General features: G+C 37.7%; 3 protein-coding genes and 1 long non-coding RNA gene across 14 annotated transcripts; all 4 read left to right on the top strand.

Annotated features, from left to right (window-relative positions):
- Positions 1-21,009: 21,009 nt before the first annotated feature.
- LOC308196773 (cilia- and flagella-associated protein 54-like) lies at positions 21,010-36,426 on the top strand. The gene is made up of 4 exons (XM_080596328.1): positions 21,010-22,807; positions 27,756-27,861; positions 32,764-32,910; positions 35,019-36,426. The coding sequence occupies exons 1-4, from the start codon at positions 22,314-22,316 to the stop codon at positions 35,223-35,225; spliced, it is 954 nt and encodes a 317-aa protein (XP_080452454.1). The 5' UTR covers positions 21,010-22,313; the 3' UTR covers positions 35,226-36,426.
- A 559-nt stretch (positions 36,427-36,985) lies between these two features.
- Positions 36,986-136,963, top strand: CFAP54 (cilia and flagella associated protein 54). Of its 7 annotated transcripts, none has more exons than XM_080596220.1 (65): positions 36,986-37,119; positions 38,428-38,571; positions 39,017-39,130; positions 39,222-39,323; positions 43,455-43,653; positions 44,461-44,556; positions 45,434-45,546; positions 45,663-45,831; positions 46,472-46,566; positions 49,345-49,479; positions 50,559-50,709; positions 52,493-52,560; positions 53,383-53,511; positions 54,160-54,307; positions 55,127-55,204; positions 55,288-55,409; positions 60,251-60,424; positions 63,545-63,637; positions 64,526-64,711; positions 65,241-65,383; positions 67,963-68,110; positions 68,948-69,103; positions 70,044-70,166; positions 72,681-72,818; positions 74,261-74,357; positions 77,246-77,335; positions 78,723-78,849; positions 79,328-79,439; positions 80,351-80,499; positions 82,610-82,840; positions 83,407-83,549; positions 85,242-85,423; positions 86,107-86,334; positions 86,534-86,757; positions 86,868-87,003; positions 89,962-90,076; positions 91,098-91,250; positions 91,882-92,076; positions 92,786-92,873; positions 93,304-93,378; positions 95,089-95,155; positions 97,590-97,772; positions 99,766-99,852; positions 100,902-101,024; positions 102,452-102,505; positions 103,850-104,054; positions 104,393-104,487; positions 106,010-106,179; positions 110,592-110,679; positions 111,429-111,567; positions 112,499-112,653; positions 112,850-113,035; positions 114,295-114,421; positions 114,900-115,055; positions 117,317-117,425; positions 119,402-119,507; positions 120,291-120,350; positions 120,890-121,022; positions 123,910-124,110; positions 125,360-125,553; positions 129,124-129,309; positions 130,662-130,768; positions 131,454-131,643; positions 132,982-133,056; positions 135,544-136,962. In XM_080596220.1, the coding sequence occupies exons 1-65, from the start codon at positions 37,096-37,098 to the stop codon at positions 135,670-135,672; spliced, it is 8,718 nt and encodes a 2,905-aa protein (XP_080452346.1). In that variant the 5' UTR covers positions 36,986-37,095; the 3' UTR covers positions 135,673-136,962. The 7 variants fall into 7 exon arrangements, with proteins under 7 accessions (XP_080452346.1, XP_080452343.1, XP_080452344.1 ...); XM_080596217.1 differs by having other exon boundaries at positions 93,304-93,510; positions 135,544-136,961; XM_080596218.1 differs by lacking the exon at positions 102,452-102,505 and having other exon boundaries at positions 93,304-93,510; positions 135,544-136,963.
- Positions 136,964-141,685: 4,722 nt separating this feature from the next.
- On the top strand, positions 141,686-166,776 carry NEDD1 (NEDD1 gamma-tubulin ring complex targeting factor). Of its 5 annotated transcripts, none has more exons than XM_080596286.1 (15): positions 141,686-141,929; positions 142,651-142,794; positions 144,383-144,477; positions 145,962-146,078; positions 147,116-147,256; positions 152,450-152,679; positions 153,649-153,850; positions 154,779-154,962; positions 157,808-157,939; positions 158,121-158,168; positions 158,632-158,855; positions 161,002-161,158; positions 161,450-161,606; positions 163,672-163,738; positions 164,466-166,776. In XM_080596286.1, the coding sequence occupies exons 2-15, from the start codon at positions 142,659-142,661 to the stop codon at positions 164,568-164,570; spliced, it is 1,995 nt and encodes a 664-aa protein (XP_080452412.1). In that variant the 5' UTR covers positions 141,686-141,929; positions 142,651-142,658; the 3' UTR covers positions 164,571-166,776. The 5 variants fall into 5 exon arrangements, with proteins under 5 accessions (XP_080452412.1, XP_080452411.1, XP_080452408.1 ...); XM_080596285.1 differs by having other exon boundaries at positions 141,717-141,929; positions 161,002-161,143; XM_080596282.1 differs by having other exon boundaries at positions 141,725-141,856.
- A 15,318-nt stretch (positions 166,777-182,094) lies between these two features.
- On the top strand, positions 182,095-254,952 carry LOC308196801. Its single transcript, XR_013952411.1, has 5 exons — positions 182,095-182,540; positions 246,633-246,720; positions 247,867-247,988; positions 250,208-250,505; positions 251,755-254,952. It is a non-coding gene; the product is annotated as an uncharacterized lncRNA (long non-coding RNA).
- Positions 254,953-255,587: the final 635 nt, after the last annotated feature.

Raw genomic sequence — 255,587 nt, 5'->3', positions numbered from 1 at the left:
CAAAGTTCATTGACACAACCGTGGGGCCTTCTGTCCAAACAGACCGCCAGTCCTCTCACAGACCCCAGCTACTGACTGAAATCGCAAGGCCAAATCGTGGTCTCCTTAAGGAGACCTGACAGGACTTCTATGTCCTCGTGCACGCCGAGGGAGGCTTACAGCTCTTTTGCTTTGCAGGCAGGTCTGTGTCGAGGTGGAGACCGGAGTGTATCTTAATTTGCAGCAGCAAGCTGCTGATCTTGAGGAGCTACATGTGCAGCTTATTCTAGCCAGTCCTTCTCCACGGCAGGGCCAAGTGGGAGCTGTGCTTGCCGGAGCGGCGCCAGCTAGAAATTCCTCTGCTTCCAGCTCGGTTGCAACCTTCCAGCAGCACAAACGAACCAGAACACTGACGAACATGTTTCCCAGTAAACAGAAGTAACTCGCTCTGGCCTAAAAAGGAATGCAAGCATCAATCCACTCCTTACGTGCATACAAACTCACTTTGCTCATGTTGACGTACACTTTTGGTGGAATCAGTTGAGGATAAAAAACAGTAAATATGACTCAGAAACACACTTGAAGTTTACAGAGACAAAACATGATTACTGAGCTCTTTCTGTTCAAGACATAGGATAGCAGCCTTACCTTTGCAAAACTTGTGGGATTTTTAATAGCACGGAGAAGGCAGACATTCAAGCTTTGAACTTCCTGGCAATGCAAAGATATCCCTTACAGATCTCCTTTAAAGCTCAGGACCTACCAGTTCTTGCTAGACCTACCAGTTCTTCTCATCTTTGAATGCTAACGAGATGATCTGTGTTTGTTTTATCTTATTCAATTTGAAGGCTATTTTGGGTAAGTAATATCATTATGAATGATTGTATGCAAGTTTGTTAGTATATACATGAACTGTAAAACAAGTTCTTGAGACAGCATAGCAGCAAGTGCACCCATTGCAGCACACCCAAGTAAATTATGTTCCATAAATTAGGTACAGGGGGCAAGGTGGGCTGGAACTTTATGAAGTTGTGCTTTGTTTTAAAGTACTAAAAATATTAGAAAGATAGCAGTACTTCTGCTGTGCTTATATTACTTTATACACATTAATGTCTGCCATTGGTACTTCTGTTATGACAAAATATAATTATGACAAGAAACTAAGAAATGAGTGGTTAGGATGAACCATCCAAAGAATGAGGCATGAACAGTAGTTGTAATGCAATAGGAATATCTTAAGGTTTTCCACTTGTACTGGGGAGAATAATGAGTTGTGCACGGGGAAGTCTGTAACAATATAATTAATACCCGATCTCCATCTGGAACTAGATGATCTTTGAGGTCCCTTCCAACCCAAGTCATTCTGTCATTCTATGATCTGGTCTTTGTATGCTACCATTATCTGGTGCCCTCAGAGAAAGATTTTCATGTCTGTGCAAAAGACAGTACAAAACCAAGACAGTGACAGACATAAATCTGAAGTGTAGGAACTGATTTTGATTAATTTATCCCACAAGTCTGGTTTTTATAACTATAGCTATTGATTATTTTTTATTATTACTATTTAGCGGAATAAGTAGCAATCATATTTCCATCTAGCTAACCATGGTTATTAATATTTTAAACTAGTTTTGAAACGGATTGGCTGGCAAGTATGATAGGTCTGTTTTCGAAGACAGTGAGAATGGAGTACGCCCAAGTTCCCCGGCATGAATTATCGCCACTGGATGACCTGATGAAATCTGCATCAGCCGTTAGATTATAGAGACAGCAATAGGAATACAGTGCCGTCAGGGGACTGAGATTTCCTGCCTTGAACATGAATATGCTGGCTTTGTCTCAGCATTTATAGAGCAGAAGGATGTAGTTATTCTGTGACAGTAAAAGTATAGGAGTTAGATCAGTGAAGTGCACATACTGGTAGATGGAAACATTGCAGAACCATATGTATTTTTAAAACAATGTATGTGGAAAGCAGCTACTTTCCTGCCAAGACCCCAGTTCAGGATCGCGAGTTGCAGCAGCAGGAATTGGTGACCTCACAGCCACCCAGCAGTGTGGGAAAGCATTGTGCTCAAGTACAAGGGATGTGTTCATTTGCAGGGGAAAGACTGAAAGTCTTGGCAGGTAATTAAAAGGGGAAATGATTTTCAAATACAATATTTTGTTTTGAAATGCAATTGTTTTTTTCTATTGGATGCCAAAAATTTCTAAAGAATGCAATATCCTCTAACTAATTGTATCTGTGCTCTGAGAGAAGAAACAGAGCTATTGTTCTGCTCTCAGCAAGAGCTATTTATATATTAGTCTGTGTAGCACTCCTTTCTGTAATGATCTTCTTCCACCTACACAAAACTCCAATCCATTTAAAATATTAAATTAAGATCGTTTCTTGCTTTCTTATACCAAGCTGGTATTCACATAAAGTATTTTCCAGGTTACTTGGATTTAGTACAAAGTACTACTTGCAGACCTCTAGGCTGAAAAAAAAATAAAAAAATCGTTAGCGTCACTGGCAGACCAAACCCCTTCCTCTTGGAATGAATGGAAGCAGGAAATAGCAGCAAGAAGAAGGTCACCCTTTCAAGAAACAAAAAGCTATATGCTCTTTCTGTCAACAAGAAATATAGCCATTTCTACCTTGATTTGAATAACTGATGAGTGGTCACTGACACAGCTGCACTGTATATTCCGGATAGTAACAGGGAAAGCTACTATTTGCTCTTGTAAACCTTACTTGTTCAGCAAGCAGGAGAGAGTTCCCAAAGTGCAAATATTGGTGTGTTTGTTATTTACACTTGAGATTTGCATTCTTGTAGCTGTAGTGGTGTTTAGAAATTGACCGACGGCTGGAGAAATTTCCATTATTGAAAAGTCTGTCTTCTGTGCTTGACCCAGATCTCTTCTATATTATTTTGACATTTCACAGCATGTAAATATAATATATGACATATATATGTGTGTGTGTGGCATACCATTGTCCATTCTTTTCTTCTTCCTATTCCTTTATGTTGCCTTAACCTTTTAGTTTCCATATGTAATTTTTCAACATCCTATCAAAATCCTACTTAAATATTATTTCTAATTTCCTTATAACTTGTATCAAATTTTGAAGATTATTTGTCATTCATGTTGATAATCAGTTATGTCTTTACAACATCTGAGTTGATGTTTTTATTTATATCAAGCATTTCTGGGACTTGGACATAAAGGGCGGGTAATGGTTATGCATATTTTTGGGATATAGGCCACAGTTGTAGCGGAGGGAGCAAAATCTAGTTTCATTCCTTGTTTTTTCCTGTATAAGCCAACTCCAGCTAATATCAGTGAAGCCTTTCCATTGACCTCAACAAGAGGTTAGTCGTTTGACAAGGAAGTTAACAGCAAGGAGAGACTCTTTCTTCGCATTTCTGCCCTGCTTAGCAAACAAATGGCTAGACACTCCTTTATTTCTCTGCTCCTGCTCTGAAATGCAGGACATCCTGCTTTTCAAAACCAAAGACATTAGGCCTACCCTAACCCCACACAATTATCCTACTCAAGTAGGAAATGGTGAAGTATTTTCTGTAAATTGTCTAAAAATGATAGGTTTCTGCAGTAGAAGATAGGTTGCTATGAAACTCAAGCCTAAGGTTGCTGAAAAAAAGATCTTTTTGATATTTTGTGTAAATTCTGTGTTGGAGACTAAAACTGGCGGAAAGAATTTGAGTGAATCAATCAAGATCTGCAGGTAATGAAAGCAGGTCACTTGGGTATATGCACCTCTGCTGCTTCTCCTTTTCAAGTATACATTCAGAAATACACTTCTCTCCTTTATGAAACAGGAAGTGAAATGGCAGGGGAAGGGGCTCCTGTTCTTCTCCCATTTCTTTCATGCAGGTTCAGTATCTGGGACAGAATAGCAAGCATTTTTTCCCCTTCTTCTTTGCAAGTCAATTGCTTCATAGAAATTTGCAGTCATTACTCACTGAATTGATTAGAAATGCCATCAGTGAGTCTCCGAACATTTGTACCATTGCCAATTCAAAGTACTTAGCGGATTTGAAAATAAAGCACAAAATACACGGAGACTCCTGCAGTTACAAGATTATAGGTGTCAAACTTCTGATTTCTTTCTTATTTTAATGGTTGCTATCTCCAGAGAGTTTTACGACTTAAGTGGAATTGCTTTCAGCCATGACAAGCTGGTTACTTTCTTGTAATCCTGTTATATAAAAATGAAGTTTGTTCTAGGAAAGATGGTATCAGTGCCCATGAAGATTAAACCAGATATTTTTCAAATTTATATTTATAAGGATGGACAGGGAGGTGTGAAGGGACATGGGAATAAAAGAAGTGGGAGTGGAGCTAATATCCAATGTAGAGAGTACGAAGACTATGAGAAAGGGCACATGAAAATGGAGCCAGAATATGCCGTGAATGTTGGAGATGAAATGAAGTAAAGGAAATCTAGGGACAGAATGAACCGAGCTGATGGCAATGTAGGCTCCTGTTGGGAGGACTGAGTAATGCACACACTGTTCTGTGCACAGCAAGTCAAATGTATAAGACGTACTGTTGATGTGCGGAGAATTCCTGATACAGTAGAATATAAATATATCCACTGGCAGCTGGCTGTCAGGACTGTTTTCAGACATATAATGGTAGCTTTTGAGACGTGAGTGGCAGATAGTCCATTCAGAACAGGCACTAAGGTAAGACAAGGGGTAGATGGGGAGAGCTGGGGACGGATGGAAGAGAAAGTAAGAGGAACAAGAGTGCAGGAAATGACGAGCTAAGTAGATGTAGAGCTTTGTCTGGCAGTCTAGGCTGATGTACTTTACTGTCTTATAATCTCTGCAAAACTATGCAGGGTAGATAGGTAGAATTAAGATGTTACTGTTTAATACATCACTGCTCCGGCTAGTCGCTCTACCCTTCTCCTGGAAGTTGTCACAGCCTGAGGGAGAGGAGACGAGGGCCCTGCCTTTTTCCGTGGGTAGTGTGGCAATTAGCTCTAACCACTAGTGAGGACAGCGGGGTAGGTGAGTCAGATGCCTGCATTTTCTTCTGCCACTCCTCATCCAAGGACAGTACCCTCTGGCAGATGGGAGGGACAAAGAGGTGTAGTCAGTAATTTCTTAAATCAGCACAGCCAGATCAGCCTCCTGTTAACTCATCCTGTGAATCTTCCTGCTGTCCTGTCCTTTGCTGTCCTGTGAATCCTCCTGCCTTAGGTAGCCGTGTGTATATTCGTATTCATATGTTGGTGCTGGACTTGAATGACTGCAAGCAAGCACGAGAGAAAAAAGGTGGCATAAAAAAAGAAGGGTATAGATGGCAGCTCCTGTCTGCTCATGGGAAAAAAAAAAAAAAAAGGCTTCCTCTTAAGTGCCAGTGAGAAACATTACATTTTTGCATGTGTGTTTAAAGTTGAGTTTTGATCCTAGACTGGTTTTATTATGAGGACTCAAAAATCGGAAGGTAAATTAAAAAGAAATCTCAGGAGTTTTAACCTAACTGTGATTTTTAGAAGTCCTGCTAATGCTTTTGTTGGGTTACCTTCCTTGTGTCTCCTTTCAGTTACACAAGATCCAGACTTAGCCGTGTATTCCTTCCCTTTCAACGTTAGCATGACTGAAGCCTTGCTAAAAGCCAGCTGGTGAGAAAGCGAAGTAATTTGATGTGTTGTAGGTGGCAAAGACAATTGATTAAACCAGTATGTAACATACGGAATATCTCTGAGCCTGACGCAGAAAACATCACAGAACATCTTCAAATGAGATGAATAATTTCTACATTTATAAAGACCAAGAAAGAAAAGGTCACTCACATAAATTCCAATTGGTTTAATTGCAGAATTCTTCACTGACTCCTTTTTGTTTAGCTTCTTGTTATTTACTTTGCCAAATTGTTGACTGATCAACTAAGCTGTTCTCCAAGTCAAGCACAGCATTTTTCAAGGTCTGTTTCAGCACAGTGTAAAATAATTAGAGCTATAAACAAGAACGAAGCAGGAATGCCACAAACCCCCACATATCTATTACTTGTCATCTGGAGAGTCTAGCTGTTACCACAGAAGCATGTTAAAATTAAATGCTGGGCTTTATTTAATGTACTTATTTGTTCTCTCCTTCTTTGCCTTTACAATTCTTATTTCAAAGCTCTTTTGTTCACTTCACAACGTGGCATATTCATGATCATGTAGGTACTTATAATCCACAATAAACTGCTGTACAATCATACTTAGCTTTTAAAAACAAACAAATGTTCAATTGAAGCTTTTGTAGCCACTACATAGGTGGCTGTCACGTTGGTTAAGTATTTTGCAGGACGGATGTTCATTTATATCAGTTTGTAGACAATACAGAATTTAGGATAAATGTCCGCTAGGAATTAAAAAAAATAATAATAAAAAAGAGGAAGAAAGTACGTTCTTGAAATTCTGTATTGGCGGGATTTCATATCATTAGCATTCTCACGCTATATTTTGTTTTAAAAATTAATTTACCTTTTTTATAATTCATCAAAACATTTTATTTTGCCCACCAATGAGCTCTCCATAGAAACAGTTGTCTCTTAGTAACATACCGAGAATAGAGCTGCTGGATCTGCGTATACGCTGCATCGGTGTATGGCGCCCTGCTAGGGAGAATATGGGAGGTCTCCTTCCGTAACAGCAAGCTGGCACGGCGCTGCACCACAGCTCAGTGCCTCCGAGCTCGGGCTCCTTACGTGTGAGACACAGGTCACTTCTACCTGCATTATTCCTTGGCCTTCGCAGGGGCGTATCAGCGCTTGGTTTTGTTGAAACAGGACACGAGCCAATGAACTCCAGGAGCACTTTTTGCCTGTTCCGTACAGGTCACAGATAGGGCTGGCAGCTGGCAGTGACTTTTGGCCCCTGCCGATTGAATTCAGGACTGTTTGGGATACTGCCCCTGATATTTTTTTTTTCCGGTCTTTCTACGTGGAAAAATCTTGAAAATGTTATCACCGGTGTCACCTCGTTCCGGCCGCTCTGCTGGGCACTCCTTTCCCACCGTGTCACGGCCAGGCCAGACGGCTCCCGCTGCCCCTGGCTTTGCTGGCTCTCTCGTGGTCTTCCCTCTGCACCTTTTGCTCTCCCCAGGCTGCGGTACAGCGCCTGTACCTGTACCTGCCTCTCCTCCGTACATGTGCCGTGCTCTCTCCGAAGCCGTCCGAGGGCACGGTTATGATGACATTTGAGCTCCTCTGCAGCTCTGTGTCGATATTTACGCTGAGCTGATCATTAGTAAGTTAAGCATATGCCTACACTGTAAAACCTCCTTAGTTTAACTGGTGCTGCCGGGGAAAAGAAGCCGGCGGTACGGAGTGGTGCAGGGGCTGTGTGCACCTTGTGTGCTTGGCCCCTGATTCGGGCAGGAGCCGTGCTATTATTTCGTCCGCTTAGAAGGAGATGAGGCACACTTTTCGGCTGATGCTTAACCCCTTTCACTGCTGCATCCTGGCTGAGACTAATGTCTGCCTTGGCTGGTATCCTCCCCAGCTTCAGAATAACCCAGGCCATTCAAAACCGTTGTAGGGCAGACTGTGCTCTATCCCTGGCCCTCCACAGGGGCTTTTAGGGTGGCAGGCAATGGAACATCCTATCCCAGATTTTGATTAAGGGGAAGAGTGGTTATCAGCCTTGGTTCCAGGCCCAGGCTGAGGGAATGAAGACAAGATATGTCTTGTCTCAGCACACAGTTATTAAAAGAACATGTCTGGAGGCAAAGAAGAGGCCTAGGAACCAGGAGAAACCAGGCAGAAAAGAAACTCTCTTTCCCTGTGTGTGGGGAAAATGAGGTGGAGAGAAAGCATCTGCTGAAACATGGTTTTAAAAATTCTGTGTTTGTGCAGTTAATCGTATTTTGCAGCAATAGCAGGCAAGCTATTTCAGAATAAGAAACGGGGTTGCTGGGAAGGATCTTTTTTTGTTCCAGGGGACTGTTAGGGTGCTATGAACTGTCAGGGATGCTTCAGAAGTTTGTGTGAGGACGGTGGAAGAGGAAGCTGAGGTGACAGAAGAAGCAGCAGAGTTTTAGAAGCCATGGGGGCTTTTCCACTCCTCTCTCACAACCCACGTCCACCCCTTCCTCTTCCTTCAGGTCTCTGTGGCTATCCCATCTCCATGCTCAGGCCTCAGGCATGTCACTCCTCACCCTGCAGGATGTGCCACCTTTCAGAGGCTTCCTTCATCTTCCAGACGGATGGGAATGGGGCAGATCAGGGACCTTTACCTGTGGTGAGAATGGGTGTGGGAAAAGGAAAAAGACAGCGCACGGACAGGAGGGCAGGAAGGTCTGCAGTGATACAGAGAAGTGGTCTGTTCAGAGGGAAGGGTTTCGGTCCAAAGCTGATCTCCTCTCCTAGGCCCTAGCAGAGCTGGCAGATTGTTGCCCTCAGCAGCTGTCAAAAGGCTGCGTCTGCATTAGCGATTTGTTTCAAAGCAATGGTGCAGTTAGGAGGAAAATACAGCCATTGTCTCCATTTACCATGTGTTGTTTCAGTTCTCAGAGGGGTTTTGGTGCATACAAAGTAAATTCTTTAAGGAGGAATTGAAAACAGAAGCTCTGCTTCCAATGTGCTCCAAATGCACCCTGGTGCTAATGGGGACAGTAGGTTCCAAAATAGCGTGTGAGCGGCATCATCGCGAGGTCCTCTAGCACATACCTAACACTTTCTGTCTTCAGAAGGCTTTGTACCACGTGTGTAGCAGATGTGTTTGGCTCCAGGGGCCAGGCTAAATATAATCCAGAATACCCCCCCCCCAACACATATAATGGAAAAATGAGGTGCCTCACTATCAACTGTTTCAATCTACTGATGTAGATGATCTACTCCTAACATGCTGAATTACTTTCTCATGTAAACAGCCTACTTTGGCTGCACCTTGAGCTGGCTTTGGGATATGGTAAATCCAAGATGAATATGTACCTAGAATGTTTCGTGTGTATAAAATTTATCTGTTAGCTTTAAGCTCTTTAATCACTACTAATGTTGCTTATCTTAACTTGAGTGGAAGAGATAAGGTAAAACCTGCCATCAGTTGCAGTAGCAGGTATGCTGGCACCGTAGCCAAAGATATAGGGATTGCTACGGAATTGTACCCCAAGGTGGGTAAAGGCACACAGCCTGAAAAGTGCACTCAGTAAGATGCCTACTCACCCAGAAAAAAAAAATAAAGAAAAAAGACAGAGGCGTAGCTGGGTGAACAACTGTGATAATATCGTTCTTTCCTGAACAGAAGCTACTACATGCTTGCTACAAGGGTAGAAGAAATCAAACAATGTTTAAGCCAGAATGATGAATAGATGTAACAGTCAATATTTACTAATGCAATTACAAAATGATATACATTCTTAACTGATGTATTGTTTTCCTTTTTTCACTTTTCCTATGATTTCTATTCATTTGTGAGCTCCTTTATTTGCATAGCACAGTGAGAGCACTGATTTAAGCTTCTGCAAGCACTCTGTGCTCTGTGCTGCTATTGTCACTTACAGTCAAGGTTTAGTTGTAGCTGCTCCCAGGAGCTATACTCTGCCCCCATCCCTCACATATCCTACTGTGAACTGAAAGCATGTTCTAACAAAGTGTTATGAAAGGGCATGTAAGATTACAAAGACATTTTTTGGTATGGAAAATTCGAGTGTTCTTTAGGAAGCTGTAATTTGTACAGTTTAATCTTTTTTCTTACCAGGGCAGATAAACCTAGACATTCTGCTCTCAGATGATAGCACATTTGGAGATCTGAGAGAAACAGGGAGCTGCTGGAACATATTGCAGAAGCCTAAAGCACTTAGCAACAGAGAGAGTGTGGGATGCAGCGACATAAGCCGGAATGTGGAAACAAGTGACATCGAGGCGGCTGTTTGGGAAAGAAGAGCTTTTACTTTGTTTATAATTTCAGTAATTCTAAAGAACCATGCAGTGTGGGAGGTCACTGTGGTCTCCGACTCTGCATATATTCTTCTCTGTGTGACTGTTCTTAACACTTCTATGGTAATTATTGTCCAAGAGTGCTGGATGTATTAATTTCCTCCTGTATTTCCTGCTTCTCTTAAAAACAGAGAAGTAGTATTAAGAGATTTGTGGAAGGGGAATATTATTTGCTTTAATTTATCCTGTTAAAACATACTCATGTCATATGCACTACGAAGAGATACATATCAGCAGATGGCTTGATTGCACAGCTTGATTCTGCACATACTAATAACAACTCTCTTTCTGCATATGAGGGAGCAACATGTAAATTTTGTAATATGTCCAGTCTTTGAAATCACGGAGTGTTCTGGAGTGATACAAGCATCCACAGTAATGAAGTTACAGCTTTGGACTAATAGGAACTAGAACATCCTGACAGCATACACTAACGGTGGATGTCAAATAACAAGCAGAAATAGAGGGCTGAGGTGCTGACCAGGGTAAATAGAGCTGAGATAAAGAAAAAACGTCTCAGACATGAGAGTGAATTTTAGAAGGGATTGAGAAATCCGTGTGTTTCTAAGCTTTGCAGGTGCCCCCTGAGATAAGAGTGATCCAGAGAATTGGAATTTTATTCAGCAAGTAGCTGGAAACTCAATTTTACCGAATACACATATACCTGCAAATGCAAAAATCTCCCTTACTCTGAACAGTTACTATACGCTTTAAACAGAGGGGTTGCACAACTCTAGGGTTGAGGCAAAGGCCATATGCAATACAGGGTTCTTAAGCAGTTCAGAAACCTTGTAATAAATGTTACATTTTGTATTTAATGAGGGGTGAACTATCCATGACTTTATATTTTATTTTCCTTCTCTTTAAATCTCTTTTGCTGTTTGTATTATTGAGTACCTTAATTGTGTCCACTTTTCAGGTATTCTGTATTGAAAAAAATAGTTGAAGGAAATTATAGAGATGTACTAATTTATGGTAACAGAAATGCTACAAAAATGCATAGAACAGAAACAAAAAATATATATAATTAATGATGCTCAATAAAAGCTGTTAGTACTGAAATCTAACAAATTTATCTACAGATTGACTAGTTCAGTGTGGCATAGTTTCAGGCTACTGTCGATACTCTAACCCCATGTGCAACCTGTCATTGGATAACTGGCCTTTTAGAGGGAACTGGATTCAGCCTAGGTATTGATAAATTGTTTAATTCCAAAACCCTGAAGTAATTTCAGTTACTAAAATGCAGTAATCACCTTACATTACATGACAAAATTAAAAAAAAAAAAAACACACTAAGATAAATGAAATAGAAAAGGACACCAAATGAAGTTACCAGACCAAAGCTGGGCTACAAATTACAAATTTATTACAAAAGAATAATAAAGAACAGAGACATCCCTAGACTGTAGCAGAAGAGTAGTGTAGACACGGCATTATCAAATCATTCATACAACAGGATGAACCTGAAAAGTCATCCCATGCTATTTGTGAACATCAGTCTCTTCCAGGCTTCCAAAACTCACTGGGACCTCTTGTAGCTGACTAATGAGGAGAAGATCATCTTGGCCAGATCCTCCCTAGCTCGCTTTGCTTAGGAACAACACTGAAGTAATGCTCCACCATTTCCACCCTCAGGGTAAAACACTTTCCTTGAGGAAGTTTCCCACACGTTCCCATCTGCAAATTTCGCAGGGACTAAGCGCCAGACTGTCTCTCTATATTTTAATGTCTCTCGTTCGTATTAATAGCTGCAGAGCCCTGTAGAGGAAGCATCACCTGCTGAAGAGGTTTGAAGACCTGAAATTCCAGCACCATTGCTAAAACATTTGCCTTGACCTACTCCCACTTCATGTTTTTCCTTTCTTCTTGCTCTCTTCTTCTATTGCTCTCAGCTAGTGCCTTTCTCTTCTCCTAAGGAAGACCATTATCTCAGACCCAGCATATATAATTGCCACCATCAACCCTGAATTCTGTGACTCAGATAACACAAGTCAGAGGCTTGAGGGAGCTCCAGCCGTCCCCTGGAGAATCAGCCCGACCCCCTCACCTTCCCATACAGCACTCCCCCTCTCTTCCACTCCAACTGATTTTCCTAAAAACATTTCAGATAATGGAAATTGTTGGAGCAGTAACATTCTCCCCCACCCCACCTCTGCTGAGAGTCTTCGTTTTTATTTCTAAATGGTGCAGAAGTGTTTCCAAAGACAAAAAAAGAAACAGGTCAGGATGGTCGTGATACCATATTCTTTGTAATACAAATGAAGGCTTTTTTTTTCCCCTAGAAAATGAGCCGGGAACCACCCTTTTAATGTGTGAAGGCAGCCAGCATCAATAACACGCAGAGAGCTGGAGCTAGATACTAGTCAGGGTTGCTGTTATTAAAGGGAAGTTTACCTAATTTTAGATCTGAGAAATCAAGGCCTAGGGTCTGCCACAGCTAGCTGCATCTTGTTGCTTGCCCTGAAACCCAAACCACAACAAACATACACGCTAAAGTGAAAGTATCTCTTTTCAGGAGAATTCTGAAGAAGGTGTTATTTTTGCTTTCTGACTTGTTTCCCTCTTCTGTCCAGACTGTGTCTGCTCTGAGCAGCCTCTGGGGCTGTACTGGAGAGACCTCCTTCCATCAGCGTTCAAGGCAGGGTTACTTTTCCCTGAAGAGAAGACTCTCCTCTTGAGACCTGACTCTTAAATAGAGACCTAACTCTTAACTCTCTGCACTGAAGATACTGCAGTCCATTTTTCTTTGTTACCCTCTGGCTCTTCCTTGTCCTCTCCTTTATCCCTTTGTTCTCTCTTTACCTCTTCCCCCAATGCTTTCTGTGGAAATACTCTTTTCCTCTCTGTTCCCTCGTCTTCTTCCCCCAAATCAAATGCCACTTGTATGCCCTTTTCCATCCTGTTCAACTACAGCGGTTGTGCTATCATCTACTAGTTTCTCCTCCCTTCATTCCAGACACCACATCTTACAGCCCTTGAACTTTCAAAGGCAAATTGCAGTCTCTCACTGCATCCCAGTAGCAACAGGCTCTCCCGTCTTGCCATCTCCATATTTCTGTGCCCCCAGTTTCTTTGCTTTGTGCACCTGTGCTACTATGAACGCTGCTCATTAAATATGCACCCACACTATGCAAAGTAGCACCCTATCAGAAATACACAGCGTGATCCCAGATATATTAACTTCAGAGACAGCTTGTTCTGGTACATCCTTCTGCTGTAATTACATTGTTTTGGTATTTCCACACAGTACAGCACCATGCCAAGTGGCTAAGCCTGTTCAGAGCTGGCTCAGATGCTGCACCTGACGTCAGATCAGGACTGGAAACAGAGTCATCTGACCCCTGACTGAAGTTGGGATTTGGCATTATGGAACTGGTTAATTCATTTCCTCTTCTTACACTTCCCTAGAAACACCCCAATTTTTGCTCTCCCTGAACTCTCAGGTTGCAGCACACTATAGATCATACAGGTGCTGTGGGGTCACAGAAGAGAACCCCGTTCTTCCGAGTGTGCATGTTGTTATACTGGGACAGGCATTATGCTCAGAGACACTCCTTCATTTGTGTTTTAAGGACGTTGTTATGGGTTCTCTGGAAGGACCACACATATCTGCAGCACAGAAAAGGGCAGGCCATCTATTCTGGCAGCCCTTGAAAGTGATTGTAGTGAACCAGTGTGAGCAGAGCCATTGTGCTGAATCTTCCCATGGGCATACAGCCCTAGTCCAGCCTGTGACCGACCTGCTGCCTACCGAGCTGCATGGACAAGTGGTCTCTGAGGTGGGGACAGCATTTACACGTAAATGGCCCATGGAGAGTAGTCTGGAAAAAATGGAGGCTGCTAGGAAAATCATAGAATCATAGAATATCCCGAGTTGGAAGGGACCTATAAGGATCATCTAGTCCAACTCTTGCATGTGAAAGCATGTGATGCACTAAGCTTGTTATCTGAAGATCTAAAGACCAAAGATCTAAATTAAAAAAAGCATTTTGTAATCCTAGAGTAGAACACTTCTTGTAGTGGAATTTAATGATATGGTCCTTTTTTTTTCTTTTCTTTTTTTTTTTTTTCCTTAACTAAATCATGACGCAAACTGCAAACCCGGGACATAGGCTGCTTGTATCTGCAAAACAGATACAATACCACAGGGAATGTGCTGGCATGTTTTCTTACGTTCTTACAGCAGTTTTGTCATCATTGTTGTTGGCACTGAGGAAGCACACAAAATCTTCTACTTAGTTCTTTGAGACAAACAGAAGGCGCAGTTCTGTCACAACTAGGAAATCATGTCTAACTTATTGCAAAGTTTGTAAGCAATTTCTTTCGCTCCTCTCTGCAAAATAAATAAACAAATGTAGGTAGCCTTGATGTCTTAAAAGTTTTTTTTCTTCAAGTGCAGATATTAAAAAAAGCATTTCTCCAGAAATGGCATAATTATTTTTCAGATTACTTCAAAACATGTTTACTAACTAGCAAAGTAGGCCATGGCTATACTGACAAAGAAAGTAGTGCAATCAGAGCAGATCTGTACAGTGAAACAGTTACTCCCATATGTTCACATAATGCATGTTTTGGGGGTTTTACTTTGAACTAGTTCTAGTCTGCTCCTATAGACTGAATCTCCAGTACTGGTTGGAGGATGTTAGGTGTGCTCTTGGAGTACACATTTCAACGTAGTTCAATTTAAAGGAATTCAATCCATGCATTCAAGATCACTCCATTACATGAAACGTGCAGAAGTTGAGGATGCTTCAAAAGTGCACTCATAAAATGAACTAAATTGCTAATGTAGATGCACTCATAATCTCAGATCTACAAATTAGCTTGGATTATTATTCATGTCTGATAATAATAGTGATTATGTTTCTGATTACTAAATTTTAATTATATTTGTGCAAACTCAGATGGGTGTATAATGCTTGTTTTCAATAAAGTTGTGCTTACGTACTCTAAGCAATCATTCTGACAGTCTTTTCTAATGGGATTACAGAGGTACAGCATAACAAAATTTGCTCCTGTAAAGATAATTTGTTAAGCAGTTCTATTGCTAACGACACAGAAAAAAGAATAAAATCTAATCCACTTATTTTGGTTCTACAAAGGTAAAAACTATGGTGTCTCTATATTTAGTAGACATGAGAGTATACACAGTAGATCCACTGAGTAAAAAATAGCTATTTGAATATATCCACTCCTAATAGATGAAGGATGTCCACTATGTCCACTTGAAAGCATTTCAGCAAAATCTTCAAAATTTGTTACCAACATTTCATCTACATTTTTGTGGCCAAGGTCTACATGATTTTTATTATTCCAACAATTAAACAAGTCAAAGTGCTGGTAGGAATTTCTGTTTTTCCCAGAGTGCCATGATGTAAACAGAAGGCAATAGTTTGATCTTTAAAACTGAAATTCTGAGGGAGAAAATGGTAAAAAGGTAAGGATTACAATTTTATTTAGAGTACATTTTGGATAAAAATAAAAAATGTAAAGAACAGATTGACAGTATGCTGACCAGACATGTATGTAGTTGTATAATGTATATAATCATATCTATAAAATCTCAATACAAGTTATACCAGAGGAATGGTTCTGTTGATATATTTATAAGAAATTTGTTGCATGGATTCAGAGTAATCTTTGGACAATGGTAAGGTCTCTTGTTCATTAAAAAATAGGTATTGTAGTAAGAGTTGTTGACTTGGCAGCTTAGGGCTAACAAAATGATAAAATTAGGATCTATTACCTTTTCTCTATAAACCTATAATAGGGATATCAGAAACAAAATGTCACGTATAAAGATCTCAGTGAGATGTCTGAGATCTCTGAATCTGATTCAGAGATGACTAAAGGATTCTTTACTCACATAACTTTCCAAAAATCACATTTTTTTTCTTAAATAGTGATTCCTAACAGACTATATATATTACAGATTGTTTGCTGATACTATTTTCTTCATTTTTTACTTAGTTACAGTTTAACACTAGACGGAAGTGTACGTGAGGCACACAACCGAATCATTATTGTATTATAAATAACCAAGACTTTTATTCCTTTGTTGGTTTTGGTACTTTATACAGGTATGTTACCTTTTACTGCTTCCCTTTCTTTGCATTCCTGTTTGTTCATCTCAAAAGAAAGTTCACAGCTTAAAGTTTCAGAGGGGTCCCACTCAACCCTGACATACTACTCCATCCTAGTTCTCTCTGTATTAGAGAAAAGTTCAAATGTCTGGCTAATAAACTTCACCTAGTCTGCCTATTAAGAGAGTTATGTTTACAATAGTTTGAAGGGTCCTTCTGTCTGAGGAAGAAGGATTAAATTATCTCATTCTGTTTAAAAAAGCAGCGTTTTCAAGTACTATACAATTATAAAATATTTTTTTCTCCAGATAAAACTTCTAGTAAAAAGACAATAGGAATAAAAGAAAATATGAAAAAAATCAAAACATACAAAAAATATAATTCTAGGTGTTAAATAAAAATAGAAATAAAAATGCATAGCAAATAAATAAATAAAAATAAAGTGGCTCAGAAACAGATATAAATTCATAATGTAATGTGATAAGAAATGGCCAAAACTGAAATGCATTGATCTAAAAATATGGGAGGTCATCACCAAGTTATTTTAGCTCTCTCTTTGTTTGTTGCCAATGGTTAATATATAAACGTATCTGTTATTTCAAAACTATTGCAGTTGAAAGTAGAAACTGCTTGCCACACAGACTGTGAAGTGCAGGACCAAACACTAAGAAGAGGGAATTTTTAATTTAATTAAGGCATTCCATTCCCATTAAGCATTTGCATACTACTATTCCTTTTGAAAGCAACACTGAAAATAATGGTCTGCTTTTTAAAGCGTTAAGGATAAAGGCTAAAGGAAGTTTAACCATATGAGCTGTAACAGGTCTACTTCTGCTGTCCAGCCAATTTCTGCAGGCTTATCTATCAGTGGCAATCAATGGTTAATCACCAAAAGAAGTCAGAATTCCTGCAGGAAACACCTGTACTTCTACCCGCTCTTGTTAGCAGCAGATTGCAAGCCTGGGATTTTAAACTTCCTTGTATCAACTATTTAGTCTTCTTTATTGCCATCATACTTCTGGATATTGTAGCTTTTCCTACAGATTAAATCCTACTATGGATTTAATGATAGAGTATCTGCTATAGATCCAGTATCTTCTATAGAGATAATGATAAACATATAATCCTCTTCCTGGACAGTTTTTATTTCATAGAATGTAATCAGGCAACAGCACCAATTGCTCTAAAAAGAAATTATTGTAAATTGTACTTACACTGAAATAAAGCCAACATGCGCCAGCTCCACTGTTCTAGAAACTAGCCAAATATCCTTCCCACACGTATGTAGAACAAAAAACAATTACTTTTTCTTAAACATTAATTTTCTAAAATTCTAAAGTAATCAGATAAAGGCTTACAATGACATATATTATGTGTATCATTGGTCATAATGGTATATTTTATTAAGAGTAATATATACCAAGATAATACAATAACATATACCAAAAGCTCAGAATGATATATATTATTAGAAATAATGACCTAGAAAATAAAATTACGTAGAATAATAAATAAGTATTATTGAAAAATATGAAATGTCCAAACAATTATGGGAAGATACGGATATTTTTTCTACTTCCTTGAATAAGCAAGGCTTGTTAAGAAAAAAACAAAACAAAACAAAAAAAAACTACTCTTCCACATTGCATAATTTTCTACTGCTGACTTCCAAGCTGCTAAATCTCCTAGTCCAAGGTCAGGCTATCACCCAAAACAACTTCTGTCAGCTGCTTGAACAAACCTCAATCAGCAGATACTTCGACCTTGGAGTGAAATATTCTGGCGAATGAGTAAGAAACTAATATGAGTGGAAAATAGAAGTAATTATGCCAAAAAGTGTCAAAATTCATACTATAATGCAATAAGAAATGGACAAACTTGAAATGCATTGATCTAAAAATATGGGAGGTCATCACCAGGTTATTTTAGCTCTCTCTTTGGTTGTTGCCAATGGTTAATTCCTAGAAGAGTCTATTTTGATCTTGTGAGTACTCCCTGACCAAACACACAACAGAGAAAGTGTTATGATAAGGATGCATTTGGCTATTCAGGAGTTATATACACAAACAACGTTATTTTCCCGAGATGATTTCTGTGTACTGCATGTGTAGCAGCTCAGAATTATAACAACAAACATGCATCGGGAGAACGTGAACAAAAATGCACTGTCACATTTGGCTTCAAGAGACATTTGGGAAAGGCTTCAGGACTGATTTGTTTATTGGAGCAAACTATACTTCCTCTCATTTAAAGTTTGTCTTGAAAATCTTCATGAAGTGAAGAAAAGGCATGATGGTTTAAACAAAACATGTCACTGCCTTTTTCCCAAATTCAAATCTTAACTATTAAATGCCTAGCAATCAGCTTAAGCTGAATGCAGCTAAAAAAGAATCCATTTCCCTGTTCTACCTCTTCTCTTTCTTTACTCACAAGCCATAGAAAAGTATAGACATCTTGCCTATCTCTCTGCTCACTAAATTAGATGTCATCTTTACTGTGGGCCTCTCTCTAGGTTTTTATGCATACAGCTAAGTGTTCTACATTTTAGTGTGTTTTTAAGATGCAGCTTTCATGCACATCACTGAAGATCTTGCTCATACGTTCAACTTTTCCTGCTGGCAAAGTACGTACAGGGCTTTTGTACAAGGCTTCCTTACTATCACTTTAAACCACTGCTAAGTTTCGTTTCTTAGAGGAACCCCTACAGCTTCCCGAGACTTGAGACGACCTTTGAGTGAGAGAAGTTTACCTCCATGGTCTGTCCAGGGAACCAAAATTAGTACATCCCCAAAAACAAATATTTGCAGACCCCTCAAAATCTTTCCAAAATAAGCTCTATCAATTGGTATTTGCCTCAGTGGAATGTACTTGTAAACTGGCATAAAACATATCGTAGTCAAATATAGAAAACATCAGAAATTTTAGACAAACTGTCTCATCGAAGCAATAGCTGCATCTTTCGGAAAGTCCCTAACAGACATTTTTGTGTCCAACTGCTGTCTTAGGTACTTAAATCCGTAAAGCAGATCTGAGAATCTGTTGTGTTTCAACTTAAACCTCTTACAAACTCAGGCAGCTGTACAACAACCCCGCTGCATCTGCCTCCCCAAAGACCGGTTAACCCACTCAGTGCATAACAATACAGCCTGAGTGGGTTGAGTTAAATCTCATAGATTGTTCACACAAATATTACGCATTCCTACATTTTCTTTTGAAAAAAATAAATCAGTGGAACAAGATCACTTCTCCCATATAACACATTTTCTGGAAATCAACTGAAATTCATCTATATGCCTAAGAATATTTCCCTAAAGATACAAAGAAACTGAAAAGGTTTTGCTAGCATTCACACTCACACTAAAAAGAAATTAAAAAAATAAAAAAGAAGACTTCTGTATCATAACCTTGATAAACTTAATCTTCAGAATTCGGCACTGAAACCTTTCATGTGATACAACTGAAACATAGTGAGAACTCTCACCACAAACACGAATGCAGCCTTACAAGATCCTGGCAATTGCACAGTTCTCAGTAGCTGCCATCCTTCCTTCTGCTGATCATTCCTCTTACATTGACGTGCCAGCTCAGAAAGGACGCCAGGGCCCCTTTTCAAGTAAAAACTGAGTGTTTTCCTTCTCTGAGTGTTCACTTGCATTAAAACTGTCTCAGATCTGCTCTCAGAGTGTCTGAAAAGACCATCAATTGTTTGTTTGTCAAGATTCACAAGCTTCAGCCACTTTGCTAGTGTATGTTCTGGAGCACAGAGACCATATCACTGTTTAACAAATTTTGTATACTACCCAGTGACACGAACAGCACTGATATACTTCACAATATATGTTCAGTGTTATTTTAAAGTCCCATGCCTTCATTACCCTATCAGCCTGAAGATGCTAAAGCAGTGACCCAGAATCACCTTAGCTCAGACTTTTTTTTCCCCTAGAAGCATAAGAAAGATATAAATTTAGGTCTTTGATCTCTGGAGACTGTCAAGTTACCCTACTGAAGTATGGTAATACAGCGTTCACCATTGCTTCTGTCTCTGCATATCAAACAGAAGAATTGCTAGGCACCCTAATTCAAGGGGTACATTCACTACAAGCATCCTAGGAACAGATCTGAACGTGCACCTCAGAACTCAGAATTACTGATAGGGAACAAACTTTGATTATTGTAGTAAATAGGGCTCCACAGACGTTACCTCAGCCCCTGCACCCTGAAACCGCTGGACACTCTTCCTGTCTGACTTTATTGTGGTCACACAGTGCTTTCCCCCTTTTGTTTGCTCTTGATAACTTCACTGTAGTTCACACAGTGGAAGTGACACAAGAGAAGTAAGCGGGGAGCCTGATGAGCTAGCAACAAAGTCTTTCCCCTTTCAGACTCAGGCATACTCTTGGTCCTACAGCCATGCCAGCAGACATTTCTGACACAGACTTTTACTAAGTTTACTCTTTCTGGGTCCTTCTATGGCAGACTCCTCATATCTGGCCTTGTAATATTAAATCATAGGTTGCTATGACATCTCTGCTTGAGGCAATGGATTTACCTAAATTCCACTTCTTGGGATGCTGTCTGTGCCAATACTCCATACAAGACCATAGTCTTGTCTAGTTTCTCTCTGATTTTACCTTAATTCAGATTACAATCTAAATGTTCACCTATCAATGACAACAAAATCATTAATCTTTCGATTAATAAGTAACTTTTTTTTTTTTTTTTTAGGGCATAGGGACATATATAATTCAAAAACCTGCTACAAACTCTCCAAGTCATCCAGGTACTGATATGTATATTCCATTTATTTGAGGAAATTCTCCTATCATGGTTTCAATTTCAATAGCCATTACATTCTTATTGTTTTGCATACACCAAGCTTTTCTCTGTAAACATCAGATTATGTACACTGAAGGCTTCTGAAGAACTGATAAGCTTTCTGAAGTTAAAAATCTCTATTCATTTAACTATAAGCCCTTTTGACTTTTGGACCCACTGAACATTATAGAGATTAAATGTTAGATGCAGACTATTTTAAGTGTGAATTTGAGTCTTCTCCAACACAATAAAATAGGAATCAATATTGCAAGCATCCGAAGTTGAAATAACATACATGTTATGATGTTTGCTGCAGTGTGGTACCTTGCTATGGCTCTGCAGGGGATTTTGCCCCTGGTACTGAGAGGGACTGAAGTGACCTCCCTGCACTAAACCTCCATCTAGAAGGGAGTGTAGACTCGGACCCTGCTGAGCTCTGACGCAGGAATTTTAGACTGAACATTCTTTGCGAGCTGGCTGGTCAGCTACGCCCTGGTTAACTTCCCAGCGGTTAAAACTTTATCTTTACTTAGCTCTCTAATCTTCCCCTTTGGGAAATGACTATACTCCATTTGTCTTATTGTTTTCTTTGACTCAAATTGTTTCTATGGCTGCAAACACTAACTCAAACTGCTAATATTACATTCAGTCCACCATCTGCTAGCCAAATGCTAGAGATACACAAAGTTTTACTCAAGAGTCTCATTTAGTGCCTCTCCAGTAGTACCCTTTAAAGCTTCTAGGCACTGCTGCTTTATAAGGGCACATCTCGCATCAGCTGTGAATTTGCGGATCAGCCCTTTGGGATGTAGCACCACCTAGTGAGGCAAACTAGCTCAGCTCCTAGGGTCCTGAAACGGACAAAACCAGCAGCGCTTCCAGTGGCCCAGGCAGCCTTTCACAAGAAGCCAGGGTACATTAGTCATCTGGAATCCATCACAGGAAGCTCTTTGGTTAGTGTGGCAAAGCTCAGACAAAATCTTCACATGTAGCAGTAATTGCTCTCCAAGCCAACTTCTCCTATTTCAGTTGTCTTGTAAAATTTGTCCCTGTACCCACTGATTTCTAAATCTCAGCATCAGCACCTTTGTGTCCGGTCTTTTCACGGCAGGCTTTGTTTTCTACTTCTTCCACCGAAATATGAGGAACCCTCTCCCTCTTGCATAGCCATTGCCTTATGAATTACTTCACACACACGAACAGCCTCTAATCCCTGCTGGAAACACCTTCCCCTACTCACACAGTACCTGTTAGATGACGGATGCGCACAACTCCCAGCCGGTAACAATACAAAATCAGCCTGTAGAATGCGTCAGGTGCATTAGTCATAGAGTAATTTAAAATTGTGCGCATCCCCCATCGTACCTAAATGGTTCCCGCATCATTTCGCTGGCCTGGCAAATGCAGCATTTTCTAGTTCCTACCTCTCGGCATCTCTCTGGTCGTTCCCTTACCATCAGCCCTGAATTACCAGGATGCCAGTAACTCATGGCTGACGTGCAGGTGGCAAGGCACCGCACAGGTGGCAACCGAGCCGTTTTGCTTAGCACCCCTCCCAAGCCCCTTTCCTGTGATGCCCACAGAGAGCTTCGAAACACCTCGGTGCCACGGCCTCCTCCTACAGCCCTGAAGGAGGGGGTCTGCTCATTTCTGCTGGAAGCAGGGGGACACCCAGGGGGGCTCCTTGGGCCGCCAGAGCCCGGCCTCAGGCTACGGGGGCTCCCTCCAGCCGGGCCCCGCCGCGGCCGCCATGTCCCCGGGCAGAGCCGCTGCCCGTGCCCGTTGCTTGGCGACGCCGCCGCGCCGCGGCCGGGCCGGAGCATGGCGGAGCCGCCGCCGGCTGCTTTCTACGGGGCCGTGGCGCCGGGCAACCCGGTGGTGGACAGCTTGGAGGCCGAGCTGCGGGACGTCCTGGGCTTCCTGCGGCGGCTGAGGGGCGCGGGGGAGGCCGAGCCGCAGCGCCACGACCTGCACCGCCGCGGGTAGGGGCCGCCCCTGCCGCAAGCTCCCCTTCCTCGCCCGCTCCCCGCTGCTGCCCTGCAGCCTCTTCCCCTCGGCTGCCCCTTCTTCTCCCAGGCCTTTCCTCGCCCCTTCCCTGCCCGCACCCCAGGGCCGAGACCCCCTTCCCGCTGCCCCGGGGGGAGCCAGCTGGCTTTGCTCCCGCCTAGGTTTCTCCATGGCACCCAACCCCTTTTATTTCTCCTTCGCTCTCCCCCTCATGTTTCAGGCAAGGTTGGATGTGGTGCTTAGGGACATGGGTTAGTGGGTGACATTGGTGATGGTTGGAGCAGATGGTCTTGGAGGTCTTTCCCAACCTTTATGACTCCATGATTCTAAATGAGAGAGCCTCCCAAGCATGAACGCCTCCTTTTTCTGCACCTCCTCCAAGTGAATACCGTAGGAGGAAAGCGCAGGGTATTGTGGCTGCTGGCACTGCCGCTGTACCAGAGCTGCCTGAGCTTATCAGTCGGAAAACCCTACTGAAGGAGCAGCTGGCAGCCCACCAGGCTGTGCTGCTGGGTGCGAGGGTGGGCACGGGTGGGCTGCGCCTGCCCCGAAAGATGTGCTCACAGTAGGGCCACGCGAGGATAGCGACACACGGCTCTTCTCGTGCATATGGCCGTGTCTACGTAGGTATATTTTTATACACATCGATGCAGGCAGAACATATGGCGAGTATAATTGTGCATATTTGTTTGCTCACATACATGCCTATCTGTGGGTATGCAGAGCTCTACATTTTCTGATGCAGTTAATATAGAGCAACTAAAATCGGTGGATGATTCACAGTTCATGCATATGTCTTATACAGACTGTGCATTTCTCATGTAGCTCTCCCTGCTGTATTTAGGTACATTATAACGTAAATGTTCAACTGCTTCTTTGAAGCTAAATTGTTGGTTTTCTCCTGTTGTTATCTGAGCAGTGTTCTAGTCTAAATCCACAGATCTTTAAAATGAAAATGAAAGTTTCCCAAGTTACCGTAATTTCATTCAAAAAGAGCACAGCAGTTAGGCTACAGGGTGCTTAGCTTATCACTTCCATGCAGCTTCAATCCGTATGTATTTCACTTGGTACTTTCCTAGATGCAGTCTACAAATAGCCCTTCTCTAAAGGAGCTGGACATAATTTAGGTTGTACTCAGATTCTGCAGTCTATCATTTGTCTGCACTGGAGATCTCTCCTTTTCTAACTATTCTGGATTTCTAATTTGTTTATGTGCCATGTTCATCGTTAGGTCTGGGCCTCGATCTATCACTCAGGAATGGGTCTCCAGGCCTTAGCCTCTAGTATTTTAAATCTTTGTGTGTTGGCTTTTGGTATTGCTTCGGCAGCTGATTTCAGTGCTTTGGTATTTTTAAGCTTTTCATTTATAGCTTCAGACTGTTTTTTGCTTTAGCTGATCTGTATTCTTACTTCAAAAGTATCCCCTGTAGGCCCCTCAGAGGAAGGAATGCCACTCAGCTGCTTCACACAACACCAATTCAGCAGAAAACTGCTGATAATGAACACATTCATTGTATCTTCTGGTTGAGAGCTGGGCATGCTGAAACCGATCCGTTCGCAAATGTCACACCAAGTAGTCAGTTTCTGTGAACAGTGTCTCCAAGCATTTCTTTACCTTCCCCCCTGGAATATTTTGACCTGATGAGGCTCTATCTTTTTAGAACTGGTATTTTGTAGATGTTACTCCTGTCCATGCTGGCTCAGTTGGCATGAGAACATTTTCCCATCTAAAGAATTCTGCAGCACTCATGAAGATGAGAGCTAACACTACCTGGGTCTTGATCCCAGCAGTTGGTGACAGTAGTGAGTGACCCATGCCAGAGCTCCAAGGCATGGAGAATGTTGCATAACGCTAAGCTCCCCATGGCTCTATCCTCTGACATTTTTTGTATGTGTAGGGACAATACGGAGGTAGAAGACTAGAATTCTGCTTATTAGCACACACACTGAGGTAGCTAGTAAAGTCACGGGTATTTGTGACTGAAATTTCCATGCTGTTTTTCCCTTGCTTCATTGTTTGATAACTCAAAATTTCTGGTTGCAGAACTAGCCTTAGTCTAGTTGTTCTTAAGAATTTCTGAAGGTAATGGCTATTACAGATGTTTTCCTAAATGCTCTAAAGAATTTTTGCCTTGTTATTCGTCAAGCTACTTTTTCTGGCATGATTTTGGTTGATGATTAAAGTGCTCTTGTTATTACAGAAGCAAGAAAATGAGCTTCCACATGGTACATATGTACACTTTAGAAGACAGTCGGCTTCATTCTTCTAATGCTGTCAGCCTTTGATGTCGATAAGTCAATAGTAAGGCCATAATTTAGGCACTTGTAATGTTCTAATGTAAGTAACAAAAAATACTGATTACATGCCCTGTGCTGGAGTTATGAATCTTTTCCAGCAGTAGAAGTAGCAATCAAAAATGTTTTTCCCTCAACTAAATGATAAGTTGTTTTAACCCATTTCTCTGGGCAATGGGAACATCAAGGAATTACCACGAACTATTGATTCTATTTCATGTTGTGCGGTTTAGCCACCCTCATTCAATAAGACGTCTTCTGATCGGTATCAGAAAATCCTGTACGACTTGTAGTAAAGACTTGTGACCGAGAAATATAACCCTGTAGGCCTTACCCTATGCAAAATATTAAGGATTGACCTTTCAGGAAAAGATTTTTTTTTTTATCCATAGAGTGGTTGGAAATGAAGAAGGTTCACCTCTGAGGTCCAGAAGCCCAGTATTTTTCTGAGAATTCACTTGCTTAGCTTGTTATTCTGGTGGCCTACAGCCTATATAAAGGAAAGACATATTAGCTGTTTGGGAAGTGTCTCACTCTCCTTTGTCTATGTCAAAGAAACATTCCTGTGTCATGCACTCATTTGTACTTAGTCACGGCATTGTAGCAGATATATTTCACCTGAATGTCCCCATTGAAGTTGGCAGTCTAGTCAGATTTGTCACTAGTTTATTGCTATAGCTAAGAATCTCACTTCTTAATAGAGTATTCAAAACAAAAAGCGAGGATGATCTTCGCTGGGGATTTTCCAGCTGATCAGTCCTAAAGAAATTCGCTACTCTTACCTCCCAGACCTCTTTCCACAGTCATTCTTACTATCAGTTACTTTACAGACTAATAATTAGCTTTTTTCTTCTCCCTCAAGTAGTATCTATCAAACCTTTAGGGCTTGGGAAGTCTTTTCGTAAGTTTCTTCCCACGATAGTCCAAAGGGACTCCACTCGGATGCCCAACTGATTCCTTCCTTTGGAGCCTCTTTGCAGATTTACCCCTGCTGGCCGGACTGGTAGTCTTCTGTCAGTGTAATAGGTCAGTAGCCACCCAGCAATTAATTGCTTACAGATGGACCAGGAGGAACGCATTCTCCGCTCTTTATTGGACCGGGCCATGATTTCCTTCAAAGATGTAATGTGGGAGAAGATTGTATTCAGGTTGTTGCTTTTGGCCTGGTTTGTGCTGTTACTGCATTTTTCTTTTAAGATACACCTCTAGAATGTCCCATTTCTTTATTTGCTCTCTGCTTTCAAGAACCGAAAATTGTGCCGAGGTGATACTTTTAAGGGAAAAAAAAAAAAGATTATGAGTGTTGTAATTCTTTGGTGTAGAGATCATTTTGACAAGTTGCTCATACAGCCATCTGTTTCACCTTGAAATGTGAAGGTGGCTTGCAGCTTTCTGTGTGGGAAAACTGATGATTCTTATTGTGCTTTTTTACTGGATGTCTTCTTATAAGCTACAATGAAGAACTGTCTGGGAGACTGTAAAAAAGGATTAAAAATTCCTCAATGTCAGAAAACAGCTGAAGAAAGTGTCTTGCATTCTAGTCTACCATCTTAGGAGATCTACCATCTTTTCACTGTCTTAGGGGAGTGAAAAGGTCCTGATAGCTCACACCAGAAACCACACAGTTAGTTTAGATGTGAGAAGCCAGCTAGAAGGTTATTTTCCAACATGAATTCCTTTCTCTTCAGTTATTTCCCTTCCTTATAAATTGCTGCCTATGAATAATGTAGATGCTGTGGTTTCACAAGGCACTCTTTGCTGAGGTTTCTGTAGAAGTGATTTGTTAAGAGAATAAATGTAAGAGATGCCTGGCACTGTTAACACTGTAAATACTGTTAGTTCTGTAATAGGATTCTTTTCAGAATAATTCCTGTGCATATTAGCAGTCTGCCTGATCAATTATTGTTTTCCAGCTTGAATATAGATTTTTTAAAGAAGTCTAAGGTGGGAGCTATTGCCATAAAATTCTTTCTTTTAGATTTTTTTTTCTTTTTACAAACATGCCATTTGCTTGCTCCGAGTCCCACCCTTTACAATTTAAAGTTCCCAAACATTTCATGCTAGAGGCTTTCTAATGACTTTCTTCTTTTTGTAATTCATGGTACAATTCTATAGTTTATTTCATGGCTACTAGGTCCTAAGTTTGCTGCTACCAGACAAGCATTATTATTTGGGGATCTTTTTTTCCCTACTCTTAGTGCTTGTAGTTTCAGGTCCAACAGTTGGTCTGAGTTGTAATCCATTGAATTTCCTTAAAATACCAAATAGTTTCCACAGAGCCTCTCACATACAATCTGAAAAGTGGGACAGATTTGACACTTATGACCGTGTTTGAACAATGCAAAGGCACTTGTATTAAGACATTTTATTAAGTATTTACATACAAAACAATTCATCCTTTTTAACAAATCTGTGTGATAAAAACTGTTGACAGAAAGGAAACCCAGAAATGTCCTTGGCTGCTTGTTAAATCCAGTTTTAATGATCACTTGTTTTGAAGTATGTAGAGGTTCAAATACATTTGGAAGAAGGGGGTTTTCACAATTTGAAGTTTTCTTGATTTGTTTACTTGTTATGACGGGTCTTCTGCCAGTCTAATCTGGAACCTTTTTCTCCTGTATTTTTTAGTGCAAATACTTTGTTTAATATTTGGAACAAATATAAGCCTCGACTGCCAGACTGGTATTACAATGACAAACTTCTGAAAGTTGGCGATTCCCTTGTTCAGATCAAAGTAAGTCATATCAAAACAGAAAAGTCTCAATCACAGTCTTTTTTTTTTTTCATTATGTTTCTATGCTACTTTAATTTTTAATGATATTTTATAGGAAGCTGTTTAGAAAGTAGCAAAAACTTTTACAAAATAGTTCCATTGAGAGTTGGTGGGTTTTGTATCTTTTGTTTATTATTGTAAAATTGCCATTTGTTGGATATATTTGCTATATCTACATTTTCTATGTATCTGTTGCCTCTTTAAAGTTGAACACCCCAAAATCTTTATTCAGCATTTGTTTGTAATGGTGGTTTGCTCCACAGAGATGTCAACTCAGTGCTCAGTAAACTAAAAGTGAAAGTAAAGAATTGTTAGGAGGGGAACAGAGAACAAAAAACACATGTCAGTTATAACAGCTGCATGTACTGATGGTGCTCTTGCATCTTGAATTCTGTGTGCGCTTCTGGTCTCCTCAGAAAGGATAAATTGCAACAAGACATGATGCTGGAGAGAGTAATGAGGGCAACAAAAAGCATGAAACAGCTTCCACACAAAGAACAAAAGTAGGCTAAGACTATACGATTAGGAACAGAGATCGCTGAGCAGAGTGTAATGCAGGTCTGTGAAATCACGAGCAAAAGAAGAGGCTGAATAGGGACTGATCGTGTACACTTCCACTTCTGATACAACAGCATCAAATGAAGTTGGTAGGTGGCAAGCTTGGACAAGAGCAGACTTCACAGAATGTGTACTAAAGCTGTGGAATTTCTTGCCACAGGATGGTATGAATGCTAAAAGTTTGGGTAAAGTCAAAACGAAACATGACAAGCTTACACTGGGAGGTGTAGATTGTTGAAGACATTGAGAGTATTCGGGGAATGTTTTACGACATGATAACTCTTATCTAGTCATCTGTTACTGGCTGCAGTTGGAGCTGGGGTAACTATTGCTCTGACTCAGTAGGGCTATTATTATGTTATGTTCTTAGATTATGTTTGTCCTTTGTGTCTGCTGAGAAAAAAACCTTCAAAGGCGTGCAGCTCATTACCTCAGTGATACTTGTGTCGAAGATCATGCCATAAAGTATGGGGCTTCCAAGGGTAGTTACAAAGCAAGGCTGAGAAGCAGCTCAAATTACAGTTGAAAGTTAATTGCAAGTCATTCTTTTGGGTCTGAGGAATGGTGTGTGGTTCAGAGTGATACAGTTGTGGAGCAGAAATGCTAAGGGACTACACAATCATGGGTTGATTTGTTATAACGGTTCAGTTCTTGAAAAGCTGCTTGAGAGAATATGCTTAAAGTTTGATGAGAATTAGCATAATTTAGAGAAAGGTGCAGCTCCTAAATACATGGCATCTATTTAGTGTGATTTTGTGTTTGTAATGATCCATCACTGGATTTTCCTACTTTTTCCCAGGAACATACTGGAAGACTCTTATTTGATCAATAATACATTTCTAGGTTATAACTCCAGATATTTAGTGTGTCTGTGTTAAGAGACAATCAAGTAAATATTTTAATTATGTGCTTTCCACCTACTTCAGATACAGAATTTGGTAGTATTATTCTTTTTAAAATTTGATTGTAATAGAAAAATTGTATTTATAGCTCAAAAGTTAGTGAAAGTCGATAATTTATTTGTAAAACTCTTCCAACAAGAGCTTTGGAAAGTGTCTGTAACTTCTTCATTTTTGAATATAATGGGAATAAAAAACTAGATTAAACCAAATTGTTGTTGTTGCTATTATTATTATTTAGAATGGGATATCCAATTTTACTGAAGTGAAAGCATGATTTCATTTGCTTTGTTTTTGGTGTTAAGCTCACTATTATCGTATATCATCTTGATATATTCAAGTCTTTATATTGTTTCATGCTATAGAGATAAGCATCTGAGATTGTGTCTTGCTACAAACCTGACCTCATTGTTTAAATAAGTATCCTTTTGGGGTTCCTAAATAGTTCTTTTAAACTCTTTCATATGTTATTTGGAACTATTATGACAATATTGAGGAAAAAATGTATTTGAATTTATATTTTGTTGAAGAAGTTTCATATTCTTGTTCTGTTCCCACCAGCAAAAGAAAAACATATAACTGGCATTGTGTTTAAACTGAAAACAGTTTTTAAGAACACTCTATTGACTTTTCCATTAGGAAAGCAGTTAAATGCCTATTGTCACTTTTTTTAAAAATTATTATTATTACTCTCTGCAGCATATGACACTGTTAGATTCCTCCTCTTCACCTAGAAAAGTAGCAAGCATAATTGGAAATGTAGCAAGATAGTTTGAGGACCTGTCTTTTGGAGGAATACATCCAGTGAAACTGTTCTTACACTATTATACCCTTTGCTTATGGAGCCTAGCAATAATAAATGCTGTTTATGCTATTTGTGGAAAGCATTTATATGTGGCTAGTAGTTGAGCTTTTCCACAGACCTGGAGAAAGGTATGAGGATCATGCAAATGTTGCAAAGTCTTATATATCCTTCACTGAATCTGCCCTAAAAATTCCACAAAAGTGGCCTGCCTCCCGCATAAAGAACAGCAAGCGGAAGCTGAACTTCAGCAACACTCAACACTCACTGGTAGGCCGAAGGCATATAGAAGAGTTTGTAACTGTGATGCTATTATAACTGAAGGTACAGGTTCATGGTATAGGTTTAGGAATATTCACAGAAATTCTTAAGAAAGCTCTTGAAGAACTAACTGCATTTGTTAATAGCTCCTTCATTGCCTGGGCAATTCCATTCAGGTTTTTGTTTGTATTCATATTTTCGTTAAGTTTTCACAGCTGCTGGGCCTAGGAATTGCTCTGAATATTACACGAAGCTTTTAGTGCTCGGAAATGCTGCTCTCATAGTTTACTCAGTAGGAAGTTATTTTAAATAAATCAAACCCTGCCCTCTATACATTGGCTTCCCATGGCATGACTCAAGTGTAGTAATTTGGTCCTTATATTCAAGGAGCTTCCTGACCTGGCCATATGTTGCCTAAAAATAATCTAGAAGTCTGGGAATTTACAGCTTCCACCCTCTGGTGTAATATGGTTTTCTACAGTAAAGGTAAAGTTACCGATGTTGTAGAAAATGTTTTCTTGCTGGCTAGCCTAAAATTTTGAAGTGAGATGTCCCTGGAACTCCCATTTTTAAGTGCATTTCTTTGACTTTACAGATTTAGTTTTCATTGTATCCATATTTTTCTCTGGAGAAAAGAGGAAAAAAATGTGATGGATGTTAGTTACAAATTTAAATGCATTACAGGAAAGATGAATGTGGTGTAACAGCAAGTTCTGTGATAGGCAGGGTGGAGCCCCTTGCATAAATGCAACATTCTTTTGGTCCCTTTTGAATCTTAGTTGGAAACTGCTGGTGATTATTTTAAATTGCAATCCCCCTTTACCTTACGTAATACTTAACGATGTGTAGTCTTTTAAAATGCATTACCAGTGATTAAGCACCAACTTAACTTTCTGTCCCCCTGCTATTTATTTTCATGCAATCTCACTTTAAATTTCTTTCTATTATACATCTGCTATGTATCTTTTAGGACACGCCTGAATACATTATGTCATGTATCTTGAAATTGGTTAACCCGTTAGTCATCATACTAATCAGTACTGACTCATTTCTTTTTCCTCCCTCTTTGCCTCTATCTGTCTCTTATCTCTGATCTTGTAAACTGTTTGGGAGAGGAATCACCTTTTGTTTATATATTAGTAACTAGCTTAGTGGCGTTCTGAACCGTGGTTTAGGATTCTAAGAGTTATCACAGGCTGACTCTATGCATTAGCTTACACAGGTGACCAACTACCCATACCTGTCCACGGAAAGTAAAAGTTTCTGGTTATGGCAGCTCCTTTCACACAGCAAAAAAGACAATAGGGTCATGTCAGTAAGATTCCTCAGGTGATTAAAAGTTCGATTAAAAGTGTTACTTTGGTGGTAGGAATTTAAACTGAAAATAGTGGGTCCAAGGAAATGCTTTCGGATTTTCTGTGATTAAACATTAAAGGATCATTTTTTACAAGTAGAAATTCTTTCTTTCTTTCTTTATTTCCCCCCCAGAATTTATCATGGCTGGAGTGTGTGTGGTCTAGTGTTAGTGAAGTTGGTAGAGAAAGCTGTAAATAATCTTTGCTGCAGGAAGTGGTGGAGGTGATTCAGTAAGTAAGTGGCACTTGGGCAGCTGAGTCAGAGCTGAGCCATAGTCTCAGTCTGATGTTAGAATGGACCAACGTGCTGCTGGGGAGGTGCGTGCTGAATGACACATAAAGCTCAGCATCCTGTTTGCTAACAGTTTTAAAGACCCAGTGGCAATTTCTAGTCTAGTAACACCGACTTCTTGGCCTTATTTAATTCCAGTTGTCGCTGGTTCCATTCTTTTTTTTTTTTCTTCATCTTACTTTTTTTTTTTTCTTCATCGTACTCAAGGTGTTTGAGTTCTGATGTTGAGACACTCTTCCTTTCTGCATAAAAGAAGGGAGGGCTTTGACATCAGGGAAATGGGGAAGTGATGATGTCTGTATATTGTTTATAAAGTTCTGCTTTATAAAATACCTTTCTCAGAAGTGTAGTACCATTATCATTACTGTTGAAACCCTGCAGGATATTCCAGGAGCCCTTTAATTTTATTCCATTACCCCAGGATCAGACTTTACACTTGTTCTCTGAAATGTCATACTTGTGATTTAGGAGTTTGTTTACTTTAATCATAAGTTTTTCTTTTAAGCACTTTAACCTTCATTTGCTGAGAGATTTGACATTTGAAATAATATTACTCAATGTTTATATGAAACTTCAGTGTTTTACTTCCAGCTGCTCTCTCACATTGATACTTTTTACATGAATACAATAACACATAACACGTGTTATAGAAATAGAAATGTAATATACAAACTGTAAAAATAACTTATTCTTCAGGAATATAAGCTGGCACTTCGACAGTGCTATGGAAGGTACCTTCAGCAGTTCAGTTCTGTAAACCCTGATGACGTCACAGATGATGTGCATAAATTCAAATCCACCTTTTTTCCAAATGGTTTCAGAGACAAAAATGCGGCATTTACGGTAGGCTTATTTTTTTTCTGTTGAATACATTTGCAGTTTCAAAATAAATAGTCTTCTTTATCATTTACAAATGTGATTAAAATTGCTATATTAATTAAATATTAATATTAACTAAACTTTGATAGCTTGTCTATACAGATTACATGGAGATTTAACAGTCATATATATGGTATGAACATCCAGAGGGGTGTAGATTTCTAAGAGGGTTTAAGTGCTTATGCTTTTGTGGCCTAAGCCAACCCCTGTCAATGTTAAAAGGTAGTTTTCTCAAATTGGTTATTCCATAACTGTCTGCAGCAGTTTTTACTCTGAAATAGCTGCTATTAACCTTTGTCAGCATCACGGTATGGACCAACCTGTACCAACTTCCCTGCACTTGTGGAAATTTCTATGTGGTGTGATTTAAGAACCGGATGGTGTACAAGGGAATTAAAACATTGTACTGTAGCATTTATCATAAATGTGCAAAAATACTACATGCCAAAAAAGCTCATGACATAGTAATGAAACACATTGCATTGCTAACATTAGGTTATTTATTCAGTATGAAAAAAAAAAAAGAGGGGTGAATAGTTTTAAGTGCTCTAAGCTCTGTGGGAGCTAAGTAACCTTAAAAGTATGTTGACATCCTTTTGTGTTAATTTTTTATAGAGATAGGTGTTCACGGTTTATCATTTGTTATCGAAGGAGGAAAGTGTATCAGTAGGTATAAGGGGAACACTAAAAATACACTAGATTTTATCTTAAGCAGTGCTTTGCTGAGAAGCTCTGTTTTCAATATGTGATGGATATTTTGAAATAAAGTAATGCAAGTAATGGAACAGGTTGCCCAGAGAAGCTGTGGATGCCCCATCCCTGGAGGTGCTCAAGGCCAGGCTGGATGGGGCTTTGGGCAGCCTGCTCTGGTGGGAGGTGTCCCTGCCCATGGCGGGAGGGGTGGAACCAGGTGATCCCTATGGTCCCTTCCAACCCAAAGCATTTTGTGATTCTAAGTTATTCTGTTATCAAGAACAACAAAAGGAAACCAAAGGCATTCCTATGTATTGAGCTAATTAAATTCATATTCTTTTAGTCAGAGTTAGATTGTACATAGGTGTAAGGAAAAAGAAGCAGTGAGCTTGCTTGAAAGCTGGAAGCAGATGTTATTAAAATTGCTACTAGAAGAGCTACTCTTTATATTATATCTTTTGTTTTTCAAACATATTTCAGCTTCTTAGAGAGAATATGACCGAAGCTATGATAATCCATTTTATTTAGTTTTTAAAAAAACACTTTGTAATTAAATTCAAAATTCCAGAGTTGGTTTCTCCCGTTTTCTGTATGTCTGCCTAGACCCTGAACTGATGATAGTGCCATATCTTATTATCAGTCTATACTGAAAAGCCTGTTCTATAATTTGGCTGTTGGACACTGAGATAATTTGTAAATTTTCAAATATGGAATCTAGTTTGACAGTGATCTTTAAAACTGGAACTGGTAGCGATAATGCATCTTCTAGAAATCTGAGAGATTGATAAATTCTGAATGGCCTTTTTGTACTTACCTCATTTCATCCCTTTTGCTTAGGTTTGCTTTTCCAGTGATGTACTCCAGACAAGACTGAGATCACATTAGGTTAGGTATTGCCAGGAAGAGAAGGGACTATATGTCTGCAATCCAATAGCAGAGAAAGGTGATCGGTGGGAGCAGGAAATATAGTATGGGTGATACAGATGAAGTAAAGTTAAAAGTTGCCTTAGTTTACAGAGGGGCCAAGAATTACATGCATATCCTTTAAATATCGGTTTAATGTCATAACCTTTCTCTCTACAACTGTTTCAACACAACTAGTGCGCTAGGTGAATTTTCATGCTGTGATACAGTGGAAAATAACCCAGGTTAATGGTAAAACAACTGGTAAATCAAGAAGGTTAATGGTAGAGCTGTTCACTTTCTCCATATTTTAATCTCATTTAAATGTCATGCTAATTTTTTCTTTTCTGGTATGGTTGCTCTTTTCATGTTCAATGTTTTGTTGTACTTTACTGATGGAAAAAATGGTAGGTCCATCTATTTTAAATGTGTGTATATATATATAATTATTTTATATATGTTTCCATGAATTTCAGCTCCATGCTTTGCAAGAGAGGACTGTTTGTATATATCAGATGGTTTGTAGCAATGACAGAAATCTCCAGAACCAAGAATCCCTGAAGACTTGTTTTAATGTCCTGTCCTCCTTACGACTCACCATGCAAGTGGCTCTACCTCAGGAGAATTTGTGTTGGCTTATCTACAATGGTACCTCAGGCTCTCCATTTGCATTTCTTTGCTAAGCAGACCAGTGGAGGGAAATTTTATATGTATTCTTTAAGGTCAACGTAGGGGTCATGAATAAATCTCTAGTTAGCTTTTAATTGCAGTAGTATTTTAAAAAAATGTTTCTTATTCTAAAATAACAAATTTTTAATTATAAGTTTCTACAGCGTGCTTTTTTTTCAAATGGACATTTATAAAAGTAATAGCTTTTTTCATCATAGCTGTGGTTTGAGTGTGCTAATAAAATGAAATCTGACAGAGTAAGGGCATTTTTTATGTGAACCCAAATTAAAAAAAAAAAAAGCTGATATGGCTTTTTATCAATAAAATGTTTGTGTTAATGAGTATTTTTTTTATTTTGAAAAGGGGATTACAGGTTTTGAAGTAGAAAATGATCATCTGTCCATGACATTAAATCTTTTTTTTTTTTTTTAAATGTTCTCCAAGGCTGGAGTTAATAACCAAACTCTTCTAAAAACTACCACATTACTTTTAAATAATTTGAATCTCTGTGTATGATTTTAGTGTGAATAAGTACTTGGACTGGGAAAAATTTGAGGCAAAAATGGAGCTTCCGTGAACTAAATACAGTGAATAGTGTATCAAGATTTTTACTTCAAGAAGAAAACCTATATATATATATATATAAAGAGAGAGAGAGAGAGAGACAATGTTGTTTAATCAAATGTTTGGACTATTATTTCATTCCACTGTGGTCAATTGTTGCAATAGAATAGGAAATAGTTTGTTTTTAATTTAATTTTAAAAAATACTGGTATTTACTTTCTCTGAGCTAGAAACAGTTGAAATTCTTATCCTTGCTTTCCTGGGACTGCCATTACTCTCATTCCTTTTGAGGTGTGTTTTTTGTTTGTTTGCTTTTGTAGGAAAAGAGTTGTAATTAAAATATAATCACCTACCATTCTTATGTCCAACTACCTGTGTGACAGGTCTCATTACCAAGCCTAGTCAATAATGAAATTTTTTATCGAATTAGAAGAAGACATTAAGTAATGTCATATTTTTTTCCAGTTCCCAAGCATTTTTCTGCAATTTCAGGCAACAGATTTTGTGTCTCATTACATTTAACTGATTAAAAAAAAATCTTACTAATGCTTGCTAATATCTTGCTTATTGGGATAATAATACCCTTCAAACTATGACAGTTGACATTGTGATGCCTCCTGCTGCCGCAGGTGTCCCTTTCTGAACAGTCATACAGAAAGAAGAATAGATTTTATTATTATTATTATTATTTTTCCATGAGAACTGCAGTGTCTTTTATACTTCTAGGGCTGATTTTTTGAAAAGCAGTTTTGTGACATAGCCTACATTAAATAATTTTTTTGACAGGATTTTATTTGTAAGTCACTTTGATGCTTTTGAAAATTCTATTCACAATCAATTTTCTTTATTCAGTTATCATACTGAATATCAAATGATAGTGTTTTCTGCCAGGACAGTGCCATGACAGACTAAAAAAATCCTGCAAGGTAAGGTCTGTGAAGAGAGATAATATTTTTTCTTGAAAGAAGCTGGCATCTGGGGATTAAAAAAAATTCTCTATCAGTTCATTTAATAAAAATTCAATATAGTGTATTTTGATATTTAATTATTTTATGATGCTACTTTGTTTTGTAGTTACTTTTGAAGTTAATATCGCTCAAGAATTTGGTGGGTTCATCTTCTCTGATTTAAAAACAGTTACAGAAAGATTATTAGTTTATTTTTCACCCTCTGGAAATAACAGCACAGATATTGAGAAGAATTTTCAGTTGGTTAACATGACAAATTTACATAGGAATATAAAAGTTACATGATTTTTTACTTATATTAATTTTATTTTTTACAGGTACAATTCATATTTACACCATATGCAGACATTTGATGATGATAGGTCAGTCTGCTAAGGTATGGAAAATAAAGAGAAATATTTGAAAAATGCACAGAAGATCAGAAAATGCACCTGTATTTTTCATAACACTGTAGCCTGACATCTATTTCGTTGTCATTGCCAGTAATAGCACCTGTCACAAATCAATAAAATTGTCTGGAGGGCATTGGCCAATTTAAAGGCTTCATGTCTTGGTGCCTCTGCTCCTTCCTCAGCCGTGGGATGGAGCCCAGCACAATGCCTCACTAGTCTTTGAGATGGAATGTCAGAGGGCCCTGGATGCTTTTTTTTCTGGGCAACAGATCGGTTGCAAGTGGGCTTTTGTTTCTTGAAATCTGGAGATATACTGACACCTGGTGGCTATGTTTTTAAATGCAAATACTTAAAAATGACATGGCATTCCTCCCCGCACCCCTTTTTCTTTTTAATTATCTTTGTAATTTTTGTCTTAGTTTATTTTTTTCCCTATTAAAACTTGAACATAATCTGAATCAGCCTAGATCTAGTTTCTTTTCTTATTAGTCGCTTATATCAGTTGTTCATTGAACAAGAGGGATTTTTCTACTTGAATATTTTTTACTGAAAACAGAAGTGATTTAGCTCCTTGTTTAACATTCAGGCTTTTCTTATGTAGGGTACAGAGGAACTAATCATAGGTATTTCAGATTCTTTTAATTTACGTTAAAAATCTGTAAATTGATTTAGGACTGAAGTTGTGCAATTTTAGTGCACCTTAAGAAACAAAGCAAATAGAAGGGGAAGATACTGTTCCATCAATATAGTAGAGCTAATTCTATAAAGTGAGCAACTGCTGAAATGGCTATCTTGGGAGAGATATAAATGCCCTAAAATTAAGAGCCAATTGTGTAGTTCCTTGGTTATAAATTGATCTAAGTGCAGGCTGTCACCAAACGAGGCAGACTCTATTGCATCCCAAATCAGCTTGTGGATCTAGTTGAAAACTAAGAAAAAAATCACTATAGCTGACACAAAGGAGAGGGAGAACTCTCATAATAACAGTAGATGAGAGGGAAGGGCAGGACTGCTTTCTGGTGACAAGTCTACAATGGGCTGGAATGGTTAAGGTATCTCAGAGGCTAAAATATAATGCTTGCCCACAGTTTCAGATGGAAAAACAATAATAAGCAGGGAGAGTGCTTTGTAGTCAACAAAATATTTTAAAAATTACTATAGATTCTTCTTCTTATTTTTTTTTATCTTGTCTTACCAGGAAAATAAGTCTTTGTATGTGTCCTTAAGTGATAGGAAGTGTATTTATGTAGTATAAAAAACATTCAGTTTGAAACTGGATTTCTTTATTACAGGTGCTGGAATACTTACTTTGGGCCAGTATATGCATGGAATTATCCATTCCACTTTTATCTGTACATTATTTGACATGGAGAGCCACTCTATATGCTGCAGTTTCTCAGTGTTATTTTGATTGTCAAGCTGGCATTCATGGAGAGGTATCCTGATTTACCATATATAACCATAATTTCAGATGCAAATAAGTGGGAAATAAATATTTATTTAAATATTCCTGATTGTTTTCAGATCATATGCATTTAGATTTCTGCCTGTATTCCAAAATTTAACTGCAATGTTGGGTTGTTTCAATGCGTATCTGAATAATCAATTCAAAGTTAAATACATTATTACTTTCTATTGTAATAATAGTCACAGATTTCTAGCATTAAGTAGTGGTCAATCCCCATGCAGATATACAAAAGACATTTTGCAAAGATTTTCTTTTTCTTTTCAACTATTGTTCATAACCTGGCTTTCATTGCCGTCCTTTGCAGTTGCCTGAATTCAAGAATGATGTGACTCTGCAATTACACCCCAACAATCAGAATAGAAAAACATAGTATCAGTTTCAGTTTTGTTTTTGTTTTTTAATACTTTGGACAGGTATTTGCTCGCCGTGGTCTGATTAAAATTGATGAACTGAAGCAATTAGAAAATATCAGTTCTTCTCAGGAAAATTCAGAAACAAAAAAGATTTTTAGAGAGGCCACTCTAAAGGTATCATTTTGAAATTAATTATTAACAGTTACAGTAGCTACAATCTTTATGAGCAGAGCACATAACACTGTTATTTTTTCCTTTGTGCCAGATGTCAGTAATGATTTTCAAAAGAGCAGTATATGAATCCAGAAGAAAACCGAAAAGCTACTTTCGACCTAAGTTAAGATTTAGCCTGAAAGAAGCACAAAATGTAAGTTTAACATTTTGTATAATCCTTCTATTTGTTTGCTATTTGCAGGTGATGATTATATGATATAATTCTGCTTAATACACATAGTGCTGCTCACAAAGAGATGGCTCTCATCTTTCAGTTCCATAATTAACATAATCTGTCATTAAAATGCAGAATAAACTTCAAAGGAGAAAAAAATGTATCAATTAATTCTATGGGGAAAACTTCATTTTTATTGCATTTTTTTTCCTTTAACAGTTACGTTAGCAGTAACAATAAGAGAAATTTTGTTCAAATTCATACCAAGTGTATGTGGGTTTGCTTTGCTGTGGTCAATTACGGTGAAGATAAAGGGGGTGCTTTGAAAAAAAGCTACAGTGTTTGTTTGTTTGCTTATGAAGACCACTTCTTTTTCTGCAAGATACCATGAGTTAGAGAAAGGTATCCAGAATAAAAAGTAGACCTTTAAAGAGGTAATGAATTCTCCTAAATATCACTATTCCATTGTATTCATTTCAGTCATTGTTAAAGATGAGTGATCCACTGATGTAAGAATTATTAAAAAAAAAAGAAAAAAAAAAGACTCTTTCATGTGACTGTATTGGCCCTCTTTCTTTTCTTTCTTTCTTTTTTTTTAATTTAAAGAAAATTGGCTGTATTATCAGAAGTAACTGAGATCGCTCATTTGATAATTTAATAATAAAATTATAATGAAGTTATACAAATATGTTACAGATGCAATCTGATTGCATTGAATGCTGCTTTTACATAACTTACACATCAAAGCTTTATAGAAGATTATCTGATACCTTGGTTTCAAATCATTGACTTGAGTCATAATTGATAGTGAATGGCACAATGATTTTGTTCCAAACCTCACTTAATGGAAATTACCTGTTATCTAAATTAGGGCCCAAACCTAAACATGTTCAAGCGTGTCTGGTTTGCACATAAAAAGCTGCTGGTCAGCTTTCTCAAGGTTGGTTGATTGTGGAAGACTTAAGTACTACTGAATAGTTATCATTTAAAAGGTTTGCTGAACAGTTGGGATATTAGGATCTCAGCATACTTTCTAACAAATTGTTTGCTCATCAGACATCCACCGTGTTACTAGGAACCTAGGTCCATCACATAGCAGGAATCTCATGTATACAATCTCCAGAAGCTGGAAAATTATCTTCAGTAATTGATTTTGTTCCTAACTTCCCCCACCAAAATTCCCACCAATGTAAAATGTAAATCCCCTACAATGTAAAATGTGCTATGACTGTTTTCACTACCTTATTTAAAAAGTAATAGTATTGAATTTTTGTATTTGTTTCTGCATGTCCTTTGTAGTTTTACAGGATTTTTTGAATGTTTTAAAATTTTAAAGCACTGTTTTATACTTGAGAATATTTTGTAGATTTATTGTGTCAAGTTAATGTGAAAATATAGGGCATTTGTTTTTGCTTAATGTTCTGACTTTAAAAACAATTTTCTTTTTTTATTATAGAATATTTATTGGGTAGTATAACAGGTAGAACGGTTACATTTAGAGTTCAGTCCAGCATGTTATAAAACATATTATGCTTGAACTAGCAAATCATTAAAACTCTTCCTCTTCTTCTATTATGCATGTAATTAATTTATTTTTGCTCTTAAACCACCTTGAAAATGGAAACAGGATAGTCTAACCTAGCTTTCACTTTTGAGGTTCTCGTGCACCAATGCAATGTTTGTTTTCTAAATATGAAAGGACAATGCTTATGAAAAAATACTACTAGGAGTAAATTACTTACGATTCTGCTCTCTATTTTAAAAAAGGTATTTAAATGAGACCTGCAGTTTGAGATTAGTCTATCCTGGAATATATATGAAGTATGTTGTTTTCTGTTTGCATAGATGGTGTTGATAAATCCACAGTGTGGGGGGAAAAATATGTTGAATACAATGACACGATGTATTAAAATAGCTTTGTATTAGCTTGCCCAGGTGGCTTTTGAAGATCTCCAAGGAAGGAGACTCCACAACCTGTGCCAGTGCTCAGTCACCCGCACAGTAAAGCATTTCCTGATGCTCAGATGAAACCTTCTGTGTTTCAGTTTGTGCCCATGGCCTCTTTTCCTGTCACTGGGCACCACTGAAAAGAGCCTGGCTCTGTCTCCTTTGCACCCTCCCTTCAGGTATTTACATTGGTAAGATCCCCTCTGAAGCTGAACAGTCCCAGATCTCTCAGTCTTTCCTCATACCATAGATACTCCAGTCCTCTAATCTTGGTGGCTGTTTGTTGGGCTCTCCAGTGTGCCAATGTCTCTTGTGTACAGGGTAGCCCAGAACTGGACGCAGTGCTCCAGGCGTAGCTTCACCAGTGCTGAACAGAGGGAAAGCATCACCTCTGTTGACCTGCTGTCAGTACTTTGCCTAATGCAGCCCAGGATACCGTTAGCCTTCTTTGTGTCAAGGGCACATTGCTAACCTAGGTTCAACTTGGTGTCTGTCAGGCCACCTAGGTCATTTACTGCCAAGCAGCTTTCCAACTGGGTGGCCTCCAACATATATTTCTGCTTCCGTATGGGGGTGTTCCTCACGAAGTTCCTGTCAGCCCATTTCTCCAACTTGTCAAGGTCTGCCAGGATGGCAGCACAACCCTGTTACGTATCAGTCACTCCTCTCCGTTTTGTGTCATCAGCAAACTTGCTGAAGGTTGCACTCTGTCCAGTCATCAAGATCATTAATTAAGATGTTAAGCAGGACTGGACCCCTGGAGTACACTGGTAGTTACTGGTCTCCAACCAGACTTTGTGCCGTTGATCAACACCCTCTGGCCTGGCTGTTCAGCCACTTTTCAGTCCACCTCACTGTCTGCTCACCCAACCCACACATCAACAGCTTGCCAATGAGGATCTTCTGAGGAACAGTGTAAAAGGCTTTATTGAAGTCCAGCTAGACAATATCCACTGCTCTCCCCTTGTCTACCAGGCATCATTTTATCATGGAAGTTTATCAAGTTGGTCAAGCATGACTTCCCCTTGGTGAATCCATGCTAACTACTACTACTGATTTTCTTGTCCTTAATATGCCTGGAAATGGTTTCCAGGTTTAGCTCCATCAATAGCCAATATTAACTGTCTTTTTGTGTTTGTTTTGCTTTTTTTAAACCATCAGAAATAGTTCTTTTTGTTTGGAAAAGAGTGATAGTACTGATGAGGCTCACTTGTTTTACAATTTTATTTGGAAACAAAAACAGCCTGCCAGCTTTCATGCTATGAATAGTGTCAGATCTTGAAGAGGTTAGTCTTTTTTTCCATCATGTACGCATCTGAGCTTGTCTTTAGGTATTAATTTGGAAGCTAAAATAGAAGATGTGGATGCAGCAAAGTGAGAAGGAAATTCCCAAAATTTTGTCTTGTTAAATGTACCTAGAAACCATTCTGAAGTGTTTTTATTTGGGAAAGTGCTAAATAAATAGAACTGAAATGTTGATGGAGTAATAAGCAATGCTTGCAAGTGCTGTGTCTCTGATTTACTTTGTGTGGTAGCAGTTTGGTTAGTGAAGTAACAATCAGGTAAACAGGACACAGAAATATAATGCTGAAATATTTGCTTATGTAGATCTCTGATTTCCTAGCTGTCAATAGTGGAAATATATAGACTTTTTTTTTTTGTGTGTGTGTGCATGTGTGTTGTGCATTGCATTTTATGTTATGCTATTTGAAAACGTGCAAGTCAGTAAAGGTAATGACATTTTGCTCTCACTGCAGTGCTGAGCATCCCAATCTTTCTCTGATTTTCTGATAAGTGTGTAGTACTTATCTCCTAATGATGAAGTTTGTATTGTTATAAGGAAAGATCTGTGTGACTTTGAACTGTGTGGCCTTACTACTCTTTTACTCATAATTTCTACTGTAATATTTCCTAAGTGAAAAGCCATACAGCAGCTGTGTGGTTGCTAAGAAATTATGAAACTTCTTAAGTACTGTACCCACTTAGCATGAGGCTTTGCTATGCCTTTGAAGCATGAAATTCATAACAATTTATGTTACGGTATATTATTTTCTGTTTTAAACATGTACTTTCTTTGTGAAGGAGAACTATTTTGAAAGAAATCTTGCTTTGTTGTAACTGGGTTTAGATATTACAAGGCTTACATTACTTTTTCCTACTCAGCTGTCATGGCCTCGCACTACTACTGAACGTCTGCTGACAGAAATGTTTGACTGTACTGCAGCTCAGTTCCTTGCCATCCTGGAAGCTCTGTCTGATTGCAGTAGGCATGTGCTGCGCCCAGCTCCTCCTGTTCCTGATGAAATTGAAATTCGTGATGTCATTTCAGAGCTTTTTTTTGCAGGCCTGGAAATCCTCTCAGGTAACAGCATAAAGAACCAAAAAGAATGTTGGAGAGGAGCCCAGACCTCCGTTTCTGGTATTTTTTTCTTTGCTATGAGAGAAAGAATTTGCCTAAAGGCATATATTTCATTTATAACAATAGCACCTGTCAAGGCAGACATTCTTTTTTTACCTTTATAAACTTTAAGATAAAGGGCCAAATTCTGTTGTCTGTTATATCAGCAATAATCTACAGTATTTCATACCATAAGACCAGCAATAAGAAGTCAAGGGAAAGGGAGTGGATAGGGAGACATTAGTGCTTATAGTGTTTGCTTTCCCAAGGAACTGCTACGTATACTGAGGCCCCTTTCCAAGAAGTAGCTGGACATCTGCCTACCAATGGGAAGTAGCAAAAAAAAATCCCCTTTTTCACATTGCTTGCACAGACAGATTGTGCTTTTTGTATTAAACTGTCTTGATCTCAATCCACAAGCTTTCCTATCTTACTTTCTCCTGTCTTGTTGAAGAGAGGAAGTGAGAGAGTGGCTGGGTGGCCATCTGGCAGGCAGCCAACGTCAATCCACTAAAATTTTTTTTTTTTTTTTTTTAATTCACTATAAGATAGATTTAAAACTCGAGAAAAACACTGGACTTGAGGTTTCCTTCCAAAACATTTTTGCTAGACTATGGGCTAAATATAGCTATAGGTAGAAAGATATTCTGTTAATAAAAGAATCTATAGAGACTAAATACACTTCAGAATCATATTTACATGATATGATTACTGGCTAATTGTACTATAACAGGTCAAATAGACTGATGTAATGAATTGTCTGTTTTAAAGGTGGAATGAGCACTACTGGTATTCAAGGAAGCCATTGCACTGATAATTTTGGTACAATTAATGCATCATCAACCCTTCTGCAGTTGATACTAACAGGTAAACTAGCTCTCAGTTTTCAGAGGACCCAGCAGTGCAAATGTTTGGTGAGCAGAATTCATTTACATGTTAGTAGCAGTTGTATTCATAAAGAGATTGCAAAATGCTGTGCTCTTCAAGTGAGATACATGTTCAAAAATAGAAGTGAGATGTGGTAACAGAATGATTGCCATAAGCTTCTTGGAGATCCTTGGACCAGTCATTGTGCTGCTTCAGAAAATAAGTTATTACTAAGTCAATATGTCTTTTAGCTGAGTGACCATGCGCCCAGCTGATACGACAACTGTGGAACATTCTTAGGACTGTAGAACACTGCTGAATATATTAGCTAAGCCACTTGCTTAGAGATCCAAGGATCAAGAAATCCCTTTTCTTCCTTACTGTGGTTTGAATAAACCTGAAGCGTGAGAAAATAGACTCCCTAGGTGTACATTACATGTTTTCTAATACAGTAATGAGAAATGCTCAGCCATCTTGCAAGAAGATGTTTATGTTTCTATTAATTATTTTTTAGGAAATTGCTGGGAAGAAGTATTGCTGTGGGAGGATACCCAGATTTAAGCTCTTTCTGCAGCAGGAAGGACTATGTCCTTGATATCCTCTACACAGGAACATTACTAAGTAGTACAGCCTCTTTAGAATGTAACAGGACACTGCAGATACATCATTACAGCAGTGCATAAGTGTAGGCATTACAACAAAATAATGAAGCTATTGTATTGTAGAGTTGTTAAGAAATCCTTCAAGATTATACTGACTACAAAACCATGGAGTTTTATCTTTGCATTATAATACCCAAATTATTGCTTAAATTAAACTTCTGAATACACATATATGTAAAATATTAAAGACTAAATATTTTTTGTCATCATTGCAGGAGAAAAGGGGGTGCCTGGAGATGCTGCTGTGAAATTTATAAAATTAGCTTTCAGCTATGAGGAGTGGGATGTGTTTGATTCTGCTGTTGAATTTGTTACTAATTTTCTTCAGGTAATCCTGATGCTATTTAGAAATTCTTTATGTAGCCTTTTCCTATGTGGGTAAGGAGGAGTATTCAATTTATAGATTTTTAAGACAGATTTCCATTGGTTGTTTCTATCAATTAGGCTCAAGATGACCCAAGATGGAAGAAGGCAGAAATAGAACTCAAACTTCTGACACTGATGCAACCTTTACTATTTCCAAGAAAATTTAGATGTGGCTTTTCTGATAGTGAAGCTAATACCAGAGAAGCTAGGATGCCTCGTGGTTCTGATAGGAAGCAAACATTAAGAAGTGAGTGTTGTTCAGTTATAGCTGTGTTTGCATTTCAAATATTTTTGCAGCAATAAAATTTTTGCAGTTTATTGTTTGAAAACTGTATTGTATGGTGCGTACAGTATTCTGTGAAAAAAAGAATAGCAATTGACAAATTGCAACCTACTGATTTTTGTCCAATTTTCATTTGCCAAATCTGACTTCATACTGTTTTTCTCAAATGTGAAATAGCCTGATTAGACATGTATCTTGTCACATACAAAGATGTAAAATGAATGAATGTATTCAAACAGGTTTTGAGGAGAAAAAAGTGAAACAGGTATGTTGGACTTTCTTTTGTCCATTCTTATACTTCATTTATTTAAATTTTCTTGCCATCAAGGCAAGAAAAACCTGTTGAAGTAACTAATTTAATTCTATGACATTACAAACAAAATTCAAATATCTGGAAAAATTTCTATTTAAAAAATAGCAATGTTCACTTTTCACAAAAAGTGAGAAAACATGGGAATATCTGTCCCCTTTGTATTTACTATTTCTTAGACCATATTATCTGCTGGCATAAATTTGTAAGTGAATTCACTGAAATGTGTTCAAACTTAGGTTTGTAACTAGAAATAATGTCTTGCTATTTCTTTTTTCCCTTTTTGATAAACAGTGAATGTAGAGGGTTCCTTAAAGTATGGAGAGCCTTCTCATGAACTGACCATTTTGGCGACAACAGTATTTTCCTGTGTCTCCACATCTAAACAGGTATAACAGAAGTAGAGACATTTCTGAATTAATTACTTAATCTGTAATGAATGTGCATAATTTAAGACCAAAGGAATCAGTTGCATTAACAAACTACAACAACTGAAAAATAAAATAGCAAAAAAGAAAAAAATGTACCTCTAATATGTGATCAATTTTTGATTATATTTTTTTATTTATCTTTATAATTTATATTATTTTATTTATAATTTTATTGGAGATATGTAATCAGGCTACAAGCATTTAACAGATATTAAATCAATTTGGAAAACCATAGACTTATTTGCATGTTTCTACCAATCAGAGATTGTACTTCTTTCAGTATATTTGATTTAGGTAGGCAAAAATGCTCAGCTATATAAAACATTTCTGCAATATTTATACAAACGAGAGCCTAAGGAATGAAAATGCCTTTATAGCAGCTGTATGCCTGCAGTTAACGGTAAATTCTCATAGAAAGCAAACAAAGAAGCAGCATCAACAACAAAACCAAGACGAGTGGGACTTTCCTGTACTGAAGTCTCTACTACAAAATAATGCTTTTCTATATCTAATGGTTTATTCCCAGAATAACCACCTGTAGTTTACTTGCTCAGTCAGATTTTCCTTAATTTGCTACCATGAGAAAAAAAAATACAGTTAGTTATAATTTGTTTTCCAAAAGACTAAAGAAAAAACATCCTTAGGAAAAAAAAAAAAAACAGAAACAAAAACAAAACTGTTCTGCTAACATGTTGCTGGTCTTCACTGCAAAATTAATTCTAGATATGGTTTGAAAATTGCCTCAGTTTGAGTATAATTAGGGCATACACGTTTTTTATTTTTAGTGTCATATTTTCAGTAAAAATATCCTGCCTGTGAGGTGGTTATACCTTCAGATAGTGTAATTTGTCAGCATTTTTTACATGACCACTGTATTATGGAGTCAGGTTTCCTGTATTTCATGGAATCATAGAATGGCTTGGGTTGGAAGGAACCTCAAAGACCATCTAGTTCCAATCCCCCTGCCATAGGCAGGGATGCCACCCACTAGATAGGTTGCTCAGGGCCTCATCTAACCCGGCCTTGAACACTTCCAGAGATGGGGCATCCACAGCTTCTCTGGGCAACCTGTGCCAGTGCCTCACCACCCTCTGAAGAATTTCCTCCTAACCTCTAATCTAAATTTCCCCTTTTAGTTTAAAACCATTCCCTTTCATCCTATCATTATCTGATTGAGCAAAAAGTTGCTCCCCATCCTTTTTATAAGTCCCCTTTAAGTACTGAAATCTTGCAATGAGATCTCCGTGGAGACTTCTCTTCTGTAGGCTGAACAGCCCCAGCTCTCTCAGCCTTTCTTTGTAGGAGAGGTGCTCCAGCCCTTTGATCATCTTTGTGGCCCTCCTCTGGACCCGCTCTAACAGCTCCACATCCTTCTTGTGCCGGGGGCCCCAGCCCTGGATGCAGCACTCCAAGCGGGGCCTCACAAGGGCAGAGCAGAGGGGGACAATCACCTCCCTCCCCTGCTGGCCACCCCTCTGTTGATGCAGCCCAGGATGCAGTTGGCCTCCTGGGCTGCAAGCACACACCGCTGGCTCATCCACCAGAACCCCCAAATCCTTCTCTGCAGGGCTGCTCTCAATGAGTTCTTCTTCCAGTCTGTACTCATGTCCGGGATTGCCCCGACCCAGGTGTAGCATCTTTAATCTCTTAGCAGATTTAATGTCTTCTGGTTCATCTACACTTTTCCGCAAATCTCCTCTGTACCTCATCTGCCCACAGAAGGAAGGCAAATTATCCACTTAATAATGGAGAATTCACTGGTGGCGAAGTTATGTGATGTAGCTGAGTCAATCTAAGAGCTTGCTGCCACCAAGCAAGTGGCAAAAGTGTCTTGATTTACTTCTTTTACAGTCTTTTTCTTCAGCACTTCCCAATATACATGAAATCCTATACTCATGTACATACAGATGCACGATAGTATGGATATAGTGGTCTTGTGTGTCATTGTACTTGGGATACTAGTCCAACTCTGGTATAAATGACAGCGAACATGTGTACAGATCCTTAATCACTGCTTAAAAGGTGTTAACGCAGTGTAGACAGGCTCTCTTGCCTTTTAAGGTGTGTTAATTAGGAGGTTAACTGAATGGAGTTTTCAATTTGTTAATTATTCTCGTCATAAGGTGTAGATATGTTTTAAAACTTCTTTCAGTTGTTAGATATTCCACTGCAACCTTTTTTTTTTTTTAGTTAAGTTGTTCTTTACTGCTTCCTCATCTGAGATACACCAACAACCCGTGGAAGTCCTCGCTGTCAATGCAAAATAAAGCCTTCTAATTTAGATCTACTGCAAATATTTAAATACTCAAATAAAACAATTCCCAAGGTTAATATACCTGTTAAAATACATTCCAGTTTTCCCAGAATGTGTTGACTGTTATAGCATTTCACAGATAGTTAATTTCCTCATCTCTCCCATGTAATTTTCATTTCACTGCTTTTTTTGTCTGTATGACTTTTAAAAGCTTGACAATAAAAAAGGAAACATTAATAATAATAAAAAACTTATAAACCCATATTGTCAGGAAAAGAAAAGCTTCGGTGGTCTACCAGCAACTACTTTAAAAAAACATGTATTTCGTAAGCTTTCAAAATGTTGTCACCCTTATAATGAAGATAAATATGATACTGATTTATTTACTTACTTTGAAAACTTTTCAGTGTTTATGTACTGTATATATATATGCCTGTTTCTACAATTTTTTTTTTCTTTTTTTTTTTTTTTTTTTTTTACAGAATATGCAACCTGACAAAGAAATACTTTTTGATGTAATAACGTTTTTGTGGCAGAAATGTAAAACGGGACTTCAGCAAATCCAAACAAGTGGAAGTGGATACTTTCAATATATCCACAAATACAAAGCTTGCAAAGTACTCCTTTATTATAATGTGTTTCTCTTAATATGAGTTTTGTCTGTTATAGTAAAGCCAAGATAAAATACTGGTGGTCTCCAGTTTAAGTACATTTTCATATGGTAAAATGCAGATAAATTGAATTCACTGAAAATGTGGATTGTACATGCACTCTGATCAGAATGTGCTCCCATATGCCATATCAAAATATCTCTTACCTTTTTCCAGTAAAATAACCCACTGTCTGGGAGTGGGGCATCATAGAAAGAAGCTAAAATAGTGAAAACATCTGGGCACGCTGTGAGAAGCAGCATTTTGTGTGTTGTGGTGGAAAGCATGCATATAGTTCAGGAAAATTCCGTAGATCAATTGAAAACAGTAGCAGAAACCTTACAGCTTAATAGAAGGGAGATGGATGTCAGCAGGATTTGGCCCACTCGATAGAGCCACAGCCTTATCTTGAACTTTTCCTGAGACTGCAAAGCTATTGGTGAAATGCTGTCATGTGAAGGATAAGTTGGTAGTTTCACAGGGCTACCAGTAAATAGTTGATGTAGACCAAACAGTTTCTGGAGGAGTGCATTTTGTGACCCTGATTCCTATAAAAAAAATGAGATTCACCAGAATATAGCTTACAGTTAATTTCCTCTGTGGGTACAATAGGAGCATTCAGGTCTCTCTTACACTGTTTAAGTGGGAGGAGATGGGCAAAGGAGAGGCACATGATCATATCTACTGTAACGCTTACCACACTATGACAAGATATAAAGGTTGTGCCAGTAGGATGTTCTTAAACCTTTATAGAATAATAAAAAAATACTTGATTTCTGAAAGTAAAGAAACAAAACAAAACAAAAATTGTGTTCTGTCTAAAGAAATAGAGTATCTTGTCCTGGTGGCATTCAAAAATAAAAAATAAAAAATGCAAAAGCAAAAAAAAAAGCCAAGTACAAGGAAGGAGTTGTGGTAAGGTTTATAAATGTTTTTTAACAATTTTGAGTGCAAAACCATTTCTGCTTCTGTAATATACGTATATCTTCAAAAAATGTTTTAACTCTGTTTTGTTTCTTTTTATTTCTTCCCCTGCTTTTTTTTAGTGGGTTTATGTACTCTGGATAATAAATGAAGTAATTCAGAAGAGTAACATAGCAGACATTGATGTTGTAATGGTAATAGAGGTAACCTTAAATCTAACTGCAATATTGGAAAATATAGCTGATTCTACAAGTGAATCTAAGAAAAAAGCAGGTAAAGCTTTCAACAAAAAAGTAGCATTCTTTCAAGAATAGCTTAACTTTTAAAGATTGGAATTTTTCAGAATTAAAAGCTTTGACAAATAAACATATTCAAAAATGATTGTAGAGAGATTGTATAGAGTAGTATGATAAATTTTTGTCAACACAATTTCATTCATAATCAGATGTAGCGAAACCTGATTTTCAAAGGATTTATGCCTTATTCCCTTCCATTTCCAGTTCTACTGAACTAGTCCAATTTTGAATCACATCTTTTATGACTCATCTTCCGCACAGTTTTTTTTTATATGTCTCTTAGCCCCTTCTTAGTAGCCTCAGATCATCCATAAGTTCTCTGAATATTGGCTAGGTGGAAGGCAGTATGTGCTGTGGCTCATTTGGAGTGCTCAGATGCTGGTTGACTAGGGACAGTGCAAGCAAAAGAGGGAAATACTGAGTGCATACTGAAGCTTTTGCTTTTATTGGGTCATTAATTTGCATCTCTTGTCTACACAATTATTGATTTTTGTGTAGGGATTTAATTGTCTTTGAAAATGAACTTGGCTGATGTCATTGGGATATAAAGCAGTAACATTAAACAGATTTCCTTAAAAAAACCTCACTAACGCTGTAAAATATGAATATTTAGACATAATTTTGAAAATTCTCTTTTGCAGATGTAGGATCTTGTAATATTAATGTTATTTTTCATAATTGGTTTACAATAGCTAGATAGTAGATGTTAAAGACCCTTTTAAATCATATCTAGGAGCAGAAGACAATAACAATATGTTTTGCTTTTTTGAAAGTAAGAAAATCTTGGTACACTACTATTCCATTATAAGGTAGAGTAGGAGTTGTTTTCTGCTAGTTATGAAAATCATACCATTCTGATGGAGGTTGGATGAATCCTCTTTGCAGCATAACAATTATTCTTTTTCTCTAAGTGTAAATGCTTTTTTTTGGAGGTAAAAAGCTACATAGTTAGGAGCCATTGCTCAAAACAGGCCGTTGAAAAGCCAGTCAAACACATGTTTAGTGTGAGTTTTTTAACTGAATGAATGCTGAGTGAATACAGATTTTCTTATATATGAGAAAAATCTAGTGAACAAGCAGAAATAAATAGGCAGACAAGGTGCAGAGCTCAGGAGTGACTAAAAGGTTGTCCCTCTGAAAGGGCAAACATTAATTTTGGCAAAAAGTTGAGAGCTATAATTGAGAGCAAAGAAGGTGTTTCCTCTTGTTTTGGAAAGAAAGACATAAGTTTGGGTAAATTCTTTATAAAAGAAAATAATTTAAACAATCAAAATGAATGTTAAAGGGTGATAATACCCCTTCAAGGAATATTAAACTGAAATGTTATGAAACAAAAAATGTGACCTTACATATTTACAAATCACCCTATAGGTTAAATTATCATTAAAACACTTGTGATATACAGAAAAATTGATTTTACATTTTTAAATCAATCAAAATATATGTGAATGCTATAACAGTGTATGGAACTATGAAATGAGTCCAATTTTTATTGGCTTCAATCTAATGTTACTATGAAATATAGGGTACATTTAAAAATACAACTTCATTGGATAATCTTATACTAAATTATTATAATTGTACATGGGTAACTATAGTGTTTAAACCCTGAAAATCTTTTCAAGAAACAATATAATTACCTCCTGTAGTCTAGTACCAAACAAATAAATTATTGCCAGACTCTAAAGTTAGTGGTAGCTCTAATCAAACAGTAATAAAATTGAACACATTTCATTTTCATTTTCTGATTTTTTTTTCAGATAAAAAAGGAAAAAGAAGTGTCTCTCTCTCAGAAGATGAAACCTGTGATACTCCTGAAATATTGATGGTAACCTCTAATTTATTTTCATTAATACGGCTTTTTTGGATAGCATAAGAACACTTATTCCTGCTTGAAGCATTTTCATACTATCTTGTATTTAGTTTTATAAAGTTGAAATGATTAATGTAGTCATTCTAGTGCAGAGGAAAAAAGAAGATATTTTTTCAAATTAAATAAAATCTGAAAATGTGTAGTCTTTTATAGTCATCTGTGATATGGAAGAAATTTTATTTGAAATTGTTTTTACAGCATGATCATACTGATTTCTAGTCTTTCATGCCAATGCATAGTACAAGCTTTAAAAGGTTTAGTAAAACATCTTTTTAAGATCACACAAACTTTATCCTTGCTTCATTTAGGGAGATATTTTGGATTGTGCTTTTGATCGTTTGTTTTTGTAAGGGTGATGTGGAATCGATGGAACATCCTGGGAGTCCTTGCTTTGTTTAATGTGTTCAGTACTCAGCACTGTGCAGTAATGTCAAATCAAATAGTTCAAAATTACTTAATAAAACACAACAAGAAGAAAAGACATGCATCTGTTTGAGGATTCAGGAATTTTGTCAGTAATGTCTTAATGCCTTAACACATGGAGAAGCTTCAATTCAGTGACAGTCTGCTTTCAGGTGTTGGTTACTGAGATGCCAGTGTTTTCGTAACACCTAATGGAACGTTACAAAATTACTTGTGAATAATACTGTTTGTAAACTTAATTCTCCAAGTTCATTTTAATTCTGCTGTGAACTAGACTCTTTGACTTAGTAAATTGTTTATTAAGAACTTAGGGAAAATTCATCCTAAATTATTAAAATTTCATTTTCATCTTAGAAAAGTCCTACGGAACAATTACAATTTGCTTATGAAAGTCTTGAAAAAGCAATTAATGAAATCAACAAATCTCGCTTAATGACCCTTCTACCAGATGGAACGTCGATATTTGACAACTGCTGTACAAAGGTAAATTCTACAAAAAGCTACATGGCAACAAACTCTATAAATAATATATTGGATTTTGACAACATGAAACTCGTATTTTCTTCTTTCTTATAAATCTTTGGATTATCAAATGAACTTCATTTTTTGGTCACATGTAAGAAGAGAATAGAAAAAATAAATCTGTGTAGCAGACAACATTTTCTCATTCAGTAAGAAACTATAAACTCTTTTAGGTTTTCTTTTTGTTTGGAAATAAATGTAATTTGTAGTTTTCTTCTATATTGCAGAAACAGAAATCCTGTTCATTTGTTTGCAACTATTCATTATTATAAGTAATTTTGGCTGTTGGAGGGAACCCAGTTTTTCTAATGTTACCATTTTACACCAACATGATCTTTGTTTTGTGGACTGATAACAAAATAAACCAAAATTTTCTACAGTTCCATATTTATTATTAATCCTGTTTCCTATTGATTGCCAGTTTTTGTCTGTTCTTTGTTCATTTTCCATGCTTCTCTATGTCTAGATGTTGTTCTTCTGTGCTTTCTTTAATGACTGCATACTGCAGCCATTAAGTTTAAATACTGCAGTTATGATAAAATTTCAGAGTGTTTGTCAATTTACTGAAATAAGTTTGTGCTTGCTTAACTACCACTTTCTATTTATTAGGTGGACTCAAATGGCCAGAATTTGAATTCTGTTTTGGGTTTGGGTAATGATAAGACAGGAACACGTAATAATTTTTTAATGGATTTACATCTGGAGCTCATTCAGGCCCAACATCGAATAGCTGTGAAACTTCTTAAAATGACACAAGGTAAGTTGCAGTAATGCTAAATGATCTTCATAGGTTGCTTACAGTCCTCTGTTAATGTATTTTGTGATACTAAGAAATAAAGGAGCATTTATTTTCTGATGAGGAGCAATTGGAGGGCACTTGGTGCTTGGTGCATACAGACAGAAATAATAACTGAATTTGTAGAATTTTGATTTACCACATGATACTTATCTCTAATCTATACTAGATCAATAGGAGTTAAACTTTGCTAACAGCCACCGGTTTTGATTCCTAGACAATTTTTTTTATGATGTTTCATTTATAACATATTTTCAGTTAAGAAGTTTCAGTCAATAAGAGAGAATTAGGGAATGTGCTGTAGATTTTTTTTTTTGTCTGTAATGCAGGAAATTTTCTCTGAAGAACGAGGCTTGAATATTATAATCAGTGTTTTTTGTAATCTCACTTTCTACCCCTATAAAGTTGTTCTTACCTCTTCCAAGTCAGCAGAATTCCCACTCTTGCCAAATATATCCTGAAAAAGTGCTACTGTTCTTCCATTCCTTTTTTTTTTTTTTTAATTAAAAGCTAGTGTTAGCTTGACACTATAGGGTTCCCATGTGAACTGCTCCCTGTGATCAAACATGTTCCTTCTTTTCCTGTGATGTTAGTGTAGAGTTAGAGCATGAGGGTGGAACATTTTTACTGGCTTTACCTGTCCAAGAAATTTTCCTTTAACTAAGGAAAAGAGCACAAGGTGGAGCAGAGCTTTACTACAGAACTCTGTATCTGCCTCTCACTGAAATCTTTCCAATGACACTATCAGAATGAATGACTCAGGATTTCCTTCCCGTATAGGTGTTCAAAAGGATGGCAGAAGTCTTAATTCTAGCAATTACCATGTGAAGATTATTGAAGATTCCCATTATTTAACAGGTGAGGTTTATTAATTAAGATTTTAGAAGTATAATAAGTGATTCTTGCTGTTTTATAAATGTCTTGAAATATCTATTTTACAGAGGCAGATATAATAGGAAAAATAAAAAAGAATAAGCTATCCAGAGCAATCTTTTTGATGCAAAAGGCTGCACAGATATTCCCTGAAGAGTTAACTACTTCTTCCCAAAAGCGGCTACTGGAGGTAATAATAAAATCATATGATAGAAAAAATTTAACGTTATCATAGTTTTTCATGTTCTATAAAATTAATACTTGGATTACCCCTTCTTACAAATAGAATTAAAATGGAAGGAGCTTAAAGGAGAATGAGTGTTTTTAACTTCTGTTGCCAGTTTTTCCTTGAGAATTTCCTTTATAGTGGAAAAAATTAAAGGGACTTAAAACTAGGAAAGAGGATGTCCCCTAATTTTGTGTACATGTGCATATTACAGGAAACCTGAAAGGAATTAACTTTGTTTCTACACTTACTCACCTAGACTTTGCCGTTTTCTAACACATAATCACCTGTACCTTGCCAAAGTATCTTGCAGGTTTTCTTCTTTCCCATTACAACCGTCATCATCCTATTTTTCCCCAGTTCTCTAAGTTGTCTTAGATTACTTTGACTGGTGATGATGACAGAGGCTTTATTTGGTTCTTATTAAATAAACATTTCGGAAGTTGGAGGTTTTGGAATTTATTCAGGTTAAAAGTATATTCTTCGTGGGCTCATTTCAGAGTCATAGGAAATCAGTGGGAGTCTTTCCATTAAGTGAGATTAGAAACTTTTGTAACCAACATCTGTCCATTCAAATTGACTTATCATCAGCGGAGCACAAAATTTCTTTATAGTCTATACAAATAGAGATATCTGAAATTCACACTATATAATATATGAAATACGTATTTTAAACAAGAAATTACTAGCAAGTGTTTTTCTCTTAAGTGCTCCAAGTTTGGAAGCATGATAATTAAGACTTTTATTATTATTATTATTATTTCAGAAGAATGCAAAAACTGAACCAGAAAGGACATATTAAAAAATCTACTATGTTTGTAAAATATACAGCACATATGAGTATGAGATATAATGATATCATATGAAAGTTGTAACTGTAGTCACCAATGAAGACTTACAAGCAATTCCCAAGAAACGTGTGGTTATCCCAAACAAATGTTTGTGAAGGCCTTATGTTGACCTTCATTATATTTTTATTCTGTGCACTTTTCACAGGGAAAAGAAGTAGGTAAAAGAATATATTTGCAGCCAGTTGGCAGAAAATGTCAGAATTAACTTTGCTTGGACAAACTTAGCATGGCGATTTTATATATTTGTATTATGATGAAACGTTTAATTATATGCTCAATTAATTTTCCTCCTCGAGGTGGACAGTATTCACTTCATGAACAGAAAATTCGTATTTTTATTTTCATTCTTCTGCATAGGGGATTTTGCCTTTTTTATCATAAAACATCCAAGAGCTCTACATAGAGTTCATAGAATCATAGAATCATAAAATATTTTGGGTTGGAAGGGACCTTAAACATCCTCTAATTGCAACCCCCCTGCCATGGGTAGGGACACCTCCCACCAGACCAGGTTGTTTAAAGCCCCATCCAGCCTGGCCTTGAGCACCTCCAGGGATGGGGCATCCACAGCTTCTCTGGGCAGCCTGTGCCAGGGCCCCACCACCCTCTGAGTAAAGAATTTTTTCCTCATGTCTAATTTAAATCTACCTTCTCTTAGATGAAAACCATTACTCCTTGTCCTGTCACTACGCTCCCTGACAAAGAGTCCCTCTCCTGCTTTCTTTTAGGCCCCCTTTAGGTACTGGAAGGCTGCTATAAGGTCTCCCTGGAGCCTTCTCTTATCTATGCTGAACACCCCCAGCTCTCTCAGCCTGTCTTCATAGCAGAGGTGCTCCAGCCCCTTGATCATCCTTGTGGCCCTCCTCTGGACTTGTTCTAACAGCTCCATGTCCTTCTTTTGCTGGGAGCCCCAGAGCTGAACACAGCTCTCCAGGCAGGTTCTCACAGGAGCAGAGTAGAGGGGGACTATCACTTCCCACAACTTGCAGGTCATGCTTCTTTTGTTGCAGCCCAGGATATGGTTGGCTTTCTGGGCTGCAAGCGCACATTGCTGGCTCATGTTGAGCTTCTCATCAAGCTAGCTCCCCAAGTCCTTCTCCTCAGAGCTGCTCTCAGTCCATTCTCCACTCAGCCTATATTTGTGCTTGGGATTCCCCCTGCCCAGACGCAGGACCTTGCACTTGGCCTTGTTGAACCTCATGATGTTTTCACAGGCCCACCTCTCAAGCCTGTCCAGGTCCCTCTGTCCCTCTGGATGGTTTCTGTTCCCTCCAGAGTGTCGACTGCACCACACAGCTTGGTGTCATTGGCAAATTTGCTGAGGGTGCACTTGATCCCACTGTCTGATTTGCTGACAAAGTTGTTAAACAGTGCTGGTCCCAGTACTGACCCCTGAGGAACACCACTCGTTACTGATCTCTACTTGGACACTGAGCCATTGACCACAACTCTGAGTGTGACCATCCAGCCAATTCCTTACCCATCAAGTGGTCCATCCTTTAAAGCCGTGTCTCTCCATTAGAGACAAGGATATCATGGGGAACAGTATCAAATGCTTTGCACAAGTCCAGGTAGAAGACGCCAGTTGCTCTTCCCCTATCCATCAATGCTGTATCCCCATCACAGAAGGCCACCAGATTTGTCAGGCATGATCTGGTCTTAGCGAATCCATGTTGGCTGCCACCAATCACCTCCTTATTTTCCATGAGCTTTAGCATAGTTTCCAGGAGGATCTGCTCCATGATCTTGCTGGGCACAGAGGTAAAACTGACTGTCCTATACTTCCCCAGGTCTTAATTTTTTCCCCTTTTAAGGGGAATCTATTGATTTTTTTCAACTCTACTCAGCACAATATAGTATAAAACTGTTCTTATTACAATGTAAAATAGGAAAGTACTCTTTTTGTAGTTTTTTTTTGGGTAAACGTACAAATAACTTTTCTCATGTAGTAAACCACTGGACAGGTACAGAAGCTTCTGAGTCATATATTTATAGTCATGCTGCACATTACACTGCTTAACTATTTAAGCTGTTATGTACCCTTCATTTTGTTTAATTTCTCTGTTATTTCATTCTTCCTTTCTGTCCTATATGTCTAGTTAGACATCCAAGTCTTTACAGAATTGGGTACACTGGTAGTTCTTGTTAGCCAGCTGTAAAACTCAATTAACATGATTAAGCTACTACCACAGGGCAAGTCTGTGGCAGAGGCATGGATAAAATGTTGTTTATCATAGTGACATTTGGCTTCCTTAACCATAAGATTATTCTTTCTCCTCTTACAACTCTGCCACATTTATTATCTTCCAAGTTCTACAATTAATGATGTATAGGTCATGCAGTACCACTTGCAGTCACAACACTATCTTTATCCACCCTGGGAGCAGATCCATCCTTGCACTAATAAGAAGTATGTCCTCAGGGAAGAATGAGTCTATGATTCTTTTAATTAAAAAATTTATCATGGTACATCTTGCCATAAAGTATCGTTTTTAAAGGAAGCAATGAAGTTCCTCATTAGAGATTGCAGAAGTTGAATGGTTGTGTGAGGGAAAGAGTCACTTTATATCTTATTCTTCATCTTACATTCTTCCTTTGACATTTCCCACTAGGGTGGATGCAGCCCTAATCTGAAAGAAAAGGGAATTTGGGGGGGAGGGGGGGTGAGAAGGGGGTGTCAGGGGCTGTGCATATGCTCATGTGATCTGATTAAGGATCTGATGGCTATGTGATTTGATTAAGACTGTATTAAAATTAGCTCCTCTTTTCACTACAAATCTTTGGCTAGTCATTTTGGTCATTTTTGGACAAAGCTAAGTTTATCTCTGGCAGTGTGGCTGTTTTTACAGGTTTATAAATGTTTGAGGACAGAAACAAGGAAGTGTCGAGGTGCAAGATTATAGGACTATCCCTGAATAACCAATAACATGGGATTTTCTTTTTCAGTTTATCGTTCAGTCAGTTTAGCCTAAACCTTTTTTCCAGTGTATGGTGCTAAAAAGGTATAAATAAAACTCTAATTGCAGGAAGATGTTGCGTCTCTTGCAGTAGAATCGAATTTGTTCAAGGTATCCCCGATCTCCTCATCTCTGGTAGCTGACCTTTTTGACTTTGGTTTGCAGTGGACAGCTACTACAAGGAAACACATAAATGTACTAAATTCTTAATATTAAATTTCCAAGTTAAGTTTCTTTTACTCTGATGATACAAGCAAGGTGAAGAAACCTATCAATTTGCCATTCAGTCCAGTTAGAAAAGATTGTACCTGGATTTCCAAGAAAATGGCCACATTATCACTATGTGCAGGAGGCCCACAAATTTTCAGAAGAGACTAATATTAACAGATAAATATGGCAATTAGGGCCATCAACCATCTTTCAGCTATCTCTGTCTAAACAAGGGAACTAGCATAATCCTACTTTTTTCATGTCTGCATTCTCCTCCCTTTTTTTATTTCTGGACTTTATTTCTTTTCTCTCTTTCTGGAGTATAGAAAAACAGTCTTAATACTTCCATAGATTCTTCAGAAATTCCACATGTTAGGTCTTCAGCTCTCTCCTCAAGAAGAATCAATATCTCTTTTGTATCTTCTTGGAGGAAGATCTCACTGCTCACCTCACTGCTCACCACTGCTAATCAGCATTAGTCATAACCACTCTCTTTTTTTTCCTGTAGGTTCTCTCAAAATCGAAGATACCTCAGCCCTGCCTCTTTGATATGCAACTCTGCATTCCCTTTATTGTACAATATAAAATTAATCTGCATATATAAGGCTTACAAATAGTACCCTTCATACTAGTTTAGGTTGTATGAGGATATGAAACTCTATAACAATGTCTCTACATAGCAGTAATTTTTTTCGTATAAGATCACTTTGAAAATGATTTATTAAGACATATCTGTCTGATTGCTATGTTTTAATATTTTTCCCTTTTGTTTTAACTTAAATCATAGGAGGCACTAACTTTAATTGAGCAAGTTGAAGCTGAACAAAGTGCATTGTATCACAGTCTCAAAAAATTTATGAACGTCAAGAAAAAAAGCAGAACTCCTCCTCCACCTATATTACTTTGTAGATCACATTGCTCCATGACATTTAAACCAGCTCCATTCTCTTCAGATGTTCAGGTAATACTTGTCATAATTACTGTGGAAGAAATATATTAAACAATACACAAGAGAGAAAAGGTTGTTTCAGCCATGCTATACCATCACAGTTTTCTCTGTTGGTCTTGAGAAGATTATGTTAGCCTGACTTAATTAAGTACGCATTTTTTAAATCCTTTGAGTTCAGATGTGACTCACTGTTTTGATCTTCACATTTGCATGGAACTTTCTTCATCTCGTGTATCATCTTCTTTGGTGCTTCTGCTCTATAACCTTCATTTATTCTACTTGTCAAAAGCTCATTCTCTTTCTTAGGGTGTTGACAGATGCCTAATCACTCTGAAGACATGCAAGGCTGTTGGATCTTATGATGCAAGAAAGTACCACACTCAAAGCTCTGTTAATGAAGTGCTAAAGTGCCATAGTTCAGGTAGAAAATCTACCTTTTGTTGAACATTTAGAATCACACAATAACTTAGTTAAGAAGGGATCTTAGGAGAGGTGTCTAGGCCAACCTTCTTCTTAAAGCAGGGTCAGCTGTGAAATTATATCAGGTTGCTGAGGGCTTTATCCAGTCAGTTCTGAAAATCTCCAAGGATGGAGACTGCACAAATTCTCTGGACAGTCTCCTCCAACAGGTTAACCTGTTCGTGGGGAAAACTTCTTTCCTTGTATACAGCTGAAATCTCTTGTTTCAATTTAGGTTGTTGTTGTTTTTCATCCTCTAACCGTGCACTACTGTGAAAAGCCTGTATACATCTTCTTCATAGAATCACTAAGGGTGGACAAGACCTTCAAGATCATCTGGTCCAACCATCACCCTTCATAACCTTCTTGCCAGCACTCAAAGGCTCCTTGCAGTTCCACTGAAGCCATCTCTTCTCTGGGCTGAATAAGTCCAGCTCTCCCAGCCTCTTCTTGCAGGGCTAGTTCTCCAGCTCCTGAACATCTTGCTAGCCCTCTGCTGTAATCAGCCACTCTAGTTAGTTTTTCAACATCTTTCTTGTTAGAATGATGGGGAGCAGTAGGAAAACTGGCCATGGTCTCTAGATGTAGTCTAAAGAGTCATGAGTAGAGACTGATCCTTCAGTCTCCTAACTGTACTTCTGTTAATACAGGTCAACATGCTTTTAGGCTGCTTTGCTGCCATGGCACACCACTAGCTCATGTTCATCTTGGTGTCTAGCATGACCCCCAGATCCTTTTCAGGAAAGTTGCTCTTCAGCTCATCAGTCCCCCGCCTGTATTCTTCCAAGAGATTCTTCCTTCCTAGGTGCAGGACCTTGTATTTGTCCTTATTAAATTTCATGAGGTTCATATTGGCCCATTCCTCTGGGCTGTCTAGGTCTCTGTGAATGGCAACTCTGCCCTCAAGGATATCAACTGTTTTCCTCTGCTTGACATCATCTGCCAGCCTGGTGAGTGTGTGATCAGTCTTCTCAGGTCATTGCTAGAGATATTCAACAGGCCAGGTCCTCTGCAGTGCTCTGCTTGCTAGTACCCTTCAAATAGAGTATGAACCATTAACAACTGCTCTCTGAGTCTGATCTTCCAACTGTTGTGTTACCCATCTACCTCTTCATGCACCCATACTGTATCATCCTAACTTGGTTATAAGAATACTAGGAGACAGTGTTGAAAGCCTTGATAAGGACTAGGTAAATGGTATTTACTCGTCTCCTTTCCTCCACAAATCTAGTCATTTTGTCACAGAAGCCAGTCATGGTGGTCTGCCATGATTTGCCCTTGGTAAATCCCTGCTGACTGTTCCAAATCATGTTACTCTCCCTCATATGCCCAGAAAGGGCTCAAACAGGCTGAGAATGTGTATGGAAAATCCACTAGTTGCAGTTTTTCCTGAAAGAGAAATCATCGTAGTGATTTTACAAACTACTTCAAAATAATAACATGTTTACAACATGTATAAAAACAGTAGAAACACAAATCATGAGAATAGTGCTTACGACATTTCTGTGAACAGCTGTTTTATTTATAACTTACATTTTTAGTGCAGTTTGATTAGTGAATTTAAAACAAATTCATTTGGGAAAAGGCTTTCATATGTATTCCTAGTGTACATAAAATTAAAAAAAGTCCTAAAAGTCCAGGGGTTCATAATTTTTAGTAAGGGTTAATATTTGATTTTGATATAGGACAATGAATATAACATGTTGGGCCACTAGGTGGTGCAATGTGATTATTATTATAATTTGAGCTATTCTAGGAGATTTGTTTTTTTGATGTATAGCTGTTGAGCAAACACAAAAGGTATTTTTTAAACGAAGATATTAATTGGAAATGGATACTTAGCATATAGTTAGATGTATACATATATTTTATTGGAAGTCAAAATAACTGTAAAATTTCCTGATCTCAATGTTACTCATTTGCTGAAAATAATCTCCTCTATTTCAATATTGACTTCTGAAAAAAAGAGTCAGGATTCGTTACAAGACAAATCACATGCAATACAAGAAAAATGAACATTTCAGTCTTTCAGAATTTTTGTATGTTGATAAATGACCTCATCTGCCCCACCTGAAGTCTACTGAAAATAAATTGATTTAGTACAACTTTCTAGAAGTGCAATGCAAGAGAACTTAATCAGATACGTAACTTACTGAAATCCATCTGCCCAGTTCTGCAGAGATGAATCAAAATGAGTTTTCATGTTTGATCTCACTGAGCATGACTGAGCATGGATTGAGGTATGCACGCTCACATTCTTCCTTGATTAAAGACAGTGAAAAATGTGGTTGATATGCCCAATGAGATTATTAGCAGCTCAATGACATTAGAAAAACATTGATTTCAATAGGAACTAAGAACATCTTGTTAAGAAAATATTACTAGGTTTGTATCTGCATTTCTGTTACCTGCTTTTAAGGATTTTTTCTCAAGTGATTTGCTGAATCGGAATGTTATGTCAACGTTAGAAGAATACATTGCAAAGATCAAATAAGGGGTCTTGATGAATTTAGATCTATAGGATGACCTGCAGAGTTTATGCTTTGGGCTGAGTTTGAGCATTAGTATAGACCAAGGTAGGAGATAGGATAATGGAGAATCATCTGCTTTCATCAGCATGGCATTGTATAACTGTCTTTATATCAACTCATTATGTTTTCATTTTCTTTGAAGGTTTCATGGTACAGTATTTTGGGCTGTGTAGCAGGCGGAAGTAACACGAAAGTAAGATTAAATAACAATAAACTTCCAAATGCAGGAGAAGAGGTAAGATAGAGCTAAAACCCATTCTGGTCATTCTCTCATCCTTAAAACAACAAAGCATAAAACTGAACATTCATGTTCAGTGTTCAATTACAGTATTTGAAGGGATTTCTGCTGTTTAGAGAGCTCCTTATGAAGTCCAGACAGTATTTGAATAAGAGCACTGTACTGATGATACATTAAGATGATCTAATTTCTCATGTTACGCTTCAGTCACTTTGTTGATTGTGTATTGCTTCAATAAAACTTACCTTTATGTGAGATATCCTTATTATGGAGCAGAAGTTGGAAAACCCTATTAGGGTTGAGTAATGATGTAAAAAGCAGATGGACAATTACGTGAAGGAAAAAGGAAAAGGAGGGTCTTCAAAACAGATTGTCTTTATATATGTGTTCACAAACTGCTCATCTTCGATTCTAAAGTTATATTAACGGTGTTAAAAGAGCTTGAGACATCCTGCGCCCACATCTAATACATGCATGTGGCATATATGGAAGAGAGCCACATACTTTTTTCCTTGAAGCACAGCACAGCTCAGAGCTAGAATGTCTCCAGCTTGATGCCTGCAAGCATGCATACTCATAGTGTGAATGTGCAAATGGACAAAAATGTCTTAGAAAAACTCCAGGTCTTCATACTTAATTTTTGTGTTAGATTATGTGCTTTGTATGCTCAATTACATTTCAGAGCAAAATTATTTTTTTTCTTGTCATTTCATTGTTTCCTCATTGTCTTCAAGAACCCAATATTATGTGGAAATATGATGTGCCTGTTGTACTTTGATTGTATCCCAGACCATTAAATGATTTGTTTACCAATAAAAGTGTAGTGCTTTGTGTTTGGTTTTGATATATTCTGTGGATGTAACCAGAAAATATTTTTATTGATAGATACCAGCTGATGGAAAAAGTGTCCTAGAAATACAAGGCTTAGATCCCAATGAGAAATACATATTTGCAGTTGCAGCATATTCTTCTGATGGAAAACTTATTGGTGATGCCATTGGGGAAACAACTAAGCCAATCCTTGCTTATCCACCTCTTTCTGCTGCTACTGTCCGAGCTTATCTAACTCAGGTAGGATAAGATTCTTTGATAATAAGATAATGTTTTAATTTGGTTGTAATAATTTGTTTTCACTGGTAGCTCTAAAGCTTCTGGCAAGAACTCAAGACTTTCTTGCCAAAAGCTTGATTAACACAAATCAGAATTTTACCATTCTGCAGCAATACATAGATAAAATGGACCTAGATGAAATAATCTCTCTTCAGAAACTGTAGCACAGAACATGTAAAATATTCCATAAAGGACCCTTAGACCCTTGATTAACAGTCAAGAAACTCTTTTGCCTTCCATGATACTACTTCTGAAGGCAAATTAGTATTAGTATAATGAAATTGCTACTATCTATATTTAATTCAAATACATCAGAATAAAACCTTTCTTTTTCCTGCAGTTGCATTTACTTACCTGAAGACCATGGAAACTTGTTAGTTTTGTTTCAATTAGCAACTAGTATATAAAATGAAATCTATTTTTTTTCCTGTAAAAAGTTATATAAATAACCTTTATTTATTTATTTAATTAATTTAGTTATTTATTTTAGGTAGCCTATCAGACTGGCAACTATACGTTAGCCAGAGAAGCATTTTCACCAACGTGGGATTATTTTGTTTCAAATTCTTCTCCACTGCCTGCCAATACAGCTGTTATTTCTGCAAGAAGTAATTTGACTATATCTGACAACAGGTAAAAACAAAATTACTGGCAAAAACAAAATTAAAATACTAGTTAATTATAGATTTTATTTTGAAGAGTACCAGGCTGTGAATTGTTGTTCAGACTAGTGATGTGAAAAACATCCTACAAAAAAGGTGTGAAATGTGTTGTAAGGATATAGCATGGAATAATTAGAAGAGGATTTTTCATATTTGTGGAACTGCTAGCATTTACTCAACTTTTGTTTTATTACTTTAGATAATTGGGAAACATTTATAAATTGTCCATTAATACCATGTGATTCATTTTTATATGCAAAATATGCGATATGCACTGGATTCTTGACTTTCAGTTCCAATTAAGGGAGCAATAATGTTCATAAATTCTGAAAATCTTGTCTGGAACACCACACAAAATGGGTAAATGATTGTTAGTTTTGTTTTGGAGTGACTATATAAACCTGACAATAATTTTTAAACATACTAAAGTACTTTAGAATATATATATATATATATGTAATTTTCATTATGGCAAAGCCAAGCTAGAATTTTTGGGATTGAATTCACTGTAATTCAACCAAGACAATTAAATGAATTTCTTATTAAAAAAAAAAGAAAGAGAGATTTGTATGAAATAATAGATATGAAATATTATAATAAAAAAGTCCTTTTAAATGTTGTTCTACTGCTTATGATTTAAAAATAAATTAACATCTTAAATATCTGAATACAATTCATCCTCTTCACTTGTGTCCATTTCTTTTAAGGCTAATTCTATCTTTAGGAAAGTTTTGGCAACCTTGTGAAGGAGATAAGAAATAGTTTTGCAGCCTCTGAGTTTCAGTTTGACAGGCTGACTTAGTCTTGAAACCATAATGACAATAAACAACCTTATTGCATGTGCTTTTAATGGTTCAGTGAAACATTGTGGTAAAAAAATCTTAGTTTGAAGCAGTAGATATTAGGGGGATTTTTTAAAAATTTGGTCGTAATTATTCCATGTCCACTTCATGGACAGAATAACCAGTAATCAGCTATTCTGAGACATACAATGCAGCTGGAGTTTTGTTTTTTTTCTTGTATTATTTTGTCAAACTTGCATCGGAGCCCACAGTTTTCTCATCATAATGCAACAGCAATTTCTCACTGAATGCAAGCAGACAGTATAGTTGTGTGTGCTTTAAATCATGTTACAGGAGAAGTTAATGTGTATAAGTGTACTTATCTGGGGCTCAGCCAGACCACCGGTGTGTATCCTATCTGTCCTTCAAGTGTCACCAGTGTGCCTGATACCAGGCATGCAAGCTGACTGAGGGTCTTGACTTTACGTGCCACTTGAGTTTTACAGGCAGCCTATGGACTGCTTTGATTCAGGCAGATAATCACTAGGCATCCTATTTTACGACTATGTGGATGTCTTTAATCTTTCCCTGGCCTGAGAACAATGCAGGAATACAAGTCTGGCCTTTGTGATTTTTTTTTCCTCTTGTTCTTCATTTATCTTCTTTTCTAACCTTTTTTTTTAAAAAAAAAAAAACACAAGAAAGTACATTTCTATAGGTAAAGTAGGTTCATTTGAATGAACTTACTTTCAAATAAATCAAATGAAGACAGCAAACTTTAAATAGCTGTGCAAAGCAGTTCAGGGATTTTGCTTTTCTGAAAGTTAACTCAAAGCATTATTATTATTGTTATTATTATTGTTATTGTTATTATTATTATTATTACCATTATTAACATATTTCATCCAATTAGTACGGAAGATTCTCGAAGCTGTACTATGACACCTGAAATAAGACAGTTTCAGTTTTACTATTTGGTAGCTAAGAAATTAACTGGACTAGCATGACCGTACAGAGAATTTAGACAGTAGAGGGAGCTGGAAGGAAAGGAAAACTCCTGTTTCCAACTGGAAGCCCTGTTGATATCTTGGTAATGTCAAGCATGTGAATTTGTCTGTTTGATAGTCCTTCTTGAGTTTCAGTCTGTTTTATAAAACACAATCAAGAAGTAGAAATTTACTTCTTATACTTCAAAATAATAGGATTGGTTCTGTAAGAAAAAAAAAAAAGAAAGAAAAAGCAGGACAAATGCACGCCTATTCCCAGGGAAGAAAGCACACACATGCACAAAAGGCAGAAGAAAAAAACTATTTTGAAACTTGTAACAAAAGACATCAATGGATGAAAAGGAGTCTGTCATTAATACTTAGTGTACTTCCCAACTGCATGCATTATTGTCAGTACAGAAAAATAACATGTAAAAGAAGACAGAACAAACAAGATGTAGCATCCCAAGTTTTTAAAGAAAATTCAAACTAAATGTCACTGGAATAGATGAAACAATTACATAACAGTTTTCTAAGGATATTAGAAGGTGGACAACAGTTTGAAAAGGAGTCTTATCCCTTTAATGTTTTTTTTTTTTTTTAAGCTAGGAATTTAAAGCAATTTTTTTTTTCAGTTTTATGTGTAAATCTCATTTCCAGCAGTACCTGTAGTAATCCTTCCTGTCTATCATGTTACTATTAAAGACTGCAATTTCAGGCATGAGATGTCTTAATCATCATTAACATGCTTTTACTGCTCTTTTGCTTTTTTTCTTTTGTAGGTTACGTCTTGAGACTGTATCTCAGACTTCTCCTATCACCTTGTACCTCTTTCTGAGGAATATATTTGCTATCTGTGACATTAACGTCATGAAAGGAGGACTCTTCTGTGATTCCGTCTGTTCCAATGAGATACTTTACAAGGAACAAGTATGTGTAGCTTAAAATAATGTTGGTTAGTTTGTATCTTGGTGGAAAGATGATCTCTAAGTAGTTACTTCTCATTAATATCCTGATTCAAAGCCCACTGCTTCCAGCTGGGGAAGGTTTTTCCTTAACTTCAGTGGTGTTAGACTGTGTTTAAAGTAAGAGATTTAATCATGATTGTTTTTGTCCCACTAAAAGGCAGCTGGCAGCTTTATTTGTTAACATTTCTGCTATTTAATATGTATGTTTTCATTAATATTGAACTCCTAACAAGGTTTCATGGTTTTAATATGCTAAGTTTCTTTTAGCTTATTTTAGGCTTTCTTATAGTACAATGGCATGTTAAGTTTCTTTTTTCTTTGCCTTCTCTATTATTCCATTACTATTCCACTCTTTCTTTGCTGAAGTACTTGCGTCTTGCAAATGTGAGTATTCAATGACACAGTGACTTCAGTAGATCTGCTCACATATGCAACAACTGTGGCAGACCGCTGAAAGGGAAAAAACAGAATTGTTATACCCCCTTACCCACTCTGAGAGCTTTGCATGTGAAACTTCCACTCCACACAGGTTAAATGTTGCTATCAGGCATTACAGACTAAGTGGATAAATTCAGAGGGCAAAATTAAGACAAATGGTTTCCTTTAGAATCATGATTACAGTTGCATTTGTTTATATACTTCTAATGGGTGTCACTGTAAATTCATTTTTAAACCTTTATCTTATGTGCTGCTCACACTGCTTTTTAAATGGTAGTAATGTCTGTCTTCTTTCACTCCCTGAAATGATTTTAAACAATGGTATTTATATTTGAGTCAAAATGTTTTTTTTCTTTTACAGGCTGGTAGATTAGCAGAATGTGAAAGGATGACTGTGGCAATTGATCTTGGTAATTGGTTGAATGATGCAAGTTATACACTGCAGTCTGTTGTACAATGTTATGGTCTCCTTGCTCCAATTATTTATCACAAGATTTCTGCAGTGCCAGTAGTTCAGGTGAGAGCATTTTAAGTGAGAGCTTTCACCCAGTTCCTGTGATTATAGTGATACTAATTAAACTTGTAATTGAGTATACATTTATTTGGGAAAGCCAAACATATAGGCTTCAAGTTCTAAGGAGTTGCTGAAAGAAAAGCCTTTATTGGTTTTATGAATTTCCAGTACATATGTTCAGTGTAAGTTGCACAGATTCTGTTCTCAGATATGCTAAGGTAAATGCAGAATGTTGGTTGTTGCTGCAGGACGATTCATTGGTATTTTAAAATTATAATGGAATCTGTGACGTAACTTCTATTGTATGCCACTTGCAAATAACAATTCTGAGGAAAGAAAAGCAGCATTTGCCCATGTGTATTTTTTCCCCCTACATTTTTTCCCCTGTTTTGATAATGCAGTCTATGGTTTTCAGGCAACTGTACCTTTCCAGAAGCAAGCAAGCACCTTTTCTTTGAGAACAGAGTACCTGAATGCTTTCCTGTTATTTCTGAAGCAGCAGATTTTTTTTTTTTTTTTGATTCAGCAAATATACAGGAGAAACATGCAACTTTTGTACTGTTTTTTCAAGCATACCAGAAACATTTTTCTTTTAAAATTCTGACCAGCTCAATATAGTTTTAAGCAGTGTTTTACTAGGAGTATGTCATCCTGAATTAAACATTCTTTGATTTCATTTTAGTTAAATCAGCAGAGATATTATGTATCTATAATTTAATATCTAAGTGTTTTTTTTGTGAACTTGTCATTTATTCCAAAGGGTTGTGGATGAAATCTTGAAGCCATTACATTGAATGGAGATGTTACTACTGTTTTTTGTAGAGCTAACATTTCATCATAGCTGTTGGATTTTAAAGTTTACCATCAAATGCAATACATGGAACAGGGGTACAAAGTTGTGTGTTGCAGGTTCCAAACTTTGCTTTAATCCTTGTATTTACAGATCCTCATTAAGTGCTTGGCTGTCCTTCAAGAAATTCCAAGTGCTATTTTGCAAAGGAGACAGGCTGGATGTTATGAGAGTATTCAGCATATGATAGCTTGTACTTCATTTTATACAGCAAAGGTATGTGGAATATTATTGTGCTTACAGCTTTCTTTAAGACATTGCTTTTGACAGAAGAAAAAAACAAAAAACATTTAATAAGCTGGCCTTCAGAGTGGTATCTTGTTTTGGTATTAATCAATGTGTGTGCTACTGGCTGTGAGGGCAGTGTCAGGGCATAGCGAGGGCTGTGGGGCCAGGATGTGAGGGCAATGCCCACGGCCGCCAGGGCAGTGCCTCGCCGGCAAGGGATGGTCCCAGCGTTCCCAGCTGAGGAACAGGGCAGACCAGAGGTGGCAGTCAGGTTCAAGCAGGGGTCCAGATCATTGGGCAGGTTTGTGGTGATGAGCTGCGTCAAGCTGGGAAGTCAGTCTGCAAGTCAGGATCAGGTCTGGTGAGGGTAGCCAGGGTCAGACACAGCCCAGAATGTGGGTCCATCATGATGGGAGCACTCCTAGGACAAACTGAGGAGTCAGTTAATGTGTCAGGTGTCCAGACCAGTGGATCCATGGCCAAGCACAGTCATGGCTTTGAGTGTGCCGGAGATCAGCACTCCTACAACATAGCTCAGGCAGGGACTCTAGGCTCAGGTCTGAGCTGAAAGCGAGCTCCTGGGCCCATGGAGAGAGGGCCCAGTTAAGGGTTGTCAGGGCCAATCATATCTGTTAGTGCCTCTAACTTTGTAGAGACTCTGGCCCTCAGGCTAGAGCCTCTCGCTCTTACAGTTCAGCTCCTGGTAGTTGCCAACCTCAGAGCTGTCTGCTCAATTCCACAATATTGGAAGTGATGTTTGTGGCACTAGGAAATTAAACCTTTTGCTGTACTTGAATCACTACTCTTGCATCATCAGTAAAGAAGCTGTTACTCATTAAATATTTCTTATAGTTCACTCACCTGTGAACTTAGTACTAAAAGGTTGTTCATCTCAAGACGTGTCAGCATTCAGCTTACCAAATGAGGGAGGACACAATTGCAAAAGTAAGCCTGGATTTACTAAGGGAGAGAAATAATAATTCCAAGGAAATGGTGTGTTTGATGTCACATGAGGATTTTCGGGGAGTTATCCATGAGACATTCACAACAGGTGGCTGAAACCTGAGGAATCGCTTGAAGAAACACATTTTTAAAAAGACATTTCTGAATAATCTTGTATCTCAGTTTCCAAAGTAACTTTCACGTGGTAACATTCTTTATCAACATCTATTTGGAGTTAACTGATGAACTCATTATTTTCTGTTCAAGTGTGGACATGGCATGTCCAATCTCAGTGATTCTCTTTTGCATTTTTAATCCTGAATGTGTCAAAAAATGTCAAATAGATGAACCTCAAGTGACTCAAGTAATTTCATTATGAGCAAGGCAGTGCTGGTTCCAGGATCAAAAAAGTCTGACCCAAAAGGCATCCAATATTTCTCTGTGTTTCCTGATACTTTCCAGGAACTTCAAAGCCTTATTGTATCTTTTCTCAGTGTACGTATAGTCTTGCCTAGACTTTAGTTAATATATTTTAAAAAATATATTATTTAAATGTCCTTAATATCCTGATTTATTAAAGACAATTCCATTACTGGTAAGTGTTATACTCCGTTTAGATACTTTTGCTAAATTTGTTTTAGTAAGATCTTTTTGCAATAAGTACAATACTTACATTCTTAAGTAGCTCTTTAAGATGTTGTCTTGTGGCTATTTCTATATATCATTTATCAGTCCCGAAAAGTTCTGTTTTTTTTTTTGATTCCTCCAGGATGAGAACTTGCTGTGTCTTAACTTTAGTATAGTGCTTGTTGGATTATCCAGTTAAATGACTGTTTGTATTGCAGATTTTTTTCTTTAGAGGTAGCGTTGCAACAGAATAGTATACAGAATAGCAAACAGAATGAGTGAATTGCAAAAGCTTCTAATTAATCCATGTTATAAAGTTCTCTGTTGAGTTAATTGGGCTGTTTACTGTACTATCAAAGTAAACTGTATACTTATTTTCTGTTCCATAGGCAAACATCTCAATGTGAAAAACTACATTGCATATACACTTCAGTCTTCAGAGCTCTATCTAAAGAAGATAAAACCAGCTAAAATACATGAGACACTGTTAAATCATAATTTTCATATTTTTCAAAATTTCACTATTCTATTTTATTAGAGAAATTTCACTAATATGGTTGAGATTTTCAAATGTGCACTTGATACCAGAGAGGTAAATGAGGATTGTCTACTTAGCCCTTATACTCATTGATGGCAGTACTGCCTGAGAACAGGAAGAATGTCAAGTACTGCAATAGATACTTCTGTTTAAGTATTTCTATTCTCTGAGGAACAGAGTCTATGGCTAAGCAGAAGCATAACACATAGACAGTATATCTGCAATTCCAAGTATTTTAAAGGTCTATAGTCCTATTGTTTTATTAAGGGAAACTTAAGTATTGAGTAATTAACTTCTATTTATAATATTAATGCATTTTGACAACTGTAAGTAGATAATAATTAAACATTACATGTTATGCAAAACAAAAAGTATAATAGATGATTCTTTAATAGGTTCTACGTTCATGGAAAGAATATGAACTAGCAGTAATTATTACTAACTATGGGAAAAATTTGTTGGATCCCTCGCAAACAGCCTCACTCCGTCGCTCAGGAGCTACAGAAACTGAAGAAACACACACTAACAAAGAAGTAATTGTTCTTACATTCACTTTATAATTTTTCTAAATATGCTATTTTATTATTTTAAAGCCCATATTTATTAACTTCTGTTTTAGAAGTGATTGTATGGAATAAGAGTTTCCTAATAGAGTAGGAATTCCCAAGAATACAGCTGAGAAGCTTCTGTTTGATTACAACCATCTTTGTTGGGACCAGTTACAGACTGCAGTGGGTACAGGGCCTCCTCTAGTTGAACTGGAGAGGGGTTAGCAATACTATAGTTCTGAGCCATTAGCATCCTGCAGATATCATTACCAGCATCCCTAATTGATCTGCACATACAGTTTGCAGGAATGTCTTACTGGACAGAAATAAGGAAATAAATTAAAAAAACAAACAAACTCAGTTAAATAATTGTATAAGAAAGGAAATTCAAAAATATCCTAGTGTAGAAACTTGGCCTCTCATTTTGTGTAGCAGCTACTTGAAACAGAGTCATAGTAGGAGAGTGACTCTGCAACTTCGTAGACTGAAAAAAAATCTCAGTGGAGGAAGAACTTTCAACCTCAGAGACCTCAATTCTTAAATTACAAAGAGATGCAGTAGGTTGTGGAGGATTTCCGACAACTTAGAATTAGAGTAAAGTGTTGATTCTGCATACTTTTCTGTCTGTTTTTCTTTAAATAATTTTGGAAGAGATTTTACTAGAGAGGAGATTTGAAAAAGATAAAAGAAAATAGGAATAATGAGACAGGAAGAAAACAAACATTGTGAGCATGAAACAGATAAATTGAGAGGAGCAGCAAGTCAATCAATCAGCTTACAGGGAAGGATTTCTGGAAAAAAAACAAACACCTGTAAGACACTGGTAGAATCCAGAACAAATGATTTTCTCCATTGCTTCTTGCTGAGTTTGTGATGGCTGCTCTCAAGCTCATACCAAAAAAAAAAAAAAAAAGAGAAAGTAATCTAAGATCATAGGAACAATATAATACCTTGAGGTAAATAGCGCTGACTGAAAATTACATTTTCATTAAAATGAAAGAAAGAACTTGGCGTCCAGAGGAAGATTTTCATATCTTTAGGAAGTAACTAATCTACAAAAGAGTATATATATATATATATATATTTTTTTTTTTTTCTGGAAAGCAACATATTTGGTCAAAAAATTTGTTCAAATATGCTGTTCTAGTAGCCTGTGGGACTTCCCTACATTTTTTTTTTTTTTTGTGGCAATGCGAACTCACTGGCTTCCTTGGGGACCAATCAAAAATGTATCATGGCCAAGTTTTTGAAGCTATATTAACATTTTTATGGACATCAATTTTAGCTCATTTACAAAGAGGACAATATTGGTTAAATTACCAAACATGGAATAAGAATTTTAGGATCTAATCCAAACTTCACTGTTGATGTGCTCTTTTTAGTTAAGTAAAAGCTAAGTTTTTATAACTAAGTACCTGATATTTCAGAACATTTCTGCAAAGACATCCCATTTAGCTGCAATGGAAAAAGCAACAGAAAATCTAAATGCTCTTGAATCAAATCTCCTGAGACTGACAAAACCAGGTGGGTGTACTATTAAACATTTTTACCATATTCCATACAGTTTACTATGGTTCATCTGTAAATATTGTTTGCCTAAGAGCTTTTATTTCATATATCTTTGATGATAAATCAAACAAAATCATAATTTCTGTGAGCTTATTTACACCTTGTAGTGGTGTTTATAATGACTTTTATTAATCTTTTTCATCATTTCCACACAAACATTCATTTCTTCTTAGAAAGGAGTGGTCATTGTCCTGTTGTGCTATTAAATATATTCTACTGATCCGTGTAAATTTTGTTCCATGTTTTTGAGGCTTGCTTTATTTTCGTAAATCAGAAAATGCAAGGGCAAAGACCATTGCCTATTTATTGCATGTTTTACCCCCCTACCATTGCTAGTAGTAATGGCCATTGTAGGAATTTGTAGTATATGAAAGGATTCCTGGATATGGTTAAGAGAAATTGTTCTCTTTGTGAAGCAGTTGCACGTGGAGTAGCATTTTACTACCTTGTAACTCAGCAATGACTATATCAACTTTAAAATATCTCAGAGTCTGGATTAAGCACAAGAATTTACATGCTAGTTGTTCTGCCAAATTTAGATGAAGTAGTAAGTAGGACTGAAGAAGAAAATTTCATAAAAATTTAGAACACAGAGCCACCACAGATTTTTTTCCATTGTATTTACCTGGTATTTTCTACTCCTTGGAACTTGTATAGAATCATAGAATAATTTAGGTTGGAAGGCATCTCTGGAAGTAATTTATTCCAGAGATCAGGTTGCACTGGTACTTTTCCAGTCAAGTTTTAAATCTCTCTGATGAAAGAGATTTCAAAATATTTATAGGCTACCTGTTCCAATATTTGACCACCTTTATGGTTAAAAGTTTTTGTTTATTTTTTTAAATATCTGTTTGGAATTTCGTGTTTTCCTACTTGCAGCTATCACCTCTTGTGCTGTCGGTGTTCACCTCTGAGGACAGTCTGAGGTGTACCTTCTGTACTTCTCCTGTTACACAGGTGTAAACTCCCCTTAGCCTTCTCTTCCTAAGACTGAATACATCAGGTTCTCTCAGCCTCTCCTTGCATTGTCATGCAGTCTAGATCTTTATTATCTTGGTGGCCCTTCACTGGACTATGGAGTTCAAAAACAAACATACCAGGTGTGGTCTCACAAGTGCTGAATAGAGGGTAACAGTCACGGCCTTTGACCTGCTGGCTCTGTGCAGCTCATCTTTGCTGCAACAGCACACTGCTGATTCATGTTCTAGTTGTCTTCTACTGCCTCTGTATACACATATGTATATATTTTAGAAGAGAAAGTATTTCTGTGACAAATAGGATAAAAAGCATGATGCAAAAATTCTGTTATCTGTGCACTGACCCTTCAGTTTCTGCTGCTGACATCGATGCCTGCATTTCTGCAGGACAAGTTACAGGATGAATGAGTTCTGTAAGTTAATTGGAAATTACATCGATTATTTAATAAAATGATGTTCCATTCTTTCTTAATAGAAAGTTAAAGTTGATCAGTTAAAGAAGAACATGTTTTCATTAATTGACAAATACTTGACTGCTGAAGTCTGCTCTGTTGCTCCAATAGGATAATTGTATACTAGTCAATACAGGAGTCTTCTGCTGTTGCCATGCATAACAAATAACAAAGCTTACATCCATACGTACAAATATGTATAAATGATTTAGGACAATTTGCACACTTGTAGGGCATGCTGTTGAAAAAACATATCGGCAAAAGCCTTTTTCATAGGAAATTCTTAAAAGTGAATCAATACTTACTATTCCATTAATGATTATCTAAGAGAAAAATGAAAAAGAGCTGAATCTGTGTCTTCTGTAGGAAACTGAGGAAAAGTTCACACATTGCAATATTAAATTTTGAAATTTCAAATGTTTTCCCATTTTAAATGTTTTGGGAAGTACTGTTCTTTGTTAAAATCCTCACTTGAAGTAATATCTTGTTGAACTTGTCAAATAGGAGAGAACACCAACAGGGGATGTGACTTGACCTAAAAATAATAATAAATAATCTGCTTGTCCTGCTGTCTGTCCTATTTAATACGATGCTGTTTGCATGACTGTTGCCAGAGGAGGTTGCAGCTGTTGATCCACAATCACAACTGGTTGTTATAGAGTCCATTTTTAACCTCACATTTTTCAGGGACCAGCTGCATTCATCTTTTTCAACCATGGAACTCACCTCAGCATAAAGTTTGTAGGTTATATATCTTTATCAAGGCAAAATATCAAGTAGCACACGTAACATTGTTCTGGTGCTCATCAGTTGGTAACACAGTTGTATTTAACTCTCGGAAGCTTGAATCCAAGTTATTGTTCACCTATATATTTTATATACTATTTAAACATATAAAACATTACGTATAGGAATATTTATGTGTTATAATATGCAATTAAATTTATTTACATAAATATTTAGGTGAAGAAAAAATATATTCTTTTATCTACTTATGATGTCTGTATACCAAGTATGTGCATAAGCACTAGTCATTAAAAGCATCATGTGTTCAGTTCATGCTGTATATCTTTAAATATCTTTTTTGGACATTTCCTTACTGCACAAATCATCTCCTCCACAGATGATTTGTATGGAGATGTTATACCTCTGATGGACTCCAGACATTTTGCTCATTAGTCTAGTTTCTGGAAGTTCATCAGTCATATCTGTAAGCTCTTCATTACACAGTGGCACAGTTACTCAAGTTACAAGAGAGCAAGCTTTTAAATTTCTCTCTGGATGACAGTGAGAGATTTAAAAGCAACTGTACTAAAGAAGGAATTTTCTAGTCTTCGGTTGTGGTTCCATGTAGAGTTTCTATTTTACACTGTCACTACTTGTCATAATGGATTTGATTTGTTTATTGATGTAGTTCATGGATCAGAACTTACAGGACAGGAAGATCCTTTGTTCCTCTACCCTATAATTTCATGTTGGACATCGAACACTGCTTATCGTGAAGGTAGGATGGTTGGCATCTATTTTAGTTGTAAAGGCTTTTTTACTTTAGAAATTTTCCAATATAAAGCAATCTCCTTATAGCTTGGAATAAGCTCTTAAAAACTTTTTCTTCACTTTGTTCTTATGTATACAAAATCAACTAAAACATAGCTTAAAAAAATCTTTAATATAGTCAAATTTAGACGTATATGAGTACTTAAAACATGTTTAGATTATATATTTAATATATAAAATATTAATAGTTAAGATAATTTTGATAACATTTATTTTCTCATGAGCTTGAAAATGAGGTCATTTTTACAGTTGTGCCAAGCCTTCAAAATTTTCATTTCTGTGGAATGTGCTTTTTAAATTGAGAGACACCATTTCCACATTAAATTTTGTTGCTGAAGGAGGAATTCACAAAAGACTGAATACCCTTGTGTTTTTGAAGTAGGATTTAAGTTTCTGGTATGTGGCCTTTGCCAATGCTTTTTTTTTCTTTAAATTTTTTTTTTAGTACAGGTATTCAAAGTAACAGTGGAGCCCAGCCTGTAAAATTAATATGGCTTTCAGATAGGATAAATGCTCATTTATTTCTTGATAAAAATTTTTCAAGACAGCTCAACAGTCAAAGCAGTTTGAAAACAACTAAAAAGCTGCCTAAATCTACAATGCGGCTCCACTGCTGCAGTGAGAACTGTGAGATGCTTGTACACTAATGTGGCTGTCACTGAGAAGAACAGCCTAAGTGAATAGGATGCAGTTACTTTGTTTATCTTTATTGTTCTGTTTTTTTTTTTCTTTTTTTTTTTTTTTCCCCTGCATTTTCAGGCAAGTGTACAATTAGTCATGTTGAATATTATTATATAATAACACAAAAATAGTTCCTAAACTGTTTTCTTTGTCTGTATAATATTTGTCACCCTAGGAGTGTATGTAAATACAGTGAAACTGTGATTCTGGATGCCCGGTCACAAAAATTAGTATTTAGCAACTGCTGTTGTATATCATGACCTATATGATTTTAGTATCAGTATGTCTTTTCTTTATCATAGGACCATAGAATCACACAATGGTTTGGATCGGAAGGGACCTTAAAGATCATCTAATTCCAACCCCCTGTATAGGCAGGGCTACTTTCCACTAGACCAGGTTGCTCAAAGCCCCATCCAACCTGGCCTTGAACAGTTCCAGGGATGGGGCATCCACAACTTCTCTGGGCAAACTTACCCTCATATTAAACAATTTCTTCCTTATATCTAATCTAAATCTACCTTCTTTTATTTTATCAGCATGCAACATAACATGAATGTGTGCTTTGAGAGATACACAGTTGTAATTAAAGCTGAATTCAGAAACCTGTTACAGAATAAATAGAAAAAAAAATATTTATTGCTTTTTTGCAGTGATGAAATTCAAAAACAAATCACGTTTTCTTGAGTTCTTTATTCAAGTTTTGCACAAAATCCTGAATGAAGAGAAGGTTCAAAATGTCCTGGAATGGTCAGGAAATGTGCAAGCTTACTTGAAAAGGTAGGTTGCTGTTATAGTTGTACTGTAAAATTAATACTTGGGTTCATCGGTGTCACAATTACAGCAGAAACTGTAAATTGTACATGGTTGTAGTCCCATCTGTAGCCATTCCCATGGCTCCTAGTCTGCAGAAGTTCCTTGAACACAGAAAGTTTATACAGCTCAGAAACTGTTGTGCTGAGACTGTGTTGTACATGGAGACTTCTCCCTTGAAGCTGAGAAGTCACTGTGTCTGTTCAAAGATCCTGTCTACCATCAGCAATTTCCAGACTTTTCCTTTTCACAGACATCACTTTATAATACGGCCATTCACTGTATTATTATGAGGCAGTGGGACAGGAAAGAAAAACTGCCAAATTTACAACTCCTAGTGAAATACAAATTGCATGTGTTCTACCTCTTCCCAAAGAAAACCCTTGAACTATGAAGGGAGTTTAACATGATCATGATAAGTTTATCATTATTACTTCTTTGTCAGGAGGAATGACCACCTTCTCTCTATCAATGGAACTTCAAGACCAGAAACAAGTTCTCCCACTCTGCCTGAAGGCACCAGGAAGTACTCCAGAGGAGTTGGGGAGTTCCAGAACGTGAGTTTTACTTCTAAGGAGTCATGTTTGTCTTTACTTGGCAGCATTGCCATAAGCACAAAAATATTTTTAAAAAAACTATCTCATAAAAAAGAAGACATACTTAATTGCTAAAATCCAGGGTACAAACTCTCACTCAGCAAACCTCTGCACTCCTAAAACCAAGAAGAAAAGTTCACATTGGATTTATGTGAAAGACCAACTGTTGTGAGGTATTTGAGATAAGTCAGAGTAATGAATTCCAAAATCAATGAGAGCTTTCATATGCTGCCTTTAGAAAAACAAATATGTATGCCTTGGGTACCATCACCTTAAGAAAAGGAGATCAGTTTAGGCCTTTTTATGCAATATGTTGTACTTAGACTTTTTCATGAGTAATTGTTTCCTCTGCAGACATTCTAATTGCACAATAAAGGCTATTTGTTTAGAATTCTTCTAAAATATATTTGTGCTTTTATTCCCACGTAAGAATAATCTTAATGGATTTGTATTGTTTTTGAGGAAGAGTTTTCTCCCTCATAATTCTTAAGTAATGCTGTATTACTTCTAGCATTTGAAATAGATGTGGGAAAGACTTTTCTTTCTGGTTTTGCATTGCAGATTTTTACTATTTATAACAATAATAAAGAAAGTAATTGTTTTTGAGATAGAAACCAATAGTATATGAAACAATAGTTGGCTTCGTAGTGTCAGCCATTTGACATATCCCTTCGAGAAAAACTGTAAAGTTTTCTGGAATATTAAATACTTCTTTTCCTGCTATATTTTGACAAACAGTTCCAGAATTTATTTTCTGTTCTGTTCCATTCCTGCATAATCCAAACTGCTGTATACCTCAAGTAACTGATAATGTAGGTATAAATAAATATTTGAAGTGTATTTAAGATTGTCACGAAAGATTGTTTTTAAAGAGTGTGGAGACCTCAGCTTTAAAGAAACCAGAGGCATCAGCTTTGAAGAAACAAACACAAGAAACGTTGAGCCCTATTAGAAAAAGACAGACTCTTAGACAGTATTTTGTGAAACATCCAGACATAATGAAATCTCCAGAAGCACAAAGGTAAATGAATGCAAGTCGTCAGATTGCTTTACAGAACCAAAGCATTTTGTCTGAAATCTAGTTTACAGTTAAGTGTATATTTTAACTTTTTTTCCTGTGAAACGGATGAATTTGTGCAAAGTTCGGTTTCCTGCTTAAGCTTGGTATAAAATTGGCTTCCAGTCTATGGAACAAAATCTATCTCATCACTATTTCAGAGAATAACTGTAGGAGATCATAAGGTCTTTGTATTAATAATCAAAGACTGTATTTCAGTTGTGTTAGCTTGAGTATGTTAATTTATTACGGAAGAAAAGCTGTGTTAATCTGCGTATTATAATGCTTTTCAAACTATCTTGGGGAGCTTAGTTGTTAGAAATCTAATAAAGAATATTTATTTGTTCCTGTATCAATTTTTATCATCCTTCTGCTAGTCTTTTTGGCTTATCTGTTCTGTAACTTTCAGAAAACCATTCCTTGATAGCAAGAAATGAAACCCCTTCTTTTGGCTGATAATTATATGCATTTAGCTAACTTAGCAATAACGGTACATTCTGAACTCAAGGAATTAATAGTATTCATTAACTGGTGCTTTGGTCACTTACCCTTCCAGCAGTTAGGAACTAGAAAACTAGAAAATATATGAATATAAGCAATCACAAAACAGATTCTAGAAGTATTTTAAACAAAGATCTCTGAAAAAGTCTTCTGTACATGATCTTCTAAATATGTACCTGAACTGTCCATTTTTTGTCCTCCACAGAAAAAGAAAAGTTCCTTAACATGATTTTCATGTCTTTCAATGCAAGGCAGGGTCTAACCTAGATGTCTAACCTATCCTGGGTTTTTTGCTCTTTCAGCTGCTCATTTGCATCATACATAATATTATTGCTGTATAAAATAATCAGTATTGTATACAGTATGCAGTTCTGTCTACATTTTAAAGGCTGAAAACAAGAAGAAAAAACAAGGCTGAAAACAAGAAGAAAAATATTTTGGAATGATAAAGGGATTGGTTTACCAAAATGAGATGTGATTCGATTACAATATTGTTATGTATATTCGAAAAGAGAAAATAGAAGTAATACAGACGTGTTTGATCTGGCAGAGAAACAAACAAAATCTATGACTGGAAGTTAAAGCCAGGAATCCACATTTGAAATAGAATGTTTTCTTCAGATTGAGGATCTGAAGCTACCAAAACATAGAAATAAAAAGAATGATCCAAATTTACAGTAAAATGGTAGATCCTCCATTTCCTGAACAGATTGTGTGAAACTGTTGTGGTTAGCCCCAGAAGGCAGCTCAGCACCACACAGCCACTTGCTCACTCTCCCCAGGTGGGATGAGGGAGAGAATCAGCAAGGTAAAAGTGTGAGAACTCACAAGTTGAGATGAGAACAGCTTAGTGGGTAAAGCACAAGCCGTGCAGAAGCAAAGCAAACCAAGGAACCCATTCGCTGCTTCCCATCGGCAGGCAGGTGCTCAGCCACTTCCAGGAAAGCAGGGCTCGTCACGCGGAGCGGTTCCTTGGGAAGACAAACGCCATCACTCCCAGCGTCGCCCCTTCCTCCTTCTTTACCCCAGCTTTATTGCTGAGCATGACGCCCCACGGTGTGGGACATCCCTCTGGTCAGCCTGGGCCAGCTGTCCTGGCTGTGTCCCCTCCCAGCTCCTGGTGCACCCCCAGCCCCTCGCTGGCAGGGCAGCGCGAGGAGCAGGAACGGCCTTGGCTCTGTGCGAGCACTGCTCTGCAACAACTGAAACCATCCGTGTGTTATCACCACTGTTTTCATCAAAAATCCCAAACACAGTGCTCTGTGAGTATCTATGAAGAAAATTAACTCAATCCTGGCCAAAACCATGACAGAAACACACACTGCATTTTGAATAATAGTCTGCGTGAATGATTCGGGTACAAGTAACTTCAAACATAGGGCTAAACTTCTTGTAAGTACTAAAAAAAATGTCTTATTGAAGTTTGTAAAGTATAAGAAAGGATTTAGTGTGTGTTAATTGCACTTAAGATGGAAAACAATCGGGATACTTGTGTATCTTTATCATGATTTGATTTTCTAGAGCTCTGAGAAAACACAGTTTAATTTTTTGTTCTGCGTATATTTTGTTTTAGGAAACACAAGGAAGAATTGCGAAAAGTAGCTCATCGCACCTTAGTGGTACTGCTGAAACCAATTGTGAGTAATTACTTAAACCGAAAGAAGTTTCATCAAATATGTCTTGAAGAGATGCCCTGGAGGTCTCAGATGAATATTTATCTGGCAATTGCACACTACCACTTATTTAGAAAGAAACTGGAAGAGCAATATAACATCGGAATTTGTGGTTCACAGCATCAAGACAGGTATATCTTACTGTATTATAAATCATAGAATCATTAAGGTTGGCAAAGACCTACATGATCATCTGGTCCAACCATCCCCCTACCACCAATATTACCCACTAAACCACGTCCCTAAGTATCCAGCTTTTTCTTAAACACCCCCAAGGATGGTGACTCCACCACCTCCCTGGGTGATCTGTTCCAATGCCTAACTACTGTTTCTGAGAAGAAATTTCTCCTAAAATGATTGCTGTTAAAGTAGATCACTATATCATTGCCATTAATGCAAAGATTTGAATTACAGTATCATCAGTCAGTTTGTCGTATGACCAATTCAGTTTCCACATGCAAATGAGTATACAGTGTACTACTACTGTCTTCAGTCATAGGACAGGTGACATGCACATTTTTGGTTGCTTGCTTGACTGGTCAGATTTTATATCTTTTGAAAGTTTTGAAATATAATGGAAGTTTTTTAAAAAAAAAATGAAAACTCACTTTTGAGAAAGTGAATTTTATATGCTTATATCAAAATTCTCTTCTTTTTTTTTTCTTCCCTCTTTCTTCCCTTTTCTTCCATTCTGCAGTTACAATATTCTGGATCCTGAAATATTCTCCTTAAATAATTCTGGGACTGTAGTGGTGAGAGAATCTGTAGAGAATAACAGAAGAACACCAACTCCTTATCTCCTTAAAAAGTCACCTTCAGGACTGACCAAAAAACAAACTTGTAAGAACTTTTAATGGGTATACAAACTGAATCAGTTTCAACGTACCTTTTTCTTTCTCTTAATTTTTGTCCTGACTTCCGTCATTATTTGTGCACGTTACCATTGGAAAATCACTCATGCCCATTTAAAGAGGAGATTGGGTTTCTAGATTTCAAAAGTGTTTCCTGTATTTTCTCTTTTTGACATACCTATTATAGCATGTCATAGTCAATAATGAGACATTTATAATAACTCTGACCATTATTTACTGTGTTGATAAATATTTTTATCAAGTGATTACTCTTCATCCTAAGTTTATAAATTCTAATAATTTAGTGATATTGGCTTTTAGTTTGCAGAAGCCATACTTGCTACACCTATTAATTTGGTAATATTCCATATTATTCTAAATGCAATTAGAATTTTTGTCAATTTCTGTGGTTGTTAACTGCTCTGTAATTTTATTTAGATTTCCTAACTGTCCAATAATTTCCTGGGTCATTCTGTAAGTCGTTCTCAAAATTATAGATGGAATTTTATTATTATCTATGAAATTTAAAGTAAAATAGTTTAGGTGTCTTTCCCTACTGTATGCTCCACAGTGTTTTCCCGAGGCAGAAGCTACCTCAAGGTTCTTTTTTACCTTGAACCTTTTTTCTTCAAATTTCTCTTTCATGTTTTACCGTTCTATCTGTTATCCCAGCACCATCCTTTGAGGTTTTGACAGGATCTGAAAGGCGGCCCCTGTTTGCAGCTAATCATGAAATATAGGACTTTGATTACTTCAGACAGTGATAATATACAAGTCAACATAAATTAGCCTGCCTAACCACTGTAAGTTCAAGATAAAATCAAAAGTTTGGTCTTTTCAAAAGCACTTCAAGGAACACATTCTTGTCGGAGCTGTAGAGAGCAAAATTCTCCTATTGTTCCTTTGTTAGGAATCAACCAGACTCTGCTTTTTCCAAGGAGTTATGACAAAACTAGCCGGTGAACTCACAGGTTCTCTTTGCAACAGCCTACTTGTAGTCATACTCTTTTGTCTTTCTTTATGTTTACAAGCCTTGGGAACTGCATGTTAATAACTAATATTAATCCTGCTTATTACATCCTAGCTGTTTCAGCAATTTTGAATGAAAGAATTTCACTGAAGTATGCAGTTTGCCTTGGACATCAAATATTGTTTATTGTGAAATTAGTTTCTACCATGAAACCTGTAGTTCAGATATTACTGTATCCCACCACCATGAACCTTCATGTTTCCCCTTTGAGGACAGATGCTGTTGAATAAAATAATGAAGTAATTCTAAGCATACCACAGAATTTGTCACAAAACTCTTTCTCCTAACTTTTCCTTTAAAGAGGCCTTGGCTTCAGAAAGGTTCTTGGGAGCTTGCCTCATGGTGACTTCTTCATAAAACTTGATAACTTCTGGGATGGTTGTGTTTTGGCTGTGAGGTTGGAAACTATTTGGTACATATTATTATTTTGCTTAAACTTTTTTTCTATTCCTGCTTCTTCCTCATATTAAGTAAAAGCATCTTACATTTTAAATATCATAACCTTCTAAATATGATAACCTTAACTTTGGCATTTCCTAACATTTAAGTATTTAGCTGGCACAGGAAAATCCTAGCCGACTGATAATATTTTCTATTTTATGTTTTGGAGAACTTTAACTCATTTTTAACCAGTGAATGTTTTGTCTTCAGATACAGATAGATCTTCTGAGCACACCAGTAAATTGAGTGGAACATATACTCCTCAAACTCAAATGACAAACGATATGGAAATATCCATCTTACGGTCCCCCAGAGAATGCAGCCAGTTTCCTTCAAATACCATTTTATTGGACCATTTTACAAAAATCTTTCTTCATTTAAGAAGAGCAGTGGTAATGTACATTTTCTTATTAAACACTGTATTTACTACTAAACACTGTATTGCAAAACTTTCTACATAAAAAAGCCTAAGAAAAAAAAAAAACATCTTTTTTTCAGGGAAAACCCAATGATTTCTTATCTTCTGCAAAACGTTCAAGCACAATGTATCAAATGTCAGACATATTACCTATCATAATGCATATCTCAATCAAATATATAATAATTTAACTGTGTTTTATTTTTAATTTAGTCTTTATAACTTTCCCTCCCATTTTTTGTTAAATATTTCTCAAAACACTTGCAGATGTACTTTTCCCTTTATAGGTTTTGGTGGATGCCTTGGTAGTGTAGACAGAAAGACCAGGAACAGAAAGGAAAAGCAGTCTGACTACTCTTCCCATAAAACCACCTAAAACCAAGTAAAAATTTATTTTTAGGTGGTGTGAATGGATTTGTTTTCTTATTCTCACGCCAGAAGCAAAAATTTAAATCAATTATAAATTAGTGCTTCTATGAAAATTTCCAATAAAGTTTTTACAATGCCTTATATAAATTGAAATATTAAGTAATCTGTTATTAAAGATGATTTGTTGATTGTAATTTTGAAAGTTTACTTCTACCTTCTCAATAAAAGAATAAAGCTTTTCATTTCTGTATTTTCAAAGTATAACTCTATTCTGAATGATATACATAGGTTCTTGCTCACCGTGGTGGCCACTGGACATTGTTTCAAAATGCTTGCCGAGAACTTTGGAACTATACTCAAGAATCCCAGTCAATTGCTAAACATTCCCATTCCCATATGGATGCATTTCCCATTACGAAGGAGTTTCTTAGGAACACCATCTGGTTGCCATTTTATTTGGCATCAGACATGATCATTGATATGATAACTGAACTACAAGCAAACGATTCTCTTAAGGTAAAAATACTGAGATGATATATTCTTTATTATCATGTCTCCTGTAGAGATAATTTTCTTTCTCTTCTGTTTTATTCTGATTTCTCCAGGTTATTTTCTGTAGCAAGTTTTTAGACAAGCACATTATTTTCTATATAATTTGATTTCTCCTAAAAACAATTTTGTCAGTAACAGGTAGAATAATGTTTCTTCACTGTAGATTGTGGATCCTGAAGGAGACTTCTGCATTCCCAGTTGTTTAGGAGGTATTACTGATGAGAACGGTGGTTCAAATCTCCATCCACAGTCTCCCCTGGATGATGTGAATGTAGTCGACTTGAAATGGATATGTAATCTGGTTCTTAAAACAATAGAGTTGTTGTATCAAATGAAGAAATGGGAAGCACTTGTACACATAGCTGTACAATTTAACATATTTACACAGTAAGTTACAACAACTTTAACAAATACTAAAAGGCAGCATTATACAGTTAAATATACTGTTATTTTGATTGATTAATAAAGTAATTAATTGATACTTTGCTTTTTTTCAGTGAGAGATATACAGAACAGGTGATTCCGCTGCTGGTGTATGCTCAGAGGCAGCTCCTGGAAAGAAAACAGCAATTCAGTAGCCCAGACAGCCATGAATCTCATTTCATAAAATATCTATCTGATAATGCAAATAAGGTGAACTTCAAATTTCTTTTTTGGATACTGACTCTTAATGTGAACTAAATGTAGAGAAGTATGTTCACTGATTAGATTAATATGGTTTTCCATAATGTTGATAAATTGTGAGAATAATTTAATGAAAATATTTGAAGTGCATGAAAGGGCTTATATAACATGATTCCAGCAACAGCAGAGGTCTGGACTTGATGACCCAGAGAACATTTCTTCCATACATTGTGTACTCATTCCATATTATAAGCCTAAATCTAATTTTACGGTAGTTCTTGATGCTGCTCTTTTAACCTGAAAACATTTATTTGTTGCATAATCTGTGTGATTAATTAAAATTAAATACAAAGAGATTGCTTTGTTTCTGCATTGGAACACTGTTTTTAAAGACCAAAATTAATCAAACTGAGTTAATCCGAACACTAGCAACACCAGTGAAAAACTTCAAGAACTTGATTATCACCAAAGAAAAACAGCTGCTCACTGGAATTTAATGCTTATATCTTTAGTAAGCTGATATTCCCACTGGATTTTTTTTTCATGGAATTAGCTATTAAAAACTAGGATTTTTTTAGCCTAATGTTTATTTCTAAAATGTTTTTCTAGTCAGTCGTATGGTTGATATTTTTGATATGTTTCTATTAGCTAACATATACACAGAACTTGAAGGAGGAGGGGAAAATGGGTTTTAGAACTCCAAGAAGGCATCATTCTGAACTTGTTTGGGGTTCAGGAACCACTGCCTTGCCTAGAGACAACATATTGCTACATAATGCTTGCAAGGCTGTGTCATGTCTCTCGGTGAGCTGTTTTCTACTGACTTCTTTCCAGCCTCACCATTCAGAACATAGTCCTTTGTATAAAAAAGGGCACCACATACCACCAACAAACCACAATGTTCTTGTGGAAGTTATTGAAAAACACTTGAAAGACAATGTAGTCAGTGGTCAGCCAACATGGATTCATGAGGGGAAAGACCTATTTAATTAGCTAATTTCCTTTTATGACAAGGTTGCCAATGTAGTTGACCAAAGGAAGCTAGTTGATGTAATCTTACTGGGTCTCAGCAAAACTTTTGATACTGTTTCTCATGGTATCCTTCTAGACAAAAGTACATAATATGGTGGGTGAACAACTGGCTGATGGGTTGGGCTCAAAGGGTTACAGTAAAAGGGGTTACATCAGGCTGGCAGACAGTCACTAGTGCGATTCCCCAGGGCTCCATTTGAGTGCCAGTTCTCTTCAATGTTTTCATAAATGACTAGGATGTAGGACTTGAAGGTATACTAAGTAAGTTTGCAGATGATACTAAATTGAGGGGAGCTGTTGATGCTGTCGAGGGTGGAGCGGCCTTGCAGAAAGATCTTGACAAATTAGAGGGCTGGACAATCACCAACAATGTGAAGTTTAACAAGAGCAAGTGCTGGGTTCTGCATCTGGGAAGGGACAACCCTGGCTATATGTACAGACTGGGGGACAAAAGGCTGAAGAGCAACCCTGCAGAAAGGGATCTGGAGGTTTGGTTTGATGGCAAGTTGAATGTAAGTCACCAGTGTGTCCTGGAAGCCAAAAGAGCTAGGTGTACCCTGGGGTGCATCAAGCATTGCTTGCCAGTTGAGGGAAGAGCTTGTCCTGTTCTGCTCTGTGCTGGTGCAGCCTTGACTCGAATAATGTGTGTGTTTTTAGGCACCACAATATAGGAAGGAAGTAAAACTATTAGAGAGCATCTGAAGGAGTGCTATGAAGATGGTAGCCCTTTGGATCCAGAGGACAAGACATATGAGGAGCTGCTGAGATCACTCGGTTGGTCAGCCTAGGGAGGAGAAGACTGAGGGAAGACCTCATGGTGGCCTACAGCCTTCTCACATGGAGAGTGGAGGGGCAGGTGCTGATCTCTTCTCTCTGGTGACCAGCAATAGGACCTGAAGGAATGGCATGAAGCTGTGACAGGGGATGTTGAGGTTGGACATTAGGAAAAGGTCCTTCACTGAAACGGTGGATGGGTACTGGAACAGGCTCCCCAGGGAAGCCACTGGGTCATGGCACTAAGCCTGCTGGAATTCAAGAAGTCTTTGGACAATGCTCTTAGACATATGGTCTGATTTTTGGGTGGTCCTGTGTGGAGCCAGGTGTTGGACTTGATGATCCTTGTAGGTCCCTTCAAACCTGGGATATTCTCTGATTCTACACCACTATCGTCTGAGTAATGTGGAAGAGCAATATAGTTTTGAAAGACATCTTAACTTACAGAATGAAGACTAATGTCAACTAATAGCAAATAAAGATTGTTCAGAAAAGACAGCATCAAGTTAGAAATTAGGAAGGTGTGACTGTGTTTCACAATGCAATGCCATTCAGAGAGACTTGAACTTTCTGTGAATTGTTTCTTTGCTCATGAAGTGATGTGTCTACATCAGCACAACTAGATGATAAGTACTGTCTGGAAGTTTTCCTTTCTGACAGGGTTAGACTGCTTCTGTTATTTCCTTAAAACTATTTTGGATATCCTTATTCTGAATGACATTGTGCTTTACAGGCAGTGTGCTCTTTAGGCATACTTGCACACTTACATGTACAGCTTCTTTGCAAGCATTTGTCCAGACAAAGAAAGGAGTATTTGCTGAACGTCAGTGAGCTGCTCATGATTACAGGAAACACCATAATAGATACAAGTTTAATTCATTAATATAAATTACTTACATTTTCCAACTTTGATCGCAAATTGAGATATATAATTTTACATCTGAACATTTATATGATATATCCAATATTTAGGTGTTGTGAATATTTCACATTTATTGACCTGGTATCAATACTAGTAACGGGACATCAGTGTCTTTGTAAATTTGTCCTCTTTTATTTTGTCATGTGACTGTGTGTTTAGATACTTAACTATAAACATGAAATATTTTACTTATTTTCTGAATATTGTTCAATGATCATGAAACAAAACTTGCTTTTTAGATGAGTTGCAGAGACTACATAGGGTGGAATCTACAGCTGCCTGTTGCCCATGCTGCTAGTGTACTGGTCTTTCCTGGATGCATTGCCTACCCTGAGATGAAAAATGATTATACAGGTCAGAGCTCATTTCAGTATCATGAGTTCTCTTTTTTCCCCAAACCTTTTTATTTTTTCCTACAGGATTTTGTGGTTTTAGTTTTCCGTCTTATTGTAGGTCTTCCACCGTTCCTGTAATTGGTTTATTTTAATATATGATCAGTTTTGTTTTCAAATTATTATTCTTGATATTTTGGATAGATAAAAATGTTGTGAAGATCTCTCCGAATATATTCAAACTGTATCTGAAAGCAGAGAAGAGCAGTTGTCATCCAGACCTACAGTATGTTGAGTGAGCTTGGTGATCTTGGCCCAGTTTTCTGTGTGTATTGTTGGATACCCACCAACACACACAGAAGTTAATGTGAACCTGCACTATTAATGATAGAATCAATACAAAACTGAAAGGAAGTATAAGGTGACAGAACACTTTTTTTTACCCATAGATGTTATTCTTTCCAATTGGGATTAAAGCGTTTTAGTCATTAATGGAAGCATAGTTCCTCCTGTCACAGATGTCAAGGCATTGTGCGCGAGACTTTGTGTGGAATTCAGCTGAGGAAAGTCATTAAATGGTAAATAATTCTGTATGTAAGAGTAGATAATATTATGCATTCCAGTGGAGAGAGCATGATGGCTTGGTATGTAGAAACTACAGGAATTGTAGTAAATAGGACCAGCAGTTGTAGTAAAAGGTTTGTTCCCAGACTTAAGACACCAGAATCAAAGTAGTAAGCTGAGCTGATGCATAGTCAGGGCAGATGGAATTCAGAGAAAATAGGTGTCATATAACAACCAAAATGTAACACTGAAAAAGATAAAACTGCTCAGAAGTGTAGTTCCTGATTGTTAATGATTTTTCTTTAATTCATGTTTTTCTTTAATTCCTGTTTGAACAGGGAAACAAAAGTGACAATTCCGTTAATATATTTTAGTTTTTAGGTTATGGAATTGTTCAAATACATGTTTTACATTTTTTTAAATTAAAAATATGTTTATATAATGCAAATTTGTTCTCCATAATTGTTAATTTCTTTCAGGTGGCAGTCAAGCAAAACGTCTAGTTTATGTACCTCTTGATGTGAATGATACGCTGAAATGTTTTAGGGAAACTCTAAAAAAATCTAAATTTCACAGCAGAGCACTGAGACACAGCAGAAAACTACTTTCGTTATTTCTTGCACACACACAAGGTGAGTACTTCATTGAAGAGTTTCTCACTCAACAATGAATCATAGAATCATGGAATGGTTTGTGTTGGAAGGGACCTTAAAGATCATCTAGTTCCAACCCCCCTGCCATGGGCAGGGACACCTCCGAATGAATCATGTTGCTCAAAATGAAGCATGTATGAAGCGTATATACAGCTAAAATCGTAAATAGTAAAAGACTTTTTTTTATTAAATCAGGTTTTAGTTGTTACTGAGAATTAGAAAAAAACCAGAATATAAAATTATGCATGAAACTCTTTAAGTGCAAACTCTAAGCCTGATTTCTGATGATTTCTGTCTCTCAGTTGGTTGATATTTTTTTTTCATGTAACTGTGTCACTTTTCTTTCTTCAGCCAAACCTTCATTAGTGGACTGACTGGCAGCTCTTACCAACTTATTTTCTCTAACTGGTTACATATTTTTATTTGGTTGTGCTCACCAATAAATTTGATTAGGAGACATACAAACAGAATAAGAACGTAGGAAACTACATTAAAATAGCACACACAAGAATCATATATTCATTTGAATAATAAGGTGTGGAAATAATTGTGGTGCTGAATAGTAGAATACTTTTCTGACCTGGTCATATAAATTGTTTTTCTGATCTAGAAAATGTTGGAAGAGCAATCAGTCAAATCTCTCCAAACAGAAGGCTGGAATTTAATGTGGGAGCTGAACTGATATTTCTACCAATACCACATGACCTTTCTCAAGAAAAATTTAATTTCTCCAGTATGGTTGAGAGTAAACCAATACCACAGTCACAGCTTTCAGTAATCATCTCTTCCTATGAACAAACAATTGGTAATTGTTTTTTATAAATTTCTGTTTACAGTTAATGTGTAACGTCACTCTACCTATCTGTGCTCACTGTTTGTTCCAGTGTTATTTCCCTCTGTCAATTATAACTGTCTGAAAAGTGGTCTCCAGAAATGCACAACCTTCTCTCTTAATTCTGAAAATCTGCACTAGATCCTAAACAAGATACTAGTTGGTTCATCACAGCTACAGTTCTCTCTTCTTATGAACAAGCATTACTTCAGTTGTGTTATGCTGATTAATTCCAAATTAAAAATCTGTAATGCTTAAGGGAATCATTTTAATTCCATGACATTTTTATTTTTTTTTCCTAGGAAATAGGCCTTTCATGTTCTGTGCATTTGAGTATGAGAACCCAGTTACTTGGTGTCCATCTTACCTTTCTAGTATGGCTTTACTCATATATTTAAAGCTCAGCCTGAGAATGTTTTCTCAGTCTGAGAAAACAATAATACAAACATTTAGGTAAACAGATTCGTAAATATATAATGCTCTTGTCTTTAGAGTTAGTAGGAATAAGCAATAGTACATCTGAAGGCAAAACATGCAAGCCTAATAAATCTTTCTATGATATTCATGCACTGAATAACATGCCAATGCATGTCTACTTCTCATGCAAAATTTGTTCAAGATTCAGTAACTAACTTAATGATGTGACAATATTTTCTCTCATTGATTAAATAATAAATAACAGGAATCCTTGAAAAAAACAACCAGAGAGACCTCAAGGTTCAGGCTCTACATGAACTTGGAAATCTTCACTTTTATGCTGGAAACAAAAGGTACACTGTTACTGGAATTTAAAAGAGCAGGGTTTCATTATTTAATTCTTACACACTTGAACAGTTTTATAAATTCATGTGCTGTTTTCAGGTCCATATAACTTTTCTTCCTCTCACTCTTAGCTATATTTTGAGAGTTTTTTTCTCTAGAAATAGTTCATCTTTCTTGGCTAGCTAATTATAGGATTAAGCATCTCTATATGTTTTTAGGAAGGAATATTTATCTCCTGACAATTTAATCTTAGTAAAAGTCTGAATGAACGTGTTGACCACCAATGGTATCTTTGTGTACTTAGAAACTATATTTCAGTTTCTGACCTAGTCAGAATTATTTATATATCAGGCGATGAAGGTAAAATGAAGCCAGTCTTATCTTTCACTTTGGAAAATGTCAGCAATATGATGAGTATGTTTTTTTTATGTGTTACAGAGCTGCTTTTAAATATTGGTGTCAAGCCCTTGATGAAACACTCAACATTGCTGATGCTCTTAACAACTGGCAAAAGTTAGGTTTTCCAAAAAATGCTAAAGACTGCTTTGCAATTGGAAGATCTACTGATATTAGTCAGAAATTTATTTCTCAGGCGGGAATTTGGGGATGTTTACTTGCAGCAGTTTTAGTGGCTAAGATAGCTCAGTAAGTACTTTTTAAAAAAATATTTTATATATATATATATTTATATACGTATTTCTTTCAAAAGAACTGCTTATCCAGAACATTAGGCAACTTGAAATTAATTTAAAACACTAAACAGTTGCTATAGAAAAGGCTCAGCCATATAAGAAGAATTTTCCTTTCAGGAAGAAAGTTGCTTTTTTGGAGAACAGTGTTTGTTCCCTTTTCTGGAGTGCTCATCTTTGACCGTAATTGCAGCTGTATTTCATATGGAGAAATCATTGAAATAAAACAAAATGATAAAAAGTCATAAGCACAAGGATTTTACAGTCTTATTGATTTTCAATTGAAATATCACATCTCCCAAGTCATTGCACATATTAAATATTAATGTATCCTAAGGACAGATTTACCGCCTAAAGTACTCATTTTCTGGTGAATTACAACTAAATGAAATTTGAATTACTGTATGAAAGTCTACCATCAATAAATATTTCAGTACAGTACTGCTTGACTGCTGGTAAAGCACTAAGGATGTAATTCTAAGCTGTTTCTCAATATATCGTACACTATATAAAATGTACGAAATATAAAACTTAGAAATATCCATGCCAGCTCTAAATGACCTTAGAAGCATTATACCATGAAAAGGCAGAGCTTCATCTGAGTAAACTATATTAGCTGGCAAACAGGGCCTATTAATAACACTGTAAAATATCTGTAAACTGAAGTACCTTTGAAAGCATTAACATGGGTATTTCAGCATGAAATGGCGTTATGCAGCTCAGTATTAGCCCTCAAGAGGAAAAGGAGTGAGTTCAGGTTGATTTTAAACCACGTTTGTGCTCTTCTCATTCTGAGCTGTGGTGCAACCTAAGGTTCAGTGAGGCAAGACCCAATCCTTAGCTACTTTTAAAGGTGCTTCTGGCACATATTTGCTGCACTTTGTCTTTATTACTGTTATGTCCATTCCAACTCCTGGTAGGGATCTGGAGGAAGCAATCCTCTCAGCTCCTCCTTCAGCAGATCTTTTTTACTCAGACCTAACTTGGACTGTTAGACAACCTTCCCTCGAGTTGTTGTTTCTAGAGCAACTTATTCTCAAACTGTAAGATGCAGATTAAAGGACTGAAGTTGTATTAAAAATTTTGAATATTATAGATCAGAGGAATATCCTAATACCATGATGGTATTAGCTCTGGTGAGGTAGTTTGTCAGATTCGTTTAATCTAGGTAGACAGCTACCATGTGAAAGTCCATGTGCTGGATACATTGGGCTTTATGGAAAGAAACACATTTTGAGTTGCTAGATCTGCTTTATCTTTCTAGTTTTGGGTGAGATTATTTTTGGTCTTAAATTGCCTGTTTGTCTCCCTTAACTTCAGAGGGAATCTAGACAACTCCCTTTGTCTAGGTAGGCCTTAGGTCAAATGATTCTTTGAATGACGTGGCAGAACACCTGTCTACAAAACAGGCAGCTGTTTTCCAATGTGGAAAAAATCTAGACTGTGTTAGTATCATTATTATACGAGATAAAAAAGTTTGAATAATTTATATTGATGGACACGTTCATATTTTTTACAATTTGTGGTACTTTAGGTATATAACAACATCGAATATGAGATTAAGAACTAAACACTGCTATTTTTCTGCTATACTCTTTAAGGTAAGTGTACGATTTCAGTTAGAGTTCACAAATGACAAATTGCTTCTAATATTTAAATCTCAGTAACCCTCTATTAAAATATTTCTTTTCTCACTTTGATTGACTGATGGAAGCCTGGAGATCAGAGGTAGTTGACAATTTATGCACATTAGATTAGATGTATTTATTCTGTTTTTTAACATTATTCCTGTACTAAAGCCTAAAAATTATCACTTCAATGAGAAGTGAGTCTCTGAGAAATAATAAAATACCGAAAAGTGAAGATGACTAAAACATTTGGCAGCCAAATGTATTTTTCTTCTCTTGAAGTGTTCTGCTCAGGAAGAGGTGGATGGCATCAACAATAGAAGGATGCTGTCATTGATCTGTACAAAGTCTTCACAGATTGTCAGAAATTTTCAATCAGGAGAACAGACTCTTTAGAAAAAGATTTTTTTGGTATTTTGTTTAGCATTGAAAGTTATTATATTACTAAAATATAAATTCCATAAGAAGTTTGCTCTAAAAATAGAGGGTAGTCAAAATTATTTATTTTAATTTACAATGAAAATAAGCTTATTAAAATTAAATTTGAAAACTTTCAGAAACAAACTGGAGGAAAAAGAAGAGTTTCAGTTTACTTTTAAAAGGAAGTTTTAAGATATCAGTACCAAATGTGATAATGGAAAAAGAACCACAAGTATTCTGTCAGTTAGACTCCACTGGGGTCAATGTTAACTCGTCCCAATGCAGCGATAGGAGGTTAGTTGACTTCCAAAACAAACCAATGCCACATTCTAATATCTTGTGCCAGCCATGATTATGACTGTTTGACCTGTTTGGCTGCATTTAAAACCTTTTTAATTTCAGCAAAGGGAGAACAAGTTGAAGAAACAGAGGTAAAGGAGAATTTTGATTAGCTTCTAGCTGTCTAATTGCAGGTGGTACAAACCTGAACAGTTTTGATTCCTCCTTTTGACAGAAATAGTAGTAACAGTTTGTTGCAGCTGTATAATGGTAGAAATAATTGTGACTTGACTGAAGTGGGCCAAATATTAATTGGGATAGGAGCACCTTGCAGGGTGAGAGTCTTGAAAAATGTAATCAATTACTGTCACTGAACCTTGCCAAGTTCTAGCCCATAATTTGTTCCTTGATTTGGAAAGCTCTTTTATAACCTTATTTAAATTCCACCTCTCTTGTTGACTTTAGGCTTGTTAACATCTCAGATCTGAGTATGTCTAGCATATCATTGCTAATTATGACATGATAAACACAATTGGGAAGGAATATCCTTCATATAGACAATAGGAAGACAATAGACAATGTCAGTTTTCCTCCCTTTATAAGGGAGGAATATTTAAGTTCCTTCCTTAAAGTTCACATCAATTTTAAGTTATATCACTGAAGATGCACTAGCTGACCTAGTTAAAGGTTGAACTAGCCTTTGTTAGTATGTTATGGTCAGGTTACGTGGCAGAGAAGTAGTGGCAAGGTGTAGCTTGCTGCCTACAATTTTTACATTATACAGGGTATTTATTTATTCAGGAGGATAACAGTACATGCTTCACTTAGATTAGGCATTTTAGATGAAATTTCCTTGTATGTACAGTTTGAAATACACTGTACTCAGAATGACTTTGAATGCAATGTTAAAGGCTGAACTAGCCTCTAATTGGCCTTAAAGAGGCCAGAAGTCTCTCCCAGAAGTGATGATTGAGGTGATTACTCAGCAAGTATTTAAGGATTAGTAAAATCGAACTCTTAGTGCTCTTAGCTTATGGAAAAAAATAAAATAAAAAATAATAAAAAAAAAGATTTTTCATCTGATGGAAAACATTTCCCATGAATTATCTTTACCCATCCTTGGACTGGTAAAGAGATGTTTGAATATTTCCCCAAAGCCATCTTGACGCATTTTTCGTCTGCATTTTCCTTGACTATGGAGATGCTTAAATGAATTATTAAATTCCTTCTGTGTGCTGATCAGAGGCTTTTCCTAAGAATTATCTAAGAAGTCTTAGTAAGGACCCCTAGCGATTTATTAGTTTTTTTTTCCAGTGCTTCCAGAGATTTATTTGGAATGCTTTGACTTGGAATCTGAGAGAAATGCCATTGGCCTCTTAGGAAGATTTCTCATTACCTGGGGAGTACTGGTTGATTTGTGATTATTTTTCTGCACCTAGATCAGTTTCTCACTTTTGCAGTCCCATGAAATGCTGTCCATGGACTAGTTACAGCCTTTTTTTTTTTTTTTTACCATAAAGTTCACACGTAAGGCAGCAATCATTTTAGTAAAAGTATTTTTCATGTGTTGTCCTGAAACAGCTGGATACTTTGGCATTGGCTGAGTTTCATTTATAAGTCATTTGTAAGTCTAAAGAGTCAGAGGTCTTTAGTGTTTCTTAAATGCCTATACTTCTTTTTACATGTAATTCATTGTTATTATTTTCAGACCCTGTTTAGAGCTTCTCTTCCACACCCTACATCCGATTGTGACTTTGCACAATATGAAATGAATATGCTCATTCCTGGAATAGATTTGTTCTCTGATCGCTACAGAGCTGATGTCTCTACTGTAGTTGCAAGTCTGAATTTCCTTATGTTTGAACTACACTGTGCAAAACACAATTTAATAGTAAGTATTAGTTTATGATATTGTAATTATTACATTATTGTATTGGATATATTTATGACAAACCATGGAAGCTCTAGTAAAATACCTGTATGGTTAGGTTCTGTGGCAACTTGCTCACATTCTCTTATTACTCAGTATGGACTGTTTTCACAGTTGCCCTCTTACATTGATCATGTGGCCATTGCTTCCATTTAATGACTGGCCACTTCCAGTTTAACTTCTTTCACAGATGCATACATTGGAATAAATAGATTGAAATACTTACTAGTACTGAAAAGGTGCAGTTCTACATCTGTTCCTGTTTGCACCTGTATGCTCCAACAAATTTTCTTACATCATATCAGGTAATTATTTGATACCTCTATAAATCAACTCCTGGCTTGACACAAAATTTCCCAGCAGAAGAGGTAGATAGTTTTCTGCTGCTTTAATGAGAAGAAATCACTTAGGCAAAGGTCCTGCAAGTGGCAGAGACAGTGCAAGGGAGGGGAGAAGATCATGTGGCTGGCAGCAAAAGTGTAAGATTAGGGGGTGAAGATAGGAGAGAGGTTAGAGAGGAGGATGCAGCAAGTTGTTACTACTTTTCTTTTCTTTTTTTTTTTTTTTTTTTTTTTTGATCAGTAAGCCATTCGTCTGATTGATTTCTTCTGGAACTTCAGGCTAAATGTCTGTTTTATCTCTGGTTGTTGCTTCTTTCCATCCTGCTTTACCGGAGTTCACTTTGTTATTAAGTTCTGGCTAACTGCCCTCACTATGGGAGATCAAGTGAGATCAAGGAGCAGACAGCTACCTGGAGGCAGGGACATTTAATTTGACTGCTTGCTTCACATGGCATGCACATTTTTGATTCCTTTTGCACTTACACTAGCAGAATATAGATCTGGGCCATAGATCATGGTCAAAGCGACAACAGTTTCAGCAGGATGAGAGCTTCATTTCCACTGAATGTTTAATGTGTATGAATGTTTTGGATGGTGGGCACTAAGAAGATTCAACAAAAATCAAAATACATCAGGATTAAAGTTTTATTAAAAAAAAAAAAAACAAAAAAACTTCAGAGACTCATTTTGTAGAAGCACTTCAAATTGCATTTGGAAACTGTTTGGGTACAATTAAAATATTTGCTTGAAGCTTTTGTAATCCAAATTCTGAAGCTACTTTATGAAAAACTGAAAGTGCATTTGACAAAGAAAGTAACAGTGCTGTTAGCGTTTTCCAAGCTCAGGGACATTATAAAGTGAAGAAAAATGTAAAAGCTGAACAATAATTAAAATTTGGAAGCTCTTTCAGTTTGAATAAGCAAATATATCTGTTAGGAAATAATCTGCTTTTTCTGAAGTCTTCAATAATAATAAATACAGTGTGTGTTTGATAGAAAGTGTGATTTATTTATTTTTAACATTCATGTTGTTGTCCCTACAAAAGTATTCAATTTGAAATGAAAGTAAATGAATTTGTCAATAAGTCTCATCAGCATCCAGTTTATTTTTACAACTGGTATCATTTCAGTTAGACAATTACTAGACTTCATTGTGTTTGTTTTCTAAAGCTCACAACATTCTATTGTTTTGTTACTTATACAGAAAAAGTTATGGCATCAAAGTGCAGGCAGTTTTAGAAACCCGTGTTATCAATATCTTTACACTCTTACTTACCAACAGTATAGTAAAAAAAAACAGTCAAACAACCAAACCAAAAAAACACACAAACTTGAACCAAGAGAATAATTTTGGAGAAACTTTGCATTCTACTTTTTGTATCTCATATAAGATAGTACTAAAGAATTAGGGGTTAGCTTTAGTCAGCTGAAGAACTTCATAAAAGGTTCATCCTTCATAGAGCGTAAGAGAAATAGTGGTGTTAATTCTGACGTGGCAGTGAAAGCGGTATTCCTTTATTACCAATGTATTTGTGATCTAAAATTGCAAAGTACATTTCTATAATTGTAAGCTTTATGCCATTTATAACTAGATGACCTAATATTTTCCTACAGATTTTACCATTGTTCACATTACACCAATACTTTGTTTCTGAGATTTGTAAGGACCCAGCTAAATGTATTGAAGGAAGAATCTTCAAGGTAATCAAAGATCCTTTCTTTTTATCACTGCACATTGTATTTGAAATAAATGTTTCACTTCTTTGTTAAATGCAGTTGATTTAATATTTCTTCATATATCACTACTATGAAAAGCATTACTTTAAAGTTCAGCTGATCCTTAGTGTTTCTTAGCAAAATAGATTGTAGAATATGACAACTTTCTAACTGCAAATATTTATATTCTTAATTTTTGTAGGATGTAGAATTATTTAGACAGTTTTAATGCTGGTGTTTTACAGTGACTGTTAAATACTTCCATCATTTTTTTCTACTTTCCATTTAACACATATTAACATTAAAGATATGATCATTAAAGATTTTTCCACCTTAGATCCATACTCATTACTTGATATTTTTTATCTTCTTCCACTGTTCTTTTAAATGTTTACCTAAGTGCAAAACATAAATAATTTATTTGTTCATAATGCTCACTTCCAGACCTGTTGTCAGTATCCTGGTGAAACCATGTTGTCAGACTTCTGGAACAGACTTTTGTCATTTCACTAGTGTTTTCACTTTTTTTTCTTATTTTTTATAATTCCTTTTTGTTTTCTTTTCCAAAAGAATCTAACTTGTAGTAAGAGTTGAAGTGTTATTGGTTTTAGGTATTTTCAGGAAATGCTGATATGGATTAGGAAGAACAGCTGAGTGCTATGAGACTAAGACGAGCAACATCTGTGAAACTGATTTTGATAAGGGGCTGATCTTGGACTGTCACTCAAAGTTCTAACCAGATGAATTAAAATCTTTTCCTCTGTCAGGAGCATGTTTCTGAAGAATGTGGTGGGTTGTTCTTTTACCCTCCTCGTTTGTTTAAAGACCCATCTTTGAGATTTCACTTACTCAGTAAAAGATGTAAAAATTTCTTTCCACTGAAGCACATTCTCCATCCATGTACTATTCCAGTAGCCAAATCTACTTGAAAATTACCTTTAAATATACTATGTTTTGAGCAAAAAGAATAACTGTTTTTGTTCTTGTTGTTTGTTTGTTTGTTTTAAACCAAAGCCTCTGTTATTTTTTCACAGATCAAAGTACTTACAGATATAGGATTTTTTACGGAGGCCTTTCATGAACTGTCTTTGCTTAACTGTGGAGAAAGAATTCCATGGAAAATACCGTCAGGGTACAGAAAAACTGAACAAATGAAGGTAAACACCAATAAAGTATAATTTGACTGAACCGTAACACTCAGCTCTCTTCATGAAACTGCATAATAATCCAAATCTGCAAGTCATTACACATTCTTAAAAAAATCCTAAATGTTACAAAAGTAAAATATTAAAATGTAAAATGTTAAAAAAATATATTAAAAATGAATATATTAAAAAGTAAAATGAAAATATTTAGCAAACAATCTGATGTTTTTAACTTGCCAGTGTCACTTTCTTACTAACTTCAGGGGAAGATAAAAACCTGAAGTCTAATGCTTTTCCTTATAGTACAAGCTTCATTACGTTTTCACAAAGTTGAGCCTTAATGAGTTAGCATCCTCACTGGAGAGGTGATTCTACAATCTCTCTCTTCATGGCTACAGTAAGGAATACATTTAATCCTTACTGATGCTAGTGAGGTTAAAATACATCTTTAAGTCTTTTTCTTAATTTGAGTATTGTCTGAAGAGCTCATTGAGTTAGGATGAGGTCTGGTCAATCTTGTCACCTGACTTAATGAACCCCACCTAATGGGGTTCACAGATGAGTGTTTAGGTAAACAGCAGAGAAGGTTCACCATTTGGACTTTGGCTAGGGTGTGACACAAATAGAAGATAAGTGCTTGCTGGACTTTTGTACAGCTCCCAGAATGAGAAGGACCCACTTTCCAGGGAATGACAGGGATGGTATAGGGTTACATCTGTCACTGGAGTTAATAAAAGAATTAATAAAAAATAGAACACCACTGACAGTTATGTGTAGAGCTCTCAGTTAGGATGAAGGCTGGAAATGATCTTTAACTCTACCTTTTCTTTCCCCTCAGTAGACAGGTTTGTCTCCTGGTGAAAAGGTAAAGGGTTTTTGAGCAGGGATTGGAATTAGGGTTAGGGTTCAGAAAATTGAAGCACATATAACCCAAAGAATATCTGTTGTTTTTATAGCCCTCGAGGGACCGTTGAAGTGTCAAGTTCATTTTGACCTGTAGTTCTTTCTTTCATTCCATTCACAGTTCTGTGTGCTGCTGAATAGCGGTGGAGGCACATGCTAAGTCTGGTGTTAGGTTTGGGACTCAGAAATGTAAAGAACATGAAACACAACTGGTGATTGGTGGCTGTAGAGTTCCTAGAATTTGGAAGAGGATTTTTTTTGGTTAACTCCTCTGCCTTTTTCTTGGCTTGATTCACATTAAAGAGTCCTGGTGAATGGCATAGGAGTTGCAGGGATAGATCTGGGTCTCAGGTTATTGTTCAGAGATGTAAAGCCCATAGATGCCAAGTAATTGTTGGTATTTTCAGAGCCCTCAAAGTATTGTTGGAAATGCACTATGCTTTTCTACTGCTCTGGTAACTTGCTTATTTTATACTCATATCAAGCACATCTTTTTCTTTTTTTTTTTTTTTTTTATATTTTGTCCATTTTTACAGGCCTTACAGAGATTTGACTCCTCAAAATCTCTCTTGACTGTTACAAATTTACAGGTAAAAAAATAATCTGAATATACTAAAATTTATATGCTATACATAAAGGTTTATTTCACTGGCATCAGTTAGAGATTATTTGGTTGAGAAAATAAATCTTATTAGCAAAAAGCAGTAAATAGAAAACATCCTCAACAGTTTACCATTTCATAAATTTTAATTTTTATGACTGACCTCTTAAGGGAGAGGCAACTTTCATTATCGCCATTTTTCAGACGGGAATGGTATTTGTACAAATCTGTGCCTTGTCTTTGCAAAGCATACTGGTAGAATTATTGATGTTTCATCATGATATGTAGGTTCTGTTTTTCATCCTGCTAAAATACCAAGAGCATCAGTCATCTGGCCTTTTAATTTCTATCAGAGCTGTCTTTGTAGGTTTGTTCTAATTCTCTTTTTTGAAAAAAAAAAAAAAAGGAAAGAAAAAAAAAGAAAGGAGGTGAATCTGTAAACCAATTAATCAATAGTCATTTCTCTTTTTAATTAAAATTACATGTTCATCCAGATTTTGTTTTTGTTTTTCATTTTAATTGTTTTCTTTCACTTGTTTGTCACAGATCCATTGAGCCCGTAGAGGTAAATGTTAGCAGAATGAGGAAAAGAAGCTGTACCATAAAGACAAACTGCTGAAGTAGAAAAAAAATCAAAACACTTTTCCCTTCCACTTTCATCCCTTTTATTTACAGTATGGTTGTGTCTCCTACAACAGTTGATATTAGAAGACAGAAATGAGATGTCTATTTTGACAGCTTTTGATTTCACTTGTTTCAGATTTATTTTGTGAAGTTGTTCTTTATTTCGAACTTTTGATTTGAACACTTCACATTCTGTATGGAGTTCTTATTTGTCCCCTCACGATTTTGCAAAGCTGTATAGACTTTCAGCTTCTAAATTTATTAATATAAAGTGAGAATGGTAAACTCAAGATAAAAGGATGTTGTAATGAATAACATTTTTTTTTCCTTGCCTCATCTTTCTAGTTAGGGTCAACTGTAGCAGCAGAGTTTCCTTTGAGTTACAATTTATGAACTGCACATTTACCTCCATATTTTTTGCTTTACCCTAGCTAAAAGAGCGCTATGAACAATGTAGAAAACAAGAACTCACACAGAGGAATAGATGCACCTTCTACGGGAAAATGGATCATTGAGGCTGTAGCAAGTGCTGCTAGGGGGTGAATTAAGTTTGGGAAGGAAAACATCAACTAATCTATAATGACTAAGATCATATTACTAATATTACTCATGTTAACTGTTGATAAACATAGAAGCAGAATGTGCCCTGAACAAAGAAAAGTGTAAGATATGTCATTTCAAATAGTCCCAATTATTAACTTTCTTGTAGGTACTGGAAGACATATTTAATTGGAGTCTGTCTTTAACAATGCTGCCACTGTGCAACCAACAAATTATGAATAAATTAACCTTAGCCAAAATGCATTTCATCATTTGCCTATCTGCCACAATAAATACTATACCTGAAAAAGTGGAAAAACACATCTATTCTGCTGATAACGAGCCAAGAGGAGTTACAGCCTCAAATGTAAAAGGTAATTATAAGGGTGGTGGAAAAGTGGATGTATTCTGCAACCTTTCAAGCATAGTTTTTTTTCACTTTTAATAACTGCATATGCATTAAACTGTCATATTTTAAAAAATATTTATATTAGATGTTGCTGAACATATAAGTCTTTTTTTGAAATATTAAACATTAAGATTTTTCCAGGCATTTTAGCCAATATAGCTAATATTACTACATCCGCGTTCCAGTTTTGCTGACCTTATTTTGATATTGAAATAGAGAAAAAAGGGCATATTCTTGAAATTTCTGAAAATGCTTTGATTCTGCTTCTGTTACCTGAAATTTCATTTGAAATGCATTTGACAGTTAATGCTGATAAAAATTCAAGACAACAGGAACAAAGAAGCACAATGGTGCAGCTCGTCGACTGTAAAGATGAATTAAATATGGCCATGCTGAAGGTAATTTTTTTTTTTTTTTTAGAAAAAAAAGCTTTAAAAACTTCAGATTGTTCCAAAAACTTTGCTAATGTTTTCAATGTAACAGAAATTATGACGGTAAAATGACATGAATAAGGGGACTAGAATTTTCTGTTTCTAATTTGATTCTAATCTTATTAGCCACACATGAAGTCTTTGTGGTTCAGTGTACTTTTTCAAATACGTGTAGTGGTTACAGGATAGTTTATTCTGTATAAATGTCCATATTGTCACAATCAGATTTTAGTATGACTGTTTTAGCAACAAGAATAGAGACTGAATGGAATTTCAAGGATAAAATCATCTTTCAGAGGTGGCTGTTGTAGAACATCAGGCACTTTGATGGGACAGTATGCTCTACAAATAAATGGAAATGAATTCTCTACCATATGTGAAATGTCTCAATTTTTTCATCCTGCTCTCTCTTTTAATTTATTTTGGAGAAAAATACCACAGGTTCTTAGTCAGTTTGTTTGTTCGTAAATTGTAAACTTCATGCTTGTCAGTTTCACATAATGAAAAGCCAAAAACTGAGGGCTGACATATTCTTCTGTCAGAGAGGCCTTCCACTTAAGAAGTATTTACTTTTGGCCATTGTAACAAACTGAATACTGTATGAAATACATCTGGTGAAATGGTGAATGGTTTTGAATGACAATTGCTACATATCATGGACTAGAATGGACTAGAAACCTTAAAAGTTTTGATGTAGCTTGAAAATAGCATCTCCAGAATAACTACAATAGAAATGTTAAATTAATTTGAATCATGCTTATCTAAGGGGCATAATATATTTCTTACACTTCTGATTTTTGTTCAACCATTCCATTTATTTGTTTTTATTTTTATTTTTTAATTTTTTTTAAAATAGAACTCAGAACTCACTGAGCAAACTGGCAAAAGAAAGATATTGGATGATACAAACTTTTGAATTCTTTCTCAATTCTGCTGAAATTTCCATAACTGAGCTTTTACATAAAGTTAACTTTGTTTTAGACTTGGCTTTCGCAGTTTCTTACAGATTTGTTTGTCAGAACGAGTGTAAATTACAGTTGAAATTTCAGGATACATACTACTCTCACAGATCTGTCAGAGTACAGATAGAAAAGAATGTAATACTTCTTGCAACCTCTTTAATATTGTATTTCAATATTGTATTTTATTGTATAAAATTCTAAAAGTACAGTATAAAATTATCAAGTATAGCTGTAAGATAATGATAGGAATGAAAAATTATTGAGCCCATAAAATATTCTCTTATGATATACGGTGTAGTTGAACATAAATAGTACAAGCACAGTTAAGATGTTCCTAGTTTCAGCACATTGAATCTGTAAACGTGCAAAATCAAAATTATAAACCCCAGTTACTTAAAGAAAAGGTACACTGTATTAAAGTTGGTTTGTTCCAGGATGTAGTGGTAGTAGGTTATAATGGAATAGAATACCTTTTCTCTCTTTCCTTCTCTCTCCTTTTCAATTTTCAATGCTGTATTTTTCTCTAGGGAATTTTACTGACAGAAGCTGAAGAAAGTCTTAACCATCTTGTGCAGAACATACAAGACAAATATGATGGGGAGATATCCCAGTGTTCTGTTCAAGATATAGAAGCTCTTATTGAGGCCAAACTTCAGCTTGCTGCTATTTCTCAACAACGGCATCAAGCAGCATTCAGGTAAGTAAAATTATGAACAACCTTGTGTTGTACAGCCTTGACTATGGTAAATTAAAAAATAAATCTAGCAATATCTTTGAATCCTTTATGTCTACAAAGTTACATAAATATTCTAAATCTTAGCAACAAAACATAATAAGCCCATTAAAGTACCCACAAATGTTAAGTTATCCTGGTGTTTCATTTTTTATTATTGCTTTATCTTACTTTTTAAAAGGTCATGAGTTATTGGCCTGTGATTTCACTGTGCAGTGTTTTTGTGATACAGTTTTATAAAAAATCAAATAAAAAGCTGCAGCGTTTACTGTTTTTGTTAAAGTCTGGATCTGTTAGGTCATGCATTTTTTTATAATTTTAAAATGTTTAGCAGGCCACTGAGCTTGATATCTCTTAATTACTGAATTCTACTTCCTTCCGAAAAGCTCTACATTACTGTCCTAAAACAACATTTCCTTTTTATATAGTTATTGCTGTCAGATTAAAATATTAAAATGTTAACATTATACTTTATAATAAATTCGATTAAAAATCATTGATGTAACCTTCAGGTACTAATTCTATTGGTAGGTATTTACATGGTCTGCCAGATATTTTCTCCAAATTACCATTTTGAAATTCTGTGATTTTTTTTGAGGTTCTCATTTATTTTGGAGAACTCCAAGAAACTACAGTTGTGCTGTTCTTTGAATACATGGGGCACACAGAAATATATTAACAGCTTAGAGATGTTGAAAAATAAATTTTTTCTGCTACATCAAAGGCAAACTGTTTTCCTTCTCCCAGCTATCCTAGGCAAATAAACAAAGCTCCAAATCAGATAGCCTTTAAATAGCACAGTCCCTTTTTTGCTGCTATGCTACCGCAATTAAAAAAAAGAATTAATAAGGACAGGAAAATCATAATGCTGGATAGAATACTGAAAGGAAAACAATGAAAGAGTACTGCACCATGATCCTTCACCTTAGTTTTTCTTATATTATTTTAAAGTCTAGAAGTTTCCCAAAAGTTCATGTGTCTGGACTATAATAATTCATATCAAGGCTAGTAAGGTTATCCGTGAAGATGGGAAGTAAGAACTTTTAGGCTATTCATAGACATTTCTTATCATGAAATATTTATCTATTCAGTGCTTTTCAAATTAGATTAGTTTGAGAAAATTGAGAAAGAGAAAACAACAAATCCCTGGACAGTGGTCTCATTGTGTTTTAAGTACCGTGTGGATTTTATACAATTTTCATATTATCAACTAAGGACCAATATACAGAATTTTATGCAACATCATGTGAATAAGCCCGTGTTAGCTTGATACTAGGGTTGGTAAAATCTGTGTTAGTAGAGTATCAACCCAAACTCATTCACCCTGCTAAACTTGTTCCAGTATGCAAACCATTTTCAGTGCAAGACCCTTCATTTTGCCATGTAGTTGTATTCTAGAGTGTAGTTTCTCTCTAGGTTTATAACTTGTCTCAAATTGAAGAACCTTTTCTACATTATCAAGAGTTCCAATGGATTTGAATAATTTTGAGTATCATTTTTTGGGACTCACAAATTTTTGATGGGTGTTTAATGGGTCATATATATTGATAGTGGTCAGAATACAGGAAAAAAAAAAAACACAAAAAAAAAACAAACAGCCCACAGACAAAACAAATTCTGCCCCCCCCCTCCCCCCCCCCACTTTACAATTTTATTGCACTGCCTTCCATGGAAACTGCTGATCTATCTACCTCAGATACAAATGAAACATTCCTTCGGACAGCTGAATGTTTCCTGCCTGCCAGCCTAGAAATCAAACTTTGCATGATATTACAGAAATTCATCATTTTTTTTCCTTTGGCAAAGTGACTTAGTGGTGAAATTGTTATAGTCAGCTGCACTTTCCTATTTTGATCGTCTTGCCACTTTCTGATTCGGCTGATAAAACGATGTGTATTTTGTCAAGGGAAATATATAGACACATCACTCTTGTTGACAGCAAAAGAGGGCCACAAAAATTTCATCAAGGGAAACTTCTACATTACAGCCTCTGTCTTGTAAAAAAAAAAATTGATACCTCAGAATAACTTTATTTATAGGAATAATTACACTGATTTCAAGGAGAATATCTGTACAGTGTCTCCCCTAAGTATTTGAGGTTTCTAATTACCTAAATATGTACTCATCTGCTTATGTGTGTAAATGACTGCTTAAAACAATACATATATGAACTCTTGGGCTTGTGGTCTACATTTTAATGGTGAAATTTATAGATAAGCATGTAGATAAAAATGGCCTAATTTTCAGAATTGATAAATGTTGACAACACAGTTAACTGGAGGTTGCGGTGCCCAGAAAGTTAGGTTAGTATTTCTTAAAACCCTGTATATACTCTTGGTTGCTGCACTTTCTTCATTTTATTTGAGAAACGTTAGCCATAGCATCTCAAACAGCATTTTGAAAAATGTCAGATTTTGCTGTAATTTTAACTTTGATGCCTAGTTTCAGGGGAAAACTCTTAATAAAAAGAAAGAAAAGCATTTGGGATATTTCATTGCAATATCCTTAGTGTCTGTTTTGCTTTTATAAGCAAATTTTGTTTCATCTTTTCCTTTGTTAGAGAGAAGGTTGTCATCAAATTCAACATTGATTTATTCTAGTTTCACTTTGTTGAATAAAACTGAGGTAAACGGATGATGAAGGAGATTCATAAGTATTGAATTCTGAGAGCTGAAAGGCAAGATATTAACAGTTTTGGTTCTCACTGTTACTTTGGGGTCTATTTGTACTGAATTGATGTAATCCATCCAGTTCTGCATCACAAAAACAACAAGCAGGATAGAATCAGAAATGGCAGAAGGAATTTAACTACCCTCTTATCTCTGGAGGTTATTCATCAGATGTCAGATGTAAGTTGCCAGAATAATGTGAATAATTTCAGAGTAGTGCAACTCTTCTTCTTACTTCTTTGTGAATGAATCAAGAACCTGGCCTTTAAAACAATTAATCTAGCACTTCTCAAAAGTGGTATATTCAAACAGAGCCTGAATCCATCTTGCATTAAAAGCTCTTTACGCTATTCTGGCAGTGTAAGAAGGCCTTAAGGCATTCATAAATTATTATTTCATTTGCTTCATAGCAGCCAGTCTCTCTATAAAGAGAATCTCTGTATGTAAAACCTCTCTATTTAAAAAGACTTCAAGATAATTTGAGTTTTGGTTATACAATTAACTTGCTGAAAAATCTCTGAGGTGAGCTAGGGATACTCTCAAGTACTTTTGCATCATTAGGAGAATATGTTTCAGTGGGTAAAGAAAAAGTAGTACTTCAAAGTGAACAAACTAAAAATGTTTTAGAGAAGAGCTGGGAAAGTAGATATTTACAAATGTAGGGGAAAATGTACAATTAGAGACGGAAAACTAATACCTTGAGACACTTATTTTATTTTTTTCCACTTCTCAGAATATTTGGACCAGCATGTTCTTTGGGCAACAAATCCTGTTAAAAAAATCTTCTCAGAATTTTTTTGGTTTTGCAACTGTCTGAAAATACTTTTGTTCACCAAGTCTACTGTTATAGCCATCCATTTTTGTAGATGTCATGGAAGTTGAACAGTGTTTCTGAAAGCTTTAAAAAGAAAACATGAAAAAGAAAAAGGAAAAAAAAAGCATAGTAATTAATATTTCAAGAAATCTGACAATATTTTGGAATCCCAAGTCACAATTTTTGGAAACGTGGTGTTCAGTTGATTGCTTCACCAGTCCTAATAGTGTCTGTATCATTCTAGATGCTCTTTGGAGTGAAGTCCAGAAAAGGATTTCTGATGGGGCTGGGGCAGGGGAGGAGACTCAATATCACAATATCATGTGATTGCTTATTGGCAAGGTTATGCCAGGATGGCAGCTGGTTCGAGTTTTGATTGATGGTGTTTACTAAAGTCCTGTGATTATTTGGTCATGGGGATTTAACAGAATGAATAACATGCAGTCTGGAAAGGATTTAAGGAGGAAAGTGTTTTTGTAGCTCTCTAGTTGTGGTTGACATACTGAACTCTCCCAATGTATTTTGTCATTTTCAGTATTTTTACATCTTTTAATTTCTAAAAGCCCATTCCTGAAGAAAGACATATGTAACTGAAACTTAGAGTGGAGTTCTGCTTTGATTGCTCCAACAGAAGATTGTATTTCTTGGCTTACCCATTAGTATCAGGTTATGTCTGGCAAAACCATTTCTCTTACTGCTGTTTTCTCACTTTTGTACTGCAATGCCTACAAATTCAGAATATGCTCTTAGTGCAAGTTATTATAATGAAGCAAACATTGATAGCTGCTTATAGACATCTCTGATATAGTCAGACGTGAAGTATCTGTTATAATGGAAGCATATAATAGTGAGTATAATTATCACTGTTTTAATAATACTGTTCTGTATCACAGTGTTGCTTTGGCTTTCACTGCAATTCGACTTCTTCAAGACGCAGACATTTTTAGGATGAAACCAACGCATTTTCAAGAAAAAAAGAATGTAAGGAAGTGTTTTGTATGTGTGGATATATGATTTACACGACTTTTTTAGTATATGAAGTCTTGTACTGTTAAGAGACTTTCAGAAAGTTAGAACATAGCAGTCATCTGTATTACATGGTTGCCATTAAACTGGGGAGAAAATGACGTATGACATGCTTAATGTCATATATCAGTACTCCCAGTACTATATTACATCAGTATTTGTTTCTAATTACTAGAAAAACCAGGAACAAGAGAACAAAACCTAGAAATTTGTTTCTAATCTCTGTTTAGGTTAACAGAACTTGATATTGACCCCGATCTACAACCACAGTGGACCATTCTGTTCCTTAGAGTTTTGAGCAATGTTCCTGTTCGAGATGAAGTCCAAACTCTTAGAATTATTCTCCATGAGCTGTTCATCATATGGTGCTTCAGCTTATCTTGTGTTTTTCATGTGCATATAATATATAGATATATTAATGAACTCTCCCATTAAAGCTGGTTTAATTTGATCATATTTCAAATTTTCTATAGATTTTAAGTTAAATAAAATAAATGGGCCTGTCTTATAAAAACAAACAAACAAAAAAAACCCCCACAACATATCTACCATTCAAATAAGTATGTTGTTATGATTATCTTATTATTTGTAATATATTTGTACTAACTTCATTTATTTTAGACTGAATACTATCCTGTTGCTTTGTATGTATTGAAGTAGTTGACTCCCAAAGTAACATTTCTCTTGCTTTTGGAACTTATTAGGATTTTTGTGCTGAAGATGGTCAACTGCCTCACAGTACAATTGCACAAGATCATATGAATATGCATCTGTGGCTAAGGTGTCGTAAAATGTTAGTGACTGCACTAGTAACGCAGATACACGGCATTGGTTATATGGAAGGTATTACCCTTTTTTGGTTTAGGCTTTTGGAGTATAACGGGCAGAGTAAATTCTTATTCATAAATAAAAACGTTAACATTGATTACTGTGCAATTATTTGCATTAAATTCATTCAATGCAGTAAGGAAGATGTATTTCTGAGTATAATCTCTCCCTAGAGCATATAAAAACAAAACATTACATTAATGTTTAATGGTCATAATCTTTTGACAATCATTTGTGCTGTAAAAAGTTTGAAATGTAATCAGTGTAATTAAATTAAATAGGTATGCTTGTTTAAAAAACAAACAAAAACAAAACAAAACAAAGCAAAACAAAACACACTTGCAACATACCACTAGTTTTAAAAATGTAAGTTTTCTTTTTTCACTTTTTATATCACCTATAAATGAAAACATTATGTTCCAGATTATTTTACTTCTAAGGATTTAAGTGAGATACTACAAAGTACATTTATTGAAGTTTGATGATAGAAAAAAAAATATTCTTCCTACTTAGTTCTATAAACAACATAAAAGCTGAAACTCACTCAAGTATCAAAATCACGGTCTAGGTCAGTAGCCAAACTTTTCTATGAATCTCTTCTGGATAATTCCTGTAAAGGCTGTTGCTATTTTGCAATGCTAAGATCAGATTTTTGAATGTGACATTTGCTCTGCAAAATCTAATTAATTATGCTGGTGGCTAACATACAAATAATGCATTTGGATGAATTTAAAGAATGTACAACTTAAACATTCTTTAGTTTTTCTTTCTTCTGAGAACACATTTGGCACAGAATTGGTGAAATGATAATGTGGAATCTGTATTGTCATCTGTATTTCTAGTGGTTTTCTAACATAATAATAAGAATAATTTTCTGTGAATGGAATAAGATACTGTAAAGTCTTTTCTATTGTAGTTTTACTAATCATGTATTTCCTTCTTTTAGAAAATTATGTGGCTGAACGCAGAAGTGTGATAAAAGAAGTAATAATAGAGGCGGAAGCCTTTGGTGATATTGAGACTCAGGCTGAAATGATGGTGCAAGCTGCTATTCTTGACCTGCAAGAAAGATGTCCCGTGGCAGGCATTAAACTTTTGCAGGTTTGAGCACAAAGGAGAAACTGTTGGTTTTTCTTTGATGCATTTTTTTGTGGAGTCAGAACAGCTGATGCCAGCATTAAATAAGCTTGAAATAATGCCTCTACAATAGAGTTTTTTTCATTTTTTGTGATTTGTCCTCATAAACAGATGGCAAACATAGTAACAACATTGTTCTATGTTATCTATGTCCAAACAGGATATCATCAGTTTACTCCAAGAGGATACATTTATTTTCTCTCCAGCTTCTTTGACTCTTGTGAAAAGTATGCTTCTGCTGGCAGACATACTAGCATTGCAAACAGTAGGGGATGCAGAATATTGTTCTTCTGCAGCGGAACCATTAAACTTACTAATTTTGGCACATGAAATTACCATTAAAGCAGTGAGTATATGATTTACATAGCATTTTCAAATCCTTACAACAATTTTAACTCATCTATTCTGGAAGCTCTTTTAACAATTTATTAAAAAGGCTATTCCTATTAATTGATGAGTCTAATTTTCCCTAGATTACATAGTATAAAGAAGTAATTCATTTTACCAACTTTTTTTTTTTTTTTGCATAGTCATCATGGATATTCATAGTTCTAAGTAGTTTGATATTTTCACACAGTTTAAAAAATATTAAATACTTGCAAATGTATGTCCGGATGTGAAAAACAGAAATAGGGAGTTTGATTTTTCAGAGATCTGGAATACTCACTTTTCCCACACATTGGTGTTCAGCACCTCAGGGAAGATGTATATCTCACAAAATTCCTAACTTTTGAGCATCCAAGTTTAAGAATTTAGCTTTGTACCTTGACTTAGAATCATTTGAATTTAGAAAATTTATATAAAGTGGCATATTATTTAGATTGACAGATTGTTACAGTCACTATGAAGAAATCATTTCCATGTAAAAAATACATAATTAAAAATGTATCTAAAGACATGATATGTGTGAGAGGAATGTGTAGTAATTAATAATTTACCTGTTCGGTGATCTAAAAGTAGATATGCACATCTCCACCCGTTCTTTATATAGATTGTGAAGAAAAGCTGTTAGATCAAATTTTTAACCTGATATTTCCTAATATAGAAGTCTAATCATTTGAACGTTTGTTCCCCCCAAGTAATGAATAATCATATGAATCACATTAGACTCAGACTTCTGCTTGTGAAACTTTCTAACCTTCAAGAGACTTAACAGTTTACAGCATGCCTCCCATCACTTTATTTCCATGAATGAGAAGTTTGGTCCATATGTGCAATGTTATTTTTCTTTTCTGGCCTCTGGCTGTTGTTGGATGTCAGATTTCTTTCTAGACGTGACAGTTTCTTTCTAATGATCAGGTTACTTGGGAGTTCTATTTCTTAAAGACTGCCTTTTCTGAGGAAGTTTGCTTTTAGAAACCAAAGCCTGACACTAATAAATCTGATCAAGAGTTCATTGAAATTCTTTGTTTGCTACCAAACTTCTCTGCGAAGAAGACAATCACAAACTGAAATAAAGGAATTCAAGAGTATCAGGCCCTTTTCTAGTACTTATTTTTATAAGAAACAATTGAGTTCCACATCTTACAAGTACCTCACTTACTTCTTCAAACTATTTAATTTACTGTCTGTAACTTGATTTTACAAAACATACTCTCTTTATAGATTTTTTTGTGTGGAGAATCCATTGAACAGCAGATAGAGGACAGTACATTGACTTGCTTAGTCCTACCTGCAAAAAATATCTACTTGCCCCATATCAACCTTCTAACCCAAGTCAAAATGAGAATTGGTAAGAAAAATGCAATGCATTATTATTTTCATTTTTCATTCTTTTTCATTCATAATTTATGCACTAGCAGATAAACTGATGCATCAGAAGTGAAGGTAGTAGAACTGGTTAATAGAAAATTTGGGAATTTGGTAAGGCTCAGAGAGGTGTAGGTTCTGCCTATAACTGTCAGGTGAAACAAAGGTAGGAAGTGGCTTAGTGCCAATCCTTCAGATCATTTGTCAAAGGATTGATTTGTTTAGCCTGAGCTTCTTTTGAATGGCCTAAGTGAACCTCATTAGCATTGTGAAGTAATGAAACATCATTATAGTTCCATATTTATGGAATATTAATCCATATTAATGGATTATATTAATGAGAATTGGATTGTAGCAGTAAATATGTAACAGCATTTGTTCTGAGGAACTTACTTTGTTTTGCATAACTTGGTTTTGTATTAAATCCTTTAGTAAAAGATGTCTATTTTTTTCTTCCTTAGGACGCACATTAGCTGAAAAAGTAGCTCGTACACCTGAAAGAGTAGATCCACTGCAATGGTTACATGCTCTCAAACATTTAGAATCAGCATTGGAGCTTTGCAGAGAATCTGCAAAAAAAGAATTAGATATCGAAGCTGAGCTTCTTTTTCAGATAGGTAAATATAACCCTGTTTGTTCATCATAATTTCCTTCCTATGGTGATCTTATGCTTGTAGCCTCTCTTAAAATGGAGACATTTTCTTAGAAAAATAGAACAGATGTGGATATTTGTCATATACCCTAACTGCAGATCTCTCTCCTGCATTTCATATCATACCAGCATAGCTCAAGGTGCGTTATGCAACAAATAATTTCAGAACTGCAGTAGAACTTTTCCCATCTCTGTGTTATCAGGGATCAAAGGGCATAGCTGATGAGGTTAAGGACACTGTAGAAAGCTGATTAGCTCCTTTGCATCAGTCTGATGTAAAGAAGATGAGAGCTTCGTAACATTTTTCTAAATAATTTAACAAAGCTAATGAATTACACAATGTCTGCTTGCGTTCGGACTTCAGTGGCATTATGTTTTGCACCAGGAGGTGCTGGATTGTAAGGATCCCAGCCAAAACGGTAATCATACTCTGTATATTATCACTTAAAATGTTATTTACAAGATTAGCACTATAAAGGAGAAGATAGTGTAAACAATCTTACAACCCTTCAGATTCTGACAAACCCAAGTTGCACATCATTGAATGGGCCTCTAGTCAGGGTGTAGCATACCATGCAGCTCCCATCAGTGAAAATGTGGTCTCATTTTGTCTTTTGAGCTCTTGAAAGAAAATAGTTCTATTCATTGTTTCTACTGTCAAACAAAAAGCATGTTCTCCTAACTTCTTGCTACACTTTACAAAAAGGCAAGGTTCTGCAGGTGGCATAATCATTGGTACTGAGAAGCTGATGCCAACAGGCTCTCTTGTTAACAGTTGGGGGGCTAAGTTTATCCTGTGGCCAGGGGACATACACAGCATGACAGTGGCCCACAACCCATACTGCATGTACAGCACAGACCTGTGCCTACACAGTGAATATTATGTGGATCCCTTCAATGTACAATGGTCTTCCAGTTGGATCAAAACACATTAAGAGTCATTATGATTCCACAGTTTATTTTAGCTAGTCTATGATATGACCTGTTATACAGGCATTGTGCATAACATCAAAAAGAAAAAAAAAAAAAGAAAAAGATTTTCCTTATTGTTGTGGTGGTTTTACTCAGCAGGGCAGCTGAACTCCACGAAAACCGCCCTCTCAATCCCCATCCTCAAAGGAAAAGGGGGAGAAAATACAACAAAAAGGGCTCAAGGGTTGAGATCACTCAACAATTATTGTCACGGGCAAAACAGACTCAGCATAGGAAGATTAGTAAAATTTATTGCCTATTACTAACAAGCTAGAGCAGTGAGAAACTAAAAACACCTTCCCCCATCCACCCTTTTCTCCCCAGGCAACGCAGGGGAATTGGGAATGGGGGCTGTGGTCAGTCCCTGATGCTTTGTCTCCGCTGCTCCTTCACGGTCCCTCTCTGCCCCTGCTCCACGTGGGGTCCCTCCCACAGGATGCCGTCCTTCCCGGACTGATCCCGTGGGGGCTGCCCACAGGCAGCAGCTCTTCAAGAACTGCTCCCACACGGCTCCGTACCACGGGGTCCATCCCCCAGGAGCAAACTGCTCCAGCACGGGTCCCCCACGGGCGGCAGCTCCCCCCAGACCCCTGCTCCTGTGTGGGCTCCTCTCCACGGGCTGCAGCTCCGGCCCGGGGCCTGCTCCTGCGGGGGCTCTCCATGGGCCGCAGCCTCCTCCAGGCCACATCCACCTGCTCCACCGGGGGCTCCTCCACGGGCTGCAGCGTGGAGATCTGCTCCGTGTGGGACCCGTGGGCTGCAGGGGGACAGCCTGCTCCACCAGGGGCCTCTCCACAGGCCGCAGGGGAACTGCTTTGTGCCTGGAGCACCTCCTGCCCTCCTGCTGCAGTTATGTCGGTGGCGGCAGGGCTGGTTCTCACTCCTGGTTCTCCCAGTTGCTGTTGCTCAGCAGCTTTTTTCCCTTTCTTAAATATGCTCACATAGATGTGCAAACAACATCAGTTATTGGCTCAGCTTTGGCCATTGGCAGGTCCCTTTGGAGCTGTCTGAAAGTTGCCCTTATTTAACATGGGGCAGCTTCTGGATTCTTCTCACAGAGGCCACCCCTGCAGCCCCCTGCTACAAAAACCTTGCCAGGTAAACCCAATACAGCTGGAAGAAAACAGATAATGCAGTCCATTGTTCAGCTTTCCTCGGGCGGGGTTGGGGGGGCAGGTGGAACAGGCTGGGTCAGGGTCTTATGGAAAAAAATAGTAAAATCTTGCAAATCTGCTTTCTATATTTCTTTCTTAGGTAAGGTGGAATGCCAGATAACCAAAGCAGGCAATAACAAGGCATATCTAGCTGTTGAAACACTATTGGAAGCTATAAAACTGAGCCAACAACATGATCAAAACTTTGAGTAAGAAACTAGCTGTATAACTTTCAAAATGATTTTAATCACACGTGAATATATTTTTGACCTTTTCCTGAGATTTGGTGTGAGACTTCTTTTATGGTTTTATACAGTTTTCTTCTATTGTAGTATAGAAGAACTAATGTATATTTATTCTCTTATTTAAAACTAATGCTAAGAAGATTTAAAAACATTTTTTGAGTATACTAAGTTACGGCTTTTAGTTTTATTTCCAAATTTTTACCCTCTCTGTCAAACCAGCAACAAAGCTATCTGTTAAACAGGGGTTTTATTCATATTTCAGAAGATGAGCTGTGGCCTGCCCCTTTCCAGATAATAGAAATCCAGCTTGAAAAGGTTAGCAGCCGGAAAAAGGCAGAAGAACAGAGGCAGAAGGAGCACAGGAAATGTGTTTGTAACAGATATCAGGACAGTGACTTTGGCATTAGTTATCTGCATAGAAGATGCCTAAAGAGCTGAGCTAAGCCAGCCAATAAATTCTGTCAAGCAACTCTGATATATTGGACATTATTTTTTTTAGATTCTTGACCAGTCTTAATGAATAATGTGCCATGTATGGTTACAGACAGTGTAAAGGCAGCAATTTACCTTGATTGTGTGGGTATTCTGGTACTTAAGTTAATGAACCAGAACTCTGAACACTGAAGCAGTAGCATAGTAATAAACCTCTACAAGCAAGTCAGCATGATGGAAGATAGTACAGAAATCTACTGTGGTGCTGTTCTGCAAGTTTACTTTGCTACACTCTTATTTAATTCGCTACAGTCTTTCTAAAGTCTGTACGGCAACATCAATGGACCTCTGCTTTCTTATTTTTGGAAAACTAAACATCCAGATCACCTTTATATGAGCCCTCAGATACCTATGGAATTGTTTAATTAAAGTTGTTTCTTGATGTCTGAAATCCTGTTTTATTAGCAAGATTGGAAAGTTAACTAAATTGTGGCCAACCAAGTGCAGAACTTCTCATCTTCAGACTTAGTTTGTCCTCTCCTGAACTGAACAGCATTGTGTGACTTTCATATTTTGCTTCACACAAATCATACTAAAGCTGGAATTTATGGTACTATCTAAGCAGCCAGCTCTGTGCAATACGACTCTGTCCAAAAGAGTAACTGCATGAGCAGGATTTTGTTGCTAAGATTAAGGAAGCTAATTCTTAGGGGAAATCTGGAGAGTTCAGCAGAGATGGGAGGAATCTGTGTAAAAAGACTTAGAAACCTAAAGTGAATAGAAATGTTGGAGAAGTTCTGCAGATACAGTGATTTTGGCCTTGTTTATAATACTACTGAAAAAATGACTGAAGGAAAAAAGTATAGGAGAACAGGAGCTGGTGAGGACAGTCTGTCTGAAGAAGTAGAGTGTTCTGGTACAGAACTCATAACTAAGAAGGTTCTTCAGCTGAACCCAGTGAGGAAATGAAAGATCATTTTGGTCACCTTTGGTGTTTTTCCTAGTTCCTGGAAGAGAGAAGGACTTTTCTACGCTTGACTTGAATACTCGTATGCAAATTCAGCCATCCATATTTCAAGGAAACCGGGGCAACAGATATATGCCTGAACTTGAGGAAGAGATCTGTACAGATTCTGTACAGAAAGATCACTTTCCTTGTAGAATTACAGTTTTCTTACTAAACATTTCCCATTTATTTTTTGAATAAAGTAAATATTTACTGAATATTCATTGAGTATTTGTTGCATGTGGCACAAATTATATTTGACATACTCTTAAATCTCAGTGTTACTTGTTAAGCAAACCATAGGGATGTTTTAGACCCACTGAGACTTGAAAACAGGATTACATGGCTTTCTGAAAGAAGATATATTTTAAGGAGATGATGTGGATTGGATGAATGATTTATTTGGTGGGGCTGTCTGTCTAGTCTTATGTAGGAGTCAGACTATCATCATAATGCTTACTTTGGTATTAACACTGATTGGTCTATGTTTTGTTTCTCACAGGTTAATAAGAAGATCATACCTTGAAATAGCACTATTGTATATGCATTTTGTCGCACACAGTGAGAATGTGTCACAGACAGATAAGATGGTGCCTTCCAAATCAAGGGTATGTTTTCTATCTTTTGGGCAGTGGCCTCTTCAAAGCAGGAAATGTATTTCTGTTAGAACACTGTTCATCTTGCCAAGCTATTACTTACTGTGACCTATAAATCATACTGGTATTGAAAATCCTACTAGAAAAATCACACAAAGAAATCACATAGTACAGCAGTAGAATTATATCTCGTTTGATGTGATTCTTCATGTTTATTGTGTGGAATGATAACATTTAAAACATTTTTCTATTATAAAATAGGAAGAAACAGAACCAAATGTTTTCATTAATTTGTTCTTTGCAAAGAAAACATAACATTCTAACATGATTTTTATGTGGTAATATTTATACTTTACCATATTTCAATTTTTCAGTACAGTTATGAGTGAGGCATGAGAAACGTAAAAGGCATCAAGCACATTAAAGAGGCTACAAAATGTTTTCTGAGTGTGAAGTCTAACATAAGAGGAAAGAGTAATTGACATTCTAGAAAATGCAAAATTACACCTGAACTCTATGGAATAGTGAGGGTCATATAAGCTGCACTGAGAAAATTTTAGAGGAGCAGACAATTAGTCTGCTCTGGGTAATCTGGGTAAAGCTTTTACCAATTAAATTATGGATTTATAAAACCAGTGTTGTTTTTTACTTTTAAATGAAACAATAATTATCTAAGTCTGAGGATTTTTTGCTATCATCAAAGTATATTTTACCATAATGCATTTAGAATCCTAATTATGAGTGGGTGTATAATTTTAGACCTCTTCTAGAGAACTCTCTTCTTTTCCTGAGTAGGCTCTGAAATCAGAAGGCTACAAAGTACAAGCCTGGATTGCAGTAAGAGCAGCCAGACAGGTTGGTGCAATATTCTGAAGAGGTAATTTTTTTGTCTTTGGTTTTATCTCATGCAATTTACCCAACAAAACAAAACAAGACAAGACAACACAAAACAATCCAACAATTAAGGTTCCCTGAAATTTCTGGCATGGGCCTTAATTTGAGGAAATTAAAGTGGACGCTGTCTGAGTGATGCATTTAATCTCTCATGGAGAGATCTGACTCTGTTTGCCTCTACTTTGGTTCAGTGCAAATATAACAGCACACTGCCTGATATGTGCATATGTATTTGACATGTGGGCAGACATCAGTGGCATCCAGGTGAGGATATCTGATTTGAAATCACTTGTGTAGTAATTAAGCTGTCAGCAGTAATGATTTATTTAAATATGGTATGTACCGTATGTCAGAGAGGAGTAGAATATTTTCCTGATTTTTAAAGTAGTATAGTATATTGAGTAATTAATTTTTCATTATTAGCTTGCTAGCCTCAGATTTTAAAATCTATGTAAATATTGCAGTGAACAAGCCCTGAATAAAATAAATATTATTTTTAGGTTAGTGAAGCAGTGGTTGCTTCTCAGCTATTAATTGGAATGAAGAGTGTTAAAGAGAAGGATGAAGTACAGCAGAAAATTCCAGAATTTGCTTCCATGGATCTTCTTGCTTCATACAGAGACTTCTTGTCTGGTATTCCTTTATACTTAGTAATATTAGAACATTAAATAAAAATGAACTATATATGCCATATAATCTAGTAATACATTTGGTATCTAATTTTCATTTATGAAAAACTGTAAGTCAAATTTGGAAAGCAAAAGCCAAACCTTCTTGTCTTGCATGGCAGTACAAAATGTGAGCAGTTCAGGTAACCTGGCAAATCGGTCTATAATCAGCCTGTGCTTAATACGTTAAGAAAAATTGTGCAGTTTGCATACTGTGCTTTGGAGAGAGTGATGGGAATAGTGCACATACTGCCGTCTTTGACAGAAACAGACATGCCTTTATCACAAGGCTTCCCCAGACTTCCAGAGTAGCTCTTGGCCCCCAAATAAGGCATCCCTGCTTTTTTTTTCAAACACTCATTTAGAACATAATTTTTCCTTAGTTATACCAGCTTTTCTTTGGAGATTTTCACTTTTTCCTTTGATTTCACAATCAATTGTTGATGTTGAATAGCTCCCCACCAATAAAACCACCACCACCTACACAGAAAAAAATAAACAACCAAGCCCCCCCTCCAAAAAAAACCAACAACAACCAACCAACCAAAAACCAAAACCAAACCAAAAACGAAGTAACCAAACAAAAAAATCTCTTGCAAAGTTATCTGTCTAGGTACCATATTCTAAAAGTCAATGTCAGTATAATAAAAAAAATCACTGTCTTTCCAGTCCAATGTATTGTCTTTTAGAAATGCTTCCCCTAGCTTTTCAGTAGAACTTTGCCTCATTTAATTCCAACTTCTGCATTTATTTTACAACTACTGGAGCTGATGAAATGGAAGTTTTTAATAAAAATTAAATTCAGTGAAATTAGGAATTGTGGGATAATGGTTTCAAAATGTTATATAAGCACTAAGGCAAAATATCTGTGTTTATTTTTAAACTGAGAAACATTTGGTGATAAAATTTTGTTTCCATGGCTTACTTTCAGTCATCTCAAGTGACTGACAATGATTGAATTACTCAACAGTTGCTGGCAAAGCTGAGCAATGTCTGCTTACTGTAGTGTTTAAACACGTGTTTTGATTGGTTTATGAAAACAAGTGTTGTATGCTAAGACCTTCCATCAATCTGATTGTCTTGTACTAGCACCATTTGCTTATAATTACAGATCATTGTTTTTTCCTTTTATCAAATGCAGCAGGTGTTTCTCCTGATAGTTCTGTTAGGCAGCACAAAAAATAAAAAAAAAAAAAATAGGAAATGTAGAAAAGCAGTAGTAGGCCAAAATATATAAAGGTAAACTGAAATGGAAATGATCAGCACAGCATGCTAAATATTTTCTTTAAAGCCATCAGTGAAACACATTGTTTAAGTTTCATTTATAAACAATGTGGACATTTTAAACTAAATTCTTTTTTTACAATTTCCTGTGATATATCAGGAATAATAGAGGCATTCAGCTTTTGTAGAAGTATGCTGGAAGTTTACTATTAGGAATTACTATAATATAATGTTTATTTTATTTGGAATGAGACATAAACCAGAAGAATTGTGAAGGTTTTTGAGAGAGTAATGTACTAAAACAGTGAAAACATGTATAGAACATAATTTGTGATATAGTGATAATTGAACTGTTTACTGTTTTTTTTTTTTTTTTCCCCACTCTTTACGTAAGTATAATTTTTAGGCAGCCCTAAAAAAGATTTTTTCTTTGTCCAGAATCAAGAAGACATTTTATTGATAATACACTTAATATCTAAAAGGGATTGGACTGAAGCTGATAATAAACATTCTGAGTTCAGGTCAGCGTAACAAAGTTCAACTGCAGTAGCTGGGATTGATGACATCTGCAAGGATACCTATTACTCACTCAGTGCTGATTATGTATTCACTGCTCTAGTTCACTTGTTGTTACAAGTATAATATAAGATGTTCCTTTTGAGTGGAGTGGAGTTATCTTTGCTTAGATTCCTAGTTATACACTAGTGAGCTTTCCTTAACTCCTTCAAGACCTTTATCATCTGCATAACAACAGAAAATCTTCCCACTTATTCTGATCATTTTGATTTGTTCCTCAGTGAGTAAGAATGATATCTGCTAAACTTTACTGTCAGTTGGTTTCTAATGTGTTTGGAGGGGAAAAGAGGGCAAAGATAAACTAAAATATCATGCCCCTTAGGAACCTTATCTTGGTTGAGGCTTGAAACAAGGAATGAGGAATCAGGTCTTTGCAACTTTATGCTGGCAAAACTTCACAGGTGTTTGTTTAGGTTTCTGTCTGAACAACACCTGCAGAGTCAGGCTCCAGTTGTACAGGGAAGCACAGAGACCTTCCACAGATAGTGAAATTAATTTGGCCTTTCATGATCCACTAAAAGAGAGAAGTAAAATTGCATTTTGCTGTGGATTTTGAGGATTCAGGGCAAGTGTTAGATAGCAGAGACTAGATATAGAGCTCAATTTAAGTTAAATGGTTTATTTTGTAAAAGTTTTGTAAACAGAACTCAACATGATGTATAGCTGTATTGCAAAGGAGTCAGAAAGTGGTGATGCAGATGGATGATTGTGTCCCACACACACTGAGGACAAAGCACTGAGACTCATTTCTGCATTTGCTTAGCTTTTATGGAGAGAGAGAGAGAGAGAGAGAGAAGAAATCCTTTCTCTCTACCCCTCTTACCTTTCTTACAAGGACCACTCAGATTCTTGGCTGTGATCTGAGAAATATTTTCTTCACAGTGTTCAGCTAGTACTGAAGCAGAATATGAAGAATTTTGCTCTTATGAAAAACATAACCAGGTTCACAGGTCACATTTTAGTTAGAGATAGTTCCAATACAGCTTAGAAACAGCTTTTGAATTGCAACCATTGACTTAATGTCTATATTTGTATTGTTACTGGATTTGCAGATGGATACAATGCCGTCTATGAAAGTCCCACAGCATCTTCCACTGAAAACAAACAAATCATACAAAATGAGCAGAACCAAAAAGAAAGGATGGAATGTCTTGCTACCAAGGCCAGCCGGAAGAAAGAGATGATAACATGGGTTCACTTAATTCACTATCACAGTTATTTACAAAGACTTTGTAACACAAACCTTCTATCTGGTATGATTTTTTTATTCCTTCTAGAAAACTGCTGTAGGTGACATACTGTTCTTGTAGGCCAAAAGTGTCAGTTTTTAAGTCCATAATCTGAGATCTCCTCATTTTCATTTCCTTTAAATTATGTAAAGGTGAGAAATCTTTGCTGAAGTAATAATTTATGTCAGTTTACATGTGTTGTAAGTGAAGATACTACCTTTTTTTCATTTTTTTTTTTTTTTATAGGCCTTAATAATACCAACAGAATGCATCCCAGAAAACAGAATTTCTATTACTATTTCTGGAGCACTTTTTAAATTCATAAACTACATATTTTTAAAATTCTATGTACATCAGACTTCAGTGTCATCTGAAACAAATCTGTTCAGTTTGGGGGGCCAGTTTTTGAAAATTCTATGATTGTATGAAAATAGGAGTTGACTGTAGTTTAAATGCGAAGGCTGAGCACTGTTGAGCATTTGGATTAAATGCTCACATGTTACATACATACTTGGTTTATTTCACTGCAGACTTAGAACCTTTTAAACAGAGTAGGAATCTATTAATTTCTGGGCATCTGCATGTGATGGCAAGCTGCTGGATAGACAAGTAACACTGATAGTCAAGAATCAAACTAGATTGTGGACTTTCTCTAAAGAGAAACTAAGCAACTCTGGAAATAATAATTTCAGAGGAGGTTGGTATTTTTTCCTTGTGACATCATACGAAAGGAAAGTATTCTACCTCACTGCAGAACCATAAGGACAGTAAAGTATTTGCGTGTAGGTGTCAAAATGTGCATATACCACTGCAGTTAGTGTTGATGGAGCCTAAGGAGTGACTCTGATCATCAGCCACTAGCTGTCTAAATTAGGGTGAGCAAAGTTGCACTTAGAACTTCTTTTGACTGTATTGACTAAATATACCTTTATTCTAGCTGGTGCTTAGAAGTCTAGTGAACATACTGATGCATACACATGTAAATTTAAGTCCCTAAACCTCAAATCTGCACCTCTCACTTTACACTACTAGACAGAGCCTTGTTCAGTATCAGGTTTCCAGTGAAAAACTGCAGTCCAAAAAACATACCCTATTAACATTCAAGGACAATCAGTATAATTGTTGGAAATGCATTTATTCCCTACAGAACTGATTTAGATATTGTACTTTATTTTTAAATGTATGAATATCGAGTAGCAGTATAAAACTTTACTTTTAAATGCAAATGATAATGAATAAAATTAATCTCTTTCCAAACCTGCCCCTAAATCAGGACCTGAATCATTTTCTGGAAGAGATGGATGCCTTAAATCTGTTTTTGACTCATGGATTGTTCTACGCATTGCAAAAATGCATTTCTTTCTTAAAAAACATTTGTTCGAATATTCCGTGTGTTGTCCTGAGAACTTCCCAGAAGAGCTATATGATGTAGAACTACCACATGGTAGTCTAGCTGATTCTTCAAAGGTACTGATTGTTCATATGGATTTTTCAAAAATATATATATTATAGTTGCATTTTGTAAATGTTCAGATTCTTGCTAATTCCAATGGTGATATTTCTGGGAGCACTATTGAAGAAATTAATTATCCAGAGGATCACTGCAAAACCAAAATCCTACGCAAGCAGTGAAGGACTTCATTAACAAATGCAAACATCTTTGTATTATTCATTCCTGCAGAAATGATCACTATCTTGTGCCCACTCTATTTAGGCTTTAGGAAGTTAAGCAAAATGATATTTAAGAAAAGTTCATTATTAGTTTAGAAGGTGGATGTGTTATTAGGCAAGGCTGAAGCTTTTAATCTTTGAGAGCTCCATGTTTCACACCAAAAATGTCCTAAGGTTTGATTTGCAATTTGTTTGTACAAGCAATAACAATATTGTTAATTTGGTCTGTAGTAAAAGACTGATTTTCACATAAATGTAATTATACATTTATGTGAACATATATATATACATTATATATATTTACATATGTATTTTCTCAAAATCTGTTGAAACCCCGTGTTTCAAATTCAATTAATGTCTGAAGATTGCCAAAATTTTTCACTATCAGCTGGCTAGAAAATTAGTATTTTCTCTGGCTTGCAAACAGACTATTTGAGCTTTCAAATATAAGCAGCTCAGACTATACTACTCACAGAAATCTCAAATTGGAATTCTGGAGTCTATGCTGACCATGGCATATGTATTGAATATTGAATGGCAAAAGTCTTTGAAGATTCAATGTAAAAATAATTTTCTTCCAAGTTTCCCCATCACACTTCTCACATTAATAATTATCCTAATACTAAAAAATTAAAATGATGGGTTACTCTCTGTGGTTTATTTTTTACTTACTATGTTCGGGGTTAGATGGAGACAAGGGAGCCTTGAGGAGTGAAGGCTTTTTATCTTATCAAAATGAATTAAAATACTTTTGTGAAAGTAGCTCTTCTAGAGTTGGTGAACTTTCTGCAGTGTTGGACAGCATATCATTACTCATTTCCCAACAAAGAGCTGACTGTGCCACTGAATAAATTGTAAATATATGGTATGTGACATTTATAACAGCCATCGTATATCAGAAATTATTTTACTCTGTCTGCTCTTCTTTTGACATAATTAGTATTACACTGTCCTAGAATAATAAGCTTCAGAGCTCACTGTCATGTTCGTGACAGGTGCAAGCTCATAATCATGTGTTAGCTTCACTGTTGTAGACAGCTAACAAGCATAAAGCTCTTACTTGTTTAAATTCTAAGCTTCATTGATTTTTGTTACAACATTTTTAGAAGCTTTAACTATTCAGAAGGCTGTATAAGTTATTTTTTTAAATGTTACTGTAATTTGATACTTTTTTTTAACAATAAAAATAGATATTTTTGAAAGAAAGATTTTTTATGTACAAGATTGTTTCACTTATATATGTCTTTCTGGTTTTGACTTATGAATTTTTTTCAGCTCTACAGAACAAAGAATCCAAGTTATATTAAGAAGGTTAAAATTAAAATTGTGTGGCCTGTTGCATTTTTCATGCTTTTTTTTTTTTTTTTTTATTCCACTGCATGGTAGTATGTAGGGCTAGAAACACTTAAAATACAAGTTTGTTGTTCTCAGGCTTTCACCAAAGTTGAATAGATGCAATTCAGCAGCCCTCCAGTTTGACAAGAGCAGTTGTAATATCCATCCTCAAAAATATTCAATATGATGTAAATAACAAAAGAAGCAGCTCAGTGAAAAAGAGAATATACCGTGCGTTTTAGAAAGAAATGCATATCATAAAATAGACTTTTGAGAGCTTTAACGAAAGGGCTTGGCATAAAATAGGTCGTTCCCATCTCCATATGTGCATTTTCTTATAATTTTGTTCACTTTCCATTTTAGCAGGATTGTGGGTGATTCATTGCCAAAAGTAAAGTCTAAGATCTTGAATGTAGAATATTCTTGTACTAGGTGGGTTAGCCATGCAAAACCTCATAGCATGCTAAGAGGTATGGCCACTTTTATCACTTCATATTCAGAGCCTATGTGTCATGGACCATCCCCAGTTTGTTGTACCATGCCCTACTGAAGGTAATCCATGTGCTAAAATGCATAACTATAGCATGCATGACTCCATGTTTATCTTCACTTCTGTATTTTGATGTGGGTTGGGAGCTGGCTTTATGAAGTAAGATTGGATCAGTGTGAAAAATCTGTCTTCCGTTCACTCGTATTTATTGCCTTTTGAGCTGCATTATCTAAAAATTAAGTGGGTAAGATTCTCCAGGCTTTTTCAGCAATGAACATTCAATATTAAAACAACTAACTCTCCAGGCAGTTATTTCCAGTGTCCATAATTTGGAATCAATGATGGAGACACTATAGCTCTAAACAGCATCCATATTCCACCAAAATGTCACTGTTTAGCCTCCTCCATTCTTTACAAACTGCAAAACACTTTAAAAACTAGAAATGGTGTGGCACTGTTCAGCCTTTAAATCAAATCTTTTACAGTTTTTAAAGGCTTTTATTTATAAATTAATGTTGGTTGACAGTACTGCTCCAGTTGCTTCCCTGGTAAATGATAACTAAACAGTAACTATTTGATGAATAGTCTGCTAATGTTCCGTATATATTTTAGTAGATATGACATGTGACAAATCCTCACAAATTAAATGACTGGATTTTCAGTAGATATCACTGTATGTTAGCTGTACAGCTAATCACAGAATCATTAAGGTTGGAAAAGACCCCCAAGACCATCTGGTCCAACCATCCCCCTACCACCAGTGTCACCCACTAAACCATGTCCCTAAGCACCACATCCAACCTTTCCTAAAACACCCCCAGGGACGGTGACTCCACCACCTCCCTGGGCAACCCGTTCCAATGCCTGACTGCTCTTTTTGAGAAGAAATTCCTTCTAATTTACAAGCTGAACCTCCCCTGGCTCAACTTGAGGCCATTCCCTCTTGTCCTATTGCTAGTTATCTGCAAGAAGAAGCCAATCCCCAGCTCCCCACAACTTCCTTTCAAAATGTGACACCCCGTCCCTGGGTGGGCTCGAACCACCAACCTTTCAGTTAACAGCCGAACGCGCTCACCAATTGCGCCACAGAGACACGCTGAAAATGAAAAAATGAATATTTAAACATAAATAAAACATTAGTCTGGCATTCAGGTTTCTGTTTTAGTTATCAGTACGTATAGCAGCCAAATGACTTTTTCATCAATAATTTTTGTATGGTCAGCATGTCGAATAATATCTTCTAGCAAAAAGGATAATGCCATGAGGAATACAAGTCAAATATAATAATCACTGTTATTGTAGATGTCTCTAAGTCAGCCCAGAGGTTCTTTGTATTACCTTTAGAAATATCTCTTCATGTGAATTTTGAAAAGCCTTGACTTGGTAAGATGGACGCCTTTAAATAATTACCCATTTATCTAAATAAGCATATATGTGTGCAGGACTGAAAGTTACACTGATATTAATAGACATTAGGTTATTATAAACAAATACATGTTACACTAGTAAAATACAATTTAATTTTTGTGTGTGTGTTTCAGATGTCTCTTGAAACTTCTGGAATTTTACCAAAGATGCCAAGTGTGAGAATAGCTTCTCCGGTTTCTGTCACCACAGAAGCAGGCCATCAGACAGAGAGTAGGGCAGCAAATGCTTCAAATAAGGAAATTAACATCCAGTGGTACATTCCTTCTCTGGCAAAGCCATCAAACAATACAGAGACTAAGGTATAGCTACACCAAAGCAGTTCATTAAGTATTGGAACAAATTAAGTCTCATTTCTAATGAATATTTGGTCATGACAGAACAACTTTTTAACTGAATTATACCAGCTGGCAAGCTGGACTGCCCGGAGCTATGCATTTATTACAACACAAAACTGCTACACAGGACAAACATAATGCCCTAACAGTCATCTGGTAGCAGGTTAAAGAAAGACTTTGGAGATCATGTAGAGCCTCCAGGCCATAATGTTTTCTTGTCTTTTGCAAGACCCTGAAGTCTTTATGACCTCTACTCTTAAATTTGGTTGAAGGTTACAGATATTCAAACAGCACCATTTGGTGGGAGGCTGTCAGAAACGAGAGGCACTCATATACAAAGAAAATGGGATTTCTTGCACCTCATTTCCCTAAGAAATCAGATTAAAAATGAAAGGTGAGATGGACTGGAGGGTTGTGTGGAAGTGAGAGACTGGGTGATGGAAGTTGTGTTGTTTTTAAACAAGGGAACTGAACGTAGATACAATTTCTGATACTGCAATAGAAACCCATGGTCTCCAAACATTTTGGCTTACCAGACCAAAGTTTCTGCTAGATCCTTCTCATCTCTATTAGCAAGCTAATAGAAGCAACATGAAGTTAGTGCAAAGAATGCACTTCTCAATAGTTTTAAAAGTTACAGACCAGTAGAGATTTGGAGACAACTCTTGAAAACAACTGACATATGTATGCCATATTCTTGGCATTCTCCATATAGTCAAAATAATCAGCTACTACTGGGAAGCATATTTTCAGTCATACAAGAAAATTAATACAGTAAAAGATGAGAACATTCTAGTTCATCGTCTTGTGCTCAGATATTGATACCACTCTGTTAGAATGGTGAGTTACGTGCAGTTTGTGGATTTAAATATAGTATGATGACAGCCATGCACAAGGTCATATTGGAAATGTAAATAATTGCCTTTTGGAAATTCAGTAAAAGGTTCAGCCTACTTGAAATAGGAACTTTCAACTTGAACCTAAATGGGATTGATTGACTGGGATCAGAGCTAGATTGGGATTTTGATGGTGACTCTATAGGGTACAACTCATTTTCAAACCCATATAAATGATATCACTGAAATAATTCATATACTTTAAAAAAAAGACTTAAATAGTTGTTTTAACAGCTATAAAAACTGAGTGTAGTAAAAATTCGTAAGAAACCACACTCTACTTTTTTTTCTGAAAGTTAATTATCTTAGTCTTTACCAGTACACTGAATTTGATAGTAATTATAATCCAGTATCACTGAAATACCTTAGGCCTTCTGTACCCTTTCACATTATAGTTTATCTATTCCATCTCTTTTACAGGTTTTGCTGCTTTATGCTTATAATACAAAGCCTATCAAGATTAGCAACATCAAGATTTTCAGTTCAATGTCTGTGTTTTCAGGTCACTTATGGGTTCCATTGGCTAGGCAAGTAATCACTTTGTCCTGTTATTTCATGCCATATGAAAGTCTTTAAATGCATTCTTTTTTAGCTTTTCAGACACTTTTCACTATAAAATCTGTAAGACGTTGCACACAGTATTAAACCCATCCAAAATTATGTCTTTTCAGTACATCAGTCTTTTAGTTTGGTTTCTTAAAGAAATGAATAACATATGCTAATTACATGACTCTGGCACAGCAACACAAGAAAATGCTAGCACTCTTACTTATTCCCATTCTCTCACTGGATTAGGTACTCCTTCCTTCCCATATAACTCTGAGCCCGCAAGAATTTTTCTCAATTGTAGCTCCAGACTCAGCCCTTCTTTTTACATCTGATGGCATTTTTCATGACCTCTTCCTTGTCATTCATCTAGACCAAAATTTTTTGAATGGCTGAGCAGGTGAAGGGGAAGGACTAAAGGTCAAGAATAACTGCAGCCTCTGCCACCCAGCTTGTCAGCCCACCTTGTGCTGGTTGGATGAGTTTTTTTTCTTAGAGAGGCTTACTTAAAATGTTGCTTCTTATTATTTAATGCAAAAAGCTTAAACATTCCATATTTCCACTTTTTTAATGGATTTTTTTTTTTTTGGTAAAATTATGAGATCAATCTTGAAATGAAAGAAAATCTAGAACCTAATCAATATGTAATAAAATCTTGTCTTTCAGAGTTATTTCTTTAAGGGAGAAATTATCTAATCTGAAAGATCAAGTTGAAATGTTGATGCAAAGTTCAGAAAGCTTATCTTCAGCTTCAGAACCTACAAGTTTTCTTGAACAAAATGAAACCCTGAAAATAATTCCTTCAGAGAAAGCTGAAATTAATATTGCAAAAGTGCATCTTGATGAAAAAACAGAAGTAAGTGAGAACAATTTTGCTCTTAAATATGTCTGACAGTTTTATTTAAGATGCCTATTTTGGGGAAATAAATGACAGGTAACTTGGAAGGCAGACACAGAAGATTAAACTTGCCTCACCCCTTTCAAGAAATGTTGAGATATTTTCACTTTTCATTTAATATTTAACTTTTCCTTCTCCTTATGTATTGCTTGATGGTTTACAAAAATACCAGGCATGTTCAACCTCCCCCTTGAAAATAAAGGCCACATCTTCAGGTATGTAAATCTGAAATTTGATGCCTGATTTATAGCAATCTACATCTGAAAATGCTTGGCACAGTGTTAAATTAGCAGAGAGATCAACCCAAAAGTGCTTTTTTAAAAATCAGTTACACATCTTCAATGCAAAATGGGCAGTGATGGTTTCTGAAATAAGAACCTTCTAATAACACTATTGAGAGCTGAGTAAAACTGGCAGTGAATTTATTTTCATTTTCTCTATGCCACCTTCGTCTTTTTTTTTTTGTTATTAGCAAGGCTGAATATGGTCCACAACCAAATAACTCCCCCGACATACATACACAAAAGAGGTAATTTCAGAATTTTCCATGTGGTTTCTTTGAGATAATGTCAATGGAATAGAATGTTGCCACAGCATAACTGCTACTTGATAAATGCCAAGGCAAAATAGACGTTTATTTTCAAAGTGGGAGACATTTATCATGTGACAGGATTCTCTTTATATCTATTATATGAAATGATTAATGATGTAGAGGCTGTCATTTGGTCTGATGGATGCTGTGAAACAGTGACAATTGTGCACTGTGCCATTATTACAAAGCTGTATTTTGACCAGCTTGGAGAACAAATGATGTTTTGGCCAATCACGGCACATAGTGTTTTCAGGAGGCTAGACAGAGCTGTCCTTTACTGGGCATTTCTGATTACCTGAAGGTTTTTGCTCAAACTTTCATTACTGTATGTCAGTAATTGGAAAACCAATGTTTAGAATAGTAACAAGATTAACATGTCTTGCATTAGATATGTATAAATACCATCTTGTCAGAGTGTTTGTTTATAACATCGTCAGTAAACATGTAGCAAAAGTATGCTCATTGGATTTAATACCTGAGCCAGGGGCAATTTTTCCCCAGTAAAAACTGCAAGGTTTGGGCACTTGTATTGTACAGCAAACACAACTATTTTTGTTGCAGAAAAAATGTATTTTCCTCTGAATTTAACTAGAATAAGTTAAAACCTGGTGGTTCTGAACAATTTTGTAAAGCTAAACCATCTGTTAGCTTATCAGACGAGACTGATAGTACAGCATTGGTTTTCTCTTGTTTTGTATCATTAGGAAATGGCTAAAAGGTGTTTATCTGAAGTCAAAGCTCTGCTCTCTGTTCCAGACCTGTCCTCGCCATTGACTGAGGTATGCTATTCTCATCAATAGTAAAAAATGTGTTTTCTAAAATAAAACAATTGTTCAGTTAGGCTGAAACATGGGTTTTACTACTAAGTATCTTGTACCTTTCAATTTTTTTCTCCTACATTTCTGGGCTTTTTTTTTTTTTTTAAATACAAATGTTCATGATTACCAGCTGTGGATATCTTCATTGTTAGAATCACCTTTTTATACAAATAAATATGTATTAAAAATAAATCTCACTCACAATGGATTTATCTGGTTTATCCACCATTCTCTGGTCATTGTTTAGATGGAATTTATTGTTCCATTGTATTTCCATGATGCAGTTGCCAAATGCAATTTTCTTCCATGCCCTTTATTTTCGCAGTTATTCAGGCTTACCTTCTATTTTCTTTAGCTTTCTCTGCCTCAAAGATAGTATGCCATTTGTTTGTCCATGCTGTTGTATTCCTATTGGTATTTATTTGTAGTCAGTATCCCAGAGGAGACTATGGGAACTGGCCCATAGCAGGCAGCAATACTGCTCAGTGTTCTCAGGCATCCTAGGAGAATCAGGAGCAGAGCTTAAGGAACTCCAAGGAAGATTTTTGAATCCATAACATATGACTCCCTCACAACTATCTTGCCTATAATTATTCACAATAAAATGATAATGGCCAAAGCATCAGCTGTACTCTTTTCTAGTCAGGTAGCTCTTTAACAAAAGGGAATCCCTAGTTTTATCTGGTAACAGTTTGGCTAATGGCCTGCTATTGAAGAGAGAATCTGTAATGCTGTCCTGTGCATCCTGCAGGCTGTTACCTAAAAATTTTCTGTTTCCCTTTTATACACATTGCACCATTCTTGCCGCTCCTTTTATCCACCCTGAAGGTCTCTCCCAAGCGACTCCCAGACCTTCCTATCAGTCCAGCTCTGTCAATGCATACATACATATTTATTCTGCAAAGCTATACTTTCCATGGTTCCACTGGAATATCTTCCGTAGTAGAGTAGTGACAAATACCTAGGGAAAGGTATGGCCGAGCTTCCTTAGAATCCCATGGGCCTCCTGGACCTGTTTTAAATTCTCATGAATCCCACTTTACTTGGTCTGCTTCTTTTTGTGGGTCTCCAATGATAGTGAAAGATTTAACAGTGTCTTTCCAGTAAGAATATGATGTTATCTGCTCTGTTTGATTCTGCCATACTGCCACAAGAAACTAAAATGTTTCAACAGGTGAACCAATGGGCTTTTCACCACAAAGTTTCAGGCAGAGGCTTCAAACTGCATCCTATTAGATATGGCCGAGTTGGCTGAGTGAGTGAAGCCTAATCCTTCAAGATGATGAGAATCTTCATTCTTCTCTAAAGCCAGCTTAGCATTTCATTGTTTACAGAATATTTCTATGTAGTATTTCCAAACTTTCAAATAAGTTGCATGTGTGCCTTACCCGGTCTTCTCTGGGAGGGCTGGAAACCTCAGCATGGGATTATGTGTTGTGGAGAACAGTACATTCCCTTTGTTTTCAAACACACAGGAAAAGAAGGCAAATACATTGCTTATATGTCGTTTCACATAATTTTTTTCCCCCACCATACACTTTTCTGTTGCTGGTCTTCTTGTGAATTCATTGGGCAAAGTCAGTTCTAATTTGTGGTATTTGTTTTCTCGTTCTCTCAGCTGTCACACTTTAACTCCTGTCATGTTTCCAGTTTCTCTTCTTTGATTCTCTTTTTTTCTGTTCATGAGTCTTCTGGCGCTTTTGCTTCAGCATGGAGTTATATTTCTAAGGCGAAAACGTGCCTTTTCATTGAATTATTCATCTAAAATTATTTGACTGTTCATGTTTTAAGAATAAAAATTGTTTCACCAGCTTATTTTTAAAGCTATTTAATGAACAGCTCTGTTCTTGAGAGAGATAATAAAGTGTTACGCTTGGGAGTTCCAGTTTTAAATGTTAAAAACAAATTTCTCAATAAAATAATTGCATTAAAAATTAACCTCCCTAGATGGCCTCTTCCAGTGCTTCTCTTCCTACAGTTGGTTTTTCTTAATATCTAAAGCATATTAGTTGCAAAATCAGCTAAATAGCTCTTCTCCATGTCCAATGGACATACAAAACAATTCATCCCACTATTTAGCCCACTATTTCACCTTCTACAAGTAGCTCAAGTCTTTCAACTTCTCATCCTAGGAAAAACTTTCCAAATTACTAATCATTCTTGCTGCTCTTTTCTGATATCTTCATTTTATCTACAGATGATTAGGAGGAACTTTGTGAGCAAGACTGTTCACAGAAATTTCTTCCCCTTAGTCTCATTCTTCTAGTTTCAAGGAATAGATGTCATTAACCACAAATTTATATTGAGGCAATTACCATTTCTAATTTACACTTTGGTTGTTGGTCAGAAATCTGGCTTCAATATGAGATATTTGAATATCGTATATATGTAGTTTTGGGAACTTATACACTTAACAAAGTTTTTTTTTTTTTTCCCCTTACTTGTCAGATCCCATTTGACGTTACTTTGCAATCAATATCAACTTTGGAAGATATGTTTGATCCTGCCAGTGCTGCCAATGGATGTACAATAACTGAAGAAAGCCTTTTCCGTTGGATCATTTCTCTTTTTCACTAAATTCCAATTTTGCAATAACTTAATAACTTGCTGAGTACTATAGACTTAGACTTCAGTTCTGCTGTTAGTGAAAAAAACTCATTAATCACACCATGATTTGGCTTCTAATGTGCTTTATCATTTTCATTTTTAGGTACTTTTCAATTATTTTAAAATTAAAAAATGTTTTTAGGAATTAATTGTATTAAAAGTGCTTTCTTATTGAGAAGATATTATCTGTAAAATCATCACTGGATTTGTTCTTTTACACTTCTGTTTGGAAACTAGCATTTCACACTTCTCTGTCTTTTGCCAAACACATTACAGATTGTTGAGAGTGAAAACGGTCATTCAGATGTCTCCAGAATTTCAAAGCATTGATTCAAAAAAAGCCAGTTTAAAAAATCAGAATAATGATACTATACAGAACAACTTTTGGACATTATTCTAAAATGTTAACACAACCTCTATTTATGTTGTCAGTGATGTAAGTATTATTTTAAAGTGCTGAAGAAACCCTAGTCTTATCAACAGCTACCTGAGGAAATATGCTTGTCCCATAAAGGGAATTTGATACAAAAAAGTAGTTTAGTTGAACAAGGCTGAACAAGAAAGTGTTCAGGATGCATGGCCTTTTGGTTCTGCTCACATCACAAGGCAAGGCTCTTCTTCACTAGTTAGAAGAATTTTGTAATAGCCATAATTCTTGTGTTTGCAACAAACAGTAAAAGTAAGGGATGTTTGGGCAGGTGCACTGAGAGACTTGTGCTGTCACTATCTATGTTAACAGTGAAAAATTAGGACTAACAGTTAGGATTCCTGAGTTCAGTTTCTGCATAAAGTAAACGATTGGGTTGAAAACACAGCACCTTTCACGTCAATCAGGCTGTCTCTGTTGTAGTCCCATGATAAAACAAGAAAATATTTCAAGCTGTTTGGAAATTATGGATTCTCCTTCACTTGCGCTTTTCAGAGAAATGTGGTTACCTGTTCTACCAGTGAAGTTTCTTGTGGGGTGGTGGTAAAAGATTCAGCACAATGGATATCTTAAATGGAATCAGTAACAAGAAAAAAATGGAGTTATGTTTTCTACTGTTTTTCTTTTTTCTTATAAAAGAGAGAAGAGTGGATATATTTGTGCTGTGTGCCTTTTAAAAAGTTGTGCTATTTTTTATTTTGTCCAGCCTCTTCTGTAATGCTGTAGATAGTAGAAAAATTAGAAGGACTATGATACCACGATAAAAAGAAAGTAAAAACTGAGTAATTGATAGGGAAGGCATTTTTGTGAGACAATTTTAAAACTGAGCTACAATGGTTATTTAACTCAGCTGCCTAACAGCCAATTTGGAGGAGATATTCCATAGCATTAGGCTTTCAATTAAAAGAATTTATAGTTCTGGAGGTCTTCAAAAAACAGGAAAGATAAAAATTGACATTACTCATTTTTCTTTCTCAAGGAAGAAGTAGAAATTTGCAGCTCTTACAGAAAAGCTATTCAGTCTCTTCCTGTGCTGTGTAAAAAGCATAAAACCTTTCTTTTTCTTTTGGAATCACCTTGAGGATTATCACAGGACTTTTGTGCAGCTTAATGAATATTCGTAAGACATTCTTAAAGCATCAAGTGAAAATGGAAGCAAAGTTCTAGTACAGGCAAGGTGTTTATTCAGTGCTGCCAGTCCGGACCTTGTTATAATTCTTATGTTAATATTGATGAAATGCTTTACATACGCATTTAAAATACATTACACTTTCTAAGATATTTTTGTTGGAAAAAAAAAAAAAAGTTTTCCTGCCATCTGCTTTAACACTGCACAGTAAAATAATAGGGCTGAAAAGTTGACCTCACTGTATCCATAGCAGCAGAGTCTACTCTCAGAAACACAGGATTAAGCATTCAGTGCAGGTTTCAAAATGAAATATCAGAGAAAACATTTTTATGTTAGCACAAAATTAAACTCTTTAGTTAAAACCTGCTTGTAAGGAAGAAAGTTCATATTTAAACATGTCTCCAGTAATTACACAAGTATAAAGCTCATTGCAAAGTAAAACGCTTTGGTTTTTATGTATCGTAGTAGTTTGGGTTGGTTTTTCATTACCATTGAATGCAGACTGAATTTTTTGATATGTAAGACTAGGATAAATTTATGTCACCATCACGCTCAATTAAATTTCTACAGAATACTCCTCTGCTTCACTGTCTCCAAAAGTATAAAGGAGGAGGGGAAAGGCACTCTGTTTTCACAGCCTCAAGTGCCAGGGAGGGCCCTCTGGAGGTCTGCTCCGTGATCTGCCCCATGCAGCACAGCTGAAGGGCCACCGACCGCCTTGACAGCTTTGAACGGCTGGCCTGTTCGTGAATTCTTTTCACGTTGTAATTGAAATATTTCTCCATTCCACTCTGTAGAAGGAATTGATAGTATTTCCCTATCTGGTAAGTTGTGGGGCAAGGGAAGGGGAGAGGGAAAGCACTATGGGAACAAGTTGAAAGGATTCCAAAATGAAAGGTATTTTATCTTCAGCGCATCCCCTGGACGATCGATGTACAAGAAGGATCCTGCAAAGAAATAAAGAAAACTAAAAGGAGCACGTTTTTTTTTTTTTTTTTCCCATTCCTTTGGTATTTTCTGTTCTGTGAAGTGAATGAAGTAAGCAACCAGAGAACAAAAACAGCTTCTGCAGTTATTAACTGCATCACCAAGACTGTGTTGGGCCTCAAATTGAAACTGAACAGTGAGCCTAACACTGACAATTCTGAAAATTGCTGAAAATCGTTTTTTTTTTTTAAAGACCTTTTTTAAGACCATCTCATTTTTCAAATACTGTTTTGATATAGTTTTATTACTGTCTGTATATTCGAGGCATTCATGGGATTTATTTCACATCTACAAATATTTAGCAACTTGGAATTATTTCTGGTTAAATTAATTTTATGGTGTGGAAATTAATAATTTCACACAGATTTATTCAATTGCGTGTGGCCGATTTTTAAATGCCGCTACAGCTCCAACTCACTCTCATTTTTTTGTTTGGCATTAAGTATTTATCCAATTTTTGGAAGACGTCAATCTAACAAAATAATCCTAGTAATTAGCCTCACTATGCCTCAGTTTCTTTATAAGAAGATAACAGTAATCCCCTCATCAGTGTGTATTTTGAAGTTTTTTTGCATCGACATCTGGAAAATATTTTCAGATCCTTGAATGAAAGAGGCAGTGAATTTAAGTAATTATTAAATTGAGACACAATGTAAAAGGGATAATCATTTGTTTCCAAATCCATTTTCAGTCAAATCCAAGAAGAAAGATTTTATAAAAGAATAATGATGGCACTAGAATTAATTGTTGGAATTACAGGCTAATATGCTGAACTAATTAAGCCACCAAAGGCTTCCATTTATGTTTGCCAAAGATTCTCATTGTGTGAAATATACTGAGTATATCATCAAATGAGAGAAATAACAATATGAAGCATGGGTTAATCTTTAAAATAGAGGGGGTAAAAGGGTCCAGAGGCAAGCGCTGAAGTGAAATATTTACCAGTGCAATTTAATTTTCCACTTTGAAACACCAGAGATAATTAGGATTATTCTCATTTGTCTCCCATGCCAGCATGATTTAGGATTCTACTTACTGTGCAAAGAAAAAAAAAAAAGTATATGTTGAAGTGAATTACAGCAAAAATCTCACTGTCACATAGTGGAAAACAGAATATGCTACATAAAAAATCATGGCAAGATGATGAATCGGGTTCTACAGTCTGACTGGGCTGTTCTCAGTACAGCTGTGCGGAAGGCGAAGCTCTAAAAGTCAGTGAACTGTCAGGGCTGGTTTAGCTCCTGGACAGACTTCCAGAACTGAATAGGGCATTTCAGCAGCCACTAAAAAAATCAAAATTTCATAGACGAAACTCTCTGCTTCTTGGCAGTCATGCGTTCACCTCACGGAGGCCCAGAGGGAGTCAGCACAGGAGCTTTTACTGTGGGTTTTCCAAATGGGAGAACTGCAAGCGCCTGGCAGCTCTAAAAGCTGCTCTCCAGCACTGGAGCAGAATTAGGTCTGTGTTTTGTATATGGCGCCTTGTTTCATGCTCCCTGGTGACTGGCATCTTACAGCTAGACTGTGGCTCAGGCAGAGTTGAAAATCAAGATCACAGAATCACAGAATTGTAGGGGTTGGAAGGGACCTCCAGAGATCATCGGGTCCAACCCCCCCGCCAAAGCAGGTTCCCTAGAGCAGGCTGCCCAGGTAGGCGTCCAGACGGGCCTTGAATATCTCCAGAGAAGGAGACTCCACAACCTCCCTAGGCAGCTTGTTCCAGTGCTCCGTCACCCTCACTGTGAAGAAGTTCTTTCACATGTTGGTGCGGAACTTCCTGTGATCCATTTTATGGCCATTGCCCCTTGTCCTGTCCCCACAAGCCACTGAAAAGAGGTTGGCCAAATCCCTCTGTCTCCCACACCTCAGGTATTTATAAACATTGATGAGATCCTCTCTCAGTCTTCTCTTCTCCAGGCTGAACAGACCCAGGTCTCTCAGCCTTTCTTCATACGGAAGATGCTCCAGGCCCTGTATCATCTTTGTGGCCCTCTGCTGGACTCTTTCCAGGAGATCCCTGTCTTTTTTGTACTGGGGAGCCCAGAACTGGACACAGTACTCCAGCTGAGGCCTGACCACGGCAGAGTAGAGGGGGAGGATCACCTCTCTTGACCTGCTGGCCACACTCCTTTTAATGCACCCCAGGATGCCATCGGCCTTCTTGGCCACCAGGGCACACTGCTGGCTCATGGCCAACCTGTCATCCACCAGGTCCCCCAGGTCCTTCTCCTCAGAGCTCCTCTCCAGCAGGTCATCCCCCAGCCTGTACTGATACGTGCGGTTGTTCCTTCCCAGGTGTACGACTCTACACTTGCTCTTGTTAAACCTCAAAGATTCTGTTTATCCTGTGGAATTAACGTATACATTTTATTATCATACAACGTACACTATCCTAACATCCTTCCACTACCAAGTGGAACAATACCAACTATTTCAAAACTGCTTTAAAGAACGATATCCATGAAGAAATCCAGGTTGTTTTTTCCCCAGCTTCGCAGCAGTTGGTCTTATCCCCCTCTCTGCAGCTCATCACTTCCAAGTACTGGAGATACACAGAAGAGAATAACGAGTAATGCCTTTAGAACTGAAACACGGTTGGCTTAAAAACAAATTAAGACAATATAGGAGGGTGGGCATAGAAGCCACACAGAAATGCTATAGATCCCTAACATTCAGATATTTGAGCAGAGGACAGATGATATAAACTATGATTCACTATTGGTTAATGAGGACAAATAGATGCAATAACGATATAATTGCTGTAGAGAAGTAATAGGGGTATTTTGTTTAACAGTGACATGTTTTCTCCACTGATCCCGAGTTCATTTACGCAGACTGGAAGTGAGGAGAGCTTGGTGAATCACAGCTCTGTCACCAAAGGAAAATGAACGGGGCGTTTCTGCTCTACCAATCCCGAGCACCATGTACAAAGTAAGGATCCATCTGAAACCCCATCTCCACAGAACCACTCAGTCCTGCCAGCTTTCATGACTAACAGTCCTTTAATGGCAACCTTTTGCTAACTCATTCTCTACTTTACTCAACCTTTACTAACCCTTACTCAACCTTTTGCTAACTCTCTACTTTACTCAAAGCTTATACTTCTCATAGTACACAGTTTGTAGTATAGTATATATATACTATAGTATATCGTTTACTCATAGCTTATACTTCTTACAGTACACAGTTTGTAGTACAGTATATATATACTATAGTATATCGTTTACTCAAAGCTTATACTTCTTATAGTACACAGTTTATAGTATATATATACTATAGTATATCGTTTATTCAAAGCTTATACTTATAGTATAGTTTACTCCATAGTATAGTATATATATACTATAGTATATAGTTTACTCAAAGCTTATACTTCTTCTCCAACCCCCCGCCCGCAGCCCCAGCGGCGGCGGCACCAGGACGCGGCCGCCCCGCCCCTCAGCCCCTTGCCCCATCCGGGCCACCGTAGGCGCCGCGGGGGCCGTTGGGACGGGCCGCGAAGTTGGCCGCGGCGCGGAAAGTCGGGGCCCCGCCGGGGAGATCGCGCGCGCGGCGCGCCGCTGATTGGCCGGCAGCGAGTGCCGGACCCCGTAGGGAACTGGCAGCAGGAGGTCCTCGGCCAATCGCGGGGCGGGCCGGGCCCGATCCCCGGGCAGGCGCTGGGCGGGGAGGGCCCGGGGCCAGGTGCGCGGGGATCGGGGCTCTGCGGGGCCGGGAGCGGGACCGGGACCGGGAGCGGGACCTGTGAGGGGAGCGGCTGCGGGGCGGCGGCCTCCCGGCGGCTCCCCCCGGCTGTGCGCCCCGGGAAGGCTCGGGGTAACGGCTGGGCAGGCGCGGGGCGCGCGGAGGGGCCGCTTCACGGGCCGGGCTCGGCAGCGGCGGCGCTGAGGAGGGGCTGGCCCTGGCCGCTGCCCCGCTGCCCGGGCTCTGGGTTAAAGCGCTCTCGGCCGTCTCCCGTGGGGGGGCGAGGGGAGTGCTGCCCGGCCCCTCGCGGGCCGATTCCAGCTGATCTACCCCCATCTGCTGGCGGGACGCGGGGCCGCCAGGTGCTCGCGGTGGGCGTCTTCGTCTCTAGCGGAGGCTCAGGTTGCAGGCTAGCGGGCACTCTGCTGATCTGCGCGGATTCTGTCTGTATTCGTAGCCCTGAGAAGCTGGCGTTTCCTTTGTGAAAAGGAAAAGGTGCTCCCTGCAGCAATTTCAGTAACAAAACGTGGGTCGTCTGCTGCTTCCATCAGTATATTCAGTTGAATGGTGCTAACAGTGTAACTCTCCAAGTAAATATTCTTGTTACCAAGAAAGCAGCACTAAATGATATATACGAGATTCTTCTTGACTTGTAAAGTGACCTGTTTTATGTCTTTACTTACACATGTTTTCATTAACAGACTTATTTTTCCGAAAATAGGTGCAGCCATGCAAGAAGGCGTACGTTTTGCTTCAGCCGGGGACGATGTTAAAATATGGGATTCCTCGTCTCTAACTGTGGTGGAGCAGTTCAACCCGCATACATCCCCGCATCTAGTCAGCTCACTCTGTTGGGCCAGCAATAGTATCCTTTACCGTTTCAGCCATAGCTCAGTGGGTGTTCTGCAAAATTACGCTGCATTTTTTTTTTTTTTTTTGTTAAAGTATCTGTAAATGACAGCCCTGATGTGGACTCTTGTATAAAAAGATTGGTATATCCTGTGAAGAAAATTTTGTGGTTCTCTGTGTTGAAGTGATTTACAAAATAAACTCATGCTGGTAAATGCTTCTGAAGAAGTTTTTCTTCCTTTAGGGGGTTAACACATTTTTAATGATTATGTTACGCTCAAATTGCCTACCAACTGTAAAACTTATTGTTTCTTTAGCAGTTGATTACAATTTTCACTTTCAAGGCTGTGCTTAATTTACTGACAAGGATGAAAAACCCCATCCAATTGCTGATTTAGTAAAATTCTATGCACAGTGTAGAGAGGAAAAATGTAATGTTGTAATTGTAATAGATTGAGAGGGCTTTTGTTTGTTTGGCTTTGGTTTTTTTTCTTCTTTTTGAACAGTTTCCCATTGATTCTAATAGTAGAAGTAGTCATTGCTAAAGTATTTTTACCTCTTGCTCTGTAGGCAGTGGTTTTCTGCATGCTGTTTGTAGCATTTACAGAGGAAACACGAATGTATTGGATCATTATGGTTTACACATGAAAATCTAACTGTCCCATGTAGACCTTACACCTGTCTTGGAGGCCTAGAATAGGATGATGATATGAAGAGCCAGCTGGGATGTGAGTGTGGGAGAAATTTATTGAAAGTAGTGCATTATTGAGCAAACAGCTGTATGCCTGTCACAGGAAAGGGCAGCAATGTCTCATCTTGATGTGAAAGAAGGACAGTGTATTGGCACATAAACATGATGTCCTGAAAGCTCTGAATTCATCTGTCCTTTAAGTCTGAGAATATGTGGATATGTCAGGAAAACCGATAAAACAATCAGAGGACAAATTAATGTTTTTTTAGCTATGTTTTTTATACTTGCAAAGAAACTGAAGCATAGCAAGGAAGAGAATGACAGGGTCTTATTTTTTTTTTTTTAATGTATACGTGTATGTGTGTATACACATGTATGTGTATATATACATGACATATATAAATATATACACACATCTGTTATTAGTAAACTTGAGCTATAGACGGCCTGCATTGTCATGCTTTGTTCTTCGGAGTCCCCTCATTACTTCTGCCCTCCAAACTAAAACAACAAAGTATCTTACTTTATATACTTTGGAGTGCCTAACCCACTTTTTGGTGTAAAGTGTTGAGTTTGGCTCTGCATAAGCTAAAATGTCTTGAACTGATGAAAGAAACAGCAAATACTAACTTGCATAGTCCGTTTCCTCCCTTTTCCTCCCTCCATAAACTGGAGATATTTCTCCTCGGAAAGAAATTGCACTGCCTTGTACTGGAAAGTAAGGGCTGTATTTGCTGCAAGAGCTTCTTAAGGAAAGCTTGTAAAATAGCTTATGTTTCTATTTCTAGGTCCCTTCAAGGTACAGTACTGTGGACTGTTTAACCAACATGTTTTCTGTTCACTGAGGGAAACTTACTGTTGCTTGTATTAATCACAAGTACAATACAGCTATGGTCCATAACTTGTGACTAAGATAGCTTCCTGGTCACTGCTTCTGCTGTTGGTGATAAAATAATTGTTTCAAGCTGTAAAAGTAAACCTGTTCCACTTTTTGAAATAGCTGAAGGAGTAAGTATGACTAATTGTTTTTTTTTTTTTTATATTTTTTGCCATACTCCATCTTGTGTACTGTTTGTATCTTATCTCTTCTGCATGTTGGGTATCAATTTTATTTCTATATAGTTAAAGGTTCTGACATATGAAAACCATGTCCTTGTATATATTTATAATGCACGTAAGGAGTGGGGGAAGACAGTGCTTCTAAAATAGTTGTACCAGTGAAAAAATACTAATGCATACAGTATGTATACATCAGCATCTGATACTGGTGGCGTTCTGCTAAGGGAATTTGCCTGTTGAACCCCCGTGTGACAGCACCAGGCAGTCAGGGGTTCAACCTTGATCCAGTAAAAGTGGTCAGCAGTACAGAGCCGAAAGTTTGATCTTCATTTTCAGACTTGATTTGTCAGCATTATGCATGTCTGTGAATTGTACATTGAAAAACATGAGTATATATAAAGGTTGTTCTTAGAATAAATGTGCCTTTGGTTCTGGAAATAGTTCTGTGAAATAGGCGAACTTCAGTTCTAGGCATTTTTTTTCCCGTTGAACTGAAATGTGGCACTATAAACTCTTGAGAAAGCTGGACATAGTTTTAGAAGAGTTTCTTGATGTGGCCATTTGAATAACTTGTTCGTGTTCCAAACAGTTCTAATTATTCTCCCTGGATAGCTATTTTAATGCTAATTTTGTCTGGAAATATTCTGAAAAGGTGTTCAAACTGGGCTTCGAGGTTTGCAGAAGTAAACACTTCCAGAGGTGGAGAGTTTGTCACAGAGATTCTACCAAATCTGATGTAAACCTAATGCAATCGTTCCCAATTTTACCATGTCAATAATTAGATGGACTTGTTTTTTCTCTTACTTCAAATCTCAGGAACTTAAAAGTGAATTTTCAACGTGATGGAACTGAATAATTTGTCCTCAATGTAGGTCTATCATTAAGATTGACATTTTTTTTCAAAAGCTGGTACTTCAGTGATTATTTTAAAAAGAAGCACTTTGTGGAATTATGAGGTTTGCTGCTTTAATATTCTTTGTAATGTTTAGGGAATGTGAAGTACGTGACTTAGACAACTTTTTAGTATTCTTCTAGGGATTTTTTTCCTAAACGTGGCGTTTTCTTTTTAAAAGTCTGTTCCCAAATAGAAGTCAATGCTTGCACTTGAGAGAGCTAAAATTTAAAGGGACAATGCATACTGAGGAAAAGGATGCTCAATGAATGTAAAATTGGGATAGGAAGATATGAGCATTTGAGAGTTTATTAATTAGTATATTTAAACATTAAAGTATATTAAATGTATGTCCAGATTGAACTGGATATTAAATGTGTCTTCTTGAGAAATGACTAGTGTACCAATAGATTCATCAGTCTGTGGGACTATTTGTACTAATGAAGGTGAAAACACTATCAGTGTGCTTTTAGGTACCCTTGAATGAATCTCTTAATTGTCTTTAACATACCTTCTGATTTTTATTTTTCTTTCTTATCAGGCAAAACAGACGTGTGTGAGCTTAAATTCTAGTTCTCTGTATATTGCAAGTGGAGGCCTCGATAACACTGTTAATATCTGGGATCTCAAATCCAGAAGGGTTCACCGTAGCCTTAAGGTAAGCGTGGCAGGGGAAGACCTGTACCTTTCTTGACTTCCAGATTTTGTTGCCAATTGTAATAATAACACACTTTCTGTAAGTCAGATATCTATAGGATCAAGTTCACAGGTAGGAGCTGGCACACGTGTGTGTCTCACTTAACTTTGTGTTCTTCATGGACTGTGAATAGCAAATTGAATTTAATAATCATGCTAAACTTGATGACTCCAGGACTACAAGTCTATAATAATGAATGTTTAAATTTTCAGAACAGGTTTTGTATTTTGAGAATTTGTTTTGATATTCTCTGGCATTTTTCCAAGGCTGTATTTCAGATAATTGCTGTTTCTGATATTTCAACCAAGAAGATGCTTTTTTAGTACAACTAACGTTATGTGTGAGTTCTTAAATAAGAATTTTATCCTTTTTAGGATATCTCTTGAAGAAAGATGCTACAGCATAGGTCTGATTCTTCAAGTTATAGTTTCAAACAAAATTACTGAGTAGCTAATATAATACTTTATATATCTTTTTATACTTTTTGGGCTAGAAATGCTTTTTTGTCTTCCCCTGCATTTTCAGTAAACACAGTATCCTCATTGCAAAAGACTATAATGAAAAGCTATCAGGTTAAGTTTGTGTGTTAATACTACAGGTAACAGAAGGGGAAGTTGGCACTAGTACCTCAGATTAACAGAAAGTCTCTTAAAATCATCTCTGGTTTCTGAAAGACCGTACTTTTAAAATAACATTGAAGCCTGTGGTAGTTCTCTGGTTGTCTAATTGAAATACTGTATGTAATTACAGTATTATCTTTGCTAATTTATTAAAGCAGTCTTCTGAAAACTTGCAAACAGTGGTTAAGATATCATGGTTGATCTTCAGTACGTTCTGCTACTGTTTTCTGGGATATTCCGCAGTAACTCTTAAATATATATATATTTTTTAATGTTACAGATGGTCAGGAAAAAAGCCATCAATTCCAAAAGCATGAATAGGATGGATATGGTTTTCCTGTATGTCTTTAACCCTTTCTCTCCAACCCTCCTCCACAGGATCATAAAGATGAAGTTACATGTGTTACATATAATTGGAATGACTGTTACATTGCTTCTGGGTCTTTGAGTGGTGAAATTATTCTACACAGTGTTACCACCAATTTATCAAGTACTCCCTTTGGTTATGGCAGCCGTCAGGTAGGCTTTGTATTAACTTACTTTTGAGTAGGAAGCTTTAATTCACATTTAGAGTTTAGAAATTGAAAGTATGTATCAGGAGCCTTCTGCTTTTGAATTAATTTGCCAGAATGTGTGTGGTTTTTTTCAACTTCAGTTATCTATTTCCTTTTAACTTTTTTTAAGAGTGCCCTAAAGTGTCTAAAGAGCAGACATCTGTGTGTATTCTAGTCTTAAATAATAGATAACATGGAAATACAATTGTATGATGTACCTTTACTTCTATACAGTTTACAGCAAACTTTATTTTGTAGGCTCTGCTGCCTCAAGAACAAACTTCTGTGCATCTGAGCCCTGAACAAAAAATAGTCAGCTTTACAAACCAAAGCAGGATTTCAGTGCGTTAGTTCGTTGTTGCAAACAGCAAAGACTATGTAGCCTGGGTTCTGATTTATCCAGGTTAATCAGATTTACAACTGAGCAGAACTATCTGTACAGTAGGGGAGAATCTCAGCCTATGTTTAGAAATAATAAATTTATTTAATTTAGAGATTAAAATTGTACAGCTGCTCAAAGAGTAAAAGCAATGAGACTTTTATATAACCTACTTAGGTATTTAGGTAAGAGTTTTGGATAACTAGTGTGAAGGAAAATGCTCAAAAGAGAAACACAAACAGATGTACTACTTAAGGGCTTTGGTAGGGGTTTCAAATCCAAGTCCTTTTTGCAGACTCAAAAAATATTGCAGAATTAGTAGGTATCGTTAGGGGAATTCCCTTGATATAAGGGCTTCTGCAGTAGTAAAGGAGATGTATTGTCCCACTGGAAGTCCCAGAGTGAGTTCTTAGTGTGAATGTTGTCTTAGGAAAAGTAGAGTTTGTGCTTTGGGCACTTTTTTTAATTTTTTGAGTCATTTTCATAGAAGTAGGAACTGCCTAGGGGATGGAGAATCATTGCCTTGGTACTAAAGCTGACCTTTAGCATTGCAGGGAATGCTGAAGTTACGCCATAGTTTTCTGTTACTGCAACAGCCTTGTCAGTCCTAGATTGATGATGGACTGGGAAGTTAAATTTTTCTGCTGTATAGCATGACCAATATAGCTTGATGAAGAATGTCTTATGACTTTATAGCATCACAGGGATTGTGGTGTTTCTGTTGGAAAAAAACCATTAAATTCAAACTGTCTCTGCTTTCAGGTGCTGCAGTATCTTTGATCCATCACCATAGTCTCATACTTATATTGAAGCAAAATTGTACTTCATGCTTGGTTTGATCTTAAAAATGTGTCTATATAGTCAGTCCATTTTTCTGATTTGATTGTTATGATGTTGTGAAAAACATGGATGTGAGATGAGCTACAGGAATATCCATGGATGGATTAAAAGGTTGGGGTGAATATCCAGAGGGGGGACTCTTCTGCTAGTTAGTTAGAAAATTAAAAAGAAAATTCCTGTGAAGACGATTTCCATCAACCTGTTTGATATATTCAACTCTTTCCACCAAAAAGTGATTAGGAATAAGTGATGCAGTGAATAGCTGTTTTGGCAGATGAAATCAAGAGGCCTACTGCAAAGCTGAGTGACCTTTAAGATGGCTAAAGATCTTTGAAGTGTTAAATCAAAGTAATTGCAAGTGCAGAGCTACTATTCACTTTCTAAAGGGGCCTCTAACACTTTCTAAAGGGGTGCAGTTATTTGCAGTCTTAATTTACAAAATTAGAACTCAATTCCATTTTAACGTGATGACTACTTGGATGCCCCAGTTTATCAGCCTAACTTATGTTCTAAGAATGATCTTTGTTCTTTTGTGCAAAAATAGCTTTATTTTTGTTGGGGGGGGGTGGGGTTAATTGGTACTTGTAGAGAATTGCTGGATTAATTGTGCAATGAAGCAAATATATGAAGACTTGTGTAATTCTGTTAAAGAGATTGAACAAGCCTTTACTTGATTTATAGTTTAGGGGCCTGGTTTTCTAAGAGTAAGCTTGAATAGATACACGGTGTATTGTTCTGCTTGATCTTGGCACTGGCTGTCTGGCTTAGTGAGGGTCACCACTCCTTGGTAACTTTTCTACAATCGGGGAATGTGAGGTCGAGCTAACCTTATAAAATCTAGCTTGTCTCTGTTTGATTCCACATGATTCCTTGCCAGTTAATTTCTGTAATTGTATAGACTCTACAAGTAGTCGAATAGCCCAAGGTTGCAGTGCTTTCTGTGACTTTAAACAATTTTCTTTTCATACGAGTATTGGCCTACATTCTATTAATCGATTTTGATTTAGAAACATCTTTGTGCTTTATTAGAGTCGAGTCCTTGCAGGGAGCTGTTTGCCGATCCCATAATTTGTCTTTGCTGTTGGTATTCATTAAGACTACCAGATTCTTATCTGCTTGCTGTTGTGAGGTTGAATTGAAGTTTGTTTTGAAACATAATGATTGTTCAAGTCTTCACTGCCTGGTGCTGTTCTCCTAGCAACAGGATTTATTTTAGTTGTTTGAACAGCTGGCTGATTTGTAAAGATGTGTGATGAGTTCTGGTCACCCCATGTAGTGAAATAGTCTTCAGCTTTTAAAGCTATCAGTTGGGTTTACGTCTGCTTTCTCTCTTAGAAGGCTCACTATGGTAAAGGAGATAAAGAATCTATATTATCTTTAAATGAGACAGTTGATAATACTACTAGACTACTTTTGGTTTAGTTTTGGGCTATTCATTTGTTTTCCAACAGGGGAAAGCCCTGAGTGCAATCAGTCCTTCTCAGCAATGGGCTAACCATTTTCTGAAGTGCACTGTTCCTAGTTTGGCTGCTTTACTATGAAGCTTAAAGATCAAATGTACTTTTTACTTTCTACAGAAATCTACTTCAGTCACAGCCAAGGCACAAAGACGCACGTGGTTTGTTGTGCTACATTGACCAGTAAAATGTTCTGAAGAGGGTGTCATGTTTTCTTTGCCAGTTCAGTACCTTGTGCTAAAAATGTTTTTGCAAGTTTTGTGTGTGCAGAATTCCCAGAAATCACCAGGAGCTGTACTTACTGATATGTGGGGAAACTTTCTTCATATTTGCTCCTTTTCTTGTAGTTTTCACAGATTAGTTTCAAAACATGGCTCTTCACAAATAATTGCTGCATTCTAAATAAGCTTGAAATTATTTTTGTTCCTAATTTAGAAAATGGACAGCCATTTCTATTTGGAGATGTACTTAAGCGTATTGAGTTTCAGCTACGCTGACTTGAAATAAAGCAAGTATCTTAAATATCCCTGTCACATAAAAATTTGCACAAATTTAATCCTCTCAGTTCCTCAGGTCTGATCTAGCAATCGCATTGTTGCAAGAGAAGTTTGCTCATCTGATTCAGTGGCAGTGAGGAGTGAATCGGAGCTCTCCCCACACCTCACACGTCCTTCATCAACAAACTAAAGTTAAACTGAAGCTGCTCTGAAGAAATGCTGTGACTTCAGTGAGAAGTGTGGAGCAGAGCTCGTATGGGGAAGGCCCGTGTATGAAAGAAAAGAGAATTGATTCTCCTTGGGCCTATGAGATGAGAAGGAAAAATGAGAAAAGAAGATGGGAGACTTGAAAGGATAATGAGGCACATTTGAGGAGGGCTGAGAGTAATACTGGTGGGTGGGAGGGCAGAAGAAGGAGAAAATGGAATGTGAGCAGATGCTAGGGCAGTAAGGAAGGGTGAATAAATTGGAGGGCTGTGAGGGACGGGAATGTTTCCCACAGATCATGTATGTAATTGAAGGTGTTATTCCTGAATCTGTTCATATTTCTTTTACTCTGTGGAGATAAACTGAAATATGCCGATAAAAATGTCACCACCATGCCAGGTGGTGGTCCATATTAACTGTATACAGTCATCTTCTGTTTTATTTGAATATGCAGCTGAGGGTACCACTTCTCTGTGGAGCAACTGGGCTTTCAGTGAGACATGCAATACAAGTGCTAGAAACTACGTTTGAGGCAAATGAGCCAAGAAATAACTCCAGTAAAATGAAGTTAAAGAGGATAAAGTCTAGTACTGTACGTTGTGGCGTGGATTATGCCAGAACAGTATACTAGGAGTTTTTTAGAACATTTTCAGACAAAATATGTGTCTGGGATTGAGTGAAGCGCTTGAGTCAGTGCCTTGTGAGAAAATACTAGAGAGGATGGAGGTTAAAAGAAGAATTAAGGATGGGTCAGAAGTTTTGTCGGGGAAGAAACCAGTAAGTAATATTGAAAGAACAACATTTGATTTGGTTACCAGTAGCTAACCTTGTTAAATGCTTTCAGTAATGGTTATAACATGAGATGTAGAACTATGATGAGACAAAGTTGGAAGGTATTGCCTGTAAGAGAGAGGATTGCAACAAACTTCAAAAAGGATTCAATAATAGACATGGGAACAGTACGCCAGTACAGAAAGCAAGGTACCAGACTTAGGTCACAAACACAGGCTTTTGGCATTACACCGTGATCTGAAAGTTCCCAAAGGGAGGAAGGGCTTGGGCTTCTTCATCATAAAATGGCAATGAGCAACCAAAACAGATTGTATCACAAAAAAAAAAAAAAAGCCATCTAGGATATATCGTGAAGAGTATTTACAGTACAGAGGGAAAGTTTTTACCACATTTTTAAAGGCAGTAGCAAAATATTTTGACAATCATACAAGACTTTGATTGTCCATGTTCAAGAGAGATTGAAATAGGCCTCCTTCCAAGGAGGCTGTGATGGTGACTGGGGAGTTAAGGAAACAATTTTAAGTGTAAGGGTATTACTGTCACAGGAGTGAATTAGTGCAAATAGGCCATAAATAAAACTAATCTGGAGATTGAGTATTGTAATTTAGTATTAGAGCAATGAGGTTCTGAGGCATCCTCTGAAGGAATATGGTGGAAAACAAATATTTACCTGCTTCTGAAATGCAGTTTCAGTTCCTATATTATGTAGTCCTGTGGTAGCAAGGCTGCATGTGATTAAGTCAGATGTGTTACCCTGTTCTGTTACCCTAGCTCACAGGGTAAAGTCTCTTCTTCTGCAGGACCTTCAGAGTCAGGCAGTAAAAATTGCATTGAAATGTAAAGTGAACTTTGTGCGTGTGTGTAGAGTGGCCAGCCTTTCTAAAATAGTTTAACTTAACATCTGTATTCGTAGTGTGTGTATAAAATATTTAATTATGTCTAATAGTGGTGTTAAAACTTATTTGAGTCTGTTTGTTTATTTACAGCCTATTCGACACTTGAAATACTCATCCTTTAAGAAATCCTTGTTGGGCAGTGTTTCTGACAGTGGAAATGTAACTCTGTGGGATGTAAATAGTCAGAACCCGTATCATAATTTTGAAAATACTCATAAAGCACCAGCTTCAGAAATCTGCTTTTCTCCGGTCAATGAGTTGCTGCTTGTAACTGTAGGTTTGGATAAAAGAATTATTCTCTATGATACTTCAAGTAAAAAGTGAGTATGTTAAAGACCTTTTGATTTTATAGGGGCTTCACTTGGCTTTACGAGCCGAAAAAGCACATCCCAACTATGACATTAAATATTTAATTCAGACCATGTTCAGGGAATTTGGAGTGGTTGGCATATTGCTGCTGGAGAACCTGTTCCAAAGTCCTCTTTGCTTTTTTTAGACTTAAAATGGAAACTAATTCAGGTACTGCACAAGTGATTGCTTGCAAGTGCTCACTTATTGGCTTTCTTGTTGATGGTATAGCTTCTGTGATGGCCAGTATGGCCTGCGAGGACCTGCAGCAAGCTGAGCTTAGCTTGCCTGCTTTTCTAGTTCAAGATACAAGCCATAGCTGTGGTAAAGTGCACAAAATTGATGAGATGGTGAGCCTTAAATATGGACAGGGTACTGGATGAAAAAGCAGGTGATGGGCTATGTAGTAAGAGGGTGGGATGGCAAGTATTTTCATGGGACTTTGGTTTTAGCATGGGGTGCTTTAGTCTGCTTTTACTCTAGCTGAATAAAAGCAGGAGTCTTGCTCTAGTTTGGAGGGTTTAGTAGAAGGATGCGAGCTAGGACCTGAATTCTTCCTAGATTTGTGGGAGGGCTAGAAGCGATAGGCTTGGGAAACTAAAGGATATAAGTCATATATTCACTGCAATTATCGTTTCCAGCAGCAACTAATCTAGGTGTCAGAACAGCTGTTTATGAAGGCAATTTGATCCTGTCCTGATGAAATCTTCTGGAGCAGATGCAATTTTAATTTATTAAACACCAATACTTTGTATGTCTAATCCACTGTTCCTTAAGGTATTTTACTGGAATTTACTTGGCACTGGAGAAGCGGAACTACTGACCTGTAGCTGAAAAAACTATTTCTACAACTGTTTTGTTTTGATAAGTCTAACCGTAAAAATTAATATCTTGATGAGCTTCTAAAAGTTTCTTTCTCCTATTCTTTCTCCTGTTTGAAGATTACTGACAACTATAGTAGCAGATTTTCCTCTGACAACAGTGGACTTCATGCCTGATGGTACTACTTTGGCTATAGGATGCTCCCGGGGAAAAATCTGCCAGTATGACTTGAGAAAATTGACATCACCAGTGAAAACAGTTGCTGCTCACAAAGGCTGTGTGAAATGCATACGTCTTCAGTTCAGTAACACTTTTTCCAAGGTAAGACAAAACGTACAAAACCTTTCCATTTTATTGCTCAACATTTAGATTAATAGAAGCAAATGTAAGTTTAAGATCTGAGGAAAAATTAATAAATTTCCAAGCATTATAGATGCCAGCAAAGCTGACTCATATGAACACAGAGATATAAACTTTACTAACTGCTCAGTCTCAAGTGAGCGAGGGGGTGTTTATGTGAAGTTTTCCTTTTTTTTTTTTTTTTTTCTTCCTCCTTAGCTTCAATGTAGAAATGAGTGAAACTTTAATCCTAAACTTCCTGGTGTGAATGTTGCCACAGGAGACCAGTTTGTGGCATCTTAAATTCATTTCCAGGCAGCAGCAGAAAGATTTGTAGTGGCCCTTTCACTTACGGTGAAGATGCGCAGCAGCCTATCTTGAGGTATTTTATCTGTGGAGGATTTGATTAAACAGTATAGAAGGCTTAAGAGGATCTTCCAAGACCTAATTAGGCTCTACTTGGTCCAAAAAACCCACATACCAATACCTAGTGGAGGTGGGAGAAAACCTTTTGAAGTGGATTCTTTACTGCTCCAAGACTTTGTTGTTCTTCCAGCACACTTGCTGCTGGTGGTTGGCTATTCTGTTAAAACTTGTACTCCCTAACAATGTAACCTCTTATTTTTCCTCTGTGTAAGCCTAGGTTCAAAATTGGCTAGTGTCAGTTCATTCTGTCATTACCTTCAGTTCTGTTCTCTTGCAGGGTCATACAATATTCATATAATAATACAGAATTTTCTCATGTTCTTTGAAATTACATTGATATAGTTTTTTTTTTTTTAAGATTTGTAAAGGCATATCTTCTAGGCAGACTTTGCAATTTGAACTTAGTGTTTCAAAACAAAGAGAATTGAACTTATTCTTTCAATTGAAAGTAAAAATATAATAATTTCTCATTTTTTTTCTTTAGTCTAACCTTAAGGGTTCTTCAAATAAGCCTGTATCCAAAAGAATAGAAGTCAAAGCTGGTAGTAATCTTGGAGCAAATCAAAATATTGGCATCAAAAATCTAGCTTCTCAGACATCAACAGTTTCATCCCCTCTGACAGCACCAAATGAGAATAAGGGAGGAGAGTTTCTTCAGGAGAAAACAGGTAGTGCCTTCTTCCTACTTCCATAAATTACTATTTGGCATAATTTTGAAGATGTAAGGAAAATGTAATGGCTTGACCATTACAACATAAAAACTACTCTGAGGGAAAGGCATTTGTTTCAAAGAAGTATGCGCATGCATGCACATCTGCACCTTCTTTTGCCTCCCCGCAACATGAGACAGACTATGAAATTGTGGGAAGTGAATTTGGTCAGACTACAAGCTTTAGAAACTCTTGCTTCAAGTCCATAGTTTTAGACTTTGTATACGTATTTAAATGTTAAAGAAAAAGCTTCGTGGTAACGTTGTGGGGCTCTCTGTCTTCAATTTCTTGTATATTATCCTTTTGTGTGTAATGTACTTCCTGAAGTAATGTCTGTATGGAATCAGAGCTAATGGTTTGGAATTCTATCAATAAACAGGAGTAACAGACCTGACAACAACCTAGGCACATGAACAGGAAAAGACAAAACAAATGAAACCAAAAACCTGAGAGCTGCATTGTATTTTTTTTTTTGTATGAGGCATTATGTCACATGGTAGGAAAGATGTTAAATGTAGTTGCAAGTGTGATTAGTTGTGTAACTTTACTTCACATTTATGCTTCTGAAATTAACAATTTTTTTGTAGGAATTCTAAGCATGATTCTAAAATTCTGCCACTGCATGAAATGTGCTGTAAAAATTTTTGTTAATTCAAGAATTCTGAAAATACAGTCAAATCAGTAACTCTGTTAGTCTGATTCTTGAACTCCCCAAGCCATTTTAAAGCAACATGACTTTTCCCTCCCTTTTTAAATAAAGAGAAATACATGTAGCAACACTAATTAGGCAATAAGCCACTGCAGTCCATAGGGACACGTATTAATGACCTCCCTTGGGTATGCAATGAAGTGTGAGGTGAAGTAGATGCTTCCTATGTGCTCCAAGTGTTGCTAATCAACATTATTGCATAGTGTGGAAATTGTATTTAAGTTAAAAAAAGCCATATGACTTATTATATTTATTTGAAAATGTAATGGTTGTTAACCCTTAAGTAGGACCATTCATAATAAGTAAATGTTTTAAGAAAATAAAGGTTTATGAAATAAATATTTTTTGTGAAATGGAATGTTCAGTTTGGAAGTAAAGGGTCCACGGTACCAAAGAAGATACAGTCTTTAAACTTAAAAATGGGAGTAGATGAGAGACCACAAACTGCATTTGTTCTGTGGAAAATTTTCTAGGCCCTGAAGATTGGTTTTAGCCTTGGAGAAATAAGGAGTATTCAGTAACGTCATCTAATAGCATATTTAAGTCAAAAAAGCACCTGTTCGTACATCTTGTAAATGGACTGGAGATTTTTGTCACAGATACTTTAGAGTCCAAAACTATAAATAAATTCAAAATGTGATGAGACGTTTGTATGTACTTCCAACTGGCTTCCCATAAACTTCTATTTAATAGTCATCCTGTGGTTTAGATAACTCCTGCATTTAGATTACAGTAAATTGGTTAAAAAAAAAAAAAAGGCAAAAGATGTTTTGTCCTGTTTTTACATTGTGCTTTTTCTGTATAGGCCTTCTGAAGGTTCTGGCACAGGTTGATACTGCATTTTTAGTCTGACTCAGAACTGACTAATTTACTTAACTAGCAAGCACAATCCTATGCATGCCTTACAACTGGCACATACAGAGTGGAAAACATGGTATAATAATATATTAAAGTGATATTTTAAACCTGACTCAAGTCCCAGTTTATGTAAATACTTGGACATGATTAAGTGTAGTCATCTACAAAGTTATATTTAGATCACTTTTACTTGAACCCATATAGATCAGTGGTTATAGGTTTTAATTTTTTTTTAAATAAAGTAGGTACACATACAAAAGCTTTATTTAGTAGGTGACTTATTTATAGAAAGCTTATTTCTGTATTGAGTGGCACTGCTGCTTTTCACATACATTTCAGCTTACATGAGCAAAATTTGGGTATTTCTAGAGGAAGGAGTTCAGCGCGGGCACAGTAGCACCTTGCTTATATTCCTGATCCAGTTTTCAAAGCATAATAAACTTTGAAAGTTATTTAGGTGGTTGTTAGCAGTTCAGTTCACTTCTCTGTGTATTCCCAATCTAAAAACTGTAGTTTGAATAATCACTCTGTGTGTGTGCGTGTGTTTGAAGATATGCTTCTGTTTGGCAGACAACTGTGCATGCTACCATGCATCTGAAAGATGACTTTTTTTTTTTTCCTTCTGGACTGGGACAGGTATAAGTCTTGGGCATGGAGTATGGAAGATGTAGGGACAAACTCTTTTGTCTGCAACTGCAATTCTGCTGATTTCTTAATATTAGAAATAAGCAGAGAATATCCTGATATTAGGTAAACTTCAAAATAGGGGTTTCTTAGAATTTCTCTTCGAATGCTTAATGGCTGGACTGAAGCAGATTTATTTTCTTCCAGAATCAGTTTAAATGCTTTTAATCTGAATGCGGTTAGCTTCTTAGCAAACGGTGTATTTGCTAGTTATATCATCTGTTACTTTATAAATCTATGTGATTAATGCAGCAAATTTATCTAAAAATGAGTGCACGAGTTTTACAACTTCTTCTTCCTTTTCAAAAAGAGGAAAAAAAAATCCAGCTGTATTTTTATTAATAAATATCTTAACTTTTAGTTACGTTCACCTGTGATGACAGCTCATCAAGTTCAAGTTGACCCTCTAATTAGAATCTGTTGGTAGATGAGATAGTTCTAAAGTACTTGCTGGACTTACCAGGCATCAGGCTTGCTATGAGTTTATTTAGAAATAACATACGTTATTTTTGGAAAGTGTAAATGGTTAACAATGTTATTGTCCTTTTAAAGGCTTTCCCCGTAGCTGCAGCTTGGATGTGATTCCATCTAAAGAAACAGATCATGGGAAAAGTGCAGACTTAAATAATTTTGATGACTTGGGTCGAAATAGTTTAGGAGATGTGTTTTCTCCCGTCAGAGATGGTAAGTTGCTAATACTGAAATTTGTAAAGCATAATTAATCTGCATAGCATTACATTTTGTTGTTTGTTTGTGCCTATTTGGTTTTTCAATTTGTCTTTAATTATTAACTGGATGCAACGATATCAAAACTACATCAATATTCATTTAATAAACAATTTGTCTATATTCTGCTATTTTGTAGATATTATTGCGTGTAAAGCAAATGAAGATCCTTCAGGAAAAGGAGATGGTAAACATACTTTTAGTATATTTTTCTTTGTCAGTAGTCACTGGAAGTCTACGCTAGTTCTTCCATGCTAATTTTGTCATACTGTTGAAGGCAAAGGAATGATGCAAGCAGATGCTGGAACAAATGAACTTCATGAACTTATCTGGAAATTGTCTGACTTGCTGAGGAGCTAAGACAATATGTGGTAACAGGAAATCCAAGAGTATGGTCTTAAAGTGATTTTGTTTTCCCTTTAGGAAACTTAGAGTGATGTATATAGGCTTTTCGTGTTTTATTACTTTCATAAGGAGAGTGACAGCATAAGTTGGATTTGGGGATTCAGTTTTTTTGCAATGTGTTTTTGGGTGACTTTTATTTGTTTTGTGTGGATGTTTGGGATTTTTTTGTTATTTTTTGTGTGATTGTGGCTTATTTGGTATTTTTTTTTTAACCTATGTGTTTTATCCTTGCCTTTTAATTTTAGGTCTGGATTTTCAGTCCTACCTTTCAGGTTTGGATTTTCTCCCACAGCTCACCAGTGCCTTTCCAGTCAAAAGAAACCCTGTAGGCAGTAATGCACAAGGGATACGGTCTAGCCCACTACATGCACTTGTGGGATCTCCAATTAAGGAAGAAGAAGAACATCCAGAGACTGACCCCAAGAAAACAAATCTTGGAAAACAAGAATCTAAAGAATCCTTAAAACAGGTATACTTTACTAATTAATACTTGTTATGAGTACTCTTTTAGAATCTCACAATAGAACTACCTGAAGAAAAAATTCTTAATAGTGTCCCAGCTAAACTTATTTTGCAGCTCTCTTCATACTGTTGGCACAATCTGTAAACTGTTCAGTCTGTAGTGTGTTGGTCTTCAGCAGTGCAAAACTGGTACATATTTCTTGACACTGTTCCCCATGATATCCTTGTCTCTAAGTTGGAGAGACATGGATTTGATGGATGGACCACTTGATGGGTAAGGAATTGGCTGGATGGTCACACTCAGAGTTGTTGGTCAATGGCTGAATGTCCAAGTAGAGATCAGTAATGAGTGGTGTTCCTCAGGGGTCATGGGATTGGCACTGCTTAACATCTTTGTTGGCAACACGCACAGTGGGATTGAGTGCACCCTCAGCAGATTTGCCAGTGACCCCAAGCTGTGTGGTGCAGTTGACACTCTGGAGGGAAGGGATGCCATCCAGAGGGACAGAGGGACCTGGACAGGCTTGAGAGGTGGGCCTGTGCAAACGTCATGAGGTTCAACAAGGCCAAGTGCGTCTGCGTCTGGGCAGGGGGAATCCCAAGGACAAATACAGGCTGGGTGGAGAATGGGTTGAAAACAGCTCTGGGAAGGACCAGGGGGTGTTGGTTGATGAGGAGCTCAACATGAGCTGGCAGTGTGCTCTTGCAGCCCAGAAAGCCAACCGTATCCTGGGCTGCATCAAAATAAGCGTGGCCAGCAGGGCAAGGGAGGTGATTGTCCCCCTCTATTCTGCTCTTGTGAGACCCCACTTGAAGTGCTGTGTTCAGCTCTGGGGCCCCCAGCACAAGAAGGACATGGAATTATTAGAACGAGTCCAGTACAAGTCTGATGATCACAAAGATGATCAAGGAGCTGGAACACCTCTCATACGGGGACAAGCTGAGGGAGTTGGGGTTGCTCAGCCTGGAGAAGAGAGCAGGCTCTGGGGAGAGCTCATTGCAGCCTTTCAGTACCTAAAGGGGGCCTACAGGAAAGCTGGGGAGGGACTCTTTGTCAGGGAGTGTAGTGATAGGACAAGGAGTAATGGCTTTCAACTAAAAGGTTAGGTATAAGGTAGAAATTCTTCACTCAGAGGATGGTGAGGCTTTGGCACAGCTTGCCCAGAGAAGCTGTGGATGCCCCATCCCTGGAAGTGTTCAAGGCCAAGCTGGATGGGGCTTTGGGCAACCTGGTCTGGTGGGAGGTGTCCCTGCCCATGGCAGGGGGATTGGAATTAGATGGTCTTTAAAGTCCCTTCCAACCCAAACCATTATATGATTCTATGATTAAATAAGCTCATATTACAAAGGTTCATGTGAAACAAAACTGGGCTAGCTTGAGGAATATGTTGATTGTTCTAGAAAATCAAGAATGATCATTAGTTGGTTTCAAAGAATCATAGAATTATTCAGGCTGGAAAAGACCTCTGAGATCATCTAGTTCAACCTTTAACCTAGTACTAAGTCCACCACTAAGTTCTACATCTACACGTTTTTGAAGACCTCCAGAGATAGTGACCCAAACACTTCCCTGGGCAGCCTATTCCAATGCCGCACAACCCTTTCAGTGAAGAAACTTCTCCAAATACCTGAACTAAACCTCACCTGATGAAATTTGAGGCCATTTCCCCTCATCTTATCACTTGGTTCTCGTAAGAAGAACCTGGTTGCACCAGTATGATTCTTTGTCATTTATTAGGTCAATTCTAGCTGCTTCTTTCCCTATTTATTCCCTGTCAAAATTCTTGCTTTTTGAGATACTTTTGATACGCTTCTGTTGAGACCCTGGTTCCTTCTGTATTTCCTTCTGTATTGCCTTTGAGAAGTCTGAGTTTGCTAGGAATGATATTTATAAATTTAGCATAAGATGTTTGACGTGAAAATCAAGAGGCCTAGTCTTTTTTTGCACTCCTTCCTATGTATGTGCACTTGAGGCAATTTTGGGGTATTTAAGCCATCAGTTTTTAAGAAGTCTTGCTAGAGGAGGAAAACATATATTTATCAGTAGGTTCCTAAAACCAAACGTATTTGAAAGAAATACTGAAAACCTAGTTTTTGAGTGCAATTAGATAATTATTATTAAGTAAGGTTGTGGTTTTGATTTTGATTGTCAGCTTTCCAAGTTGAACTCAGCAAGTGCAGAATCTGGAACTTTAAGTCCTCCACCTCCATCCCCTGCTTCAAAGACTGCTGAAACAAATGAGCGACTTGTGAAGAATACTCAGGCCCATCTTGCCTATGATCTACCATTAAATGGTACTACCTCAACAAGTAAGTTGATCATTTTGGCCCAGTTTTAGATGTGGTTGACTGTGAACTGATGCAAAACCTGGTAAAATGGACCACATGTTAAAACAGAATATACCAGGCTGGATTTGCTTGTAAATCCAGTTAGCTCTTGTAGAACATTTCTGTTTGCCCACAAAGACTTGTACTAAACTTTCCCCCTCCCCCCACCCCGTGGTAGTATTAGAGACAAAGCATCAACAAGCCTCAAGATGAAACATTCTTGTACTCCACTGTAATGACTTTTTAAAATTTTATTTATTGTTAATTTTAAAGGTCCAAAGATAACATCACCTGTCACTGCTGGAGTTGCTAGCTCATTGTCAGAAAAAATAGTAGAAACAATTGGGAGTAGCAGACTAAATGCACCTCTGACATCAATCCAAATAAACTTCATTCAGAATATGATACAAGAAACAATGGATGACTTCAGGTACTGATATTTATGCAGAACATTTTGTTTTCAATGACATGTTTTCTTAGTAAGATGTTTTAACATCTGCTTTAGCTTATTTCCTACTCGCATTAGGAAATGACACCGTTAACAACCTTAATCTTGGAAATCTAGGTATGAGACTTTATTTTGAACAGCTCTAGTGGCTAATTAGATTGATGTCTCTGAGGGTTTTTTATGTGCATGACTTCGCTAACATATTTCCAGAGTGAGCGTTTGAATACTTTTCAGACAGTAAATTTGTGTGCATAATGAGGCCCTTACTGCATTCATGCAACCTCGTGCTGATTTCTTTCCCTCCCCCCTTATCCCAGAGAAACTTCTCTTAAAGTTACCACTGTGGCACGTTTGATCCCGACAATTGACTTGTGTCGGCTTTGACTGTTGTTTGCTTTGCATGTATAAGGCAAAACACTTTATATTTCTGTTGGTAAAGCTTTGCATAAAATAACATCTGTGCTGTCAGTGATGCTTGGTGTCAGATAACTGGTATTTGTGGATGCTTACTTAACTAAAGTTCCATTCACTTCATAAAGAGAAGTCAAATTAGCAGAAGTTACAGATTTAGTATGGTGTAGTGTTACTCTAAAGTCTTTTTCTGATTCCCCTGAGTACAGTGGGCTAAAAAAATCTAGGACTTTAACAAAAGGGTAAACCTGTTATTTTCTCACTGCCTCCTTGTGAAAATGTTTCCTTGTATTTGGAGTTCTAAGCATGCCCGGAGATCAGACTTCACTCTGATGTTCTGGGAATTCCATGTTTCGTCAGTCTCCCCTCAGGTTTTGAATCTACTAGCCAAATTCAACCGAATATGACAGGAGCAAAAGTTTTACAATTTTTGAGGTCTGTGTTTTCCTTGAAACTGAGGACTAGACAGAGCAGAAAGATTTGAATTAGTCTCTGAGGGATAAGGCAGCAGAACTCAAATTCAGTCTAGTAGAAGACTGGCTAATGGATAATCACGTAGCTCAGAATTAGTGCAATAGGCTGCCTTCTTGCCTAGGAGAGTATCATAGGGAATGTAACGCAGATTAGTCTGCAAAGGGCACAGATCCCTAGAACATGAGGCTTCGTTAATTCCTTAGTCAAAAACCAGCTTCTTGTGTTTCTGGTAACAGTCAGACTGGTCTCTTGGACTAGGTGGATTTGCGCCAGCTTTTTATAAAGAGGGCTGTTAACAAACCACTGCCTGTTGGCTGCCATCTGTTATAAATCTGGGCTGACTTGTCTAGTATTCCTACTTCTCTGTTTATTTTCATTCATTTTGAGTTTGTGTGTGTGTGTGGTTGTTTGTGAATACTTCAGAGTTCCAGGGGTGGTGGAATGTGAAGATCTAGACTTTGTCTTTTCTCAAAGCTGTTACAAATTTGCCGTTATGGTAGAATGTTAATTGTGAACAGGTGAGTGATACAGCTCTTAGTACTGTCTTTTTCGGGGGGAAATGACAGACCAGCCATAATAAACAGAATAAGTAATTCATGGTAGCATGGCTGATTCAGGTCAGCATATGATAGAAATCTTTCTTTCTGCTGCACTATAAGCGTTTTTCTCTTCTATCACACTATTTTTGTAATAGCTTTCTAATTCTCATTACTCTAAACATTTTTGTTAATTTACAGTAGTTTCCTTGTGATATACAAAATTGCTGTATCCTGTTAACAAAGAATACTTGTTATAGCACTTGTAAAGCTGTAGCTGGCAGAAGACCTAGATAAGAAACTCTAAGTTTTATGAAGTAAATAACACAGGTTTTCATGGTATTTCAGGGAGAGAAACAGGAAATGGATACTTGGGCTCAAAAAGGGATGTTTCTAAATAGAAAAAATCCTAAATTGTTTTGTATGTAGAAAAAAACATTTAAAACTTATTTTCTGTAAGACTTTTGTTAGGACTTTAACTGGTGTTTCATGGTTTAAAAGTTTTTAGTGTGATATTTCATGATGTCATGAGGGTGAAGAAGTATAGAGTTTTGGGTACTCAGGACGAGATAATTTCTGCTTGCTAAGTGAAGCTAAGCATTGTCCTTTTGCAATTCTTCCCCCAGAGAAGCATGCCACCGAGATATTGTGAATTTGCAAGTGGAGATGATCAAACAGTTCCATGTGCAGTTGGTATGTATAAAGAGTATATGAACAGTTGACATTTTTAATGTCAAAGCATGTAAACTATTCTGTCAAAACTGGAAATCAATTTTGGTTATTAAGAACAAGAAAGGGAGGATGGGATGTGAAGGAGTGGGAAAATGTGAACTGGAATCTGTTTATTTTGTGCTGAAGAAGTAAACATACATGTTGGGTAGGAATCATGAATTTCATATTTCAGGGGTTATAAAATGACAAAAGGGAAACAAATTTAGTTGTCCTTTAGAAAGGACCAAGAGATGGGGTAAGGATGGGGTAGAGGAAGTTAAGACAGCTTCACTTAAGGGTATCACATACATGCTGCACTGTGTTCTGTGTTCTTTGACTTCACCATTTTATGAAACTGTTCTTTTGATCTGCGTTAAAAAAAAGACCTTGTCTTGGTACCGAACATTTTAATGGAACCTGCATTAGTAGATATTTCATCCTGAAGAAGTGCAAAATATCCTTTGATTAAATATTCACTAATGTATTAATGATCAAAATACTGCGTATGTCAAAAAAATACTACTTTTCTTACCAGAAATTTAAAAACAATATTATCTCGGTTGTTTAATTTTCAAAAGAGATATGAAAATGGATAGGATAAAGCTGGAGGGGGGGGAAAAAAAAAAGAAAAAAACAAAAAACCAAAAACAACACAGAAAAACCCCACAACTTTATAGCTGCTTATTGGGTCTTTTTTTCTTTTCTCTAGAATGAAATGCATGCCTTACTTGAACGATATTCTGTAAATGAAAGCTTAGTAGCTGAAATTGAGAGACTACGAGAGGAAAACAAAAGACTGAGGACTCACTTCTGAAAGATTCACACCACTAATTTTGTTAGCGTGAACTCACTACATGTGGTGTGTTGCTTATGACAGATCATCCATCATCACTGAAGTCTTGTATGAAGACCTGCTATTATCTTGAACATGAATCTTTTCAAAATAAATGGTGTAAGATACTATAAGTAATTATAACTTGTAACGGATAAACACCATATCAAGAATGTTTGCATAGTCATGCTAACCATCTTGAAATACATCCTTCTAACAGAAAAGCTGAAAGGATAACTACATTATCAGAGTTCTAGCAATATGTGAAGTGCCTTTTTATAATCAAAACCAAAACAGGACAGATGCATTTTGTATAAGATTTTTTGATAATACCTACTTTTCTATTTCCTTCTTTATTTTACTACTGTCAAAAACAATCACTTTAGCTTGCCTTTCAGATACTTTTCTTGGAGAGAAGGGGAGAGAAAGCTCATCTTCTGCATGACATGGAGCCTACAGTATTTAGTTAATCTTATTCAACTGGCAACTCTTCTATCCTGAGTAAAAACTAAGTTTGAAAATATTTCTAAATTCACTGTCCATCACCTTGTTTATTACGTTTATAACTCTGAAATCTGTGCTTGTCTGCCATGAACTTGTTGCAAACACTACTTCAACTGCATAATGACACTTTTTGTTACAACTTCAGCTATGAAGATAGAATTCTATTTTATTTACACATTTGAATATTGTCATAGCTTGTCCAGTTTGAGTGCAACTTTAGATTTCAAAAAGTACATACACTCAGCCATTAACAACATAACATTGAGTAAATGCAGCCTTTCAGACTGTGGTTAAAGCACCATCCTACTCTTCCCTCTCCCACTTCTGTTCTATTAATTGTGGCCCAAACTTAATATTGAGCAATTGTGTTGCTGTTTGGCCTGATACTTTTTTTTTAGCATTATTGCAGCCTTTTTGAGAAAAACTGCATACCAAATGAAACTAGTGTCTTAGCTGTACGATTAGCATAACAAATAGTATTGAAGAGAAGTCATTACCTCAGTATTATAATGCTATCATACTTGTGTGTAAATGTTTTGAAATGAAGCTCAGTATGAAGTCTTGACTGCTGAAGTTCATGGGAGATTTGTCTTGCTCTTTATTTATGCCGGTAGATTAAATTCAATTAAAACTTCAACTTAATTTCATTTTAAAATGAAATTTTTCAGTTTTAATTTAAATTATAAATTTCTCTGAAAGATCTCTTCTACAAATGCTTCTTGATATTAAAATTGTTCTGGAGGCATCTTAATCTTCTCACTGATATTTGGTGGTTTCCTTTCCTGCAATCATTAAAACTCAAACAAGGAAAGTCTGAGTATGTGGTGAGTTAACTAGTTAAAACATCAAGTGCTTAAACTTGAGATGGCACTCTTCCTTGAAATAAGAAAGCCATAATATATAGTGTAACTTATTTTTAAATGTTGTAAAACTGAGAAACTATCTATGCCCTTTCACTGTCTTTACCTTTTATTTTAAGTTACGTTTTAATGTTATTGACAAATATAATCTTGTATCAAAATGAGGCTGTTCAAGTAGTCTTCAATATTGTGGACAGGACTTTAAATGTCTGCAGTTTTAAAAGCTTATGAAAAGCAGTAGCAGTATTTCTATATCATAACTTCATGGTGAAAGGAAGCAGAGTAAGTTTTATTTTGTAATTTAACACAATGTAGAGAATTAATAAAATTATAGGACATAATTTTAACTGACATTAACCACAGTTCATGAAGATAATAGTAGTTAAAATTATCAAAAATCTTCCAGCTCTTCAACATGTTTTGGAGTGTTAAGAAACTAACCTTGCGCAGTTGAATCTCTTCATTTGCTCCCCAAGTGCACTTGCTTGTTCGTATACCTGGATGACAGCAGGGAATTAGAAAAGTATCTTGAGTATTTGGCTTGTAGATAACTTGTTTTCTTGATTCAGAACTGCATTATGTTTTTCTTAGCTCTCAAACACAGTCAATTATAGCAACAGTGGCTGAAAAGATACATTTTGGCCTTTAAAAATATTTTATGGCTTTCTCCTTTTTTTTTTTCCCCCCTTCATATCTCAGGATTACTGGCCGCACATGCTGTGATGAGACGCAGTATGCTACCGCTGTAGGGGAATGTTTTGCCTTGTAAACAAATCAGATTTGTATGTTAAAATAAAGCTTGTTTTTAACCTTTTTGAACAAAATAGTGTGGCAACCTACTTATTAGGGATAATAAACTTATGCTGTAATAATGCTACTTCATAGCAGGCAAAAACCTGCCCCAAAGAATGTGTAAAGATCTACCTAAAATTCTTCTGTAACCTCTGCTGCCTCTGGCTTCAGCTAGACCATCAAATCCTTTTCACAAAAGTGTTCAAATTACCTCGTGGAGTAAAGAACAGATGTACTACTATTCCTCCTTCCAACTTGGAAACTATTACAGTCATGACAGAGGGATCATGTTCACAGCTAAAACTAATGTTCAAGCAGATGTTTAGGGTAGAGGAATAATCTCATCACCTAAACTACTGGTGAGTTGCTGATCTTAGATAGATCCTGCATCATCATAATGTTTAACATATGGATCTCTTTTTTTTTTTTAATTTCCTTCTCTCTCATGTGCTTATCAGTTTTTTTTTTTTTGTTGCTGTTGCAAATTCTATTTCTAGTTTCAAGGTATTTAGGCTCTGAAAACCCACTGTGACAGTTTTATGAGTATGAATTAAAATGCCAGAGTATCACTTAATTCCTGGCAACTGCCCCACACTGCCTGATGCACAAACTGAGCTCTTCACAACCAGCACCACAATAACAATTGTGCAAGTTGCTCAATCCCCCTTCTACACGAGGACCAAGACCTATGAAGAGGAAGAAAATGCTTTACAGGCTGTATCCCCAAACTGATACCATGGATACTAAAACTTAAGAGGAAAAGCTGTAAAGGATGATTTGGATATAAAGACAACAGCTTTCATACTGTGGGGTGTTTAAGACTGCCAGGTGCAGTACTACTTGCTTGCCCCGCCACTGTACTCCTGCCTGTGTGATCATTACAGGTGAGCGTCGAGCTGCTGCACCTCTGGTCTGACTCAGTATGGCTGTTTTCATATTACCTGTTGCAGTGCATCTGGGATATGCTGATTAATAAATTACCTGAGTTTCTTTTCACAGTTTGTTCTTACACTCTTCCTTAAGCATCCTGTGCTAAGCATTGGCAAAGATAGATACCAGGCTGGAATGACAAGAAGTAAGATTCGGAGCTATTTAAGATAAACTGTAAAATTAGCTATCAGTCTGGATGTCTCTCTGTAGACAAGAAAGTACAGATAGCAACTGTACTCTGACACTTCATGTTAGCACAATTGCAAAGAAATGTAACAGTGGAACTGTACTCAGTAAAGATTTTAGAAGTCATTGTAAACACATCCTGTTTAGTTCGTTTTGGTAGGCCAAACAGCTGTGGGACTAAGACCCATGAGAATCAATCAGGATGGAGACAATGATCAGTTACAGTATTGTGCCTGTATCAGTTGCCAATAACACTTCCTGTGAAGTCGTCACTTTTACTGAAGTTACAGGCTCGTATGAGAAGTTTTCATTTCTTCTTGTGGAAACCAAGCCTATGATTAGGATTTGTACCTAGCATTTTCAAAATAAACTGTCAGGAGCTTTACTGGGGCAATGCATGTAACAAAGTGGGCTGAAGGAAGCGCTGATTTTCAAGAGCATTTTGTATGAGATGAAGGGGAGGGAACAACAATACAAATTTTTTTTTTTTTGATCCAGAAGGCACTTCAGATGTCGGAGTAAGCTTAGAAACTTCCACTCAACCTGCAGAGATTTCCAGGTTATTCTCTCTTCACCTGAATTTTGTTAACTGCTGACTAAATCAAAGGGAAGAGAAGTATGGACTGATGCTACTTATTTGTTAGCTTCATTGGTATTTTAAATACATTTAAATTAAGTAGGAAGTGTCATCCCTTCATGTGGACAAATTATATCAGCAGAATATTGTTCTTTGCTCTCTCTTAGTTCTAATAGGTTGGAATTGCAGCACAAATGGTTGGGCTTTGGGCTCTGCATCTCTGTTAAATTCATTCATCGTTTGTCCTCTCATTCTACATCGTTTGTTCTCCCATTCTTAAAAATACTGAGGCTGGTTTAATGGAAAGTTACGATGGTTCCCATCCCTTTTCTTATACTACAATATTTTCTGTATAGAAATTACTGGGAGACTTTTTTTTTTTTTTAAATTAAGAAAGCCTATTATTTTGCAAGAATGATAATTCTGATTTTTTTTCATCTCTACTTCTCCTTTGAGTAATGGATGAGGAAAGAAATTACTCAGAGAAAAGGACATGTTAGAAAAGAACACAATTGCCTATACAAGTTATTTACATATGAGTGCCTTTACAGGTAATAAAAATGCATATTAGCTAATACAGGGCAGAAATGTTTCAGAATTCACTTTTTAAAAATTAGCACTATAAATAAATGTGTTCTGTGTAGACAACAGCTGCATTACCATGGCGCTTTTTAGCAGAATGACTTTCCAGCTGGAGAGATTTTTTTGTATTTTTTGTAACTACGAAGACAGAGGGGGAGCTGTGTTTTCTGAGAAGTTCTTCATGTTTTCATAAGGTCTGAGACTGGCCATTCAAAAATAAGGCAAGCAAAAACAATCATTCTTTGAAAAATTTGGGCTAAGTACATTAACTTACTATTGATATTTTTCATGGATCCTATCTGTCCTATTATTGTTTTACTGAAGCAAAACCATAGAAGCAGAAAGAAACCAAGCCCCAACATACGCTGAATTGTCCCCCTAATTTCATAGCTTCTATACTCAGTAGCAGTTTTGGGTTTATGCTTTTCCAGTCCTCATCTCTGAACTTTATCAGTCAAAGTGCAGGCAGAATTTTTATGCAAGTCCACCTGAATGTTTGACCTACGTGTCAGAGTACGTGTCAGTTTTGTCTGCTACTTACCGACACCCACTGAAGTTTTAAATTCCCAATATTGCACAAGTCTGCAGGGTTTGTCCTATAGTAATTTTATTACTGAAGACTATCCTCTTGACAAGAAAATCAGTGAGCCTTAAAAATTAGGGCAAATATAAATAAAATAGACCCTGCAACCTCATACCAAAACATACAAATTATTCCCATGCCACGTTGGCCTTAATGGAGTCACATGTGGTGCTGGAGCTCATGCTCCCCTTCTTCCCCACAGAACGGGGAAGGAACGTCACTGGGCCGAGCCCGAAGTGTTTGTCCCTAGTCTAAGGTCTTATCAGTGTCTCAGGCTGCAGGAAAGCGGCTGGCCCTGTGCCTCCCAGCCATGACAAACAACCGCAGGCCTCCTTCTCCTCAAAGCCACTTGGCCCCACTCCTGGACCCACGCTCCGGGATGGTGCGCGGCAAAGCCTCCAGCCGCCTGTCCCCGCTGGCTGCCTGCCTCCTGTGGCGGATGCTCCTCGGGTGGATGCAGTTCACACCAGCAATCGAAGCTCACTTCACAGGGCACACAAGGGTGGGGTTTGCACAGAAGCAACTCTGCTTGTTTCCATAGTAACTTTGATGCTTCGGAAGGGAAAAGACAAAAAAGACAAGAACAACAGGAGATGATACAGGGAGCTATCAGCACTTCAGTGACATGTATTTGAATTGCCCTGTGTTATTCTGAAGTGACAGAGAATCCAAATGTGATAGACAAGTGTTCTCCTACAGTGATACTACAACTACTGCGATTTTTGTAATTGCCAATGCCATTTTTATTTTGCTATTTATTTCGCTCAGTTTTGGTCTTTTTAAAGGTTCCTTTCTAGCTGTGTTATTAGGCAAACAGCTTTGATGGCGTTGGTGTGGCTGTCAGGTATCTCCACCTGTAAGCGCAATGCAGGCGGCAGTGGTACCGATGCTTTGAAAGCTACAGCACGCGTTTCAGAAACACTGGAATTTAAGTATAAAAAACACAAGAGAGTACCAGCAGGACCAAGCAAGATAAGCATTGTTCTACCTTTTCATCCTTATCTTTGTGAAGTTGAAATGTTGAATGAACTTACATTTCATGTAGTTAACTAAAAGTACAGAACCGATGCTGACCTCTTGGGTGTTTTATGCCAAGTTCACACATGTAGTGTATGCATTATTTCACCGCTTAAGGCAGCTGACTTGTGTTCCTGCCTTATTTAAGAAAGTGTCAGTTGTGTGGCAAACTTTGCGGGAATAGTTGCCTCACACTGAGCAAGGGAATTGGTAGCTCCTCGTTATTTCACTCCCAACGATGACCAAGGCTTTTATCCTTGCAGAGATGACAAAAATCTCTTCACCACCTAATAATCATCTTTGTCAAAAGCTCGCGCTCAGTGCAAGATAAAGAAAACAAAATATTTTGAGTATAGTCCTTAGACTGCACCGATGATTTGCTCTGCTCGTGACTTTTGTCTGTTCCCATCGGTTTAGTCTCTCCGTTCACAGTACCAGAGTTACTAGGCAGAGTATTGAATGGGACCATGGAATTTTGCCTTTCTGAACGCCTAAGTGCTGATATGACGTTGACAGCCGATTTATCAGCATCCTCTCTGGATGGAAAGCTATACTACAGGGGAGAGCCCACCTTCCAGATTACTGCTTTGTGCTTCCTCACCCTCCTTTCCCAGGAGCCAAAGCCAGCCTCCAGAAACCTGACTGTCCTTGCTGGCCATAGGTAGTGTCCTCAGCAAGGGAAGGGAAGGAGGGAGAGACCTGGCGGTGACTGAACAATTGACCTGGTTCACCTGCTAATCTGCTTTGAAGATGAGAACCTCGAAGTTGATCTGCAATTGAGCAGAAAACCCTAACTACTAGTGCAACAGCTTTTTTCAACCAACATGCTTAAAAATAAATTCATCTAATGTCTCTGTTACACAGCAGATCAGCTGTTTCATATTTTTCTACATTGAAGCCGCTTTTCTGGCCTCCTCTCTTCCTAGTAAATTGCTGGGTAGCAACCTATCCTAGGGACCACAAGGCTTGGCTAATAGTAGCTCGCTCCAGCTGCAGAAGAAAAGACGGGGATGTTTCTTGCCACTGTTGCTGTGTGTTAAATGCATCTAGGAACAAAAACAACTCTTAAAGGATTTACAGCGCTTGCCACACACTGCGTCACAGCACCGAGGAATCGGTAACAGGAGCCCTCCAGGTCCTTGAAATGCTTCTTTCAATGAGCATCCACTCCATCACACCACGGCTAAGCATCAACAAACTTTTCTGTCCACACACTTATCTCAGCCACCTACTGGGTTTCCCTGATAACGCCATGGTAAGCTCCGCAGGAGCAGGCAGTACAGCCAGCTTCTCCTGCTACTATTTCAGCATCAGGGATCAAATTAATTCCCCGAGGGCGCGATACTTTATGTCATCAAACTTCAGAGGGCTTCTCTAAGGGCTTTGAGAATAAATAAACGAGTATCTGTGGGACTGCACGGTGAACACGAACGGGGTCTCACACCTTGAACAGGTCAGGGGGATGAGCCCGGGCGGGCCCGGCCTCGCCCCTTCCGCCATGCGGGGCCGGGGCCCGCTGGGGGCGCCGCGAAATGGCGGCTCCCGGCGGCCGCCTCCGGCTGCGACCCCGCCCGCAGGGGCTTTGCGGCCCCTCGGCGGCCCTGTAAGGGGAGCACCCCCCAGAAGGGGACGGTGCGTGCGGCGAGCCCAGGCGACCCCCTGGGTACCCAGCGCCACGCTTCTGCGCGCCGTCGCACCCCCACGCGGGTAAAAGCCCCCCGCGTCCCCGCCCGCCTCAGGCCCGCGGCGGGCGATCCCCGCTGGCGGCAGCAGGGGGCAGGGCTGCCCCGCGTGGGCCCCGCCGTGCGCTCCCGCAGTGTGCACGCGGGGTGCGGGCCTGCTGCACGAAGCCTTTCTTCGTTCCAGCGCTTAACGCTCAAGAGACGTGCAATAATTCATCCTGAAGATACGTGGAAGCATTCTCGTGGCATTAAATGTGTTTCCAGTCGTGTTTCCAAGTGCTTTATTAACGTTTCTTTTGTTGTTACTGATAATTGATGCGTATTTATGATAATTAACGTGACATATTCACCAGGACGTATGTTATTTTCTAGGGGTGGAAAATAGAAGTGAAAGAATAAATAAGATGTTACCGGGTGATCTCTTTCGCCTTGTCTCCTTTCTTTCCTAAGTGAAAATAGTAAGCTTGCTAAAGCTGAGCAAAGGAGCAGTGAAGAGCTGAAGTAACTTAAACTGTTCAGTGAGAATTTTTAACGTCTGGGACAGAGAACCTGCCCTTCTGCCCTAAGAAGCAGTCACAGGGTGGGAGAGCAGTTCCCTGCAGCTGCCCGTGCGAGTGCCGTGGCTGTGTGAATTGACTGGGGGGGCGTACTGGACGTGCCTCTGGGCGGCATCGGCGCATGTAGGAGCCCGCTCTCTTAGGGAAGAAGGTCTCTGGGTGGTTAGTCCTTTCGCTTACAGGCCTGGAAGGTCCTGGAGGAGTCTCATCTCCTCGTTCCCTATGATTTTGGTTTTGACGGGGTTTGGAAACAGCACTTCCCACCGCCAGGAGAGGTCTGGCTCACAGTGCCCGTGCTCTCTCAGTTGCCACCCTTGTAGGGCAAACACGCACGCTGCTCACTGCTGGACCTGGTCCTGTGCATGAGCACGGACACAGGGGGTCTGTTTTGTGCCTCCCAGGGCTTGGGCAGAAGGCAGACATATTGCTGGTCTGTGCCGACAGGATTTCTGTAGTTCTTCATGCACCTTGTAGCAGAGATCTGGAGCCCTTTGGGTGCTTATGGGGCTGGTGGGGTGGCAGTTTCAGCAGTTAGGTGCTGTGGGGCATTTGAGTACCTCACGGGCCTGGAGCTTTAGCATAGATTCATACAGTTGCTTTCACTTATTGGGAATTCAGTTTGGGCTGTTCTCTGTGGGTTAAAGGAGTTGCCAGTGTGGTAGGAAAAAGATTCCTCTGGAGGTGATATCCAGAATAAGACCAGTCGACCTTAAAGCTAATTATTCAGGGTGAGAAATTGAACTCTGAATTGTTATGTGTGGCCACAGTTTGAGATATCTATTGGATTCTGAGCTATTTTTACCTTGTTTATATCTTTCAACAATAACAAAATTTCCTATTTGCCTGTGGTCACTAGCAGAGGAAACAGAAGTGAAGGGAGCAGTGGATTTTTAAATCTTCTCTCTTGCTGTTTTCAAATCTGTTAGGCTTCAGTGCTTATTAGAGCACAGCTGAGCACATTCACAGAGCTGCCTCACCTTTTTCTTGTTTTGTAACAGTTTCAGCTCCGCAAGAGTTTTCTTCTGAGGCTGTGTTTATGTGTGAGATAGGTTTAGAATAGGAAAGGTGAGGAGGTTGGTGTTGGATTCTGCAGGCAGTGGATGCTGTCGTCATTCGTAGCGCTCGCAGAAGTGCATTGAGTGGCTTTGTGGGTGCTGCAGGAGGACTGATTTCTCCCCAAGCAGTCTCTTAGTTTTGGTAGTGTTCAAATCTGGTGGGAGCTGTGGTCATAGAGGGAAAAATAACTAAGTTGGCAGTGTGGATACCCAAATGTTGTGCTCAGTGAAGAGCCAAGATGTGGAGGAGGGAGCAGCCTACCTGGGTAACACGTTCAAGATGATCTTCACAGATGAGCCTTGGGTTGTTGTCCTATAACAGCTGGCTGGGCAGGAGTTGTTTTGAGAAGTTGTGACTGTGGTTGCATCATAGGTGTGAGACGAGGAAAAGTGTAAGGATTGGTACTGGTAATATGCTGTGGAAGAGTCCAGAAGAAACGTGTGGGTGTATGTCCTCCATGTGCGTACACAAGGGTTTGCTGGTCAGAGGTACGGTGATGCACGTTTTCTAACATGCCCTGGCCAAGGGATGATCACAGACACTGACAAATGAGTGTAGGCTTTATTTGGCTACCTTCCTGGAGCAGCTAGCTTGAGCAGTGTCCTTGATGCTTGGGGAAGTGGAGACTTGTATCATCCAGCGCTAGATACTGCTCTTGCCTTGCTAGCCTTGCTGGGCCCCCTCCCTAGCCAGTGAAGAGCCATCGCTTCTGTGGGGACATATGGGACTGTAATGCCCTGGGGGAATGTTTCTTTCCACCGGGAGCATTGCTGGAAGTTCAGGTAGATAATTCAGGTGCTCAAAGTCGGGTAGTATGTATTCATCCTCTCCTTGCAGTTATGTTGTGGTTGGTTGCAGGTTTGCAGCCTGTCCCTGGCACTGCTGTTTAACAATATGCTTAAAGGGGTGAGGACGAGGAAGGAGCAGGGTGCCTGTGAAGTCACGAGGGAGTCACTGTCACGTGGCGGAAGGACCTTGTTCTCCCTTTTTAGGATTCTTCCCTACCTGGTATGGAATGTTTTAATCTTTCATTTGTTTATTAGTGGTGATGGTCATTGCCACTTAAAACAGAAAGAAGAAACGCTCACATTTGATATGATATGAAGCAAAAGCAATGTTTCAGTGTTCATATATTTCTAATATTGTTGTTTAAAGCAGTAAATGCAGATATTTGTTTATAAGCTATTGTGAATATTTTTAAAACCATTTTTCTTCATCCTAGCTACTTTGTGATGGCTTTTATTTATTCTTCATCTATCACTGCACTGATGTTGAGCTTCCACATTTATTCATAGAAAATCTAGCAGAGTGCTCTTCTTCTGTTTACTTGAAGGAAAGCAGTACATTTCTGACTAATAGGCTGAAATAAAGCAGTAAAGAACCAGTATCACAAATGTTCATAAAAGCAAGGTTTTTCAGCTGGGGAAAGAGGTACTGCTGCTTTACTTAGTGTTTCCGAATTGTTAGGGTTGACGCCTGGCTTCAGCACTGTGGTTTGGATTAATACGCAGTTTCTGATGTTAGCTAGATGCTGGTGCCTCAGGAAGGCATGAGACATGCTGTTGTGAGTAATTACTGGATAACCAGCCCCAAAGGAAGGTTTTCCTTGTCCCTGTTGGACAAATATGTGCTTTTTATATATTTTTTTTAATGTATCTTCTACTTAACAACACTGTAGTGGGGAGTGTTTCACATTCAGTGTAAATGAGTTTGTTTTTACTCAACAGTGATCTGTAGGAATACAGTGTTTTGTGACAGTGAATTTGGAGTTCAGTGATTTTATTTTATTTTTTAAACAAAACAGCATCTTCTCAGTTTATGGTAGTTTCACTGACTATCCATTTTTGTTAAAACAGAATAAAGAATGCCATCTTCTTTAATTTCTGTGCAGCTTTTATTAACATGTATTTCTGGTGGGTGCCCTTTTACTTGTTTACTCTCATTTTGGCCTTTTGTTGTCATGCAATGGGGGAACAAGCTTAAAATGGTTTCAAGAGACCATTTCTTAATGCTAAGGCTCTCCAGGGCTGTCAGAAATAACTTACAATTAATGCAGGTACCATTTTAATGCTTCTTTGGAGTTGTGAGTCACTCTGATGCTTGTAGCATGAATTTGTAATACAAGAAAATAAGCAGCATGTGCTTGGTGCTATAAAGCTTCAGGTCTGGAGAACCATAAGGGAGATCTGAAGTGGGTGAAACCCAGGAGGAGGTAGTAAATAAAACAAGAGTGAATGCTAATGGGTGTTTGGTATGAGAGAATTAAGCTGAGTAATCTGAGGAGGTGTTGAAGTAGAGGAAAACAAAAACAAAGTCAAATGTATGCTTAAGACCATATGTGAAGGTTGATGGTTATTTGGTTTGATATGTATTATGAAAGCAAGCAGAGATGAATCTGTGGTTACAACTGAAAATAAATGTTGCTGAGGCAGGGCAGAATAACGAACCTGCAGCTTCCTTTAGCTGCACAAAATAAGCAACTTGTAAATAAATTAGAAAAATTTAAAGCTGCATTATGTGAAGAGCTGGTTACCCTGAAATTAGGGGAGAGACGTAACTAACCGGTACAAAGCTTAAGAGTTTTATACTCTGGGAATGGGTGTGATAATGAAAATATTCAGGAAACTGCTTTGACTTCTAGACAGTGCTTTTACAAAGAAGTAAAGACTCGCGTGCTGCAACAACAATGGAAACAATGAAAACTACCAAGGCTGCGAGATCACCTGTAGTAGATGGACTATACCAGTGCAGGATTTGTTCTCTAGATTTCCTGTTCTGTATGCATTAGAACAATAGGTAAACTTACATCCGTCATAGAGCGTGCTGGTGGTTTTGGGAGTTCATTCTTAAACAGTGTGCTAATTGGTACTGAAATAGTGTGGTGCGTGTGGTGCATATGGTGCCCCTTGCGATTTGGAGTTATGGATGACTATTAGAGGCTTCAGAAATTAAACCTCTCATGTCTGGTTTGTCTGTGCTTCTGTAAGGGCTGAGTGAATAAACACATCACACTTCGGAGCACGGAGTTGAGATTTTACTCTGCTGTAAGGTTGCTGGACATCTTAGACTTGTAGTAGAGCTTTCCTTGCAGACTCTCACAGTAAGGTTTTTGGAGTACTAAGAGTGGGTTACGAAGATGCAATAGAAGGTACGAGATATATCCTGGTCTCATTTTGCAACAAACTAGAAGCCAAGTAGCAGCTTCTAATTGAAAGACAAGATATATAATTAGAGGAGTGCAGGATGTAAACAGATGCCTGAAACTTACTTTATGAACTGCGTTGCATTTCATATAGTCTTTTGCATATCCTGTATCCAAGATGCTGTGCTTTTATATTGACAGCTTAACGACATAGCTGAATTTTGTACGAGGAGCTGGAAAGAATCTGGACTTTTTATAGCTTAGTAAAGGACAGTCAGCACTTCAGCAGGTTGGAATTTAAATTGGAAATTTAAACTGGATGTTCCTAAGAACATCATCAGGGACACAAAATTGATTAAGACCTCCCCGCCTCCTTGTTTAGGTCTCTGAATCAACTTGATTAGATGAACTGCTCAGTTCTTCACTTTTCAGATTTGTTCAGACTGTCTCCAGAGTAAGGAGGATGATATTGCACTGGATTTCATTTGGTTCGTATCAGTGATTTCTCAACTGTGAGACCAGGAAATGTGTTCTGTTTTCAAATTAGAGCTTATATTTTGGTGAGGTTGTGCACTCCAGGAGCGATTTCTCTAGCAATTTCTCCAGTGAACAAAAACCTAGTGCACGATTGCATGTGCTCTGAAGCCTGCCAGGATCAGTTGTTGCATTCCTGCTGCTCAAAGTCTCCTGCGTCGAGACTCAAGTCATCACTGGGCTGACTCTATCATGAGAGGCATCAAGAGTGTAAAACTGGTGGGTAATTAGATGTTTTACTGATGAATATTGATTCAATTATATAACTTAGCTATAATGTCTGCAAATGGGAGTGGAGTGCAGAGGGAAAGAGCCGTTGTAGGCCTGTATCTGTGAAACATGAATTAATTCTAACAATGTAGAGAACATGGGAGCCTTCTGTAGCATTTTTCTGAGTGTTATACGTGCCTCATATTAATTGCTTGATGCTGTTCTTCCAAACCGCATGAAATTAAATAAAAGGGAACTATTACAATGGAACAAACATGAAATGAAATAATAAGTAGGGTAAGATGCCTCTAGAGAGAATAGCAAGGGATTTACAGTAATATTGGAGAAGTTATTGGATGTGAGTCCCACCTGTGTGCTCTAGAAGCTTTGTTTTTCTCACAGCCATATAAAACTGCATCCTGGAGAGGAGCGAAGGTGGGAAAGGCTGTGTGCATGAGCAGCAGGGGCTGTAAGCGGAGGATTTCAGTGGGATGTGATGTTGTGTTATGCCCCTTCCTTCCCTCTTTCTGTGCCCCTCACCCCAGTGACTTAGGATTGGATGGGACATAACCACAATAAACAAAAACAACACACAAATTGTGAATACCCGAGCCAACAAAGCCTGGTTTCCTATAGTATTGCTCTCTCTTTAGCTGTCAACTTGAGTTGATATCCATCATCCCCCACTGCCCACCTGTCTGCGTCCTTGTGCTTCAGTACCTCCCATTTTCCTCAAGTTCCTCAGCACTATTTGCAGTTTCCCCACACAGCTTTGAGGCCTCTCCACAGTACGCCTGGCTCTTCCCCCACGTGTGCTTTGAGCCCGGTGCCATGGATGGTTGAAACTCTTGCCAGGCTAAGAATTTGTTAAAGAAGCACAAACTGCCAGGCTGTGCGGCCTGCTTACAGTCACGTTAGTACAGGGGGATGCCAGTTTTCTGGCTAACTTGGTAGGTCATGGGTAGGCTCTTCATGCTGTGCAGGCACCATCAGCACAACAGGCTGCCTGGACTCCCTCTTCTGTGAGCTGCAGACGTCGCTATCATCGTTAGGGCTCCTTAAGATGTTCCCTCTAGTGCTGCCTCGCCTCCAGCCTTGCTCTCAAAAATGGAAGCACCAGCATAGGCTGGCTTGCCATCACGTTTACTGTTACACTGCCTGGCCATGGTCAAATGCGAGAAATATGTCTCCTCATAAACTGAATTTCAGTAGAAGCAGGAATCATCTTGCCTTCGTCCATCCAATATGTGCTGGCTTTGCGGTGCCACGGTTTGGTTAGGGCGGTACATTCAGCCTGTTCCTGTGGCCTGCAGCACACAGAGAGAACCAAGCCTGGCACATACTGTGAGTTTTCTGAACACAATTTTATGTTAGGCTGTACGTTTACATCTTAGTTCTATGCCTTTTTCTTTTTTCTTTTTAATACAAAAGATCTAGCGGTTCTGCTGACTGCAGGTCCCGTTGGAGCTGATTGAGCTAGCATTTCTGTTCTGTAAGCCTCCTGTTTCTGCTTTCTGTAAAGTTGCAAGTAGTTTTTGGTGCCGATCGTGTTTTTTTTTCTAGCCTAAAATTTCATCCCAACTTAATCTGTACCAGACAACCCTTCTAGAGTTTACGTAGTTGTTTCCAAAACTAAAAAGAAAGCCCTGTCTGGGAAGTTTTCTGAATTCTAAATGCTCTCTGATATTTCTGCTACAGTAAATAGTTTTTGCTCTACTTTTTGGAGTGAGTGTTCAATATGGAACTCAAAGCATCGAAAACAGTTGGCTTACTGAACTGTAAGATGAGAATGCTTGTTTTCTATCAGGCCTGTAAGCTCCTTCCCGTTAAACTCCAGTAAACCTGTAAGCATTGGGATTGAATTTTTTCATGCCAGCTGCCTTTTTTTGTTTGTTGTCTCATCAAAATGTTTAGGGTTCTTTTTAAGAAAAAAAAAATGGTGGAAAAAATGTATTGTTTTGTCACTTGCATAAACCCCTTCAACTACAGCATCATGGGCTTTGCAGAGCAGATTTGGCAGGAGTCCACATTTTTAAAGGATTTTTTTTTCTGCGTCTATTTAATTCTTGCCAAGTTTAGAAGTCTTTGAAAAGTATGTGCCAGTAATGAAATTCTGAAAGCTTACCTGTCATCTCTGTGCAATTAGACAGCTGATGTCCCAACCTTGCTGAACAAGCAAGAAAGTTGCATCCCAGGGCTATTGAGACCTCAGACAGACTTTCCTGAGCAGTTCCCTGCCTGCTGCAGGCTGCTTTTGAGTTGCACCTTGAAACACAAACAGGAGCTTCTCCTTCCAAAGCACCAAGTGACCGCCGCTGCTCCTGCAGTGTGGCGGAAGGAGCGTTGCCTAAATGCTGGTGAAATGCAGCCAGGCTGCCTCAGGAGTTGGGGAGAGAGAGGGACAAGGTGGCTGGGACTGGGGTAGTGTTGTGTGGGTGCTTGTCTCCCTCTCTTATCATTTCCCCTGGCGAGAGGCCAGAGCCAAGACCCCTGAGCAGATGCAGGCACCTTTCTGTTCTCACTGTCTAAGGTGTGAGGTTGAGAGCCCCTGCTTTTTAGCGTTTGCTTTGGCCATGGGAGGTTTCTGAATCTCCTTTTTTTTAGATCCACAACCCTCATCCCTCTCTGGTTTCCACAAGGAGCTACACAATGTGACAGAGGGATCCCTGGGAGACCCTAAATTCTGCCTTCGGAGCAGGGGCTGAGTACCAGGTTTTGCACTTCGATTTCTACTTGTCTGCGTAACAGGAGCGCTGCTACTGCATTTGCACTTCTGAGTTCCTTCACGCAGAGATAAGTGTCTGTTGGCACTGAAGTGGAGAGAGTGTTTATACTTTTTGTCTGGTAAAATGTTCATGTGTACCTTATTTGAGCTCTGATTATATGTATTTTCTTGCTCTCTTCTTGCAGTTTTGGGAAAACATGTTATTATTAGCAGACGTACACCTGAGACACAATTTAATTGGGATCAAAGTTATCCAAAACAAGAATATTTAAGGTACAGATTAGTCTTGAGGTTTTTTTTTTTTATTTCTTCAAAGGGTTTTGATTAAAATTTTATTTTATGGATTTTATAGTGTGGGTTTCCCTTGTTCCATATAGAAGGCAACAAATACAAATTGCGTGATGCAAAAGCTCAGCCAGCTTAAATTTCAGTTGAGCTACCACATAAAACAACAGTTTCATTGATCTCATGTGTGGATCCTGCTGACCTCTTAACCTCTACTGCTTTATCCACTGCAGCATCATTTCAAACTAACTTTGATAAAGCCTCAAGGTTTTGTCGGGGCTTTTGTTAGGAACCATAGGTACACCTAAAAGTTCATGGTCCAGAAGGGTTTGCCATCTGAACTGAAACAGGCACAGCAAGTGACTTAACACAGGTGAGTGAGGGAGAAAAGGAGAGAACAGGGTGTCATGGTTTAGTCTTGAATTTTTTGGGCAGGGCTGCCCTGTCACTGAGTTCAGTCTTCTGCTAACACCAACAGGTGTGCCACATATTCCTCTGCAGGTAAAGCTTCTTGCAAAAACAACCTAGCTTCACCCCAGCTTCAGTCAGATGATTTGCTCTGGTAACTTTCACTGAAAAGTTGCTCAAGAACCAAACTCGTTAGCAGTTAAACCCTTGTAATTTTGAGTTGATATTTATTCATGCCCATATTAGTGACAGGACAAGGGTCAATGGTTTTAAATGGAAGGAAGGTGGATTGAAATTATATATAAGGAAAAAGTTCTTCACTCAGAGGGTGGTGAGGCCCTGGCACAGGCTGCCCAGAGAAGCTGTGGGTGCCCCATCCCTGGAGGTGCTCAAGGCCAGGCTGGATGGGGCCTTGGGCAGCCTGCTCTGGTGGGAGGTGTCCCTGCTATGGCAGGGGGTTGGAACTGGGTGGTCTTTAAGGTCCCTTCCAACCCAAACCACTCAGTGATTCTATGATTAACAAATGCTCAAGTATTTCTCTTTGTTCTCCAGTTTAAAGGACTCTTTTTTTCCCCCTCATTTTGGCTTAGACAGTTCCTGGTGTTTTTACATGAATAAACAAAGCATTTACCTCTTGAGCGCATTTTACAGTGGAGTTGTTGCAAAAGTGCCTCTGTAGACATACCTAACATACCTTTGAGCTTGCTAGCTGGCAGGATTTTAGCAGCACAGTAACCACAGTGTAAATAAAGGTCAGTGCAAGGCAACCAGTGTAATGCCCAAGTAGTTTTTTGGGTGGGATTTGCTGTTTGTGCTGTGCTTGCCTAGCTGCGCTACCAGCTGTACGCAGGGTGTAGAGGAGGCTGAAGAAATCCCTATTTTAGCTTTTTCCTTCCAAACAGCCCACACGGTCATGTGAATATCTTAGTGTTTCCCTGCACTTGTCTGAGTGGGCTGACCATCGTGATTCACACTGTCCAAATTAAAGCACTCCATGTGCCTGGATGATGTTGCCGATACCATCCTGTTGCTGCCTGTGATGTACAGTGTTTGGTTTTCACCTGCTGGCCTCCATCAAATGGCTTTGAGAAGCTGGGCTGGGGATCCCAGCCTGCTGAAGACAGGGGGCAGGCTGCGCCTTTGCTGGGAGCTGTGGCCGTGGCCAGGCAGAGAAGCTGCTCTGTGAGCGGGCAGTCGGGAGCTGAAGAAGGAGGAGGCCCTAGTGGGGGCATGGAGACCGTCCCTAAAAAGGACTCTAGGATTTGTTGCAGTCCAGAAAGTCACTGAAGAATCAAGTCCAGAAGAAGAGACCTGCCCTTGGAGTGAGTGGTTCAGTGGGCAGGGGGGGGCCTAGGGTGTGGGCCCTTTCGATTGTCTTCCCTACTCCGACTCTTCTAGTTTTTTTTATTTGTTTGTTTTCTGATAGAACCTAGACTTCTTGACCTTGAAGACTGTCTTCTAAAGAAAACTTGTGGCTCTTTAGAAGGCTCATTTTCACATGACCCAGCTCAAAGCTTTGGCCAACATCAGGCCCTTCTCCAAAACAGTTCTGAAAACATCATCATTGCATTTGCTTATTCTCATGACTGCACTTTCCTTGTCTTGTGTCCGTACCATGCTGATAGTTTGGAAACACCCAGCACTGTAACAGCTGTTACAGGAACGGCATCTCCTGCTGTTAAACCTTGTCTCATGTACATTGTCATGCTCTTTGTCCTCTGTGATGCTCAACTCCATGTTCTTGAAGCCCAGTCTGAAGGAACATCTTCAGTAGGTAGCTTTCTGCCTGTTAATTTCCACTTACTCTTGTTTCCCCTTTAGCTAGTTTATCTGATTTATACTTTTTATACTTTTGCTGACTTTTGCCACTTTTTCCAGAGTAGCATATGTAGTGCTTTGGCAAATGGTTTATTAAAATCGAGATGGATTATACTTACAGCATTTTTCATGGGAATAAAATAGATAAGAAAGATTTTGGACTCTTGTGACATGATCTGTCTTCTGTAATTCATTTGATATCCTTTTGTTTTCCAGTTTTCTTCAAGATTTGTGTGAAAGTTTTGTGTGTTATCTGTAGATGACTGATGGGTCAATACTACCAAAATGAGTTTCTTCCCTCCGTCTTTCTTCTCAAGTGTAGGCACCATATTTGGTTTTCTTCAGTCATGTGGTACTCCCTCATTTGATGGATTTATTTAATATCCATGCTATCACACTTGCAATTTCATGTACCAGTTCTTTCGGTGTTCTGTGATTAAGATTATTCTGCTACCTAGACTTGACAGCAATAAGCTTTTTGGATTTTACTTCCATCTCAGTAATTTTTGTCTCTGAGAACTCATTAACTGTCACATGTCTGGTCCACTGTTCAGTATCAGTTTCTTTATTTTTTCAATTAATGTAAATACTAAGTTATTCTGGGAGCTGTAGCTACATTTCATGTGAATTCTACCCTACTGTGGTTAAAAACTTCATGATTCTTTTTTTTTATTCTTTTTTTATTTTTTTTTTAACATAGGGCTAAAGGACTGTCTCATGCTCTATATTCTTTCTTCAGTCTTTCTGGTTCATTTTCAGCAATACTACCTTCATCTCTCTGTTTCTTGAACTCTGAGGACATAGGTGCTTGTGAGGTTTTATCTTGACATCGGAGTGAAATCAGCAGTTACCTTTTTCCAGGGATAAGTTCTCTTCTGGAGCCTTCTCTTCTAAGACTTCTTCCTTTATATTCAGCAGCTTTAGCACTGCTTCCTTCAAGAAATTCAACTTGACTTCACATACTTCATGGATTATCTCCACTTTTTTAATGAAATTGTGGCAGTAAAGGAAGTGATTATGGGACAGCAGACTGATGATGATGTCTTGCAAATAAAAAAGATGATGAGAGAAAGTGCATGCACCTCTATGAAAGTACTGTGGACCACGGACAGAGCTTTTCATTATACTGAAGCTATGTACTTCCGTTAGCGTTGGCCCTTTTGTGACCTATGGAGGTAGAGGCCCAAAGTTTCAGAAATACTCCAGAGCGGCTCGTCGTGGAGCAGATCACAAAGTAAAACCAGAATTTTAGAGTGTTTCTGTGGAAGAATGTGAATGCATTGATCTACCTTTACGGACTTTTTTTCAGAAGACCAGCAATTAGAGGCTTTGCAGACTTTGTCAGCTTTTTCTTTCTGAGGAAACTTCATATGTAAAGAATGATCTGATCTTGGGGTGGGTGCAGAAGAAGCATGCCTTTTCAAAAATGTTAGCCAGCTCTAATTGCTCTATGCCCAGGCCCTAGCTGTACAGCGAGAGCTGAATTACTCTTAACTGCAACCATCTAATTCTTTGTGGACAACTCAAGGACCTTTTGTTACCTTCTGCAAGCAGATTAAAGCCACAAAGCAGCAGGGAGATGTTTTTAGTTTCCATGTGGTGTTTTTGTGGAAACACAGAAATTAAGAAAGGGTACCTTGCTTAAAAGGACACGGAAACAATTGCAAGTGGGATGCTGCATTTGTTAGCTTTACTGTAGGTCTGGTCTGCCGCTGCCTGTAGGATGCATTCACTGTGAACCATCCATACAACAAACTTGTGCCTCGAGGGTGCCTCGAGGAAGAGGATGAGGGCTTTATGGTACCTGCCTGGTCATGGGTCGTCTCTCTGGCCTGGTTTGGTGTTGCTAGCATCCTGCAGGGTCTGCCAGCTGGCCTTTCTTCTGGAGGTGAGCAGCTACTGCTTGTTGCGAGAGGAGGTTGGGAAAATAGGAGGCAGTGCTGAGCCACGGGAGGAAGGTGACTGTGTCTCATGTCCTGGCATTGGAATACAACTTAGGTTTCAACTGTCAGTGTGTGATCTGTCCAGGCTACAAAGCAGGATGGGAGGGCTGGCTTTGTGAACTGCTCCGTTCTGGTGGGGTTTGGTAGCTCCATGGCTCTGTGCTTCAGACTCAGCTGTGCTGTTCCCACGTCACCTCAGCAGTGCTGCTGTTTCCAGACATGGCCTGACCTCGTGAGCCCTGGAGGTGCCACTTGGGTCTATGAAGTGATGCTTGACTTTGTGGGGAGCTTCTCAGGTTGGAGCACCTGACACAAATCCAGATTTTCATGCTCTGCTAATGCTGAGTTAACCACTCTTCCTGGAGTGGAGTGCTGGAGAATTCAATGCAGATCCACCCGTGTCTTTGCAAGTGTCAGTACAGGTCTGATAGCACCAAATCAGGGCAGGAGGCTAGTCCCTGTGAACTGAGCTGCCTCCAAATGTATTACAATTTTGCACAAGTTACACCATATTCCCTAATACCTTATGAAGGTTCATGTATCTTAACCTCAGTTTTATTGCAGCAAATGGAGTTTAGTTCCAAAAATAACTGGCTGGGAAAAGCAGTGTTCCCAGACCAAACAACACATGCTGTAACATAAAGGCAAGTTGAATTAGCTGGAGCTGCATCTGTAGTAGATGGCTGTTTTGTCTTACCAAGATTCAGTGTATGTGAGATTTTTTTTTTTTTGAGATGACATTCAGTATATTTATGGAAGAAGTTTCTGACAGGTAGAGGTGAGCCTATAGCAAGAGCTTAAAGATGCATGTTTTTAGCTGTCTGTTTTCTTAGGATTCAGGAAAGGAATAGTTTGATTATGTGTTTCTGTACCATGATCATGTTATACAAATGCAAGGTAATCTTCAAGCTGCATACTTATGGGGAGTCAACAGAACTTAATGGAATTTCTCCTTTTTTCACTGTAAGATGCAATCTACTTTCTTCTTATTTTCAGGATTGTCTGAGAAAGCAAATCTAGCCAGCTTCCTGCTGTTGCAGGTACCCTGTACCCATTGACAGTACCCTTGATCTCTGACTCTTCCTGTTTCACACTAGATTTATGTCTTACATTGTTCTGCACTACATCTGAAGATTGTTGTGGGATGGCAGGAAGGTTTGCATCTGTGGTAAATGTGAGCATGAAGAATGGGTGATTTGTGATTGCAAAAAGAATACAGCTACTTGTTTTCTATTTGATCATTAAAACATGATCTCAGCATGTAATACACACTTGAGGCATACCCCTCAAAACATGAGTTGAAGTCATTGCTAAATTTTTGTACTTTTTTTCTTTTATTCTATCAATATTTACTCAGCTTCATGTGGACTGAATCTCAGCCACACAGCTTAGCAATTAGCTGTTCCCCTGGATGATTCAGTCAGACGTGTAAGGGAGAACATGATGAGAAATTGCCACCAAGAGTGTTGTAGCACACATCTTCTTCATGTATGCATTGACAGAAATGGATGTCCAGGAAGGAATCTCCCTGTAGGAGCTCTCAGCTGAAAATGTTTCTTTTACAGGTGCCTGTAACTTGCTGTGAATAAAGGGATATGAGGCATCTGCAATGCTGTCAATTCTAGAGACTTAAAATATGGAAATGGATGACAACTACTTGAAGTCTGTATAGGTGCCTTTTTTTCTTTTTTTTTTGTCTTCCCTTTTTGGTTGGGGGAAATGGTGGAGCAGTTCTGTGAACACTACTAAGGCTCAGTTTCTGGAGTGGCACTGGATTTGATAAAACCCTTGAGAAACCCACAGTTATCTGCAGGATTCAATAGTACTGAGAAGCTGATTATGTAAAAGATATTTAACAGGCTGGAAAGGATGGGCAGCAATGTTTGTTCTCTTTCATTAAAAAAGAATCAACAGCAGGATTCAGAACTTAGTGTTTTGCAATTTAGAAGTTTTAGGCTATGTTAACAAATTAGAAGATTAAATTACAGGAGTACTTTGATTAAAAAACAAAAACAAACAAAAACAAAAAACAAACACCACAAACCAACTAAAAAAAGATGGTAATGTAGGATATTATAATGTTGTTTGTCTGAAAATATCACTTTGATATATAAATGGTATAATTTATGAATGAAAAGTTGCCGAGTTGTATTTATGTTGGTGTGAGAATTTCATTTTGCTTCCAGTTATGTTTACTGGAGGCCATCACAGTTTGTACAAGCAGTTCCTTGTGTGTGGGATAGTGACTAATAGGGTGACTGTTACTGGTATATGTGTATGGAATCTCTTAGTTTGAATGATTTAGGTTTATTATTAAAAATGTAGAATTACATTTTTGCTTAAATAGATAAACATAACCTCAAGGAAATAACATTTTTTACTATGTGGTAGTATCTTTTGTCTTAGACCAAAACTTGCAAACATTTTTTTTTTGTTTTTTTTTAAATCTGATTTGCTCTTAGTTAAGTCTCTGCTCTGTAATGTTTAGATTGCCAGAGACCATGGGGAATATCTTTTTCTGTTGTAATTAAAATTGAATAGGGTCATGTTTATGTTACGTCTTTGAAAGCCTGTCTTTGAAAGCATGCAAGAGAGCCCCCTTCAGCAAGGGATATGCTGTAGGCAGGTGTAGCATATAATGATACAAGAACATGTTTTTCAATGTAGAAAACTTAAAGACCAAAGTTTGACAACAGCAGAGAGAACTGAAATTACAATTTCTAGGCAAATGTACTAACCTAAAATCTGTATAATTGTTAATGACATGAGCACAATAAAATAAAGGTAAAGAATCGCAAAATCTCATCAACCAAATGTTCTGAAATGGTTGGAGGGAAAAGGGATATTGTGCGGAGCGGAGTGGATCATTATTCAGACATTTGTGATCTCTCCAGCACAAACTTTGGTCTGTGCTGCCACTGAGGTTAACATTGCGTAGCCTTTTACAGTCTCAGTGCTGCAAACACTTGAGAAATTTACGGTTACATTGCAAAGCTGACCAGGTTATAAGTTCATCAAGTGCAAGTTCACCCCCTGCCCATCCCTAAGAGCTAAAACCAAGGGTTTTATTTCTGGCACTAATTTAAGAGAGCTCATTCTGTTCTGCTGCTCCTTAACATGCCCAAAGCTCTGTGTTGCTGTTGTTTGAGCCATTTTTCTTTCTTTTCCTGCTCTAATTCCTCATGGGTGATGCCCACACCATTTAATTTCTGCCCAAGATTCGAGAGTCTGGATACTTTTCAGCCTGGTTTTTTTTTTTTTTTTTTTCCAAAAGTCTGTGTTTTTGCACTTGAATGCTGCTCAGCATTGCAATGAGTGTCCACAGCAATGGTTTGGTTGTGGGGGGGCTGCAGTGGTGGCCTTTGAGAAGAGGCTGGGTCTTGTTGGGCACAGCTGGATCCAGCCAGCTCCAGTGGTTCCACTGCAGGGCACAGCTGGGCCCTCAGCTACAGGTGTAGTGCTTCTGTAAAAGCGTATTTAAAAAGAACAGAAAATGCCAGACAGATTGAGGGAAGGAGAAAGAGTGAGAAACAGCAGAGAAAACTGAGGTTGGAGAAGGAGGAGGAGGAGCTGCTTCATGGTGCCTAGCTGACACTCCCTGCAGCCGATGGAGGAGCCCATGCTGGAGCCAAAATGGTTCCTGAAGGCCTGCAGCCTATGGGGAGAGCCCATGACAGAGCAGAGAAGGTGCGAGAGGGAAGGAGCCACAGGGAGAACTGCGCTGTACTGCCTGCAGTGCCCTGCTGCTCCCCCTGCACTGCCCTGGCCTGGTGGGGACTGGGGAAGGAGGCAGGGAAGGTGTTACTTCAATGTTTGCTTCTCTTGGCAATACATTGAATGAATTTTTCCTTGAGTCGAGCCTGGCTTGCTTGTAAGTGGTAGATTTTGTTGGTTTGTGACAAAGGACCTCTAGTAGTTAAAAATGTCTTTTCTAACATTGCACTGCCTTCAGTGAGCTTATGGCTGGCATTAAATGTACAAGTGTCTGTTTGCATGATTTGGACTTTGAATTTAAGTGCTGTTTCTCATAGTTTCAGTATAAAACAGGATGAGACATTAGGGATGTTTGCAACACGAAACAGATGGCTGTTGCTTTGGAGGAAGCTAGTCAGAGAACTGCAACTCAGTCTAATTAAGCAGTTGACAGGTTGAGTCTCTCATCTTTTCTGAGCAGTCTGCAGCAAAATTTAAAACCTTAATCCTGGAAATAGTTAATTATAAGCATCATTTTGGCCGTGCAGGTTGCTTCATTGAACCAAATGGGATTTCTCCAGTAAGCATTCACTTGTGCTGAAGTGTTTCCAGGTTTTGCATCTGTAATCTGTAAAGATCTTGTGTAAGGTATTTGAAGCTCAGGCATGTCAAAACTAGTCCTCGGAGAGATATAGATGCTTTCTTAACTGCCCCCACCCCCCAGCTTTGTCAGCCCAAGCCCACTTTGATGATATCTATCTAGACTGCACCACAGAGGGTGGTCAGTAGGCAGCTCCTGTGGTTCTGTCCTGACTAGCTGCATATACAGGTTTTTCAAAAGTATTTCTGCTTCTAGCAGGACTTCCAGAGGCACCAGGACACGTCAGTTATTTAACCACCAGGTGTTTGAAAAGAGGATAGGCATTTCAATTACTAAAAATGCTCATAATATCCACAAGGTGCCTCTGCATCTTGTGAGTTCAGCTGAAAGCTTGAAATGAGAAAAAAGCCTAGGTAACTTTCAGCATTTTAGGATGTCTGACAAAGATTTTGAAACAACCCTGAAAATGTTTGTTGAGTTGGATGCGTTGCTTCAGTTTTGGGTGGGAGAAGGTGTTTTGTTCATAGAAGGAAGCAGTTACGGTACAGAAGAAGAATGAAACAACATGAACTTGTGTTTTCTGTTCTCCTTTGCGTTTGAAAAGTGTAGGTGTAGCTATTAAAATACCTCAGGTTTTATCTTCCTCGTTTTGAAACCTATGAATTTAAAGTAGTGGCACTTAAACCTTTTGCTCCTAGTTTCAGTTCTAGAAATACTTGTTTGAAGGACCACGTACTTGTACCTCTTTCTCCTTCATGTTTCTGGGAAGGACAGAATGACAGTAACACTTAACATTTTCCATCTATACGAGGAAACCAGCATTTCTGTCCCTCATGTTATGGATGATCGTAATGAATGAAGTGGAGGTTGAAGTTTGCTGAATTATAAAACAGAGCTTGCATGAGTTTGTTGGTCTGTTTTGTAGTGGATCAAAAAAGGGCCGTTTTTCATTGTTGGTTGCTTTTGTAGAAAAGGTATTGTGATATAGTTTGTGTGCCATTGCTCTGAAAAGTATGAGGAAAACCATGGGTTTTCTTTCCTCTTGCAGTATGTGTTAAATAAAAACAAACCATTAAAATTAGCCTGCGGTGGTATATATTCTAATTGATGTAAAGGTTTTGTTTTGCATAGATGCAGTTCAAATCATCTCTAAGAATAGAAAAGCTTTTAATATGCGCTTTCTATTCACCTGTGTTGGTTTTTATTAACAGGTTGTTGCTTAACACCATAATTCATACTTCATTTATACAACACTGTCAAATGTTCTGCAGTGCTTTGCACAGTTTAACAGAAGAAAAGATATTGCTAAAGGACCGATATCTGACTCTAGAGCAAGTAGGTGAGAATTGCTGCATAGATGTATCTCTTCCAAATACCCAGCCTTCTTACTGAAGTGAGGATATATTTGATAAAATTATACATTTCTTCACCTTACTTTTGTTTTTTATAAATGTCTGTTCCTTGCTGGTTAGGTTTTCTAAATGTAAGATGTAGGAAATTGAACAGATGTTTGGAGAACTACTTACCTATCTCAGGGAAGAAATGCATAAAGTGGTATTTTCATTGTTGTAATGAAACTATCATTACATTTGCTTGTGAGGCTTGAATTGGGTTCTTAACAGAAGCATGTTCAACAGGCAAAAAATATTAAATGGCATAAAACATCATGTGATGTTCAGATAATGAAAAATGTATCACTTAACAGTGTTTGCATTATTCAGAGTTGTACACATACAAGTGTCTGCTCTAATCCCTCGCCAGCATGTTGTCTTGGTAACCAGTTACCTGCACACCTGCTCAGCTTCTGCAAGTAAGAGAAAATGGATGGTTATTGGCCACAAATATATTGAAATGGAATATAAAAATCTAGTGCAGTATTAATATTTAATAAGGCTGTGCCTTCTAACTTTAGTGTTTAGTCTCTAGCAGCAAGTTTTATATTTGAACAAAAAGAGATTTGCCATCATTCGTGTTACTTCTTTCTGCAAAGCAGGGAGAAGTCAAATTCAAATTCCCATCTAAAGATCCTATAACACAAAGAAAGAATAGCAGTAGTGTGCTATGCTAGTGGCAGGCTGCTGAGTGAATATGTTGGATCAATTAATAACTGTTGTGGAATTGGTCCCTTTTCAAAACAATTCCTGTTTGTTGCTGAACTAAGTTATAGGTCAGTTCCATAAAGGTATTGACCTGAGAATTGGAAATGGGAGGACTGGGTTTAGGGGAAGAAGGAAAAACTCTGGTAGGTCTGGCCCAGGAAATGCCTTCTGATTTGGCTGAACTTCACTGACAGATCTTTCCCTTAACTTGAAATAATTTCTCCTGGTGCAAATACTACACTCAGCTGAATCCCAAGAACACTGGGACTTCAGGAGGTGGTAAAGGAGGTGGCTTGTTCTTTAAATCTAAACTTTAGGAATAATTACTAGAAAAATGTGACTTTTGACTGACCAGTATTTCATAATTTGATCTAGAAAAATCTAAAGAAAGCAAAAAGGTGAGTAGAATACCTAAACAGGTGAGAATAGATATTCAAGCAGTCTTTCAGCATAGAAGGACCTGGTGCACAATAGCAGCCAGAAGTAAGCCAGAGAAGCTATGGGATTGTGGTATGTATGATGCTGTCTGCAAGCTGACTATACCATTATAGGAAACTTCTTCCTAGTACGCAGACAGAGTGAACTTGCACTTACTGACTGCTGTGGCTGTAAACCTATGTATGTACATGTCCGTAGCTACAGATGACAAATTAGACGTTATCAAAATGCGTAAAAGGGCAACCACTTGAAGTTAACGAGAATGCTTATTTAGATTATGTACCATCAACTAGCTATGGCAATGCATGACACTCCAGTATTTCCTAAGCTGAAGATACTCTAGACATCCATTGCTATGGTATTTGTTATATGTAGTTCTGGAGCTATAGAGGACACCTGGGAAAGATTTTGATGCGCAGCACCGCATTACTTTAGAACAATTTTGCCTCATGGTACAAAAATGGGATGCATTCATGCCTGTGTTTATTGTTTCAATTTTGGTCTAAAATATTAATCATTATGAAATGAAAAATTACATGCAGTTAGAAGACCAGATTTTTTTAAAAGGCAGACTAAACTTGTATTTATGTCAAGGTACAGGTCTGCAGGTGGCTTGAAAAATGCTCTTTACGTCATTTGCTTTTGTAATGCAGGGTCTTGCGTAAGTTTCTGGTACAAAGAATTGAACTGTGTGATCTGTAAAATGGAATTCAGCTTCCAAAAAAAGGCAGGATATTTATTTTCTAAATTATGTGCAAACATCTTGCATTCAAAGCTGGTTTTGGTATTATTGTTTCTGTTCATATTTCAGTAGCCTTGACAGCATGCTAGATACTGCCCACGCAGAGGAAGACAGTTCCATTGCACTAATGTATAGATCCCATTGTTTTTGCCATATATCTTGTGCAAATGAATCACCAAAAAAGATTTTCAAACTTTATATTTACTCCTGTGCCAGCTCAGAAGTTTATACAGGATCTATGATCTAAGATGAGCTGGATCTTTTTTTAGGATTGTAATTTATAAACAAATACAAAAGCTGAGTCCTGTAGATTTGACATTACAAAGACTCGCTATTAATCCAAGTCTCAAAGGGTGAATCTAATGTTATTGTACTGGCAGGTCTGAAGGCTGGGGGTTATAACAGTTGTATGTGAATTGTTATTTTCTTTCCTTTTGTAATTCTCTTACACTGTAGAAATGTACTTGTTAAGATACACTGCTTTTGGCATTAGTCTGATAGGTTCAGACAATTGAAAGGACAGTTTTGTTTGTGTTGTGCTTTATGGGTTTTGTGGTAACAAGCACAAGGATTCTGTTAAATATCAGGTTTTATACCTCAGGATAATCGGATTGAAGTGCTTCTTGCTTTCACAGGAATGTGAACTTAATAAAATGACAATAGTTTGACGTATAAACTCAAACCCTGTAGTTCATAAGTATGAGAAAGCATTGCTCTTGCTTTTAGACTGGCTATACCATCTCAGCCATGTGGGGAAGGTACGTGAGGCAGTGAATCTAGTTAATGCGACGTGCTTACTCCTTGTGCTCTGTTACCTTACCTCTCTTATTCCGTTGGGAATGCTGGAATAATGGAGTTAGTGTGTCAAATGCTAAATAAAATATCTATGAGTCTTGAGAAATTTAATTCTGTTTCTTATGACTTTAAAATTATTAAAGCTGTAGATTCTAAAATAAGAAGAATTATTTTGGATTGTTTAAGGCATAAACCAGGAGGAGCAGCCAATGGGAGCACTGCCAAGGTGAGAGCAGGGCCCGGAGGCAGGTTCCCCTCTGCTCAGCCCTGCTGAGGCGCAGCCGCAGCGCTGGGGCTCCCCAGTGCACCAGAGGCACGGACATACAGGACTGAGTCCTGGGAAGGGCTACAAAGACGGTGAAGGGCTTTGCAACATCTGACACGCGTGGAAAGGCTGGGAGTGTTATAAACTGCTGATGCCAAATGTCAGATGAAAAGATAAAGTGAAATAAAGGAAGTATTTAAGAGCTGTATTTTCAGAACCAGCCTCTGTGTTTCATCTTGAACCTGTAATCATCAGCAGCTGTGAGGAAGAGGGGATATGAACATTATTATTTTAGTGTACAAACTTAGTTCTGAATAAACACTTTCTTGCAGATGTGTTTCTGGGCACAAGTAGAAAATGTCATTGTGAAGTGTTAGCACCAGTTTATTATGCAGGATTATTGTTGACAGTGCACTATGAAAAGGAGCAATTTTCTTGTGTAACAGTAGAATAAAGTGCCTTCAAGTTTAAAAAAAAAAAAAGGCAAACACGCAAAAAAAGAAAAAACAAAAATCAACAACAAAACCCAAATCAGAATTACACTGTCTAGAATGCTGCTTATGACAAAAATTAAGTAATTGTGTGGTGAGATGGAAGTCAGATGTCCAACTTTAAGAGGAAACCTTACGTTCACTACAGTAGTTTTTGAAGTACCAGGTTAAACGTAGAGATGACTAACAGCTCCAAGTGGTCACTTTTGGCAAATCAAGATTAACTTGTTTCACACATCTCATTGCATTGCTGAGGATGACCTCCTGTGTGGTTTTGCTTGGATTTTAGAGCATGTTGTGATTATTTGAGCATTTTACTTGGTCCGTTTCTGGACTTCTGATCTAGAAGTAACTTCAGATGCATGTTGGCCCAGAAGAGAACTTCTGAAGTGTTGTATAATGAGGGCAAATGTATCAGCATTACTTCTGCTTCTGATTACATCTTTGTTCTGTGGTTGGATCTGAGTTAGTAGTGTGTTGGATGTATTGGAAATTTCTGGTAGGTTTCATGTATCTTTGTACTGAAAGCTTTACCTGTAAAGAAATTTCTAATCATGCTCTAACATAAAGACTTCCTGAATCAGTTAAGTAAGGCTAAACTAGTGCCTTAAATTTATCTTAATCCATGTGATAATATTTCTATTAAAACTCTGAAGATGAAATTTGATGGTTGTGCATGGAAAACTGAGATACAGGAAGGGGAGGCACAGTCTGTATGTAATAATTTTGGTCAGTGGTTGCAAACAGTGATGCAGCTTTGAAGGCAAATTTGAGAGAACTGCCTCCATGCCTTTTTTACATTGGAGTAATTCATGTGAAGTAAGTATTCTCAACAACGTATTTAATCACATATTTAGGTTTCTTTCCATTACCAATACATTGGAAAGGTTGGTGGTAACTAGGAAATCAAAACAGCTTCTCTGTGGTGGCTGCACATCAGTTGATTCCTGCACTGGGTTTGGGTGCTGGAACAACATGTTCCCTAGGTGTGCAGCCATGGTCTTCTCCCTTGTGACTGAATGCTCTTCTGGCCTTGGGAACTCCCACCCCAAATCCATGTAAGTGAGGGTGAAGGTGGTTTGGATCACAAAGTCACAGAACCACAGAATGGCTGCAGTTGGAAAGGACCTCTGGCAGTCATCTGATTCAACCCCTCCACCTCAAGCAGGGTACCCTAGAGCAGGTTGCCAAGGACCACGTCCAGGTGGCTTTTGAAGATCTTCAAGGAGGGAGACTCAGCAGCCTCTCTGGACAACCTTTTTCAGTGCTCCAAGACCAGCACAGTAAAGAAGCTTTTCCTGATGTTCAGACAGAACCTCTTGTATTCCAGTTTGTGCTCATTGCCTCTTGTCCTGGCACTGGGCGCCACTGACAAGAGCCTGGCTCCATCTTCTTTTCACCCTCCCTTCAGGTATTTATAAACATTGATGAGATCTCCCTGAGCCTCCTCTGAGGCTGAACAGCCCCATCTATCAGCCTCTCCTCACAGGAGAGGTGCTCCAGTCCCTTGGTGGTCCTCTCTTGGACTCGCTCCAGTACGTTCATGACTCTCTTGTAGTGGCAGGTCTAGAACTGGACACAGTGCTCCAGGTACAGCCTCGACAAAGCTGGGTAGAGGGGAAGGAAGAATCACTTCTCTTGACCTGCTGCTGATGTTAGTAATGTCCAGGTTAAAGGATTGTCAGTGTCTATGTATAAGGCTAATGACTTAAATTTGACATTGCTGCCTGAAGAATGCTTATTTTCTTTGAGGAGAAGTGCTTTTGAAAACATCTTTGAAAAATAAAACTATGAGATCGTAACTGATAGAACAAAATACACTGCAGTTATTTTTCCAATGATTATACTGATAAGCTATCTGTTCTTTGCTCATCGCTGTGGTAAATTTATTAGGATTAAAAATGAAATAGGCTGTTAAAAGAGTAAAGACAATGATAGGTTGGTGCGAATCTTTGAGCAAAATGTGAGTAAAATGAAGGTGAATCAGACTTCATGGTTAATTCTAGAAGATCTTCAGGTTGATTTTAAGACCAAGCTAGACTTAGATTTTAGATTAAAAAAAAAATCATCTTGAAAACAGACAGCACAGGTAAAGTCTTTCTGTGTTTGTCTGCTTATTTTACTGTAGTTATGTTTTTCTCTATGTCTGTTTTTCCCTTCTCTATGTCCATTTGGAAAACAGTTGGTATAAGGTCATATGAAGGAAACAGGAATAGCATTTTCAAATTAAATTTAAATGTTTCAAAATGTTCATAGTTTGTTGAAGCCCTGCATTTAACAGTACAAGGATATACTCAATTATAAATGTTAGTTATATTGATATAATTTAGTATTTTATGGGATATGCAGTCTTTATTAGCAGACTTTGAGAAAGCATGAAAAAAAATAACCCACTTTCAGATTAGCATATAGTTAAAATCTAATTAAGGCAGTACCCATTATACAGGGTTATAATTTACAATTTAAAACAATTGCCTTGTAAATCAACTAAATATGCATTAAAACAAACAAAAAAACCTTAGCAATTCTTGACCTTTTAAAATCGGAGTAATCAATCCAGGCTTGTTCTCTGCTTTAATGCACACTGGCACCTAAAGTTTAAATGCCAAATGGTGTTTCTTTTCTCTCATGTGGGTCTGAGGACATCTGTTGTAGAAGTTAAGCAGAATGACAGCTTGCTTTGTCTGATGGGTAGAGTTCTTGACTGCGATTTTTGCTTTCTTCCATAGGAAGTCGTTAATAGAAATTCACTGGCCTGCAGGGCAGAGTTAATTTGTCACAAATATTAGGTCGATGTAACAGGAATAGAATGCAGAAGAACAATAGGGAGGGATTTTTTTTTGGACGTAGGCTCTGTTTGACTTGGTGATGCCAAACATTTACCAATAAAGAAGTTCTGTCTAAACACAGTGAAAATTCCTTGCCTTTAAATAATTGTGCTTTGCATACTTTTTATATGCTCACTGCTGTATATTTGAACAAAGAAGAAATTTGGAGATATTGTCCTTAGGTTTTTGTATCAGATATTCAAATATTTCAAAGCTGTTGATTTTTTAACTTTAAAATGTATTTATTTATTTATTTTGCATATGAATCAGTGTTTCATAAGAGTTCGTATTAAATAAGTATGTATTCTGAAAGGAAATAGCTTTATTTTTTCTTGTTTCACAGTTAGAAAATGTTGTATTCTTTTTCAGGATTTAAATTACCCAGGTTTCAGTCTCAAGGTGCTTTTTTTCTCATTTGAAATAGTGTAATGCTATCATTTTCAAAACCAGAAAAAGCTCATAACAGGGATCATTCTGAATAAAGGTAAAGGATGTAAATACCATAATACAAAAATTGCTAAGCAAGACTAGGACCTATGGTAGTTTCTAAAGAAAGCTTATATAGGTCTTACATGCAACAAGTTTCCAGCCTTTCTCCCCTGACTTGCTAGCTAGTTTTTTAAATCCTGCATTGTTTTTTAATTGGCTAAGTGAAGGAACCCTAATTATTTCCTGAGTTGCTACAGTAATGTAAGCTGTCAGAGCGTGCACTGTTGATATACTGATTATGTATATTGAAATTCCATATAGGACTTTGCCATTTTGTAAAGAATGAAATCCTTGCTTCTGTCATGCTGAGGCATTTTTTTAACCTAATCCTCTTAGAAAGAAAAATATTTGTTGTTGTTTTCTGGGGAGTTGTCATCTTTCATCTCATGCTTCTGTCATTTAAACACTTAAGATGTTGTTTGAAAAACTTTATATGCCTTAGTACGAAGGTTTTATTTGTCAGCAAGCTAGACTGTCTGGTCTAAAATGTCAGAGAACATTCTTAGTGCTCAGACTTTCTCACACATGAAGCCAGACTTTAAGTGGTTATCAAGGAAATGGCTGCATGTTTTCTGCCACCTTTGCTCCAACCTGTATTCCTTGATAGGAAGTAGGAATGTGGTTTTAGTTTCTAGGACTCTGTGTGAGGTAGAAACATCTGAAGTGTAGCATAAGTTCCTTGGATAGAGGCATAGATGGGTTATTGTGAAATTGATCTCAAATTTATTGCCTGTACTTAGTATTTAAGAGACTTTCCAATCTCTCTGAAATGAAGATGAAATAGAAAAGGAGATCTGGCCGGAAATCCTAGGAACTGCTCAAGTTGATCAAATGGTGGTGAAAGTTTGTTGTAAGATAGTATTTTTTGTTGCTTATAATATCAAAGAAAGAAGCAAGCTTGGTCTTTCAAACATAAATTACAGTTTCCGTAAAGCAGAATTGCCTGTTTTCAGGGAGGTAAATCGTGAACAAAAAATGGTGCCTTCTTCTGAATACCACCATGTGAGGACATGGTACATACAAAGCTTCTGCTTAAATTAACAAAATGGCCTTGTGAATATTTTCAGTTGGTTCCCTCTTATACCTCCTGGCATCTTGGCTTAAGGTTGGAACAAAAAGACAAGTGGAAAGTAAATTTTACTTCAGAACAGTATTAATAGAAAGCAAATCACATGGCTTGATACTGCTTGCACATTTATAAAATTGTGCTGCATTGTACAGTTCAATTAGAAGAGAGAAAAAGAAAATATTTCTTTTCAAGAAGGTATGCCTCGATGGTAGAAGTGTTTAGAAAATATTCCTAGCATCACAGTGACCATTACAGGTTTTGATAGCTCTTGAAATATTCCCCTAACTATGCTTTTATTAGTTGCTTATAATAATCTGTGTTTTTGATGGTAATTCTTTAAGACAGAACCAGACGATGACCTGCCTTCCTACTGCTTGACATAAATCCCAGCTGATACAAAATGAGTTAAGCTGCAGTGAACTTAAATGCTAATGCTAAAGACATCAGGCAACCTGCTGTTTAGTATCAGAAAGTTTTAACTTTGGCTTACTCCCACATCTTCCTTGTTCCAATATAAATTAAATTGGCACCTCACCATCAGTAACAGCAAAAAGCTGTTCCAATTTGCAAACAAGCTGTATGCTCAAAAAAAGAGTCTTTAATAACAAGCATTGCACCAAATCAGTGCATGCGATCATGCAGGCTTCAGTCAGCATATTGTTTTTATGTGGTAAGGGCTCGGTAGCAGGGGCCTAGGTAGCAGCCCCCATTCCCCTGCAATGCTGATGGGGGGGGGGGGGGGGCGTGTTTTTAGTTTGCTTTTAGATTCTCACTGTTATAGTCTGCTAGTCATAGGCAAAAAAAATATATTAACCTCCCTATGCTGTGTCTGTTTTGTCCATGATAGCTGTCGAGTGATCTCCCTGTCCTTATCTCAACCCTTGAGCCCTTTCCATTGTATTTTCTGCCCCTTTCCTTTCAGGAGGGGGAGTGAGAGCATGGTTATGGGGGAATTCAGCTGCCCAGCAGGGTAACACTATCACATTCAGCTAACAAATAATCCCAGTCCTGGTTAAAGAAATAATGAAAAAATAAATTATCAAATACTTTTGGCTGTATGGAGGTGACATTCTGTCTCTAAGAGAATCGGTCAGAATTTTTCCTGGTTTCAGTACCCGTATAATGTCAGAATATATTCTATATATAATATTGAATATTATGTTAAGTAATTACTCTCTACAATATGTATTAATCTTTTCATGAATTACTTTTCTCTCTGAAAATAATGACCTTTCATTGATTGAGAAGGTATCTATGCTTCCTTCCTTTCTCCATTCCATGAACTTTTATGTAATGAACTGAAGTAAATGATAATTAGTCTTTCATTTAAACCTTTCAGAGTCTTAAATGGCCTAGGTTGTTCTCCTAGTTTCATCCAATCAACTGAAGAAAATTTTGATGTCTTACTTTTTTGCTAGGAGTCTGATCCCGTTGAATTATTCTGTGGCTAAGTAAAACATGAGATGTGCTTCCAAGGTGGTGCAGGTGCAGCTCACTCTTAACAGGCTGCCTTAAGTCTCTTCCACCTGTGGCATGAGGGGCTCTCATTTGCATCTGTCTCCACAGTAACTGAAAGAAAATTCTGAAATAAGGCACTGAATAGGGTGGGGGAAATTCAAGTCTCCTAATGGAGAAGATAAGCAAGTGCAAAGGAAACATGAATTTGTGTTTTATGTCTAATGGGGGTATTCTGCAGCTCTTGATTTGAAGCTGTTATCTTGCTTTTTAACTTACACAAAACAGGTATACTTAGACCCTGGAAAGCATTGCCTGTCTGTTCACCCTCAGTACTCTTACTTTATCCTTTTTTTTTTTGTTGAGATACTAACTTGGTAACAAGACTGAAGTCATTATATTTTAAGTCCTCCATCCCCTATTTCCCACAGTCTGTTTTTCTGTCAATTGCTCCTAAATCCGCTTGTTTAGAGTTTACGGACATATGTGAAGCTACATGTTGGGCAGAGCCCATCAAACGATGAAAGTAACGTATGGTTCAAACTCTGAGCAGGACAAAGAAGGTTCATCTCTTCTAAGAAGGAGATTCTTTAATTGCATTGATGAGTCTGTGGTATGCTTCTCAGTTCATTTGAAAGAGCTAATTATAGTCCTTTGGTTAAAATGGTTGAATGTTTCTTTTACTTGTCTATTTAATATTAAAATTATGTTCTTTGTTTATGTTGGTATTTACTTTCAAGAGAGAGTGAGAAATGAAAATTCTTGGAAGTGTAGTGAGAATCTCCTAGTCTGTCCCCTTCTTTCCTACTTTTTCTTGGGATTTACATTGCAGAGTTATATTGACTGATATCTTTTTTTCATATTATTTTGGTGGTGCTGAGAGACTATTGTTTTCTGAAGATGATCCTACATAATGCATAACTGTAATTTTAACTAAGGTTTTGTGACATGTTGGTAGTTGTGTTTTAGCAAAAGTCTCATCTTGAGAAGAGAACCTTTACCATTTGCATTAGTTATGATTATAATAGCTGATATTCTGAAGTATTATGGAAAGGGTAAAAGAAAGACTTTATCAGTGAAAATTGCAGTAAAGCACCTTGTTTTGGGAATTACTTTTTTTTTTTTCCAAAGGAAGAATGGAAAGTGTTTGTGTGTATTTTCATATTCTGTGCATTGATGTAGTGCTGTAACTTATTTGAATAAAGACAATTTTATTGTTGAAAGTCTCTAAATATTGTGTTACACATATTGATGGTGTCTTGGGCTATTGTCATTGTAGTTCAAACAGGTTACTGCAGTTACCGTGGTTTGCAAAATTAGTTTGAGCAAACTGATTTGTTTGGCCTTTTTGGATCTGCTTTCAGCCTGTGGGATAATGCAGTTCAGCTTTATTCTTTGTTGTTGCAAGAATTGGAAACACTTTCAAGAAACTGTGAGAACATGATAAAGAACAGCAAAAATATAATGTACAGAAAAAGATCTGTACAGTTTTCTAAATGCAGATGTAAGAGTTTTGTTAATCTGTCTGCAGAGGCTAATAGATTGAATGGTTGGAAAGGAATTGTCTAGTTTCATTTCTACTTTGATATTATCTGCAAAATGGAAAGCACAGCAAAATTCTTGTTGATAAGGAATATTTCTATGTCCTTCCTCTGCCAAAGTTCAGTGTCAGTTGTTAATGTGATAATAGTTTTTAGTATGTTGGAATGGATTGATATGACGCATATTAATATTCAAACTGTGGTATTTTCCTTCTATTTATAACCTTTCTTTGGTCACTGAATCCTTGATTTGAATATATTATTTATTTTTGAGATGTTTGTAAAGAACATCTTCAGAGACTGTTAACATTTGTCAGCTCTTGGAATGACAGCTCCAGTCACTATGGAAGACAAGTAATTTTCCTCTTGAAGAAAAGGGATGCTAATCTCCACCTACGGTAACATGTTTTGAGAAACATAATGCACTAAGAAAATGTGCCAATTACTTGGCTGAAAATTGCTTCCCTTCTGCAAGATAGACAATCATAACATTTTGGAACATTATTTATTTATTTATTTATTTTACCAGTTTCCTAACATCGCTCTGCATTTTGCAAAGTAAAACTCCATGGCTCAAAGAAGAGAGGAACATTCTATCAACTACTTGAGCAATGTTGTACTGTTGTGTGGTATTGAAGCTTTCAGTCCAGGTTATGACCCTTGTCCAGGCTCTGTAGCTAGAAAACAAATATGCTCTGCCTTAAGGAAGCGAACAGGTGACGAACCAGTATGGCGCTCTTATGTGCCCTTATGTTGTACTTAACACAGCTGTAAGGGTAGTTGTTAGCTAGTGCCCATGATGGGCAGCTTTTATTGGTGGGAAGCTGGTTTTTACCTCTAGTTTCTTAGCTGGCTTTCAGAAGCCATTTACTGATTTCTACCTACAAGCAACGTAGGGATAGTAAGTGGAAAGTCTATGTATGTGCGTGCATGCTTGTATATCTCAATGTAATTATTTGCATATGCTAAATATACTAAGCCAGAAGAGTGAGGAAAATTGCAATTATATTAATGAAGTTGCTTAATTGTGTATAATGAAATTTTTAATTTACTGCAACCTACTGAAACTATCATTGACCTAATAAAGATTATACCCTTTTACTTGTATTGTTTCCTGTTTAAATCAGCAGGAGCATATTAAAACAAACTGCTTAATTGTTGAGAAATTAGATAATTTGAGATGTAGAAGGAAAACAAAAACACTGTAATATAAAAATTGACTCTGTTTAATAAGCAGTTAGACAAAACTATCTTTTTTAAAATGTTCTGTGCCACAGGCTTATGACATTAGCAAATGAGTCATATCAAGTCACTTTACTTGGAAACATTTCTAACTTTTCAGCTGGAAGCCATTTGCAGTCATGTCTGCTAAAAATAAAGAGCTCTGCTAGTTTCACCTGCGGCCTCGTGGGCTTCTTAAGGGGCAGGAAGATGCACAGCAAATGGTCTTTAAGGGTAAAGGGAAGAAGAGACTTAATTGCAGTTCATTCCTAAGACCTGTTCTGTAACTGACAGGCCATTAACCTATACTGATGAATAATTCCTTCCCAGAGCATTATATATATATATATAACATTATATATTATGTAGTATATATTATATATTATATATTACATATATAAAATATATGCAATATAATATATATTATATATAAAAATCTATTATATTTTTTATATATATATATTTTTGTTGGCTAGGTGTATAACCAGGGTAAATAGAGTTCTATCAGGTCCCTTCTACAATGCGTTTCTTCCCATCCCACCTCTTTGTGCTCTGGTGCTCAGACCCTCCAGAGCAACCCATTCCTCCTTCCCCTGCGGCCGTGGCTTCTGTAGCCTTGCCTCCTCGTCTTCTTGTGAGGCCCTGCTGCCTCCAGCGATGTGCCTTCGTTAACAGTGTAGCTGTTAGAGGGCAGCAGAAGTAGGGAATTGACAAAAGGAACTGCCGAGGTGGAAGGGGCTAAGAAAAGTTTAGGCTGAAGTTTGGCTAAAGGTTGAGTCCTGTGCAGAGTTGCAGGAACAACAGGCTCCTGGTAGGACATAATTGAGGCAATTAGGAAAAAAGTCATGCTAACATAAAGGCTGGAACATCTGTTTAATGGTTTAGAAGAAGTTTAACGTTCGACTTCACTAATGGCACTGAAACTTTTTATCATTAATGTTCACTAAAGAATGACTCACTCTCTGATGTCTAACGACTTTTTAAGAAGTTATCCTCCAGCTGGAGCTCTGCAACTGTTGCATTTGAAGTCATAACACTCCCGGAGAATTCCAGCAGGACAAAACCTATTTTGGGGCAGTTTGTTATGCATATTTTTGGCTTCTGACTAATCCAGTTCAATTTCTTATTACTGGTGTGTGTCTGTGTTAGTGCTGTGTGCTAGTGCATAGCTCCAGCGTGAGAACAGAAACGTATTGAATGCTAAAGAAAAGTTTTTATTTAAATGCTCATGAACTTGGTTTAAATAGGGGGAAATACACAGCTGACATAAAGACTTTCTCTGTAAGGATTGTTTTATTAACTGTAACCCTGGCAATCCAATTAACTATTCAACAGTTTGAATATTTTTTTTTTCCCCAGAAATACTCTTAATACCCCCCTCCCCGCCAACCCCCCTTCCCCCAGCAATTTTCATCATCCCTCTGTTACTTTTAAGCTAGCTGTATCTTTGGAAAAGTAATAAAAGCTTATTTCTTTTATAACTTGGTTTGTATCTCCTGACTGTCACATTAACCCAGTACTACTATTAGATTTTAATAAAAGTCTACACAGCAAGAAGGAAGAGGCTTGCTGATAGTAGAGAATATTTTGTATAATTTAGCTTTTTATTTGTATTTTTTTTTATATTGGACTTTGCCAAATATCTTTTATAAAAAAATAAACAGACCTCTCTCCAATCGCCCCAGCACAATAACTATGCCGAGGTAATACTAAGGCTGTGACAAAAGAAAAAAAAATAAAAGAAATGAAAGAAATCCAGAACAAGGTCACCTTTTACCTTGCTGTGGGATTTGGGGAATGGAAAAGTGTATCAACAGTGAAGTTACGCTGCTTGCTGTGAATTGCACCTTATTTTCCATTCTTAGTTCTGATGGTGTTTTGCTTATTTGGTGGAGTTAACATAAAACAGTAGTTTTTGTGGATAATTCTAGAACATATATATGTTTTTTTTTTTTCTATTAGAAATAGCTGTTGTCACTGTGTATACATTGGTTTTAGATCTTAGAAGAATTGGCTGCTACTAGTGCTAGTAGTTTATTCTGCAAATGTAGCTTGCGAAGTAGTGTAGGGAAATAATGCCAAGCCATAATTAACTACAGCTATAATAAGGTCTACGTGTCTGTAGAAGTCAGTAGTAAAGTCTAGAGCTGGGAAATTTATATATATTCTTTCAGTCAGATTTAAAGCAATTTGAGCAAGGTTCCTTGGAATCTAACTCTTTGAATTATCAAGGTTAAAAACCCAAAGCTCTACTTTTCTTTCCTTGTATCTCTTCTAACAGCAAGAATAGAAGACAGATGTTTTAGATAATATAATATTGTAGGACTTATATATAATATAACCAAATCAAATCTATTTTTTCTTTCTTGATTTGCGAGTGATTTGCTTTAGAATTTTATTTGGAGTTTAGGAGATCTCCGAATGCTTTGCAAAATGACTATTGGCAATATATACTTTAAGTGAAAAATATTTCTGTCCATTTATGTTTGAAAGAGTGCACCAAATGTAGTTTGTTTGACTGGGAGCCTTAAAGGAAAAGAGGGGTTCTTCTGTGTGGGTGAGCTGAAGCCGAATGAAAGTGTCACTAGCTATGGTGTGCCTGTGACCTTTCTGGGAGATAACTTCCTGTAGTTATCAGAGGTAGGTCATGCTGTGGATGGACTCTTCTTTTAATAGCTAGGTTCATACTTGAATTGTCCAGCTGCCTTTTGTTTCTGGGATTGCTGTCATTAAAATTTAGTTTGATAGGTGAGCAAGAATGACACTGATTATGGATTGCCTTGAATTAGTGGTTGTTACGTTGTAAATTTATCTTTTATCTCATCTGGAAAACTTGATCTGAGAGGCAATGAAGTGTTGTAAAAAAGGCATAATGATGTTAGAGAAGTATATATCATTGGTAACCTCAGGATATCGTGGAGGTGTAGTTCATGATTGATAGGCTTGTGAGAGAGAGAGAAGGAAAAAGCAGCAATCTGCAGCTCATCTTAAAGTTCCAAAGTACTATACAAGATGTGCAAGAAATAAAGAGGAAGAATTGAATTCCTTAATAGGTAGTCAAAATAGTATGCTATAACAAATGTGGTGAGGTGATTCAGAGGCTTGAATATTTTTATTGCCTTATTGATAGGAATGACACTGGTTTATCAAAGTTGTACAAGCTTGCTCTGAGGTCTAGATTGCAGTAGAAGACAAGTATGGAACCCCATGAGTAATGATTAAAAGGAGGAAAAAATGGATTTAATGGTTATCTTCCTTCAAATGGTGCACTTTGTGAGCACAATTACTGTAAATAACAAGTAGAAAGAGGAAAAGAACGAATGTTGTTGTATTGGCTGATACTGATGAATGCCACCCTTAAGCATATAGGGAAATGGGTGAAACATTCGTTTTTGAGAAAACATTGAGGGAGGGTAAATTTTCAGGAAGATGGAAAAAGATAAAAGTATGGACGTGAAAGAGGAGAATTGGTGAATTATAGACAACTTAAAGAAAAGTGCTGGATCTGGCAATCTTTCACAAGTAATTCCATAAAAAAAGAAGTGAGAAATAACATCTAGGGCATCTGAGCATCTTGTTTGAGAGAAACTCTTCTCAAAGCTTTCTAATTTACATTTTTTTTGAAAGTTGAAGGCCTTGTAGATGGCAGAGAAGCTGTAGATGTTGTTGCATTAATTAACAAGCAAAAGAAATACATGGCAGATGAAACAGCTGCAAGGTGAATCAACTGGTAGTTAGGAAACTTTGAACGGTAATTGTGTGAAGCATCTGCAGTTGAATAAGGGTATTTCTGGAGGGTTTAGTTTGGGTCTGCTGAGAGTACTTGCTTCCTTTGCAGGTGATAACAAGGCATTATCAGCAAAAGGTGTTTGGAGGACAGGATTAGGATGAACATGCTGGAGAAATAGTCTATAAAAAGTTGGATTAAATTTAGTAAGAACTATTGCAGTGTGCTACACTTTGGAATAATTAACTGCACACATACAAGATGGAGGAACACCTGCTTAGACAGAACTGAAGAAAAGCTTGATAGCTGTATTGGATAACACGCTAAATGTGAATCTATGCTACACTGCTGTAAAAAATAAAATATGAAAGAATTGTATCAACAGCATTGCATTATGTGTAAAAGGATGTTGGCTGGATTGATGTATCAAGCTTGGGGCACTGGAATTCAAGAAAGATGGTATAAACAGCAGAATCAGGAAGTTAAGAATATTAGTGCTAGAAAACATGACATAATGGAAGAGATTCAAATAGGAGACAGCTCTTGGTTTTGTTTTGTGTTTTTCAGCCGAGATAAAAAGGGAAATGACAGGGAACCTGCTAAATCTGTAAGAAGGTATTGCAGAGGCAAAATGTAATTGGCATTAAAATTGCTCTATCTAGAAGACTGGGAGAAGTAGAGGGTTTAACTGCAGTAAGAGGGATTGAGGTCAGATGTTTTGAAAAGACTCTTATGATAGTGAGCAAGTGAAATAACATCATCCAAAACCTGGGACGTCTCTAGGACCTCTGCTGCTGGAAATCTTAGTAGCAGAAGTTACACTGTGTGCAGCCGGAGAGATGGATCCTACCTTTGGACAGGGGTGGATTAAATGACCTTTTGAGATCACCTTGATGTGCTTGTTTTATAGAATCTTTTATGTTGTTATTGTTGTTTTAAAAGGCAAAATAAAAATGAGTCACCAAAAATGTTATAGAGCAGTATTCCTTAGTAATACCCAGTGTTGCCTTTTAATGAGAGATTGTTGCTGGGATTTCTCACTCATCTTTTTACCAAGTTCTGTCGATATCTTGATGTCTTCCCCCCCCTCACCAGGGAAAAACAGAACAGAAAAAACACCCTAAATCAAGAAGACTTCTTAATGGCAAAGAAACGTCAAAAATGTCATTCATTTGGGAAATTTAATTGCTGAGTCCTTTTCTTGGACTTTCCCTCCAGTATGTCATATAGCATTTCACTCTAGTATTGCAGAAAACAGTATAAAATAACAAAGTGTATACAATGTTAGTTTTTTTTTTTTTTTTAGGAATCAGTATTTTAGTTCAGGTACATGATGGGAACTTTTTTTTTTTTTAAGGTCTCACTGGTCACTTTATTTCTGTTATCTAGTTAAATATATATATAAATAGCATCATACTCTTGGGGTGTGTATCACTATGCTTAAAAAAGCTTTTTTTAAATTTTTTTATTACGTTCTTCCTTTGTGTTTTTTCAAAAGGAAGTGCATTAGGGGAAGAAGGTGGTAAATTTTACAATGTTAGATGGCACACAGCAGTGACAGGAGCATTTTTTTCTGCAAAATGCATCCTTTTATCTAATTTTTTGCCTGCCTGCTTAAGGAAATGAGGCATATGCAATTACTTCATCTCTATCTGGACTCTAATAGCTTATGGATCTGTTGGCCAATTCCAAGCAAGATCTTTAAGTTATTGAGATCTTAGATGTACGCAAACTGATGGCATGGAGTAGAGACCCATGTTAATGCTCCCACTGCGAAGAAGGGTGGGAGAGCTCAGCTCTTATTACCTTTGGTTTTGTATGTATTGTTAGAAGTAGCTATTTATCATTGTTGGGGAGAAAAGGGAGTGAGATAAGAGTACTGTGGTGGCAAGTCTAGGAAAAACCTTGGATAAATAGTGGTATGGCTCTAGAGATGTTGAGATGATATATGCAACTGTTAGGAATATGAAGAGAAACTGAAGATTGCAAGGCACATGCAGCAGCAGGCTTATCAGTTCAGCTGCTAAAAGGACTGAGAGTTTAATAACTTTTACTTTTTTTCTTTTTTTTCTGAATTTGTTCCTTCTGTTGACAAATGACCGTGATTCAGTCATGGATGACCAGACATCAACTAGAAATCAATCCAGAAAAGTCTAAGATAATATTTATGAGCCTCTGATTATGCCTTCATTGTACTAAGGAGATTTCCATAATACAGTATGGAGAATTTTGAGCCCTACATTCCACTTCACTTCTGAAATTATTCTAGGATGCTATGGCACTTCCGCAGTTGCAATTCTCGTTTCTTCTGTGAAATGCTAATAATCACTCATTCAGTCTTCCAAAAAAAACATTGAAGAATAGAATACCTGGGAAAAAAAAGGCATATGTTTGCAGTCACATCACTCATAATTGCCCAGCCTTACAAACCCACAGACAAAATTAAGGCTAGAAATAAGACATAACACGTTATTATCTATATCCAGTACGTGGTATTAGGCAGATTGCATATCTGATCTCACCGGCTAGCAACCCTTATATTATGTGAATTTATATTCCTAAGAATATTCTAGGTGAAATTAACCATTTTTACAAAAATTACTTGGAGGAGGGAAGAGGTCTTGGGTGAAAGAGGAGATCTAAGATACGCCTCATTTGTATGTGGTTTCCATTCTATGTCTTAAATATTATCTGAGGTGTCCTAAAAGTAGTAACAAGTGATCCACATTTGAAAGAGAACCCAAATTATTTTATACATTTGTAGGTGAAGTGTTTAAACTTCATTTCATATGTAACTTAACAGTTACCATAGTAAAGTTTCCTCACTTTTCTCCAAAATCAGTATGGTTCTACCCCTTCACCAGATGGAGGAACAGATATGGAGATACCAACTGCTATAGCCATGATTATGATTTGTTACATTGTTACATGCTCTGCAACTCATCTGAATCTTAAGAGTTTTTTGTTTGTTTTGTTGTGTAGTTGTTAATATCCTCAGATTTTTAGTATTGTGGTATCAGCTTGATGCAATGAGTAGAAATATTGTTAAATATTTACTGTGATACCATATTGAGAAATAGGTGTAATTGCATGTAGCTCATGGAGACTGGTGCAGACAGATAATGCAAATTTCAGGCAAGAGATAATGCAAAAAGCTTTGGTAGAAGAGAGGTTCATGTTTAGTTGCTCCAACAGATCTATGATGAATGCCGTGGTGGTGGTTGCAATTTCAATCAAAACCTGGTATTAATTAAGATCATGAGTGGTCCTTAATGAACTATTTGACTAGTTGAAGGCCTGTGTTAAACTAGAAGAACTTCTCAGAGACTCTCTGATTTAAAAACAAGAAAACAGAAAGCTCTTACATGGAAGGGGAACTTAAAGTCAACAACTAAATAAATCATTGGAAAGAGCATCCTTGGCTTCATCGATATGCTGTACTTAGAGTTTATTATGTGAGCAATAACAATTTCATATATAGTCCCTGAGGAACCATGATTGTTAAGGAGACCTCAGCTTCATTTCCAGCTGTATGAAAAACTAGCAGGCAAAAGCATTTTGGACAGACAACAGGAAATGCAAAGTAAAATGATATGCATCTCACAGGGAACTGAACCTATGATAGCCATGTAAAACTGCAGCAAAAGTTACAGAATAGGTCTGCCCTATCAGTAGGGAAATACAGGTGAATCTGAAAGAATAGATTGTGTCAAACTGATACCAGAGCCATGAGCACAACCCTGTCTTATGGTATCCAGCCTAGAGAGCACCTTGAATAGATCATGATGTCTCACTTTGATTAAACTTATAGCAAGCCTGAGGGCTATCTGTGTTTTGTGAAAATCTAAAAGCAGGCACTGCTGTAGAGCACTTACTACACTTCAGGATATTGGCGTAACCTTTAGGGCTCGGTTGACCTGTCGTTCAGCATTTGAAATACTTGAATACGTGACTCAACTTTATATGGGGTGATCATTTTGATCCTAGATACAAGCACAAAACTGTTTTAATTAAAATGCTGTGGTGTATTTTAAAGATAGGTTGGTAGTGTTCTCCAGCTTTCCTGATTGTTTCAGACTGTAGAAGCAAAGCCTTGAAAGTTAATGCTTTTTTCCCTTCTTTTTACCCAGATCACTGTTGACAACTGCTGCAAAAGGTTTATGCTTTCAAGTGTGTGAAATCAAGGTCCTTTTGAACATATTTTAGGAGAATGGGCCTGAAAAAATATCTTCTTAATGTCCAATTAAAGTCTTATTTTTTTTTTTTTTAAAAAAAAAAGCTCTACCTTTCACTTTGGTGAATTTTCAGAATTCTGAAGTTTGCAAACAGAAGTCGAGCAGTTGTTGAAGAGCTGCTGCCTGTGGGCAGAGCAAGCAGGATCAGTTTGGGAAGGATGGCATTCCGTGGGAGGGACCCCACGTGGAGCAGGGGCAGAGTGACTGTGAAGGAGTGGTGGAGATGAAGCGAAGTGTTAGGGACTGACCATAGCCCCCACTCCCCTGTGCTCCTCAGGGGGAGGAGGTGGAAGAGGGTGGATGGGGAAGAAGGTGTTTTTAGTTTGCTTTTAGTTTCTCACTGCTCTAGTCTGTTAGTAATAAGCAATAAATTATTTTAACTTCCCTGTGCTGAGCCTCTTTTGCCCATGTTGGTACTTGGTGAGTGATCTCCCTGTCCTTATCTCAACCCTTGAGTCCTTCTCATTTTATTTTCTCTCCCTTTCCTTTTGAAGATGGGAATTGAGAGGATGGTTGTGGTGGAGTTCAGCTGCCCAGCTGCTGAACCACCCCAACTGGGCAGTGCACACTTCCAGAATTAGGCCAGACTGGTCTATTATGTGGCTTCAGTGTGCTTCCTCATGCATTCCAGTAGCAGTGTCGTTAAGTATGGGGCTGGTCGTTATCGCTCTTTCTTGTTCTGCCACAGCAGCTACCTGCTCAAACGTTGTTAAATGAAACTAGTGTTACCACTCCACTTACTAAGGGTGAAGCTCTGAAGCTCTGAGTCAGAGATGTTCTACCTAGCTCAGGTAGAGTTTTGTTTGCTGCAGACCAGTGGTTTTGTTCAGGCTGCAGAAGCTGTGCATACCTGGGGCATTCCTGTTAGCTGTGCCTCCTGAGATTTACAACTCCTGTACACCAGTTGTGCAACAATAACCAGAGGGTCTCCTCAGTAACATCTCATATTGGAGACTGGATAGCACAAAAATTATTTGAAGAAATTAAATTCAAATGTGAGCAAAGTAGACATCTCTTTAATACTGTCTCGCCTAAGGAGCAGGCTTAGTGAATGTCAGTGGGACTTTACCTTGGGAAAATGGTTCAAAACTTCCATCTTCAAATGTAGTATGTAATACTTAGACTCTAGGAGAGACCCACCACCTGCATGGTTGATTGGTCGATAGCTTAAGTTATCCTGGACAGATTTTCCTTCTGAAGAAGGGGGTTACTCACAGCATCAAAGTTGTTGCTGGGTTTGGTTTGACTGTTTTATTTTTATTTTCTTTTTCTCTCTCTTTTTATTTTTAAAGAAAAACAAAACTTTAATACTAGCTTTCAGCTTGCTTTTCATAGGGGTGCAACAATCTGCAATCTATAGCTCAGTGGTTATTTATTCGAATCTTGTTGTGCTTGTCAGTTACTGTGCAAAACAGAATGTAAGGAGCTGAGCATGAGGGAAGACCTTTTCATTAACTGTCCATTGAACCTCCCCAGATAATCCTTCTCCATCCTGGTTTTGTGAGGAAGAAAAATAAAATGTGTTCTTTCAGCAGTCAGTAGAAATAAATAAGAGTTTAGATGAAGAGCAATTGAAATTCATTCTGGCATAATTCTGTGCTAATTTCTTCCAGAAATTTGGTTTTCTGCTTTGTCTTCTGTACCAAAACAAATCTTTAAGTACTATATCTCCTCCCCCCTTTTCCCCAACACCTTGATGAACTCCCCTGTCTCTGCCTCTGGGTGTTTTTTCAGTAATGCGTATTTTAGTTTTGCTTTTGAAATGTGATCACAGGTTTGGCAAAACTGACTGAGCAGATAATTAAAAAGCCTACAGTGGCTAGGCTTTGTGGTTAACATCATCCATACAGTCTACAAAGATCACCAGCTAGCTAAAGTAGCTGTGAAGTATTCCTCAAAGAGATTAAAAGTTTACTTAAAAATGCTTGTATGATTGAGAATTTCAAATCAGTGCAGCCTCTTAGTCACAAATGATAATAGAAACAGGAGTCAGAATTGATCAGTGGATTTCCACGGTACCTCAGCTATGTGTATTTCTAGCCTAACATATTTAAAGACTAATTTAAAGTTATGGTATCGAGATACATCTTTTTCACTGAGTAAGTTTTGGAGAGGTCATGGCACAAAGAGATAAGCTATGAACTGGACTTGGCAATTTTTCCAGAGTTTGTACATTTTTTTTTTTTTTGACTTTGAATGTTTTCAAGGCACTCTTTTAAAGTATTTATTAGCTGATTATGATTATTCTTTCTCTGCAAACAATTTGGCAGATAAGGCTTTATAATATTATTCATCTTGTTCATAACTGCATATATAAAAATGTATATTCAGACAAAATGTACTTGAATTTTAATTAAAGTCAAAGATTTCTGTCTTTCCTCTAATTGTACTTCTTGTTAATGAGATAGATGAGTCTGCTTGGAGTCACAAATCTGTTTAGGAGCAGTGGGAAGTTTCAGACATAAAAGTAGCTCATTCTCAATACTCAGCAGGTTACTGTACTTGTTTTTAATGACAGTTTTTCCTGAAAATTCTGCTTCATTTGGTTATGAAGAGTTAGGCAAAAAAACATTGCTAGAACACATGAAGAAAGTGTCATGTACGTCCTTATCTCATTTTGTAGTCGAATCACCAGGTTTCAACAATTCATCATAAAAGCAGCCATTAATTTTGTACAACTTTTAGCTGTTCTTTTTTTTTTTTTAATTTTCAATAGTTCAGTGGTATAATTATAAAACTAATCTCCTAATGTGAGCATCATCCTCAGAGAAGAGTTCTTTACATACAGTCTTAACTTTGAACAGCTGTTTGAAAAGCTTTGATTAAGCTGTAGTGGTGTCAGTATTTTTTAGAATTGTCCTTTCAGGTCATTTGCTGAAATGAAAGACCCATATTTTCCAGGGTACCCTTTATGACCGTAAGAGTGAGGGGAAGTGAGCACTGCCTGTCTTGAGGGTTGTTGCTCTCTAGCAGATTGCAACTATTTTTCCTAATATAGGGAAGAAAGGCTTTAACCTTGGTTCACCAGGAAATGGAGACCAAAGCCCAAAGAGAAGTAGAGGGACAAGGGGCAGAGTGATAATACTTGACTGGCAGCTTTATAAGTGAGCCTTTCAACTGTGTCCCTGCTGGCCCATCTCAAGTGCCTGTACAGAAACAAACAGTGGGAAGCCAAAAGGGGAATAAGTCCATGTACAGTCACGTTTCTGTTACCTTGTTGGCGTTATGGAGATGTGGTGGGATGGTTCACACAGCTGGTGTGCTGCTGTGGATGAATACAGGCTTTTTCTGAAGTAAGACGGAAGAAAGACTTATACTCCACACCAAATAGTGACTTGAATTCAAAAAGCCAAATTTGCTTTGGAAGGAGTAACAGACTGGTCAAGATCAAAGGAGAGGCCAATATGAATGCATCTCAGTGAGCATCTTCTGCAGATGGCTTGATCAAGAAAAGGAATTATACGAAGCCCTCTTCACACAACTGAAAGAAGCTTCGTGACTGAAAATACAGTTTCTTCTGAGTTACTTTCACCTGCTAGCATCTTCTTGAAGATTAATGTGACATGGCACAAGCAATCAAGATGATCTTGGAATGTTTTGAAGATGTTTTTTTTTGATTTGCCTACTGGCCCTGCAAATCAAAGGATGTGGTCTGCTGGATCTCCTGCTCATGAGTAAGGAGGACCTGGTGAAGAATATGATGGTCTGTGGTAGCTCTGGCTACACAACCATGAGATGATAGAGTTTAAGATCATGAGGGAAGTGAGGAAAGTGAATAGCAAAATTAGAACCCTGGACATCAGGAGAGGAGACATGGCATTCCCTAATATCCTGGTAGCTAAACTGGTGAGATAATATTTGGTTAGGTAGACTGTAAGATAGGTGGAAAACTGGCTTAACCACTGGACTCAGAGGCTTGGGGTCAATGGTTTGTAGTCCATCTGTTCGCCAATTACTGGGAGCTCCTTAGCGCTCCATACTAGATGCTTAACATCTTCATAATATGCTGTATGATAAGATGGCGTTCAATATCTGTAATTTTGCCCAGTGTTACTCATTTGGAGGGAAATCATTGATTTTTCTGAAGCACAGGTTTTCCATTCGGAGTGCTCTCAAAGGCTGTAAACATTGGCTCAGTAGAACTTTCTGAAATTCAGGATAGGCAAATGTAAGTTCCTGCATTTAGGCTGGAATAGCCCTGTGCAAAAACTACACACTGGACTTCCTAGACAGAGAGCAGCTTTGCAAAACAAGACCTGTGGGGAGTCCTGGTGGACAAGTTGAATACAAGTCGGCAGTGTACTCTTCTGGAATGAAAGCTAACTATATACAGGATTGCATTAGCAAGGACATTCCCTTAATAGTTTGAGGAAAATGATTATTCCCCTCTTATTGGCACTTGAGACCATACCTGGAGTAGTGTGTCAAGTTTTGAATTCCCAATTTTAAGAAAGATACTGAGAAACTGGACTAAGTCCTGTGGAAGTCCAACAAGTTGAAAAGAGAGTGGAAGCACAAGAAGCTGAGACCTGTATTTTGCTCAGTCTAAAGAAGAGAAGACTGAAGGAGAAATCTGAGGGACGACTCTAGTTGCTGCCTTCAGCTGTCTAACGGATGGCTATAGAGAAGATGAAGCAAGACTCTTCTTGGAAGCACTCCTTAAAAGATGAGGCTGCAAGCTGCCACAAGGGAATTTTGATCAGGGAAAAAAAAAAAGGTGATCAATACTGGAAGAGGCTGTTAGGTTATGGTACCTCCACTCTGGAGATGCTAAAAAGATACCAAGGCTATCATCAAGTTGATCTAGTATCAGAGTTGGCCCTGTATTGAATGGTTATAACTTCTTGAAGTCCCTTTCAACCCAAATATTAGAATTGTATAATTCTGATGTTATTTTCAGCTCTTTTACTTGGTCTTCTCTAAGAACGAGTTATTTGGGATTTTGTCTTGGGGCTGGTTTTGTTTTGTTTTGATTCTCCCTGCTTCTTTTGGGAAATTGTTTTATGTAGAAAGTCTACATAGGTCAAACAGGAGCTCTTTTAAGCTCAGTATTATCGGTGGCCTATTGTAGGTGTCTGGAGCAGAGTGACTAGACGAATGCCCTGTATTTGTATTTCCCCAGGTCAGTCTCTTAGCCTTCTGTAATTTGTGGCCTAGGGTTCTTAGGAGAATGGGTATGAGGAGAATGAGCCGTTGTAATACAGCTTCAAAGAAATGCTCTATGCAGACTTTTTCTTGTTGTTCTTAGTACTTTGTCAACACCTATAAATTTAGCATAGCCAAAGAAAGGCAAAAACAAGTTGTGACAGCAAACGCATGGATAAAAATTTAGGACTGACATTTTTGCAGACACACAGTTCATTTTAAAAACTGAAATCTGTTATAGAAATTGAGAACATCATATTAATCAGCATTGTGTTGTCAGTCTCCATATTTATTATGAAACACATTTTTATAACCATGAAATAAATGAGTAAATGAATAAATGAAAGAGAACTTGGCTGTGGATGAGTAATCAAAGCAATTCAACCAGCTGATCCATACCAGATGTCATCAGATTTTTATTTTAAACCACGAATAAGTCTTTTTGAAATTTATCTTTACTTTTCAGATATTCTGGGTGAGTATGTCTGCTCTTACTGCTTCTTTTGCCAAGGATCTGAATCAAGGTTATAAAATTGGAAAAGGAACAGAGGATTTCCATTTCTCTTGTGCTGGCATACTGACATGTATTGGAAGTGGGCACTGTCAGGGCTAGGGTAGAATCAGAGTTAAAGGACAGCATTGTCTATCAGTTTCTTGCTCATTCCTGCATTGCTTAAAGACTTCTGTTCTTCTGACATTGGATAAAAGGCATCTAAAAGCACTGATGACATCCTCTTCCAGAAAACTTTCTGCTTCAGAAGAAGGGTTCACAGGCAGACTTCATTTTGAAGGTATTTTTGCTGCTCGATTGTACACCTGTATGTCCAAAGACAATCATTAAATAAGCAGCACACTGTAAGTGGGGTTCTGCAGAGAAACCCACTTGTCTTTTTGTTCTCTTCTTTTAGTCTAAATAATAATGGTAGTATGAGTAAAATAATTCTGCATTCCTCAAAACTGTTCATGTGCTGTTATCTTGTTCCTTCTTGTGTTTCTTGGGTTAGTTTTAAAAGAGAATAAAGGTAGTTTTTACTTTCACTATACCTGTGCTAAGACTTATTGAATGAGTTGTGCTTTTACATAGATTTCTGTAAATCCCATTAGTTGATACAGTGGGGACAATAACACAGGCTCAGTATTTTTCCTAGGGTTGTAGTGATCCCTGCTCCATCTCAAAGCACTTCAGGCATACATTGTGCTCAAAGGCAAAAACGACAGGTCTCATGCCAAAACATGCAACTCAGTGAGCATGCTTTGTGTGTTTTAACTCCTGTGATCCACAGATGCACATCCGTAAAGGGGGGAGACTGCTGACTATGAGCTACAGTGTTAACATTCCTGAGGGCTTCAAGGTCTTTGTGCTTGGCTGGGAATGCAGGTGACTGGCTCAGATGAGGGTGAGAACCGATGAGACCTGTGCAAGTCCATTGGCATTTAAGTGAAGCTGAGTTTATGTAATTTTTATGTACACCAAATAGTGAATTTTTTTAACCGTTGTTCTGTGCACTTGGGCATCACTCTCCCACGTTAGTTGTTGTCTTTGACAGTGCTGGAAAGTTGATTCAATATATTTTTGAAAGGGTGTACCAGAGGTTTTTCCAGCCCACTTCATCCTTCTCTTGTGGTGCTGCAGGGGTTTGGGCTGCCAGGCTGATCACAGGATGAGTGCTTTCAGGCAGATGAAGCCAACTGTTGAGGGATGATAGACAAAAAGTGAGGCAGAAGTTACAGAACAGAGTTAAATCTAGAACAAATAGCATTCAGCAACTACTTGAGTGCTTGTTGAGAGCTGCATGACAGCTTATTTAATACTGTAGACCTCAATGTTGAACAAAATTGTGAATTAAAATAAGAAATATCAAGGTGTTTCAGTCATTGCAAAACACTACAACTTGCAGTAGATCTTTATGGAAGATGTTTGAAATGCCATGAAAGTGAGATTGATAGGCACTGTGGCAAATTTTGAGAACACAGTTGATGTAAATGAAGGCAGTGAAGTCTTTTAAGTTCAGTCTCAAAGATTTCAGGCTTCCCACTCTTTTTGCATCTCACTATTTTTGTTTAAAAAGACATTAGTGCCAAACAGGGCTCCACTCAGACAATCTATCTGCTTTCCTTCTTACCAAAAAAATCACTTCCCAAATTGTTAGCTGAAGACCAGATATAAGCTTGATGTTTTTACAAAGATGTTGGCTCATGTTCCTTTGCAGACCATTAAGGCATTGTTCTGCCTTAATGCCCAAGTGATCAGTTGTGGCAGCTAATGGTGGATAACATTTTGCAGGTGTTGTCCTATGTCTCTTTTCTGGTTTATTAAACATGTTCACTTCTTAAATACAAATACTTTAGAGGACAACAGTAAAAAATAAAGATTTTTTTTTTTTGTACATGCTGGTGCCTGTAACTGTAGTGGGAACTACTCAAGTGCCATGGTCTGCTCAAGTAGTATTCCTTTTTGTAAGTGCTTGTATATGTACTTCCTACCTTGAAATCCTTTTGGCCCATGACTGGAATACTGAATGTTTGAAAATGAAAATTTTACCTACAAGTTGGAGGTACCAGAGTTGTAGTTTGGAGTGTTTCTTAGTTGGTTACAAGTATTATGTGCATTTTTGGCATTGCATAAATAATAATTAGCATAACCGTATCCTGGTCTGGAACATCCCAGAGAAGCTGTGGATGCCCCATCCCTGGAGGTGTTCAAGGCCAGGCTGGATGGGGCTTTGGGCAGCCTGGTCTGTTGGGAGGTGTCCCTGCCCACGGCAGAGGGGGTTGGAACCAGATGATCCTAAAGGTCCCTTCCAATTCAAACCTTTCCATGATTCTTTGATCCCTATTGAGATGGTCTCCCCACTTCTGTTTGAAGAGTTTGAGTTGATTAAATTAACTTCAATTTTATTAGTAGTTCTAACTATAGTGCTAATTATATTTTGCTATAAGATTCCTATTTCAAGAGCAGATATATAGCAAAAATAGGCACAGAAGTGCTTGGCATTATAAGGGAGACTTTTCTTACTGGAATTTATTTACAATTCTGTTTAGCTGTTCAGGATCTTGCTAACTTCTACCTCCTTAGCATATGTCATTGCTGATTCCAAAACGTTTCAGTGATTTTTTTTTTGTGTCATTCTACATGTTTCTGAACAGACACTGCATTAGCGATTGAGGGTGAGCTGGCTACTGCATGAATGCAAGTTAATTAGTTGAGCAGGGACTGCAGTTCTTTGCTTTTATTCAGAAAACATTGTTTTTTGACAAAGAGAAAAGAAAACGTTTTAAAGCAACAGCCAAGGTGTGGACAGACTTTCTGTCATGTATATATTTATGCACTGCAGTACATAGGCTACCTGCAGCTTTTCTCACTCAAAAATGTAATGTCATTTTGCATTAGACATGAAACCAAATATCCTCTTCTGAAGTCTTTGGTACGGAACTATATTGAGTCATAAAACTTATTTTTGTGGTGTCTTGCAGAACTAATCTTGTCAACATAAATTAGCTAAACATTAGTTTTTCAATAGTTTTTATACTAAGAGCTTTTTTCAGATGACTGGTTTGTTACATTTTGTAGCAGTTCTGAAATAAAATATCCACTGCATTTTCTTAATTAGTTATGGAAATTGAGTACAATGTGATGTAATGCTTGAAAGAAAACAAATCTGAGAGCAACAGCTAACCCCAAGCAACGGTCTGATGTAAACCAAACATTTTGAAAACAACTTAATGTTATGGGAAGAGAAATTATGCTCAGCACAGTTCCTTTTGCCATGTTGACTGGCATCTGCTCTGTGGGGAGCAATTTGCCTGTCCTGCCAAGGAGAAAAAAGTATGGTAACGCACTGGCAGCTGTTAACAGCAGTGACTCAGCTTGCGAAGAAATATGGAGAGAAAACACATCTATTCTACTTTCAGAATTAAATAAAAGCTCTGTTCCTTTTACTTAGAGATCTTATTCTCTCTTGTGTTGAAGTGCTCAGAATCAGAAGACACAGATAGGGATATTTTGCTGTTGTTTTGCTAGTGTCTCCTGTTTCTGAATCTAAGTAGGTATTGCAAGCACAGACGAACAGCAAGCTAGCTGACATTTAAGCAGAGCATATATTGACCACTGGTTTTCCTTCTTTATCGCAGCTCCACTGAAATATTGCTCTGCTACATTGTCTGAGGGAAAAGATTTAAATATCAGTTCATACCAGTCGTGTCTTTGACTGCAGGTTTTTGAAGTCAATCGAATTGATAGTTATCTCTTGCTAACTTTTATCTCTCTGACTTGTGTTTGAACACTGTGTGGTCATAATGAGGAGAAGGTGATAAGGCCATTGCCAGGCAGACACCATCTCCACGAATTTTAACAGAGATAAAATTTGCTGCTGCTGCTGGTATTATTGAGTGATTTTTTTTTTTAATTATTATTATTATTATTATTTTTTGCCTTCCTCTTTTCCTCATTGTTCATCTGTGGCCTGACATGACTCAGGTACTGTTAACACTCAGGATTTATGAGCCAGCTTGCTTAGTGGGTAGAATGTTCTTGGCAAGAATTAGATGTACAAAGGGTCCTGGATTATCACTCAGTGCTGGTGTGGTCATGAAAAGCATGTGGTTGCATTTGTAGGGACTGATTATTTCTAAAAAAGTCCATTCACTGGGAAGGAAATACTGAGGAAATACTAGAAAAAAAGAAAAATACTAACAATGGTGATTTTTCAGACAAACTTCAGAGAATGACAGTATTATTGTATGACCCACCCACATCCAAAAAGTACCCTAAAAATAAACCCAATGTAACAGTAGAAAAAAATTTATTGCCTCTGAATATTTGAGTTCGAATTCTTGCTCGTTTATGCCTGGCTAATCCTGGGGATCACTTGAGCAATGTTCGAGGGAACTTGACAGAATACAGCATTAGTGTATAGTTCTTATAGTAATGTTTTTATCAGGTGTTCTAGCCTATGTTTGACTCTTTTGAATAATTCCATGTTATACTGAGAGCTAGAATATTCTTCTGGTAACTTATCTATGTGTTTTTTATGTTGTTGTTGTGACACGATAAAATAGGCCGTTTTCTGAGCAGGTTGTACAATGGCAGTGCAGAATGTTACAAGTCTGTCTGCTTGGCAAAATGTCTTGCTGAGATATAAATAGATTTCTAATGACTGTCAGGCTCTGTGCCGAAGAAATTTCCTTGTAGATATCTCATTACAGAACTAACATCATTAATAAAATAGCTGAAATATTTTGCAAATGCAGGAATATTTTTTACATCAGTAACTGCAAAGAAAATACCCACCATATGCATAATTTGAGGCTGATTTAAAAACTGTAATTTATCATAATTATCTACATATTATAATGGCAAAACACACTTAATTGCTTTTGACTGGACTGGTATTATGATGGGAAGGAAAGTTAACAGCAGATGGCCCTACTGTCAAAACTGTAGTCTCTTAACCCAAAATGAAGTAGCAGACTGAACATAACATGTTTCTGGCTCCTTTTTCTGCTTTTCAGCAGTAAGTGTGAGCTAGCATTTGGTAGGGTTATGAATGTTTACAGAGCAATAGAAATATTCTTACACAGGGACAAAAATAGCAAAAAAACCCCAAAATTCACTAGTTAGGTTTCCTCATCACATTATGGCTTAGTCTTGCTAAGGAATACCAAGTTGTTTAAAATACTGAACTAGACTAAAAAAGCAAATTATTTCCTAAAACTTAGAGTCTATTATAACATTGTTTTCTGCCCTTTTACCACCACGCGTGCATCTTCTACTTCCATAAAGCAATGGGGAAAAAAGTGCTTAATCTTGTATACCTGTCTGGCTGTGGACAAATAAATTAGCCAGCAGCTGAAAAACAGATAATTTTGCTGTGCTTCAGATAAGTTCAGCTTTACTGCATCCGTTGCAATATGCCTGAAGGATTTTGTGTTATATTAATCACAATGTGCATACACAGATGTGGTGCTGTAAAAATCCCAGCATTTCCACTCACAGAATGCCTAAGAGAACTTAGGAATTTAAGATTACATTTGTACAAAGTTAAATCACAGTGTGAGTGAGAAAAAAGGTTTTCTTTTTTAAATATTATTTTTAATGCATAGCCAGAGAGAGTAACAATAAGCAGGTGGTACATTACACTCCTGGATGGTCAATGAAAGTAAATTAGTTGCTTCAGTTGACAGAAAAGAAATGCTGGTCCGATCAGCTTAAACAAAGGTGACATGCTACTTGTGAAATAATGTGAATACCAAAATGTGTTTTAACACCAAAGTTTGTTTGTATATATGCATGCACACTCTGTGTGTGCTTCATATTATAGATTTTATAGCATTTAATCTACTAGACTAAAATAATGGGTGAATTTATTAGAAAGCAGAACTCATTATAGGAAGAGATTTATTATTTGCGTCATGTTAGAATAGGTCTTGTTCAGTTGTGCCCATTGATGGAACAATGTAATTGCTCATGGTGGTAACAATAAGTGAAAGGAAAACAGTGGGACAAAGGCATTTTGCGCTTGAATATTTGCCACTTCCATAATGCAAGCATAATTGAAAGATTTTAGAAGATATCCTATTGTTTTTAAGGGCAAACTGAAATAAATCAGTAGATCAGTTAAAAATGGGCTTGTAGCAAACAGTTTTAGAGTATTTGTTAACCCTGAGATGATGTATATTTGGAGTAGGTCTATTTGGACCAATTTTCTATATGTTAATGTTTTATTTTTTATGTTTATCAATACATCATCACTTGGTATTGTTGTTTCAGAAAACTGACAGCCAGTTGCCAGTTGCAATTCATCTTTTGCCTATTTCAGGAGACAGTTAGTTTTTTGATGTATACATTTGTCCCTTAGGCTGTATAATCTAGACGTTTGCTTCAGCCTACACAGCGTAACAATATCATTTACAATGTTATGGAGGTATACAGTGGTGAGTTTCTCAGTCTTTCTATGATCTTATAAAATCTAAAAATGTTACAGGATATACTTTGATATCATTACACATACTAATAAACTGTATGTAATAAGTATATAATTTTTGTCTAGCCTACTATATCATGGCCGATACAAAAATATGTACTCCTGGATACTCTTCAAATCAGTTGCAGAAAAGCTTGTCATAACCTTTCAGTTATTTATTTTTCCTTGGAGTCATCCTTGTCTTTGTAGGAGGTGCTCAAGATATATTTTCTTTGAACTTCTAGTAATCTGATATTTTTCTTCTACCCCATGCTGCTGTTCTGAGCATCCTCTAAGAAGGTTTCTGTGATCCAAAGTGAAGTTCTGAGTTCAAATTAATTAAAATATCTCATTATTTAAATCTAATTCATGTACTGTAGAGGTTGTTTGGGAGTCTTTAATGAATAAAGATGGAATTGAAAAGAAAAAAATCTTAATGATTCATTTATCTCCTGGTAATATTTCCCTCCGTTCCCTTACAAAATATTAAGCATAGTACACAAAGGTCTTGGAAATAGGTTGAAGAGCATAATTTAACTAAATTTTTTAAACGTTTACCTGTTAAAAATAAAAGTTTTAAATATTTCTGAAGTGATACTTTATGCAATTTTGGCAACATTCTGACTGCTCATAGAGAACCTTTTCTCATTCTTTTGTCCAGTTTTGTTGCACCCTGTAGCACTTTCCAAAACCTAAGCAGAAGTCAAAATTCATTTGCAAAGAAAAGAATTTTGATGGCTTAAAACTTTGCCTACCATATTTGTATTTTTCCTGTGCCTTTATCTTCAGTGTTACTTTTTTTAACCTCCATTGAACTTTTTATTTAATTTTATTTATTGTTGTTCATAATTTTGTGCTTTGTCATTCATGAATACTATTTTCATTATATGTTTATGAGATAAAGGGTAGAATTGCGGAATGTAGTAACTCTTAGGCTTCTGAAAACCTTTCTGTAGAAAGCAGTTTTTTTCATAGCAGATTGACAATTGAATGCTTGATGAGTGAAAGCAAAGCAGAAAATTGGGGAAGGAATTAGAAACTAGGTGTAAAAACGTACAGGCATTTTGAATATGACAATGAAGTAATGAATAATAACATTATAGTAAAATTAAAATAGTAAAGAAGTTGTTTGAAAACTATACCTTGACACTTTTAATGCAGTAAAATATTCTGGCAGGGGTTAAACAGTTTGATTTTGCAATAACTGCAAAGGTCTAAAGCAAAGGATTAATAATCCCCATCAGTCTGCATTTATAGGAAAGTCTTCATGCAACTAGTTAGAATTAAATATCCCCATGTTTAGCTTCTTAAAATACGTACAGGCACATTTGCTTGTTGAGCCCTAAAGGAAGTCAGCTCTCTGCCTCTGTAGAATTGCTGTTCTTGCTTCAAATATGAAATCATGTTGTAATTGTGAAAGAATGAACTGGCTGATTTTTACTGTTGCAGGAGGATTATTTTTTTTTCTGTTGCTTATACCTGAAAACAAGTGTAAGGGGAAAAACGAAAATAATATTCATTCAAAATGACTCCTAAGTTCTGGAAAGTTTGGAGCTTGGTACTGTGGTGATGTCCATGGCAGCAAACCAGCAGATTTTAGCAATAAAGACAAAACATGGTGCCTCTAATATTTTTTGGCTTTCTCCTGCCAGAACAGTAAGGTTCCAAAGGCCTGTGCTGACAGGTAATGAGACCTAATAAGTGCAGGGGGAAGGGGTGGGTGGGAATGAAAGAATAAGGGAATATCCATATTCATTATTTAATCAAATAAAAATTCTCTTGGAGGATTCTGGGAATTCTCAATCCTTGCTTCAAAAGCTTCTCTGTGATAGCTGTAAACAAATTACCTTTCGAATAACTTCTTAATCAGGGAAGAGTAGAGCTGTTCTCTACTTGATCTCTCCCTTTGGGTGGTCCCAGTCAGGGAGCAGCAGCCTGCCTCCTGATGGCTTGGCTTCAGAAAAGCTATACAGCATTATGCTGACAGCTGTAGACCTCTTTTTGTTGGGGATAAAAAACATCCTGTGCTGAGGACAGCATCAAGCCCAGCTTGCAGTATGCCCAATTAGAGAAGCTAAAATCTCATTTGTTTCACCATGGGAGTCTCTGAAAGCACACCGTTTTGGCCTCATTACAGTATTTTTAACTTTACAAAAACAATTTCATTATGGAAATTAAAGAAGCTCATTTAGTCTTAGCATTTATGCTGAACTTAATAAATTCTACAAGTATATCAGCTGCCCTAGTGTGCAGGCTTTTTCTTAATCTCGGTAAAAATTTGTTTTGAAAAGTATTCACAGAGACTGTTTCATGAAGAAATATGCCACTTGATTTGCTGGTTATTTATTATTAATATAACTACATTTCTGTGCTCCATGGTAGGTCACTTTCCTTCATTGGACAACAAAGCATTGACTACTGTTTGCTGTTCTGATGCCCCTGTAAATCCAATGACGACTTGAGAAGTGTGTTTGTTTGTGATATGCTAAAATATAATTTCTTTCATATGAATGTTAAAATTTTTCATGGTTCAATACAAATGACAAAAAGTGGAGTAATATTTTCCTAGGAATGTATTAGTGAGGTAAGGATCTTGGTTCAAGGATGTGTAGGAAAATCTTACCAAGAATTTTAAAACAGGTATGGATGTATCTTCTGTGTGTATCTCAAGAGACTGTTTCTGCTTCTCTGAAATGTGAAGACAGGAAGAGGACAGGTTAAAAAAAAAAAAAAAACAACATATAACAAAAAAACTGTCCTTAATTTATCTTTTGTTTTGAGGCAGTGGTGCAGATTCAAGATTAGTATTTTATGATGTTGCTTTATAAATTTACTTGGTAAGCCAAATTTTACTACTTTCCCATAATGTGTTGTATAAAGAAAAGTGAAATAGAAATGCTGAGAATGTCTAGATTGTCTACAAATATTTACTGATGAGGAAGTAGAGACTATATTTTTGTCAGTCCTCATTCAAAAATAACTGCCAACACACCATAAAATGAATAATCAAAAAGGGAAATTGTGCAAATTTGCTACAGAGTGTTATGTAAATAATTTGGCATGTCATAATGTAGGAAATATAGGAGAAAAGTTAGGTGAAAGGCTGGGTTCTTGATTTCTCATATTTTTTTTAACTACTGTTTTTGAGTCTTCCCCATGGGAAGAAAAGAACTAAATCTGCAATTATAATGTTCTTTGTAATGCTTTACTGGACATAATCAACATAAAAAAAAGTCAACAAATCTGAGATCAGATACTCTAACTAGAATTGCTTTATTGTAGTTTTTCACAAATTGGGACATGCCTTACATAAAACAAACGGAGGTGTGAGGCAAGAGTGGTGAGGATAGGAGGAGTTATGTGATTTTGAGCAGGATGAGTGTGTGAACAAAATTTTTAGCTTTTGTGAAAACTATGGAAAGAGTAGTTAGTTGGGAGAGGAAGATATATGCATGCATGCATCATGAGGATACAAATATTCTCAGCATATTTGTGTAGAGCTGGTCAAGTGATATTGCCAAACACCCCAGCAGGGAGGTGTGGAGGGAGGCTAATGTGAAAGCTTATTGCATGCGTGAGCTGTGCCATATTGTCTAAGCACATTTTGATCAAAGTAATGTGAGCCTTCATGAAAATCATGATAAATATATCTTAATTAAATAGTCTTAATTAGGTATCCAATTTGGAAGGAATGCAGGCTTACATGTAGAGAGGCTCCATCACCTATTTCTGTTTTTTTTTTCCAAATCAGGCTCTCAAACTTGTGTATTCACATTATCATTATTTTTTCCCAGACTCAGAGTGTGGTAATGAAATGTACCCTTTGGAATATAGAGGTATCTGGAAGAGTTTTTAGTCCATACAGGACCCTCCGTTGTACTCTTCCACATAAATCAATGAAGAGCTGTCAGATGGTAATTTCTCTTAGTCCCTATTAATGTAGGCTGGGGATTAGATATCTTGAAGTACAGGTGAAAAGGCTGTTTAGCCCATTAAGTATATGTGAAACATTTTAGTCCCTGTGAAGCATTTCTTAAAGGTGAAATAAATCAATAAAAGGAGGTTGCCATAACTGTGCAGTTACTGTATAGTTCTGAAAGCAAACTACACTGATTGTAAGCATCTGCTTTTATATATTTTTCTCCCTTGGAATATGCCCCAGTGGCTTGTTCTTTGTTAGAACGATCCCGTTTGCTTAATAACCTATAAATATGTTGAGCTCAAGTCAACAAAGGTGTTTTCGACATACGCAGCATTATAAATAAACCAACTCTTTTCTTATGTCTCTTAGGGGCAGCAGTAGGAGAAAGGTAATCAGTATCAGTGTGGCATCTGAGACTTTTCTGGTCTCGGGTGCCAAATTCTTCTTTCTTGCTGCCAGCGCTGGCACTGTCGCTACTGTTCCATATTTTATTTTTTTTTTTGCCTTTGTAGGCAGGGACTGGAAGGAAATAAGAGTAAATGAGACAGAGACAACCTCATTCCACGGGTACTTCATCTTTCCTCTGCTGTCACTGGAATGATCCCATCAGCTTCCTCAAATTCCCTGTCTTAAGATTTATTTAGACTGGTGAAATGTGTCTGCATACAGCTTAACTAGCTGAGTCATTTTTCAGAGAAGTTGTATCTGTCTAGCTAGCTTCAAAAGTGGTGTTTAGCAGCCATAATCATTTGTTTCTTCTGTAGCTTGCTTTTTCAGTAAAGCTGTGGCATTTTCCATAGTCAGAACACATGCTATCTTTAACTTCATCTTAGTTAAACAAACAAACAAAAAAGTAAGTGATGCAAAAGGCTGTGAGAATGCTCTATTTCTTTAAAAACTGTATTTCATTTCCTCAAAGGTGGTCTTTTCCCTGAAGCCCCAAATCCATAGACTATTGAGAGCTGAGGTTGTGATTTCATCATTTCCCTCTATTTTTGGCTCTTTTGTAATGTGATATGAAGTGGAAGCTAGTCCTTCGCTGACTCTAAATAAGTGAGCATAAATAAAAATATTAAAATTGAGGATTGGTGCAAATGGTTAGTCTGCAGTTAGCACACACCAAGTATTCCTTTAAATTACAATTTTCCAGATGCACAGTATGAATCTCTCTTTAGTGTTTCTTTGGAGATATTCAAAACATGGCCCTGAGTGACCTGATGCAGCACTGAAGTTGGCGTGACGTTGAGTAAGGACTTGTTACCTCCACAGGCCCCTTCCAATCCTAATTGTGCTATGATTCAAAGCCTTAGCAGAGAAGGACTAGCAGACGCTGGGCATCCAGTTCCAGTGGTGAGTATAACAGACATGGAGTATAATTCTTTGCTAAAACTTGCATCAGGCAGATTGGAGAAGCAGGACCACAAATAAGCAGTGACCTGAAATTGCAGATTCCTCATGGTCCTGAACTGGCACTGCCACCTAAAGCACATCAGTATGCTATTCCTTCTCCTCTTCTCTCTGTCTTTCCCTTTTCTTCTGCTTTTCTCTGCAGACTTTCCATATCCTTTTCAGATTAAGGCACCAGTTATTCTGTAGCCTCACTGTGAACAGATCAGGAGATTTATCCAGCTGAAAAATGTATTTTTAATGGGCTGAGTTTTAGTTGGTTTTTTTTTTTTTTTTTTCTTCTTTTTTTTTCTTTTTCTGAACTTCTGAGACAAATCTTATCTGAACTGCAAAATGTATGAGGGCATGTATGTCTTGGGAACAAACTGAATTGGGAAATTTGTAATATTTTGATTTTACAGTAAAACAAGTAATACAAGGAGATAGTAGAATGGGAGATTTCTATTTATTCATACAAATCTAAAGAAGAAAATGGCTTTCCTGTTGAGCCTGAATAATGGCAGTCTTCAGTCATTCATTGTCCTCTGAGACTTACTTTTGTTCACTATGTCAAATGTCATTTTATGTGTTAGAAAACATCAAGACTCCATCTTGGATAAACTATATAAAAAATGCGGTTTCTTTAGGTTTCTTTAGAAGCCAATTAAAGTGTAAAGCTGAAATAATACAATGTGGTTAAATTATAGATCAAGCAGTTGTGCAGTTGTATCCTTGAACTGTGCTCAGTCCGTTTTATGCTATTATAAACTACTGAAACACTGTGTTTACTTCCTTTATAAATCAAGCAAATCTTGTTTTTATTGCAGAGAGTGGGAGGTGAGGTAATAGTGGAGTGGGAGGATAATTTAGAATAGAGGTACCTGCAACATGCAGATACAATGCTCCTGAGTATTAGGATATGTTATGTTCCTTTTGAAAAGTTGTTTGTAATGATGGTTAATAGCATCCCACAAGAGGAAGCAGACAGTAAGCATGCTGAAATCCAATGAAAGGCAAGATATAAAGTTCAGGATCATTTATATCAGATGAGAATCTTAATAGGAGGGACAATCAACAATTTTGTCAGGAGTGCAGTCCATAATCCTTCAATTTCTTGAAAGATAGTGGTGTGATCTGGCTATTTTCTAGAAGAACTCTGTATTTGGTAGTTATCAGAAACTGAAAGAGAGGTAATATAGAAAAAGAGCTGGAGAAAAGATAATAATTCTAACTGGTAATGAAGCAATGTGTTCCAGCCAGAATTTCTTTTCCACATGGCATATAACAAAATGAAGAAAAATGCAGAGTAAACATTTAAGCTCCATCTTCCTTTTCCTCCTAATTAGGAAATCCTCTTGTGGTATAATATAGTTGTCATCCTTTAACCCAACTCTATCTACACAGTAAATGAGGTTTCATCAGTGCCACTGTTTCGCCTGTATCAGTTAATTCATCTTCAAGAAAGAAAACCATCTATTCAGGACAGATTCCTTACTATGCATATGTGCATCTGATATGGTAGATAACTACTCTTCACAAAATCATAGAATGTTTTTTCTAGAGCTACACAAGTTGCTGTTTGAGGTCAAAGAGTTACCAACCAAAGGAAGCTTTGAAAATTTGAAGAATAGATTTTAGTAAAAGAAAGTAAATGAGAATAACAGAGCCCTGTCCTCTGAAAAATCTCTTTGCAAAAAGTTTTTATAGGAATTTGAAAACCTTTTGGTAGGTTATCAAAACAAATGCTGCCTTTTGAGAAATGGCTTCAAGACATACCTCTCTTATTTTAACAGCTTATTTAAAAATTTTTTTTTTGCGTGTATGTATATATACTGACATCTGATGGCAACATCAAAAAATACTGAAATATGTCAAGTTAAATCAATTTTACTATAGTAGACTTTGATTAGAACACCCTAATGTTTACAAATTTCTTATTTGAGGTCTCAGCAGATCCAATTTCCTATCAGTGAAAGGACACTGACCGGCAAATGTAACCATCTTTCATACAAGACATTGAAGTCTCCTGTAAATGGAAGTAAACAAGTTCAGTAGAAGCTTTGACCCAAATGGATCATTAGTTGCCGCCTACAGATTCTTTTTCAAATCATTAACTGTGTCTCACAGTGTCTTGATAAGAAAGAAGTGGAGGCTACTGCTTAATGAGTCTTTCTTTAAAATAGATCAGACAGCCTAGCTTCTTACAATTGGCCAATTTAGGAGTTAGAAATGGTTTAATTTAATTCAACCTCTAGAGCTTTGTATATGTATACATATGTATACATGAGCTACATGCAACAGAAAAATTGTCAGATGTATTACATACTCCATTTACTGTAAAATCACAGCTGTCCTACCTGTATGTTGCTCATTAATCTGTTTTGGACTTTAACACTTCAAACGTGTATTTCCAAACAACCTAAACAACTAACATTTTATCTATCAAAGCAATCTTTTCATAGAAATATATATATTTTTAATTTATATAGCCAGTGATGATTTTCTGTTACTTTTTGGTTTTTATAGTGCTGTTGAGTATGGACAGCTACACAAACATGAATACACTTTTACTCCCACCTGTTGTCAAATCCAGGCTAGTATTTTGTTCTGAGCTTATGATGGATTTCTGGTCTGTATCTCTTGGTCTACCAAGTTTAAAAATGAAAAATTTGTGCTATTTCTATATTTAGAAATACAGGGAAGTGGGAGTATACTATAAATCAATGCCTGTTTTTTATATTGATGTTGATAGATTTGCCTCATTAATTAAACAGACAGCATTAAAACATTGCTATGATAATTGCTATTATTTTTCTCCCAAATACATGCAGATACAAATTTGTAATATTGCATGTCTTCCTGACTTTCTCAGGATTTATTTTTAAGTAATATCAATGAAAAATCTATTATTATTATTATTATTATTTTTTAACAAAGCCATAGTGAAATTAATGTATAATCAAAGGAGAAATTAGGAAAAAACCTGACTTTCATTATTACTTAGTGCATAGACTTTCAGGAGAGCAGGACACGCTTTGTTTTGGGAAGCCTAGAAGGACAGGGTGACCCATCCTAGCATGTCCCGTGGTGCTGATGAAGGTTAAATTTATTATTCATGTCAATGTCAGGGTCTCAGGGAAGGAGGAGGAAGATGGAGGGGGAGTCATGTCAAAGTTGTACCCGCCATGCATGGGGAGTCAGCATGGTGTGGAGCTCTGCACGACCTCAGGGGTGTTGCAGGTGCACAAGTTGCTATAGGACAATATGTTGACCAAGGTCTCATGCCTCTATCACAGTATCACAGTATCACAGATTTCTAGGTTGGAAGAGACCTCAAGATCATCGAGTCCAACCTCCGACCTAACACTAAGTACTCCACTAAACCATATCGCTAAGCTCTACATCTAAACGTCTTTTAAAGACCTCCAGGGATGGTGACTCCACTACCTCCCTGGGCAGCCCGTTCCAATGCTTAATAACCCTTTCAGTAAAGAAATACTTCCTAACATCCAACCTAAAACTCCCCTGTCGCAACTTTCGCCCATTCCCCCTCGTCCTGTCACCAGGCACGTAGGAGAACAGACCAACCCCCACCTCTCTACAGCCTCCTTTAAGGTAACTGTAGAGAGCGATAAGGTTGCCCCTGAGCCTCCTCTTCTCCAGGCTGAACAATCCCAGCTCCCTCAGCCGCTCCTCATAAGACTTGTTCTCCAGACCCCTCACCAGCTTGGTCGCCCTTCTCTGGACTCGCTCGAGCACGTCTATGTCCTTCCTGTAGCGAGGGGCCCAAAACTGAACACAGTACTCAAGGTGCGGCCTCACCAGAGCCGAGTACAGGGGCACAATCACTTCCCTAGACCTGCTGGCCACACTGCTTCTTATACAGGCCAGGATGCTGTTGGCCTTCTTGGCCACCTGGGCACACTGCTGGCTCATATTCAGCCGACTATCAACCAATACTCCCAGGTCCTTCTCGGCCAGGCAGCTTTCCAGCCACTCATCTCCCAGCCTGTAGCTCTGCTTGGGGTTGTTGCGCCCCAGGTGCAGGACCCAGCACTTGGCCTTGTTGAACTTCATACAGTTGACCTCAGCCCATCGCTCCAGCCTATCCAGATCCTCCTGCAGAGCCTTCCTGCCCTCTAGCAGATCGACACACGCACTTAGCTTGGTGTCATCTGCAAACTTACTGAGGGTGCACTGGACGCCCTCGTCCAGATCATCGATAAAGATATTGAAGAGGACCGGCCCCAGTACCGAGCCCTGGGGGACACCACTAGTGACCAGCCTCCAACCGGATTTGACTCCATTCACCACAACTCTCTGGGCCCGGCTATCCAGCCAGTTTCTAACCCAGCGAAGCGTATGCCAGTCCAAGCCCCGAGCAGCCAGTTTCTTGAGGAGAATGTTGTGGGGAACTGTGTCAAAAGCCTTACTGAGGTCAAGGTAAACCACATCCACAGCCTTTCCCTCATCCACCAAGCGCGTCACTTGGTCATAGAAGGAGATCAGGTTCGTCAAGCAGGACCTGCCTTTCATGAACCCATGCTGACTGGGCCTGATCGCCTGCTTGCCCTGCAAGTGCCGCGTGATGACCCTCAAGATAATCTGCTCCATGAGCTTTCCTGGCACTGAGGTCAAACTGACAGGCCTATAGTTCCCCGGGTCTGCCCTGCGGCCCTTCTTATAGATGGGCGTCACATTGGCTAGCTGCCAGTCAACTGGGACCTCCCCCGATAGCCAGGACTGCCGATAAATGATGGAAAGCGGCTCGGCCAGCTCCTCTGCCAGTTCTTTCGGTACCCTCGGGTGCATCCCATCCGGCCCCATCGACTTGCGCACATCCAAGCTCCGTAGCAGGTCGCCAACCATTTCCTCATGGATAGCGAAGGCCACATCCTGCTCCCCATCCCCTTCCACCAGCTCAAGGCACTGGGTATCCAGAGAACAACCGGTATTGCCGCTAAAGACTGAGGCAAAGGCGGCATTAAGCACCTCAGCCTTTTCCTCATCCTTAGTAACTAGGTTTCCCCTCGCATCCAGTAAAGGATGGAGATTCTCCTTAGTCCTCCGTTTAGCGTTGATATATTTGTAAAAGGATTTTTTGTTGTCTTTAACGGCAGTAGCCAGGTTGAGCTCCAGATGAGCTTTGGCCTTTCTAATTTTCTCCCTGCACAGCCTCGCTACATCCTTGTAGTCCTCCTCAGTGGCCCGCCCTTTTTTCCAAAGATTATAAACCCTCTTTTTTCTGCTAAGCACAAGCCGCAACTCTCTGTTGAGCCAGGCCGGTCTTCTTCCACGCCGGCTTGTCTTTGGGCACGTGGGGACAGACCGCTCCTGTGCCATCACGATTTTCTTCTTGAGGAGTGCCCAGCCTTCCTGGACTCCTCTGCCCTTCAGAACCGCCTCCCAAGGGACTCGGCCAACCAGCGTCCTGAGCAGCTCAAAGTCAGCCCTCCGGAAGTCCAATACAGCAGTTTTACTGGTCCCCTTCCTGGCCTCGCCAATAATAGAGAACTCTACCATTTTGTGGTCACTCTGCCCAAGACAGTTTCCGACCACCATATCTCCCACCAGTCCTTCTCTGTTTGTGAAGAGAAGGTCTAGCGGGGCACCACCCCTGGTAGGTTCACTGACCAGCTGCGTCAGGAAGCTATCTCCCACGCTCTCCAGAAACCTCCTAGACTGCTTTCTCTGTGCCGTGTTGTGTTTCCAGGATATGTCCGGGAAGTTGAAGTCCCCCACGAGGACAAGCGCCGACGATTTTGCAACTTCTGTCAGTTGCCTATAAAACTCCTCATCCGTCTCCTCATCCTGGTTCGGCGGTCTATAACAGACCCCGACCAGGATGCTAACCTTGCCGGCCTTCCCGCGGATCCTAACCCACAGGGATTCAACCTTATCATTCCCAGCCTGGAGTTCCACAACATCAACATCAAAAGATTCTCTAATGTAGAGAGCCACGCCACCACCCCCTCTGTGCTGCCTGTCCCTCCTGAAGAGCCGATAGCCAGGCATTGCAGCACTCCAGTCGTGGGAGCGGTCCCACCACGTCTTCGTGATGGCAACCAAGTCGTAGCCTGCCTGCTGCACGATGGCTTCCAGCTCCTTCTGTTTGTTACCCATGCTGCGTGCATTAGTGTAGATGCACTTCAGCTGGGCCATCGCCTTCTTCCCCGGCCTAGCCATTGTTTCCCCCGGCACAGCTCCATCAAGCCTTGTTTGAGCCCTGTCCCCCTTCTTACCTAGTTTAAAGTGCTCTCTATGAGCCCCGCCAGCTCCTGGCCTAGGATCCGTTTTCCCCTTGGAGATAGGGACCCGTCTGGGGCCATCAGGCCGGGTGCCGAGTAAAGCTCCCCATGGTGAAAAAAAACAAAATTTCTGTGCTGGCACCAGCCTCTGAGCCACCTATTAACCACGCGAGCTTTCCGTGTCCTCTCCGTGCCAATCCCTTCCCCCGTAGGGACAGACGAAAACACCACCTGCACTCCCGCTCCCTCCACCAATCGTCCCAGCCCCCTATAGTCCTGTTTGATAGCCTTGAGGCTTCTCTTTTCAACATCGTCACTGCCAGCCTGGACTATCAAAAGCGGGTAATAGTCAGAGGGGCGAACCAGGTTTGGAAGCTTCCTGGTAACGTCTCTGACCCTGGCCCCAGGGAGGCAGCAGACTTCCCTATGTGTGGGGTCAGGCCGACAAATAGGGCCCTCCGTTCCCCTGAGGAGGGAGTCGCCCACAACAATCACCCTTCTTTCTTTCTTGGTGGAGGCAGTCCTGAGGTGTGTAGTCAACTTCCTCACCTCAGACATCCTCCTGGGTAGGCTTCCTACCTCATCCTCACCCCAGTCGCTATGCAGCGACTGTCTTTTTTTTGGTAAGTTGAGTAGTGACCAGAGAGAAAGACAGCCCTGACAGTGCAGGTGGCAGCTTCTGCTAGAAGCTTCTGAATGCGGCCTCATGCCGGCTGTGATCTCTGCAGCAAAAGAGCTACAAATAAGCTTTCTTTCTGTGCCCTGTTCTACTGCTTATTTGTTAACTTTGCCTTCTTTTCTTTCTTTCTTTTTTCTTTTTAAAATAGAAATTTATCAGAGAAAGCAAATTCTCCACTTGAATATGACATCTCCATCTCCAGGAGAGGCCAAAGTAGATGTTTAGATGGAAGAAATTAGCAAAACAAATTTACAGTGATTTCAGATAGGTGGATACCTTCTTAATTGTGCTGCCATAAAAAGAAAAGGAAGAGAGAGATTGAGGTATTTTATTTACGTAGCTCCCTTAAATGCTGCCCTGATGCTCGAGTCTTCTGACAGTCTTTTATGTCATTGGTTCTTTGGGGCAGAGTTTTTCACATGTTAAGCTCATTTGTAGTTTGATCAATCTACTACTACTAATAAAGGAGACAATAAGAAACTTTGAATGCATATGTTGCATTGGTTAAATTTCCCATTCCATTATTTTTTCCCCTTTCATTTTTTTTGCACTGCTTGATTAGATTTAAATAAGACGTTATTACTGATTGTTCAGTTGTGTAATTTTAACTCACATTTATTTGATGTCTTTTGTATGATACTATCAATTTTCACATACAATTATTAAACATGTAATTTAAAATTATGGAGAATTATATAACAATGATAGAAGGAGTGTGGAAGTCTTGCATTTTATCATTATTTTACATTTCAGCTTGAATTAACAGCAATGTAAACCTGGAAATACATATATATATATATATTTTTTTTTTCCTTTGGCTGATTGAAAAGGTATTTTACTTAGAATGGCATTTTTGTTTGAGTCTCTGGTATGGTAACTCTGGAAGCACTGGTCAATCTGAAATATTTAAGGACCATTTCAGGCATTTCTGGGTAGAATTTTGTTCATTTTGGCGATGACTGAAGGAGCAGCTGCACCATCAGCTTCACTCTCTGTTTACATCTGTAGAACCTAAACTGGTCAGTGGTTACCTTGAAAGAATGATTACCTTTTGGGTTAAAAGCATTACCATCTCCTTTCCATTTTTAAAATGTTAACTCATGTAAAGATTTGCTTCTCAGTCTGCAAGTAAAGAATGATTTGGCACTGTGAGGAGATGATTCAGGTGTACATTCCTCCTCACAGAGGATGAAAAAGGGAGCCAGGCTTCTGGTGGGTAATGACAGTCTGGACAACGTGGAGGAGTAAATGGAGGCAGGGATTTGGGGGCCTTCCCAGTACAGTGAGGTAAAAGCAGTGGTATGTGTGGCTCGGAGGAAGGAGGTTTCTGAGTAGTCCTCAGGTAGCAAGGAGAACATATATTCTGCAGAGCACAAGGAAGCAGAGAAATCCTTGGTTACATGAACTGTCATCAGCTAGTTTTATTTTGAGCAAGGAGTAGGACATAATGACAAAATGTGGGAAAAACTTCCCACGTTATCTCCCTCCTCCCACCCCCCAAGATTTGGCAGGAAGGTTGGAAGATTATCCAGAAGACTTTTATCTAACTAGAACCTCACTTGGCTTATTGCGACTCTTCTCCATTCCCTTAGGATTTGATGACATTGCTCAACTCCAAAATATTTTTTAGCCCTTTTAGAAGCTGGGCTATTTTACCTGTTTCTGCTCTTACAGAAGTCTTGTAGGTCTGACTGATATTTGGGGCCTGTGATGTTTGTGAGCACAGGGTTTGTCTGACAGCAAACAGATATTTCTACTTTCAATTGTACGTTAGAGCTTTGTAGTTGTATTTTATTATGAAGCATAGGACTATACTTCAGTGTCTTAGGGTTTGCATTTTCTGCCATCTGAAAACTGTCTGAAGCCCTTACTTTTTATTGATTCCCTACATCTTTTACAACATCAAGTGGGTCTCTAATTTTTATTTTTTTTTTTAACATTTTGGAAAGTGCTTGAGCCTGTAGAGGATATAGTAACTTTATGGAAAATTTCATGTGTGAAGTCAGAGTTTACGAGGAAATGGACACACAAATATTTCTTGATACTTTTTGAATTAACATTGTGTTAGTGTCATTTTGAAGGATCAGACAACTTTAAAGAAATGTTTGCAGGCTTTTCCAAATCAGTATAATGTAATCTAAAATTTATCTGTAGAATGTCTTTGTTCTATAAATTAAAAGGGGTAATTGAAGCTTGCAGAAAGGAATCAGGAAAACACTAACTCTAGGTGCTGCTGGTGGCTGTGTGTATGGGATCATTTTTAATGATCTATTGCTTGCAAGAAGTTGGAAAATTTTCTCTTTTACTTCACTGAAAAGAACAGCTTGAAGCAATTGTAAAATGTATGTATTGCTGCAAGTGCACATTTACACAGGCAGAATGGGAAGGCTGATAGTTTTACTGTTAGCAAAGCTGGCCTCTGGAGGATTTTATTAGAGGAATGTTATCTTTTTTTTTCTTTTTCTTTCATTTTTTTTTTTTTTTAGAGCTGAGCTGGAAAAAAACTCTCATAAGACAGAGCCAACTCATTGTGCTGTTAACCACTTTTCTGCAAAACTTCAGGAACTTCTACAAGAAACGACCGTCATTTGGTTTCTGTGCAATGTTATTTGAGAGTACTGAATACTGTTGCCTTTGTACTGAATGCAGTGCGAATTATGACAACTTTTTCTCTTTTGGTTTACGGATACAGTTTTCTTTCTTACATGGTGCTACTTAGGACTTGTCTGGTAAAGTGTACAGTTTGTTGTGTCTTTACAGGTTGGGAAACAAATGTCATGACCTGGCACAAGGAAAGAGGCACCTTTCAGGAGTAGAGAACTTGTTTTAACGAAAAATATGCTTTGGTTTTCCACATTTTGTATATATATATTTTTTTATTTTCCCCCAAAATATCCTAAAGTATTTTAAAGTACAGGAATTTGTACAGTATGGTACTTTTGCCAAGCTTTTTTTGTCAGTATATATTTCTGTAACAGGATACAGGAATAGCATTAGGATAGGAATAAGGTTCTTATCTTTGAAACAAAGAAACAACCCCCCAACGCTAAAATCTAAAACACTTTTTAAAAGGTAAGTAAATCCTCATTTCAACATTATATTTGGCTTTTTGTACGGTTGAAAACAGCATGTGTTATGCAGCAATCAGTAGTTATAAATACTCAAGACAATTTTTTTTTAAACTGAAAAATACAAATACTAAAAGTTACTGGAAAGACACACAATAAGAGTGGAAAGGAATAAGAAATGCTTTTTGGAGCAGAATCAAAAGAAACTTTCAATAAAATATGAACATTAGTTTTAGTTAAATTATCTTTTAAATTATTGAAACTTCCTTTTTAGTTTCTGAAAAGACTGAAACTCTCTAAAAGAGTACTTTGTAGGTACCTCATGCAGCACATTTTACCTTACCTAGGAAGCCCTCAAGTACCCTCACCGAAGTTCAGTGCCACTTCTCTTTAGTAGAAAAGGGTGAACAGAGTTCTTCTGTCTCCTATGCAGAAGATTAAGTTTCAGGTATAATATGAAATTGGAAAAAACCTACTATGAATTCTGTGTTTTTTGAAGTGTTTCTAGGTCATACTCTTTAAAAATATTTGTGTATAAATATATATGCTCTTTCCTGGAAATTCAGAAGAAGTATCTAAACTGAAGTATGCGGAGGAAGGTCTTGCCTGCGCGTTGTCTGTACTTCATATAATTCTAATGCAGGTAGGTAGGTAAGCTATAGTTCATAAACAGGGACTTTTATTTCCAGATCCACTTATTCCCAGTGCTTTGCTCCACCCCCGAAGTGTATAAATACCAGATTGGGTGGAGTAAAGAAGAAAAGCCAGGATCTTCTCAGTTGTTCTCAGTGACAGGACAGGAAGTAATAGATACAAAATCAAATACAGGAAATTCCAGTTAAACATAAGAAGAAAGGTTATGACCTTGAGAACGATCAAAGATTAAACCAGGCTGCCCAGGTACCTTATAGCTTCTCCATCCTTGGAGACATTTAAAGCCCAGCTGGACATGCCCTGAGCATGCTGTAGCTGGCCTTGCTTTGAGCAGGGGGGTTGGACTTGGTGACCTTCAGGTATCCCTTCCAATGTCAGCTATTCTTTGTGTAATTCTCCTGTTACTTTGAAAAAGATGTTAGCTGTATTTCTTCTCTGACTCACATATTTCAACACTGTCTTTTCAGACAGACTCAACAGAAATCTCTGAGAAGCTGCACGGTTAAGAGAACTAGCATTGCTGCTTTCATATAGAATAGTTAAAAGTTGTTATTCATTGAGAAATATAGTATAGCAGCATTGGGAATTAACTATAATTTTTGGAAGCTTGGGAGTCATAACTAACCATTTAGCTGTCCATTTCATATTTTATGCTACAAGCATGGTTAAACTTTCCTGTTAATATTTTGTGCAGATCATTTTTTCTTCTCTTTAAGGGCTTGCTGGATTGTTTTTGATCTATGAGCCAGCAGAAGAATTTTAGAAAGTCAGTTCTATTCATTCAGCTAAAGAATAGATTCATGTTGACAGTCTACACTTCTTTCTAGATAGTCTCTATTTTAGCCATCCTTAAGGAAAGTGCAACTTTGCTGTTTAATCCATTATCAAAAAAGGAAGGCAATGCGTGTTTGAATGTCTGTCTAATTTTTAACATGGGGAATGAGAGGCTCATTACTGCTAGAATAATATGCTGTAACAAATGGATGCAATTGATGTTAAATATTGTGCAGATAGAAAGAGCTGTTTAAACAGTAGGATCCATTTGTATCTATTGCAAAGGCTTGGTGTATTCCCCTGGACAATGCTGTGTCATCTGGAAAGATTTGAAATAGAATGTATTAGGATCTTAGTGAAGCCTCAAGAAGTTGGGAAGACTTCAAAATGATAATAGCTTGCTAGGTAAAATACCTCACAGAACTTAACTAACAATTGTATTATCTGTTATTTGAGGAAGAGAAATAAAATTTACTGAATATACATGAGCACCACAGGTGCTGCCTGCACCCTGTGTTTGCACTCTTTCTGCTTTGTATTTCTTTTGCAGTACATATATATATAAAAGAGAGAGAGGCACTTTGAAGGGAGGTTTGGATGAGGCCTGTGAAGTTTCTGTCTTTAGCCTAATCAACACATCCATTTCATTTTTACAGCTGGAAAATGGTATGGCTGTTATTGCATCCCCAAAGTCCCATCCTGATAACTTGTTCCATGTCATATACATATTATAAAGATTTTGCTTTGGGTCTTTCACACTTTCTTTGTATGTTAGGTAAAAGTCTGTGTTTAGTCCTTTTATGAGTCTAAAATCTGAAATGCTGAATACCTTCTGTGCATTTCTCTCAAACAACAGAACAAAATATTGTCTCATGACAAAAGCTGATAAATCTTGTTCTGTTGGCAGTTTAGTTTTGCTTTGAAATGGAATGCCTTGCTGCAGCATTGTAACAAGAAGATTGGATAAAATTGGATTGAATTTAATGTGTTTTTTTAGGGGACAGGGATAGAGAGGTGGAAGGAAAGACTCCATCTGCTGAGGTAGAACATCCATCCATCTTGCCATGACAGGGCCCTCAACCTTCATACAGTAGTTTATCTTGCAGTAAGTAGATAGCCTCTTTCAGGGTTCTGGCATAGGTGAAGCAATCGGAGAGGCTGTGGTGGTTTTACTATTCCTGACAGTTACCTCATGCAATAGTACAGGCTGTGTACTGAAATGTACAGAAAACAGTTCTGCAGAGAGGGCCTGAGTGTTGTCTTTGACAAGCTGAACACAAGTCGGTAGTAGACCTCTGTGGCATGAAGACCAGCCACTGGGGATGCTCAAAATTTTGACTCAGTATTGCTGATCCATAAGCAATGTGATCTAACTTTGAGGCTGAACTCAGCAATAGGTTTGAAGAAGACTTTGGGGTAAATGACTTCTAAAAACTACCTTCCAACCTAAATTATTCTGCTATTCTATCAGTGGTGTGGCCAACAAAAGCAGGGCCTGCTCTTTTGGAATTACCCAGCAAACATCGCCCTATCCCAGACGGGGCAATTTTATTTATTTATTTTTTTTTGTGGTATCAACAGATGGGTTGCCAAACAATCACCTCTTTTTCTGGTTATTCTTTACAGTACCTGTTCTTCCAAGATGCATAACACAGTGGCATGCAAAGATATATTCTAGTGGAAGTTTGAGTCAGAGTACATGAAGAGGACTTCTAGAGTAAGAAAGAGCAGAGCCTATGATATTTTGTGGAGCAAATCAAAATTTGGGAATGGAATGGAGGAAAAAGCATTCTGCTGCAACCTCCTGCTATTACCAAAACTACCCTCATCCAAACAGCTTATAGTTTTCTGTGCTCATGCAACTATGTGTCCTTTTTCTCTTCATAGGGACAAAATAGTTTGAGTTTCTGTTCCTGCACATTCTTACTACATGAATGACCAAAGAAGACAATTCTTGTCATGATTCAATGGTCTTTCTCCCTTATTAAATGTACACAATTTTCAGACTTATTCATATTTAATGGTTTTATGATATTTAATCATAGGCAGATAAATTTGTCAATGGAATAATTTCTATACAATTTTATTTATAGAATGTTGTATGCTAAGTGCTGTTCAATTTTCAATGACATCGGAGTGAACAGAGCTTCTTTCTCACCATGTGAAACCCTTGTTTTTGCTCATCAAGAATAAATCATGTTCTTACTTTTTGTGTTTCTTTTTGTCTTCTTTCAAAATATGACAAGAGAAGGGTATATGGATATGCACAGAAAACATTTGTTGGTTGGTTGGTTGATAGTTACCTCCTAGCTTAGTTCAGACTCCTTTTCTTTGTGAGGACAGTACTTTATCCTACTTTTCTGGACTGCGTCTGTCACATGCTTTCAGATCAATTGCAGGTGGGAATGAAGAATCAATTACCATCATAATTTATGGAGGAATAAATGTTAATCAATTCTTTTTGTATCCCAAAGCTAATCAGAGAAACAAGACCTCACTAAAATCCAGCATACCAAAGTATGTTTGAACTTTCTAGGCTAAATCAATTTAGGATGACTTTTTAAAAATAAACAAAGTTCCTGATGTGGTATTTCTCCTTCCCTTCCCCAGCTCCTGTCCTTTCAGAGGAGGGTATGGGAAAAAAAAAATCATACTGTCTTGGTTATTTTTCCTTGTTCAGCATTTTTTTTCTCTGGAAAAGCTGAGAGCAACGATTGAGAATGTCTATAGATTGATACAGAATTTGCAAAACTGGTATAATGGAGGGAAACAACCTATGCTTATCAGGAAAGACCTAATGCATCTCATCAGTAATGCATGCAGAACTCTTCACAGTTCTAGGAAAAATTAAGAATCCAAAATGTGGCATCTGACATTTGCTGTCTTCATGCAAGTCCTCACTTTTTTTCTGCCTTATCCGTGCTCTTAACAGAGAATCATGAGGAGTTTGAAATATTGGCTATAAATATGAAGAATTTGTTTTTGAAGAGCTTGAATTCTGCATTCCATATTCATTTAGGGATTTTAGACTGTTTTTATCTCTGTCCCAATGTGTGTGGCTTTTGATACACTAAAAATATTTTTCTTTATGCCTTTGAGGAGCAGAACTGATGAAGCCTTGTTCTTTACAGACTTTGTGTTGTGCATAATGTTGAACTCCAGCTGCTTTTTCTCAGCAAAGGAGCATCTGATTGTCTCCACCATTCAGAAACTTTGGTATCTTAGGATCTGTAACTTCTTTCAGTTTTGCTGGAAATTGATGAGTGGGCACCCAAGCTGTAGTGTGGAGAAGTGGGAATATACTTGGACAATCACCTAAGCCCTTTTTCCTGACAGTATTGGGTGAAAGAGAAAGAAGGAGGAGTTAATGCTTGTCCTAGAGAAGAGTGCTTGTGTTATAACCTGTTGTGTTATAACCTAACTTGGTTGTGAAGGTAGTCTGTGGGTGTGATCTTTGTTCCCCCAAAGTTGGTGCTCTTAAAGGCAGAGATCTTTGTGTTGGTGGGATAAAGGAGAATTAGCCTGAACTGAAGCCCCAACCTGTGAAGCATCTAGTACAAGTGGTTGGTTCCTCCAACAAGTCAGGTGTGAGTCCTGTGGCATGAATGCACCCAGCAAATGGACCCTGTTAGGGATGTGCCAGAGTTTGCATGGAAGTGACTCCTGAAGCTATTCCCTTCATATCGGGTGAGATTCATAAATGATTAAATGAACAGTATTTCTGTGAAGCAAAGCTGCCCGGTTCCCTTGCCTGCCACGACTAACAGGAGTTAAGCTGTTACCTATGCCATTCCCTTGGTGGCGGTGCAAAGGTCTGCGGATGTTTGAGCTGATGGCTGTTGAGAAAACTGAGCATGAGGGAGAGGGGTCGGCTGGTGCTGAGCTGGGGCCTGGTGGGGCCAGGGTTTCTGTGATGGAAAGATTAATGGCTTCTGGAGTCTGAAATTGCCTGTAAAAGTGGGAGTATACCTGGAAAGAGGAGGAGGGAGAATTTTCCTTTGTAAACTCACCAGAGATAGAGGATGTAGCTGAGCTGTCAACTGACTTTTAAAAGCTGAAAAAGCCTAATTTATCAAGCTGTTGCAATATTGACAGCTTCTTCTGCTTTGCTTGTGCTGATAGCCCTTCAGTACTCTGTTTCTCTCCTTCATGTCTTTTACGTTTTCTCTCACTGTCTAATTTGTGAGGAAGCCTCTTCTAACTCCTGTGATATCCTCTCTCCCCCTCCTCTGCATCCCTCTGCTGGTCATCTCTGACACGACGCCTGTGAAGACCTGCCAGTTGGGCCACATGAAGCCAGGAGACAAAATGACAAAATGTGACTTGGAAAGCTGTTCAGTGAACGGGGTTTAATTTTAGAAACTATTACTTTCCTTTGCCCAACTCTGTTTCTTTCACCTGTTCCTTTTGGCCCCAGAAAAAGGCTGCAAGGTCTTAAAACAAACTCTGTGTTTCTGTTTTATGTCTGCCCAAGAGAGAGATGGCTTGGGCTGCCAAGTGCTCTCCTCATGCTGGTGGTGAATAAGGAGCAGCACATCAAAGAGGTCTGGGGCAGGCTGTTCTCCACCCCTACTACACAGGGCTCATTATCAAGCATAGAGTATTTTCTGGATGTGTACATTACCATCAGCCAGTCTCACAAAAAGCCAAGCGAGGCTCTTGCAGGATGGCTGCTCCCAAACAGGCAACCACCCAGGAGGCATTTGGGTAATTCTGAGACTTACTGAGGAGCCACGTGGAGAGTGAGAGGCACCTGCACGAGGTGCGTAGCTGTGGTGTCTTCTGCTGCCCCTGCAGGCAGCCTCAGGGAGATGGTAGGAGACAGAAGGAGAGGAATATGCAGGCTGAAAACAAAAAGAAACAAAACAAAACAAAAAAGCAACACGTAATGGAATTCGTTACATCTTTAATATAGTTGACATGAATAATAATCATTAAAAAAAAAAAAAGAATTGAAATGGAGCCGCTAGGGTCAGTGTTTACTGCGGGCTTAAAAAGTGTATGCAGTTTCTGTAGAATCTTCTAAAATGGCTGTATTGTAAATACGCAGCAAAATTTAACAATATAGTCAAAACAAAAAACTGCATCCTAAGATAAACAACTGAAATCTGTGCATAGGCAGATGCAATGGAAATTCTGTTTATTATGTGAACATAAAGCCTTTGTTCCGGTACCCCACCAACTGCCTTTGACATGCTTGTCTGCTTCTGTTTCTGTTAAAACTGTCAGGGAGCAGCAAGGGCTGGCTGGTCCCTAGGGGACAGGGAGCTGGGGGTGACCCCAGCACAGTCTGTGCCCTCACCCAAGGGACAATCCTATGGGGTCTGCACTTGGTGGGCAAAGCAGGCTCCATCCACAGCTCCAGACAAGGTGATTGATGACCAAGGTCTGGGGTACATCCAAAGGACCCAGCGTGGAGCAAAAGGAGCCAGGACCAGGGACATGAACGGAGACAGGAACAGACTGAGGTGGCCTATTCGGGAGATAGGTCCAAGGGCCATCCGGGAGGCAGAACCAGAGGCAGGGCTGGAGGCTGGTGCTTCTGTGGTGTCACAGGGAACCAATGGCCCTGGAAAGGGGTCCTGGGCCATCGGCAGTGCGAAGGGCAGTCTGGTCAGGGATGGCAAGAACTGTTTAGTAGTGCTCACAGTGCCTGAAAAAAATAAGCAAAAATTCTCCGTCCCGGTGTTTGCTTTCTAAAGCTTGTTAGTGTCAGTGTTTTCAACAGTCAGTTTGTATTCATGTGCTGTAGGGGTACTTCAGATGAACATGCCGATGCTGCTTTTTCCCTTTTTGGCCGCTGTGCCTAGCTTTTTTCTCTACTGAAGTTTGTGAGCCACTGGTCCCACTAGGCCTTTTAAAAAATTGTTTTGCCTACTTACCGTTTCCATATTTTTTCCCAAACATTTGTCATGTAAATATTTCTCCTCCCAGAACTCTGATTAGTTACATGAACAGAAGTGACTTTGGTATTAATGATGCTATTATATACTACACTGAGTCCATTAATAAATTAATAATGCTGTGTCTTGTTTGTTTATAAATGAGGCTCACCAAGGGCTGTTTCAAATGAAAAATACCACTGATTGCTTGTAATTTAATCTAGTGAGTTTTTATGCATGTGAGGCAAAGGCAATTAGCCCTAACAGAGAGAGTTCTAATTCCCAACTAGATTTCAAGTTTAATACAAATAATTTAGTTAAAAATAGCAACCTGTAAATGTTGATCAAAAAAAATATATATACATATTGGAGTTCTTCTGGTTTGGACAGCCATTTTTAATAGCTGTTACTGTTTTGAAATGTGACTGTCTTTATTCCTTCTTCCTGAGTGACTGAAGAGAATACTATTTTTTTGTATGTATTCCTAAACTGGAAATTTATTTGTATTTTGTTGACTTGTCCTAGCACCAAAATCTGGAATTCTCCTGTAATGAAAGATAAAATGTTGTTAGGCAGCACAATTTATTCACAAAAGCATGTAAACTGCAAAGTTGTGCAAGCCTTTATTTCTCCTTTCTTTCCTTGTCAGCTTTTTGCATTGTTGATTGATTTACTGTAGTGCTGCTGTCAGTATTTTACCAATAGTCTGGTAGGATCTCATGACTGGCGTTTTGCCTTTTTAAAAACCATCCCATTGCTACAGTGAAGAATTTGAACCTCTAAATCAGCCATCATAGCTGTTAGCCTCCTTTTATTATTATTAATGTGCTCCTGGGAAAGGAATATTGAACAGTAATTAGGAGCAAATAAAGTACTGGAATAAGCTTGAACAGGTCAGTTTCTTGGCAAAGAGGCCTTTAATAGGTTATCTTTATTTTCATATTATAATAATTATTAATACAGTAATGTGCATTAATTTATGTTGTCAAATGGAGTTTAAAATGCTTCTACAGATCACATTGTTAAAAAATGAGTAATTATTTGGAAACCACAGCAGCACTGTTGATGCTCCGTTTAGTAATTAACTGCTTTATTTTAATGTTACGTGTTTTTGCTAAAAGTGGCAAAAATTTTCTGGATATTTTTTCTGAATATTATTTCATATAATTGTAGAAAAAATCTGATCATATTCTGTACATACTGTATTAAAATGTAGATTAAATGCATTTTTATTTTATGCACAGGAAATGCTTTTGGAAGAAAAAACTTTTAAGCATTGGATGATACTGTGGGACATCAGATCGTTTTACAGTATTTTTATACTTTCTGCAGGTAGGTGTATTGTTATGATCAAAGAGCAGGAAAGCTGATACAAAGTTGTAGGTTTATCAAGTGATCATGTAGATTTCTCTCTTTTTAGTTCTGAGTGATATCAGAGTAATGAAACAGCTTTGATATAAAAGCATTTGGTGGCTCATTGCTTTATTTATCTAATAGGAATTATTTGATGTGTTCTTCTACAGACAACTTGTATGTTAGAGGGTCAGGCATATAAAGTACCTTCAATTTTTTCACTATGGAATCTTGATAGTAGATTTTTCCTCCTAGTAGCAATCTGTGCATGCATTCATTATACATATCTTTGTAAGACACTGTTTTTTTTTTCTTCTTTCTCCTGAGTTTGCGCAATCCCCCTGCATTCAACCCTGGAGGTCACCACTGATCTCTTTGTATATGTGGAGTAATTATGTATAGGAAATGTATCAGTTTTATATTTTTGAAGTCTAATTATTCCAAAAAGGAATTTTTATTTACCTGTTTTTTGTAAAATTATACAAAGGGAAAAATGTTCCAGACAGAAAGGTCTATGAGCTGAGAAGGCAGTGGTGAGAAATCATTCTTCAACTGTTTTTTGTCAAAACTCGTAGTTTTTTCTTTGTCATTGTGAAATGTGTTCTCTGGGATGTTCCTTAATAGATTTTTAACAAATGTGAAGTAGAAGGCAAAAAACAGTATTTATTTATGTTTCATTTATTTATTTTATTATTATTATTATTATTATTATTATTATTATTAAAAAGCATTCCTTTTCTTTTCTGTCTTCATATCTGTAAGTTGCATGTGTGTATTTACACTGTCCAGGTGACAGTTGGTAGCACTTTTTGTTAGCAAATAGCAGCAATTATTGTTTATTATTACGGCTTAGCCTTCAATAAATGCTTTCTCTTAGAGCTGCTACGTTAAAGAATAATAATTTCTTAATCTTCAACAACTTAATAGTTAATGTAAATGCAAACATGTTGAGTATTATTTAGAGGCAGCGTATGTTCTACATCTAATTTATAAATCATAAGTAAGTGTTATGAGACTTCAGACGAGACATTCTTTATTATTAAACTCTTAAGTATCATTTTGCTAAGAAGCCTGAGAAATCTCAACTACTAAAATTTTTAATTCAGCACAGCTTTTCTTTTCCAGCATCTAGCAGCATTACCTTGGGGAAGCTGAGATGACTGTGTAAATTGAAACAGTAAGTCTACAGGAGGTCATTTCTCTTCAGGAGTATAACCAAGGGAGGTGCAGAAAAAATTCTTCAACAGGTAACATTTTGGGAGGTCACTTTATAGTGACCTCTTGATTTTTCTCTCTTCAGAAATTGGTATGTAGTAAAAATATTTCTTCCCAAACAGCCCATTTCTCTTGGCTACATTGCTCTTTGTTGTTTTGTTTTGCTTTGTTTTGTTTTGATCTGTTTCCTTTCCCATGGGTGAGATGGAGAGAACAAACTGTGGAGGAGAAAATTAACAACAATACTTACTTTCATATGCTGTAATTCATGGATGGCAATGAAAAGTGGTGGATAGGCCCAGTTTTCACTGTTGTAGGGTATCTACATTCTACTCCTGTTATCACCATAGACGTACATGAAAAAATATGTTTGACACTTAGTTGAGCCAGGTGCTCAGTAGCTTGCTGCTCCTTTATCAAATAGACCATGTAAGCTTTTCTTTAATGGGCATCCATGCCTCTGAAAAAACAAGGACATATCCATACAAGCAACAAAAGAAAAATGCTTAGGATTAGTTCAGAATAAAACTCCTTCACCAATTTGTTGGGATTATTCTTAACTGCCCATGTGTGATTTGGGTTTAGAGATAGTACTTATGTGTATTTGAAGTTTTGCACTGAGCAATAGTGCTTGCTTTGTACTTTTGTGTTCACTTTTTCAGGCAGGTGTCTTTGCAGGAAACTTCCTGCTCAGGTTTTTTTGCTTTAATACAATTTCTGGCCATAATTATTTTAAAAACTAGGGACCATATTTTGCCTTTATTGAGATCAGATCTAGTGTGATCAGACCTTAAATAATTGAATCTCAATAATGTATATGACACGGAATATGCAAGTTTATTTGTGATTTGAAAATTTTCTATTGTCATGAATTTAGGGGAATTGCATTGCTTAAAGGTGCTGTGTGGGAATTATCAATGTTATTCCAAATGATGCAATTATCTGTATGTTAGTTACTTTTGTAATGAATTTAAATGGCTCATAAGAAGTGCAATAGTTTGGCCTTTTAAAAATTCAGCTGGGAAATTAAAATCTCTCTTTTTTTTTTTTTTTTTTTTTAATTGATATAAAGATAACATCTGCAGCCAGAGATCAGAAGACACGAGAGTTAGTAGCTGGGACATGCATGTTTAGAAAAGCTGAGAATAGCAAAATTTTTTTATTGCAGCACTATTGCACATTGCCTGCACTGGATTGACTGGACCTGCCGTTTGTCCTAGTGAGGCTATTTCTGTCTGGGATATTTGCAGATCAGAACCTTCTGTGAATACAAATAAGACCATAGAAGTTGGATCCATGAGTAGGAAATGCAAAGATACACACTTAAATCCTTAGGAAGACTGACTCACTACCTTTCAGGAGCACACAGGATAATGCCTTAGTGATAAAAAATAAAATAAAATAGAATGAAAATAATACCCAAGCTTTTCCAACTCCAAAGGGCTGGAGGCACAATCCCACTTCCTCTCTGGCAGTAGTGTTCACCACTAGTATGGAAAAATAAATAAATTGTAAGGCTGTCTGCAGGTGCAAAATGGAACTGTAGCAGCAGTTCCCATTTTTAGACTTCCTTAACTAACAGCTAAGCTCAGCTGGCATTCAGACATCACAGCCTGAGATGGGTACTTTAACTGTGTGCTAGTGATGACTTTTTTTTTTTTTTAATGGTTTGATTCTTGATGAAAAATCCATGTCAGGTGAGAACCTCAAATTTTGTGAGGCTCCTTACTTTTTCTTACAGGTTGTATTTAGCTTGAGTGCAGCTACATGAAGCGCTGCTGTGTTGCTTTCCACATTTCAGTCTTGCTTGAATGGAGTTAGAAATGAAGCTTCTCCACAAAGGGAGAAACAAGGCTGTTTAATAAATAGACATGTATGTGTTGAACACATTGTGTATGCATTATGAGTGTCTCCTGCACTCCAGCAATGGAATATTTTGGGTTTTGGAAAATGTTTGAATTCTGAAAATAGCTTTTAAATTTAAAGATATTTTTGAATGTCTAAGTGCTTCAGTTTTCTGTACCTTGGCATCCTAATTTGTCCTGCACCCCCCATCATGCATTCCTCCTTCTTTCACCAGAAAAGGATTTCATGGTGCCTCTAGTCGAATGCCAGGAGAGGTTGCATTTCACAGTGAAAATGTGAGGGGAGATTTTTTACTGAAGGTCTATTGAAAAATAGCTGAAGGAGCTGCAGGGGAGAAAAAGCAGTTTTGTCTCATTCTCACTGCTTTTTTTTTTTTGACTCACAGAAATCTGATTTGGATCTTCAGGGATTTTGGAGAAATTCTGTCAAGAAACAGAAATGGCATACAAGCTGTGAGAAGTACTTGTACCCCCTTCACCAAAATATGCTCCTAATGCGAAAAGAATTTGAAGGCAGTTACTTGTGAGCAGGTTGGGTCAACCCAGAGATCAGGTCATCAGGCAAACTTGTGGTTATAGCGATAGGCTGAGTCACCTTCCACTTTTTTCTTTGTTCTTGCCTGAAATGTCAGTTCTTAAGAGCCCTGTCTTCCCCAGCTTGGCTCTGCATTGGCACTGCAGTAGGTAAGTAGCTCTGAAAACTGCTTCTCTGTTGGCTCAGGTGCTTGACTGTGTTTTTAAATACCTTATCTTAAACATCTAACTTTAAAATGCTGCATTTAAAATAAATTCAGGTGAGAGCCATGAGTGATGTTTGGGAGAGAACCACAGTAATCCTTTCCTAGTTAATTCTGGAAGACATGAAGTGTGCATGCCTGGAGCAGGTTATGAGGGTAGAAAACTCAGACAGGGCATTGCAGGCTGCTCTTAGAACAATCCCTTCCCCCCACCCCTTTTCTAGACATTTACAAAAATAGAAGAAAAGCTATCTCTAATAAAAGGATGAGCCAATCATTCTTAATAATTGGCTTTCAGTTAAATTTACAGTACATTAAAAAAAAAAAACACAAAAAAGGCCGTTCTGAAGCTCAATAGTACCTTCATTTTCCTCATGGTTGCTTCATTTTGAGCATGTCTCAGTACAATGTAGGTAAAAAGAAATGCTTTCTTTTTCGAAGCTTGTGGGAATATCTCATTTTCCTTTTTTCTCTACCAGTTCCAGCAGAGTGAACCTAATATATATTCCCAAGGAATTAAATTCACTGAGAACTGTGGAGTTTACTCTGGAAGAACTTCAGAACATTTCCCCCCCCTTTTTTCTCTAATGAAAAAATACGTGCCTTCTTTTTCTTTTTTTTTTTTTTTTTAGGAACTAAGGATCTAAGGCAGTCTTTTGTTAAAATGGGAGGTTGTTCTGACGTTTTCAACCAAATTTTTCTTTTCGGTTGCTACTTACTGTGTTGTTGGCTGACTGCACCTTCCTTAACTATGTCCCTCTAGCTACAAAATGTCTGTTTTATACTTTTGCTCTAATATGTTTATAGTCTTTAGAGTATTTTAGCCTCTTCCAAGACAAAAAAAAAATCTTAAAAATATAACATTCACTATTATTTTGCATTCCCTATATTATTACCAGATAAATCTAGTATGCTTTTGTCCTTTAAGCATTTAGTTTTTATTATATCATAGGTTAGAATTGTATTATCCTTTTTATATTCCTGGGATTAGGCCTGGGGTCAGAGACTACCCAGTGATTGCCCAGCAAGTCCACAGTGAGTCGGGGCAGCTCTGAAGCCAAGCCAGGGGATCTGGGCCCAGGTGAAAATGAGCGGGGTGGGAGAGAGCCCATCAGTAGTGTGGTAGAGAGGGGAGCCAGCAGAGCAGCCACAGCTGGAAACCTGGGATAGCCCCTCCTTTCTCGCTTTCTTCACAGCTCTTAACAGCAACAACTGGATGTGGGCTCAGACAGCTAAACCAAACTTAGCCAGATTAAACTCCACCAGGGAGATGTGATCAGAGGCCTGATCTCGTGTGTTTAATTCCTTCTCAATAGTGAGACTTCCTAGTTATCAAATCACAGTGTCAGAATGGTTGATATTGGAGGAGACCTCTGGAGATCGTCTATTCCTCACCCCTGCTTGAGCAAGGTCATCAAGAGCAGGCTGCCCAGGACTGTCCAGATGGCTTCTGAATATCTCCAAAGACGGAGATGAGATAAAATTAAAAGTTGGATTGGATCCTGAAGCTTTGGCACCCAAGAGCTAATTAGCCACTTCCAGATTACTGGTTGTTATCTACATTCAGTATAGGCCAATAGCCCCAGCCTCTCCTAGACACAGCTGGAAATGCTGAGAAAAAAAGAAAAGCAGTGGACAACATTATTTTCTTTCTCTCTTGGCCTAATTCTTTATTTGTTTTCCTTGCTCACTCTTAGCATTGAGGTTCAAGCAGGTATTAGCTGAGTGACTTCCACCTCCCATCCTCTCTTATGCAACACTAACGTATGGTTATGTGCAATGATGAGGTATCTGAGCTTCTCATTTCTTCTTAGCTGAGCTAGAAGCCCATGTGATCAAGAAAAATATCAAAAGTCAATTTCATAGTATGCCACTAACCTTGTGTGTTGAATAAGAGTTTTCTTACTTCTTAGGAGACTAGTGTTATCACATATTCAGCTGCATGTTTCTGGTGTTTTCAGTTTTGTTCTCTGGAAGCTGAAAAGAAATAATTCATTACTTGTCTGCTAGAAAAGATCCTGTTTGATCTTCATCATGTTTGTGTGCATATGTTTTTGGAAGCAATTTTTAAATATACTTAGCTTTTCTTTGCATGTTGTTATTTTTTAATCAGGAAGTCTGTAAATGAATAAAGTCAACAAGTCACCAAAAGAAATCCACAACAAACAAACTTGAAAGAAGTGCTAGAAAATCAGTTTGGTTCAGAATTTTCCATGTCAAAACATAAATGATTTTCCTGAACTTTGTGGAGGAGAAGCATTAATAGTTTTGTGCTTGTAAGGGTGCTTGGGTATTGGGCCGGGAATTTAGTTGTCATGGAATTTAAGTGGCTTTCCTCATCCTGTACATATGTGCCAGTTCTACATTACAAATATTCTAGTTAAGTCCAGATCCTCCACATCTGTGAAAAGGTATTTTAATTTTTACCATTTTAGCGGTTTCAGTTTTCAGTAAAAATATGAATTATATCTTTTATAAAGCTAACCTAAGGTGGATGAGTACTGATATTTTGTTTGGTTTCACCAGCTGTTGATGTTGAGATGAAGCCTGGTATAACTTTTTTTTTTCCCCTTCAAGACAGGGAACAGTGACATGACAAGATACCAAAAGCCTAGGAACTGTGAGAAGGAAGGATTAGTGTACCTTGCTTTACTTTAATTTTACTAGCATCTATTTAAGTCCAGTGCCTGAACAAATTAGGAAAAGATTGTGCTTTGTTAAAAGCTCAAACCCACTTGCTGCTTTCATTAATGTATGACTTAGATCCTGAAAACCCTGAAACTGAGAAATGACATTGTTATTTCAAATGTTTAAAAAATCCCTCAAAACACAAGAAAGACTTTGATTTCTTTCTTAAAGAAATCATGTTGAGCGAAGTTCTGATTAAATAAAGCAAGCCAGAAAGCTACAATTTTTATTTAGAAAATGTTTGCTAGATGATGAATTGATATTCATTTAAGCAAAACCATGATTTTTTTGGAGGCAAGTTTGCTTTGGCAAACTGTTTTTCTGTTATGACAGTGAATTTCTTATAAACAAAATGTTTCTCAAATGGTATTCTTAAAATATCTCGCAATGACTTATTAAGTTATTTTCATGGTAGTTGTTAGCTAACCAAAAACTAATACTTCTGTAGCAGTGAAAGAAAAAAAAATGCATTGATGGTCATTAATGCTCGTATAAATTTAAAATAAAAGAATGCTTGAATGGTATTACTCCACACTGTGAAATGAAATCCTGATATCTTGTCTGTTTGTTTGTTTAATTATACTTAGATTAAATTCAAAACAGCCAGCTGATCTTAGCAGCTGGTAAATATTTACTGTTCATTTGCCAAACTCCTCAGAGCACAAATTTTTGCTTTTTTTCCTGTGTGCTAATATTTAATGGAGAACTGATGCCTCAAAAATTCCACTTTAGGAAGTAGAGGGAATGGGGGTAGCCAAGACATTTTATGTACTCATTTTGCATATGAAAAATATATGCAGAAATGTTGGGAACATTCAAGAGCTAGGAGCTGTGTATGTTGATCATTAAACACGTCTGCCTTGAAAATGCACCAAGACTTGAGTAACAGGCTGCTATTATTGGTGTTCTTGATGGAGTATACCTGTGCCCCTGTTTCTTATAGCTTTGTTTAGCACGGATTCATCAAAATGGCTTTGTGTTTAAGAATGAATAGGAACATTAGAAGCGATGTGCAAGTTGGACTTGTGTACTGAAGCAGTAGGCTTCAGGCTACAGTAAGCCACCTGACATTTGCTTTAGGAAGTGCAGAGGAAAGACATTTACTTTCTGAATCATACATCAATCATTGGGTATGTGGATGTATCTGTTCTAGTGAATGATGGAGCATTATCAACCCATAAAATGTATTAGCTGCTCAGAAAGTGACAAGGAATATGCTTTGGACTGTTGTGCAAAACAAATCCAGATACGCATGTCCCATGAAGAATAAGTTTTCCTGAGAGGTATGTGGCCTAGACTGAACAATTTTAGAATCACAGAATTGTAGACTCATTAAGGTTGGAAAAGACCTCCAAGACCATCTCGTTCAACCATCTCCCTACCACCAATGTCACCCACTAAACCATGTCCCTAATTGCCAGGCCCAACCTTTCCTTGAACACTCCCAGGGACTGTGATGCCACCGCCTCCCTGGGCAACCTGTTCCAATGCCTGACTGCTCTTTCTGAGAAGAAATGTCTCCTCACTTCCAACCTAAACCTCCCCTGGCACAACTTGAGGCCATCCCCTCTAGTCCTATCGCTAGTTATCTGTGAGAAGAGGCCTACCACCAGCTCCCCACACCTTCCTTTCGAGTAGTTGTAGAGAGCAATAAGGTCTCCCCTGAGCCTCCTCTTCTCCAGACTAAACAACCCAAGTTCCCTCAGCTGCTCCCCACAGGACTTGTGTTCCAGGGCCTTCACCAGGTCCCTCCTCTGGACGTGTTCCAAGGCCTCAGTGTCCTTCTTATCCTGAGGGGCCCAAAGCTGAGCACAGTACTGGAGGTGTGACCTCACCAGAGCAGAGTACAGGGGAACGATTACCTCTCTGGTCCTGCTGGCTGCACTATTCCTGATACAAGCCAGGATGCCGTTGGCCTTCTTGGCCACCTGGGCACACTGCTGGCTCATGTGCTCATGTTCAGGTGTGTTGACCAACACCCCCGAGATCCTTTTCCTCTGCACAGCTTTCCAGCAACTCTCCCCCAGGCCTGTAATGTTGCGTGGGGTTGTTGTGACCAAAGTGCAGGACCCGGCACTTGGTTATGTTGAACCTCATCCCACTGGCCTCTGCCCATTGACCCTGCCTGTCCAGGTCCCTCTGCAGGACATTCCTACCCTTCGCAACACTTCCCCTCGACTTGGTGTCATCTGCAGACTTACTGAGGGTGCACTCAATTCCTTCATCCAAGTCATCAATAAAGGTATTAAAGAGGATGGGCCCCAACACTGACCCCTGGGGAACACCACTGGTGACCGGTTGCCAGCTGGATTTCACTCCATTCACCATCACTCTCTGGGCC

Source organism: Anser brachyrhynchus (genome assembly GCF_964034855.1).
Source record: "Anser brachyrhynchus genome assembly, chromosome: 1".
Lineage (NCBI taxonomy): Eukaryota > Metazoa > Chordata > Aves > Anseriformes > Anatidae > Anser > Anser brachyrhynchus.
Note: the sequence above shows the minus strand (reverse complement) of the source record. Positions and strands in the feature narration are given on the sequence as shown.

Excerpts from the sequence above, each read along its gene's own strand:
- CFAP54 (XM_080596217.1), top strand. The coding sequence starts at position 37,096 with ATGATGATAGGTCAGTCTGCTAAG. Across the intron at positions 53,512-54,159 it reads TTGACAACTGCTGTACAAAG|GTGGACTCAAATGGCCAGAA; the intron begins GTAAATTCTACA and ends TCTATTTATTAG. Across the intron at positions 131,644-132,981 it reads ATCTTGATGAAAAAACAGAA|GAAATGGCTAAAAGGTGTTT; the intron begins GTAAGTGAGAAC and ends TTGTATCATTAG.
- NEDD1 (XM_080596286.1), top strand. The coding sequence starts at position 142,659 with ATGCAAGAAGGCGTACGTTTTGCTTCAGCCGGGGACGATGTTAAAATA. Across the intron at positions 153,851-154,778 it reads TCAGTAACACTTTTTCCAAG|TCTAACCTTAAGGGTTCTTC; the intron begins GTAAGACAAAAC and ends TTTTTTCTTTAG. Across the intron at positions 158,169-158,631 it reads TCCTTCAGGAAAAGGAGATG|GTCTGGATTTTCAGTCCTAC; the intron begins GTAAACATACTT and ends TTTTAATTTTAG.
- LOC308196773 (XM_080596328.1), top strand. The coding sequence starts at position 22,314 with ATGGCTGACGTGCAGGTGGCAAGGCACCGCACAGGTGGCAACCGAGCC. Across the intron at positions 22,808-27,755 it reads CACGACCTGCACCGCCGCGG|TGCAAATACTTTGTTTAATA; the intron begins GTAGGGGCCGCC and ends TGTATTTTTTAG. Across the intron at positions 27,862-32,763 it reads ATTCCCTTGTTCAGATCAAA|GAATATAAGCTGGCACTTCG; the intron begins GTAAGTCATATC and ends CTTATTCTTCAG.